General features: G+C 37.8%; 5 protein-coding genes and 1 long non-coding RNA gene across 6 annotated transcripts; 2 read left to right on the top strand and 4 right to left on the bottom strand.

The window, feature by feature from the left end:
* Nucleotides 1-23,567: 23,567 nt before the first annotated feature.
* LOC120460934 (uncharacterized) lies at nt 23,568-25,396 on the bottom strand. Its single transcript, XR_005618053.2, has 3 exons — nt 25,217-25,396; nt 24,914-25,081; nt 23,568-24,298 (listed from the first exon to the last, which is right to left on the bottom strand). It is a non-coding gene; the product is annotated as an uncharacterized LOC120460934 (long non-coding RNA).
* Nucleotides 25,397-45,149: 19,753 nt separating this feature from the next.
* Nucleotides 45,150-52,277, bottom strand: LOC120470972 (uncharacterized). Its single transcript, XM_089134373.1, has 2 exons — nt 52,112-52,277; nt 45,150-51,836 (listed from the first exon to the last, which is right to left on the bottom strand). Exon 2 carries the CDS (start codon nt 51,745-51,747, stop codon nt 45,724-45,726), a length of 6,024 nt encoding a protein of 2,007 aa, XP_088990499.1. The 5' UTR covers nt 51,748-51,836; nt 52,112-52,277; the 3' UTR covers nt 45,150-45,723.
* Nucleotides 52,278-104,887: 52,610 nt separating this feature from the next.
* pdzrn3b (PDZ domain containing RING finger 3b) lies at nt 104,888-195,850 on the top strand. Its single transcript, XM_039664794.2, has 10 exons — nt 104,888-105,741; nt 109,734-109,820; nt 111,425-111,532; nt 188,392-188,645; nt 190,028-190,115; nt 192,080-192,178; nt 192,305-192,367; nt 192,452-192,553; nt 192,645-192,761; nt 193,552-195,850. The coding sequence occupies exons 1-10, from the start codon at nt 105,028-105,030 to the stop codon at nt 195,085-195,087; spliced, it is 3,168 nt and encodes a 1,055-aa protein (XP_039520728.2). The 5' UTR covers nt 104,888-105,027; the 3' UTR covers nt 195,088-195,850.
* Nucleotides 195,851-210,642: 14,792 nt separating this feature from the next.
* ppp4r2b (protein phosphatase 4, regulatory subunit 2b) lies at nt 210,643-215,752 on the bottom strand. The gene is made up of 9 exons (XM_039664793.2): nt 215,596-215,752; nt 214,683-214,764; nt 213,944-214,114; nt 213,551-213,644; nt 212,212-212,249; nt 212,025-212,099; nt 211,803-211,943; nt 211,300-211,616; nt 210,643-211,212 (listed from the first exon to the last, which is right to left on the bottom strand). The coding sequence occupies exons 1-9, from the start codon at nt 215,714-215,716 to the stop codon at nt 210,884-210,886; spliced, it is 1,368 nt and encodes a 455-aa protein (XP_039520727.2). The 5' UTR covers nt 215,717-215,752; the 3' UTR covers nt 210,643-210,883.
* Nucleotides 215,753-216,264: 512 nt separating this feature from the next.
* On the bottom strand, nt 216,265-233,197 carry gxylt2 (glucoside xylosyltransferase 2). The gene is made up of 7 exons (XM_039664792.2): nt 232,768-233,197; nt 225,650-225,845; nt 223,390-223,521; nt 223,044-223,295; nt 221,713-221,836; nt 219,583-219,755; nt 216,265-218,051 (listed from the first exon to the last, which is right to left on the bottom strand). Exons 1-7 carry the CDS (start codon nt 233,034-233,036, stop codon nt 217,869-217,871), a joined length of 1,329 nt encoding a protein of 442 aa, XP_039520726.1. The 5' UTR covers nt 233,037-233,197; the 3' UTR covers nt 216,265-217,868.
* Nucleotides 233,198-234,967: 1,770 nt separating this feature from the next.
* Nucleotides 234,968-270,051, top strand: shq1 (SHQ1, H/ACA ribonucleoprotein assembly factor). Its single transcript, XM_039664790.2, has 12 exons — nt 234,968-235,108; nt 236,354-236,515; nt 236,850-236,914; nt 239,808-239,930; nt 240,037-240,206; nt 240,303-240,415; nt 240,607-240,707; nt 245,103-245,260; nt 246,749-246,802; nt 250,885-251,008; nt 256,881-257,001; nt 269,225-270,051. Exons 2-12 carry the CDS (start codon nt 236,373-236,375, stop codon nt 269,817-269,819), a joined length of 1,767 nt encoding a protein of 588 aa, XP_039520724.2. The 5' UTR covers nt 234,968-235,108; nt 236,354-236,372; the 3' UTR covers nt 269,820-270,051.
* Nucleotides 270,052-288,358: the final 18,307 nt, after the last annotated feature.

The raw sequence follows: 288,358 nt of genomic DNA, 5'->3' as shown, positions 1-288,358 counted from the left end.
AAGAAAATGGTGATCGTTAGCTAATTTGGTTTTTATGTCTATAAATGTAAAAATGAACTCCATATGATAATGAATGTTTCACTCCATGCTGATCTTACAATTACTCTACCTGATATGTACACTTCATGTATTCATCTAAAAAATTTAACAAAATTTGTGTCACGGAGTGAAAGTACATTGAGTGGTTCATCACGCTGCTGTCAAAGTGAGTTGCCCATATGTCCTTATTATCCAGATATCATCTCTCTTGTAAGTCTTTCGCTGTCGGTCTCAACGGACAGATATATTCACTCATTAGCCTTAAGGTCTTCAGGCATGCACTCCGCTTGCAGTTTAAATTCAGCATATGATTCGTGACAGATTCTATCATATGCTGGCACCAGTTTCTCTTGGAAAAAGCCTGACATGTTGGCGTTTTGAGAGCTGCTTTAGGGCTCTGCTCGGGTGAGGGCTAATATTCTTAATCAACATGGTCTGCAGGCACAGACCTAGATCCTTTGAAGTAGTCGTATGAGTGAGGATGTGGAGCGATGCTCCTCATTATCATGGCTTACTGGTTCGAATCTGGCGCAAGAGACTCTTTAGTGTGGGTTTGAAGAGAACTCTGCAAGACAAGATCTGCTTGCGTTCCTGAGGTGCATTGAGACAACCGGCTGCCATTTGCTCAGACGACCCATCACTCAAATTAATTACTTTAAATTTTTGTCATGTTTGATTTTATTTCAAGGCAAAAAGTATGGGTACTGCTGTCAAAACTTGTTGTAGGTCTACATTGTTCTGGAATTGTATGTACTTATAAGCATTTTTATAATTAAAAAAAAGAGCATACAAAAAATTATAATAGATAAAAAAGAGACACTGCTTTACAGGAACATTATGAATGGAATAGTTTTTCTCAATTAATATCCTGTCATTTACTGTACTCTATTGTTGAACTAACAACTGCTCAAGTATGGTTTTGCTAATACAGTTAATTTTATTATTCAACCAGTGTTATTATAATTGATATACTATTATAATTTTGAATTAGATTTTGTTTATATATTTTCTGTTTTCATTTTAATGTTAGTTAACATTTTAGCCATTTTTTTTGTAATTTTTATAATTTATTAATATGTCAATTGGTCTATAATTTGTATCAAGTTATATATTTTTAGCTATAATAGGAAAACTTCCAAGGCCACTCCCACCAGTCTGTTATGGATTTGCTTACCAGAGTAAAATACCGCCGTGCATTAGTAGGAAAAACTTCTTAGCAAACTTTTAGTCATAATGGTTTTAAGTTTTTTAGCTTCAATGAGTTTAGCTTGAGAAAGTTACTTTCGGCTTCCAGTGAAAGATCCAGCGCGTTGAAGGCAGCGGCTAAAGGCTGCAAAGGACTGAAGACAGAACAGAGAGAACACTACGATGGGAAACTCTGAAAAACCTCCATGTTTGTACTCAGCATGGAGGTTTTTCAGACTGTAATACTGTATTACCAAACTGTATTACCATAAACACAGTTTTTTAGGCCAAAAAGAGAAATGAAAGAAACTGCCATTCAGTCAGAAGCAAAATGTTGTTGCAAACAGGTAAGCTATTGCTATAGTTACATTATACCATAATGCTGTTAAAAGAGTAGATATAGTACGATACAGTTTTCAAACCTACTCTTACAATAACTGTTTTGTTAATAACCCTCTGTTGATCCGAATGTCCGTGGGCGCTTGGGCAGGGATACAAAAATGCAGAAGTAGTATAATGTTTTCATGAAAGCCTTGGAGCTGTCAGAGGCTGGATTCTGCTGACAAATAAACGTGAATTTCCCGGTCCAGGTAACACAGAGAACAAGTAAATATAGTTCACTATACGTATACATAATTTGAACAATACAAAGGGGGTTGAAAATCAAAGTCGCATTTTAAATTCTAAATAAACCTTTGAAGGGATCCCCAAATCGCTTTTTCATATTAAATATATTTTCTTTTCAAAGTGTCTTTTTGGGGGATATATTAAATCTTAATTAAGAAGAACTTTCCTTATAGCTATACTCTGAGGAATCATTTACATGTGCCTTGGTTTGTGTGAATTCATCACAATTGTCTTTCTCGTTATTTACTGTCAAGCTTTTTATTACTTGCTTTTTTTATTACAATTTACCGTCCTCTCCGATGCGACCAATACATAACATCAAAGGCTTAATACAGATCATAGGTTTTTGTTTGAAGCATCAATAAATATACTGATTTAGCATTGTGCACGTTATGGCGGCTGACATGGAGGCAGTTTACCATATTGAGTGTTGTAAGACTCCCCACCAGGGTAATTATCTTGCAGATTGCTTCTTGCTAGACATCCTGATCCCCTTTCTTGACAACATGCTGGCACCATTAAATCAAGAGAGAGAACAATTCTCTCACATTGAACTCATACTGACAAGGATGAAAACTTGATATTGCTTAAGGTCGATACATGCTATGCATACATCTAAACGGGGCCAGAACCAATTTTAGCCGTTCAGATGCTGAACGTCTCTTTGAGTTAATTTTATCCCCTATGAAATCGCTCAGGGTCTGTTACAATCTGCTAAAGGGCAGATGCTATTTGAGAATGAAGGTCGTACGTGCACATCACCTTAAAGAAGTTTACAAAATAGCAACACTCAAATAAATATATAAATAATGCACAATGCACAAAACAAAATAGTGTTTCCCAGGAAATAGGTATGACTGGGCAGCACAGAACAGAAAAAAACATTGAACAAGGGCAAACCTAGACTGCCTTGAACTTGCCGTCCTTAGCAGTGACATGCTACGTAACTCAATAAAACAATCCAAGGACATTTCCCAAGTGAAAAAATGTACCTTGTACAAGTCATGGCATGTCTTCTTGTTCTCAGGGCACAAAGAGCTGCCTTGTTTTAAAAATGGTCGTGCCTGTTATCCCATTGAGTATTCTGTGATGTTAACCGCGGGGCGAAGTAAGCCACACGCGGCACACAGGTGTAAGTACTGAGGTTAACAGGCTGCGAGCACCTCTCATCTCTTCATTTTGCATATGAATTAAGTGCACACCAATGCTATTCATTTTATTATGATGTTCACAGATAAATCTCACTGAATTATACGAATAAACTAGATGTTTATTAAAGGGATAGTTCACTTTGAAATTAATTTTTGATATGTTTTAGCTTACCTCAAGGGCATGCAAGATGTAGGCGTCTTTGTTTCCACAGCATTTTCAATTTTGACATTTTTTGGTCAAACCGTTGTTGTCTGTCAGTCCTATAATTCAGTTTTAGGGGGTCCACCTCAAAGAGCATGCACAGAGAAGTCAAAATTAAACATGATTTAATGACTCGTGAATGTAGGTACACACTGATGGCCTAAGACACGAAACGAGCGGCTTGTGTGAGAAAACGAACAGTATTTATATAGTTTTTACCTCTTGTTAACAGCCGTCAAACTGAATCAGATGTCCAACTGAACCGAACTGAACCATGTCCAACGTATGCCGGAAGTGATCTCTTGCGCGTCTACGTCACGCATTGTTTACACGGAGATTTCGGAAGTTTTACTTTCACTAAATATAATTAGATATATCAAAATCATTGCCATTTCCCGTTTATCAAAATATGTTTAGTGAAAGGTAAAACTTCCGAGATCTCTGTGTAAACAATGCGTGACGTAGACGCGCGAGAGATCACTTCCGGCGTAACGTCTGGAGACGGTTCAGAGTCGGTTCAGTTGGACATCTGATTCAGACCAGTTCGACGGCTGTTAACAAGAGGTAAAAACTATATAAATACTTAGGCCATCTTAGGCCATCAGTGTGTACTTACATTCACGAGTCATTAAATCATGTTTAATTTTGACTTCTCTGTGCATGCTCTTTGAGGTGGACCCCCTAAAACTGCATTATAGGACTGACAGACAACAACGGTTTGACCAAAATATGTCAATATTGAAAATGCTGTGGAAACAAAGACACCTACATCTTGGATGCCCTTGAGGTAAGCTAAAACATATCAAAAATTAATTTCAAAGTGAACTATCCCTTTAATGAAGTGAATATTTAGTGATGATTTCCATAGTGAAAACAAATCCTTGAGTCATTCATTAGCAGTTTTTAATTAATATTTCAAAAAGACCAAGTCAGTTTGGTTCATTCCAAAGTCCCTTTAACGGCAAGTCATTTACTTGGCGCAAGTCTGGCGGCCATCAATGAAATGAGTCCATTTTAGTCAAGTACAGCTCCTATCTCTTTGAATGGGGAAACATCAATTTCTCCAAATCTGTCCACCAACCTTATAAATAAATTTCATATATGAAATCACCAATGACATCTGACAACAACGGTCTAATAAACTGTGTTTTTTTTATGCTCAAATAGAATTTAAAAACCTATAATTCAGACTGGACCTGCCAATGCAAAGCGTGCGTCTCAGGACATTGCCGCTTTTCATAGCAAGCCTAGCTTCTAAAGGCAACTGCAGTGACGCAATGACTTTACCAATTAGAGATTGGCTCTTTTAATAACTAGAAAGCAGGACTATTCCGCCATATTGCATGTTGCACTTTATCCTTTTCATAGTAATATGAGTGCCCCATCTTTGAATATCTAAAACCTTTGATCAGTCTAAGGCCCTGTTTACACCTATTATTAAGATGCCTGCTTGGTCAAACGGATCACAAGTGAAAGACACTAAGGGCCCTATTTTAATAATCTGAAATGCAAGTATCAAGCGTGAAGCGCAAGTAACTTTGTGGGCGGGTCTTGGGCGCTGTTGCTATATTACCGGCAAGATGAATGACTCTTGCGCCTGACGCAAGTTTAAAAGGGGTTGGTCTGAAACTAATAAGAGCGTCATATCACATTCCCTTTAAGAGCATGATGAGCGAGGTGCGCTTGTTCCATGGCGCAATTCTATTATAACGGCGCATTTACCAGGCGCGCTTCACAATAGGTTCACAGCCGAGGAGATCGATGTTCCCCGAGAATGAAACGAGGTGCTGCGTCTGATGACGATGCTATGAGAATGCCTCTGCTTGATTGTGTCTGAAGCACTTATACAAAGTTCTGTGTACATGCCGCAGCCTAAAAGAACCAGCTGATTGGTTCCTGCTGTGTCAGTAGCCAATGAGTTTGCTGCTCAATGTTTAAATATTCGGTCAGCATTTAGTGCAGCGCACTTACAGAAACCCTCCACCTTCCCCAGCTCCACCTGTATAGATCTGCTATGGGTAATTCATGAATGTTATTTTGGAATGTTATTATTTAGCAGATCTATTCCGCCAAAACCAAACATTTCAACATTGTCATATCCATTACCAAGCCAAACACCCAGAGAGTTGTCATGACAGAAGTGTAATCAGTCATTGGTGGAACGCCATCCCATAGGGCAAGACGTCTTAACCAGGAAGCTTTAAAGGATACCCGGACCAAACATTTCCAGCTTCTGTTTAACTAAAGTAAGTCACTCACAGGCATTTAGGAAGTATGGCTGTGATGCAGCATCTCATTACCTTCTATAGGAACATTATTTTTTTTTATATTCTTTTTTATTTCATTTATTAAAAAAGGATATTTTTGGAAACATATTTTTGTTCTGTGTACCTTTAGCTGATCTGGTAGAGCATGGCACAAGTAAAGCCAAGCTTATGGGTTAAGCTGAATTTAATGTTTACCTTCAATTCACTGCTATTTGCTTAAAATAGTCAGCCAAATACATTAATTCTGAGTCAGGGGTAAAATGACCACTACACAGCAAGTCTGGTTTGGGCATGCATTGGACATTTTGCATTCTATTTGCAAGGTCAGTGCTGCTTGTCTCTTGTCATTTGTGTTAAACAAGACACAAAAGAAGTGATGACATTGGATTTTCAGCAAAGGGTCACAGACTACCAATATCTTTCAAAATTCTGTGACCCCAAAGGGACATAAACAAACAATGGATCGATAAAAAGGAAGGATTCTTGCTGGAGGGAACGCAAGTGTCAATAAGAAACAAATTGAATCACCTTCATAAATGTGGTCCCCATGGCGCTGATCATATTTCAAATTCTTTATTCAGACACTGTGGGAAAAGCACAACCTACAAACACATATTCCTCCCCTGCTGCTTAGCTGTACCAATAAAGAGTAGATGGCACAGGTCAAAGAACAATAAATTGAGGTGAAGCCTAGCAAGATTATACATTAAAACAGTATAGTGTTGTTGTTTTGATCAATAGACAAACACCCCTGTAGGACAGATGAATGCATAACTGATATGTGGTGTGAAGAAGGGCTGTGGTGTATATAGCCAAGACTACAACAATTTTAAGTTATCAAACTTAACAATTTGTTTCGGTCCGATCAGTCAGTATATTAGTAATGGAGAATTCCAAATATCCTATTGCAGCAGTAAGGCCTTAAGATTTGGTTCAACTTGGTTTTAAAATAATCATGTTTAACAGCAGAATTTGTGGTAAAAAAACTACATTGCCCATGATGCTGAAAATACTTAAATATGCATATTTTCCAATAAACTTAAACTATGTTGTTTTTATATAGATAAGTCATATTTTTAAATGGGTAGCTTTATATATTTCTCCTCTTATATTGTTGTTTTTAATCCGAGTATGCTTTTTGCAATGCTTTGTGGGATTGTTTCCATCACTAAAGCCATAAAGTGTACAGTCTTGTACCTAATAGATATTTTTGTCTGATTTCAAATACTTTTTTGCTTCAAATCAAAGTGTGTAATGTTATGATTCACCTCGTAGCTGGTTGGCTTGGTTCATGGCTTAAAATGCTTTAGACTTGAAGACTTTTTTTTAAAGGGTGAAATGTGACTGACTCTCCTGTTCGAACTCGTTTATGAAAATGAACTAATCTTTTTTCGTGTCATTTGGTTCATTCAACGAATGAAATGAACGAATTGACTCAGAAAAAGATTTGTTCATTTTGATGAACGAGTTCGAACAGGAGAGTCACGAACGCGCATCACAGAACAGAGCAAGGCGACCATTTGAGCTCATAAGACTTAAACTTTGTATTTTTTGATTTTTTTTTTAAATGAGCGATCGTTTCACTTGATAAGACCTTTGAACAGTTTGCAGTTTACACAGAAACCCGTCTTTTGGACCTTGAACCGTTTGGTTCCCAGTAAAGTCCATTATATGGAGAAAAATCCTGGAATATTTTCATCAAAAACCTTCATTTCTTATTTTCAACTGAAGAAAGTTTTTTTGTTTTTTTTAAAGTGAACTACTCCTTTAATGAGGGAGTTGAATCCTTTATTCAACAGATTCGTTCAAAAATCCTAATTCGTTTAACCTATAGCTAAGCACTGAATGGGTAGGCCAATTAAATAAATTACTCTTCTCATTCTGTCAAAAATGCAAATATTTTGAGGAATAAAACATCTGTTGCTTGGAGACAATGAAATGAATACTCTTATTTCATACTAGTGTTACAACAATAAAAAGCTTTGTTTTGTTTGATTCTTTGTGTGTGTTTTCCCCCATACTGCTTCCACATACTTGTTTAAGGGAGGTAGCCTATTTCTAAGCTCATCTCTGTTTGAGTTTTTCCTCTTTCACAGCAGGTGGGCTACATCTACACCATTGAAGTCTCAACAGTGGGTAAGCAACCAACTTATTTAAAAGTAATGACATTTTTTCAAAAAAACATAACAGCATGTTAAAATAAATCATATTGAGGTCCACCATAGATCAAAGCACACTGTAACTGTGTTGTACACTTTAACTCTGTTTAACAAAGCACCCGTAACCCAGCTGCTGACTGAGGAACGGCTGGTTTTCGGAAGCGTAGGAACGTGGGTGGAAAAAGAAGTTTACAGGGAGAGTGTTGTGCATATTTATTGTTGTTTTTTTATGCATTGTGTTCAAACTTTTATTGAAAACTGAGGATAATGATGGGGATGATGATATTATATATTTATGAACAAGACAATAGTGGAGCTACCCAAATCTTTTGATGTGGACGTCAAAGTCTAACAAACCTAACTTGGCCTACAAACCAAGAAAAACTTATATATATAATATATAAATACCAAGGGATATTTAAATGCAGGTTCACTTGGAGCGAGGATAAACTTATATTCTGTACAGAATCCTATATATGGTCACTGAAATCCTAAGAAAATTCCCCCAAATAAATTTTGGGGGATTTTTATTTTTAATGAAACATCCTGCGTTTTTTGAACGATGCATCCTTAAAGTTCTTCTGGTATGCTGGAAGACTATTAATTAACTTAACCTGGTCAGACAGATCAATACAGACTTCTGCTCTTGTTTAATTGGTCCTCATCTTTTGGCACATGTCCACCGTACATGTTAATGTTTCTGGGCATGATTTCAGAGTGTGAAGAAACACCAGCTGTTCATGCTAATAAAAACTGAGAGGGAAGAAAGACGGGATGCAGAGAGGGAGGGGGTATAAAAGAAATAGCTGCCATTTTACAGAAGCTATTTTAAGATTTTGTAAGAAGGGATGCATTTTAACACTGCATGGCATTTCAGCAAATCAGTCTGATTAATATTTTCACAACCTTTTCTCATTGTGACAGTCCCTCAGGCACAGATGAGACGTATTTATAAAGTCTTGTCAGAGGTCAGTGTTTTTATACAATGCAATTATTTTCACTTTCACTGGTCTGCAAGGTCACTACTTAGGGATCAAATGTGTCTAACAACATGATGTACTTCATGCACATTTTAATCATGTGTATAATTTTCATGTGTCCACACAACATTTGCATTGTCACCAAACCTTCACTCACCTTAAGACTCTCTTCTAAAACCTAGTGAGCTTCTTACCTGGACAGCATTTTATGCATCTCAAGCACATGGAAATGGCAGCCCGTATAAAACATTTTAGGCTTTTATATATTATATTTTGTATAGAACATTCAGACATATTTCAAATGCATATACTCCTCTTTTAATTACATGATAAACTTTATATGAATAGTTTATTAGATTATAATTAGTTTGAATTAATATATTCAAGCTTGCATTTTTTGTGTTTAGTGTCTGTTGTGGACACAAATGGCACTCCTTGTTGTTAGTTTAGATCTGTAAGGACTGCTATTTGTATGACACAGACCCTGTGTCCCAATGTCCATATTGTCCATCCTAAATAGTATGAGAAGTGTGCCCTAAAGCATATATTTTGAAAAGAGTGTCAAAATTCCCTTGATGGTCTACTATTTCCAGTAGATTTTTAAATAGTGGATCCATACACACTATAAATGCAAATATTGCCCACAACCCATTGAGCTCTGGAGGAGGATTCATTTCAGAACTACAAACACATTAAAAATCGTTAAAAACATGACGGATATGCACAACCGACGGTGAGACGTTTAAATGCAGGGTTTGAGTGACTAATAATCAAAGTTTAACCTGAAATATTTATTTAATGCTGTCCGTGTTATATTTCATCTGCAATAACAATGTCGACCTTTATAAATATCATTTTGGCCATTTCCTTTTAAATGCATTATGCATTAATATGAGGAGAATTCTCCGCATGAAAGACCTGCGACTGAGGATCAAAGAGCTACTGTGTGCATTTCTGTCCGATTCGGTAGGAAATTAAATGAAAGGGAGGATTTTAACAGTGACAATATGATTGACAGGCCAGTTTACAGTGAAAGGATGCGACAGAGAGCGACCGTTAAAGACGCAATTGCATGACGTGATAGTATTTCCCAAAGCTTGTCTACTCTTTTGCTACACGCTCAAAAGTATGTACTTTTTCTTTACTTTGTCTATGTACTATGCCCTAAGAGTACATACTTTCATGGCATAGTAGGGGAATTGGGACACAGCATGATAGTTATTACCATAGTGTTCCAAATCAGCAACCATTTCAGTTCGGATGATGCCTTAGGGGCTGTTCACGCACAAAACGCACTCTTGCATTGAAAAACAGCTTGGCAGAGCGCAACAGCGTGGAACACAATGCAGGTGTCACAAGAAAGTTTCTAAAAACATGGTGTGCTTAAAAACTACCAAACGAGTAAAAACAGTTAGCAAACTTCACATAGAACAGTGGTTTGCTCAACCAGAAAACTTCCAAGGGGTCCAGAGGATGACGTTTTAAATATTTTCACAATCGATTCACAAATGTATTTTTATTTAGAGTTAAAACTAACCAATATTAGACCTGCAAATATTGTCAAGTAATACAAGTTTGAGAACCACTGATCAAGTCCCAGACAGCAACATAGCGCCGGGCCAGATTCGGCCCACATCTGGTATGTGTTGAATCCACTTGTACCAGATGTTGCCTGCATGTTTTTGCATTACACGAGCATGGATGTTCTGCAGGCAGTACACAAAAAGGCAACTAGATAGATTTTAGGACCAAGCTTATGTGTGAGCTGAGATTCTTTTAATCAGGAGCCAGGACACTTTAATACAGGGAGGACAGCTGGCTGTCAAGTTTGGTGGACACACCGATGGCTAGCAGTGTGATTAGTTCCATTGTGTTAATCATGGCTCTCAGAGCATCTGTCTGATGACCGTCAAAGCAGAAAAAAAAAAGGAAAGCCGTTCAGTGAGTCGCAACAACACAGAAAATAACAGGACCTGCTGGCCAAGCATTCTTTGAGTGTTTCTTTTTCAATCATTCTCAGAGCAAAGCCTTGAGTAGTGATCAGACATCCTTGTCCCAGTTTATTTTTACCATGCAAATAGTCGGAAAAGTAAAACACCTAATATTTTATAGATATCAAATGCTTGTCCAAAAATTATGGATAGTATGACATAACTGATTTACATTGAATGTACTTAATTTACAAACCATTTATACACATTTGAATAGGCCTGCATAATGTCATGTTAAACTGATAAAACATGTTTGATGTAATGCAAATGTCATTTTGTGAAGCTTTGAGTTATGATCATTGATCATTAGGTCTATTAAATAAATACACGTTCACTAAGCAAATTGATGGGTAAACATTATCAGCCATGACCATTACACTGAATAGAAATCTATTAAACGATGTAGTTGTGCACAGGCAACATAATTATATTGTTTGCTCATAAATTAAAAATGGCTTTTAACATTTAAGAGGGGCACTGGCATGGGTTTGCATTGGAATGAATGGCACAAACCCAGATCCCATGGGTTGACATATGTTAATATGTTCTTTGGCTACACTCTTACTCGCTGTTCTGCACATAAGCCTCAAGCAAACAAAACTAAAGAAGTAAATTATACATGAATTATACATATTCAAAACAAAAAATGCCAAGTCATTCGCATTCAAGTCACAGACACTAAAATGTTGGATTTTATGAATCTGTTTGAATTCAGAGACAAAAAAAATGTTACAGTGTACACAGAGCATGTTTTATTGGAGTGACCGCAAAAGGTCACACGTGTCCACTACAAAATGCCACCCTGCCAGCATGCCATGAATTTAATCAAATTCAGTTAGAAATTAATATTTAGCTGCCATGGTGGATGGTGCAAAAACCAATACAAAGATTCTGAGAATGTCTCATAAATGTGCCATGTGTACATTTCAGTATTTGGGTTTCCGTTTTCTATTGATCAGTTTAGGAAATGTCAGGGAACATAAAGCAGTACTGAAAAGTGGTTAAAATATGTATGGAAAGTTTAAATAAAATAAATATTCATGAGTGATTCACTGAATTCATCGATTTATACAATCATACAGTAGGCTACTATCGTGTTTCATTCAGGAATGAAGCTGACAGACTTTTAGTGACTCATTGCATCATTTATTAAACTGATTTGTTCACAAATTAATTAAATTAAGAAACTAAATGATTCATTGACTTAAATGATTTTTTCCAAACAACTGTGTTGCAGTGGTTATACTGTTGCTTTGTTTGTAACTATTCTTGTTGACGGAGCAAAAAAGATAAAATGATAAACAAAATAACTGCCAATATTGTGTCTAAAATGTAACACACACACGCAGGCTACTTATTAGGTACACCTGTTCAACTGCTTGTTAACACAAGTATTTAATCAGCCAATCCCATGGCAGCAACTCAATGGATTTAGGCATGTAGAAACAACTTGTTACCTCGCTGCCCCTATCAGAAAATGACTTTGCAGGCAGCGTTTGCACATATACTGTAGGTACCTCACAAAACTGATTTTGAGAGCTGCTAACTCCAAGAGGAAGGATTCTTGAATACCAAATGTCACAACACTCTTTCCAGATCCTGGTTGGCTCTCTCGGTTTGGCCATTGCTCTGGGGATGAAACCCAGAGGATAGACTGACGGTCAGTCCCAATGATTTACAAAATTCTCGCCAAAATTTGGACACAAATTGGGACCCCTGACGGAAACCAAGTCTATCGAGAGGCCGTGTAAGCGAAAAACGTGGTCTACCACAGTCACCACTGTCTCCTTGGCAGAAGGTAATTTGGGTAAGGAAATGAAATGAGCCGCCTTCGAGAACCGGTCCACTACGGTCAAAATGACCATCTTGCCCTGGGAGGGTGGTGATAAATTCTAGCACAATGTGAGACCAGGGTCTTGAAGGGACAGACAGATTGGAATAACCCATCTGGGGTCGATTGGAGGTCTTACCAGTGGCACAAACCGAGCAAGTCAAGACAAAACTAGAAATGTTGCGAGCCATTAATGGCCACCAGACTCGTTGCTTAACCAAAAAAAAAACCCGAAATGCATACAAAACTGCATACGGATGCATCTTGTCATCTGTGGAAGAGCATTGGGAAAGAACTGTGCCTTTCCCCACCTCTGATGCATCAACCTCCACCACGACACAAACTGATGTGAGGGATCAGGGGCTATCAAGATGGGAGATGAAACGTAGCTACTTTTCAGTTTGGCAAATACAGCCTTGGCTGTATCGGACCACCTGAACGGAGTTCTGGGGGAGGTCAAGCCAGTCAAAGGAGCGGCTAGTTGGCTGAAATTGCAAATGAAATGCCTATAGAAATTGGCAAAACCCTGAAAACTTACAGGCCTTACAGGAATCTGGACTCTGCCAATCTAAAACAGCAATAACCTTATCAGGATCCATACGCACTCCCTCAGACAAGACAATGTATCCTAGAAAAATATTGCATTTCTCTGCCTTGACAAAAAGCCTATTCTCTAGGAACCTCTGAAGTACTCGTTGGACGTGCTGCACGTGTTCCTGGAGTGAAGAAAAGAAAATCAATATGTCGTTCAGGTAGACATACTGTATATGTACCGATCTACAATATCTCGCAGCACATCATTGACAAGTGCCTGGAAAACTTCTGGGAAGTTGGACAGCCCAAACGGCATGACCAAATATTCAAAGTTTCACCTGCTGCCTCGATCCCTTGGTCAGATCGTTCTGTCATGTGCGAATAAGGAGGAGAAGGCAAAAGCAGCTTAAGTCTTGTTTATTTGTAAATAAAAGACAAGACAAAATTGTGAGTATATGGCACTGCTGATCAGATGCAGCTGGCGCAGTGGACGAGATGCAGCTGATCAGCAGTAGTGATCTGTGACCACGCCCACACAATAAGAATGACATGAGACAAGAAGGATAACGAATTCTTGAACCGTGACAGTCACAAAGCCCAAAATGGTTTCTTGAACATAATATTGAGCTCACTTTACTCAAATGGTCTCCACAGTCACCAGGTCTCAATCCAATAGAGCATCTTTGGGATGTGGTGGAACGGGAGGTTTGCATCATGGATGTGCAGCCAATAAATTTCCAGGAACCAAAATCTCTAAGGAATGTTTCCACTTCCAGGTTTTTATTTTCTTATTTGTGTTTTAATATATTTTAAAGTTTTACTTATTCCTGTGATGGCAAAGCTGAATTTTCACCATCCATTACTACAGATTTCAGTCACATGACGGTTCAGAAATTATTCTAATATGCAGATTTGATCATGCTCACAAAATATTTCTTATCATCAATGTTGAAAACAGTTGTGCTGCTCAAAATACTCAGGAAAAAAAAGAAAAAAAAAGAAGAGAAGAGAAATGTCCTCCCACTTTCAAACATAAGCTGTTCAAACATAAGCTTCAACAACCGAGTAAAGACATTTGATGAACAGAAATTGAATAATGAGTCTGTGATCAGAGCGGGATTGCTATGAGATGTTACTCCTTTCTGAACAGAGTGTGTATGTACATAAACACATATATATATATATAGCGGTCAGTGAAAGTGGGTGGTCCGTGTGGTGCCTTTTTATTATCCGACAAAGGTCTGACACAAAACAAGATATTTAACAAGTGCCATGAAAGCATGAGACTTGGGAGCTTTTGATGGCATGCACGGGTAGCTATAGCAACAGAAATTTCCTTGTGCAGTGGCTGAGACCTCTTGTGACAGGCCCACTGCTTATTGGGTGATCGGATAACCTGTGATGCTTGTTTGTTTGGAAAGCAGCAAAGGCTGCAAAACTCCTGAGCAAAAAGAATGCAGTTCGGCAGTAAACCTTGTATTACAATTTTTTTTTTTTTTAAGTAAATCCCTTTGTCCACATCATTGCATGTGCACCGAGGCATTTCAGTCATTTAGACTTGAATTCTGTAGCAGGTTAATGATGAAAGCTGACAGACAAGAAGAAAATTCACGGCAAGCAGTGTAGGCAACCTATTACCGAACAGCATAACTGACAAGAATAAAACATAAAACTATCCATTCAAAACACCATTATAACATCTCACAGATTGAATGCAGTCATTGTTAGCTGTAAGTGGCATCATTACCCGGCGTAAGGCACGAGAGAGCTAGGGATCAGAGTTGTCTATCATGAGAGCTCCAGGGTGCTGTGACTCAGAAAAGATCAGTACTCTAAGCTGACTGTAGCACTGCGGCCTGCTCATAACATACTAATTAACCCACTCCGATCGGCCGCGTATGCAAGCGTTGATAATGAGGATGCACATGCCTTCCCCTTTTGGGCCCATAGGATTGCTGTTTTTCCCAGGCAACAGGCGAGACATCATTAGTGTCAATGTGCATGGTTACACATGCCGAGGTCTCGATGAATCTTTAATGGAGCAACGTTTACAGTATTAGATGCACAGCACAAGACATCCACTGCTCAAGACATGCAGCAGGTGAAGATTTCATTGTAATTTCATGAGGAAATGCATTCCTCTTCACCCAAGTTTTTTTTATACTCCACACACTTCAGCTATACTGCAATCACAAGCTATCCGCAGTTTATCACAAAGCCTGATTTCCTAGTTTCTGATTGGCATGAGTACTGATAAGTTCTAATGAGGATGTAGTGAGATTCATATATAGCAGTTTTAATGATGAACACTTCCGACAAAACGCTTTGGATCCCGTTTACACCTCTAATTAGAGCAGTTGGCCTGTGATCCGATGTTAAAAACAGGTCCAAAAGGGGCTGAAGGTAATAGAGCACCACAAAATCTTTGTTGTTTGACAAATGGTTAGCGGTTCAATAGGGAAACTAAATTCTCTGAGCCTTGTGATCTAAAAATGCCTCTTAATTTCAGAGCATCTTATCTTTAAATGGTTTTCTTTATCTCACCACAATGTCGGGACTAAGATTTCATACTCCACCTGAACATTGTTTTGACTGCAGTACTTGGCTCTTAAAGTCATCATGGATGCGGTTGGGTGTGTCTGTGCAGACATTGCAGGGCTGTGATGGGGGATTCATCCCCAGTGACAGGTGTTTGATTGCAGGCCATGATTAGAAGCAGCTCTGCCTTGGAGAGAGCTCTCCCTTCTCAGCTGACAATGTGAATTAGAAAGCCCAGCACCTCTGAGCCTCTGAACGCACACACATAAACCTGAGCTTTAGTGGGAACACCCCTGCATGCAGATCCATACAGTACGTGTCCGCTTCACTGACACTGTCAGAGCTCTCAACATCATAATCATGAACTAAACTCATGAAACTAAGAGGAGCTGGAGCATTTGAATATCACTTTACAATTCAAATGATTCAAAAGCAGATTTACAAAGAACAAAATCCAAACCAAAGTGAGCAAAGTCAACTATAGCAAGAAAACTTGTAATGAATCACTGTAGAATCTCTCTCACCTTAATATAAATGCTATTTCACAGAAGATTTCATATTTCTAATATCACTTATAGATGTTGTATATAATGTCTCCCAGTAAGTTGGGACTTTTTTCCCCATTAAATTCTGGTCATTAGTTTGGGTACCTCTTGCAACCTCCCAGTTATATTTTCTACTTTCAAGGCATCCTCAATTTGCCTCAGAAGACACTGATGAATTCTGACATGTTTATGTTTGTGGTTCAGTGTCAGGCAGGCAACATTTTTACCTCCACCTGACAGTGTTGCATCACTTGTCTTCCAAAAACACATCAGAGAATATTCCTTTGGGAGACACCGCTCCATCAAAAGATGGAACAACATTTCAGATGTTTGGAGGAAGTGAGTAATGCTCCCCTGCATCTCTGATACAGTACTGCTGATGCTCTGCTAAAAGAAATTGGCAAGAAAAATTAACGGCTTTCTATTTACACTGACAATCCCAGTGGAGTTTGGCAAGATTTGAGGGGTATCTGACATCATGAACAGGAAATCTTAATTTCATGCACTGATTGAGAGATGACAGCTGAAATCCTTTCAGACAAAGTACTCCAAGACAGTAGCATAGTGTCGGGCCAGAACCGTCCACATATAGTAGACGTGGAATCCACACGTACCACACGTGATGTGGCCCGGATCTGGGCCGACACCATGTTGCTGTCTGTGGCAGTACTGTGGTACAATGATGTTATCAGATGGTAGAACCTCTTTGGTACTTTATATTCTTTACACAAATGGGTCTTTTAAGAACTGATCACTGATTGGTTCTTTGCGGAACCAAATATGGTTCTTCTGTTGCATTACTGCAAAACACCCTTTTAAAAAAACTTTTTTTGTTGTTTACTGATTACCATGATAATCATTTTAACACATGTTATTTATATGGTACTTTAATATGGTAATACAATACTTACAAAAAATATGACCCTTACAAAAACAGTATTAGGTAACAATAAGGTCTTATTTGTTAAAAGGTGCAGTCTGTAAGAATGGTTGAAATAGGTACCGCAGTCCAAATTCAAAATATCGGAGATCTGTGTCCCCTGCCCCCTCATCCTCAGACTCGACGCTCAAGCAGGTTGCCAGTTTGAGGACACACAACATGAACGAGCGCAATTGACAACGAAAGCCGAGGAGACTTACACACTGTTTAAGTTGATGAGTGGATTTAACCACATTTTAATATGCTCGTTCATAAAGATTTTTAGTTGGATACCGAGGCTTTTTAGGTTGGGTAGAATCTGCAATCTCTGACCCAGTTTGTTTACTGGCTGCAATTCGCTGCGTTTCATGCCAACTGGCATCCCGGGGTGTCGAAATACTATTGGGTGAACTGGCAGTGGGCGAGATCACACAGACCAAAACAAAAACAGACATTTCAACATGGAACACACATTTCAAAGTAAAATAACTGTAGATGTGTTTTTCAGAGAAACGATGTGAACTCAGCATGTTTCCTAAATATCTGCAAACATATGCTATTTTTATCCTTTAGTATCAGCACTTTTGTCATTAGTTAATGCATAAATTGGCATGACGTACACTCACCTAAAGGATTAAAGAACACCTGTTCAATTTCTAATTAATGCAATTATCTAATCAACCAATCACATGGCAGTTGCTTCGATGCATTTAGGGGTGTGGTCTATGATACTATTAAAAATGACATGGTACTAAAATGTCATAAAAGTACTATGGTACTTCCAGAAATACTGTGGTAAACCTGATATAATTTCTGTATCATGGTACAACTACATTACTTTTTATAAATCCATGTTCAAATAAACAGGAAAAGGTCTAAAACAAAATCTCCAAAAACATGAACCATGCAGGTCTGAAAAAAAAATAGACATTCAAGCAGAAATCTGATGTAATTATTTACATATTTATTTGGTGGGGGGTTTGAGGATGAAAGGGCTGATTTCTCTCCCATCCTTGCTGCTTACTCCGTTGTTTAATTGCCCTTTGATCATGATGTCTTGAGATTTAAAATACCACAAAGATCCATCATGCAATGAGCCATGTGAGCGATACTTAATATTTCCATTGATGTGAGAGATTTAGATGACTTAAATTAATTATAAGCTTCATGTCATTTGAGAGCCTGTGATCATGCAGCTATTAATAAACAATAAACTACAACTATTTTAGAGGATTGTGCTTCAAAGTAGAAAATGTTGAAATCTACACCCCCAAAAGCTCATTTATCTCTTTTGGGGTTTGTTTTGAATTATGCCTTTATTATTTTTATATTTTTTTTAAATGCAAACATTCACAACCAAAAAATCCAGACAACAGACTCACTATCACAAAAACAAGGCTGTGTACCAATTGACATACTATCTGTCCTAAATGTGTGTTAGTGCAAAACAGTTTGTAGTATAAATACAAATTTAGACATTGCAGTATTGTGCATGTATGCAGATTAGGACACAACCAGTGTCTAAATGAGGTTAGATATGGTTCAAACACTTATACACTTGAGTAAATGTGGCGCAACATCAGAAGATGTCACATCAGGAGGTAATAGACCTTTGATATCAGCCTAAACCACAAAATGTGAATGAGGACATGACCCCGTGTTATATCATAAGCTTTGCGATCGATGACTCTGAATCGGAAAATATCTCTCAGTCAGAGATGCTGCTGCTTGTTTTCACATAATCCTTGCTTTTTGAAAGACTCCAAATTCATTTAGATTCAAACCTCCCTCTCCTTTTTCACAGCCCACTATCTTTCTCTCACTCAGTGTTTCTGGGACACAGTAGACAGCTCAGATAAATGACCTCGGCCATGGCATTGCTCCACGCATGCTGCATGCCAGTATAAACACAGACTTGTCATGCCAGCAAGTCAAGAATTTGATAGAAAATGGCCCTATTAGCTTCAGATGCTGATCCTGAATCCATGTTAGAAAACAAAAAATTATATACTGTATGTGACTTACCTAAGCCCAAAACTTAAAGAGCTGTTTAACTGTTGTGCGCTCAGATTACAAAATTAGGTTGCAAAAAATAATGATTAATAGTGAAATCTCATTATATTAAGACATCGCGATCAGTTTCTGAATCCAAAGCTTCCTGTGTTTAAGTGGAAATGACGACATTGCATCACTGAACTACTAAAATTACTTCTCCCAAATAACAATGTACAATAAACCACAAGAAACATCAGTTAAAGGGGGGTTGACTGCTTTTTTTTCTTTGCATGATTTTATTTATGGGGTGCAATATAAAATGTATTCATGGTTTTTCTTTTTTTAAAAGTCTTATTTTTCATAAACTTCCCCTTTATTGTCAGCCGCGCTCTCCTCTGTCCCCTAAACAACCGGTCGAGTCTATGAAAACACTCCCTCAGAAACAGGCAGTGGGCTCAGATTGGTTAGTTTGGCCCGGTGTGTTGTGATTGGCTAAACTGTTGCTCACGTTGTCCAGAAGATTAACGGCCATTACCTTTACGGGCGAAACGTGCATGTCATGAGGTCCGGTCCAGATGTAAATATGTGTCGAACTGCAGTATCAGTTTGAGGCAGAATCGGACCAAGAATGCCGCGATGAAGAGAGTCAAACAGAACCTGACCACAAACGGCTCTTAATAAACGTTTCTGAATGATAATTTGCTACATTTTTTAACTTTAGACACTTTTGTTTTACACAATTGCATCTGACTGGCAACAATAGCAACTGACTGGCTACTAATGTTAAACACAAACAGCGTTGGCAAGTTTACGTTCTTGATCAAATCGAAAATTACGTCATAAAGCATATATACATGAAAAATACATTTACAACATTAGTACTTGTTTGTACGCGTTTGTCGTAGACTCAAAATAGCATAACTAGTAGCTATGAAGCCAGCGCTGGCATTTGAAAAAAATAAAACACAAGGCTACGTCTGGAATATACGTGTAAATACATTCAAAATGATGAAGTCTTAGCCTACTTACAGGTTGTGGCCCAACAACTGCTGCCTCTGGTTTTAAAGTTGAAAGTGCATCATGTTTTAGTAACAGTTTCTTGTTGAATCCGGTGTTGAATTCATGGAGATTCTGGAAGCTGTCTTCCGTAAAATGCGCAGCACAGAGAGCTAGATTACGATCGTCATTTTCAGGAACATAATCAAACATAAATTGTATCCATTGTTGCCGAAGTAAAGCGTCCGTGGGAAACTCGAACACGGAAGACCTGACAGTTGGGTGAACATAACGCACTCGACTAGCCGCAGAAATATGCGCATGCCCTTTTTTTGCAAATTCCAGAGGGAGGGGTTGATGCAAATGTGTGGGTTAGTGACGTCTAAAACCCAGCTGTAGTCCCAATCGAGTCGTTTTTGTAGGCAATATACTTCCTGATTTTTAAGACGATATCTCTGCTTTCATTGAACTTTCAGCGCTGCAACTTTACAGATACTGTTCATGCACCAACAGCAACATTACACACGATTTAAAATTAAAAAAATGAAATCGCAATCAACCCCCCTTTTAATGTGACTTTACTAAGTACAACAAGTTCCTGGATATTTGGTGATCCTGGAATAACATTTCAATCAACCAATCAGATTTGAGGGACAATTTTACAGTTTAGGCTATGTCAAGTTTTGGCTTATACCCAGGGTTAGGTGCTTTTCTGTGTTTTCACTGATCATTTCCCTCTGATTTTTGGGAAAAGTTATGGGTAGGGATAGGACAAAATATTCAAACAAAAATTTTGTTCCAGAGGAACTTGTCTTACTTGGCAAAACCACAATGGCCAAGAAGGATCAATTTTAAAGTAGAAGAAATAAATCAGACCACTGCAAATTCAACCATTTCAGGTTTTATATTATCCTCTTATTTTATATTATCAGCATAATTGCATCACATTTTGCCTGTTGAAACAGTTTGGTGTTATATATATGCGTGTGTGCGTGTGTGCGCGTGTGGAATTAATTCATTGTCATAGTTACAGTGAGCACCCGGTCATACATTGGAGCTTTGGTTTACTGTGGTGGAAAAACAATTCCATTAGACTGAATTTAGTCGTTTTATTGTTTAGCTGTACTTTGTTTTACCAGTTATAAAATCTGCAAAATAATGAAACACACCATATAAATACAAATGTTGTTCAGAAGTTTGGGGTCGGTAAGATTTTTTTATGCTTACAGAGGCTGCTATTTTAATATATTTTAATGTATTTTCTTCCCTTTTGATGGCAAAGCTGAATTTTCAGCAGCTATTATCAAATGATCATTCAGAAATTGTGTTAAATGTTTTTTTTTGTTTGTTTGTTTCAGGATTTTTTTGATGATTTCAAATGAACAACATTTATTTGAAATAGAAATCTTTTGAAACAACGTAAATGTCTTAACTATCACTTTTAATTGTTTTATGTCCTTGCCAACTAGATCTGTAACAGAGAACATTGTGTGTTTGTTGATTCTAATTTCTCCATTACATGCTGTTTGAGTAGATAACTACCCACGTAGGCATTAGCACCAGTGACACTGAAAATCTTGAGTTGTTGCAATTCAAATGAGGTTTAATAAAGAGAAAAGAAGTGCAAGAATGTACAGTGCATGACATGTGCCTCACAGGCTCTGGTATGCCTTAATCTCATTACTTGAGATTACTTGGAGAAAAAAAAAAATGAAGTCTTGATTATTTTCATGTTGTCAAGCATATCCACCTCCAGTACTGGTGGCAGGCAGCCTGTTCATCTGTGTCTTTGACAGATTTAGTGTGCAGATAAGAAGGCAGCACTAGCTAATAAACGTCAACATGAATACCCAATATATCTTATTCACATCACAGTTAGAAAAGAGTAAAAGCATGCATTTGTAATACATAGACAAGCTGCTATATTTGTGCATATCACATCTCAGGTAATTAACCACCTAATGGCAGAATCACACAGGGAAAGAAAACATTAGCTCAGTTTGTTGTAATACAGTGGCGCAACCCTTGTGAAAATGTTTCTGTATTTATGCGACTATTTTATTGCAGGTTGATTTAAATGAATTTAATATGAGACACAAACACCTGTTTCATTACGTGCAATGTTTTTATTTACAATTCAATTGAACAAAAAAAGATGCTAACCCATTCAAAACTAAGTTTTGATTGGTAGCTATGCGGTTGCTAAGGTGCCTCAAGAGATGTTAGTGGGTTGCTATGCAGTTGCTAAGGTGTTATGATGCCATGTTCGAAACTGAATACTTCCCTATTACATGCGATATCATATCACAAACATTTATGTTAGATGCGATTAAACTCGATTAATCGATTTGACAGCACTAGTCCATGGTATTCGAAAAACAGTTTAATTCTAAGTGTGCATTCGATGGACACATTATTATTCTATGAGAACCCAGAGAGGAGTTATGAATGGCAGTGAACCAAGTCAACTGATGCAATAGGTCACATGACAGTGACAACATGGTGGATGTAGTTTGTCTGAACGCAGTCATAGATCTTTTCGCAAGGGTAAAGATGTAAATCCAATCGCTCTGAAAAATAACTAACCTCTTATCTTTGCAACAAGCCACATTATTTGAGGTATCTGTAGCATGACACCCAAGTTTCATTTTTCGGACTAGAGCTTTGTTTAATCCCTGGCTTAACAAGAAATGTTACATACATTCACATACGTAAATTCAAAATGGAAACTGGTACGCTTTTTGACCCTCTTGGGATTCCTTCAGATTTTTTATTTTTTTTCCACACGTTTCATCTATCACAGATAATTTTCTCACTCATGTCATCTCTTGTGTGGCTGTCAGTAAACACTGCTCCCACCTGGGAAAATTCAGAAATTTTTTTATGGCGAGACACTGAATTGCCTCCACTTACATCAGTCTTTCTATCCTTGAATGAGAGCACCTGAGAAAACGGTTATCATCTAGATTCTAGACTAACAGTTCATTCAAAATATTAGTCCTATTAATTCTTTTTTAATGTAATTTTGGCCTGAGAGTGGTGGTTATTCATGGAAAGAAGTCTTGAAAGGATTATTCATGAGTGTAATACGTTCTGCAGAGGCCAAGCAGACGCCTCAATCTCAGCCACACCATTCTTTGAGAACGTGTTCGTCTACCACCGGCTGCAATCTAACATACCGCACTTCTGAATTATTAACCACTCTGATGGGGAAAGAAAGACTTATGGTCAAGAATGAGGAATCCATAGTTGCCCATTGAAGCTGAACCCTGTCAAATATCGAATCTACAGTCTTGTTTTTGGAAGACAGCGGGCAATCATTTACATCTTTAAGCAACATTTTTATTGTGCCTGTAATTAAACACCAAGAAAATTCTCCAAATGTTTCAAAAGGCGGCACCATGATAACAGCAGATATTCGGTAAGTCTTAAATTATTCATTCTACACGCTCTCTTCCATCAAAGCCTTCGAAAGGATGCAACAAATAAGAAAGGAAAGAGCCTGGAATTGTCTCCCTTATAATAGTTCTGATGTGTGGCTCTTAATTGTTTGGGATTTCGAGCGGGGGATGAACTAGATTTTAAATGTTCATGGCACATTTCCCAGGTCCTCCGTTGATTTTTTTTTTTTCAGCCCATTGAAATGTACGTCTCTTCTTCAAGTTATTAATATTCCAAACAGCTTCCACAGTCCTGCATCTATTACTACTAGTGAGAAATTCACATCAGGAATCACACAGCTCACATTCTTTAATTTATTTGTACTATATTTTTTTTATTTTTTTTTTCAATAAATAAAAATGAACACCCTAACAAAAAAGAAGATTATTCAAATTAGTATACTTATTTTAAACTGGAAAATAAGAAAGTATACTTTCAGTATACATATTATATACTTCTCAGAAACATACTTAAAATTACACTTAGCTGTACTTGACTAAGAGAAAAGTCCAAGTACATTGACTCCAATATTTCCAAGCAGTTTTCTTCATAAGATGGAGTGCAACATGCATACCTACCAACGCTCCTTGCATAGACACTACAATCAGTTTCCTGAGGCATATCCTACAGTTTTCAAGAAATGGGTCACCCCCTTTACCCCCCCCAACTCTGATGAAAGCAAATAGAAAGACACTTGTGTACACTGAGGCATAATGTGTACATTGTCAAAACGGAGTGTAAAAAGTCTGCATCAGCCACTTCCCTAGATCTGCATCCTGGAAACTGACACAATGGGGCTGCAGTGCCATCACTCCTCTTAGAGCGCGTTTAATTAAAGCAGAAACACAGAAGGCGGCTTTGCCATTGTAACCAGCCCATCAGATTTCGACTACATCATCTGAGAAGAAACCAAAGAAAGTCTTCAACAAAGTGCTTTGACACTGCGCTGGCAATGAGATTTTTTGTAAGTTTTTTGTCAGTTAATGGGGAAAATGGCTGTTAGGAGAGACAAAATGGCTGCTTGATCTGTTTTCATTGATTTAGTGGCCGTTTACACAACACCGGTTTCAACTAAAACTTTGTATGCGTTTTGAACGTTTATTTACACAATATCAGCTATTTGAGGTCCTGAAAATGCAAACTCTTTGAAACTGGCTTTCAGAATGTACGTTTTTGAAAATAGCTTTGTTATAATCTCTAATCGCATTCCGTTTTCAGTCTTGAAAAGATTTTGAAGTCACTAAAGTTAACCATATAAGCATGAATCTTGATTTATAACTCTGTATAACGTTTACAAGGTTTGCTAACCCTTTTAAGCTTTCCAATACTCTAAATACAATGAAAATAAAAGGAAAAACACAGTTACAATGTTGTTGGTGCACTTGAATGTTTACACACATCGCACCCCGTTGCATGCCTGATTCGGAGCTTGAGTGCATAGTGGCCGAGACAATGAAGCTGGTCCCTTCGCTCCAGAGAGCAAACAAAAAGATCGTTTGAGTTAACTGGTTACCTCAATCTGGTTGCTAGTGTGCGTTGAAACAGATTCACATTCACCACACTGAAATGGTCCTGAGTCCCACGTGCTGCAATGTCTCCGTGCACAACAGGCCTGGGCGTCGGATTCTCACCATGTCACTGGACGACGCTCACCGACATCTCCAACCCGGGAAACGAAAGTCTGCGTTTTTATCAGGAGACAACACTCGGTTTAGCTAGCTACGCAGATGAGACAACAACAGTTTCAGTCTTGAAAGTATAAGATCCACAGCGTTGAACTCTGGCCGAGCCAAACGTGCAACGACAGCAAACTTACATAAAATAGTCCAAAGTTTTAATAAGTCACTTCCTTTGCGAAGAAATACGAGCAGTAGTTCTGATTACAGGACAGATTCTTGTTTTAAACACTCAAAGACATCGCTGAAACTGTGTCTTGAAACCCTCTCGAAATCTTTCTCGAACGTTCTCACTCCTCTCAAGAAATTTTTCGGTTTCCAATTCCCTCCCCTCCGCAAATCTGATTGGATCATAAACTTGTCAGTCTCTTAATTGACCAATTCACATCAACTCACAACCCAAAATGAGATTTGACACGTTTTTCACATTTACAACCAAACTCTAATATATGCATGAAAAAAACCAATACATATTCACCAAAGTTATTTCAAATTACAATAAAACAAAATAAACATTTTATCATAATTTCACCCTCAGTAAATATAGAAAATAACAAATATATACATCAGGGTTACACTTGGTTTAGGAAAAAAGTAAAAATGTCCCCCATATAGAACATTCTTCTAAAGGAAAGGTCTCAGTTTATGTTAGTAAAGCAAGGAAAATAAGAGAACGCAGGGTTGGGTTTTTTTTTTCAATGCAATGTTTTCACCCAAGGTAAAATAGAGCTGCTTTCTAAGGAAGCTGACCTATGGTGGTCTGGTGACCAGAAAGAAATTCTGCCTAGTCTCACTCACATTCATAATTTAATTCCTGATGCCCTTTTGCCACAAGACCTTTAAAATTAGATTATCCTCAGATAGGAATGCAATGTCCAGGGGGAGTTTGGAGGTATTTGCTCAAGTGTCGTATTTGCTCAAGTCTCTCTCTAACAAGCTTGATTCTCTCTTGCCTGTTGTCCTTGTCTGAAACAGATATATAAGTAGCCTATACGTAGATGCCCCACTCCATCTTGGAACGGTCAGTGTGTCGTCACTCGCAGCAAGAATCGATGATGCCACAACATTGCATAACTTCTGGTTGTGAAACCATTGAGATTATTCGTGAAGAAAGGGGGATAACCTTTCACATTAGAGAATGTTTTGGTTTGTATTTGTATTAACTATAAATTACAGGTTTTTACTAGCGCTTACTTGGAGTCAATTAGACATTAATCTTTTTAATGTCGTGTTAGCTGACACCTTTGTCCTGTTGTATTGTGTTAGTTTAGCATAATCACCTGCTCAAGTGTCCATGGTTGTAGACACTCAGTCAACTAATGTTCACTGACCGGCTTTGATCAATATGTAATATGTGTCTGAAATTGTATTTGAGAGATATCCTTTTCCACAGTCACTGTTCTCAAGCACTCAGGAAAAAAATACCAGTCACAGGGTTCCCGGATCCCTCTGGAGGCCTGGCCTGGGACTCAGCGTGTCCACCACAGTAAAACGGTCTGCAGATTTTCAGACATTATGGAGCAAACACATTAACAAAATATTTATTTGGCTAAACTTAAGTATAGTGGTTGCACACAAGGTAAATTGGGTTTAATACTAAATTACACACAGTACACACAGTAACAGTAACAGTAACGATTTTCGTTTCATTTTAGACTTGCAGACATGCACATTATTGCCACCTCATGTTCTTCTAAATGATAAAACTAAATGATTTTCTCTTTTGTGTGGAGCAAACTTTTTGTTTTCTCAGATCCCAAACATGACAATATCCTTGAAAAAGACCTATCTGATAGAATAGTAAAATAAATGTGTGCACAATTTTATCTGCAAAACATTTACTTTAAGTGGAAAATGTATCTTTTTGTTTTACCATATTGGTCAATAGAATCATAATTTGTGAATAATCAGGATTTCAAGTGTTTAGAAAGAAGAAGAATGAAATGGTAAATGTCAAACATGCAACATTTGATTATTATTATACTTTTCTGCAGACTTATACGGGCTTGGAATAACACAAGTGTGAGTAAATTATGACAGAATTAGCCATCCCTTAATACACATTGCATCAAGAAAATGGCTTTCTCTTCATTTACCACAATCATCATGACCACATAACGGCGAGTCAACTCTTTTTTTTATTCCGTAATAAGTAATCAAAGAAGCCAGAATGTTTCTCTGACAGCACGCGGGTAATACTTCAAAACAACAGGCTCTGTCAGCTTTGAGAATGGCACTTTGAATTAAAGTCCAACTTAATCAGACAGAAATGAGCAGCTGGATCAAAAAGGCATGAAATGCAAAGCTTTTGTTACCAATTTCCCCCGCCCCAGGGTACACACGCTGAAGTGGAGGTAGTCAAATTAGACAGTAAATTGCACACTGAATTGATGCATATTTTGAGTCTGGTTATATAAAAAATAGTAATAATAATAATAAAAAAAAAACATGCCTTCATCAGAAGAGCATCATGAAATCTGCCAAACTCTAACAAGGCCTGACAATGCCATCCACTTCTGTCTATAGTGTCTGGTTCATAAGATGTGCCATTATGCACCAAGGGATCTAAAATGAATGTACAGAAAGCGTACTTGCTTATGGATGTGTAATTGCATGTGTCATTGCTGCTAGGATCATTAGTGAAAAGGTGACATAATGCACAGATTTATATGTGCAACAGCATGGCTCGCTATAGTAAACAGCATAACTCGCAATTACCCTGCATTGAAAAGCATTGGATTTTTTCGCCACTAAAATGTCTGCCATCCTTTGAGGAGTGTGATTTGTGTCTTACTTAAAGACGTGCTAATGGTTTCCACCGTCTATGAAGTCCAGTTGAATCATCACCGCCTTATGCTCAAATCAATATCAGACCGAGGCCTTTTTTCTCGCACCTGCTGATTTGAGACGGCCTTAATTGCTGAAAGCTATTCAATTGATAAGGAATCACTCCCATTAGTGTGCAGCTCATTAACTCACAACTAATTAAAGGGGTGAAATGAGACACAGAACTGGCTAATTAATTGAGCTAGGCTGCTTATATCCAAACACCATTGTAGAAGTGATTGTCGTTTCAACAAAGTTAGATCTACTGTATACACATTCTGAAATGAGGCTGGCTGCGTAACCAAGAGAAAAAAAAGTGCTTTTCATCAGATTAATTAGTTAAATATCTATTTTTTCTTTCAAACACACACTTTAACAAGGTCTATCAGCAGAGACATGGCAATGACATCCTTAAACAGCCTTATGTTGTTTCAAACCCAACATGACAACTCTCTGAATAGTTTAGCATGTTATTGTTAATGGCAATTAATTTAATAGTCTTGGCGGACTAGATCTGCTACGGACTGACAGACAAGTACGGACGTGCTACTGCTGAAAGATACGAGTCATGCTGCAGTGAGCAAAGTCTTTGATCGTTATTACATCTCTTCTGCTTTTTCAGTTTCTCACACCATGTTTTAAAATGCCTTGTCAAATTAAAAGTTCAACTTTTCCATTTTGTTTACGTTTTAAAAGCACACGCGTGTTCCTTAATTTAGCTTACAACAGTTTTAAAGTTACAATAGGCTATACATAGTACGCCTATAGGCTAAATGTCTATGGGAATGCAAGTCGACAATTTTCAATAAACCGTTATTGATTCAAAGAGCTGATAAGGTGATGATAAAGTTGTTAAGCAAAAATGTAAAAGTAAATGCTCAGTAATACCTTTGGCTTATTTCAAATATTACATATTGCACACTTTATCTTTAATAACAAATGCACATTAATAAACAAATATTACTTAGCTATACTTCAATATTGTATAATGTATTTTGAAAGTATATTTCAACTTCATTGTTACATTGATCATTACAATGATCATTTTCAGTACACAGTTAAAATATACCTAAAATATATTTAAGTAAAGTGCAAATGAATACACTTAAATAAACTTGAATTTTAATTTTCAAAATATATCTTTATAAAATATAAAGTACAATTATTTTAAAGTGTGTTAAGCTTTGTATTGTAAAAGTAGGTTAAAGCATGACGCTATTAATTTTAATATATTTAAAGACATTAAAAAATATATTTGCAACGTAATATATTTCAAATTAAATAAATTATTTTTTTTAATATAAAGTATTATTTATTCTTAGCACCCCCTTCGAACTGTTAAGTCCCCCCTTAGCATCCCCAGAAAAAATTCATTCATTTATGATTGTTAATGGAATCATAAATGAATCACTATCATTATTTGGAACCAAAATAATTCCCTAAAAAATTATCTTCCCTAAATTAAATTCCTTACTATTCCTGTTCCTATTTATTGTCCAAATCCTTTTCAAAATGGCAAAAAAAAACAAAAACAAAAAAACAACAACAAATTAATAAAATAAAGAAGCATATGCTGTTTCCCTATCCTCAGACACAAAATACATGCAGTGCAATTACACTGCAGGAAAGTCATATCTGGGTGCTGCTGTGAGGATTATAATGACAGTCATTTTATAAATATTAGTGCTGGTGCATATTTTCAGCTTGGCTGGTTCCATTCATTCAGATGACAAACATGAACAGACTCCCTTGTTTTGGAGGCAAAAAGCTATGCCTGCTTTATCACAAAAACTTTTTTTTTCAGAAATGAATGTTATACAGCTAAAACATGCAAATGAAAATAAAAGATAAAATGTATGCATGATATGATGGAAAATAGTTATTCTAGATACATTCTCTGCAAATTACTTCTTTAGTCAGATTTAATATGGTAATTACTAGGGTCAAATGATCTAGCTCTGTGCAATGTCATTGGTCCAAAATCTTCTCCAACATTAAAAGGTTAGTTCACCTACTCACCATCATGTCATTCCAAACTCAAATGAACTCAAATGAAGATCTCTTTGATTAAATCTGAGAGCCTTCCGTCCCTCCATTGACAGCTACGCTGACACTTTGACGCTTCAAAGAGTTCATAAAAAAAGATCGCAATACTAATCCATGACCTGAAAGTTTTAGTCCAAATACTCTTTGTGATATCAGATTGAATTTAAGCTTTTATTCACAAATAAACATTCATCAACATCAGAGGTAAACGGAAGCTCAAGCATGTTCGCTTGACGTGTTGAAGAACCAATGAGGTTCATTCTTGTGCAATGCAACACGTTTACTTCCTTGAGGTTTGTTCACGCATGTCAAAAACATTTGGTTGAGCTTCTGTTTATGTTTGCTGATCAATCTTTATGTGCGAATAAAAGCCTAAATTAAATATGGTCATCTTTAAAGCGATCGTGTCTCTTCAGAAAATTTGGACTAAACCTCTCGATTCATAGGGATTAGTTTTACAATCTCATTATGAGCTTTTTGAAGTGTCGAAGTGGCAGTTGTGTAGCTGCCAACGGGGGAACAAAACTCTCTGAGATTTCCTTAAAAAATATCTTCATTTGTGTTCCGAAGATGAACGAAAATCTTGCGGCTTTGGATCGAAATGAAGGTGAGTTATTAATGATAGAATTTGAGAGAACTCAAATGAAGCAAAAATTGCACATGTATACAGTCCATAGAAGGGGAATGGCACTGCAAGCTCTTCGAACCGGGTTTACAGTGAAACTGGCTTCATGTGAAGGGAGCCCACAGGAATCAGCGGTTCAACACATAGGGTAGTTCTCTAGCGAACATGATAGGTGTCGCCCAGCCCCCAACTCTATTTAACATCTGTTTAGTGAGGCGGTCTGTGCCAACGCCTAGGAGGGAGCAATACTCTCACTTAGGAGAAGCTCACCACCCAGGAAAAACTTTCTCACCAAGATAAAGGCAACTACATGAAGTGGGCCAACCTCTGCTTGAGAACAGCCTTCCCTTAGTCTCTGAAATAGACAAGGGCTGGTCTGAGGTCCAGGCTTTGCATTCTGTGCATGTATAACCGCAATGGAGCAGTCGGAACAGACAAAAGCCAGGGCTGGGTCTGCCTCCTCTGGGGCACCATTTGCAGGCTCACCACCTGGTCCTGTAGGGGAGGTAGGAACTTTGGGCAAATATCCAGGCCAGGTCTCAGATTTCGTGAGAGCTAGCCGGCCCAAACTCCAGGCACGATTCGCTGACCGAAATGCAAGCAAGTCCCTACACTCTATTAGAGACCAAGCAAGCAGGAAAACTGTTCTGACATTCAGTCCTGACTTTCAGACTCACTGTCTGAAGAGGCTCAGGGGAGGTCTCTAAAGTGCAGAAGCACCAGAGATAATCCAAAGAGGGTAAAGAGGCGGATTTTTAGGATCTCCTCATAGAGAGAAGATTCTATTCAACAAATAGATTCCACTTCTAAGGTGGAGCAAACCTCATTTGAGAGGGTGCTCAACAGAACTGAGGGTCTCTAAGGCAAAACCTTGCATGGTAATCAGAACCTCGCCGTCCCTTTCTTTTTAGAACCAGAACTGGAAACTCTCCAGGGTGTGAACACGGGTGCCTCATGCCCTGTCTCTGAGAAAGTGTTGAGTGGAATGAGTCAGGAAGGGCTGTCGAGAGTAGAGAGGTCTGATTGGGCCAATAAGGGGCAACTAGCAAGATCTGCTCCATCTCCTCCCTGTTGGGCGCAGTTCTCCGCCGCGTCGCAGACCAGCCCAACCTGGGAAATTGGGAGACCAGGAACTGAAGCTTGTCTGCATCCGCCATATCAACCAGGTTGAGCAAACGATGGCACTCCTGAACCACTAAGGTGGACATCGCCAGAATGATCGTGCACACCACAACACAACACTCATACCCCGGAGGGTGAGGTTGGATGCACTGCAGTGCTCATCTATTCTGGGCAACCCTTATGCATGTCTATGAGTGCCCTAGCCTAATACACCTGTAGCAGTGTCATGGAACGCAAAGAGGAGGCAGCTTGCCCACAGACTTTGTAAGCTCTGCCCGTCGGAATGGACAAGAACTCACAGGCCTTATGGGGGAGACGAGGATCCATCCAAAAGGCAGTGACTGCCAGACACAGGTACACCTGTGTCGCGACAGATCAATCCATTGGATGGATAGCCTCACAACCCTTCATCACTCCTCCATCAAGGGTAGTGTGGGGAAAAAAGCTATTCAGGCAGTTTCTGGCAGAGAAAGGTGCTGTCCACAAACTGGTAAGCTCTCCATGCACTTCGGGAATGAAAGGTACAGGGGCGGCGAGCTGAGAACCAGCGCAGCCTGCACCGAGAAACCAATCCTCCAACCCGAGACTGAGTGGGACATGGTGGAGGATTCCACTCGAGCCTGGCAGCCTCGGGAGCCCGTTTTCAGCATAGCTGACATTTATGGATGTGCAACTTTGGGCAACTTTACACTGCCAGAGTGAGAGAACGCAGCCGAGTCATCAACTCCAGAAGCCAGCTCACCCTCCAATGCTGCATGTCATCTTATCCTCTGGGGAAAGCCTAATTGAAACGGCTGATAGGTCCATTACAGAGGGACCAGCATGTTCAACAGGAAATCCATCGACACCCATCCCACACGTTACCCGGGGGTGGGGCATGGTAATGGGGACTTGTGCTTCACGGACAAAGGCAAGTCTCGATTATAACACCGCAACAGTCATATTCCCACAATGGAAACATGAACCGCTCACAAAAGTGCCGGAGACCACAGGGGGCAACACTGAACAGTGAATTGAAACAGTGAAGCACTCACTTTTCTGCCCTCTAACCAGCCGTCAACAAACACAAACATTTAGAAATTTGTTGCCGTTCAAATAGCAGTTGAGAGCTCAAAGCTTGTGATCACCACTGCACTCACGCTGTAGAAACCACCAGCATTGGGAAAGTCTTCCAGAAGAACACCGACACACTCGCTCGTTGTAAACAACAACACTCTTCAGAGACACTAAATGATTGGCTCCGAAGCGAAAGGCAACCAGTGCGTGCATCCACTTCCATATTTATACCTGCGCCGTGAGGGCGGAGTTTGCGATGCAAGTCACGCACGCCAAATTCCATTGGCTCGTTCAATAGTACTCGAAGGTGACTGGCTCCTTGGTGTGATCCCATTCAGTCAATGTCGACTACATCTGACGTTCTTGACTGAAAGGGAACTGCATGTCTCATTGCACCTAGTAATAGTTTCTTGTTGATGTTTTACAAAAAAAATATATTTATATATATATCGATTAAGACTGGGAAACTTGGACACAATGTCCTTTTTTGTCCACAAACTGAGTAAAGCAGTCTGGTAAACAGTGCAGAATGCAATTCATTGTGCATTTAGGTCAACTTATTATTGTTTTTCTTTTTTCAATTTTTCTCTCCAAAGGTTGTGTCAATAATTTAATGACAAATGCTGCTTTTCATGTCGAAAAATGACCCACTGAATTATTTACAATGAGTTCTGAGATTTAACTCCAAGGCCTCACAGTGGCATTTTTTATCCCTCTGTTTCTCTCGGTGCTGCGGGTGTTTTCATGCCTCCCTTTCCCTCCTTTTCCCCTTGAGGATGTTTCATCCTCAGTTAATCAGCTCTTTTTTCTCCTCATGAAAAATTTGTGAACAGATGTCCGTTAGAAAAAAAAGAGCTGAGAGGCAAAGAGAGAGAATTGAAGATAAAAAAATGAAATAAATAAAACAAAAAATGAAGTCCTGAACTGTGGTTCCATGAATACACATGCCAGCTCAGCTATTTTTAGGTGCTGGTATTGAGCCAGGGGACGTGAGCTGTGGCAGCCAAGGTGGCACGGACAGAGAGCAAGAGAGAGAGAGAGAGAGAGACATTCATGAGAGCTGTTCCTTATTAGGGAGTTGGAGATTACTCCTGGTACTTTTTACTGCAGCCCATCACCTCTGCAGCCCTGGAGGCTGCACTCATTTACAGAGTTCAGACGTAAAGGACAGCAAGCTGAGAGAGTAAACACATAAACAGACCTGCACTCTCCCTCCCTCGCTCCTTCTGTGAGATACCGCATGGCGCTTCCTTTACCCACAGCAACTAATGCCCTTCTGTGTACGAAAAAAAAGAAAAAAACATCCATACTGCCTGGAGTCTCTTTGTCTAAAGCTTCTACTGTCACAGATTGTGTTTTTTTTTTGTTTTTGTTTTTTTTCTGGCACACTGTATGACAGTTAGGAACTGAATGTTTTTGGGGATTAATATAATAAATACCCATACGAGAACTGATGTTGAGGTGAGAACTAGTTGTCATACATGTTACACTAACTTTTTCAAGTTAAAATCTGCCTTTAGCTGGTCCTTGCCGAATAACAGCTAGTGAGCTTTATTATCACTAGCAAGAAAATGGCACATTTGTCTAATTGTTTTTTTTTTTTGTGGTTTTTTTCTTAAATTTTTTGTTACTGAGATGCAGACGTTGTGACAACTAGCCCCGGTCTCACTTGTATAGGTCATATCTGCCCCCCAATAGATGTAGGCCAAATGCAACTTCCCTGCAATCTGGTACTAATCTGACCTTTCCCACCATGCAAACTTGCCTTTTTTCTGTATGTCTATCCCTGCACAGATTCCCAAGCATCGCTTGTGTTTATTTCTCTGCGGTTTTGGCCGACATTTTAACTTATCTCATTAAAATATGGGAGACTGACATTTTTACAGGAAACAGGCAGGCATCCTTCTGGCGATTCCCACATGAAGAAGTAAGAAACGCACACACAAGCATACACACAAATCCCCGGCTCTTGAGACACGCAGGCGCTCGGATGTTTATGCGATAACGACGAACTAGCTCGGTATTTCAACACACACCACTGGATTTGCAATCCTCTCTCTCTCTCTCTCTCTCTCTCTCTCTCTCTCTCTCTCTCTCTCTCTCTCGAGATGAGATTATATCTGTCTGGATGTGTGCAAGCGCCTGTGTGTGTCAAGGGGCGGGATAATGTTGATGAAGGTGGCCAGAGCTGTGTACTCGCATGTTATTTGTGTTACGGGTTCAAGCCCTGACAAGACATGTCAAATCATATTGTGTCTAATGAGACACCAGCGAGCATCGGGAGATCAGTTCTCTCTCCCTCACCAGTCATCCATCGCATCAGCCCCAAACTCCCACCCCCCATCATGACAGAATGTCGATCCTTTGGGAAGACCTTCTGGTCATTAAAGTATATGGGTGGATGGACATTATTCACAGAGCATAACTGTGTTCCAACTTAACAAGATAACATCGAGCCTCTTGAAGGGTGAATTTCCCAGTAGGCAAGTTCTTAGTCACTGACTTGCACTAATTGATCTTAACAAGTGATAATGTTTAGTTTTATGTTATTTATTCTAAATGACAGGCGTCATTAGTCATTCCCACAGACTGTGGCTTGACAGTTGTTCAATACGAAGTCTCTCGAACCAGCTGTTACCTTCTGAATAACTTCTTATCTTCTGCCTAGATGTTAGCTGAAATGTAAATTGTCAGTTTTGAAAACTGTAATTCCTAGAAAAGACATATTTCTATGCTGCAAGGCATCTCAAAGCAAAAATAAATTAGATATGATAAGCACAACTTGTCTCACTTGAGGAAACTAAATCCAAAAATGATGAATGTTAAAGAGCCCCTATCATAGCATTTGAAATGTACCTATTTTTTGTTTTAGAAGTTCCCAAAAACAGTTCAATGTGCATGCAAGGATAAAAAACACTTTAAAAAACGCAGTTGTTGGGATCGGCCAATGACCTGTCTACGTCACGATGTAACAGCTAATGACTCGTTTCAAAAACAATTCATTTCATAGACTCAGAGTTGACTCTCACTTTTGAAATAACTTTATATTAGAGCTATATTTCACACTACATGAACAGTCATTTTCAAAAATCCATGATAGGTGCTCTTTAAGACATTTTAATTGTCAAATCACAGAGTTTATTAGCCAAAAATTCAAATTCTGTTATTTACTCATCCAAATGTCATCCCAAAGCTGCATGCCTTTCTTCTGTTGTACATAAAAGGTGAGATGTTTTGAAAAATTCAATAAGCATTCTATGGCCAAAAATGTTAGATTTATTTGATTAAAAATGCAGTAAAAAAGATTTAAATTAACTGTTTTTCTATTTTAAAATGTAATTTATTCCTGTGAATTTTCAGCATCATACTCAATCTAGTGTTCATGGATAATCATTAATCATTAATATGTTGATTTGGTGCTCAGAAAACATGATCTTAGGATTCTCATATTATCAATGTTGAAAACAATTGCTGCATAACATTTTTGTGGACAGCGAAATACATTTTTTACAATACAGAATTGTTTTTGTATTGAAAAAACAAAAAAAACATATTTATTTCTTTAAAAGAAATCTTACTGACCTCAAGTTTTTTAATGATAGTACACCTATATTTCTTAAAAAAAAACATAAAAATATATTAAATTCTGTAAATATCTTTTTAAAAAGTCTTTATGTGGAGAACAAACAGATATTATATTAACTGAAAATCTAATTTTTACTATCTTGGTATAAAATGTTTCATGTAGCAGGTAAGACAACCAATGCTTTTTGGCATTTTTGACTTCAAAACAATATGGATTCATGTGGTATACATCCAAAAATGAATGAGATCTGAAATTAAAGAAAAAAACATTGTCAGTGAATCAATTGAGGTGAGAAATAGATCATAGAACATTCATTTTTCTATAAACCGAGCCTTTAAATTACATGAACATCTTCTTTACAGATAAAACATTGAAAGAAAAACTATGCTTCATTCGGACACCACACTATTTCAAGCCCAGGTTCTTTAATAGCTCTTGAGGTGATTTGTAATGGACTTGAGTACACACTCAGCATTCAGAAACACCTTAGAGACAGAATGAAAGAGCATGGGGTTGGATACCAAATGCATTTTGTGCTTGAGCCACAAGCTCGTCTGGGGAGCTGTCTACTTTTGTCAACATTTCCCAGTGAACTGTCCCTTGAAATGATCTAAAGGTATATTTGCACAATACTGTCATGTGAAGTACGATAAGACGTCATCAAGGTCCTCCAAGTCCTCGGTGCACAACCTTACATCCGCGTCTCACACACATAGCCATAACACACAGTGACATTTATAATGCAGTCATGCTTTAGAAAAAAGTAAGCAGTTTGAACTCCTTTCAGATCTACTGTTTCATGCTCATTCTGCAGAAATATTGCTTTGACCCAAAGCCGGCTCCTTTCAAGCAGAACATCAATTAATTAAAATAGGCAAATTCTATAATTTGTTGCAGTAATTATTATGTTTCTAGCATGTTATATGTTAGGCAACAGTTCTCCTAACCCCAATTGATGGAGTGTGTAGCTTTTTATTTCTTAAACAAAAATGATGGAAATAAATGTTGTGACTAACAGTGTCATACGTCAACATCCACCTTTTTAGGGTACCCTTAAACGTCGGTTGGATGACGATACCGGGGTCTGACCCTGTTGAATTTCATTGTGGACAAAAAACAGAGACCTTCTTCAAGATATCTCCTTTTATGTTACACAAAAAAAAAAAAAGTCAGAAACGTTTGGAATGACATGAGGTCAAGTAAATGATGGGCATTTTTTATTTTATTTTGGGGGTGAATAATTCCTTTAAGCTAGAGCATTGTTGTAAATCGTATTAAACAGCCAGTTGGGGACTTTCCAGCAGGGTGCTGTTTCTTCCCTCTTTTTATCAAACATTAGGAAGATTCCCTCCTCTTCTCATCATCCTTTCCATTCTCTTTCAAACACCAGGCATATTCACTTTCTTGTTCTCCTCCTCACCCTATGCCTTGGGGAACCCAGCTGTGTCGGTGGAATTGAGACCTCCTTGCTCACTGAGACACTGCTCACCTTGCGCTAGACACTCGTCTCCTTAATTGGCCTCATTGATGATATGAGGTAAACAACACTGCACACACAAAACCCCAAACATGTACCTGCTTCTCCACTTAAACGAGCAGTTCTGTCATTATTTGGAACCAAGAGCTGTTATTTATTTTTTTTCTGTTGAACAAACAAACAAAAATCTCTGAAATTGTATATACTGAGGGCTGTCAAGCTCCAAAATGGACAAAAGAGTACCACAGAAGCAATATAAAGTAGTCAAAATGACTTGTGCTCTACATTTGGAGCCATTTGATATTATATGGTAGCTTTGAGTGATGAAGAGACCTCAACTGTGACTTTCAAATTGAATTAGGTGCCCACAGTGTGGAACAGCCACACCATTTTTTTTTTTTACTTTAAATAACTCATGTGACACAATCTCCCTATAGTGGACTTCATACAGAACAGTGAATTGAAAGACCTCAAATCATGCCATCATTTACATCTCCATTTCATTCCAAACCTCTACAACTTTGTTCTTTTAAACACAAAAGATGATATTTTGAGAACATTTTTTCCTCCAGACAGTGAAAGTCAATGGGCACCAATGAGGTTTACCACTATTCTTCAAAATATCCACATTTGTGTTCTGCAGAAGAAAGAAAGAATGTTTTCGGATCTGTTTTTCACAGAAAACTATGTAAAGATTTTTAAATAATTTTTAAATTTTTAATAATGTTTATTACAAATACATTTTCATCAAAAACCGAGGGGTTTTTAAAGGAGTAGTTCACTTATGAAAAAAAAACTTTTGCTGATAATTTACTCGCCCCCATGTCATCCAAGATATCCATGTCTTTCTTTCTTCAGTCGAAAAGAAATTAAGGTTTTTGATGAAAACATTCCAGGATTTTTCTCCATATAATGGACTTCATTGGGAACCAAACGGTTCAAGGTCCAAATGAGAGTTTCAGTGCAGCTTCAAAGGGCTTTAAACGACACCAGACGATGAATAAGGGTCTTATCAAGCGAAACGAGCGGTCATTTTAAAAAAAAAAAACTTTCTTTTTTAGTTTACTCAAAACAGTTGCCTTCTTCCATGTAGCTGTTGTTCGGCCATGACGAAAACATGCAGACGGCAATCAAATGCGACTTCAGCACTAACGTCAGAATCTGAGGAAGTTTGGGGTGGTGAGGGAAGTGACGTTTGCCGGAAAGCGGTCGAATTTTGTAGTTCTTTTTGTGCTCGGGTTTCGGGTAGGAACCAGAGCACAAAAAGAACTACAAAATTCGACCAAAATTTAACCGAATAACAGTCACAAAGTGCTAGTAAAGGCGATACAGACACCTTCAGGCTACGGCAGACGTGTCATTCAACCTATTGTAAGTCGATGTTCCATCTCAATGGGTTTTGGTAATATATTATAAAGGTTGAAGAGTTCCACAGTGTGGCTTTAATGGTTGCGCTCGTATCTTTTGTCTTTTTAACTTTTTTTTGACGTTTTACTGAAATGCTTCGACTTGCATTTTTAACAGCAAAAGCACATTCTGTGTGAACCGGCCCATACTGTGCTCTGATTCAAATCCTGTCCACATTATGTCCCGCCCCCATTTCCTCATCTAAACTGTCCTTTTTATTAAAGCTGATAAATAAAAGAAAAACAATCCATTATCATCAGTGTTTTTCTCTGTATGAAACCATAAAGCATGGGCTTGTTAGTTTATACTATATTTTGTTTGCCTATATGAATAGCGATTAATCTTCTCTTTGTGATAATTAATCTGAGAGGGGTGCAGTGCAGCCGGCAGAGATTGAAACCGAATGAGATCACGCGACTTTGAAACCCAATGAAAGCTGTCGGTTGTTCACTGCTGTCACTGAAGTGAACATATAAATCAACATCAGTTAATGAAATTGCAAAGCTGTGTTTTAAGCAATTATGTGGCATTGATATCTTTGCAATATGAAGATAAACGCTGTGATAAAATGAAAGAAGGGAAAACGGCAGAAGGAAAGAGATGTGTGTGGTGTGTTTCTTGTGAGTGTTGGAGCTCTGGGGGTGGCAGAGAAAAAGAGATCATACAGCATAGAGGATGATGTTTTTTGGGAGTGATACAAAGGCTACAGTATTTGAGGATGTCTCTAGAGCTCCAGGATCAGTTTGAGGGAGATGGATAAATATGAACTGATGGAAACCAAGATCCCTTTGGCTTGTGAAATGTGCTATGCTGTTTATGGTGCCAGTTGAAGCACTTTTTTGACAGCTTCTTTCTTGGGGAGGTTGAATCCCAAGAAGGGTGAATCCCAAGAATTTGTGAATAACTAATGCTTAACTAATGCACAGATAATACTGAATTAATGTGTAACTAATGATTATTTAAGCTATTCATTAATGATTACCACATTAGGAACTAATTAAGAGTATGTAAGGTTAATGTATTAGTTCATACCTGAATTGTTATTAATTAAACATGTAATTGTGGATTAATTCCATAATAACTAATTTTTTTAACTAATAGTGTCAATTAATATGTTAATTACCAGAATGAGCCAAAGCCTTGTATTTCAACTTCCAGATAACATGACAGGTACACTAATATGCATTAATACATGATTAATTACTTCATTGTTACTGCAAATTCATTTGCAAATTACTACAATTACTAAATGACTAGTTAATAATGATGTGCCCCAACAAGTAAAGTCATAACATAATGATACCTTTGCAAATCGTTAGCTAATGATTAATTAAAGCAGACAACTGGAAGTTGAAGTGCATAGCTTTGACTAATTGTGGTAATTAACACATTCATTTACACTATTATTTAATAAAATATGCTATTAAGGAATTAATACACAATGGCACGTTGAATTGATAGAAATTCATGTATTACTTAATCTATTAACCGTATAGACTCTTTATTAGTTGCTGATGCAGTAATCATTAATTAATGGTTTAGTTCTTCATGAGTTATACATTAACTCATGATTATGCATTAGCATGAATTAATGCATATTAGTGCACCCGTATTGTAAAGTGTTACCATATTTTCTTTATTAATCTCAAATTTTAAAAAATGGGGAAGTAAGTGTTACCAATCTGCTCAGACATAATATTATTTCTAGTTATTTTTTACATTTGCATGATAGCTTTGGGTAAATGTTGCATATAATATTAAACAAGAAAGCCTGCTGATTCATGTCATAGTAGTTCTGTCATTTAATATGCATAAATCAACCATCCATATTCTCACAGTGATCATGTGGAGGGTGATGTACCTTATTTCAGTTACAACTCTCCTTATGTTACAATCCCTGGTCTTCAGTGATGCAAACTTCTGCAAGAAAGTTTTACAAAACAGAGTGTGTTGTTAATTAGTCAAATCAAACTTCGGATTTATGAGAATGTCTGAAGATGATGTCCTGGAGATTAATCTAGTGTCACAACGATCATGATAGATGTTAATATCAGGCAATCATCGTTCATATAATTCAAGTACAGCTCCTGAGAAATGCTGACTGTGTGAATCAATCCTTGTGATGAATGATAATGCCTCTTTATTCAACATAGCATCTGCCATTGTTCTCTTTATGATCTATGAGTTATACCTACGGCTGAGAATATTTCGTACACGCTTAACAGTTTAATCATGCTTGGCTGTTCTCTTCTGCAAATTGATCATACCCTATTTGTACATTACGGAGAGTGTTTGCGAGTAAATTTCAGTGCCACTGCCCCATACCGCATACATTATAGCAAGTAGATTTCCAACGCCACTGAAAAAGCCAATTCCTCAGTGTTTTATGAAAGACCCCTCCCTAACGGTATATTATTTCTCATTACCGACAGAGTTAACCACCAGGGCATTATTTGGAAGAGCAGTGCACTTAGGTGATTGGCTTCCCTCGCTTTCTCTTTCAGTCTCTTGCTGGAATTGATTACGTTCGTTCTCCTACGGTTTCTATTTAATCTGAAACTCAAAATGCATTGACCTCAATTTCCATGAGAAATACTCCGTTAATGGATGTGGCCATGTGGCAGGTTTGGGCCACTTTTAACACAAATGAATACTTAATTTGCAAATTACACCTGCAAAGAGACCATGTGGATATTGCATTACACAACAGCAATAACAGTGGAGTGTGTTGCATTACACAGATGCAGTCCTACTGATTGAATTCCTATTACAGGATATCTGATTATGATTGGGGAATGAGGCATGCTGTTATCTTTTGGTGGTTATGGAAATTGCCCATCCCCGTTTTAAACGCAATATTTCTTTCAATGAATATAGTTCCAAATGAAGCCAGAGCAGTCTCCCATCAAAACAAAGCAGCACTAAAAATATAGCTCTTTGAATTAACATTAAAAAAAAAAATGATGGAAAGGTTTTCCACATGATTAACTTTTTGATTAACTAGCTTTATTTCAGCATTATGCAATTCTGTTATTCCAACTTAATGTATTAAGGTTGATTCAACTTATTTACTATGATCTGGCAGAGCTTCATATGGTCAATGAATTTAAAAAGGCTCCCTGATATGATTCAGGTATTCAAATTTACGTATAATATTCATTCATCTAATACAATTAAATTTATTTTAGTGTCACACTAATACATTTCTAGACTAAAACCAAGTATTAGCTAAATAAAGCATCAGAAATGATAAGATTCACATGCTTCATCAACCAAAGCATTTGCTGGAAGTATTGCTGAAACCGTTTTCTTGCTAACCAAATGCTCTGCTCTTCTCCACAATGGTAACACACTGTAATTTAAATGGTACTAATAATACAATAAACACAATTACGCACTATAAAGTCTTCCCCTTTTCTCATTTTCTCAAAAACACATAAAATAACATTTAATTTAAGCATTTATTCTCTCTTAATTCAGCCATAAGCACAGCCCAGTTTCAGTTAATGTAACACAAATCATTCATGTAATCCAACACAAACGGATTAAGTAATCTTAAATTTTACATATTTAAGTAGATTGAACACAATCAAATTAAGTTTGGACAAAATGTATAGCAATTGTGTTGCTTAAGCTCATTTTATTTAAGCAATTTCAACAAGCAGCAAAAAACATTTATTTGAGTGAGTGTTCCTGAATTAATTATTGACCAAATCAGTTCAGTGAATGATTCAGTGAGTGTCACCAATTTAGTTTCTGAATGAATCAGTATTTTAAACAACATTTTTGAATTAATATATATTTTATTTTACTTTTTCATAAAGACATAAAGTCATTTGTCGTCACAGTGTCACGACATAAGGAAAAGTCATTACAAATCCTCACTACTAATAGGCAAAGTCTACCTAGAACATATTCAGGCTAAAATATGCCATCAATGTTGTATATTTCTGTAATAAAGGTTGGAAAGATGGTCTTGAAAATAAAAGATGGCATAAGATGGAGATACAAATGTATTTTCTAGCTGAAATAGACAGCCAGTTTTGAAGACAAAAGCTAGTTATACACCATATTGCATCCTGTATTTTTGTTTGAAACCTAGTTGAGAACTGCACATACTAAATGTTTTGACAAAAAAGGTTAGTATACCGATACATCTTGATCCAGGTAATAATTTCTCTGCAGTGACAGCAAGCTTTTATAAAGTCACAAAACTACTGATCAGGAAAATGCTGATTATATTCACAGAAGGAGATCCCCTGGAGGGAAACTGCGATGGAGATCGGTCTGTTCTGTTGCATGATGAAAAACCAGACATTACTGACGTCAGAAGGAATATCAAACTCAGACATTTCTTCACACCAGCGCTCTTGCAGATAGAGATGTATTTGGAAACTTAAAGGAATTTGAATGCATTAGATAACAAAACACCAAACCAAATGGGATCTGCAAACAAATTATGCTTGACCTTTCCTTAGAAATAAATTCTGTAGTCTTAGCCTCTTTTGCAATTACTTTTAACCTCATGCCAATGTCATTTATAGTGGATGTGTAAGAATAATAAGAGCATGAAATAAATTAAGCTTTCTGACCACACTGCTCCCAATTACAGTATCTAGGGCACAAGTTTTTTTTTTCTTTTCAAGATTAATAGGCAAGTGTTGCCAAACATCAAGACTACTGTATAGGGATTTAGCCTTATAGTCAGTTTGAGCCTTTAAGCAATAACTTATGGCAAAGTATTAAAGTATTGAATGTGCTGAGCATTACACACTTGACACTTATGTCAAAGCTATAATTAAAATTCATAACATTATATAAAAGCAGTAAAATTCAACAACATAAAAAGCACTGATAGGTGACACAGCAGTTTGAGTATCAAAAGCGTGCCTTTAAAGGGGGAATATAACACCAACATTAAAAAAAACCTCTTAATATTAACCTTCCCTTCTTTTTCTTGTTATATATGCAAGCACAAATACAGCAAACGGAGTTTGAGCATGATTATAGGGTAATATGCAAATTAGGTAATTAAAATGCCCTAAATATACTACTTTAAAGGATCCTACCTTAGTTTTGGGGTCTCCTACTATAGATTTGCATGCATTCAATGTTAAAAAACACTTACATTTTCTCACAATATACATTGCAGCATCACCTCTTTTCTCACAATGTCTGAAACGATTCAATAAAAGGAATCAGTCTTTTCAAACCCCTCATCTCTGCCTCAGTGTTTAATGGCAGGTCTAAGTTGACATTGTTCGAGGGGAAATGTGTAAGCTTTATGCCTATTTTTTACATCGTCATGGACACAACAATGAATTTCCTCGTGTTTAAATATTTTTCCTTATAATAATGTATCATTTGCAAAAAGTAAAATGCATCTGTGTAGATGAGAGAATCACCAAAAATTGTTCACACTCTGTATTAGCATGCGCACTTCAAAATAGCATTTTAATGTATGCTCGTTGCAAGGGTTGGCTCAACGCGCCACTGACTTTAGACTTGTTTTTTTTTCTGGTCATTGGCACAATTGTTTTCTGGAACTACAAAATTGCACCAGGGATTGTTTGCGCCGAAACACGCCTCCTTTTTGTGCCGCCCGGGGAGCGCAAAATCATCAGGGAAAAGTCCGATTTGTGCGGGTGCAAAATAGGAATGATTTACGTCAGTGTACAAAGATAGGGCCCGTAATACCACTTGCTGTCTTATTTAACATAAACGCCAATTGCTTTGATACTTTGTTTTGTAATGCAATGACATTCATTTTTAGTCTCATCCTTTTCCATTTTTTTTTTTGGCATGTCTCATGCTTTGGTTTTAGTCATTAAACTGCATATATATTTTCTGCAGAATGTGCATGGTGCCATTTCAGCTGGAATTGCATGAATCATTAAAGTGAACTCTATTAACCTCACTATTCTGCCTTCACTAGTGTGCATAAACTAGCTTTACAGATAGCTAACAGTTTCCAATAAAGTACCAGAAGCTTCTTGCTGTATTGTGGTGTTTTACTGAAAAGACTGTAAAACTGTAACATACAAAAACAAAGAAAAGCATATTACAATCTCAATATGAAGAATATACAATACAAAAAATAAATATTTAGCCTAGAAATAACTAAACTTTCAAATCACGATTGTATGGCAAACAAATAGCACAATGCTAATTTACATAGAAAATGCCATAGGGAAGCTAACGCTATTAGCGTCACATATTTCCTTACAAATTACAAACAGAAAAATGCTAAAATGACTAAATAGGATATCAAAAGTAGGCTAAGATCTCTAAGAAACAAATACTTACAGACAGATATTCGTCAGAGACCAAAATGACAGTTCAGAAACTTTAACACTCTGGAGATCGACTTGCAGGGGAAATGTTATGAGAACAACTGAGCTACGGAAACTCTGAGTGGACAAAACACAAGAAACTCAAAACCCAAATACCTCTTCTCACAATGGGCAGTACACTCCCCGCCTGGAATACTACTATTACACTATTAACCCTTTACTAATAACACAATTTCCGAAACAGGTCTTGAGTACACCTTAGGAGTACCTTCTTTAACTATGCGGACATCTACTTTACGTACTCTTTTATCTCTCCCAGGATAAGTGTTCACAATAAGTCCAGTAGGCCATTCGTTTCTTTTGACCTGAGAGTCCTTTAAGAGGACAACGTCACCAATGGCTAAGTTTGGTTGATCTGCTTGCCATTTTCTTCTTGGTTGAAGGGTAGCAAGATACTCTTCTCGCCATCGTTTCCAGAATGAGTTAGCCAGACTTTGCACCTGTTTCCATTGCTTCCGGTACAAGTCTTTTGGATCGAAGTCCCCAGGAGGAATAGAAGCGGGACAGATTTTCTGAGTGAGAAGAGCCCCTGGAGTCAGTAAATCAGGTTGTTGAGGATCAGATGACACAGGTACTAATGGACGACCATTCATTATGGCTGTTACCTCTGCCATGAGCGTCACAAGTACTTCATGAGTCAGATTTGGAGAATGAACCTTCAGCATCATAGCATCCAAGATACGTCGAGCCACACCAATCATTCTTTCCCACACCCCTCCCATGTGAGAAGAGTGAGGTGGGTTAAACTTCCAAGTGCATGCCTCCTTTTTGAGGTAGGATTGAAGCTCTGGGTCTGAACTTATCTGAAGCTCCTTGCATGCTCCTACAAAGTTCGTTCCACAATCTGAACGGAAAAGTTTGGTGGGTCCTCTTATGGCCAGGAACCTTCTGAGCGCGTTTATGAAACTTGAAGTAGAGAGAGACTCCACAACCTCGATGTGAACTCCTCGTGTGACCAAACAGGTGAACATTACTGCCCATCGTTTATTTTCTACCACTCCACCTCTTGTACGACGGATGCATATGTTCCACGGTCCAAACACATCTACTCCGACATGTGTAAAAGGAGGAGATTGGAAAAGACGATCAGCCGGAAGGTCTGCCATTTTTTGTTGTTGAACATTCCTTCTTAACCTGCGGCAGGTTGTGCATTTGTTGAGTAAATTTGAAACCAACCTTTTTCCTCCAAGGATCCACAGTCCAGCAGACCTGACGGCTCCTTCAGTGATATGTCTACCTTGATGCGCAACCTGTTCGTGGTAGAACTGGACCAGCAAGGCAGCAATGTGATGCTTCTTCGAAATCACAATAGGCTGACTTTGTTCTTGAGTTATTTCAGCAGAAGTCACACGCCCTCCTACTCGCAGCAGACCTTCCTTGTCCAAAAACACATTGAGATTCTTCAATGGACTGTGTTTTATTACGTCCTCGCCTTTGTTCAAAGTTCTCAATTCTTCTTCAAAGGACTCACCTTGAACAGTTCGGACAATGACTAACTTTGCTTGAATTAAAGCGTCCATCTTTGCTTCATCTGAATCAGTAGCCTTTGAGATAGATCTGGCCCTTTCAATGAGCTTCGCTATAGCTTGAGTGAGGCGTTTCCAACTGGAGAATCGCTCAAACCTGTGTGACCCGAGTGAATTTGCCACGATTGTAGTTGCAAACGTAGAGACTTGTGGGCGGACTTCAATGTCCGTGGAGGGTTCAACAAGCTGAAAGTCATTCTGCTGCACAGGACACTCTCCATCTCTTTCCCTCAAGAAGTCGGGACCAGTGAACCAATTTGTAGAACTCAATAAGGAAGCTGGCACATGCCGTGTTCCATGATCGGCAGGATTAATTTCCGTGCTCACAAAGTGCCACTGACTGGGATCGGATGACTTCCTGATGCGAGCAACACGGTTGGCTACGTAGACATAGAACCTTCGGCTGATGTTATTGATATAGCCTAAGACTACTCGACTGTCAGTGTAGTACTTCACATTGTGAATTTCTATGTCAAGTTGACTCAGCAACATGTCTGCTAACTCCACCGCCAGAACGGAAGCACATAACTCCAAGCGAGGTACTGTGTGGACTTGTCTAGGAGCTAATTTGGACTTGCCCATGCAGAAGCCTACGTGGACTTGACCTTCAGAATCTATGGCTCGGAGGTATGCAACCGCTGAAATAGCTGATGTAGAAGCATCCGCAAAGACACACAACTCCCTTTGACAGGTAGATTGCAGTGACGTGTGCACATACTGTCTAGGAATTTGAAGTTTCTCAAGGTCTACAAGCGAATCTTTCCAAGATTTCCATTGTGCCTCTTTTTCTGCTGGCAATTGAGTGTCCCATTCACAGTTCTCTGAGCACAATTCTCTAATGAGAGCTTTACCTTGCATGATGATGGGGGCAGCAAACCCAAGAGGATCGTACAAGCTGTTAACAGCAGAAAGGATGCCTCTTCTTGTGAACGGCTTGTCTTCTCTTGATACGAGAAAGGTGAAACAGTCATGTTGCAAGTCCCAGTTAAGCCCTAAACTTCTCTGTAAGGGCAGAGGCTCTGCACCAAGGTCAAGACTTTTCAGTTCTTTTGCACGTTCCTCAGATGGAAATGCTTCCATTACGTCTGGGTTATTGGAGGCTATTTTGTGCAAACGAATGTTAGAGTCCGCCAGCATTTCTTTGGCACTTTTCAGAGTTTGAATGGCGCTAACGTCTGAAGAAAAAGAAGCCAGTCCATCATCAACGTAAAAGTTTTTAAGGACAAACTGTTTGGCCTCTTCACTGTACTCATCCTGTGTGGCCAGCGCCGCCCTCCGGAGACCATATATAGCTATGGCAGGAGACGGGCTATTTCCAAACACGTGTACGGTCATCCTGTACTCTCTGATTGCCCTTGTGATATCGTTACCTTCGTACCACAGGAAACGCACAAAGTCGCGGTGGTCCTCGCGAATGACAAAACAGTAGAACATTTGCTGTATGTCCGCAGTTATTGCCACAGGTTCTTTTCGGAAGCGCAAAAGGACCCCAATAAGTGTGTTGTTCATGTCTGGACCACTCAACAAAACATCGTTCAAAGACGTGTCTTTGTAAGTTGCACTAGAATCAAACACTACCCGTATCTGATCAGGTTTGCGTGGATGGTACACACCAAAAAACGGTAGGTACCAACACTCTTGATCTTTGGTGGGTGGCGGAACGGGTTCAGCATGTCCTGACTCAAACATTTTTTCCATGAAGTTCAAGAAATGTTCTTTCATTTGGGGCTTTTTGTCAAGCGCTCGACGCAGTGAGTTGAGACGTTTGACTGCTTGGTCTCGATTGTTGGGTAATCTGTGTCTATTCGTTTTGAAGGGCAGTGGTGCCACCCAGCTGTTAGACTCGTCCATGAACATTTGTTCATCCATGATCTCCAAGAAGAGTTCATCCTCGACTGACATGGCAGGTTTGTCATCATGTGGGGTTCTCTTGAACAATTTGTTGGTTAGACAGTCATTTTCATCTATGTCCATCAAGCTGCACGTGTTCCCAGAATTAAATAGGCCGTCAGAGCTCAGAATCTTTTCTTTAACATGGAATGAATTGGTGCAAGAGTCCAACAGAGATGTGCGTCCATTGATCAACACTGATGTGCGGTAAACACTGAGATTGCTAGGCACATGAGCACCTCCAAGGCAAACATCACCTATTATCACCCAGCCGAGGTCGAGGCGTTGGGCGTAAGGAGCATCGTGAGGGCCGTTGTAATGTTCTCTGACCTTGTGCAGTCTTGGTATGTCCCGACCAAGGAGGACCAGTATTGAAGCATTAGGGTCCAAATCAGGAATCTTGGCTGCCAAATGCTTGAGGTGAGCGTGTTGTCTTGCAGCCTCCGGTGTGGGGATCTCAGATCGATCATCTGGGAGCATGTTGCACTCGATTAATGTGGGCAGCCGGACGCTAGTGTTGCCATCAAGAGACTCCAGAATGAACCCGTCAGCTTGGCGTGCTTTTGTCTCTCCTACGCCTGAACAAGTCTTTAGAGTGTAAATTTTGGTGTCTGTGTTAACGTTAAAGATCTCAAAGAATTCTGTTTTTGCTAAAGACCTATTGCTTTGCTCGTCTAAGACAACATAAGCTTTCACTGCCTTTTCCTTGTGCCCAACAGGATAAATGTTTACTAAGCAGATTTTGGAGCATGAGCGTGAGCTGTTACCCTTTCCACATACCTCAGTACATTTGGAGACAATGGCGCGTATAGGACATTCTGCTTCCTCCCCGCCATGCACGTTAGGAGATTCAGATCCTGGAGTTTCAGTTTTCCAGGTTGGTGGTCCAGGGTGCAGTGCGGTAACGTGTTGGTCACTTTTGCACTCATTGCAATGTACACTTGCGTCGCAATCTTTTGCCATGTGGTTGACGGAGGAACAGCACTTGTAACAAATGGCCAATTCTTTCAGAATGACTTTCCTCTGATCCAAAGTCTTTGCTCTGAAACCACGACACTTGCGAAGGGAATGTGGTTTATTGTGGAGCGGGCACAGTTTATCCGGGTCAACCACCTTTTGGTCAGAGGATTCACGATTGCCTTTTGGAGCAAGTATTTCAGTTTTTCGAACAGATACTGCGGTTTTGAAATTGGGCTTGATCATTCTTTCAGGCCTACAAACACTTGGACCACTGGTAGAAAGCAAGGGAGCAAAGCTTGGGTCATTTAAAGTTTTAGCTTTGTCGCACACAAACTTCACGAAAACGGGAAATGGCGGGTATGAAGCATGGTGTTGCTCTTTATAGTAGGATGCTGTGGTAATCCATTTTTCTTGAAGGTGAAATGGGAGTTTCTGAACAATGGGTGTGATGCCCCGGGACGTGTCTAGGTAACTCAGACCAGGCAGGAATCCATCTACCCGGGCAGCATCAAGCTCTGAGATGAGATCACCTAACTCCCTTAACTTGCCGTTTTCTCTGTTTGCGATTTTGGGAAAATCTTCCAACTTTTTCAGGAGAGCATTCTCGATCGCTTCAGGGGACCCATAGATGTCTTCCAGTCTTTGCCATACCATTTTTACACCAGCTGCGGCATCGTAAGTGTGCACAGCCCTTAATCGTTTGGCTTGGTCTGATGATTTGGGGCCTAACCACTTGCAGAGGAGATCTAACTCTTCTTTTGGGGATAAATAGAGACCTGCTGTAGCGTTCAAAAAGGATGCCTTCCAAGCCCAATAATTTTCAGGCTTATCATCAAACGTCAGGAGCCCTGAGCTGACCAACTCTCTGCGTACCAAATATTTGGCTAAGTCCGATGTGGCTGGGGAATTGGACTCGTTTGCACTGGGTACAGGGCGAGGTGACGTCAGCCTAGGCTGCAAAGGAACTGACTGGTTCATTAGATGTTGCTGAAATCTGTGGTCTGTAGTAGCTGGGGTAGGATACTGTGAGTGGGACGTGAAAAGGGCATTTTTGAACGAGCTTTGGGCATAAGGATGAGTTGCTCCGCTGCTGATGTCATACTGTGGAGAGTGCGTCACTGGTAGCTCTTGAAACCCATATTCACTAATCTCGCTGTTTGATATGTTATGCTCTTTATCTTTATGTTGCTCAATATCGCCGCTGTATTTCACTCGCTGAGCTGCTGGAAGTGACACTGTGCTAGCTTGAGGGTAATTAGAGCGATTAATAGTCTGCGGAGGTGGAGCTGGTATGGAGTCAACTACTTTGTCGCTGCTTTCTAGAAACCAGGGTTCTCCACCTTCTTCCCCAGCGGCTGCTTCCAGGACCTCTGCTTCGGCGTTGGCAGCAGCAGCTGCACTCTGTAGACGCAATTTGAGGAGGTCAGCGCTGAGCTCTGCTTTCTTTTTTGTAGCCTCAGCCTTGATGTGGGCCTTTTCTTTTAACACCTCTGCTTCTCGTTCAGCGTATGATGCCTTTGCTTGAGCGGCTGCTGCTTTAGCACGTGCTCTAGCAGCCAAAACGCTTGCATTAGACCACTGACTGGCGTGTGACCGCTGACTGGCGTGTGACCGTTGACTGGCGTGTGACCGCTGACTGGCACGTGAGTTGTTGGAACTGTTCGAGCTCGTTTCCCACAAGTCACCAACGTTGCTGGCTGAACTTTGGCGATCAGAGACAGCAGTGTAGTCTTCCGTGTCGACTTTTGGCTGACTTTCCATGTGTCTTTTTACTATTCTGCCTTCACTAGTGTGCATAAACTAGCTTTACAGATAGCTAACAGTTTCCAATAAAGTACCAGAAGCTTCTTGCTGTATTGTGGTGTTTTACTGAAAAGACTGTAAAACTGTAACATACAAAAACAAAGAAAAGCATATTACAATCTCAATATGAAGAATATACAATACAAAAAATAAATATTTAGCCTAGAAATAACTAAACTTTCAAATCACGATTGTATGGCAAACAAATAGCACAATGCTAATTTACATAGAAAATGCCATAGGGAAGCTAACGCTATTAGCGTCACATATTTCCTTACAAATTACAAACAGAAAAATGCTAAAATGACTAAATAGGATATCAAAAGTAGGCTAAGATCTCTAAGAAACAAATACTTACAGACAGATATTCGTCAGAGACCAAAATGACAGTTCAGAAACTTTAACACTCTGGAGATCGACTTGCAGGGGAAATGTTATGAGAACAACTGAGCTACGGAAACTCTGAGTGGACAAAACACAAGAAACTCAAAACCCAAATACCTCTTCTCACAATGGGCAGTACACTCACTCACACTACATGGTCTCACGCTATATTGAGATCAAATACCCCTTCATAAAATCTGGGCAGTCTCAAAGGAAAACATTGCAGACGCAACTTTTATCTTGCAATGCCAAAATGATGCTCTCGTGACATTCTGGATCCTGATGGTGAAAATCAGTGTATGTTCCACGAAAGATACGAGCACTCACACGACCAACAGTCCTGTATTCCCAGGACATGTCCTGTTTTAAAAAAACTGAAAGATCAGCTCTACAATAAAATATAGATGAGCAAACAAGGAGAATGAGGAAGAAAAACAGGATACAGAGGGAAAAAAACTAAAGATATAAATTTGTTAGTTCGTTTTTGTAAGTTTGTGAGAGCTATTTTTGTTCAATTTGGAAGTATTTCTTTTAGTAATTTATTATTTATATATTTCTGTTTCTAATACAGAAGAGACGCTATTTCTATCATTATTTCATTCATTATTTTTGAATCCTGTCATAATAAAACATGTTGAGTAACCTCTGAGAAGCCTTAGAGTTTTGTGTCTTGTAATATAGCCTAGCAATTTTCTATCCATACAGAGGAGGCATAGGCTACTTTAAATGTATAAATTAATACGGCATCTTTGAGTAAACTTCGAGTATCATTTGAGTATCTGTTTGCCGGGCCGAGTGTCCTGGTTTTTGGTAATCAAAATATGGTCACCCACACTCTTTCAAACTTTCCAATACGCAATTTCTCAGATACAGAAGCAAATTTAATAACAGTAACAGTACAAAATTTGACTTCTTAATATTATATACATTTTAATTTAATTAGAGGATGAAATAACAGCAGAATCCAAATGCAGATAGATTACCTAATGAGGAATGAGGATAATGAAGATAGATGAGGAAAACAAGTTTTTCATATCGTTCAACATTGTTATGCATTCGTGATAACAAATTCTATTTGTGATAGAGCCGAGCATAGTCAAAAATATGAAATTGAATTAATTTGCCTAAAAAGCCTCATATCTGCCATTAAATTAACTAAGTAGCACATGCTAGTGATTAAATGGATGACTGCTCTGTCGCAGTTGCCTTTCCTTTTGTCTCCATGTTGGACAAAAGATATATTTGGAGGTGCCAATCAAAATAAAAAAGACTATTCTTTTTGTGTTTTCCAAGAAATATATTTATTTAATTAACCGCTCACGGCACAAGTATTTGTTCGTTATTTTTCTGTGAGCTAGTGATCCGATCACAGGTCATGTCATTGGATTGCCTATCTCTTAAAGATCACAGCCAGGTTGATAACTTCAGGCACTCACAGAAACTTAAATTACTTTAAAGATTCGTCACTGCATTCACTCCCTTCTAATCACCAGAGAAAACAGGTTTACTCATCTCACTCTCATCTGAACTTTCCATTCTGTAGTTTAAATTACCAGCCCACCTTGCTAGGCTAAAATATTGTGGTTTAGTGCCTTTGTTCAGGTCCACTGGGCAATTATCTGGAAGAAGTAGTGCTTATCAGCTACTCCCTGATGATTACTCTACACTTTTTCACCGAGGAGACATCAGAGTTCTTCTCTACAAGTGTTCTCTAACACGTCTTTGAACTCGCTGAAAGCTCTCGCCTCACAAGGCTAGCAAACAAACTTGACCTGGTTCTTCAGGAGACATGCCGCCCCCCTGAACACAGTCAACCTTTGCTCACTCACCCCCTGCCACTTTAGTCGTACACCTACTGCTGTTAGCTTTTACAGGAGAAGTCTGTGTTCACCCACTTCTTTTCTCCTTTCTCTCCCATGGTTTCTGTCAGCTCATTCACACAAACCTGCAGGCTCTGTGCCCTAAACGCTGGCCTCTCGCCGTCTGTATGGTTTACTCTTTTCCATGACTCCAAATAAATAGAAATATCAAGTTTAAGTTCAAGACACAGTCCGTCAGATTCAAAGACACACTGGCACAGAAAAGTATTTGGATATAAAAAATATACTTTAAAGGGATACTCCATTTTTTTTTTTTTGGAAGTAGGCTCATTTTACAACTCCCACAGATTTAAACTGTTGGGTTTTACCATTTTCGAATCCATTCAGTCGATTTTCTGATATTTACAAGAATATCAGTAACCAGACAGTTTCTGGTACCATTGACTTCAAAGTAGCCTACTATGGAAGTCAATGGGACCAGAAGTTACTGATATTCTTCTAAATACCAGAAAATCGGCTGAATGGATTCGAAAACGGTAAAACCCCACTGTTGGTGTTGTAAAATGAGCCTATTTCCAAAAAAAGCGGAGAATTCCTTTAAACATCTAGGGGTCAGCTGTAAAAATAACACTCTTCGCAACTTTCAGCGCTAATTTTAGCTTTTTTTAAATCCTGATTTCTGACAGTAGTTCTTTAACGCAAAAATAATTTTTGCAAACTGTTAGTAAATCTGTACTGCAACAGCAAATAAGTAAATGAATACAATATGTTGTAAATATAAAATCTATTATTATAATATGTGATTTGAAATCGGTTGTTTTATGAAATGCAACTCATTTCACAATTTTCTGTGACTATGGATGTTACTCATACAATGTGTTCGATGTGATCTATGTAACTCATACAATGTGTTATACTTATATTTGGTTGACTATTTATTTTTATTTAATATGACATCCTCTATGTGGTAAACAGTGAATGAGTCCATGATTCAGCAGTGTTGGACACAGTATATGCATGAATGAGTAAAATGTCTGCTACTTATGTTCCCTCATGCATCTTGTGACTTCAGCACTGCTGTGACATGATGAATGTAAGCAGAATTCAGCAAATGTCCAGTTTTGTCCTAGTTTGAGAAAATCTCTTAGCATTGTGCTGATGCTTACATCATTACAGCAACTGATGTAGATACACAACAAACAGTTCAGAATTCATCATTTGCAAAATGGTACAAATGGTGACAGTCAGTCCTAAAGATCGGACTTGAAAAGCCAGATTGGATTTGTGTGCAGTGTGAACAAAGTCTTAAACAATTGGCAACACTGATGACGAAAGTGTAGTGTCAATGTAAATTTCCATTTTAAGGATTTTTTTATGGCACGCTCCTGACGCAAGAGCATTTCCAGTGCCCTATTGGTAGTGAAACAGTGAAAAACACAAACAATTGCGATTAGAATAACTATTTCAGTGTCTATCAAGTAATAATACAAGCAGGCAAAACATAGTTTGCTCAAGTTGGCTAATGAGGTCAGAATTCCCGACAAGACCACCCTGCTACCCCAAATTTGTCATGGATATTAAGAAACACGAAGCAACATTCGGTTTCTGCCAACCGAATCAGGTTTGAGAAATTAGAGCATTAAATGACTTGATTAAGTTCATTCCAATACTCTGCGTGGGACGGCAGCCATCAAATTGATTCTGCAGACACAGAACATTAAGCATGATGCATAACAAGCAGACTGTATGATGTGTTGCATTAGCATGTAATTACTTCTGATTACAATTACAGAAACATTGCAACTGAAATAATTTCTCAAGACTAAACTTTTTCAATTTCCCTATTAGGTAAAAACATGGAATGAGAGGTAATTCACAGACCATCAATGTGTAGACGCCATAGCATAAGCCGTGTAAAATTGATCAACCCATCTGTGTGGTACCCTCAGGAATAGCACTTCTCTATCAGTGTCGCTGACAGGCTGCGAGTGATAAAATATGATGCGTGCCCAGAACAGCGTTCCATATGGTGTGTGTTTTTTGACAGAACTGTGACCTTAAACAGATGTGTCAGTTTTTCAGGTGTGCGTGCTGGGTGGGTGTCACACCTGTTTTACAAAACAACACAAGCACAAGAACGGCAATTTGTGTAAAATTAATCACTGGTTCCCAACTAATCTTGCAAAAGGACACAGAGTTTGAGAATTGAGATGCAACACAAAATTTGTTTCACACAAATGTACTATTACTTTGTATTTGATATGACTTACAGTATACCGAAGATGATAAAATATGCCAGTCTCTCTCTCTCTTTACAAGTCAGATCAAATAAAGTAAATTGTACACTTCTCTTAACAAGCCTCATAATTTCATGTGTGTAGCACACGTGATATGGGATAAGCTACATGCTTAAGTTTAATAATAATACTTTGGGTTAGAGGCTTGTTCAAATCCCAAACTCTAAGTATGAGAAGTAGTATAACGATACCCAACACAAATAATACTGAATATAACATTCAGTACAGGAAGCTTTTTTCCCACATTTATTGCTCATGTGTCAGCAGTGTTGGGAGTAACGCATTACAAAAGTAATACATTACAGTAACATATTACTTTTTGCTGTAACGCAGTAGTGTAAGGCATTACTAATCAATTTTCAGTAATATTTTACTCGTTATATGTTCAGTGAGGCTTGTATTACAGTTGTATAACAGTGTATTGTCTGCTTTTACTTCTTAAAGGCAACAGACTATGTGAAAGTTTCAAAGCAGTCTTTTAGTGCCAGTTCAGCGCGGTCGCGTCTGTTTTTTCCTCATAAATGCGAACACGAAAACTAAAATAAAATGAATATTTTAAGTTCTATGGAGACTGGAGAGCCAACCCTTCCTCATCCGATTTGCGCAGTGTAATTAACAGAATTACAAAAAATATATTTTACCTCCTATTTTTTTGTCACGCATGAATGTGCGTCTTTTCCCTAATATTAAAAATAAAACATAGACTGATATTTGTCTAATGTCTGGAGTCCTTTAAGGAAGTAGCCTATATACGTTTCAATACATGAATTTTCTAAGAATTTTTATTTCAAGTTTTGACTGCAAATGTCATGTCCATAATGCTCCCCATTTGTAAATAATTTATCCTCAACTAGTTTTGTGGTGTAGGTCTACGTATTTTATAATGTTAACTTCAAATAATACTAATAGCCTAATTTAAAGATAAGGCAGCATTGGATCTGGACGGTAAGGAGAATAACGCTGGAGTTGGAAGAGGTGTGTCGCGATTCTGTAGGTTCGTGGATCTGAGTCGTGTGGTGAATCGCGATTTCGGTTTCATATTGCATATCGTTACAGCCCAAAAGTTAAGTTCTACTTAGTTATTTTGGTGAAAGTAACTCAAAAGTAATACATGAGTAATGTAACGCATTACAATTCTGGGACAGTAATTTTGTAAGGTAATGAATTACTTTTAAATAACAGTAACAAGTAATACCTAATGTATTACAGTTTGGAAGTAACTTGCACAACACTGTGTGTCAGTGATCGAGGCATTTTGGTTCATGACTGCAGTATATTTTCCAGTAGACTGATGCTGTAAATTATGAAACCTGTCAGTCTTGATTTAGTGCATTATCTCCCTTTCTAACATAAGCGTGTTAAAAATTCATAGGGCAAGCTGACTGTTTATGACACTTTATCGATATTATACTGTGAATTCACACAACACAACGTGGCTAGTATTCTAATATTTATTTATTTATTTTTTTTGCAAATAGCCAGTCTTTGGATAAATATAGACTCACCTAAAGGATTATTAGGAACACCATACTAATACTGTGTTTGACCCCCTTTGACCTTCAGAACTGCCTTAATTCTATGCCATTAATTCAACAGTGCTGAAAGCATTCTTTAGAAATGTTGGCCCATATTGATAGGATAGCATCTTGCAATTGATGGAGATTTTTTTCATTTTAGTACAGTGAACTCATTGTCATGTTCAAGAAACCAAATTGAAATGATTCAAGCTTTGTGACATGGTGCATTATCCTGCTGGAAGTAGCCATCAGAGGATGAGTACATGGTGGCCATAAAGGGATGGACATGGTCAGAAACAATGCTCAGTTAGGTTGTGGCATTAACATGCCCAATTGGCACTAAGGGGCCTAAAGTGCCTAGAAAACATCCCCCACACCATTACACCACCACCACCAGCCTGCACAGTGGTAACAGGGACAAAGACAACATGTGGATGAAAGACAACAACTCCCAGAATGCACTTGCTTCGCTGCCCTTCGCTGGGATTCGGACATCGGCAGCCGAACATGTCCGAGAAAAAGAGGATGGTAACCCCTACACAGCTTTCTCCACAGAACAAGAGCCTGCTAGCTTAGCTTCCAAAAAAAAGATGGCTGACACTATGTGTATGTGATATAGTGGATTTTACATATAAAGTGTCTCTTTTCAAATGCATTATTATATTGTTTAAATGCTTATGCTTCGTTAAAAAAAAAGAAGAGTGCTATGTTCATTTATTAAATTATTTATTTTCACTGGACATACCAGAGTGATGATGTCATCGCACGCCTTAGTAGCCCGTGTTTCCCCTTGATGTGCTTCATTCAGAGTAAATACGACGAAGCCAACACTGCAGCGCTCATGTTATTTCTTTATCAATTTTTTTATACTTCCTGACTGACTATAGAGCCTATTTAGCAACATCGCCCTATTCTTAGTTTCCCAGATAAGCAGCAGTGTGGAAGAGACTGATTGAGCAGTGTGTCCACTTGGAGTTGTTACAAGGTCAAGTCAGTCAGGTAAACGCCACCATCAACAGCCTGTCTACACGGAAGCCAAAATGGATGAGCTAAAACGTCTTCAGGATGAAATTGGTGAGAAATAATGCACACTTTCATGCTAAAAGCTGGCAAAACTTACTTCACCTAACACGAGAGGATGAGACAAATGTGACTTGTTTGTCACTCTTGAACCGCCTTAGTAACTATCTTCTGAGAACGGAGCTAGACGAGTTAGAAAATGGAGGCATGGCTGAACTTTTGACAATTAATTACAGTCTGGGTCAGCTTAAGGGAATCACAGTTAATGCTTCTGAACCAGGGGCAAAGAGAGAGGAAAATAAATCTGGAGAGGTTAACACAGTACAGAGAGAAATGCCAAAAATTGGAAAAGGTGCAGTTGAACTGTTTTCTGCCATGCCCATTAGTCCACTACAGCATGCAGGAAACAGACAGAGATATGTAGACCATGGCCAGGCTTATTCTCCAAATCCAGTATAAAGACAATTGAACTCAGCATGGCAGAAAGACTTTCTGGTCTAATAGGAGACCCAGGACAGAAGGATCGTCTCTCATTCTCCAGTCTGGCATGGCAGATCGAAAGTGGTTTAAATAAGGGCTATCCAGAATAGGAAATAATAGATTCTGTCATCAGAGTTCTCACACCAGGGCTTCAGCTGCAGAGCTATCTAGAGGGAAAGGCAGGGCTGACAAAATGGATTATTGCCAAAAACAAGCTCTGTGATCAATAAAAGTTTATTATACTTGCACATATTGTCCATCAAGATAATTATCACATGAACACAACTTTTATGAATTTTGAAGCCTAAATGCAACCACGGCCGCTCGTCACCATCACTTAGCTTCTGACAACTCTTTCAGTTTATCTAAAAACATTTTCCCAGAACGTTTGAATTATAGAATAGTTTTTTTAGCACAATTATAAGCATAATGATGTTGTAAAAGCGAACCGAGCTTATCTTTTCGGTGTGATGACGTTTTCGGTGTGAATGTCCTCGGAAGCCTTCCCATTTAGCCACTTGTTTGCATCTGCCTTTTTCAAGACACATTCAACAGCTTAAAAAAAATCACGAGTGGGGTAATATTGATGTATTTTATGTTGTAGAATAAAATGTGAAAGTGCCTTTAGCTCGTGTTCACCAGACTTTATTTCAGCCATTTAACCAAACCCCCATTCAAAAAAACTAGTGATGTTGTACTCGAGTCTTGTGTTGGACTCGAGACCGATTTCTGCTTTCTCGGACTCGTCTCGGACTTCTTCTTTCAAAGACTCGGTCTTGACTCGGTCTTGATTAGGACTAGGTCTCGTCTCGGACTTGACCCTTCAAAGACTCGGTCTTGACTCGGACTCGACTGTATTTGAAAACCAACGGACTCAGTCTTGTCTCGGACTCAACCCTTCAAAGACTCGGTCTTGACTCGGACTCGACTGTATTTGAAAACCAACGGACTCAGTCTCGTCTCGGACTCGACCCTTCAAAGACTCGGTCTTGACTCGGACTCGACTGTATTTGAAAACCAACGGACTCGGTCTCGTCTCGGACTCAACCCTTCAAAGACTCGGTCTTGACTCGGACTCGACTGTATTTGAAAACCAACGGACTCAGTCTCGTCTCGGACTCGACCCTTCAAAGACTCGGTCTTGACTCGGTCTCGGCCCTTTAAAGACTCGGTCTTGACTCGGTCTCGGCCCTTTAAAGACTCGGTCTTGACTCGGACTCAACCCTTCAAAGACTCGGTCTTGACTCGGACTCGACTGTATTTGAAAACCAAGGACTCGGTCTTGTCTCGGACTCGACCCTTCAAAGATTCGGTCTTGACTCGGACTCGACTGCATTTGAAAACCAACGGACTCGGTCTTATTTCGGACTCGACCCTTTAAAGATTCGGTCTCGACTCGGACTCAACCCTTCAAAGACTCGGTCTTGACTCGGACTCGACTGTATTTGAAAACCAAGGACTCGGTCTTGTCTCGGACTCGACCCTTCAAAGATTCGGTCTTGACTCGGACTCGACTGTATTTGAAAACCAACGGACTCGGTCTCATTTCAGACTCAACCCTTTAAAGACTCGGTCTCGACTCGGACTCAACCCTTCAAAGACTCGGTCTTGACTCGGACTCGACTGTATTTGAAAACCAACGGACTCTGTCTCATCTCGTCTCGGACTCGACCCTTTCAAAGACTCGGTCTTGACTCGGACTCGACTGTATTTGAAAATCAACGGACTCGTCTCGGACTCAACCCTTCAAAGACTCGGTCTTGACTCGGACTCGGCTGTATTTGAAAATCAACGGACTCGGTCTCATCTCGAGCTCAACCCTTCAAAGACTCGGACTCAACCCTTCAAAAGTTGTTCTAGTATAAACCAACCACAGCCTTTATAGGGGTTTAATAAAAACAGAAAAAACAAGAAAGATCCAGATCTTTCCAAGATCAAATTATTAGATCCAAAGGTAGCACTTTATTTTTATAGTCATGTTCCCCCATGTACATACTATGTACTTTTTATAGTAATTACAATAACTGGGTAATATCTAACCAAAACCTACCCTTAAACTTATCCTTAACCCGTGTAGTTGCCTTTTTAACAGTACTTTCTTAGATAAGTACACTGAAAGTAAATGTACTGTAAAATAAAGTACAACAATCCATCCAGATCTAATCCAGATCGATTTGAAGGATGTGTCATTTCACATTTCACGTAGCTGTACACCCGCGAAGGACACTGAATGTCACTTTAATCCTTTCAAGCTTGTTGTGTGAATACTAGGAGCACAAGCAGTGTGCTTAAAACAAGCTTCACTGTTTGATACGCCCACCATGTGAAGTATCATCAGACAGGAGATACTGTGCTGTGGATTCCTTGGATCCATTGTGTATTCTGCGCACAAGAGTTGAGTGTTGTGAACAGGTGTGAAGTACTGCGGGCTTCACAGCATAATTTGTCTCAATGACACATCTGTCATCCGCAGCTCTTTACTGAGGTGTGTCCGTTATTCCTCAGAGTGCATTCGACAATTTTCCTAAAAAACAGACAGAATCTGGAGCCAGTTATGTATGACGAAAACATGGAAAATAGATTGACAGCTCATTGAGAAATTAAGGTTTATAAATCTTAATCAGTACTTTACCTTGTTTTTCAATGTTTAAAGCACGAGGCAGTTACTTGACAAGCAAATGATTTCTATATACTTTGAATTAAACAAGCATGAAACAATAACATATTGTAATGACATTTACAAAAGATTTAAATTTCAAATAAGTACAGTTCTTTTGAACTTTTTCAGTAATGAATCCTGAAAAATGTATACCAACTTTCAAAATATTGTAATTTTATGTTGTTAATGTAAATATAAAATAAAACTTGTTTTTAACATTGATAATAATATGAAATGTTTCCTGTGCACCAAATCATATGATTCCTGAAGAGTAATGATGCTGCAATTCAGGAATAAATTACATTTTAAGACAATAGAAAACAGTTATTTTAATAATATTTCACAATATAAATGTTTTTGCTGTATTTTCTATTAAATAAATGCAGCCCTGGTAAGCACAAGATCATTATTTCAAAAGCATTAAAAAATCTTACCGACCCCAAACTTTTGAACATACAGCACAATTACATATATTATACTATTCTTCACAGGCCAAATATTTGTGTTTATACTCTATGCATATTATATGAGCTACCAAGAAACAAGCAATTCCACTGTGTTTTCGAAAACATGGCAGAAGGAACCTCATTTAAATAATGAGGTATATCACCTGTTGGTGGTCTCGGATAAGGACATCAATTTGTGCTGTATCCAATTTTAAAAATAGTTAATGAAAATTATATTAATATATCAGAAAGCTGTTCATCACATAACACTCTCTTTTTTAGAAGTGAGGTACATTCTGCACTTTCTATACATGATGAGGAGTTCCTTATTTAAATTTAGTAATTAAAGTACAATTAAGGTCTACTAATAAAACCTCATCTGATCCTTTGATGATCGGCCAAGTCAATTACTTCGTATCTATGCATTTTATTTTCTCATTACAATTTCCAGCACTGCCCTATTTGCCACTTTTAAATTAAAGCAAGCACTCTGTGCATCAAGCTCGGGTTTAATCAAGTGGAAACCTCCAAAGCCCCTCTGACTCTGCGGCAAGCAATCAAATCCAGCCTCTCAACCTATCACCAGGAGCCCAAGCCTCATCAGGATCAGCCACACTGTGGCATATCTGCATTACGGCGGGCGGAAATATCGGCGACTTGCTGAAAAGGCCCTCGCTGTGACTAATGTCCAAAAAGTGAGCTAGTATCCGGCCTGACTTTCAGAAGAAGATGAGATGAGAGGAGATGACCTCTCCACATTGTTTGAAAGCTATAATAACTTAAATGATGGCAGGCTGAGGTCTCGTTGAATGATTTATGGCTGGCAAAGAGTAACATCTGTGGCGAGATGTCAGCTGTCAGCTGTCAAGAGATGAAAGCTTTCAGACGAGGCTTGCAGCATTTGTCAATATGCCACAGTACCCTCCAGCCTCAGGATAGAGTAAGGGGCATGGGGTGTCTCGAGCAGATGTCATGCTTGAACGCAGGCTCCGTAACACATTATGATGTGGGACGTCGTGGGAGGGAAAAGGCTGGCCGGACAGACTAGCACTCTTGTAGGCATTTTGTGGAACGTATCGCATTTCCCAAAGGCGTAGTAATCCCATACTCACAGGAGAATCTGCAAATCCCTAAATGCAACAATAATGTTAGGTGTAAAAACACCTCTACGCATCATGCCCGCGTGTAAAGCCGGAGATAATGATATTCAGATATCATAATCCTGATGATAATCAAAACTTCCTGATTACTTAAAGGGATAGTTCACTTTGAAATTAATGTTTGGGATGTTTTAGCTTACCTCAAGGGCATCCAACATGTAGGTGTCTTTGTTTCCACAGTTGTTTCAAAAATCGGTTGCAAACATATACTTTAGAAGTAAAACTTTTCAAAGAAACTACTCAGTTTGACACCATCTTATGTTTATACCTAAATAAGGTGTTTTTCTATTTCTCAAGAGACTCAATGTTCCAACTGCAACTGGCAATAAAGTTTAAGTTCTGAATAGGAGATGGAGGACAACCACATATACCGAATAAAAGGCTTGTAATAACTGACCGTTAGATCAATATGACTGCAGAAAATAATGTCACTCAGATATTTATTTCACCTCATATGGGACTGCAACAGCATCAAAACATTTGCTTTAAAGCACTTTACAGCAACCACTAAAATAATACGGAAGGCATCCTTGCCCAAAGCGTTCTTCGTATTTGTTTAAACCTTGGCACTTGGACAGGCATCGGAAATCAGTAATAGGCATAGCAAGGTCAGTATTATCCGAGGGTTGTGAAGAGGTCAGGGTGCTGAATGCTCTGTCTGAAGCTATGGAGCATGTTACCAATGCTATTTGTATGCAACAAAATAACATATTTTTAATTGTGAGAAGTCATTGCCTGGAGAGTTCTGTTCTAAAGGGGGCAAGCTGCAGAGGTCAGGGTTAGCAGACGCAGAATGCACGATATGTTAATTTAGAGTGAGCAGTTTGCATGAAAATGTCATGGCAATGTTCCTCTCATATTCTGCATTAATCTCTACACTCGTACATATAAACCAGGAATATTTTAAAATTTTAAGGAGTAGGCTAGTGCATGTGCCAATGTTGGAAAACTACTCAAAATTAGTTTTTCTTTCTCTCTCTATTCTATGGAAGTCAATGGGGTCCATCAAACCAACAGTTTGGTTACAGATATTCTTCAAAATATCTTCTTTTGTGTTCAGCAGCAGAGAAAGTCATGGTTTGGGTCAACTTGAGGGTGAGTAAACGATCCCGTAAAGGGATACCCCACTTTTTTTTCTTTTTTTTTGGAAATAGGCTCATTTTACAAGTCCCTCAGAGTTACTGTTGAGTTTTACCGTTTTTGAAGCATACATTATTGAAGTGAACAAGACCATTAGCATTTCTCAAAAAAAAAAAAAAAAAAAAAATTACCAAAGAGTTTTTATATTTTTCCTATTTAAAACTTAACTCTTCTGTTGTTACAATATATCAATATAGAAAATATCGATATCTTTGGTCATTTTTTTTTTTTTTTTGAGAAATGCTCTTGTCCACTTCAATGATGTATGCTAAGCTACCGCCAGAACCAGAGATCATCTAAAAAAAAATCCAAAACGGTAAAACTCAACAGTTGAACTCTAGGGGAGTGGTAAAATGAGCCTATTTCTCCCCCAAAAATTGAATATATCCCTTTAATATCCATTAAAAGCCTGAGAGAGCTGTCTAAAATGATTTACACTGAATATTCAAACGATTTATTTTGCCAACTTGATGAAAAGTACTGTGATTCATTTAACAAATCACTGGTTCTGAACAGACAGAAAATACACACAATTGATGAAATAATTCATGGAAAACCAAGAAATTCGGTTAAATTAATATTTTGCTATTGTAGGAACAGCATTGATGTGTAAACCACAGAGGTATATACAGATAGACAGTCCCTCGAAAATAAGGGGGCCAAAGTTGTTGGGGCTTTTTTTCTGTTCCTCCTACCGTCCTGCATTCAGCATCATCAGTAGACTATTATTTAGGGCTTCAATAGAAGGATGTTCTTTAAGGGCCAGACCTGAGCATTCCTTCAGAAAAAAATTCAAACCTTTGGAAGTGTCTCTCTCTCGAGTTCTGGCATCAGGTTCAATCCCCCAGTGCATCTCAGAAGGGATGTATAGCATCTGCAGACATGTTTGATGCAAGCAGAAATCCTGGTGCATAATTTAGTGGTCTGATGCAAAATGTCCTGCTATTCCTTCTCATCAGTTTACTAGCCACTCAAACGCACCAGACAAATTAATACATTTATGATCTTCTCAAACCAAAAGGATCAATATTCAACTAAAAATGGAATAACAATCTGAGACAATAGGATTCTAAAATACAAAAAAATATTGTACCAACAGTGTGCTTTTAAAACAAGCACACTAACATTAAGTAGTTAATCTTTTTTTAAGAAAAGAATACATTTATTCAGCAAGAATGCATTGAATTGTATCTAATGTTACAAAACTATTTCAAATGTAGTTGTTTAGAACCTTTTATTCCTGAAATAAGTCACGGTTTTCACAAAAATATTAAGCATCACGACTGTTTTCATCATTGATGATAATAAGAAATGTTTATTGAGGGCCAATTCAGAATAATAGAATGATTTCTGAAGGATCATGTGACTGAAGACTGGATTAACTGCCTTCACAGGAATAAATGACAAGAAATATATTGAAATAGAAAACTGTTTTAAATTGTAATATTATTTCTAAAAAATGTTGTTTTAAAATACAGCCAAAGAGACTTTTTTTCAAAGTCATTTGAAAAAAAATCTTACATGACCCCTGACTCATTCGACGATACTGTGTATACACATTTTTCTCAGACACACCCAGACATTCAGAACTGTCCCACACTTCCTACACAACCATTAACAGAAACATTTATTGGTCTAATATTTAATTCTGTTGGCTGTTTTATTCTCATGCTGAATTTTCAAGATCACACAACTTAAGAAGTAAGTTAAGAAGCTTCATAAAACCATCTGGGAGGAAACATCCTCTCTTCCAATAAAAAAGTAAGACTTGAGGTGTGTTTTTTTTTTTTTTTTTTACATTAACATTCCATAATAAATACTTCAGAACCACTGCTAGACATCAGATGCCTTTTTAAGACCTCTAAGAGATATAATGGATAGGGTCCCAAGCCTCCCAACCAAGAAACATGAAAAATACTGCCTGACAGAAAATGGAGGGATTTAGCAAAGATTTGAAAATGAATCATTGGTTCTGTTATCATGCAGGATCAGATGCAGCAAAGATCTGGCCCTTCCCCTGTAACATGATCTGACCACACACATATCCGCTCAGCAGTGTGTGGGGATTGGGAACGTGTTTTGCAGAACAGTGAGCAGATCAAGTATATTGATCTGAAAAGAGATTAATAAAACAGTGGAGTCGATCCACTCACTAATTAGCTCCAATTGAATACCTTCTTTTCTCTGACATAGTTTAACATATACATTCGTTTCGTCTATCTATCTATCTATCTATCTATCTATCTATCTATCTATCTATCTATACACTGTAAAAAATATTTTCATGATTTGGAATCACAACATTTTTTTGTCAAATCAACTTAAATAATTTATGTAGTTCAGATAACATAATATTTTGAGTTTCTGGTGATTAAATCAATCTTCTTCATTGTATTAACTCAATCTTTCCATTTCAGTGAACTTAAAATTGTAAGACAACCAGGTTACTTCATTTTTTAAGTTAAAGCAACACAATTTTTTTACAGTGTGTGTATCTATCCATCCATCCATCCATCTAAAAAGTTATGTTGATAAAACAGCTTAAACAAACCAAAATCTGAACATATATTATTATATTATATTATATTTATTGTATTATATTATACGTTATATTATATATTATATATATTATAATTTACTCACTGTAAAAATTTGTTTCATGATTTGTAATCACAACATTTTTCTACTACAGGTTATATAGTTTTAAGTTTAAGCTTTTCATACTTATATTTTAATTTATTTCAACATTTACTTAAGTTAACAAAACTATAAATTATGCATAATTGCATGCAATTAACCATAACTAATCTAACCTTATAATAAGGACAAAAATAAAGTGTAAACCATGTTTTTTGTAACATTTAATGTTGTATTGTTTTTTTCAGATCTGCCTAATTGTACGCATTAATCATTTGAGTTAAAATAACTAAAATATTAATTAAAATAATAAGTGTAATAAAATAATTACGTTTTATTTAGCATTATCAAGTTAAACCAGTAAGCTACATTGGAAATATACAAGCCTCTGTATTTGATCTGTAATGTGCTTGACAGTTTTGACGTCAGGCCAGCAGGCGTGAAGGCAAAGCTAGGGTTTACGCAGGCTTGCATAACTTTCTCATCGAATATCCACTATTAGTATGCACCAATAATCTCCAACAATATAACATGATGTGCCATCTAGAGTGCAATCACTAACATTAGAAAATTGCAGAATCAGATCACTCAGTACCACCATCATTATCCTGATTAAAATCATGGTGCAATTTATGTGAGCTGTGAATGTCCTCTTGAGCCCTATTAAGTTGTATTGTGTTTTACCGCAGTGATTTTACCCTAGGTTAAGGTGAAGCAGTCGGTACAGAATGTAGTCAATGCTTAAGTTGTCAAAATTCAGCATAATTATATATTATATATATACATACAAAAAATAATACTTGAATACAAATACTTCTGGCTGGGTACCAAACCAGAGTCCTATTATTGTGCTATTGTGGGCCAAGTAAGAACTAATAAATCAGACAAACCCATTTGGAGACCACAAAGCTGGAAAGAAACTAAATTGGATCTTAAGAGAGATAAGAGAAAACAGTGCCTTGCAAAGATTACCAGAAGTCACTTTTTCAGTGAAGAGGTCACTAAATCAAGGTGTTTTCTTGGCCAAAGATCACAGTCTGTTAATATTTCTGCTAAGAAATGTGTAAAACAATCAGCTTAGTAACAAGATGAACACAGCAACAATATTGCTATAATATCAGTGCTGCAGCAGTTCTCTGGGTTCATTTCAACAACATTCAATAACTGCAATGGAAGATGGCGCTATTTGTGTATATATGAAAAGAGAGAGAATACATCACCGGTGAGATACGAGAGACGTGAAAGCAGCACAGATTATCCAGATGAGAAGATTGATATATAGTTGGATGAACCCGACATGGAACCCATATACAAACCCAACGCTATCTCACGACCAATTCACTCACTCATGCGATTTGTCTAAACCCTCGTGATAGGTAGGTTTAGGGGCGGTAGGTCATTCATACAAATTTGGCAATTCATAAAATATGTTCGATTTAGCAAAAATCGTATGAATTCGTACGAGTGACGTCATATGAACTGGTACGAATTAACCACCTGGTAAAATTCATACGAATTGCCATGAGATCGGGTTGGGACAAACCCATTTTGTGCCTACATTGACCCCACTATGAAATGTTGGCTGGTATAAATCTACTGTGAGAAATATTCACTGAAGTAACGCGTGACAACGGTGGGTGATTTTAGTCAGTTGTTAAAGGAGTAGTTCACTTTTTTTAAAAAAAACCTTTGCTGATCATTTACTCACCCCCTTGTCATCCAAGATGTCCATGTCTTTCTGTCTTCAGTCGAAAAGAAATTAAGGTTTTTGATGAAAACATTCCAGCGTTTTTCTCCATATAATCCACTTTACTGGTGGACCAAAAGACGGTTTCAGTGCAAACTGCAAAGGGCTTTAAACGATTCCAGACGATGAATAAGGGTCTTACCAAGCGAAACGATCGGTCATTTAAAAAATAAAAATAACAAAGTTTAAGTTTTATAAGCTCAAATGCTCGCCTGTTCGAACTTGTTCATCAAAATGAACAAATCTTTTTTCGAGTCAATTTGTTCATTTCGTTCGTTCAATGAACCAAATGACTCGAAAAAAGATTTGTTCATTTTGGTGAACGAGTTCGAACAGGAGAGTCACGAACGTGCGTCACAGAACAGAGCAAGGCGAGCATTTGAACTTATAAAAAACTTAAACTTTGTTATTTATTTTTTAAATGAGCGATCGTTTCGCTTGATAAGACCCTTATTCATCGTATCGTCTGGAATAGTTTAAAGCCCTTTGAACAGTTTGCACTGAAAGTGTCTTTTGGACTTTGAACCGTTTGGTTAAAAGAATGTTTTCATCAAAAACCTTAATTTCTTAAGACATGGACATCTTGGATGACAGGGGGGTGAGTAGATTATCAGCAAAAGTTTTTGTAAAAGTGAACTACTCCTTTAATATCATTGTTGTATCTGTTAGCTTTTATGATAAGTAGTGAATAAATATACATGGATGTATACATGCAGACACATATAAGACCCTGTGTTTTCATCTAAAAGTTATTTGACTCACTATAACACCATGCTGGATGTGTGTGAATTGCTAAATAGTTTAACAATCAGAACACTAGTTGAATATTTCAATGTACCCATTCAGTACATGTCACCTCAACCTTTGCATTGGAATGAAAGTTAAACATCCTTGAGTTTTCACACATTTGCCCTTGCATATGTTCAGCCATGCTATGCCAGTGGTTTTGTACAATAAATGTGCCGTTTCTATTCGATAAAGAAAAGTAAAGGGTTAGCCTAGTCCATCACACAACTACACCTGACAGGGTTTAATCCCCGCAACCAATTCCTTCTTTTTTTTCACACCACAACCGGTCTTCCCCTTCTGTACCTGACTCTGACTTGAAATGGAATTTCGTCTCGTCAGCCTTGAATGTATAATACAAAGGGATACCTTTGTCCTCTCTGTAAGTGCTGGGTAATGAACTGTGTGGAATGCAATCTGGCACTAACTAAAAAGCTCTTTTCAGCCCCATTTTAGAAGGACGGCACTTTGGACTGAAGAGCCTGACTGACTCCCAACCCTCTACTCTTTTTTTTTTTTTTTACAAAAAACATCTTCCTCTTCTTCTTTAAATTGAGAAATTCTTACCAACATGAACATCTTTATATGCACTCTTTTAACCTTCATGATTCTTTTTGCTTAGTGAAAAAGGGACATTTGTAAAGTCATCAGACTTGAGACTAAATATTACAAAATGGCTCAAGAGAAGGAGAAATATTTATTTGCAGGTGTCTGTTCAGAGCCAAGTATGCTTAAGGTTTTAATAATAGTAAAAAAATCCATTTTAGTTTTGCTTTTAAAGCTAAAAAGACTACCTTAAAGTAAAAGCTACATATTAAATGGCATTCCCATCCTATTTACTTTTAAAGTGTACTTCAGAATGACACAGAATATTCAACAGAAAAAAAGCGGAGTGGGACCTGATTGGATTGCGAAATCTTCTCTATATGTGCTTTTTGTGTAACGGAGGCCAGCTAGTAAGATCTGTGTGAGTAAACCTCACTCCCCTGGCCTCAAGAGCCTTTTTATATGTCCTAGAACTAATGGTGGAAGTACCCGCTTTTTTTCCGTGTCCGCACCACATGAATTGAGAACGATTTTAGTTCTAGGATCGTCTTTTGGAGGAACTAGCCTAAATTCAGAGGGTCTAACCCTATAACACTATAGGAACAGTGACGTAAGTGTGTGCTTATTGGCCGGAAAAACGCAAAACACCAGCACCCACCATTTAAAAAAAAGCTGTGTACACACACAGGGTATAGCCCATATGTTTACTCCTACACAAACTAACTCTACAAACATGGAAAACAGTGAATGATGGACCTTTCAACCTTTATGCTCAGCCAAGGAGAAAACCTAAAGCAACTTTTAGGGACCAAGCGAAACGTGATTATGCATTTCTGTGACAATGGGCATCAAACAGACGGCATACGGAAAACACTTTTGTCTAATAACATATTAGACAGGACTGTTAAGCAGACCATAAACTAATGCAGAGGGAGAATGGGAGCGTTGTGTGCTCAAGCTCTGGTCCAGAACTACCTAGAACCTTGTTCCTAGAACTAGTGGATTTTGGTGCCGTGACCCAGATAGGTGAAGGCAATCGCTGTGCAAGTAAACCTCACTCCTCTCACCTCAAGAAGTGCACTAATGAATGACATTAAAGGCTACAGTTTAGTGTTAGCCTCCCATTTCAGAAACACAGGTTCGAATCCCACTCAGAGTAGAGAAAGTTTTTCAAAGAACTTGATGTCACTCAAAAAGGAAAGCTGTTTAAAGAACTTGATGAAGGAAAGTTGTCTCAGAGGATAAGAAAAATTACATTATTTAAAATATTACTGCACAAAGTTTATCATTTGTATTAATATGAACAATTCATTGGTTCATGTAATTCCAAAGAACCTACATAAAAAAAAAAACACACACACACACACACACACACACATTTTTTTAGAACTATCCCTTTAAGAACATAAACTGACTTTAATCAGACCAAAGGTTATTATTTTTTTTTATTTTTTATTTTATTTTTTTATAGATGTATAGCAATCATTCTGATCATTATTACCAAGCTAGTGAAAATCTTTGAGCACAAAGCATTATCCTCTGGATATAGGCTGAAACAGAACTGCCAGCAGAAGGAAAGGACAGAGAGGGCGCTCCCTGATGAGTGATGCATTATTCTTATTTGACAACCTGCTGATTGCCCTCCCAGGGAACAAGCAGCTAAATCTGAAGGAACTGCCAGTAGAAGCAGATCAAGTGTTCTTATACTGCCCCCTTGTGGTTGAAATAAATGCCTTGAGTCTGGACTGTTTATCATGGTTGGGATTCACTCACATAGATTTTGGAGCAAGAAACAGGGCTTAATTAATTTCATGAAAATTTTCACATTTAAAGACTACAGTTTTAATATATTTAAAAAAAAAAAACCAATGAAACGAATAATACTACTAATAATAATACTAAAATAGGATTTTCAGTTTGATTTACCAACAATGTTTATTTAGTTGATTTTAATGTTTATGAAATATTAAAATATTAACAAGCTGTCAACATTTGAAGTGGATCAAAAAAGTTCATCAAATTGTGCCAAGACAAGAACTGATATTGTTCGAAGTTATACATGAATAAAGTTAATGTATAACTTTGATGAAAGGTCACTTCTTTTTTTAATCCTCAAAAAGTCTAAACACTCTCAAGAATCTAACTTATGGAAAATGGGCATCTGATGTCCCCTTAAAAGCATAATGTAAGAGATTACGTTACCAAAAAAAAAAAAAAAAAAAAAAAAATTGTCAGGCAATTTGGAACCAGTAACCCTATTCTATTTAAATTCCAAGTCATGAATTGAACAAGATCCAAATCTTCAAATCTGATTTTATTCCACTCAAGCCTCAACCAAACCAAACTAATCTAATTCCATCAGCAAAGCCATATTTATTCTATCCTGGTTTGCCACATTACAGCTGTAAATCAGATTCATCACACAAATATGGAAACGGTCAGTTACGGCCTTGTATAATTTTGAAGACTGCAACTCAAATAAACACACCTAACCTTCATTTATAGCATGGAAACAAATTTGAACATTTAAACTGAACGTGTGGGGACTTGGGATTTGGTAAACCAGTCCCAGATGTTCCCGTGCAGTCCCGTCCAAACCAAATGCTCCTGGAATGCACACAGTAGATAGTTGCAGAGAGGTTCTGCAGCACAGCGCAGTTCAGCTGAGGTTAAGAAGATTATTAAGGGGGTTTCCTGGACCTGCACAAGGCGACCAGGGACAGTCTAAAATTCTGAGAGGTCAAACATGATTCTGGAAGCGCAGTGAGCAGTTCACCAGAGGGGGGCGATGTAGTGCTGTAGAAGTTCATCACGTTTAAAAGAACATTAACCATAATGCCTGCCCAGCCTTTAAGTGTTTGGGTTAAGGACTCAGGCAATTTGCAGTGCAACTTTTGCCAACTGAATGAGACGGGAGGGCAATAAGCACTTCTGATAGTGCTTTAGTATTCGCCTCCGTTTGTTTGTTCTAATTTTTCTTTTTAAATTACACTAAACAAATCCACCCTGATGTTTAAGGCATGAGAGACAAAAAAAAAATGTATGGTGAGTTTGGAAACAGAACAGAGGAGAAAATGTCTCAGTCAGCTTAACCATATCCTCTACACGTCTAAATATAACAATCTTGCACATTGATTACATATGTCATCTCTTTTTAATGAGAGCGGTTTTACATACACATGCAAGCCCAAAGATACACAAATATACCAATACACACACATTCCGACTCACAGCCCAGTAATAACCACTTTATAAATCCGACTGAGGTTGAGCATTCAGATGTCTTGGCCAAGGACACAATCCTAGACATTCAGTTGACCCATGTGCTAATTAAAAGATTCATACTCTACAATCTGGGCTGTCCCACCAAACTAAACATGCCAGCCCATTTTCATTAACATCCAGAGGACTATCAAAACACATTTGTAGCCAATATATACTGAAAGGAAAGGTGAATTAAACCAAACAGTGTTGGTCTTTTTGAAAGAGAATCAAGTTCGGTGGGTGATTTATCTTTTTGCCTCTTAAAAGCGTAAACTGAACACTCTCACTTTCCCTTTTTCTCTTTTCTTTTATACAGGTGTTCTTCTGTTGACCTCAACCCCCTTATATATATTTCACATTGTGACTTTAATCACATGCATAAATGTGAACTATATGAAGAATTCAGATGCAAAAGCCTCTAAGTGCCATTTGAAATTTTCTTCTAAAATGATCATTTTTATCAAGCTTGTATATTTAAGTTCAGTAATTTCACTTAAATGGCACTGAAGATTACCTATTAATTGTAATTTAAGTGAAATTACTGAACTTAAATATACAAGCTTGATAAAAACGACCATTCTAGAAGAAAATTTCAAATGGCATTTAGAGGCTTTTGCATCTGAACTCTTCATATGTAACCACTCATCTGAAGCTTTTGGCACCAAGCAATAATCTTTTATGTTTTGAGCCTGTTATTTTGAGGTATCATGTCAAAATACATTTTTAAATTAGGAACACTTTTTTAAAAAAAGCTCAAATCCACTTTGACAAACATTCCAGAAGCATTAGTCAACTGTCCAGAACATCCCAGCTAAGATGTAGGACATTCATTTAATTTTGGGACCAGTGTCAACAGCCCGTTTTCATCATATACTGACGCTTTTGACAATGCGTACACATCCATCGCACATGGCACCCTTTAGCGTCAATATGAGACGCAGATATGTATGGGCTAGAAGGCGCCTCCTAGTGGTCTAACCCTAACACTACCCCAGACCTAAACCTACCCATAACCAAAGCGTGTTATTGCCGCTAAAGAGTGCCATGTGCGTTGGATGTATACGCATTGTCAAAAGCGTCACTATGACGCCCTAGAATGAGAATGCGTTGGTGTCAAACAATCACTTGTACTGTTTTTGATGATACCTAAAGGTTGATGTTCACTGAGTATACTGACACCTATTGGCGTGAATGCAGATTCACACAAAAGCAAAAGTATTCATGTCAGCATTTTTGTCTTTCACGACTGATCACAACTGTCGCTTATGCAGTAAAAGTAAAATATTATCACAGCTTCAAATAACTGTTTCTACTTTTACACCGTAATTTATTCCTGTTATGATTTGGGATCATTTTCAGTCTATCATTCGCCCTGTGCTCTTTTTTGATAACTCAATTTCCTAGACATTCAACATTCCATGGATCAAACTGAAGCCTCACTCCATCTCAGTTAGTTCCAACACACACACACACACCTCATAGATGAAAGTGCTGCACCTGGTCTCCATCATCCAAAACCGACACAAAAGGCCAGATGATGCGTATCCTTTTAAAGGGTCATGTTTTAAGATATCTTTCCGCCCTCTGCTTTTTTCCCCCCTCCGCCTGTACATGTGAAGAGGTGCTCTAGCACTTAGAAAAAAGTGGCAGTTAAGTGTCTGGGGAGACAAAGGCGCTTGTTGCACGAGTCTATTCACAGTAGGTGCGGTGTGAAAAGTAGAACGCGGAAGGAAAGAGAATGAGAGAGAGTTTAGCTCCGGTAAATGGAGCGGCGGTTCAGTGATGCTTAAACGTTATCTCTGTGGAGTTAGTCATGCATGCATGTTGAGAGACGCGAGGTAGAGAGGTGTGGCGTAAAGTATTGAGTTAATTACAGGAAACAGAGTGTGTGTGCTAATGAAGGGATGTATGCTCAATCTGTCTTCCAGTAAACTTCACATCTGTTCATGTAGCTCAATGCAATGCTCTGGCAACCCCAAGATTATGAGTTTGATTCTCAGGAAACACACTGATAAGCTACATATCTTGAACGCAAGTGTAAATATCTCATGATGTCGCATACACTAGGTGGGACCAAAGTGTCTTAGATTTGAGTCGTGGCTTGGTTGACGCATGTGCTTTTGATTTCCCTGTCCTGTATCTGTGTCTATCATTGATTACAAATATAAGAACACAACATAAGAACACAAATTTGTACGATGATATGTCACTGATAGACTCAAATCCAGATGCGACACCAAAATAATCTCCTCAGAAATACATCATTGTTTGTACAGTTATTTGCTAAACAGCAGTAAACTTTTCTATAGACCTTACACTCTCAGAAAAAAAGGTACAAAAGCTGTCACTGGGGCTGTACCTTTTCAAAAGGTAAACTTTTGTTCATTTTAGGTTCTAATATGTACATTTTAGGTGGTTATATGTACATTGGTGCTAATAAGTACATTTAAGGTGCTAATATGTACATTTAAGGTGCTAATATGCACATTTTAGGTGGTAATATGTACATTTCGGTAGCTAATATGTCCATAGGTCCTCCTAATATGTATACATTTTAGGTACCAATATGTACATTTTAGGTGTTAATATGTACATTTTAGGTGCTAATATGTACATTTTATGTGGTTATATATACATGCTAGGTGCTAATAGTACATTTAAGGTGCTAATATGTACATATTAGGTGGTAATATGTACATTTCGGTAGCTAATATGTCCATTTTAGGTCCTAATATGTATACATTTTAGGTACTAATATGTACATTTTAGGTGGTTATATGTACATGTTAGGTGCTAATAAGTATATTTAAGGTGCTAATATGTACATTTTAGGTGCTAATATGTACATTTCGGTATCTAATATTTTCGGCATTTAACACATGATAAAACATTATTACACTGTATCTCTTTTATTCTTTTTTTAAACTGGTGAAGCACTTACCTTGCAGTAGTCTATTTAAATGTACACCTGTACTTTTGTTGCTGTTTTGCTGTCAGTCTTTTATGATATTTATTAATATTGTAAAGCACATTGGACAATGTAAATTGTACTTAATTGTGCTATAGAAATAAACAACCAAACTACCAAACTAATATGTCCATTTTAAGTCCTAATATGTATACATTTCAGGTACTAATATGTACATTTTAGGTGTTAATATGTACATTTTAGGTGCTAATATATACATTTTAGGTTCTAATATGTACCAGTAAGGTACCAATATGCAGCCTGGGTACAAAAGTGTACCTTTTGAAAAGGTACAGCCCCAGTGACAGCTTTTGTACCTTTTTTCTGAGAGTGTATGAACCGGAGAAACAAGCAAGCAGCCATCTTTAGAATTTTGTGTTTGAACTTCTGTTTTTGCAGTAGCTATTTCTCACTGTATTGAAATGTATCATGAGCATTGTCATTTTTTAAGCGGATGTCATAGCAAATGTCAATAGACTGGGAAGGTTTTAAAACTTTAAACTAGGTAGAGAAAAGGTTTCAGAATTGCAGTTTGAATTTAAATGTAAGAAAAACACTGACATAATACACAAATATCAGCTCTAAAATTTAATAAGCTTCACATCTGTTTAGAAAAATCCCTTGAAACATTTGATTTGTATTGGATGTCATATATTTCTCAAACCGGGAAACTATCTGTAAGTAAATTTGGTAACTGTTGCTTCTGGGCTTTTTTTGCAAATCTTCTGATACCTCCTTAAGTAAACAGCATGTAATTCCAGAACATCACCCTGTGGCTAACCATTTCCCATGTGCTTTTATTTTGTTTGTTAGTCTGAAATATTCAGCATATAAATTATATCATTATAGGTCAGACCCTGCAGCTATTGGGGAGTGACACTCAAACCATGTACTTATTGGCTGGATGCTTCTTCCTACTTCTGTTCAGACATGCTTACATTTCCTACACAGATCTGAATCTTCGTATTCAACCACATTCTTTTCACTCCAAATCCTGTGAAATTCCAGCATTCCACAAAGTCATTCCTTCCCCTGTCTCTATCTGTCTCTCCAATTGCTCGCGTCAACACTATAGATCATCCTTAGCCTTACCATAGCTATCTCTTTTTGAGACAGCTGTGAAGAACTTCAAGTTATGTTCAATGTCATGAACTGTATTTTTTAATTTTTCATAGCAATGTTCTCCTTACAGTAGCTGTGTTTAAGTCCAATATCCTGACCAGAGATGGATAAATAGTAAGTCTGCTGTTTAAAACAAATTAAGAACCAATAGAGGAGAATAGTGAAGCACGAACAGCGATATTTGTGCAGTGTGCGTATGTCAAAAAATCAATTCCGATTTAAATCTTGTGACATATAAACACGCACGTCAACCCGATTACTTTATTTATCGTTCAGATCCATTCCAATTGAACTAAAAGGTGTCCATATAAACATGCCTCAGACGTGTCGGATCAATACTGAATCAAACAGATCTCAATCCCTATTGGTAGTCAATGGGGAATGAGATCTGTTAGATTAAAACATTTTTCCAAATATCTTCCTTTGTGTTCAGCAGAACAAATAAACACATAGAGGTTTGGAACAACATGAGGGTGAGTAAAGACTGACAGAATTTTCATTTCTGGGTGAACTAACCCTTTAAATACATTTTAAATGCACTTTTATTGCCTACTTATTAATATAGTTAAATGCAGTGAAGAATACTGACAAGCTTTTATGCTAAACTAAATATCATTTCTGTATGTCAAAAGTAAATGTTGATTTTTCAATTCATGACCCCTTTAACATCCCTGCATGGTGAAAAAAAAAATGCTACGTATACTTGCAGCCAAACTCTCAGTAGACTTCAAGTGTTTAATGATAAATTGTGCTATTTTGAAACTATTTTGCACTAAGTATATTTTATATGTAATTAAATTGTAAAGCATAACTTCAAGTATATTTAGTGTACTTTTGTATAGCTTGGACCAACTTCAAGTATACTTTGAGTATGCCTGTGTAGGGACTAATTACTTGATTAGTGATATTAAAGTGTACTTTATTTGTGTTATAAGTACATAACAAATTCATTACGAGTGTCTTCGAAACATTCAAGCAATATACCATAAGTGTATTTATATAAAAATTATATTTGTCATTTTCACCTTTTATTAGAGACAAATAGTGGCGGGAGAGAGAGAGGGATCAGGAAAGGTCCGCGAGTCGGGTCTCCCGAAGCACATGTCGGCGCACTTGCCCACGATTGCATACTTTGTCTTCAATAACAAATGCACAATATTAGACAAATAAAACTTGTACAAAATACTATATTCTATAATTTGTTTTACTTCATTATTACAATCATTTCCAGCACACAGTTAAAATATACGTAAAATATATTTTTAATAAAGCGCATTTCATTTCAACTATTGAAAAAGGGAATATATTTCAAATACAATAAAGTTGACCCTTTTTTTTTGTACTGACCCTAGTATACTTCTTTAAGATGTAATTTAAGCTGAGAGAGTTGTCCAGCAGCGAATCACTGAAAAGACTTGATATCCATTCACTTTTGTCATTTCGCAATTATAGTTCTCAAAATGCCTCAACGCTACAGTTATCAGTCATCAGGAATACTTAGGCAGAATTTAAATGTTAAATAATTTATGTCTATTTAGAAAGGAAAAGGTTTGTCAGGATAAGCCTAGCCGCAAGCCACCTAGACAAATAAGAGGACATCTTTCTACCAGATGTGTGTTCATTTCCCCCATTTTTACATTATTGTTTCATTTTTAGCCCAACTGACAGGTCTTGCTCATTCTATTGCATCTTAACGTTCAATTATTTGGTGCCGGGATGTCTCAGGCCTGCTTCAATTTGCTGATTTTCACATTTAGTCATATCGAGCCGCCTGGCGGATGGAGTATTAGCTGTATAATTTTGTGGTCTGCGGACTGATGGATTGCGCTATCTGATATCTCTAGAAGAGGGAGAATTTTTCAGGTCAATAAATGTTTATTTTGAGAATCCTCCAGACTGGATAAAAAATATAGAACGTTTTTGATGGTAAAGGATGATTAAGTGATCTTCGTTATTGAGAACGCTGTCTCTTTTCGTGTGCTACGTCTCCGTCTCCTCGTTTCACCCCCCATATCTCTCTGGTTTCCTTCACCCGGCACCTCTCGGCTCCTTAGCTTACAGTTTCTCCTTCTGTCTCCCGCTCAGATGAATGTTTTATCTGATAAGCTATTTCATAGCCTTGTAAATCTTCTATAGGCATTGTCAGACTCTCGTCAAAAGGCCAAAGTGCCCACCCTAATAAGAAAGTGTACTCTTTGAACTTGGCCCGTCTGCTTGTTCGGCAGTGCGACTGCCGACTTTACGAGACAGAAATATTTGGAGAGCAAGACGGCGAGAGACAGAGAGACTCCTGTAGGTTATGATTTTGGTCACTCCATCAATACCTTCACGGTAACATCATGTAAGAAGCCGGGAGCTTGGAAACGATCTAGTTTAGAAACTGTTAAACACATTAACTGTTGAAATCAACTGCGCTGGATATGTTGACCTCCGCACCGCTAATTTTCGTCCAAGCTAACCACCAACTCCTCATCGCTCTTTCTCTGTTGGAGAGGGAAAGTCCCCTCAATGGTCTTTCAGTACAGCCTCAATGTTATCTGAAGTTTCTAATTAGTCTCAAAGCAGTCCAGAGAGATGTTGGCGTAAAAAAAAAAAAAAACAGACTTGGCTTGAATGTCTCCAAATGGCCTTTCAACATCAGAACACCAAAGCTTCTTTTAGTAAGCTTCTTTTTATTCTAAAACCTCAACAAAGGTTCCATAGACTTATTTAAGTAGAATGTAAAGAATGCAGCTGGTCTCACCAAACTGTATGTGTTTCCAGCAGTGCATGTTGGGCTGAACATCTGCACAGCTGTAAACGGACCCTAAACTTTCATCATCTGCTCAGTTTCAAGCATCGGTAAAAAGTCATTGGGTTCTTGAGTTTTGTGGCGACTTCTGAGCAGGAACGCCGCCACGAGTCATTTAGCCCAGCTTTACCTCAATCTTGTAATCCTCAGGTCACTTTAGTTTAGGTTTTTGATGTGGACTTTAAAGGATGGAAATATTTTCAAAGTCCAAATCATTATAATACTGTTCCATGTTATGCATTCTCTAATATGATCCTGGTGGGGGCTTTCACTGGGCTTTTTTCGGCGACAAATAAATAAACAAATGAGATGGGTTTATGCCTTTCATTGCAAATCTGTATTTTTTGATGAATCAATGTTTATTTTGAAAGTATTCACACTTAAAAACACTATAAAATGAATACTTTAATTCAGATTTAAAATTAGAACACAAAAAATAATAAATAAAACAAAATCAGACTCATTTGATAGTTTTTTAGTGGCAAAACTTTGCAAAAGAGAAAATATTGCAAGAAACAAAATATAACAAAAATAACAAAACATGATGTTAACATTAATGCAACTAATAACATGGACAATCATTTTATAGCATTTGCTAATCTCCTATCATAATTTGATGTTGATTTTTCTTACATTTTAAGAACAATGAACACACATTAACATAATATTAACCTTGATTATAAAATGCTATAAAATTGTTGTTCATGGTTAGTTAATTATACTTAATTCGTTCATGACATCAAGGCTAGATTATTGTAATGCTCTACTACACTCTTAGAAGAAAAGGTTCTATATATCAGTGCTACGTATTTGGAACCCCTAAAAGGTTCTATACACTCTTAAAAAAGGGTTCCTCTGGGTTCTATATAGAACCCTGTCCATACTTGGCCAATAGAATCTTTTACCAAAAAAAAAAAAAAAAACGGTTCTATATAGAACCATTTTGGAGTTCCATATATGAAGCGGGGGATGGAACCATTTCTGGTTGTAAATAGAACCATTTCTTCAGCTAGTCCAAAATGCAGCAGCTCAAGTTCTTACCAGAACCAGGAAGTATGACCATATTAGCCCGGATCTGTCCAACCCTGCATTGGCTGCCTATTAAACATCGTATACATTTTTAAATATTGCTGATTACTTACAAAGCACTAAATGGTTTAGCTACGCATTATAGTCCTTCACGTCTATTGGAATTTCGAAATTCCGGCCAGTTGATAATACCTAGAATATCAAAATCGACTGCTCCAAACAAAAAACAATCTTCCTAACATTGTCCGGGAAGCAGACACACTCTGTCAGTTCAAATCTAGATTAAAAACACATCTCTTTGGCCTAGCATATACATAAGACACTATAGACTTCCTTAATTCAAAATTAGGCTGCATTGTTTAGATCAGCCGGAACCAGGAACGCATCCCGTAAATCCTGATGTACTTGGTACATCATAAGAAGGATGGTGTCTATGCTACTATTAGTTTCTCTGTTTATCCCAAGGGACCCTCTATGGTGGACCTGACTCATCCTTTAGTGCCGACCTCATCGACACGACAGCCATCGGCACTGATCCTCAACATCTCGTCTCCAAACCGGCTTGATTACTTCGACTTCCAAACAGATGGAAATAGACAAATACTCTTAATGTTTCGATCCAATTTGTTTTGTAACGCTACCCGAATTACACTGCTCCTTCGTTGACCATGAGAAGAACTGGCCCCCTGGGTTCTCCCAAGGGTTTCTTCTCCATTCAGTCACGAGATGGAGTTTTGGTTCCTTGCCACTGTTGCCTTGGCTTTTGGCTTGCTTATTTGGGGACATTTTATTTTCAACAATATTATTGATCTGTGTTGTATTATTTTCATGTCATCACTGTGAAGCTGCTTTGATACAATCTGTATTGTAAAAAGCTCTATATAAATAAAGGTGAGTTGACTTGACTTAATGGATTAACTAATGTTAATGAAACTTACTGTACACAGTTACTAAATATTAATAATGGTATCAAAGATGTTATCAAACGACAATCAAAACCTAAACTTACATAAAACATTAAAAAAAAAAATAAATAAAAACCTTTAAACTTGCCTAAACATGATGACTGAGATACAGATCCTAATATGAAATGAACAAATGCTTCTTGAAATAATCCAAGGATTAGTTTTACTGCGGTCAAATGTTCAAGGTCAGTTCACTGCACTCGGTTCAGTGAGGTGCAGCTGCTCGAATGTGCTTTCACTCACCCTGCACTGGGAAGCAGATGTGTCCTGAGGTTAATCTGAGGGAAAACAGGATCTAGAGACATTCAACCAATACCTGAGCTCCGTCTGTAGCCATCTGGTACTTCAATTAACCCTAGCATTGTTCAAAAGTAAAAGTACAAGAAGATGTGCTTTCACAAAAAAAAAGTGTCCTCAGCAAACTCAAACAGGCGTGGAATGACTTCACTTGCACTGGATTTTAAGACAAGCATCTGTAGAGGTTTACAACCTCAGGTTGTTGATTACAAATGGCACTTCTTCAAAATGGAGAGAGACCATGTGTTTACATTTAAAACACATAGTCTGGCTAGTGTGTCACTGGCCCTCTGTTTTTCAAGAGAGCCATCCAGCTGTTTCGGATCAGTCTGTATCACTCATTCACTTTTGAAGGACATGTAGATTTATCTTCATGCTGAAGAGTTGCGTTTCAGGTCATTTGTGTTGTGGGTAAAGAGTATAGGCTTTTTGAAAGTGATCTGAAGTGGAAAGCTAGATAACTGGGGTCTCTTTGCTTATCTAACCCAGCTGTCATCCTGAAGATGAAATGATCACATGCATAATAAAGGTTTATGACACACAGTACTAGTGGGTGATCTTTATTTTATCTTTTTTTCCTTTCTTTTTTTTATTTTACAAAACTATTTAATAAGTCATATCTAAAGGTTCAGAGAGCTACAGTTATTCATTCATGAGACATTTTATCAGTTACGCAGATTTACTGTTACACAAGGCATGAATGTGGACATGGGAGGTTTTCTTACTTAACAAAACGCAAATATTTGCCCTGTTGACCTCCATGGCTATCATTATAGGCCTTGTAAAAACAGTTGTTCAGTAATTCTTCATATAGATTCATTCCCTTTTTATTCTATAAAGCACAAATAAAATCGTACATTTTATGTACAGCAACCACAATGAAATGTGCTAAAAAACTACTAGGAACACCTTAGCAACTGAGGGGGCGTTTACACAATAGCGTTTTCAACTAAAAAAGAAAACTTTTTAATGCGTTTTAGCCATTTATTTACAAGACAACAGTGTTTTGGGGGCCTGAAAACAGTAATTTCAACGCATTCTCATCCTAGGGCGTCATCTAACTGACGCTTTTGACCATGCGTCAACATCCGACGCACATGACACCCTTTAGCGTCAATATGAGACGCTTCCGTTATGGGTAGGTTTAGGTCTGGGGTAGGGTTAGGGTTAGACCACTAGGAGGCGCCTTCTGGCCCATATATATATATCTGCTTCTCATATTGACTCTAAAGGGTGCCATGTGTGTCGGATGTTGACGCATGGTCAAAAGCGTCATGATGCCTTGGGATGAGAACAGGCTGGTTTTTGTAAAAACTGTGACGTGTTATTGTTTCTTTACAAAGTGACCTTGCCAACTACTGGCCTGGCATGTATAACAAGCTTTGCATGAGCAAGCAATTCACATTTTCTATAAAAATAATAATATCTACTACTTTACTCATAACTGTATTTTTAACAATAATAATTTGTTACATCTATATACTGCTTTAATGGCACAAAGCGCTTCAAAGCGCTTTACATAAGGGGGAAATCTCCTCAACCACCATCAATGTGCAGCATCCACCTGGATGATGCGACGGCAGCCATATTGAGCCAGAACACACCACACACCAGCTTACTGGTGGAGAGGAGACGTGATAAACTGTGATGAAGCCAAGCAGTATTTATGAGGATGATTAGGAGGTTTGGACAATGGGTAAATTTGGCCAGGATGCCAGGGTTAAACCCCTACTCTTTTTTTGAAGGACATCCTAAGATTTTTAATGACGACAGAGAGTCAGGACCTCGGTTTTATGTCTCATCCAAAGGATGGTCTTTGACAGTATAGTATGCCCATCACTTTATAGTATGCCCAACACAGACTACAGGGTGAGCACCCCCTTCTGGCCTCACTAACACCTCTTCCAGCCACAACCTGGCTTTTCCAGGAGGTCTCCCATCCAGGTACTAACCAGGCTCAGCCCTGCTTAGCTTCAGTGGGCAACCAGTCTTGGGCTACAGAGTGATTTTCACTACAGAGTGATTTGCCTACGAGCTTTTAGTTCCATTTAACACAGAACATGAGATATATAATTACATATAAATCCAATCAACAGACTTTCAGCTAAAATCATGCTGTAAAAGGGCTGCAGATTCCATCTTGGCCTGATAAGGGTTGATAAATCTGTACCACCTGTCTGCATAAAACCATCTGCGACGAGCTTCAACCTGACAGACTTCTTGTCTTCTCAATCTCAGAGCTTTTTCACTCCAGGTACAAGAGCGTACATGAGAATGTCCTCATTCCCCTGCATGCATCCCTGCATCTGTGTGTGTTTTTTTATGTGTGCGGCACACCGAAAAGGAAGATGGGCCGTTTGATTCCTGCACAAAGAACAAGAGATCACTGATGCTTCTCATAACTCAGGCCTGATGGGGACCGACGATAACGTCTCCTCATTGGACGTCTTCCCAAAGCTAAATCTGAATTCTTCCACAGGTCTGTTGGTTTGCTTTATGGCTTGGCGGCTTTCCGATTTTTTTTTTTTTTTGCATTTTTCTTTGATTGCATTCTATGATACCACCACTGTCATCAACTCATCTTTAGTTAGGAGGTAGTCATAAAAATTGACAAAACCAAATATTTCTAACCAGATAAAGATGATGTGTTCGGATTGTGATTACAACATGTCAACCAACCAATCAATCAACCAACCAATCAATCAATCAATCAATCTGAGTGTGATTGCTTATAAACTAAAAACTGGAAGAAAAAAACACGACATAAATTTAATATTGAAAAATAATAAAAATGTATATATATATATATATATATATATGCGCAACTAATATATATATATATATATATATATATATATATACACACACACACAATATAATACTACTATATATATAAAATATAAACTAATATATATATATATATTAGTTGCATCCAAAATTGCTTATGATTGCTTATAAACTAAAAACTGGAAAAAAAAAAACACGACATAAATTTAATATTGAAAAATAATAAAAATTTATATATATATATATACACACAATATAATACTACTATATATATAAAATATAAACTAATATATATATATTAGTTGCATCCAAAATAAAATGTTGTGTTTACAAAATGTGTGTGCTGTGTATAATTATTTTGTTGCATATTTTATAGATAAATAACCCACCTTTAATCACCAAAATTCACAAATCTAATCAACAGTAATAGCAAACCTTTTCTCAACAAGCTGCACGATTTAAGGTATTGTTTATGCGTGTAGAACAGACAGTACACACAAGTTTAACACTTAGAACAAAACCCTGATCTAAAGTATGAGCAAAAGCAATAGTGACACAAGCCGTAGAAAACAACAATTAATATTATGCAAGCGAAAGTCAAGAGAATATGGAGAGGAGAGTGGGAAGCATCCTCTGACACTAAAACTCTCCATAAAAATACCACCCTTAAAGTTTACATTCCAGTATGCTGGCTTTCTCTCTGTCTTCACTTCAGTTTACATATCCCAGGGTTGTTCCAGATGTTGCAGATGATTAGAAGTATGCATTCTGATAAATGACTTTAAAAGCAATTGTGTTGAAAGCTTTCATCAGTGACACACATCATTACATATGATGTCTACAACTGTGTCAACATCAAGTCATTCTCTATGGGACGTCGTAAACAGAAACAGCTAACTGCTGGGGAAAGTTTTACAAATGCAGTTGCTTTCATTTGTTAGTAATTTGCTATCAAAACACTGTTGTCACATCACATTAATCCATGACCAAAATTTCCTGTCACATCGGACATCACTGTGTGTTACAGAATGTCAGAATGCGCATGTTAACATTGCAACTCTCACTCAGTAGTTTAACCACAAAGTCATAACGCAGGCCAAAATAAGAACTATTCATCGTCTAAGGGAATTAAAAGTCCTCTACAAACCATTAATCAAGAGCAAAAAGTGTTTTATGAAATAAAGAAGCTGTCTATGGACCTTCACAAGCACACATTTCTCTGCAAAAGAGGGTGCCTGGCATCTGCCACATATTTAAAGATTCCAGGCTTGATCAAGACACAAATAATGATAATCGGACCACCCGCAGTTTGGCGTGCTCAGTTTGTTGATATGCCTGATGCGGGACAGACTAAAAGTCCTTACCAGATTTGGAAGGAGGCCACTTTGGTGGAAATGAACTGATATGTTTGTGTCTGCTGCTGAAATGTATGTTACAGATAGGCTACTCATTTCATAAGAGGGAGGAAAAGTGTGATAAATAACATGAAAAAAAACTTGAATTTAAGCGAATAACAAATCATAAATGTATCATTTTTATTTTTTGTGCTCTTAATGGGGGAGATTTATAAGCTAAAAGAGGAGAAAAAACACAGATAATCAATCTTCTTCTTCTTCTAAATGGCTGTCATTAGAATAAGAATAGCTTAGTCTCTTCTGGAATTGGTTTAAGATGCGCGTGTAATTTGAGACCGTGTGGTACCTCAGCCTTAACCAAGACGTTTCAACTGCCTCTTTTGAAATCGTTCACTTCTATGGTAAATGATGATGGTTCCCTTTTTTCTCTCTTCCTTCCACTGACAACTTTGATGGTCTATTATATTTAATAAACAGTTTTAGTGCTGAAATAAATCAATTTCAGGAGTGCCTAATCCTCAGCTCAAGCAGACTGTAAAGCCACAAGTTCTGGAGAAATGTTTAAGACATCTAGTAATGGAACACATATGTCACATGGAGAGGGCCTTTGGGAACCCTGCATCTACCAATACTTTACTTCAGATGGTGAGGCTTTGAAAAGAAAATCAAAGTGTCTCCGATGTGAAGAAAGCCTTATACAGACATCCCCTAGGATCCCATCACTTTAGCTGTCTTGGTATAAAATAAAACATCTTTGGTGCTGTGCCTCGCCTTTTGGCCAATCAGAATCAATAACAGCATTGTCTTCTTTACATCGATTGAGACAAATTTTTGCAGCACTACAACAATCCTGAGGTACGTTTGCTGCCAATAATATGATGCTTTTAAAATAACTTAACCTTATGTTTTTCCTAACGTTACCCCATTAAACTTTTCCCAATGTTAGCATGTAAGCTAATGTATTACAACGCCAATGAATCAGAATACTTCTGCTGAGTTTAAGGCTGATTTTAATGTCTGTCATTGTTCAGAAAGTTATAAGGGAAATAAAAATTAACACGTAATGAAACAAGATCCACTGTGTTTAATGAGTGATCGTGTTGACCATGGTTACGTGTTAGCATAAACAGTGTTGTTTCCTAATGCTATTCAATTTAGCTATGTAAAAGTAGTGAACCTCTTTTCTTCAGTTTTATGTTTCAATGTCTGGAAACAACAATTGGTTGTTTACTATTTGCATATGAGCTTCACTTAGGTCATATATCATTTTATTAGCTGTAGCTACATTTGGTGTCATGTTGCACGAAATGAAATAATGCAAGAAAGAGGCACAATGAAGAAGAAGAAATAAACTTTTTAAACAGCAAGTTGTGGCTGTAGGTCTGAATGAATTCATATAATGTACAATGATATCTTTTTAATGGCACACAAAATTTGTCATGCCATCCATTCAGATTTTTAAGCCAAGTGAATGTTTTAATCGCAACTTCCAAAATATAATGATAATACCAATAAAGTATTATTTATTCATTCATTAAATAATACTAAAAATAATGTATATAATAACTGTTATTTAATGTATGTTTAAATACATTAATAAAATTATAATATGCGTACATAAATAAAGTCTGTATTTGAATCTGGATTCCATTCCATGCTGCACAAACATACACACACACAGACACACACAAAGTACGTCTAAAAAAAAAATCACAGCAATAGTATGGCACTTTTTCTGTAAGTCATCCATGTATCAAAATGACATCATCACTTTTTTTGCGTAAAAATACACGCCACTTTCAAGTGTATCTATATGAATTTTAAGCTATCCGTGTGTATGCGTGTATGTCTACGCTGTTAAATGTCCGAGTGATTCCGCATATATGTACAGGCCGTTAAATGTCCGAGCGAAATTAAGCAAAATGTACATCTACATCTGGGGAGCGATATTTTTTCCAAGGATGGTAGGGGAAGACTCATAAATGATATTAACAGTGACGGGTAGGTCAGCCCATTCTCACCCCCAAGGCCCCACCTAACTGACGCCTTGGGAAGCATTTGACCAAGCTTCAATATCTGACGCTTTAGGAACCCTTTAGCGTCGTTTAGATGACGCCCTAGGATCGCGTGTACCCTACCCCCACCCCATACCTAAACCTAACCGCGTCCTCTAACTGACGCTTTCCTTTAGCGTCAGATAGATGACGCCGTAGGATCGCATCATGTAAGTGACGCTAAAGGGCGCCTAAAACGTCAAATATTGAAGCATGGTCAAAGGTGACGCCTTGGGGTGAGAATGTGTTGGGTAGGTTTAGGGACAGGGTCATATAGGTAATATATTTATATATACAGTAATGCAACGTTAAGTCAACGGCGTTCATAAACACGCTGAAAAGCGATTATGCGTGTTCATAGCATGCCAAAAATGGAAATACGACTGGCGTGTCATACATACGCCATTTCATGAGATCATGTATTGTGCTGTCATGTGTCTAGGAAACTGTGTTCCAGGCCTGTTGTACAGTACAGTACAAGTACATTGGGCTTTCTAATTAACCAGTCATCTTCTCATAGCCACCATCGTGTTTTCCAGCCGCATGTCTGAACTCACGCGGTAAAGATAGGCTTTAGTTTACAAACTGTTGGGTTAGAGGTTTACTCCTCTCTGCCGCCTGGTTTAGCTGGAAAAACCCAAAGCTTCTTCTGGCACAAGCTCAATCGACAGCAGAGTCACTCTGAACAGTCTCAGTGGCACAGTTGCTTAATACAGAGAGTGTAAGATGAATACAGCACATAGGTCAACCAGTTCAACTAAGACTTCTCAGCTACTATAATATGATCGATTTCTGGGACTTGGTTTTTCTGTTACTGCTGACCTTTATCAACTTCTAATTACAGAAAAAATACAAAACCAATATACTGTAGTATAACAAATTAAAAAATAATAAGCTATCTTCTGAAATAATCAGGGCTGCCAATGGTTTCTACAATCCACTTAGGCTCATGCTTTTGGAAAATATAGCCCAGGTTGGTTGGCTTGGCTGTATTGTAAATAGCATACTAGATACTTGTAGAAGTTAACATGCCAAATATTTTATAATATATTGGACATATCTGCTCATTCACCAAAGATAATATATCTGTTCTGTAATTAAGTGTATAGAAATGATATGCGAGCGCAACCACTTCCTGGACTGGCCTCATCCTCCCAAATGCCTTAATGATTTGAATGCTCTGTTTTGTATGGTTGGTTTTGCATCACTAAGCAACCGTGGAAATGTTCAGTTATTGCTGGGGAGCATCCAGGAGGTTAATGAGAAAGCGGTTGACCAATGGGCTTTGCGATCGTTCCTGCTTATCCTTTGTGGTTTACTGTCAAATGTCTTTAGTATGTTAAATACAGTGGAGGAGTGGGGATAAGATAATTTCACTGCCAAACTAGAGGACACTAACGATTTTCCTTCTACAGTACCAGTCCATGATAAATTATCTTTGTAATTACAAATTTGTGCTGTACTTTGTAAAAAAAAAAAATATTCCTGGAATCAGTAGCTACAAAGACCGAGATTAACTACTACATGAGCCCTGGCCAAATGCTTGCTTACTGAATGTGTGATCCATAATTAAAAAAAACACAGCTGGTCTTGTTTAAACATTTTGGAAGTGTCCTTAAAATGTTTTTCTTCTTAATCTGGAAAATATTTTTTCCTATTGGTAGATACAAAGAGGGATGTGGTTAGTATCCGCGTGATTTAAGGACACACATGTATGGCAATATGAAGAGCCAGTTGGTCATTATTGTAAATCTTGATGTCTTGATGTCTTTTTTTTTTTATAAATACGAGAAGTCATCCAGAAAAAAAAAAAAGTGTAATCTGTCACAGAAGAATATATTTTGAGGAATGTTTGAGTCTAAAGAACAGTGAAACCCCTTTGATTTTCATTGCATGGATGGGCAGTAGTGTCGGCCCAGATCCGGGCCACATCTGGTATATATAGATTCAATGCATACCAGATGACATAATGCAAACTATGTCGCTGTCTAGAAACACGAACATATTTTATAAAGTATCTTCATTTGTGTTCTACAGAGGACAAATTCATGAGTTCAATAAAAGATGGAGATATTACCCAAATTCAGTCCCAGATGGACAATAAGCCACTATAAGTTATAAGGATAATATCCCCCACAACAGAATCATACTTCAATAGCAAGGCCCACTGCTTACAGCAAAACACACTTATTTACACTCATTGACCATATGATTCCTTCTTTCAGCAATGAGTCAGGAACTTACTGTGGCGAGCCATGTTAGCTGATTAGCACAGCTTTTATCCTTGTTGCTAAACTCCAAGCCTTTCATGTTTCATGCCCCAGATATTATGTCCCTAACCCCTGACATGCATGTTAATCTCATTAATTCAAAAAAGACGGGGAAAAAAACTGTATAAATGCTTTAGTTGGGAGCTCAGCTGTTTTGCTTTTACTTTTATTATCATTGTGAGGAAGGCTTTAATTGAAGATTCATTTAAACCGGAAAACGGTGGTATTTAATTCTTAAATTATTTATCGTGGTCCCGTTTTACGCGCAGACAGTACAGTCAATCGCAATATCACACGTTATGACTTAATTAGCATAGATCTTAAAAAAGCCTTTAATCTCTTAATTAGTCTTATTTAATCACTTGGGTTCACTCACAGCTGATGTTGTAGCCATTTTAATTCACCACAGATGTTATGCTTGAGTTACTTTAGCATATGTCTGCATGTTTACATTTAAAAGCGTATGGGGCACATTAGTGGACAGATCTGAACGGGGGGGGGGGGGGGGGGAAGCTTCCTGCAAGCAATATGAACATACTAATATACCTGCATGTTTTATGTAAAGCGGTTTTAACCTCACGTCATAGAATTATTAGTTTCTATTGCTACAATTTAGCGTTACAATCAACATTTAATAGCCGTTCACCTCATAGCAACTGGCAGGAATGGCATTTCACTAGGCCTACTCACTAAAATGAGTAAATAAAACAAGAAAATAAGACGTCACGCAGGGAGGACATGCTTACATGCTGTTAATGTTTCCTGTTTATGTGGTCTGGAAAGGATGAACTACTTTCTTTGAGCCCATGTGCTCACCAGTGCTTCGCAGAAGGTGATGAGACGTCTGCACATTTAATCAGAATATAAGAGGCAAGTCCATGTCACTCTGATTATCTGAGGCGAACTGAGGCTGTGTGAAAATCTCACACTTGAAGGCGAGTGAAAAGTTCAGATAAGCCTGCAGGTGAAATCTTGAAAAGTGCAAAAAAAGCTACCACAACTGAGTAAAAATAACAGACAGTTTATGACAGAGACAATTTTTGCATTGCATTGCGTCAGTATAAATACAATGGGACTAAAGGCACACTTTAACAAAAATGTGTTTTTTACTACTCCCATAGTGTATGATTCCAGAAAAAAATTAACATTTTTTTTATTGAATATTGATGGAGCACCAAATTTCGTCTGAAAATAAATCATAAACATAAGTTGTTTTGTTTAAAAATCTTAAAATGAATGAGGTGGCAAGGTAGGCCTTTTACCCCATAAACAGAGTAAAATAAATAAACTGCAAAATATTTTATGTTCTAATACTTTTCTGCATGTTTATCTTCTGTAGCCCTGGAAGAGCTCGCGGCGCCATCTGTGGGACACCAGCTTGTTACCAGAGTTCAAAGTGGCAAATCCGAGTAAAAATCGGAGTTGGATTGGTGTTTCATGCCAGACGCCTGGTAACATTTTTATTCATTTTGACAAGGTGTGGTTGTGAAAATGTGATATGGCTTAGTGAAAACATCAAACTGTATAGTCTGACATATAGTAAAGCCAAAAGCACATCATTTTCAATTTCGATTCAGAGTAAAAGCTACTCTGCATGTTCTGTGTTTGAGTCGCTTATAATTTGCATTTTTGTCAGGGTTTCCTTCTTTTTTGCCTTTAGCTGATACCTTAAAAGGTTAGTTCACCCTAAAATGAAAATTCTGTCAGTAATTACTCACCCTCATGTTGTTCCAACCCCGTAAGACTTTCATTCATCTTCGGAACACAAATTAAGATATTTGATTAAATCTGAGAGCTGGATCACTCCTCCATAGGCTTCTTAAGGGATCAAACTGGCCGGCCCAAAAGTTATTGAAGACATCATTAAAATAGTCAGAGTGACTACAACATCAATCTTAAGTTTATCAAGTGACGAGAATACTTTTTGTGTGCAAAAAAAAACCAAACAAACATGACGACTTTGGGCCAGCCAGTTTCAATCCCTTAAAGAGATACTCCACCATTTTTTGCATATTAAACTATGTAATTCCCTTAACTAAAACGAGTTGATACATACCTCTCTCATCTCAGGCCCCGTACACACTACTGCGTTTTCGTTTAAAAACAGAGAATTAAAATGAACACGATCTCCGTCCACACCAGCGTTTTATCTGCATATTAGAATTGATCTCGGTCCACATTAAAACGACTGAAAACGCAGATCACGTGACCATTCACCAACACTGGGCATGTGCGTGAACATCAGGGAAGGACACGTCATGACTGATGACACCCAATCATGGAGCAGCACGTGAGCCTCTGCGTCATCGTTTCTAAACTCCTCCGTTTTGTCCCGTCTACACTAAAACACCCTTCAGAGCTGCAGCGTTTCTAAACTTCTTCGTTTGAGGCTATGTTTACACGGAAACGATTCTGAAGAGAAAACGCAAAAGTGGCGTTGCGTTATCACTTTTTATTCTGCGTTTAGACAAGCTTTTTGGGTGTGAAATCCACATGCATATGGTGACGCAAAAGTGTGAAATTCGATGTAGTATGCACTCCAGGCGGCTAGGTGGCAATGTGGAGCACTGCCACACAACAACACCAAGTCCGCGCGCCTGCATACAGCCCTCACTGTCAAGCAGACTTTTGCGTTTTTACCGTTTACACAGGAACGCGGTGGTGGAGCTTTTTTAAGATTTCCACTCTGGAGGGTAGTTTCACTTTTTTGCGTTTTTAAGCCCCAAAACCGCCGTCGCCGTGTAAACGAAAGGCACATTCGATAAAATATTTGTATGTTTTCACCCGCGAGCATTCTCGTGTAAACAGGGCCTTAGGTCTTCGTTTTTTCCATTTTAGTCTGGCGACCTTATAGCAAAAGGTCTCCGTTTTTAAACGAAAACGCAATAGTGTGGACGGGACACTTTGATCGCACTTAACTTAGCCCAGTTCATTCAATATGGGCCAAGCAGAGAAGCGACCATAGAGTCCATACATATATATGCGCCGAGTCGAAGTGTTCCCAAGCACTTGCTGTGGTATTCCGCCATACATTATCCTTATACACTTTCCTCGCTTCGAAAAGTGCAACGTTTTATTTTGTGTCACCATTCTTGGTCGAGTTACTCAACTCATGTAACTGTTTTTAAATAGGGAAAACGTGGAGGTGTTTGGTCGCTTCTCTGCTTGGCCCCTATTGAATGAACTGGGCTAGTTAAGCGCGATCAAAGTGTCTCACGTGCCAAAGCGATTGAGTGCACGCAATGAGACGAGAGAGGTATGTATCAACTCATCTTAGTTAAGGGAATAACATAGTGGTTTAATATGAAAAAAAGTGGATTTTTGTGGAAACAGTGGAAAATTATTAATTTGTGTTCCTAAAATGAACGAAAGTTTTACAGGGTTGGAACAACATGAGAATGAGTAATTACTGACAGAATTTTCATTTTGGGATGAACAAAATATGCATCTGTGGAATCTTACTCTAAATGGCACACAAACAAAGAGAAATGAAGTTGTAGACAGACAGCAAAAGGAAACTCTCTTCATGTCTGGTATGTTGTTTGTTTTTGTACTTTGTGCAGCACATTGAGGAAAGAATCACTATCTCTAGTCTCATCTGGTTTAACAGAAGAGGGCAGAGGTATGGCAAGAGGAAAGCAGAAGATGGAGTACAGGTATTTGCCTCTGAGGCATCTTCCTGTGAGCCACTCACCACTCGTAAGCCAGATTGCTGCTCCAAGCCACAATAGACCAAAAGTTCCCAGAATGCATCGTGGTGGTCACGACCTTGCAGCGTAGCATGAAGTTTACAGAGTATAGGAAGTCACTGACCACACCTAAAAAGGGAAAGTATGCTTAAGTGCATGTGCTTTGAGAAAATATAGAGTTCAGATAATGACTAGAATAGAAAGAGGCAACCTGTGATGTGGTGTATGATAAATAAGTTGTATAGGTCATTCTATGAAACAAGTTTTTTTTTTCTTTGTTTTTTCATTTAGAAAATGGAATTTGAGTAAATTTTTAAATTCTTTCAAGCTTTTTTTCAGACATAGGAGAAATTGATCCATTTAATATGTTGTAATCTAACTATTCCATAGGCTCTTTTAATAAAATGGACTTTTATTGTGTGTTTGTGAGTGTGTGTGTGCGCAACTAGATCATTTTAAGAAATAACATTAAAAGTACAGGTAAACACATTGTGATTTTCTCAGTGGTGCCCTGTTTGAGAAGTGTTATCTACACAAAAAATGTTTTCATGTATCCTTAATTCAGATAGGTAGACATCAAAATGCAGTGTAATTTATTTGTTGGTAGAGCCAATTTATATTTAGCCTGACCTGCCAGAGAATTCCCCTCCAGGGACAGTAACAATGGTCATGACTTCAGCTCGTTATTTTGGTAATGGATAATTAGAGCGGGGTTGTTTCCGATTAGCTCCTCATGTTACTGAGGCAGACTGTTGCCTTGTTTCCGTGCTGATTAAATTATACCGCTGTGAGCCACTAGTACAGCACTGCAGCTGAGCATTACGCTTAATATTGCCCACTAGGACTTTAGTTAACTGCAAGCTTTTGTTTTTCATGCTCTCAGAAGCCTTTGAGCCATTCGTGTTTGCTAACAGAATTCCTCCAAATTGCATAAACGTGATATTTATCTAATCAGTAAAAAATAAAGGAACATATCCTTCAGCGAATAGTTATAGGGATTCTTTGAGATTCTGTATCAGTCCTGAGCAATGTAAACATAATGAAAGAAAGAGCCCGAATCACTTGTAAATCCACATGCACTTTGACATCTCAGTCCCTCCAGGACAAAACCAAGGACAACAAAGACAATGTTTGTGTTGTTAAGATTGTTCTTGAGAGCTCAATGTCCTACAGGTAGTGGTCCAAAGCTCATTGTGGAGAACTGGTTTGACTTGACGCTGATCCTGTTTCTCCCCCTAACCCCTTTTGTGACTTTAGATGTCTTTCTTGAGTCAAAAAGAAATTTTTGATGAAAACATTCTAGGTTTTACTCCATATAAAGGACTTCACTGGGAACCAAACGGTTCAAGGTCCAAATGACAGTTTCAGTGCAGCTTCAAAGGGCTTTAGAAGATTCCAGACGATGAACAAGGGTCTTATCTAGCGAAACGATCGGTCATTTAAAAAATGAATAAAAAAGTTTACGTTTTATAAGCACAAATGCTCATCTTGCTCTGTTCTGTGATGCACGTTCGTGACTCTCCTGTTCAAACTCGTTCATCAAAATGAATGAATCTTTTTTCGAGTCATTTTGTTCGTTGAATGAACCAAATGACTCGAAAAAAGATTTGTTCATTTTGATGAACAAGTTCGAACGGGACAGTGAACCGTTCGGTGCCCAGTGAAGTCCATTATATGGAGAAAAATCCTGGAATGTTTTCATCAAAAACCTTCATTTCTTTTCAACTGAAGAAAGAAAGACATGGACATCTTGGATGACATGGGGGTGAGTAAATTATCAGCAAACATTTTTTTAAATTTTTTTTAAAGTAAACTAGTCCTTTAAGGCACTGCATCTGTTTCATAGATTATGTTTCAAGCTTTAGGGACACAGTAAACATATGCCAAACTAATCAATATCAGAACTAATGGTTTTTACCATTATTTATTTAACAAAGTCATCATTATTTAACAAAGGTGATCGCTTTGTTAAAAAATCTCTTAATCCCTTAAAAAAGAAAATACTGGTTTCCTCCAATCCAACACGAGCGCTTAGCCGAATGCAAAAGCTCAGCCTCCCTGTCCATTTCTCATCAGATATAACAGCTCAGAAACTTACAACAACTGGTCATTCTCAACAGAGACACATCTCTAGTTCCAACTCAGCTATCACCTTCTCTCAGGTCTCTGTTGTAGCTGCAAAACATCGGGAGTAGCCTCCTACTGAAAAATCTCCAATTACCTGAGGTAGATGGAAGAACATGGAGATGATAATGATATCAGAAACATTGTGAGGGTCAGATCTGAAGGCTGAATGAGCAAAAAAGAAATAAGACATTAGAGGTCGTGCATTTCGAGCCCGTTCTCATCCTTTGGTGTCATATAGGTGACGCCATATGACATTTTATTGAAATACTATGCACATGGCACCCTTCAGCATCAATATAACACGCAGAACCCAAGGCGTCATAAAGGTGACTGGTATCCTTTAGCGTCAATATGAGACGCAGACCCTACCCCAGACCTAAACCTACCCATAAAAGTGCGTGTTATATTGATGCTAAAGGCTGCCATGTCCGTAGTATTTCGACGAAATGTCCTATGTGACGACAAAGGATGAGAATGTGTTGGCATTATAGTGCTTTCATAAAAAGTGGCAATATTATAATATAAAACAAAGTTCAATATAAAAATCTCACAATAAACATTTTTTTATATATATATATATATATATATATATATATATAGTTAATTTGCCTAACTATAGGTGATTTTTTTGCATACTTTTTTGCTATTTTTGTTTTGCATACTTTAGGACTGTTTACATTACAAATTATATTATCAACATAACTTCAAGTGCAGAATCTTAAATACTTCTCATTCCATTTAAGTCATAACTTTTCTTTTCAAAACACAAAAGCTTTTAAAATGTTCTTGCAGGTTTAAATGAATAAGTCCCAGATTTCCAATGTGGTCTCAGACTTTTGGAGACATTTGTTTAATTTAATTCATGTGCAGTGACCAGCTATTTTACGACGGCATCAAATGTGGCTTGTCTAATCAGTTTCTTTTTAGAACTACACTTTTTTAAAAGCCGACTTCCAAAAAAAAGCAATGGAACATTACTCCAAGCTTATTAACAGATCTTATTTTTATTCAGGGTCAACCAAGTGTTCTGAATAATATGCTGAACTTTGAAATCAATTCAATCAAAAAGAAACAGATGTGAGACCACACAGTAAAAAAAAAGAGCCTAATCAATTATTTCTGTTTTGTCTTTCAGGGATGTATCAAAACAATGTTCTTTAACACTGCAGTTTTCAGTTGTTTTTCTTATTTTACTCTGTTTCGAGCAGTTGGGGTCATCCGCTTTGTAAAAGAAGTCATCTGTTTCTAATATTACACACTTGTTATTTGGGAAACTCTCTGGCTAATGCACTATGCTAGCTCAGTTGCCAAAAGCATTCAATACAAGATGGAATGCAGACCCACTCGGCTGATGAAAGATATTGCGGAGAAGGTCCCAGAGTTCCAGGACCTATTGTATTCCTGCATTACATCAACACTGAAGTCAACTAACGTAAGACTTATGTCATCTCTGTGTCTGACTTGAAGTTCATCGCTAAACTCTCTAAGGAATAAAGGATGCAGTTCATCTTTCCCCCCTCATTCTTGTTTTCTAAAACGCAGCTGTCTCCTGACCACCCACTCCATCTGGTTAGTTCTAGATCAGTCTTTCCAGAAAGAATTTAACTTCCCTCTAGACTTGATTTTGCACTGTCAGCAAGTGGTTTGCACAAAAGGTGCAGGCACATTTGTTTTTATTCTTTCTATATAACTTGGAATACCTTTGATCGTTACTAAATACCAAATTTGTTGGTCACGAACTTGAGATAAACAGTTTCCAGTTTTATTTGAAATACTGTAAAAGCAAAAGTATTATGCCTGAAAACCTTAATCCTTAAGCAGTAGTGTCTACTTCCAATGCTATCTCAAGACCAATTCGTATAAGTGAGTACGAGGTGGCTAATTTGTACGCATTCGTATGACCTCACTCGTACGAATTCGTACGATTTGTCTAAACCCCAGTGATGGGTATGGGATACATTGCTGGGTTATTTTAACCCAACTTTGGGTCAAATATGGACAAACCCAGCCATTGGGTTACATTTTTAACCCAATTTTAGCCCATATTTGACCCAAAGTTGGGTTAAAACAACCCAGCATTTTTAGAGTGTAGGTTTACGAATTGCCCAATTCAAAAATCGTACGAATTCGCACGAGTGAAGTCGTATGAATTCGTACGAATTAGCCCTTGTAAAATACGTACTAATTGCCGTGAGATCGAGTTCGACTTCTGCGCCACCCAACAGACACTCCATCTCCCATTGGTTGCACAATCAGAAGGCTCTCTCCCAAACTCACTTCATTGGTTGAACAGCTGTTGCTGTACCAGACTGATTCAGGCTACGTCCACATTAATCCGGATACATTTGAAAACGGGGTTTTCGTTAAAAAACGCTCTCCGTCCACACTAGCGTTTTCAGGTGTTTTCCGACGTTTCAGTGTGGATGAGAAACGTCTAAATTCACTTTACTGCGCATGCGTGAAACTTCACAAAAGCTCACTGAGATGATACAGATGGGAAAATAAATAATAATGTCATCGCACAATAACAGGATAATTTTATTTAGCAAAATATCTCACCATCACGGATGCGTCCAGGTCGCATTCAGTCACCATATGTTTGGTCTAAAACGCAACTGCTCTCCTGTTTTGCCGCAGGACAGCAAATGTGAGTAGACTACATTATCTGTTATCTTTGCAGAACTGTGCTATGAAGAATAGCACATATTAAGTAACATAGAAAGTAACATATTTTAGCAATAGTGTAAAAATGAATAACACATAACAGGCACAATACCGATAAACATGAATATCTATTGGTACTACATGGATCACATGACTAAACTTACGTCATCGTTTTGAAATACCTCCGGTTTCACTGTCCACACTACAACGCGAAAACGGCGTTTTCAAATTTATCCACTTTGGAGAGCGTTTTCCAAACGATACGTTTTTGTTGACTTAAAACGGCGTCTTAGTGTGGACGGAAGGCCAAAACGGAGAGAAAAATATACGTTTTCAAACGAAAACGTATTAGTGTGGACATGGCCTCAGACTGACTGTACCAGACTGATGCTCACTGAATTTTTTTGGGACACATTAACCTACTTTTGGCTTACTTATATCTCAGTTTAACGTGCAGAGACAAGTATAAGTATTTTAAAGCATTGAAAAGAAGAGTTTGAACCTTTGTTTAAGAGCTGATTTCCACATTTCTATATATATAAACATCAAAGTGTACAGGTGAGCATTGAGCAATCTTATGTCATGAAGAGTTTTGCTCACACTGTCTGTCATCAACATCTTCCAGGAGACATGTGTGGCCTTGCATGTGTTGCATTAAGGCCCGTCCCCTCACCAGTTCACAAGAACGAGATCACAAGTTCACCATAAGATCCGCATGGACATGTCTAACTCCCACTGCAAAACACATACGAACCATAAAGCCCCTAAACATATCCACGAAGAAAGGAATAGTTGAACAGTAATCCTTTGAGCCAGATACTGTTCTGATTCAAATGATTCTCCGAATGACCGGGGTGACTGAAAAACTTCACAGACAATTGCCAGACATTTTATAATAACCCGCAACTGGTACGAGAATATAAAGGAATGTCAAGGAAAAAGAAGCAGACCGTAGGAAACATCTGTGTTTCAACCTCAGGTGGACTCAACATGGGCTCACCGCTAACAGTCTCTGATTGGGGTCAACGGCAGAGGGCCACAGACCTAATAAAATAAAACGAATGGATAACTAAGTCCAGTGGCTACAGTTAACTGGCTCGTATTCATGCAGGCTTGTGGAATAGCATGCACATGTACATGCACATCTCATTTTCCTTTGATAACAAGTCTATTCCAATGCAGGATGAAAACATATATCAGGAAAAGCAATTAGTCTTTACAAAATCGTACAATCCCACATCGCCTTCATGGTCTTGACATATCTTCACTATAGCAGAGTGGTGATGACTGCAGTATGGCTGGCATCCAAGCTTCAAATGAAGCCCTCATCTAAAGCAGTGTAGACCTTTCTCTATGCCTATCGCATTAGCGATTACAAGCCTATAACTTTCAAGGAATTTACTATATGAGCTTAGAAATTCAGTCTATTCCTGGACTCAAAAGTGTGAGCTTTGTTTCAAAAAGGAAATAAAGTCTTACACAAACTAATGCACAATAGAAAAAAGCTCAAAAAAGCGGGTTAAATATAGCAGAAGGTGAATCTTAAATTATGTCTGAACAGTTCATTTTCCTTCAACTCAAGGCAATGTTTTAATCATAGATTTGCAAAGCAAAAAACAACACTTTATTGGGCCTATTTTTACTCTTCAGTATAACAAAAGCCCTCTAAAAAGACTCAAAAAAGAGAAATATTTCTACATTATGAAAAGATGCATTGAACATATTTTACAATATATTAAACTGGCACTGCACAAACTGTCTCTAGTGTCTCTTTTGACTTAAATAGATGAGTTCATTTCATTCAGAAGGGTGGGGTGAAAGACTATAGGCTACATGTGAGCTAAGATGGAAGAAATGTAGAGCATGAGAAGTGGTTCAGGAACATCCAACACAGCCTGGAATTTGCGAGCCATATCAAGTCTTATCACAAATGACCTTTATTTTTAACCTTGTGTAGCTTGATCTAAGTCATTTGAGTTCTCTGCCACAGCCAACAAATAAACAAGTCTCAAGTTCTTCCCTAATTTACAAGGATTACATTTTTGGGAAGTGCACTTCAGTGGCTATCGTATATTTTGAACGTTTCGTATTACAACGTAATGATGTGTATCTAAACTCTGCATTTGTAATGTAATTATCTGGTTGATGATGACCGTTTAAATGTAGGTGCAGGTGGTTAAAGTAAGGTTGAGACGTTAATAAAACACATCTTAGAGGATTAGTTCACTTTTAAAAAACTTTTGCTGATAATTTACTCACCCCCATGTTATCCAAGATGTCCATGTCTTTCTTTCTTCAGTCGAAAAGAAATGAAGGTTTTTGATGAAAACATTCCAGGATTTTCTCCATATAATGGACTTCAATGGGAACCAAACGGTTCAAGGTCCAAATGAGAGTTTCAGTGCAGCTTCAAAGTGCTTTAAATGACACCAGACGATGAATAAGGGTCTTATCTAGCGAAACGATCGGTCATTTAAAAAATAAATAAAAAAAATTACTTTTTATAAGCACAAATGCTCGCCTTGCTCTGTTCTGTGATGAGCGTTCGTGACTCTCCTCTTCAAACTCGTTCATCAAAATGAACAAATCTTTTTTCGAGTCATGACTCAAAGGGTCCTAGATAAGACCCTTATTCATTGTCTGGTTTCATTTAAAGCCTGTTTAAAGCCTGCACTGAAACTCTCATTTGGACCTTGAAACGTTTGGTTCCCAATGAAGTGCATTATGGAGAAAATCCTGGAATGTTTTCATCAAAAACCTTAATTTCTTTTCGATCTTGTATCATCTTGAATGACATGGGGGTGAGTAAATTATCAGCAATTTTTTTTTAAAGTGAACTACTTCTTTAACAAAGAGCTTCTTGTTTTTGTATCTGTGAGATACTTGACGATTTACCAGTGCTGTTTTTTCCCGCAACCTCAAAAACAGAAATAAATGAAAATGAAAGATAAATTAATTTGTGTCTGCTTTACTTTTCAGAATGTAACATGCATGATAACACTTAATGTTTCATCCATAATGCTGATTCAATATATTTGACTTCTTTAAAGTAGTGATTGGATTACTTAAAGTTTCTATCAGTGGCAATATCAAATTAAAGAGCCTGCACTTCTCAGATTTTTGTTTTTCTGAACAACAGATTTCCATCTAAACAGCAGAAAAGTCACAAAATGATGATTGCAAACTTGTTCTTTCGTTTTTTCTTCAATTTTTTAACCCTGGAGTCAGTACACTGGAGTTAAATTTTTAAGTTCAATCAACTTCGAGGTTTAAGTCATTTCAACTTAAATTACATTAAACTGACTTTAAAAAATGTGTTGAATCTTGTATGACTTATAAAAAAGTAAAAAAATTGCATAACTTATTTTAATGAGTTAAAGCAATGTAAAAACATATGTTGTCATAACTCATTAATCATATAATAGTTTACAGTGTAAATTGGGAGTTCTGTTATTTAATGCGGAATTTTTATTGTTATGGCTTTATATACAGAATATTGGTGAGCAAAAGAAAAGAATGTCCCATCTTCAGATCCGCCAAAAGCAGGAGAGACGGACGCTGTTCACAAAGGATAGTTAAGCTGCAGGCCTTTCTTCACATAGCTGCCAGTGACCCTGTCTGTGGCTCTGTCATTTACAATTCAAATGCTTTTATGACCATGCTACTTCCTACCGAGATGGAAAATGTCATTATTTAAATGAGCCGTATTTAAACTCCAGGTTTCTCTATAGACAAAATACACTGGACACAAATACACTTTTTTTAGGCAAATCATACGCTCACAAGCTCCCATTTACTTATCAGAAAACTGTTCAGACAGATGATTATTTTCCCCTACGAGGCATCATTGGCCACTCATGCAAAACGAGGGAATGTGAGGGAGCATCTTTAGCTTCCGGGCTTTTAGAGTTTGAAATCTGGAAGCTTCTCAGCTGTTCTGCATAAGAACACAAAACGTAGCTAACGCCAGCTTTATTTAGTGATTTATGCTTTTTTTGTGTTTTTTTCAATTAGATCTTAAAGGGTAATCACTTCACAATAGTTGAGTTAAAGTTGGCGTGAAACTGAAGTTGAGATAGTATTTTTTTTTTTTTTTTTTTGCCAATTGTGAAAACAAGAAGAAAATAAAGTGGAGCGGATTGACTGGATTTTTGTTTTGTTGTGATTTGCCATTGCAATCATCTATCTATAAATTACAGGAACGTCTGTCTGCGTGTGTGTGTGTCTGTCTTTTAATCGCGTATCTCTCGAACTGTTAGTTCGATGGATCTCAAACTTGACAAGTGTCTTGCTATGGGCACGAGTAAGTGCAGTGCCGAGTTTGACGTTGTTTGGATTAGAAATGCAAAAGATATCGCTAAATACGGGCATTTTAGTTTTAATAAAGACTCCAATCCCATTAATCATGGTGATGTTGGGGATTGCTCACCCAAAAATTAAAATTATATAATTTACTCACCCTCAGGTTGTTCCAACCCTTTATGCATGCGTTTCTTCTGCTGAACACAAAAGAAGATATTTTGAAGAATATAGGTAAACAAACAATTGATGGACACCCCCTCATGGACTTCCATAGTATGGAGGAAAAAAACACACTATGGAAGTCAATGAGGGCCATCAACTGAAAAACAGTAATATAATACGATATAATTTATTTGTAAGTATTTTAGCCTATATATTATGACTTATAATGAAAAATATTTACTATAGTAAAAAGTTTGATAACTTTTTATTTATTTAATTTTTATTTTGTATTTTATTTTTCTTTCTGTGCTTGTTTTAATGTAAATGTTTCTAAAATCAATAAATACAATGTTGAAAAAAAAAAAGTTTGATAACTATCTCTGGTCTAGCTGTTTTATCATCAATCATTTAAACCTACAATTTGTATGTAATGTTTCACTTGAAAAGTGTGCTTGCACTATATTTCTTTGTACAAATGCCACTGTCTTGATATTTTGTTATCTAAGAAGTGAACAACAGTCATACATTTAAGTTTGGCTGAGTCAACTTTTAAGTCAACTTGTTGAATGCGCATTTCTTCAGATAGTTACGGTACCCAAATCTGCAACACTTCTTTCCCCCATAGGAAGTCTGTCTCAGGCAATTAGTTCAGTCAGTAGAAGTTCTCGTACTAGGCAACTCAGTTTCTCTGAGCTCTTCTAATGACTTAGTCTGAATAGCGTTTAAACCCCTGTGCTATTCTGTGGGAGCCCTGGTTCTGCTTTTGGATCTTTATATATATATATAAAAATGGGATTTGAGTTGGATCGTTTCAAAGGGGCTGTGGACCCAGACTTCAAATGCAACTTGTGTAATAAAGTTTTGGAGGATCCGCTCACCACCCCGTGCGGTCACGTCTTCTGCGCCGGCTGTGTGCTGCCGTGGGTCGTTCAGCAGAGCAGCTGCCCGGTCAAATGCCAAAGGATCTCCACCAAAGAGCTCAACCACGTCCTTCCTCTCAAAAACTTAATATTAAAGTTGGACATTAAATGTGACAATCACGCGCGGGGCTGCGAGAAGATCGTCAAACTTCAGCATCTGGCGGAGCACGCGGAGATGTGCGATTATTCTCCTGCCAAATGTAGGAATAAGGGCTGCAGCGAGGTGCTGAACCTTAAAGATATGGATGCTCACATGCGTGAATCGTGTGATTACAGAGCGGTCGGGATATGCGAGAGTGGATGCGGATTGATGCTCACTCATAAGGAGCACAAGTTGGACAACCACTGCTGTTTGAAAGCCCTCAAAGCGCACAACGGCGCGCTGCAAGGGAAAGTTGTCAGCTTGGATAAGGAGCTGAAGAAACAAGCTCTGAAATCGACTAAAAGAGAGAAATCACTTTTGGCGCAACTGTCTGCTGTTCATAACGAGCTTCAGATGACAGCGCTGAAGTATCAGAAGAAATTCACGGAATACAGCGCCAGGATTGACTCGCTGTCAAAGAGTCTCTCTCCACCGTGTAAGGTAAGAGAGCAATCATGACAGCACTTTAATAACACTATATCCACTAGCCTACTACAATGGTAAAATAGTATATTGGCTACCATTATTAAATAACACACAAATAAGTCTGAAACGTCTATGCTTCTTGCACTGCGTGAAAGCGGTTTTACAGTAGGCTATTTTGGCAGAAACTCGTTAAAATGGTACATTTTAATGCTGTCCGTTTCCAAATGAGCTCTTTCTCGGGTAGCCTGATTTTGGTCCAGTTTTCTCTGAGAAAAGTGGTTTAATTGGATATTTTACCTGAAATTGGCTTGGGCGGTAGGAAAGAGGTGTAGTAGCCATGTTGATATAACTTGTCGATTGTGAGTGTGATATTGCTTTTATTGTTTTAGAAACATGCTTGGAGAAGTAATTAAGATCCAGTTACAGTAACTTGTAACGTCTCATTCAAATATTTGGGAGTGACTTACCCTATTTCTTCTCCTCCAACAAAAAAAGTTCCAAAAGAGGAAAAGCCAAACTCCAAACAACGCATAACCCTGGCCTGGAACAACTGGAGTGAAAGGACGTTTTTCCATCAGCGCACAAATATTTCCAATTCATTAGATTCAAAACGCAAACTTGTTCAAAGTGCACATTTTTGAAAACAATACTATATTGTCTCCATGTAAACTACAAAAATGCTAATTAGTGAAGCCCCGCCCCTTTTCAGCTGTGCTATATCTTCCGGTTTGCATTTCCACAGCGTGAAGTTAAGATTTTACAGATTAATCAATGAACCGCTCATTTTAAAATCTTCCCAGTCTACTGATATTTACATTTGCAAAAGTCATTTAGCAGACTAGCAAGCAAGTCATCAGGCTTGTCTGAGATGAGCAAAATCTGCGCAGAACGATCACCGGTGATCAGCGCGAGATGCATGCCGGGTTAGAAATGTGTCCGAGTGCTATCCGTCTTAATGTCATGCCGACGTATGTCAAAAATAATATATAAATCTCTCTGACAGTGCAATATGAGTTATTATGTGATGTAATTTTTATTAAAACAATATATAAAAACACACCTATTAAAGAAAAAAATGATTGATAGACACATATTTGGATTGTAATATGTTCTTTGTACTTAAAATAAGTATTTTTGGTGTCTTGTTCAATATATTTATTTTCATATAAAAGCAACAGATCTTAAATTACATCCAGTTTATTACCAACAGCGCCCTTGAGCCTGAATCCCACGAATAACGAGATATCAGTCTTTGAACTCACAGGTTTCTGATCCACCGCGAGAAGCGAGATCTGTCCGGCTTGCCTGCGCTTTTTTCACTCCAGCCGCCTACTCTCGCATACATTCAGGCGAGGCAAGGCGCATGTCAAACAAGCAAGCCTATCGCGAAGAGGCAAAAACAATGCAAGAAGTGCTCAAAATACAAAGTTCAGGCACTGCTGAGTAGCATAAGCCAAACAAGGGAGGATTTAAAGGAAAAATACTTTAAAAAAAATTAGGTTAAGTAATCACGGAAGAGATTCATTTTTGACGACTTCTGCTTCAAACATTATGATGACTTTCGTTAACTCTAGCTACAATAAGTAAATCCACTTCACTAGCTAATTACTCTTCAACAGCGATGCCATAGAAATACAGAGATACCCCAAAAAATCATACACAGTATTCCAAAGATGGATTGGCTGCATGCTTGTTTCTCATGGCGCAGTAGTGTTTCTTTACAAAGTGGCATCGCCAACTACTGGCCTGGCTGGAGAATACAGCGATTTTAGTAGTTTTCACGGATCCGTGGAAACTGGGATAGTTTTTTAGTCTTTCCGCAAAAAAAAAAAAAAAAAAAAAAAACACACACAAAGGAAAAGCTTTTATGTTTCTAGTACATCGTTGTTGTATACCGGTAAATGTATCCTTAGAGATGTTTTTTTATTTACACTCTTTGGGGAATATCATGTTATTATTATTGCTTGTTGATATTAATGCAAGGCTGCACATGGGGTGCATACAGTTTTTGATTTCAGGCGTTTGCTGTTGTTATGAATCCTCCAAGTTCCAACCCTGAAAGATGCGTTACTAGCTGGCTTGCAGTGTAGACTTCATTGGTTTTAATGGAACTTTCTAGTTTAGTATGGACTTTATAGCATAGAAAACATATTGTTATATAGTGTGCTATATTATTTGTAGGCGTTTAAAGAGCTACATTAAATTTTTGTGTCCTTCAGTTGGGTAGTTAAACAACTTTTTACTGAGTGAACACTAAAAAAATTGACTTAAAATGGTAGCATTTAAAAGTAAAATTACAGTATTTTTATACATTGTCAGTAGGCTACATTAGTAATTGAGCGGTAAAATACATGCCAATGTTAAAATGACAGTAATACTGAGGTACTTTGGTGTAGTCTAGGCACTAAAAAGATACATCATGTCCAAATAACGAAACAACGACCTTAATCTGTTACTTTTTGTTGTTGTTAGTGCTTTATGTCCTTGCCGTGCCTTAAATTAAGTACCATGACATCTTCTGGCATGTGTGATGCCCTTCAGATTAGCTATAATTTATCCTCACCTCAGGACTCCATCAGAGCATGGAAAAAGTCAGTGAGTTACACTTGTGACAGATAACCTCCCTTGACCGCTCTATGAAGGAGCATGAGATCCTAAGGCAACCTCCCAGTGAGTGAACATATTTATGGGCTCTGAATGATGCCTTAGTGCCAGTGACTGCCTTCCTGCTGGGGAATGAAGTCTCTCTTGCTGTTCCCATCACATGGTTCATCAGTCAAGTGAGTTGAAGCAGGGCTGGGAAAGGAAGGCGATGATGGGGAGCTGACATTTGCAGGATTGGGCCTGTCTGCTCAATGCTGGGCTGTTGATCCAGCTGCTCTGGAGGAAAAAAAAAATGATATCACAAAAAATTTCGTATCACCACTAGAGCATTTCAACTGATTTAAGCATTATCTTTCTATATGTTTGTTTGTTTGTTTTTGCCATTCAAGAGAATTTTCTTTTTTAGATGAGTCATCCTCCATATTTTTTATCAACAACAGTGATGCGCATTTATATTAAGTGGTGTCGGACAATGTTTCCCATGGAATTATGGGACTTGTTCCCATGACCTGCTCCAGCGGGATACATTCCTCACTTTGAGACGTACATTGCATACACTCAACAAAGATAGTAAAGAGGACACTGTACATGCCTGCCATTGATGTCTGTATTATATTTAGACACTGTATTCTGTGGCACACAGAAATGACAGCTGCTTTAGTCTCTGATTCTACGCAGTGCAGCCTAAGTGAGGAATAAAATGCTGACTCCACTTGTATGTCCACGTTCCGCCGTTCATCTGTCGAGAGAGCCGTTTGCTGCAGAATAGATGTATTAATATACTCGACCAAATGAGCAAGGAACAAGGCATTAGCCCTTAAAGCCGCTGGCCTTTTGAAAGCTCTTTTTCCAAGTTGCTTTAAGTTTAAGCTGAGATGACTTGTGTATTTTGCATGATGTTTAATGATTGTAACAGGTGCACTTCTGTACTTGTTTGGTCACGCACCACTTTTGGTCACAGCCAAATGTAAATCATGATACCTATGGATGATTTAAGAGCTTGTGCTATAAAAACACACCCTGAAGGGTTATATTTGAAATAGGGATGCCCTAGAATCCGAAATCCGAATTCGGAAAGGCGCTGAAAATGAATTACGCATTCTACGGAGGCCCTGGAGGGACATGGTTAGGCTTGCTGCAGTAGTCAGATGCATCAGATTTCACTTATCACGTAAAGATAGTAAGGAGAGATGACTGACAGGATGATGTTGGAAGATTTAGTTTGCAACAGATCTTGTAAAATGCCAGTCATTTCCTATTCCAACATAGTATTTGGCTTTAGGCACATCCCTAATTTGAAATGTTTAGTTTGGAAGCTCAGATGTTTCTACTTTCCGAATAGAAATGAATACATGGTTTTAAATGGAATTAATGGGCCATTTATACTGTTCTTTCTTTTTCAGGGCGGAGAGACCAAAAGTGTCATGGCTATACTCCATCGTGATTCTGGATCTTTAGGCTTCAATATTGTTGGAGGAAGGCCATGTGCGGTAAGTTCAGAAAGATTTGCACCTCCATCTTATGTGTCTTTGGCTCATTGTATTTCCTGTTTCAGCCCATGATTGGCAAAGTTTGGTAAAGGAAATCAAGAGGGATTTTGTGAAGGATTTTCCCTATCGAAACTGTTTAATCATATATTTTTACATATATTTTAAGTCTTTTAGTCTTCACCAAAAAAAAAAAAAAAAAAATATGACACAGACAACATCTGTCAGGTAATTTCACTGACAGTGTGTCACTGGATGGCTCAACTTAAGTGGGAAATTGCAACTGGGAAAATACAGACATCAATTGTATCTTTTGTATACAATGCCACTTTGGTACGTCAGTCCACCCTGAAGTGGTAGTTGTGGTATCCATATCAGTGTGAATGAGTACCAAACCCTTTGAAAAGTGTTTGTTTGTGGTCCGTCTGAAATAGAAACATGACGCACTTTGGTCTGAACTGGACTTTTGCAGAAAAACCTCCCAAAGAGGAAAACTATTTCAAGAGCCAAGTTTCCAGGGCTTCTTCTAAGACCCAGATGTAGCCTCGTCACAATGACGAGGCTTTATTTATTTTATGAAAATACACCACAGTTAAAGGGTATAGCACAAATTGATATGGCTGAGTTAGTTTACCCTAAAGTAAGTGGAAGAGGTTGGTCACTAATGAATGACACAAATGGCTGCGTCTCTTAGCAACTGCACAACTACTTCAACGTGGCCATGACCCCTCCATAGCAAATGTTTGACATGCCAGCCATCCTGTCTACTTGTAAGACCTTAGATCTGTTTCTAAAACTTAGTGAACTGACCACTTGGATTGCATTTTAAAATGTCATAGCAATGGCTTCTGTGTATTGGTGTTTTTTTTTTTTTTTTTTTTTTTTATTACATGGCTCTCTGATTCTAATTAGTTAATCAGTGAACTCACGAGGCAATTTATATGTTGTATATTTAATTTAGTATTATATTGTGTTTAAATATGACATATTTTCATAGTTCTTGGAGAATTGCATCTTTAGTTTAGCAACTATTTTTGTTTTGTTACTTAAATTTGGAGCATAGTTTTACCAGTATGTCGTTTTATTAAAAAAGTAAATAAATATTATGTAGGAGTAGGATCCTCTGGCAAATAAAAATGTTATTTTTGTTGTTGTAATGGGGAAGAGGGAAGGGCCTACAGTAATTAACTGCAGAGTTCACAGTTTGACTTCCTGCGGTTTCTTAAGTATTCCATTAAAAATTACAGCACAGTGTCACACAACATGGCACAGAGGTAATGTGGTTTGATGTGGTTGGGAGGTGGGTTCAACGATTTTGGCAGATGTTTTGCTATAACCTTCCTGTCCAGATTATATTTTCATATAATGAATGGTGAGCATCTTTTTATTAATCTCTTAACACCTCAAATATCTCACAAACGCAATATGTTTTTCATTTGACACAGTGTATTTGCAGAGAAGCTGGAGCACATTGCTTTGTACACCTGCAAACAATTATTTGTGTTTTGGATGAGTCTGTCTTTTTTTGCATCTGTAGTACTAAAATGTTTGATTGGTTAGTAATTCTTTTTTGGCTAAATATTGCTGCCTTGTTTTTTGGATTGCAGGATAATAAAGATGGCACTTCGAATGAAGGAATCTTTGTGTCGAAGATTGTGGAGAATGGTCCGGCGGATAAAGAAGGAGGTCTGCAGATCCATGACAGGATAATGGAGGTAATTGCCTCTGCTTCAAGCCTGATTCTGTTGCCTAACCAAGGCACAATAAAAGCCAATCATAACATATTTCATATACATATACAGTTTTTTGCATAACACAATGAGATGTGTAATGCATTGCATATCCTGTTCTTTGTTGCAGTCGTGGCTGATTAGGATAGAAAATTTTGTGTTGCACCATGTTAGGACACTATTTTTACCAATTATAGCTCATCCTGAAAGGAAAAGTTGTACAAACAATGTTGAACCCATAAATAAAATTATATTTAAAAGCATGTTAAACCTTAAAAATGGCTTTAATATAACCGCTTTTGCAAGAATCCTGTTTAAAAAATTATCTTTGAGCCTTGATTATTTCAGAAAGTCTGCATTTGGTTTTTCAGTGTAATTTGTTAGACGCTGTATATACAGACTTATAAAGGAATCCTTCCTTGCTGGCATCAGGTCAGAAAGCTCTCTTTTACCTTGGAACAAAATCTGGATTATTTAAAAGGCCAAAAGTTCCCAGTGGTCACTTTTGAGGGTGCATAGAAAGTCAGCCCTACAAAGGTTGCTTTTATAGCGGCATGAAACACAAGTATGGTACAACGGATTCATTGATTTCGCTGCAGCGTGTTATAACTATGGCATGGGTCTGTTCAATTGTTTAGCTAAGTTAATGTAAATATTTTCACTTCGTGTAGTCGAATCATCATTCAACAAAATGGTAGCTTTCGCTGCAAGATTTTTTCCCCCTCTAGAGTTCGTTAACAACATCACTTTTTGGTTTCAAGATTTATTAATTTGAGCTTGACGTCAGTATGTTGGATGAGGAAGTCGTGTCTGCTCTTATACTAACCCTTAAGAGCAGCCACGTGGAGTGTGCTAGCCGTCAGTGTCTTAAACTCTCCTGTTCGTTTAGATATGCCGTAAGCCCTTGAGACAATGGATAGATTGAGCCACCAAAGGCGACAGTAATGCAGTCGGCGCCTGGTGACTTAAGACCACTAAACTGGCCCTGCTTTGGATCGGGAGGGGGGCGTATGAGTCCCAGATTGGTTAATGCGTCGGGCGGAAATGTGCTAGTATGACTTACTTGGAGGAAGGGGCCAGGGTGAGGGGAAAAGCTTCGGATTGTGCTTAGCATGCCAACTGCTGCTTTGCCACGATATCTGAGAGTGTTCCTTGTGGTTTGTGTGGATGTCACCTACATCTCTGCTTTTTCTTTTTCTTTTTTTTTTCTTTTTTTTTTTAAAAAAAGGACATCAACCTAACAATACATAGATATTTGAGAAGGGTTATCGGTGACTGGTTTAGTATTTTCATTGTTGTGTGCAGTAAGCTTTTTCAACAAGATATTTTGCTCTAGGATGGCAATAGACCTAGAAAGTCACTTTTTGTCTTTTGAATAATTAAGGTGAAACAGCATGCGTGCCAGAGGATGTAAATGCATAAGGAACATGAAGCACAAAGCCCTAGGTCAGTCTATTGAGTAAACCTTTAAAATTTATAGTCAGAAACCCTCTCCGACAATGCAAAGCTGTTCCCACCCTATGCTGTCTATTTGGATCATGTGTACATGGGAATAACGTTTTCTGCTTCCTTCAGGAGATTTATCGGTGCTTTTAAAACTACTTTAATAATGTTTTGAAAAGAGTATAATAATGCTTTTCTATCGTTGACACCTGAGGTAATGTTGTGCTCTTTGAGATCGAAATATGGATTCTAGCTTTACGTCAGCACCTCAGGTGGTATCACATATTTAATTATGTTGACATGAGAAATGATTTTCTGTAGAAATATAAGCACAGGGGAAGAATTATTGCAAAATGGCTTACAGCAGTTTTGTTTCCATTGCAATTTGAGTTGTATGTATCTAAACCAACACCCTGTAGTCCCATCCTAATAGCCCATGAGAGTTAGACTCAGCTGGAGTTTGCTGTTTAAAATATGTGCCTCTGGAAGCCTCCAGGTTCCAGCACTATTTTGTCTCTCTTGCTATATCAGCACTTTTTCATTCATTATATGGATTATCCATTTATCCCCCCCCCCCCCAGCTCATTTGCATCCAAATATATAGTATATATAGTGTACACATGTTTGCTATTGCAGCAATCTCACATGAGTGACAGGTTGTTCTGCCCTTGCGCCAGTAAACACGTCATCAGAGAAGAGATGTTTCTGCAATTGGGGATGTTATTTTGTTTAAAGATTATATTGGCACATTCATTTTTTTTCATCTTGCAGCATGTTGTTGATGTTACATTATGACATCGGCATGTCATATTGCTAATTGGCCAATATTAAAAAAATGTTTTACATCCATCAGTATTGGATAATAATTTGTGAATGATCATTTCTCATCATTTTTAAAGGGGTGATGATCTGAGTAATCAAATTTTCCTTGAGCTTTTGACATCTAAGAGGTCATCATATTATAAGAATATCCTGTAAGTTTCAGAACTGAAAACGTCCTTGTTAGTCCAATTAAAGCTTTTATTGACACCAGGCTCAGCAAACGACTCGTTTTTCAAAGTGGGGAACTATGACGTCAAAGAGGATAAAACACCACCCGCACAGATTAAGATCAATGCCTACTTCAACACGGCCGGTTTAGCCCCGCCCACCGATTCGCGCATTACACGCATAGCTAAATAACATAGGCCTACCTCGTGATGACAAACCGGATCGAGCTACCGAGCAATACAAAATATTGTGCAGTGCCTGGTTGTGGAAGAAGACAGTTGCTGCATATGCTTCCTCTGGAATGGATAAATTTTATTTTTAATAGACATTCCAGCTGATGAGGGTAAAAAATTGTCCGTCTGTTTGCTTCATTTCACTGAGGATTGTTTTGTAAACAAGACTGGATTTGTAGACCGATTTAGATTAAAGAACGGTGCTGTGCCGTCTATATTGGATCTGACAGGAATTGTGCAACACACGGACTCTGGGTCGAACATATATATGGGCGAATCATTCCGGTTGCCATTTTACAACATTGGCTGTTTTCAAAACATTTTCCCCCACGTACACCGGCGGGTGAGTTGAAACTCATTATAATATGCAAAACTGTTATCCACTCATAGCAGTGGGCGTTTACTTCCAAGTCTTCAGTGCGAGACGCCCATAAAAACCGAGCGTTTTTGAGCTAGGCTCAAAACTAGGGTAGAAAATAGCCTATTACTTATTCATTTGAATGTTTTTGAATGCAAAATGCAATTAAATGTCAAAAGTTGACCTCCAACAACAATATAATAAAATTTAAAAAGCCAGTTCATGACCCCTTTAATTACATTTGCCGTCATCTATCATGTCATCACTTAACCATGTGAAATTTAAGCAAATCTAAACATTTATATAAATTTGACTGTAGATTATAATGGTGTGATGCTTTAATTTACCATTAGCTGGTAAAACTTATTAAGTGATTTATTTAAATGAAATCCTGTCGAAATTTAATATCACCCATTCACTGACATGAAAATAATTATTGGCTAGGTATCGGCCAGAATGTGTGGCCTTTTTTTTTTCTTCTTTGGCAAGTAAGTAACCACTTAAAAATCTCTCAGAACATCTTAACAATCTTAACAACAAGCCTAGCATCATGGAGAATTTCTTTGTTTTTTCCTCAGAAAATGTACAAATCTAGTCTCCCAAGTATACGCCAAAACAGTTTAAGTCAGTTTTATGCTGTTTACCATTCACGCGAGAGACTCTTGGGTGACTAGCATCTACTGATCATCAGTACAATGCGTTCTTGAGTTGCGACAGCATCTCGGCTGAGAGCATCCAGGCGGAGCGTGTGAATTTGTGTCATAGGGCGAGCAGGGCCATCACGGTATTCAACGGGCTTTGTGCACATGCTCCTGACAGCAGCAGTGATGGGTGACTCACTGAGCGATCATGAGAAATTCCAGCCAGGAACACACTGCACAGATCATCTGGCCCTTATGTAATAAATTTCAATGTTGTTCATGTCTTATGAAGAGTGAATTGGGAAAAAAATAGCCTGTATTCTTCATTTTCTCTTGGCTATGTTAGTTCCAAAGATGTCATGTGCACGTACATGACATGCTCATAAAGATCTAGAATCTCCCACGGCCGTCTGATTGAGGAGTGTCATGGCAGATGTCCCTGGTAAGCACCAGAGAGACAGGCTCAGATAATTCGGCGGATGAATAGCGCCTTGTTTGCCGGAGACATTTATTTTCTCATAAAAAAAGATATAAAAAGGGAAGAAAATACGGTGCTGTGTTTGCGCTCCACACTGTTTCACACATAGTAGCCGAGTGACAGATTGATTTATGCATTGGATTTAACACAGCGCTTGTGTTTGGAAAAACATATTTTCTTTTTTTTTTTTTTTAAACGGGGACCTTACACATTAATAAACATTTCGGTAACTGCACCAGAGTTAGCCAGAGGTAGTATATACAACATTTTAAAGTAATTTGTGATACTATATTTATTTTTTATGTAGAATTATTATTATGTTTTTTTATAATGTGTATAATTTCTGTACAAATGTGTCACCAAATGGTGGGCTACAAAACAACTTCTATTTAAACTGGTTTTCCATACTAAATTCCAGTCTGCCATTGTATGGTAAAACAGGTAGTCTTGCGCCACTCGCGATTGGTTGAACCAGAGGTTTACATTGCAGACCTCTCAAATAAACAAAGCAGTGTTAAAGTGCTGCAGAGTCACTGTGTTTACACTTGTCCGGGAATCAATCCGTAAATGGCTTACTCATAGTTGTCTCTAAACATTTAGCTGGGATAGAAAGTATTTTAACCTCAACCAAATTACACGCACCACCTTTAAGAATGTTGTTTAACAATTTCATCTCAACCTGAGGGGTGTTGGAAGCACAGCACATGGCTATAGTACCTTAAGCTTTCAATGTGTTTTGTCACAAAACCATGGAAAACCCATGTATCTTGATATCCAAGTGTAGATCATGGCTGTTTTCAGGAGCAGTGGATGTGTTGGGACTCGGGAGTAGGAACAGGTCATGGAGATAGACCGGGTTGTAAATGTCACCTTGTAAAAGCCTGCAAACAGACAAAGGTCAGAGGTTGAACAACAAGCAGACTTTAAAAAGCAGCTCCACTGAGAGGCCAGTGTTTGCCATCCGAAAGAAGCAAGAGCTCCAACAGTAACAGATGAGTAGTTATCTTTAAAAAAGAGTTAAGTTAGGCTAGGGAGATTTGAGATATATTTGCAATGGTTTTATTAATTTTATTAGTGTCAGTATATATTAAATATCACTTTTAATTAGCTATTATGTTTCCTAAAGATCATGCCAGAAAGCTAGTTTTGCATTCCCTTCTTTGTCACGAATATGGGTGTGCTTTGACAGATAGTTTTAAAGAGGTCTTGATGTAGATTTTTAAAAAAATTATTAACTTAGTGTGTTTATTGAGGTTGCACACACACAAAAAAAGATTCAACACCGGCATATGGTGCGATTATGTTTAAGTAATATTCGATTTCTTGATCTAGGGAGTCGTGTAATTTGCATGTATTTGCTCATGTGACGTCACAGATCCCACAATATCCAAGCTAACCATTTTTGGAGCTTGGTCAAATAATGTATTTTCTTAATGAGGAAGATGGTTTAAACGTAGTAATTTGCGGGATGTTTTAATAGTACAAAATCCTATTTTAAAGGGGTAATGAACTGAGAAATCAAATTTTCCTTGAGCTTTTGACATCTAAGAGGTCATCATAAGAATATCCTCTAAGTTTAAGAACTGAAAACGTCTTTGTTAGTCCGATAAAAGCTTTACCACGTTACTTTACCACGGCCGGTTTAGCCCCGCCCACTGATACGCAAATTACACGCATAGCTAAATAACATAGACCTACCTCGTGATGACAAACCAGATCGAGAGTGAAACTCATTATAATATGCAGAACTGTTATCCACTCACAGCAGTGGGTGTTGACTTCCAAGTCTTCAATGCGAGACGCCCATAAAAACCGAGCGTTTTTGAGCTGGGCTCAAAACTAGGTTAGAAAATAGCCTATTACTTATTCATTTTGAGTTTTTTTTAAATGTAAAAACCAAGCGAACATCATAAGTTGACCCCAGACAACAATATATATATAAAAACCAGAAACAAGGACCAGAAACCAGAAATTATATAAAAAATAAAAAGCCAGTTCATGACCCCTTTAAAGGATCAAGGAAAGTGTGATTTTTCATGTCATTGTTTTTATTATCCAGCTTTATAATTTTGCATCAAATATGTGTAATACATGTGAATGTAAGTTTAATATCAGCAGCTTCTTGTAACACCAGTGGTTCCTTATCTTTTTCTGTCTCCATATAGCTGTAAGATTACCCACAGTCCACCACTTAACACCCAATGGTGCTTTCAGTTATTTTAGTGTGTGCTTGCTGTCAGATGTGGCGTTAAATGGTGTGAGGGGTGAGTGGCAACATGAAAAGAGTGGCAGCTTGAATAGATATGTTAAGGGTCTGGGGCCCATTGCTAGCATGCAGATGAGTCCTCAGCCCTTTTGAACTCAGGTTGTTAGCATTCTTGTCCATTGATGATTAAGAAGAACCTTGTAGATAATACAGCTGTAATGAAGGACAGAGGAAGAAAACATACAGTTTGCAGTTGGTTTTATAAAAAGGGAGAGTTTTTGAGATGTCTTTCACGGAAATGTATTTCAATCTATGATGCAGGCTTGGTGGTCCCCGATGAATATTTGTTTGGTTTGTTTTGTTTTGGGTGGAGTGGTTGTCCTTAATTCTCCTGTTGTTTTTTGGTCTTAATTCTTTCTGAAGAGCTATTTGGGTAAATATATAAACCTAAAAAGAAGAAATGAAGTCTATTTTGTACCATTAAGATTTTTTTTTTTGTTAAATTGATTATTCTCAGTACAGTTAATGCAAAATTTAAACTGAATATTTATAATAAATATTTGTTTTATTAAAATGAACTTAAATTAGAGACTGTACATATACTAAATGTTTTTTTTTCCCAATACAGTAATGAAATTGTGTTGAAAAAATATCTATTTTGTAATTTGTTTATCGGTATACCCTCCATTAAAACAGGCCTTAACCTTAATCTGTCGCACTCTGGACTTTATGACAAGTATGGACATTTTTAAATCTGGAGCCCCTGTTCTTGGTTTCCTCAGGGACATAAAGTCAGGTCAACCCAGCATGGGGCTGCCCTGCAACCTCCAGTCTTCACCTTTCTTCTACTGACAACTAAGAAATCATGTCATCTTAGTTTGGAATGTGTCACAAGGTCTTGTTTTATTTCTGACTGAGTCCAACAGAGCCGTCCAGAGGTAGCAATTAGTTCACTCTAGGCAGTATCGCATGTTATTTGGCATCTGATTGCAAGAAGAAAGCCTTTGTCAAGGAGTACTTTATTGGATTTGTGCCCCTGTCTTTTTTTCTAGATGGAAGTGAGCAGGGAGGAGTTGTATAGGCAAGTAAGACTGTTAGTCCCAGTGGTGAGCTGCTTTCCAGTTGACTGGAATGGCTGACTTGGCTATTACAGGACATTAAATCCAATGGAAGTTTTAAAAGGGATATAATAGGCTTCTGGTCTCAGCTTCTGTAATAGCAGTGCGTGGTTAAAATGGACAGTCATGTGGTGCATGTATGAAGATATTTAATGTACACCTAAAGTATACTTGCAATAGCACAATCAATTATACTTAAATATATATTTTAGTTGGACCTCAGCACTATTCTGGATAAACTAAAGTACAAAATTAGTTGTTCCAATTTAGCAGACTTTAAATGTATCAATTTAGTTCACTTGCAGGGTAAGTACATAAATATGTAAATGTCTTTGTAGTGTACTTAGCATAAAATAAATGTATTTCAAATCAAATTAAATACATGAATCAATTACACTGTCTTTGTAATGTCAAATATCTTGCATACAACAACGATAATATTGTTAGTTTTAGTAGTATTAACAATTTCTAAAACAACTGTCGACAAACTTTATCATAGTCCAATGCTATTCATTTTAAATTGCCCCAAAAATAGGCCGATTAATCCTACTGTGATATCAGTCTATTACTGTTCCTTTTAGCCCAATATATAACTTCTTGAAACTTGCTGTCAAGAATTCGCATAGTCTGGCTTAGACTATACTGTAAATGTGTTGTGAATTCTGTTTAGCCTTTTCCCTGTATTTAGAAGCCATAGGTATCATTTATATAATCTAAACTGTTTTGGAGAGGGCAATAGGCAGGTATAATTAAGGCTAATTGTCTTTCCAATCAATCACCAGGCTTGTGTAAACATATACGTAACAATAGTCTCAGGTTGCCCAGCCAGCTACTCTCACAGTCAGACACCATTAGCCCCCCACCCTCCATGCAAGCCACCCACCCCCATAGCCTCTCTAATTAACTACCCTCAATTAAACACTAATAGGCTGATTAACAGACCTTCGGTCGTGAAGTAATAGGCAGTCGTTTCCTTGTAGTTGCCCTCAGTAATGCAGACCAGGCCCTGGGCCTGTTAATTACAGCCCACTTTGAGTGCCATCAGCAGGACCTAAGAAAACGTAGCCTGTCCAAGTCTGGAAAGTGTGGTGGATGTTGAAAAAGCATTATGGATTGTTTCAGCCATCTGCAATTCAAAATGGGATCTAAGAAGAGACTGCTACTACCACAGAACACTTTCTGCGGTAAGGCCACTTGTTGACTTTCGCTAGGCTTTCAACCCTTGGCACTGTATATCACAGTAAATCAATAGGAATGGACAATCATCATTTAATTGTATGCATATTAGGAAACTTGTCATTTTTTTAGTGGCTGGCTGGGTATCTGAGTTGACACATCTTAACGTCTGTGATTTTCACCAAATATGGTATTAGGGAGTCAGATCAGTTATGAATCCATCCACTTTTATGAGTACACATGAACAGTCTTCCTGTTTTAAGTCTTGGATGTAGAGGTAATTTTCTTCACACTCCCTCTTTTTATGGACGTACAGCCACAATTATCTTGTAAATGTACTTGAATGTCTGATCTGTAATTTAAGCTTGGTTTTCCCCATATTTCAGCAGCTAGCTCATGATTAAAGAAAGCTTGTCAAATCCCAAGCCGAGAATTGAAGTCATATTTCCTGTCATAACTCACCAAAGTACAAGACTACTCTTCTTTGTCCCTCCTCCCAACAGATATGTAGTTTTACAGTGCCAGAAACATATGCAGACTTGAATACTTGCAAACATGTGGCCTAGCTAGTGTGCATTGTTGTGTTACTCACCAGTAGAGGCCTATTGATTTGATTCCCAATGCTTTAGACATTATACCAGGTGTGCACCATTCTGGTAGCTAGCTATACACATGTCAACAGTTTAACTAACTTGCCCAGCAAGATTTTTTTCAGACTAATTCCGGCATGGCAGTAGTTAGCATGTAAACTGACAATTGCGGCAGTGATGAAATGTATGCAATGCAATCTACTTGCTTTGTGTTACAAATTTCATTTTGGCACATTAAGTGAAACTGAATTGGTATAGCTAAAAACACACTTGCTTTGTTTTTCCAGAATTTCATGGCAGATGAGATTCATGAGTTGTCCTGAACTCAAAAACCACATCTCTTGTCATTTTGGGGTGTTTCCAGCCTAATGTTTTGGCTCATGGACAAGTGAGGTCAATATTAGTCCGTTTGAGTCTTCTCTTTGGCTACAATTGACACATGGTTGTCTGAATTTGAGGGTTTAGATCTTTGTCTTAGCTGGCCTCACTAATCAAACTCCTTTTAAATCCAGCCAACATGGTTTGGTGTAGAATTCCTTAGTTTCTAGCCTGACAAGCTTTCTTTTCAAGAGTCGTTTAAGAAAGCGGTCTTTCACACACCAAACAAAGTGGAACCAGCAACTGCTGTGCACCCTTCTCATGCAAATGAGCACAAGTTGAAAACACTATTCCTAAGTCATGTTATTGTCCTTGTGGACCTACTGTGTGCGTCCCTGTTCCACTGAAAGAGATGTAGTCCTTTCACACGTACCTTCTCCATTTAATTGTAGACTTCCTACATCTTTCAGTCAACAGAGAAATTTGTTTTGACTTAATGCAACAAAGTCTGGGAAGACGTCCAATAAATTCTTCTGTTGTGACACTATAGGTAGTCTTTCTTTTTGTGTATTATAAATACACATTAAAGTTCTCCATCCTCAATAGCTGTTCAAACATTTGCTTTACGTCAAGACCAACTATCAAAGTTGGCAAAAGGATAATGATTTTAACTCTCTGAATTTTGACTAGTTTTTAGCCAGAAACTAGGCAAGAAATCAGTTCATGGTCCTTTTGTGTATTCTTGATATGTGTTCTTTTGTTACTAACTGATAGACCCTCATGCAGGGGTGTCCATTCATTCCTGATCCTGTAAAGCTACCTTCCTGAAGAGTTTAACTCCTCTTCAGAGTTTAACTTTAACCCTTATTAAACTTGTCTGAACCAACTACACAATGTCTACAGAATTACTAGAAGCTTCCAGGCAGTTGTATTGGAACAGAAGATAAACTCTGCTGAAAAGTTGACCTACAGAAGAAGGACTGGACAATGTGTGGTTCAGTTGGCTAGCTATAAAGCAACGATTGTGCCGAGCATCATCCTGGAACTAGAGGTTCACGTTAATGGCTTCTAAATTGGCCCTTGGACTGAGATTGCAAAACTTACTTGTTTACATTATGAATTGGTTCTGATTTATTTAGAAACTCAACAATATATGAAGTAAATGTTAAACGATCACAATCTTGATTCAAGAAACCACGCAATCTCGTTCCTAAATGACAATGATTCGCCTGTGTCTATTAAACCATTGACAAAATCACTCTGGAACATTAAAATCTGCGTTGACACTGCCACTGACCCAGAGTTGTCATGAATGAAACCGCTAAACAAACAGTCTTTTCAACTACTCAGAATCGTTATTTCTGTGTTATATTCACATTATTACAGAAGTACTGGGATAAAAACACAATAAAGCAAACTAACTGCAAGGTTTTCAAAAGCACTTCAAACAGTGATTGAATCATTTACGTTGTTATGAAATCAGAATCTGGATAAATTGAGAATCACAATTTTATTTTGTTTCAAACAGAGATTACGATTCTCCCAACAGACAACTAAAAAAAATAACATGGATTTTACTAGAAGTTCTGACAATGTTAATTGCTGGAGTCTATTTAAAAGGCTCAAATAATGTGAATTGTAAAAACTTGAATGATTCAATGACTCATTTGTAAATACTTTACTTGTTTTATTACTGGATGGATTTTTATGAATCGAAGTTCAATGAAGTTGAACTTGCATAATTACTTGGGTAAAGGCTTTCATTTCAAGTTGGTTCAAGCCAGTTGCAGTTTTTTATAACATACCAGACACTGCGTAATTGAGATGTACAGCCTGGTGACAGAGTGCATGTTTCTCGTGAACTGGTTATTTTAACCACTTCGGATTGTTCTGGAAATTAAAACATGTGCAACCTAAGGGCAGTACTGTCCTCCAAGACCATTTCAGACAATGAGTCACTGTGGACCGCAGTTTAAACTTTCACCTGACCGCAGGCAAGTTTTAATTTATTAGTTTTCCAACAGAAATCTAGCCAAATCATTTCACTTTTATTCTTTCTTTTCCATTTGTCATCAACCTCATCTGTTACTCTTACTGTGTGAAAACAATCATTGCTGTGTTTGAGTTGGCAGCACCTCAGAGTGATGTGGAACTGAATAAAGAACAGGAGAACTTCTGGACACACTGTGACTGGTTTTTGAGGGTCAAAGAGAGGCAAACAACAGAGGCTTTGGTCAAAGTCTTGTACTCTTGGGGTAAAGCTACATGGCCTCACGCTGCAGACGGGCCTTTGTGATGGAGTTCGGCAGTTCGACGGCAGTTCGAAAAAAAAAAACGTTAGGTCGCCAGACATGAAATGGATGGATTGAATGGCTGCTGATTGCCATGGTGGGTTTAGTGGCTGTAGGAGAGGCGGTTTAGGGTGGAGTAGAATGAGAATGGATATAATGGATTCTGTTGGACTAGGTAGGTGGTGTTAAATAAACCTGGCCACATCTGCAGCGGGGCATCAGGTTTCTCACGCGCTGGGCAGCTTGACAAGCGCTCCTTTGTAGACTCTCTCCCCTCACCTCACACTCTCTCCGCACCACTGTCCTTTTCTTCCCCTCTTTCTCCTGCACTGTCCCTTTCTCCTTCTCTCCTCTGTTTTCATCCTCAATATCCCTTTCTTTCACTCTTTCTTTTTGACACTGTTTCACTGATTTTCCCATGGAAATTCAGAAAATTCCCATAGTCTTTCATTAAAAGAGGGGACATATTTTTTGACATCCTATAGCCCGTTTCTTGCCAAGCAGGTAGCAGGAATATGATTTTAAGGAACGAACAGGAGAGGAACAAATCTCTCTAATCCAAATTGAGAGATGCCCACTTTAAATGCAGAATGAGACAGAGTGGAACTAATCCATTAATAGCATAAACATCAATAGAAGAAATGAAGGCAAAATCCTTTTTTTATGAAATGGTGTGAGAGGAGGCATGACAAAATTGTCTTGCAAGAGGAGTATGTGTGTTGATGTGTTCTTTCCTATCCTAAAGTCAATATTGTTATAAGATATAAGATATCCTATGATTCCTATCCTAGGTAGAGTTTGAACTTTCACTTGATGTTTTCTGGAAATCAACAATTTCATTGTTTTTAATGTTAGTAGTCTAGTTCCAGATGAGACTTTATCAGTTGAACATTAAGAAAAGCTTGCTACCAAACTATGTGAAACTGCTACAAAAATTCCTTGATTTGGAGCCAAAAAAATGTAAATCCTCTTCCAGCTGTCTTCCGGCTCTACGTCTGCTCTGAATCTAAGACAGAGCAGACAAGCACAGGAAACAGCACCATGGATTGGAATTTTTTTCTAATGCCTTGAGAAAGATCTGAATCTACTATTATAGATCTAAAAATGTTACAGATAATGTGCTAGTTCCCTAAACATTTCTTCAGTTAGCACTTCATATAAACTGGTTACGAGCCATTTGATTTGTTAGCGTTGTTAATATGACAAATGCTCATCTGTACTTTTCCCTCTCGTTTAATTACCCTTAAGTTTCCTGTTTTATTTTTAATGCGATTGGAATCCATCACTCCAATATTTTCAAACATTATCACTTTTACTAAGCTTATAAAATGAGAAACACATGTTTGGTCACATTCTGAAGGTAAAAAATATGTGTGTTAAAGAAAAAGAGAGACCGACACTCGTTCTTCACAAACTTGAACCTTTCCTCTGCAGATTTGTCCACATTCCTCTCTGAATGCCCTTGTTTCTGGTGTAATGTCAACAGTTAAGGAAGAAACGCTGCTCTGTAAGCGTCTGAGCTTTGACTTTCATGTCTTAACAGCAAAATCTAATTTTCATTCCACAAGCTGTGACCTTGGATGAAACAAAAAAATCCAATGTACAATAGGTTGTGACCTTTCCAATCAAAGCCAACTGGAAGGTGTTTTAGTCAGCTGTGGAAGGTAACAGTAGCCTTTATGGAACTGTTACCTTGCATAGTCCATCCATAACAAGACTGTTTTGGAAAGATTGGAATCTGTCAATGACTGGTTTGTTTTCAGAGGATAGTTTTGTTTTATCTACCATTATTACAACACATCAGTGTACAGTAGACTACCTCAGATAGACTACTTGGAAGAGATATGATGTTTTGGAGGCAGTCCAGCTATTCTTCAAGAATCATTGTCAGCACTTTCAAAGACCATAACATCTTGCATGTTCTGACTATCTCTATCTCTTCTGTTTTGGGAAGAATTTGCACTTTCCTTAGAACGTCGGTCAAAATTTTTGCAAGCTTTTGTAGTAGGAATGAGCACTGCTGTCTGATCAAACGGCTCTTTCATGTGTGACTTTCGGACAACTCTACTCTCCAGGACGCCCCTAACGAATATGAGGGTAATCAGATGACAAGGTGGGCGACTGGCCTTCGAATCACGCTCTGATTAAAATAAAAAAAATAAAAACTTCAATCTTTCCTGCCTGTATGCCACGTTTCTAGAATCTATAAACATGTCCCAAATGTACAGTAGGCTGATGTTTTGATGTCTTATGGTTTCCATAAAGGAGTAGTTCACTTTAATCAATTTTTTTTTTTTTGCTGAAACAGTAATTTACTCACCCCCATATCATCCAAGATGTCCATGTCTTTCTTTCTTCAGTCGAAAAGAAATGAAGGATTTTGATGAAAACATTCCAGGATTTTTCTCCATATAATGGACTTCATTGGACAACTGAGTTTCAGTGCAGCTTTAAAGGGCTTTTAACGACACCAGACGATGAATAAGGGTCTTATCTAGCGAAACGATCGGTCATTTCAAAAATAAATTAAAAAAACAAGTTCTCGCCTTGCTCTGTTCTGTGATGCGCGTTCGTGACTCTCCTGTTCGAACGCGTTCATCAAAATGAACGAATCTTTTTTCAAGTCATTTCGTTCGTTGAATGAACCAAATGACTCGAAAAAAGATTCGTACATTTTAAGCAAAAATGTGTTATAAATGGGCAGTTTTTGCAAATTCATGCTAAAGGGTCCTGCAATTTGCTCAAAGGTTTAGTAATCCATATGATCGTATCAAACTTGGACTGTGTCGTATTTAAAGCCACAAGTTGGTGTGCGAATTGCTTCACTTATTCCATTGTGGCAAAGTCTCTCTCCAGAACGTGTAATCCACGAGGTCATATATTTTCATAGAATGACTTAGGAGGACCACTGAAGTCCTTTAGAAATGTTTGGCAACCATAAGGAGGGTGAAACATGCTCTTGCAACTCCTGGAAATGTTTTGCTTGTGGTCGAACGGGCTCATTTATCATAGTCAATTAGATAGAAGGCCACAGACTGGCTTGGTAAGTATAAGAGACTGTAATTTAGGAATATGAGAGGCAGCTCTTTGTCAAATGCTTGCGTTTAGGTAATTCTAGTCTAACTCTCTGGCCGCACAGTAGTATGTGGGTGCTGGCGGTGACGTGCGGTTGATGAATGAGATGACGTGATTCACGAGCTGTGGGGATCCAGACTCCTGACTCCAGTTTGGACCCAGTTCAGTCATATGCTGTGTTGCAACCGTATAGGGGGACCAGTGAAATTTAAACTTCTTTTTTTTCCCATACATTTTTGTTTTTGCATATACAGTATGCGTGTCTTTGAATTCCAGCCTCTGAAATGGCCAGAGAATTCAATGACTCACCCAAAATGTCTTTCTTTCTCTCTTCATTTTTCCTTTTTTGGGAACTGTACTTTTGATTAATGAGGTAAGTTTCTGGAAGGAAATGTGCAACCTTGAGGTTCTCCGATTCAAAAGACCATAGCAGAATGACCTAAATGCTACGTGTAATGACAGAAACCTTTAAGACCTCTGTTTTGACAATACTTTGTACTTTGTTTTGAAATGTCATGATTCATCTGGAGTTGGTTGGTCTATTGTTACAAAAGAGAAAGTAGGCTATATCAATGATATTGGATATTTTATTATACATGATGATTTCCCCTATTTTTATACGAATTTTAAAAGGACAAACTATTTTAGAATACATTTCAACCATCTAATGCTCACTTAAAATCAATCTTTACACATACTTATAATTAAAGGGATAGTTCACTTTGAAATAAATTTTTGGTATGTTTTAGCCTACCTCAAGGGCATCCAAGATGTAGGTGATATATTTAGGTCAAACCGTTCTTGTCTGTCAGTCATATAATGGAGGTATATGGGGTCCTCCTCAAAGAGCATGCACAGAGAAGTCCAAATTAAACATGATTTAATGACTCATAAATGTAAGTACACATTGATGGCCTAAGACACAGAACGAGCGGTATTTATAAATCGATTTTACCTCGTTACCTCTTGTGGCTGTGGTTACATGAGGTAAAAACAATATAAATACTGTTCGTTTTCTCACACAAACCGCTCGTTTCGGTCTTGTGATGCCCTTGAGGTAAGCAAAAACATACCAAAAATTCATTTCAAAGTGAACTATCCCTTTAAGTAGCATCGGTTCATATAATCCTTATAATCATATAACACTTTATATTATAATATTGTAATAACTAAATTCACTTTGATTGTTTTTTAGTTTTCAGAGTTTTAGTTTTGATTTATTCAGACGCAATTGTAGTTTAATTAATATAAATTAATCAATAATTATTATGGTGTATATGAGCATATATTTAGCATGACCTAAAAGCTTCAAAATGGGTTTCTTGAGATCTTCAATGCATCATGTGCACTGCATAGAATGCATTTATCTAAATTATGTGACTTTACTGAAGAATTATTGCCTGACCAAACACAGAAATCAGCACACAGTACTTCAATCCCACAAGGATGAACATGTTGCAGTGTATGCACATTACTTACGCTTACACATGCTCATCGAGTTGTTACATGATGAATTTTACATGTGGCTGCACTTCTGATGTGAACAGATCATCACAGTACTCGGGGTCAGAGTGGGCATTTCTGTCATAACTGAACTTATGTGCAAGGAGAGATTGTGTCTGTTTTCAGGTCAGCTTGTGTTGAGATGTTTAGGAATGCTTGTGTGCTCTCACAGCATCTGCGTACAGCCCATATGGGCTTGTAGGTGTTGGCGAGAGTCTGTTGTGTAACTTCTGAGCAGGACTGCACGTGGATTGGCCACATTTGACGGTTCTGTTTTCATTGGCACTGCTGTTGTTTCTGTGAAATCAGGTGGCACTTAAGTTCCCAGATGACTGTGCATCTCTACCTTATTCACTCGCATACTAGAGACTCCTATTTTATGGTTTTTCTCAAGTTGTTTATGCTACAAGAAACTAGATACAAAACTTGATGAAATATAATTTATGCTAATTTTCCTTACATTTACATGAGCTTTGCCGTCATTTCTCAATTTAAGTTATTGTTTAAAAACAGTAAGAATTTAACACCTTTAAGTGCTCATTTTAGCTAAATATTATGTATATATTTAGACTTCAATATGAATTTGAATACTGTTTTAATGCCTTAATTCACTAGTATCGTTTAACCTGATTGATTTCTTTTAATACATTTTTTTAGGTGTTTTATTTTTTATTTATTCTGAAAAAAATGTAAAATTTTTATATTAGCTATTTATTCCTCAGCCATAAAATTTAAATAAATAATTTTAAATAAATACGATTTTAAAAAACAATATCTGATATATTGTAAATATAAAATGTTTTTTTTTTATTATTATTATTATTTATTTTGTAGTATTTTTTTTTCCACGTTTCTTCTTTCTCTCAGCATATATTGTCATTCTGCCCTGCACTAACATTTATGCATAGTTGCAAGTTCTTCTTATATAAAATATTTCCCTCTACTCTGTATTATTAACTTTCATTTTGCTGCATAGAAACAGTCTAACCAGAGTTTACTAGCTAGGGCCAGAAAACACATGATGCACTGATTCAATTAAGTCCTTGAGTGCTTCTTTTTATATCCATCCCCATGATGCCTTCCCTTCATTCCTCGTTCATACCACAGACATGCTAATAGACAGATCTTGGTTTGACGAACACAGGTCCCAAAGCTGCTGATCTCTGGGTGCACACAACAGTGGAAATAGAGGGAAAATTATTTTGGGAACAAGCAAAGATGGAGAAGGCAAACCCTTGGGATAGAAGGGGCAGTGAACCAGTTACAACATCCTGACATTGAGATCATTTGGAGGGAGTTCATTAATTAAACAGATTTACAAAACATCACACACACGAAAACACAATTACACTTTCTCTCGATTGTGAAGCACCCAAGGCATAGACTTGTGCCTAATGAGGTAGAATATTCCCCAGCTTTAACAATGAGATGAAACAAAGCTTCTTAAAGCCCCTGAACGACTGCTAGTGATTAGCTAGTACATTAAACTTAATCAGAAATCTGTCCTGTGCTTTCCCCATGGTGGAAGAATGTGAATTGTGTGTAATGACTTATTTAAAGACATTATAGTGGAGGAATGGATGTTTATTAGCTTTTTTTTCACGGGATTTAGAGGATTGGATGATGCAAGAGTTAAGGTATACAACACTGAAACAACTTCTTTGTCTCTTTTTAATTTTTCTTTTTTCTTTCTTGCTCCATTTTCTGTTAATTTGAATGTTTTACTAAAAATAATCAAAATAGTTATTTATAAGAATTAACAGCGGGTCAGTGTAAGCTTGTGTTCTGCACTAAGGATCATGTCACTGAAGACTGAAGGAATGGCTTTATAAATTCAGTATTGGCATCACAGGAATAAATGACGGTAGTATATCAGATATTTACTAAATATATTTTGAACTTTTGAAAATGTACCAGAAGTGCCCTTTTTTTGCTTCCTCAAATTCCCTGATTGATCATTGACGTGATTGATGAAACCTTGTTGATGAGAAAATCATTCAGGAATTCAAACCGAATGCTGGGAAAGGTCATTGGAAATACTTGCTCCATCACTGGGTAAATGATGAGTCAAACTGCCAACATGGCAACTTTTTTTTAAGTGGATGGAGGAAATCCACAAGAATAGGGAAAGGAAAAGCAAAAAGCAAGCCTCATAGTCTTTTTTTATGTTTGGAGGCAGGGAAGAAGGGCATAAGGTAAGACCAAAGTTCCTGTAAGGCAAGTCAGTCCTCATGGTGGTGATCTTGGGAATGCTTTTGGACATTTTCTTTGTAACTATAATGTACAACTTGGTATGTAATTAAATGGGGAAATGGCTAATTTTACAGTAAACTAGTCTCTTTCAGCAAGCTGATTGGCTTTTTTTTTTTTTTTAGGAAGGCGGGACTTCTACAGTATATACGTAGAGCACCATATTGAGCGTTATTTCTCCCATTCATTTGTATAGAATTTTTAAAATATCAATTGTTAAGGTTTTGGGTTGTTTGCACACAGCTGTCTGGTACATGCAAAGTTTAAGCATAGACTAAAAACCATACGGTTGTCTGTCTATCTCTTTCTTTGTTTAACAGTTAATCATGTTCTAAATATGCCTTTGTCCTTCAGCTTTGGGTTAAGTACAAGGATTTCACTCCAGTTGTTTGATTACTGTCAGATGTTTATCTGCATCACCATATGCAAAAACCCACATCAAAATGTAGCACGTTGCACCTTATAATGGAACACAATGAGTGTGATTGAGTCACAGTGAGGTTAAAACTGCTCAGAAAATGATAAATCATCATAATTACACCAGATGTCCTGAACCAGAATCTACTGAACACCAGCCCAGCGTTCTTCTCAGCTGTTCCACTCAGCCTGGCCAAACTCTCTGTGCTTTGCTTATCTGCTCATATCAGATTCAGTTTTGAATCGCTGCTCACTTGAAGCCAAGCTCAGCTGCTATTCAGCTGACTGTGTGGTCCACATTGACACGCAGCACAATGGACCCACCAGTGACGAGGAAAGATGCCCAACTCAAAGATGCCAGCTAGTTGTTCCAACAGACAGAAGATAAAGTGTTTGAAGGATTGTTTGTTGCTATTGGATTTACAGCATTTCCATTTGATGGGAGAAATAATTGTTGTAAATCAGAGCCTGGGATGGCTAGAGATTGGAGTAATTGGAATGCCGAAATGCCTCAAAACCCCCAGTGCTTTCATAGATAGAGCAGCATTTACTTCATTACTCATTACACTGACCTGCTGATTCCCACTTTTGCTAAAACTAACATATTTGGTTGAGTGTTACTCGTACAAGCTGAAGTTTAGCCATGCAGTAATGGTTTGTGGTTTGTAATGTTGTTTCTTTAGTTCACTAAACAGTGGCATTTCAATGCAAAAACCTGAAACCAGTTTTTCCAGATGCCAAATGCACTGAAAAAGCGCTGAATATTTTTTTTTCCGTTTCATCGCAAACACACCTCTTTTCTGCGTTTATAGGCTCATGATAAATTACCCTAGCCTGACTTTGTCATGCTCATTTTCTAATAAGAAAATGAGTCTGATACCACTCCGTTGGGCTTTGATTATGAGGCGTGTCTTAACCGAACCAGGAGAAAAAAAAACCCCTCTGCACTCAATTGGATAGTCGGTAAACAGGCTGTAGACATAATGTTGTTTAAAATTGATGTTTATGTGTGATGTTAATGGCAGTAATTCATGAAATGATGATTCAAATATTGGGAACACATGCATTTAAAGAGCCAGTTTAGATGTTGAAATTGCTGTTCATACAGTATTTGCACCTTTAGATGATTTGCATTATTCCTATAGTGAATCTAGCACTCTTAACATGTAGAAAATGTGTGCAATATAAACGAAACTATCAGCAGGTGCAATTCATTCTTAATGAATTTTATGTTTTTATTACTAATTTATCTCCTACAAAGGAAATAGGTGGTTTGCTGTTTTTTCCCCATTACTTTGGCATAGGGACAGCTGGCACACTGCTAACATTTCCCCTCACAGCTGTTCTTCTCATATAGCCTAACAAGGGTTTGTTTTTAAATTGATGTAAGGTAAAGCCAATATGAGATTGTCATTTGGTGCCTTGAGTATTCCATATGGAAAGCATGGAGTAATGAATATAGTATTTTTACCCTAGCAAGTAGCAAATATCCACTCAAAACAACCCTCACCCTCAAACTCTCTCTTTCTGGCTTTCTGGCTTTATTGCATTCCCCTTGACTGAGTATGAGATTTGATTCACGTTTTTTTTCTGTTGGATTTATTACTGTTTGTTGCCTTTGGTAAGAATAAAGGTTGTGAAAGTTCGCTTACATAAATGGCTCAGACCAAATTGTGGAAAATCACATCACATGTGCCTAACTGAAAGCTCTGTGGAAGATAGTGGGCCCCCTACACCACATCAGATGTCTTCAGCAGCTCAGATGCATGACAGGTCAGACACATAGGCCCTTGTACCAGCCATGTGTTGATTCACAGATAGCCTTTCTGTCCGACAGCTCAAAAAAGGGTCATACTTTGCATTCTTGCCCAGAGCCTCTGTTCTCTGAGGATGACCTTCAAGCTATCTGTCTATCAGAAGAGGTCTGAGTGCTAGTGACGGAGGGAGGGATGTTGGGGGATGAAGGGGAAACTCGCTGACCTAGTATGAGTCTTACTCATATCCCAGCCATGAGCTGGTCACAAAGACTGGGAACAAAGGAGAATGTTACTGATGATTTAAGAAAAAGTCTTGGGCATTAGGCATGGAGATGTCATTGAGTCTTGTCCCTATAGACTGGGCAGAGGTTCTCCGAGCCAAAGAGGAAGTGGTTTGAGGGGAAGGGAAAGCCTAGTGGGGCTGGGTCCACTTCAGAGACGAGCCTGGCCCCAATGGGACGTAGCAAGTCCGTTTGATGTTCTGCCACAAATGCAGGTTCTCATGAGCCTTGCTGCAAGCGCACACTCACACAAACAGCTGGATGGAAAATAAAGCAAACGGAAATGTTTCGAGCCATCAAGCGTAAAACTTCCACATAAGCGCTCAGCATGTCAAGTCCGGTTTATTAAATCAGACTATTATCTCCAGCAAAAAAACTAAGGATTATGCATTATCACATCTAAACAGTGGGAGTGGTATCTGAGCTTTCATGTTGATTGTCTATCTCTCTTAGGAATCAAACCTCATTCCCTTTCAAGAGGGAAGGAGGGAAGAAATTAGTCACTATTTCAGCTTCATGATTTCAGATATTAGTGAAGTAGAGTTACTACATATACTTCTACATGTGTGATATTTATTTTAGTTGTAAAAGCAGCTTCTTTTCAGAAGATCATGGACTTTCAGATTTTTCAAGTTAAAATTCTCAACCCCCCCTAATTCTCGCCAAAGGCTTAGGTGTTCCTAGAGGTCTTGTAAACCCTGATTTGCTAACATGCTGTAGCTAATTGAGAGGGGCTTCTCTCCTTGTACACAATAACAGCTGAGGTCCAGAGATGTCATGCCTGCACTAATCAACATCAACTGCCTGCAAATTACCAACACATGCTGCTCACTTAGAGCTGGAGGTGGGACCCAAGCAAGTGGCTGTAAGTCACGCAGAAGACTGTAAGACACCATAAAGTAATTGAACTGGAAAAGTGTGATTTCCATGTTGATTCAGTGCTGAAGTAGGCCTAGAAGTGTTTAGAGTTAACAAACAACCTTTAGACAATATTTTCTCCAAGTATGAATTTCTAATTTTTATTTCAAAGAAAGAATTTCAGTCCTAATATTATGGGATATCCCATTAATTATGCTGGATGAAAACACCTAGATATGAAGAGTACAGCTCTGTTATTTATTTATTTTGATCTGTCAATGGCCCAGATGAGAGTACAGTCATCTCCAATGCGCAATTCCTCCGCATTTGGCATTATGTTTGGGGCCTTCAGCCTACATTAGTGACCACAAAGCTGTACACAGTTAAGAAAAATAACATCCATTTCTGTTTTCCCAATTAGCAACTCACTGTTACAGTCATGATTTAGATTCACGCAAAAGTTCACCCATTCGCCCCATCAGGAACCCATAAATCTTGCTGAACAGCCCAGCCGTCAGTATGAGGAAAAGAACATGAAGCATCGACTACTTCACACGCACAGATTACTGCCTTTAATTTCATTAGCAGACCAGCCTCCGCTCCGTCTGTTGCCGGCAGTCACAGCATGGGCTGGAAACATAACATGTAAATGAAATATTCTGACTTTTTTTTTTTTTTCTCATTTAACAATTTTTACTCTTTTGATTTACGTATCTGCGGAGTTGACATCTCATGTGGTCTGACTTTGCCAGGCTCAGTGGAAGGCCTGAGTTATGACCGCAATAGTTTACGTCCAGCTGGAGCTAAGACAGCTCTTTGACGAGTCATTTTTAATAGGAGAAGCAGATGATCTTATTTTTGGCTTTGCTGTAGGTACATTAACATTATTTATTCCAGACTAGTTTTAAGCTTTTTCTGGTGGGTGGGCTCTGTGTTTAAAGCCAAGTCATCTTGAACACCTAGAAACTGACCGACCACTCCACCCAGCAACTTGTTTTATATGAATTACATGCTATGTAAACTTAACTTAGGTCAGAGGATGTGTTGTGTATTGTCCATGAAATCACTTTTGTGTTGCTCTGTTTCTTGACCTACATTCATGGACACTTACAGTTCAGTTGGTTGTGTTTAAATCTGCAGGGGAAATCTGGTGACTCTTTGTTTTTTTCCCTAAATCAGATTTTTTTTTTTTTTTTTTTTTTTTTTTTTTTTTTTTTCAAACTACAAGTTACATGTGGCCGGATTTAAAAAAAAATGCTAGCACACGTTCCACATTTGGGAGACTTGATCATGATCATAGACATTGATCATGTTTTTCATGAGGGCAGCATGCAAATCTGAAATTGTGAACCATTCGGAATTTACCAGAATACCATTAAAGTAGTTAAATTCAGTAGAATTAAAATGAATTGAAATGCTATGAAATTCATGATAATTTTTTAACAAAAAAAAAAAACAAAGTTTGTCCAGACCTACTATGAATGCTGGCTTCTTGATTGTAGGAATATGAAAAAAAGGACAGTATCTGGATGGATCTGAATAGCATACATGGATGGATGTTTGAAATGCCATCTATTTTGATTGAAATACTTTATTAGATTAAATATATTAACCACTGTGAAGCTGGATGGAAGAACATTGGATTGGCCTTCGTCATGTCTCCTCCCCTGTTCAGACCACATGTAAACTTAACAGATTCAAGGGAGAGAAAAAAAGATTTTTGTTGCCTGTCTGAACAAGGTCTAATTTCTTGACTGTCATGTTCTTGAGATGTTTAAACAGAGATGACATTTGAACTGAGGTTACAAGGTGGGCCCACAGGTCAATGTTTTATGGACGTTTCTTCCATTGCGTTTTCTCTTGTTGCTGCTGCATTTCAAACATTCGAACCCCCCCTCTGCAGCAGTGTCCATTGTAAATGGATGACAGAGAGTTCATTTGTCACTTATTAGTCTTAACATGAATTGTCAACCCATAAAAGCAGTGTTCCTATCTTTAAAAACATAAAATGTATCTGTTTTAGATGGTGTAATTAATACATGTGTAATAACCCAACCTACTTTTTAGTCCATATGTTAATATTTTGTTAAATCTAAAAAGAGATTTACTATGGTACTATGTGTGGATATACAGTAAGGCTATCTTGCAAGGCTCAGTTCTCATGAGTATCTGTGTTCAGACAAAGCTCGATATTTGTTCGATCTAACCTGTGATCCCTCACAGTGGATTTCTGAGTGCAGTCATGTTCTTTGAAACCCCAGCTGGCAAGTGCACTATTTCATCCAAATTAACATATCAAGGTTCTGATAAGTGTAATTTATTAGGCTTCAGGTCTTATCATGGGAAACAAGCTAGAGTACGGTAGTTGTAGTACCTTCTCCCAGTTGCAGTCACCAAGACTAGAAAGCCAATACGTTTGAAGAGGGCACACTGGCACGCTGTGTAATATTATCTACATGCATGCCTTACTTTGTAGATTTATGCTGATAACCACCAATGACACGGTTCAGTCTTTTGGCATGGCTGATGCAAGTGAACATCTGAGAAGCTTGCTGACTGCTCATTAACAGATTTTATTATTAGGTGACCTCGGTTACTGGCATGTCTTCGGTGGGCCTGTGCTTTTGACATGTCTAAAAAATCGCCATCCTGTTTTTCTAGTAAATCCAATCACATTGAATTGGAATGCATCTGGACAATTGCTTACAGCTGTTTTCGGAAAGTTTACTTAAGTGCAATCTTATGGGAAAGACTCAATGATGGTATAATGCGAAGTGCAGAGCGTCCACATGTTGCATCTGTCACTTTTCCTAAACCCTTAGCTTCATTCGATGTGGTTAGCAGACCCCATAGCTCAATGGCTTTTTGACTCGGGTTCTTGTTTGTTTACAACATGTGTTCCTCACCAGCAACAGGCTGTTGCAAACCCCTAGCCTGCTGCTAGTGACATCGGGTTTTAATTATGGCCAAGTCTGTGAATGTGTTTTTTTTTTGTGTGTTTTTTTTAAATGTCCACATTCATGCTAGCCTGGAGCCTAGCAAACCCTAGCTCCTTACAGAGACTCTGAACAGAGAGACTCTTGTGCGGCCTTGTGTGAGCGTGTTTGCTGTCATGGGAAAAAATGTGAGAAATGCCTCGGACAAAGAGTTAAGAGAGTTTTCTGCTGAGGACATTATCTTACACTGTCAAAAAGGTGAAGAATTTTAGCTTTATAGGTACAACAGCTTGTCATTGTGGCAGTCCCCTCAAAGGCAGTACCTTATCTACCCCTACAAGGTGCATATTTGCACCCCTAGGGTAGTTAAATGTACTCTTTAAGTACTACCATGAACCTCTTAGGGGAGAATAAGATAAGGTATAAAGAAGTCTCTTTGAGGGTATTACCCCAATGACAAGCTGTTGTACCCCTAAAGGTACAATTATTACACACTTTTAATGAGAGCGTAGAAAGACAAAAAGCTTTTCATTCAAGTATTCAGGTGCTCTCTGTAAAACTGCTTTGAAACAATCTGTATTGTGTAAAGTGCAACTTGACTCTGAAAAGCAGTTCATTTATAGATTATCTTTTATTTGTGGTGTTTCCCACCTAAACTGCTACTATATCTCATACCTTTTAAAAGACCAGCCAAAGGACACAGCGCATGTGGACCAAATGTGCTAGACATTCAATCCACATACATATTGCCCATGATGTGCTGTGCGATGAGATATTTACAAGTGTCAACAGGATTCTTTCTGGGGACATTTGATCCGTTTCCTTTCGGACAGATGTCGTCTTCACCTCATCAGTGTCGCACTGTTTTTAGGTCTTGTGTCCTACTTTGGAATGGTGCTAATCAGAGACAGGTTAGTTTTATAACTCTATTTCCCTGTAGTCTGCAACTCTGCAAAAGGGATCAGCATAATCCCTCCCCACCAAATCTGCAGATCCGGAGTGCCCATAAGTCACCCTAATGGCCGCATTTTACCTAAATCCATTGTCCGAATTGGATATTTTGTTAACTGACTGCTTGGTCAGACCTGAAAAGAGAAGGCAAGAATGGAAGAGGCGGAGGGAGGAGTTTGGGGGGGAAATAAGAAGGATCAGCACAGCTGTATTTGTAGCTGAATGCTGCGCCACAGCAGTCCATGGTCTTGATTGGCCACATCTGGCATCATTACGTCCACATTTAGACCACAAAAAGCGGACATCCTTTTGAGATTCCAGTGTGTGAATCTGGCTCTCTTGTATCCATCAGAGCAGCTTGATCATTTCTAACCCTTCGTGCTGGTTATGTGATCCATATGGAGATAGTGGCCCTTTGCTAGCAATGCTAGATTTAACCAATACAACCTTCTTGTGACATGTGGGACCTGGTTTTCATTGCCCTTCACCCTGTGAGCAAGCGCAAGTGTGAAATGTGATACCTCCCAGACTAAGCTTTTTTGGCCTGAACACTAGAATAACCTGGAAGGTCTGAGAAGATACAGAGACCAGATGATAAACTGTGGCCCTGACCTGGAGGTCAGAATGGGTCTGAAGGAGATACACAGAGGCTTTTGAGAGAGGAAGAAGCAGAGGTGTTTTGGGGAGAAAAGATTTTGGGAGTGTTCCATGGCTGTGGATCTGCACCCCTCCCCCCGGAGGAACAGCGTTTCCTGCCGCAGCTCTCTGCTGAAATCAGATTCCCAACCTTGCTCGGGCCTTGTTTTTATTGGCAAGAGACGTGCAGAGACACTCACAGAGAACTGCTGTCAGAGTCTTCACCCCTCGTTTTCTCTTTTTCATCGCTGTCTCCTCCTCACCCACCTCCGTTTTTCTCATTCGTTTGAAAGAAACAGCATCCTCTGTACTCTCTCACCAGATTTGTGTGTGTGTGTGTGTGTGTGTGTGTGTGGATGTAACCTGATCTGTCCTCACACTGCACACATTTTAATAACATTTAAACATCTCCAGATGCAATTCAAAAATAAAGTGGCATAAACGTTAGCTGGAGGCTTTGCGGTTTCACGCTCTCGTTTTTTGAACATCGGCTGTTGAGACATGTGAGATCTTTTTTCGTTCTCTGCTGGCAGTTATCTTGGTGTGTTTCGTTATTTAGAGACAGGTCCTAAAGGAAATTAGTTTGTTCACAAATATTCCCCATGACCTAAAAACTTTTTCATTCTCCTAGTTTATTTACCTCATTGTTGGTAAAGGGTCTGGAAAACTACAGGTAGGTCTGGCTCGCACATTCGGCTAAATGTCCCAAGGGTCAATTCGGTTAAAGTGCTTTTTCTTTTTACACTCCTTGGACTTGGAATGAATTGCAAAATGTACTTAACTTAGATGCACTTCCAACCCTGACCACATTTAAACGACTCTTGCTCAATGTTTTAAAGGTACATTATGCATGATTTGTTTCGCCACCAGGGGTCGCTAACCTCTTACAAAAACAAAGGTGTATATTGATGACGGATGTTCTGCATTAAGCGGAATTATGGATCTTGTCGTCAAGCTGATGGATCTTTAATGGATTAGTGAATAGTGAATACACTGATGTTTTTACACTGAAGCAGTTCGCGATTGCTAATGAGAGACTGATATCAGCACCACACGCAACGCAAGTCCAGCTGATATGAAGGAATAAGTACATTTCATTCTACCGAACTACACGCAAGTACTGAATTACACACAGATTAGTTTATTTGAGGACTTCAACTTGAGGTAACGCTTCACTATCTAAGTCGAAGTTAGTAGCGGATGTGGAGCTCTTGGCATTTTGAAAGATGTTGATCTTCATTTTAGTCTACTTGCCATGGTCCATAATGTATGAACAAAGCACCAACAGTGTGAGCGTCCTTCTAGGCATAACGGGCATAACCGGCCCAGTTGTCAACGTCTGTCGCCATGGTTACTTTTGCAGTACGAGGTCAAACCTGACGGAAACCGGGGGTAACGCGGATGTGGCGTCATTGACTGGCGACTCCTCACCCCTGCTCACTCGCCCCGTTTTCTTGGTTAAAATCGCTATTTTCTCACGATTTACAAATAGTTAAAAACATTTGGGATGTAATCAACTAAACAAAATATACAACATTGTTCTAGTGGTTTTTGGATATTTTACTTCAAAAATCCTGCATATTGTACCTTTAAAAGAGAATTGTAACTGTTTTTCTTGACTCGCCTATTTAGTTTGTGAATGTGTAAAATGTGACATTGTTATTTTGTGATTCTCGTGTATGAAACTTTTTGTGCTGACCAGGTCTCTCTGGAAGAAGATAGCAATATCTCAATGTGACTCTCCTGGTTAAATAAAGCAAATGATAATAATAATAATTGTTAAGGCAAAGCTGGAATGTTTCTTATGTAAGCATAGAAGCGTCTTTAGCTTAAATAAAGGGGTTTACTAACCAGCATGGCCCCATTAGCCCCTAATGGTAGCTGCTGTAACTACACCATCCGTTTATAAAAAAAAAATATCTTTCACCATTGATGGCTAATTGATAATTAGCTTTGTGATGACTAAAGATAGATTCTCTTATATACTGTATTATATGATATAATATATAATATAATGATAATATAATATAAATTATACAATTATTATATTAAAAATTAATTCATTTCTATATAAATGTAATAATTCCATTTATAATATTGTTGATCCTTTACCAGCGCCTCTGTTTTTTTGTTGTTGTTTTTTACGCCATTGCATTGCAAACAGCAGTTTGCATACCAGTGGCCCCCTTTCAGCCTCTGGCTATTTGGAAAAATGACCACCTCTGTGTTTGTAGGGCCATAAAAAAAATGGTCTGTCTGTCAGTGTCTCGCACTGTGAGTGCCTTATTGACACTAAGGACTTAGGAAGTGCAAGTATGTATGTGTTTCTTACTTTCTCAAGAGGAGGGGCCATTAAAACAGACTGAGCTCATCAGGACAGTTTAACAGTCCCACAGTTAAGGGAATTAGGAAAGAGAGACTTCTAGGCTAGGTTTAGTGCGTGTTTGTATGCTACATACATGGCACTAAGCTCCTAAAAATACTTTTATCACATCACTGGGTATCTCTTCTTCTCTTACCTACAGCAGAGCCTCAAATTAACTCCATATGATGCACAGAATAAAATTACACCAGCGTTTTACTTTCTGTGTCATACTCATGAAAAGTTTTCCATTGTTTTCCTAGAGTTGGGTTTAAACTGAGAGATATGTCATGGGGGAGGTAGGGTTAATATAACCTCCCGTTATCCATTTATCACCCGACTGAGTGATTATACTATTATGTCCATTTATAATTAGACAACAAAACCTTGTAAAACTATTTGCAGACCACATTCCCAGTTTTGGAATGGATAGAAAACCAGAAGCAGTCGTTGGATGTTCAGCTGTCCAGTTTGATTTTAACAGCCCTCATTTTACAATCCCTAACGCATACAGCACAATTATTAACCGCTGCGCGCGGTTGAAGCTGTTGCTTTTTTGTTGTGCATGACTGCTATAGCTTTCTGTATGTGAGTGGAGGGGGGCTCTCAAGGCTTTGTGGGGGGTTGTAGTGTGTTATATGAGAAGGTAGGACAAACGTAACAAAACAAAACACGCACACACAGCAAGCAGAGTGCGTGTCTGTACAGCCCTGACCAAATTGAAAGCCTCTGGCCCTTGCATTCAGTTCAATTAAATGCTCCCCTTTGTGGCCGTCCCGAAACAGCTGCAATGACTCCACTGAGTCTGTTAAGACCAGGCTAGAGCCAGGCCCCCTCTGCGCTCCAAAACACACACACACACACACGCTCACATGCTGCGAGACCATGAGAGAGAGTGAAAAGAGAGCAACCAGCAAAGCTTAGATAAGAGGGGAAAATCACGTCCAAATGTTTACGCAAGAGGCAGCGTCGCTACTTCACTCACCTTTATCTCATCTTTATAATAATGTACAAGACAGAGATAGAGGCACACTGACAACGGGACGGTGCCGCAGGAAATGAGAAATGGCTAGTAAACAAACACTTCGGAAAGTGCACTTTGATGTAAAACTCATAAAGCCTGGGAGACGCTATTGTTAAAACCGACGTGGATTTCTCATGTAAAAAGACGTTATCACTTTTGGTAGGCATCTTGGCATGATTATAGACAATTTTTAAATTTAGCTGAAGCTTTCTTTGCCATTCAAAATGTTCTGGACATAGTAACTGGATTTCTTCTCTTTTGCAAAGGCAATGTTTGAAGTATAATTTGTCCAGTAGCGTCTCGTCCAGTGGAGATGATAATACTCCTTTCAAACCTCTGAGATAGACTGATCCAGGCTAAATTTAAACCCGTGGACAGACATGGCGCGCCAGCGGTGCATGTCTCCATTACACTCTCAGCTCACTATGTGACTCTGTACATTTCTATAGTCTTATGGTATGTTGCTTTGTGGAATATTACAGCAAGTTAAAGGTTCTTTTGATCTCCGTTACAGTACGTAATGTGCTTGAAATTAGGAGAATGAGGCAACAACTTTGTGCAGAGAGTAATTAACAGCATAAATAAATAAATGCATTATAGTATCAAAGTGTGACAGTATCAAATTTTTTTATGGAATACTGTATTATTGAGTTTCAACTAAAATGCTTTGAACATATAAATACTATAAAATAATACACAAAAATGTATAAAGTAAACAAATGTTTCACAGAACATGTTTTAGTCCATATTAAAGTGTAAAAATGTTTAAGTTTGAAAATAAACAGCAATTATTCTTGCACTTAAAATCTGAATAGTTCGTAATAAAGAATTATTCACAGTATTTTAAATTGCCGACGATAATAATACCGTGCATGTTCATTATTGTGAAATATTGAATTACCATATATCGGCACGTTTACTGTTTTCTAATGATTTTTTTTAATGTTATTTCATATTAAGTGTATATTATATTTATTATATTATATTATATTGGAAGTATTTATATATATATATATATATATATATATATATATATATAGTAAATGACTCCAAACTGTTGAAGTACTGACAAATTTAGCCTAATAATAAAATTGTATTACCCGATAATCAAAAATTGACTAAAATATAGCCTAACTATAAAAATATACAGCCACAAAAGAATATATAATATAAGATAAGATAATATAATATATATTCTTTTGTGGCTGTACATTTTTATAGTTAGGCTATATTTTAGTCAAAAATGTGAATTATTCATTATCAGGTAATCATACAATTTTATTATTAGGCAAAATTTGTCAGTACTTCAACAGTTTGGAGCCATTTACTATCATAGTTATTGTACTTCTACCTCCTCACGTGTGGAATAGTGTTGAAAGTCAGTTCAGTCATAGTTCAGAAGAGTTCAGTCATAGTATAACTAGAGAACATGAACCGCTCTACCTCATCAGCATTTCTTTGTCTCAGTCTCCATCTCTTTTTCTCTCTGTCTCAGCTTCTTCATTACGAGACCCCTAATCTGTCTTTGAAGATGACGGCTGAGATTAAAACAGAACCCTGTTGTTATAACATCAGTCACTGGTGTGTATGTGTGTGTGTGTAGTCGGGAGTGAGTGAGACATATATCCAGATAGGCAGTAGCTTTTAAAAGTGAGCTTCATGAAACGTTACATTTACTGGACAATATGCATTTATTATTCTCATTTGTTGTTTTTCCTGTTGTTCTGATTCTGTAATCGTCCCCCTTTCTCTTTTGAAAAACATGACTTAAATGTGAAGTATGAATTTCTTTTAAAATTAAAATATTTCTATTGTACTTTCCCAAACAATGGAATACATAGGATAGTTAGTGTGTTTGAAAACTTAAAAATAGTAATTGGTAACTTTAAAAGAAAAAAATACTAAAGTTTCTTTGTGCATTATTTGACTTTGGAAATATATTTTACAATATTTTACTAACAAAGGACACAACAGTTTAAGAGAGTACTGGTGACCTAATGTCTGTTAAACAAAAAGCTCAATAGTAATCTGCAATCACCGCATTGACCCGAACCAAGAGTGTTCCAGTGCTTTTATCGTCCTCATAGAGTTAGCTGTTAATGTGACATCTGCTGACACACTCCATTACATGTGCAGTCACCTGCCTCGGTGTGAGTGTGTGCACTGGAATGCTAAATTAATATAAGATTCCACATTGCGTGTTGTTAAACAGTGTTGATTCCCAGAGCAAAGTTTTGTGGCTCAGATGTTGCTCTTTCATGACTTAAAAGACTCTTGATAAAACAATGATGCTTGTTTTTCTAAGTATCGTATTTGCCTCAGACGTTTCTTCTAAAATTATTCAGGAGAAATACAAATATGCAGAGTTAAGGATGTTGTTGACATGAAGTAAGAGAGCTGGATATTAAATGTAGGCAGCATTGCTCCAATAATTTGGTATTTTATACAATATATTAAATATATAAATTGAAATATCTTGCTTTTACAGACTTTATCTTGACCAATCTGAGCACGGTTTGAAAGTTTCGTCGTTTTCTCACGTCTTAGTTGCAGGATACTTGAGCAAAGCCTCTGTTTGCTTTAAATGTCTCCTGAGAAATAGTTGGGACATTAAAAAAGATCTCTTGAGATTTTTTTTCTCTTTCCTTTGGGATTTTTCACAGCATGTATATTTTATATTGTGCTGTGAGAGCAAGCAAAGAGCAGGTAGGAATTTCAGTGTAAAGATTTACAATTGACAAATAGAAAACCTGAAAACCTCTGTATGTATGCACATGCCTTTCAGTGAAGTTTCCCTCGGCCAACTCTGTAAAGGCCAGTGTCCTTCATTAAACACAGCCAGTCATCCCCAAATAAGGCAAACACTGTGCCCTTCATACTCTTCCAGCCCCCTGCTGTACTGCCAACAAGCGTGCATTTAACACCAGCATAAAAACAGACCCTCCAAATACTACAGCACTGTAATGCTTTACAGTCAAACTTCATCAAGAGAAAAGTGCTATTGTTAGTGCTGTTTGCTAAGGCAGCAAGATGAACTATTATTATTGCACATAAGTTTAGTTGAATTAAGGGTTTGAAGGTTTATAACAAATTCTTGATAAATATTGCCATTCATTCGTTGAAGTGAAAGCAGGGGTGGGCGATCTGACGTTTTTTATTCACCTTATTCTGCGCCCGTTCCCATGATTCATAGCGAGTTCAACTGACTAAACAGTTTTCTACTTCCGGTTGAAGTATTTGTTTACATAGGATGCTAGCACTCTAGTCCAGACATTAGAAAAATATCTACACATGTGTTTTATATTTAAAATGAGCAAAATACACATAACACAACAAATTTTTAACTTTTAGGTGGCAAAATATGTTTTAGTAATTCTATGAATTACACTGCGCAAAACAAAAGTAATAGCCTACTAACCGGATGAAGAAGAGTCGGCCTCCACAGAACATAAAATATTCGTTTAATTTTATTTTTTTGTGTTCGCATTTATGAGGGGAAAAAACAATGTTACGGATGTGACAGTTCTCTGTTACGGACATGTCCGCTCTGACTCTGAAACCGCAAAGCCTTTCTTTAAAGTGAATTTTGCTTTTTATTAATTATATCTTAATTTCAATCAATGTTTCATCAACCAATTTTTGTCTGTTTTTTTAATAAATAAGAAGTGAATATAGTAGAAAATAGATCATCATGACAGAGGCGTCGGCATGCAAACTGGACTCTGGTCTCATAAATGAACCGAAACTCGGGGGTATAATGTAGCCTATATATATGCGTCACAGGCCTGAGAAATATAGACTATGCATCTTTGAAAGCAAAGGTAGACAGTAAGCTTGCTTGGGTTATTCTGCAGCAGTCGACTCAGGGGTGATAGAAACTGTGGGATGTTCATGTATTGCTGGATTACTGAGATTGTGCAGTCATGCATCGAAGTTACTATCCTTTGGAAGTTATGAAGAAAAAGAAAAAAAACTTCATTTTGTTTTTATCTGTGATTTAAAAAAGATCAGATCACATTTGATGAATTTTTGTATTTTTTTTTATTTTTTTATTTAGTTTAGCGATGTGGGGATGACACAATATGAAACACATGGCGATAGACCATATTCAAACCGGAAGTTGGCAGCACGCATTGTTTAGAGCAGAATAAGGTGGATATTGTGATCGATCTTGAAGACGTCCACGATTTACTTTTCAAGTGAATTGTAGAGATCAGAATCTTTTATGTACTTGCAATAATGTTAAAATACAGCAATGACTGCCAACTAGATGGCTGTGCTGACTGGCCAAGTTATATCATGTGTCTCTATCATGTGTCGTTCATATGTTGTGAAGCATTTGAAAAACAATTCAAAAGCAGTATGGCTGTGCGATCCATAAAATTGTAGTTCTGGTATCGATTTTAGCTTCCAACGATCATTAAAACGTGATAAAATGAACATCATGCTGTTTCTTTCCTTTAAAGCGGTGTGCTTTCGCCCCTCCTTAAAAGCCTAAATTTGGTTTGACTGTTTTGGCAACTGATTGTTTAATGCAATACTGTGTTGTAAATTGTGTGAATAGATAAGTCCATTGGCTTGTTCCAGTCTGGATATTCTTGATAGTACATCTCAAAATTGTGAAGATCGCGATTCAGATCATGATTGTTTGTTATGAGGTTGTGATTGGAAATTTTGGGAAGACCGCCATAAGAAACTATTACGATGTTGACAAAATACTCATAATTTGCACATGTATTAATACAGAAGACTTTTTTCTTCTGGTGTTGACTCCTGCTTTTGACAGAAATAAGTTTTTATTATTTTTATTTATTAAAAACTCACTAGAATTTGTGTGACCCTGTTGATATACTGTATGTAAAGATTTTTTTTTTTTTTTTATAAATAAACCCTTTCTATTTGTCAGAATGTAATAGCAGGGTTACTTTGTATTTATATATCTGTTTTTCTTATTGTAATGTACATTTTAATCTAAATGAAATATTGCATTTTTATATTGAGTACAGGTGGTTTTAGAGTGATGTCATGGCCTATTTGTGAAGTTTTACAGTTTGTCAGCCAATCAGAATCAAGCATTCAATAGTGCTGTGATTATAAAATGCTGTAATACATTGCCATTTTATTATTATCATTATTAATCTCTTTTTTCCTCTCTCGTTTTGTTTTTCTCTCCCCAGGTAAGACTTGAAATCTGAAACTTCTCACCTATAAAGTGTGCAATCCTCCATGTAAGTAGCAATTGAGTCTCTGTTGCACTTTATTCACCCTGCAGATGTGTAATATACCCTGGATTATGTTGTTTTGACAAACCCTTGAGCAGTTATGTCTTTTAAAACGTCGGGAGCTAAGCTTTCCCTCCCACCTCTCGTCTCTACTATCTTGTAATCCTGCTTTCAGGTAAACAAAGCCCCTTTGCGGACGTGAGTTGATACCATCTTTTCTCTCTGTTCCTCTGCTTTTTTTACAAGAAGGAGCCATTTAACCACTTGTAATCTTTCCTGACCACAACTGACATAGTCATAATAGATCCTCAACCTGTGTTGACCATCCCGTTTGCCTAATCGACGGTTAAAAAGCAACTTCCCAGGGTTTTTTTCTTTTCTTTTCTTTTTTTTTGTAATTGCTGTCAAAGTGATATGTTGGAGGTAAATTGTCAGGGGAAAACTCAGGCTCAATGAAAACGATGTGTCAGGATTTGAGGGATAAAAGAACGAGAGCAGGCCTTTTAGTCGTGGCTTTGAGAGGGTAAGTGCGCTTCTCGTTTCTAGGGCCAAAAGAAAGAGAGTGAAAGCACTAGTTGTGTGTGAGCAACAGGTCACGAGGAGCATTATGTTGAGCACTTAACCTCAGACTCGGAGACCCTCGCCTCCGCACGCAGCTGCACACGCGCTCACGGCCTGGCTAACGCTATCTCAACCAGACGTTACCTGGGAAGACATGCTTGGCTGGAAAGCAAGAGAGATAAGAGGCATTCAGAACAGGGAGGACAAAAAAAAACACACACCGTGCTGCTGTCTGGAGGTGGACAGAAGAAAGAAAGGAAGGTGGTGAGTGAGTGAGAGACTTAATGATCTAGAATCTCTCTTTGTTATAGTGCAGTTACGTTTTGGTCAGCATGAAATAAAAATCAACCATATTTACTTTTTAATGCAGATTCCTGTCCGTTATTGTGATCGGTTATATATACTGTATATATATCTTTTTTTTTTTTACATTTTCATCTTGAATCCACCTTTGAAACCATTATCATTTTTGGTCGGCGTCAACTCCTTCCCTATTACAATCGTATAGACCACTTTCACAGTTTAATTCAATTTCCAATAGATAGATAAAATAAAATCCCATTCTTCATTTGTTTAACTATACATCGATCCATTGATCTATCTATCAACATCTCTCTCTCTCTGAATACATTTTACACAGTGGAAGTAAAATGGGTGTAAATGCCATTTCATGTTGATTTCAACCTAATCTTGCTTTCTCCAATTGTGTTTAATAGTATTTTAGGAAAGTTGATTTTGCCAAGTAGGATGTGCTCCTGGATCAACATCTTTTGTTAGTTCTGGAACTATTCCTGTCAAACAAACATATTCCTAACCATAACCGATAACTATACTCTTTATACCAAATGATAGGTTGATAAAAATGTTGTTGAAGCCCAAACCTCAGCCTTAACCCTAACCCCAAACATAAAACCTAACACTAAAATCTAAATTGATTAATGTTTTTCCAGGACCAACAAAGATGTTGATCCAAAAATACGTCCTACTTGGTGAGGTCACTGTAAGCTTCAGGAAAGTTTTACTTCATTGTCTAATTTTCTGCTTAATTAGTTTAAGTTTTGCAATTAGCTACAACAATAGCAGTTTGTTAAGGGTTGTTTACTAAAATCCTGCCAACTTATTTTGATTCTTATTTTTTTTTATTGTTTTAATGATGAAACCACCCACATCAATGAGCCACTTGCAACTTAATATTTGAATTTTGGATAAGAAAAGTATATTTTCCTGCTTACCAACGTTTTAATGCCACAAAACTATCACGCCTCGCCCTGGACTTATTTTCCTTTCCAAACCAAAATGTGTCTATTCCAGACCATAAATGCTTTGTTAATTGCTGTGATTTTTCATTTTTGTTCCATTGTACCAACATATATGTGGTACAATATAATATAAATTTACCCTTGCGAGTTTTCTCAAATGGAGCAATTCACCCCACAGTATTTAGAGACATTTTAGATTATTTGTTTAACCAAATGTTCTGAGAATAGTCACGCTCAGCCAGTTTGGCATAAACATCCTCACAGAGTAAAAACAGAACAGATGGTGACCTCACTTAATTGTGTTTATAATGTTTGGTGTGGGCCGTGACAGTGAGAATTATTGGTAAAAAATAAAACAGAATGGCCGAGCAAGAGCTCTAATGGTGTAAGATAACTAGTGGCAGCTGAGCGGTAGTTTTTGGAACTGGTCTTGTTTTCTCAGAGAGCAGGGGTTGATGGGAGAGTGCGTGAGTGACATGCGTGTCAGGCAGCATGTGGACTTCCTGCTTGCATGCTTCTCTAGATGTGGCGTTGAACTTTCAGTACTCTGGGTCGAGACAAACAGAAGGACGTGTCTGAAGCTTTGTGCTGAATTATGATGGATTGTGTTGGGTTTATTAAGAGGAGAACTCAAAGAACTTGAGGGTGAAAATAACAAATCATGGGGCAAACAAACGACCCTGCAAACTTCAGAGGAGTTTCAAAGCACCTGGCAAAAGGCCGAAACAAGAGGAATCAGCAGGATAGAAGATGTGAGACTATATTTGTGTGTAGTGAGAATAGATTGAATAAGAGGTCTAGTGGTGCACATAGTGAAGATAATTACGTTTACTCACTCCGTCCATAGCCATCTGCTGCCATGGTTGACTCATATGAACTTCTAGTATTTCTCATTCTCTTTCTCTTTTTTGTAATCAATGTAGTGCAGTAGTGATGGGCCAGAATAGTCGGCCATATATTTAGTAATATTGTGACATTATTATAATTATTGTACTATATTTTAAAGTGTGGCTTATTATTATTTCAAAGATGAATTTTTAGCAGTCGTTACATGACGTTAAAAAAAGTTGTGATCTACTGTCTGCTTTAAGGGTTAGTTCACCCAAATTCACTTAAAGTCACTCTTACGCGGAAACTAGACTTGCGTACGGTCATTACTGGAAGCCAGTGATTATATTTTATAAAGTTATAATTATGGATATGTTTCTTACAAAAGCACTTCAGAATGCCATTATTAACCCCCTGGAGCTGTATGGATTATGGATTTATGATGGATGGGATGCGCATTTTGGAGCTTCAAAAATTCACTCCCATTATAAAGCTTGGATTAGCCAGGATATTTTTTTAATATAACTCTGATTATGTTTGCCTGGAAGAAGAAAGTCATGTACACCTAGGATGGCTTGAGGGTGAGTAAATTAAGTAATAATTTTCATTTTTTTATTTTTTATTTTTTGGTAAGCTAACCACACAACAGACATCAGGCCCACGTATTGTTGAACCGAATCAAAGACAAATAAACTCCAAATAAAACCAAGTCAAACTCCAATTCTAAGATGGAGCACTGCAATTTTAAGGTGATTACAAATAATAAAGTATACAGTATGCAAAAAAATTGAATTCATAATGTGCTGCATATATATCGTTTATTTCAGTCCTCCCTTGAAATAAAAACGTAGTTCTTGTAGAAGTAAGTATATGCCTCAGGTCAGGTAATATTTTTACCCTTTTACTGTAGCTGGCTTGGGCAGGGTTCATGGACAGTTTCTTCTCTGATTGACATGAAACTTAAGTCAGCTGGGTTTTTTTCCACTGTGTCCTCAATCCAGCTCTGCTCAGACCAGCACTTCTGATTTCCAAGAGCGAGTCCTTAGCATCCATCCCGTTCTATTTCTGTACAAAGATGGCAATTTACTGTGTACAGTAGCGTGTGGATTGAAGATCGTAAATGCAAAGAGAAACACAGTAAACCGAGGATAGCATTGGTTGAGTGGAACGACGTTGGAGAGGCTCTTGATGTCTTTGGCTGAGCTCTAATAGCTCCCTATATTTTGCTTTATCTGTCCTTCTATCATGTTTGAGGAATCAACCCTGAACTGTGGCATTGGAATCCCTCAAGTTAATGGGACGGTTCATCCCAACATGAAAATTCTGTTATTGTTTATTATTTGTTTGTCATTTCAAACCTGTATGCTATTTTTTTTTTTACATTGGAATAAGTCCAACGATAAATTTAAAGAAACAAAAGACGTCATGTCTACAACATCAAATGAATGAGTTCTTGCTGTCTTGTGACCAAACTTCATGATGTCATACATACAGTACAACACATGCAATATTTGATTTGAGAGTTGCATACTGAGTTTCAGAGAGACTAGTGACTTAAATTTTGATCTGTCCTGAACAACTTTAGAAGACTTAGGGGCAATATATATATATATATATATATATATATATATATATATATATATATATTTCTTTATTGTGCTTTTATGAACTTAGTCTAACCTAAACTGAATATTCACTATAAACTGTCATTTTATTGAAAAATCATCTTAAAATTTCTTCAAAATTCTACTTTTTTGTTCCACAGAATGAATAAGAGCTTAAGGGTTTGGAATGCCATGAAAAACTTTATTTATTTATTTTTTCAGTGAACTGTTACTTGAGTTGTAGGTGAGCTTGGGGTGTTTTTAGGAAGAAGAAAAAGTAAAAATGGCACAGAACAGTTAAGGGCAATTTAATTTTAGACATGCATGAAGGTGAATGAGATTACTTTTCTAGGTGGCGGATGTGATGCTTGACCTCTTCTGCAGACCGAGTGGTCGAGGCATATGGGCAATGCAGTCATTTGTGCATTAACGCAGCACAATTCTGCCTGTGTGTGCGCTGCGTCCAAGACGAGAACGGAGGGCGGAATTTTTCCGAGTTTTCTTTGGAATCCCTGGTGGATTGTTTAAGGTTATTTAAGATGGTGTGCTAGTGTTACAATTTACATTTCCAGTGATATACTTCTGGTTATGGGGTCTGTTCTATTACGGTGGTCTCTGTAGAGTCTTGAGTTTCCTTCTGTTTTTGTACTATTATGACCTTCATTCTGTGCTAGCTCTGGGCTCCGTTTAGGCTTTCTGATGTTCCCCTCCTCCTTATATGCTCATTCTCTTCTTTAGCCTTTATTTTTCTCGCTGACCATTATAAAACAAGTTGGATGTCATCCAAGAAAAAATCTTCCTTTATGGGCACATCAAAGATCTTGAGATGTTCTACAACTCGCGCGTTCCAATGTTAATTCAATTAATAGCCGAGGTAGAGGGAGACGGGCAAACTGAGACGGCGAAATTAAGAGTTGCAGGGGGTGCAAAAGGATCCGCTAATCCCAGACGTGCCTTATCAGCCCTTGAGTCAGGTCTAGAGTCAGGCTCCAGCCCCCCTGGATCTCCTCCATCAGTGGGAATGCCTTTTATTCCACCCCACTGATCTGACTTCAAAGGCGGTATGAGGCCCGTGGTCCACCCCTGCTGTATACCCCAGCTTTCATTAGAAAGCAGATTAGCACTAATCTGCTGGAGCACACCTGACGTTCCCCCTGCACTGCCGGATGGGAAGCGGCTGTAGTATGGGTGTAAAGGGGGATTATTGTGATTGCAGAGGTCACAGCACTAACTGCGCTCAAGACCTGATCAGAGATCAAGGTGCAAAGCGGCTAATTTGTTAATTGGACACATGGGGAATTAGGGAAAGGAGAATGGATAAGTAGCATTGTAAGATGCTGATAAGTACAGTATTAAAGTATCATTTTCAAAAGCTATCTACACAGATAGAAGGATTACCTCACTTGTTCTTTCACATTGCAGTTGCTCTTTGCTGATAACTATTGTAATCAGTGTAATAATTTAGTTTTATTTTATTCTATTTTATTACTCGGAGCCTCATATATAATGTATATTTTTACATGTTTGAAGCACATTCATACAGTAGTTTTAACAAGAATCTTTTTCTTTTTTTTTTTTTAATCAAATCAAATATTTCCCATCCTATTTGTCATCGGCTTCAAAATATCTTTAATTATCTCTTTATATTATCCAAAATTACTATGCATGCGTCCCTAACTTTTACGTACAATTTTTTCCAAATCCCTAAATATATGAATCTTCCTTGTGAAACTCTTCTAGCGTGAATTCATGAAGTATGTCTTATTGCTAGTTCTTATTTAAGTCTGATGAGTAGATAACTTTTTTTTTACTTTTAACGTGTCCAAAAATTTTGAGCATACATGTTCACAAAGGTTGTATGTATTTTTTTTTTTTTTATGTTTCTCACGTGACTGACCATTTGGCCTGCATAACTAGAATCATTAGTGTCCACACATTTCCTGTTTCATGTCTCTGGGGTGATTTAGATCTGCGCTCTCTTTCACCGCAGCAGGCGCACTGGGCGTAATCTTGTGTTAAGACTTAACAGACTGATCTGGATCAGACATTGATCTTTGCCTCCTGCTCGTTACACTTATATGTGCTCGCACATGTAATGATCCACGCCAACCTTTGACCCATGCCAGCTAGGGGCAATATAATCACTCAAAGCTGATGGACATGCATTTGAAGTGAACGCTGCAAGAGCTGAAGGTTTGCGATTATTGAACTATTCAATGTTAATCAATCAACGCAGCAAGTGAAAAGAAACTTTTGGCTCTTGAATTTACCAAGAATGTGTCTCACTGCACTCGCATCAAGCACAGTGAAGTTGACAGAATTGTGATTTTCTTTTTTTTTTCTCCAAATAAAAGCCATTGCATTGAATGGCTCTCTTCAAGTTTAGAGGTCTGTTGTCTGACTGCATGGGCTGCCCTTATTAACCTCCATCACTGTGTGAAATGACTAACATCAGAGCCTTTCTAGTTAGTGAAGTTATTATTCCAAGTTAAAATGTAACTTAGTCCAAAGCAAAGCAAAACATATGGTAAACTGCAGAGAATATAGTGCCTCTTGCATATGGTATACAAAGTATGGTAAATAATGAAGTAAATCTTTACATTTCATGTTTGCCAATGCAAAATTCAGCACAATGAGACAATGTAAGTGGTTGCCGATGCAGATTGGAAGTCTCCAAGATATTTTGGTGTCATTCTTCAGTGTCTGAGACTGATTTGTTTTCCCATTTAAATTTATTACAACTTCTTGTGAAACGAAAACTTAAATTTGTTGATGTATGTTGGACTTAACTTAATGTTGGACTGCTTAAACCCTGCGTCTTTTACAGTCCACTGCAAACTCACAGTTTGATTGGATCTGCCTTCACCTGATCAGCCAATGAATATAACTATCAATACTACATCACAACTTTAATACTTGAACATACCTCAAACCATATCTATGAAGAATGTCAAAATCACCCACCAATAATAAAGTTGTCTCAAAGGAGGTAATGATGTCACTGTGGACTTTAATTTAGTAAAAAAAACGTAGTTTTTCCGAACAGTCTTTACAGCACTTGGCTTCATCCGAGTGCCTCACACATGAGGGGTATTTTCAGAGACTGTGGCACTGAAGTCTCTTCCAAGAAAGAGAAGTTTAGCAAAGCTAAGTCTTGTATACTTAGCCTCCCTCCTCACAGAAACACACAGTAACGTACTACACACAGCTCCGGTTGTCGTTGTAGATGCTGTTTTTCTATGCCACAGATGGGCTGTCTTCGAGTGGTGGGGATTACTGGTGTTTCTACAGGACTGTTTGGGAAAGAGCTGTTTACTGTAGGCCGCTGGACTCCGTGCTGCTGTGGCCACATTTGGTTCCCTTTCCTGTCTCTGTGAGGCCAAGCCACACACCATACAGCAAGTAGGACACGCTTATGCATAGACCCACACTTGTGCAGACTAGCAACAGCAGCGGCTGAGTTCTAATGCCGCACTGAGACGGAAGAAAAACAGGGATCATGGCATTTCAGCCTATTAAAGGAATACACCCAGAAATGAAAATTGTTATAATTTAATCTCCCTCATGTCATTCTAGACCTGTATTCATTTTTATTTTCAGAGCTGTTTAGCAGAATGATAAGGCTGCTCTTTTCTATACTATGAAAATCAATAGATAAGCTCCAAAAAAAGACAAAGACGCCATAAACGGGGCATAAAGAAAAGGCTGAAAAGCCTTCTCTCTGTATAGCTATCAAAATGTGTTTGTGTATATTTAAAGATGGTGCCTGAAACTGCATTGGTTCTTGTGACTGATGGTCTTTGAACGTTTTGAAATGAATGTAAGTGTGAATGAGACTTGAGAGCATCTTTGCTGGACTTTTCTTGTTTACTCATAATTACAAATGATAGTATCTATCCCACTTCTTCCTTAAAGGGATAGTTCACCCACAAATTCAAATAACTGTCATGACTTACTCACCCTCAAGTTGTTGCAAAAAATGAATTACACTGTTGAATGACTCTGTTTCTTCTATGGAACATATATGTGACCTATACTGGCAAATCGAGTCGAAATGAGCAAATTTTCAAAAATGAATTATTGTTATTTTCACATTCTCAAATAATGTATGATTTGTTAATCAGACAAAAAAAAAAAAAGAAATGAGTCAATAAAGACAGCAAAGTCTGTTTTAAAAAAATTGACTGAAAGTTTTCTGAAGGTTCCAAAACAAAATCACCTAGCAACCATACCGTAAAATCCCTTGTTATAACACCAAATTTTGCACACACCAAGTCAAACCCAAATATCTATAGGAAAACTCTATATTCGACTTAGTTTTTCACGTGATACCACAATTGTTTGATGAGAATGAGATGACAGCCTTAAGACCTACAGTACTGTACTGCATGGATATAGTATAATGTGTTACACATCAGATCCCCCCCCCCCCAAAACAGTTAACCAAATATTAATTTAAGCCATAACAGATCATTTTTGTGTGAATACTTGCCAAGACAGATATTTCGAAATACTGTAATTCTTTGCATGTGTGCTGTATATTGGGATCGCGTGTATAAATGAGTCTGATCCGTCTTTGTGCTCACGCTTTGTTTCTGTCAGTCAGCTGCACACGTTAGATAATTTAGTTTACATCAGCATGAGTTTAAAAATCTCATTTCATTGGTTCAAACTTGAGAATTCGCTATGAATATTCACAAAGTTGTAATGCGACACTTTAAAACAACACCGAACTTGTGCTGAGGGAAAACGCCAGTCGTCGTAAGCACGCAGAGAAAACTCAAGCACTCGAGTACTCGCTCAGAAAACGTACAAATAAAGGTACTTTTGGATGTTTAATTGCTCTTTGGAGCATTGGGATCGCTAGATGAGGGCTAAATGAACTCATTTTTGTGAAAACCTAAACCTGTTTTGCCTGTGGCTCGTAATTAGCCTATATGCTCATTTCCGATTCCTTTTTCCAGCACAGCTCGTATATTTTGGTTGCCAGCAATCTTCAAAATATATATTTTTTGTGTTCTGTAAAAGAAAGTCATACTGGTTTGAGTAAATGATGACAGAATCTTTTTTTTTTTTTTTTTAAGTAAACTATCCCTAACCGTAGAAAGACTGCAGGCCAAGTTATTAAACACTGAATAAGTGTTTCACATCTGAATGTGGGCGGACATGGGAATGTTTTTCTGTCTGATGTTGATGTAACAAGATGTTTTTGCAACTTAGCTTCAGTAAAATGGTCTTTTTTTCCATTGACTAGAAGGTTTTGAGCTCTAACCCAGTTTTGGAGATTGCTTTAGTACTTCAAACTGTTATATATCTATCATATTTTAATTCTGTCAAATTTGTCTTAAATGCATCTTTGCATGCGCATGCAAACACACAAACTGCTCTATATATGATAAGCTCCACCGGAGACAGAGCTGTCTCTGTGCTGCATGACAGGAGAGAGATGTTTGTGGTGTGTGTTGGTATCTGTACATACACACAAACATTCCAGCTGCACGCCTGCTAGAGTCCCTGCACCCAGCTGCTAGTCTTAAGAATGTAATAAACCTGAAATGAAATGAGATATAAGGATAGTCATAGTCTTCCATCTGTCTTGGATGCATTCAATATTTATATTTAAAGTTTGGGGTCAGTAAGGTTTTTCTTTCCCCAGAAAAGGTATTACTTCTTTTTTTAGCAAGGACACATGCAATTGATCAAAAGGGACAGTAAAGACATGTATAATCTTACAAAAGTTTTCTATTTCTAATAAACACTGTTATTTTCAACTTTCCTATGTATCAAATAATCTTAAAAAAAAAAACATTTATCTATTTTTAGTTTCCACAAAAATATTAAGCAGCATAACTGTTGATGAGAATTATTTCTGAAGGATCGTGTGACACTGAATCGCATTAATAAATTATTATTTTTTTCTAAATTATGTAATATAGTTATTTATAATATATTATATAACTTTGTAACATAACGTTCCATAATGTTACGGTTTTTAATGAACCTGTATTTTTGTTCAAAGCCTTAGTGAACATCTTTAATAAGTGTAAATTATACAAAATCTGTGCTATTTCTTGGTCTCCAAGTCTTTTCCAATTGTTCTTAAACAATGTGACTATTTTATGTAGAACAGACAGAAATGTAAGTTGTTTATTAAGTTATTAATGGTTTGACAGCCTGCTTGAATGAACAAACTTTGAATGACATTTGAGAGCTCTTTTTCTCTCTCTTTCCATATGTTGTGTCAAATCAGTGACATCAGACCTTGTCACAAGTTTATGTGTCTGGGTTTGGAGGTCTTAAAATGCTTAAAGAATTTGTGTATCCTTGAACACAGCCATGAAGCTTCAGTCAAAAATGCTCATGCTTCATTCATATCAGGCCTTTTTGCCTCATATGTGCCAAAACACAAACACTAGTTAGTTTAAGCATTATGGTGGCAAATTTTGCATTACCATGTGTATTTTCCAACAAAGTGGACCCAAATGTACATTACACAACTGTTTCTGTCAGAGCCAGAGGATTTACAGGCTGTCAGGTGCCAGGTGTGCGGTTACTGTCAAATATTTATGTGCTCACTGAAAAATGTACTTTGGCGTTTACGTTGGGCTGTTGTCTGTTGAGGCAGGTCTCCGTTGACCTGTTACAATGTCTTGTTTTTAAGAGACTGGGAGAATGAGATGTTGTTTGCCCTGCCTTTTGCCAAGAGGCTGACTGGATTCAACCATTCCACAAGAGATGAATTAGTCCAGAGGAGAGGAGATCCCTCTAGTGGACATCAGTACACTCACAGCACCCGCACTTGCAGAATTCATTTTATTTTGGGGAGAATTTATTGACCTGAATTGTACTTTAATGACGTATTCTTGGTTGAATAACCATATTGTAAAAAAAAAAGTAGAGTTATAAAAATGTATGACTCTTAAAAATATTTGTTAAAATTACTATTGCCATGTCCATAAAACAAACTTATAGTAGTAAAACTAATATTTATTATTTTAATATACATCGATTTTTAGAAAGTGTTTACAAAATTTCAACCAACTGTTACCCTTAAACCGTATTCTGGACTAATGTGGGCAAAATAGTTTTGATTTATTTTGAAAAAAATACTTCCCTTGATCTGAGCGGTACAAGGACTTGGCTACTTTTCCTAAGTTTGCTTCCTGAACACACAATTTTTTTTTATTTTTTTTTACATTTTAATATTTTTTTAAATTTAGAGCATTCTAAAATAAGCCAAAATAAGACACCAGGTGACAACAAAGTCACTTCATCTTCAGGTTTTAGCTCTAAGAATTTATTGGAATGATATTTTAATGTAGCTAAAAAAAAATTAAAAATAAAACACAAAAAGTAAGCATAATTTACTTAGAAAATATGGTACTTTTTGAAGTAAATAAATTCAAAAATACCCCCCAAAATAAAAAAATACCATAAATGGATAGACAAAACTTTATGGAAGACAGTGATATAACATTTATAATAAATAAAAATTAGGATCACACCTGAGTCCTCTGTGCCCACATTTGTCCACAATTACAAGATTAAGGGCTATAAAGTATAAAATTGCCACTGGTTTACTTTTGTCAACACTTATAATCGCTTTCCAATCTTTTTTTTTTTTTTTTTTTGTGGCAATGCTATTATAGTGATACCATTTTGAATTGCACTGCAGTACCATATAAATACCATTGTATATTAATGTGCAGTATATCATGATACCATCGTGTCATGAAATCACCACATTACATTTTATAAAGGTCACTTCTTCATCCACTAGTGTAGACGCTAATATAGTTATCATTATAGTTATTGTTCTTGCTGAGAACGGGCCTTAACAATTCAGTCAACAATAGCAAAGCTCATCACCACATACTTGGGGGAGAAAAACAGAACAGTTTAGTGCAGCTGTCATTGTAGTGGGTTTACACTGTATGATTCACAATCTCTCGAGTCATTCTGTATAGGGTCTTCTTTGTTTGAAGAGCTTGAATTGTCAGGCAGACTGTTGTGGTTTCTTACAGTGTTTGTTAAGTTTAATGTACTATTGTATGACTTGAGGAATCTGAGGGTCAAGCTCAGAGCAGACACTGACATTTGTTCTGTATCTGACCCCAAACAACCAGCAGACGTCACAGAATGCTCTTTTGCTTGCCTCAAGGACTGTGTTTAACTCAACAAACAGTTAAGAGAAACATCAGCCGTGCTTTTGCAGAGAGGAGCCCGTTTGTCTTTATCTAAAGATGTTTGTGAAGAATGCAGGCAGAAGTTAGAAATAGTTTTACATTGTTTCTCCATGAAGTTTTAGAACAAGGGAGAATATTCGGATTTATTTATCTGTATGAGTTTCTTTCCTCTTATGAACACAAAAGAAGATATTTTGAAGAACGATTGGATCTTTGGCACCATTGACTTCCATATTTACAATGGAAGTCAATGGTGCTAAACAACTGTTTGGTTCCAATCGTTCTTCAAAATATCTTTCTTTGTGTTCAGCAGAAGAACGAAACTCATACAGGTTTGCAACAACTTGAGGGTGAGTAACTGATGAGAGAATAAGGTGATTTGATGTTACACTAGCACCATTTTTGGCACAATCCAATATTATTTTAATTGATTTTTATCCTTTTTGACTGTAAATGCTGATGACACAGCAGTTTGCCTTTGCCTTTGGTTGCCTTATGAAGAGACACTTACAGATTCCTATTGTTCTTACTGAGAGAGCTACTGTAGCTTTTGGGAAAGTGAGTGTTAATGAGAGGAAGACCTCTTGGGATATTTGGCGGTCTGACATCACATCTTCTGAGAGCAGAGTTACACACTGTATGTCCAGATGGACTCAGAGGGGGTTCATGAGAACGAAATCTGAGAGAGATTCAGATGAGGGGAAAAAAATCTGTCTAGCTAGGGGAGAAAGCAGAACAGCATGGAAAGAAAGAGTGTGAGAAAGACAAAAGATCACAGACTTTGAGACAGGTAAAGAAGGAACCTTCAATGAAGATAATGAGGGAATCACATGGGAGAGCAGGGAATAACAGACACCCTGAGGAGTGTTGTGTGTGTTGTGATGAGTGCAGGGAAGATTTATGAGATGCTGTTGAATGTAGCAAGCAAACAGTAGAACTCCTCCACCTGCTCTCTTTCTTTCTTTCTGTCTCTCTCTCTCTCTCTATCTGTCTTTTTTATGTCTGGGATTTGCTCTCTTGTTGAAACTATTTGCACAGATTCTCAGTTTGCTAGAAACTCCTGGACACTGTCAACTTTCCACTCTCTTTTCACAGACATATATTTTTCCTCCTCTCTCGCCCTCTTTCACACTCTCAACATATTCGCACCTATGATTCACCTTAGTTAGAAGAGGTTTAGTCAAATATCTTTTTTTTTCCAACCAGAAGTATTGTGTATATAGGCTATATTGAACCAGGGCACCCACTAAGTATCCCAGCTAGTATCATAATACATGCCTGTCGAAGCCATATTGTGCTAAATTAATATATCCTTCTCACTTTATGGCTGAAAATAGTCTAGAAAATCAGAAAATATTTTTTACAGAACGCTGAACAGTTTGATTCCGTTTATATAGAGGTCTATGTTTTGGATGAATGTTTTTTTACTAACTTTTCTGGATTGGCAGAATGAAATTGCCTAGAAGCCTATGAAGGAGTGAGACAGATATCTAAATATGTTAAATTGTGTTCCGAAGATGAACGAAAGTCTTACGGGGTCTGAACAAAATGAGGTTGAGTAATTACTGAAAGAAATTTCAATTTTGGGAACTCTTTAATTTTACATTACATAAGTTAAAACTTTATTTTTCCTTTTTTTCCCCCTCCTCATTTTGTAGTTGTTGCCCCAATATTCCCAATAGTGGTCACTCAAATGTGTTTGTAATGACCCTTAATTTTCTAAAATTTGGTCGTACCACTGTTTGTGGTGCTTGCTTGTTAAAGCTTGCTATACACTGTAAAAAAAATATTGATGGTTTAACTTAAAAAAGTAAGTAACCTGGTTGCCTTAAAATTTTAAGTTCATTGAACTGGAAAAAGTGAGTTAATACAATGAATGAGATTAATTTAACCATCAGAAACTCAAAATTATATGTTATCTGAAATAAATAAATTATTTAAGTTGATTTGACAACAGAAAAAATGTTATGCACTGTAAAAAAATATTGTTGGTTTAACTTAAAAAAGTAAGTAACCCGGGTTGCCTTAAAATTTTAAGTTGATTGAACTGGAAAAAGTGAGTTAATACAATGAAGTAGATTAATTTAACCATCAGAAACTCAAAATAATAAGTTATTTCAACTAAATAAATTATTATAAAGTTGATTTGACAAAAGAAAATATGTTGTGATAACAAATCTTGAAAATAATTTTTACAGTGTACCTATAGGGGGAGCTAAGACTTCAAAAATAAGTTCTTCTATCAATACCCTCTATAAAGCTCTAATCTTAACACATTAAAGTGATGTATCATAATTTGATTATGAACTAAAAAATTATATTTCCATTTACTCTGCTATAGCTTCTGTTTACATTGACAATTCATATACAGTGTAAGTATTGATAATGATATGCCCATTCATCTTCTTTGTACTAGTTGAACACTGAACGTTGAATGTGAATGTTCATTGAGTGTGAAACCAAGATTTTTGTTCGGAAGAGATCGTAGCTCTGACATTTAACAAGTCAAATATTAAATTGTATGCATCACAGCGTTGTAAAATTGCAGTACAGACAGAGCAGTGAATAAGATAAAAAGAAATCGATGCATTAAATTACAGGTCACCCGATTGGTTTTGTGACAATCAAGTTAATCTCTGTTGTTCAGCTGAACCTCTTCAGTTGCTGATGCACTGGTCAGTTTATGATGGCTGAACCTGCCATTTTGCCTAACCTGGTTCTACAGTGAAGCCATCATGATAATCGCATTACAGACCAACAAAAGGCCCAGTTCACTTGAGCTCTCTCTCTCTCTCTCTCTCTCTCTCTACATACCCAGTGACATAAAGCGTGATCTGAGGGAGTAATTTAAGCTCTGACTTGCATAAAGACCACAGCGGCAATGAGACTTTCTTTTAGTTAGGTTAGAGTTTTGTTTTTAGGTTAAATATGCTTTCTAGTTTGATTGAAGCCCTCAGCATGTAATTTCTATGGTTCTTTTTCACTGTTGGTTTTGTTGGTGAACAGTGGAATATGATGAGTTGGTTAAGTTGTGTGTGTGTGTGTGTGTACAGAGAGATCACCTCTCACCTGTTTGTCACATTAGGGGCTGGTGTTTGGTGAGCTGTGAAGAAACATCAAAGTAGAGTTCTTAGTAATGAATCTCCATCATGCCTGAGACACTAATACAACTGAACAGAACAGCACTCCTCACTCCCCACTGAGAGAGAACGAGAGAAAAACAAAGAAAGAAAGAGAGGATGAGGGAATTTGATGAAGCAAATGGATCAGGTTGGTTTAGGAGATTGTAGACACACTATATCCTTTCTGAATCAATAATATGATGGATCCCATATTCAGTGAAACATCTGTTCTAGTCTAGTTTTGACTATAATTTATGGATAAAATGCAGTCTATATACATGTTTGTTTGTTTTTTCATTGATCCTTAGGCATTATGATTTGAACTGTTTACTTTGTTTATATTTCTGCACCATTCATACCTCTGCTGGTTAATTCAGACCATAGTTTAGCTGTTTTTTTGTAACATGGCAGCTGTTTTCTCATCTAAATTGATATATTTAATCAAGATTGTCTACCAGGTCCACCTATGGTACAGGTAGATCAACAACTTTAGATCAGATGAATACCATGAAGGACCTGATTTAACCAGTTAGAAGCCATATAAAACTGGCTAGCACCTTAAGTTAAAAAATAAAGGTTGAAGTGGATTTTCACAGCTGAGTGTGGAGAATATTAATGATATAAAGAACCTTTTTCCAGTATTGGCGCTTTTCCACTGGATGGTTTGGTACGGCTCGGCTCGGTAATCGCTTTAAATGGTACCACCTCTGTTGAGGTTCCAAGCGTACCGTACTATCGATACTACAGAATCGTCACTACCAGCACCATTGTATTTGTGATCAAACCTTGACTTGCTTGAAGAAGAAAGAAAGAAAACTTCCAAAAAAGAAATGGCTGAATCGTGGTCAGTGGACGAAGTGTAGACGTTCTTCTCATGGTTGCCGAAGAGTGGATAAACTATAATGGTCGGACTATAATCCCACCCACGTTGAAGTGGTACTAACTACAGTGGAAAAGCAACTGCTGTGCCAAGCCGAACCGTACTGAGCCGTACCAAAGTCCTTTTAGGCAAGTCATGACACTCGGCCGCCATCTTGGCAACACCTCTGAGCAGCTACTTCGGACTATCTAAAGGAATGGGCAGAGACTCAGAACTGCGTTTTCACTGGTCACCGGGGCATAAAAACTGCTTGTATAGAAACAGTAATCAAATATGATAAAAATTGCTGAAAAAGTTTGATGACTTTGCCCCAAAATAAGGTTTAAAACGCCTTTTACCCCACAGGTTATACTTTTACTCCCGGAACTTCCGAGAGACTTGGGAGGTCTGATATTTACACAACTAACACATATCAAATCTGACACCTTTTCAAACAGTAACATATTTTCCGCTATCGCAAACCTCAACTGTGTGCATGAGTCAGTGGAACCGGACGATAGGCTTAAATGTTTCCCGACTTGACTGTTAAAAGCAGACGATTGGCTTTCCAGCGGCAGGGGCGGGGCATGTGCACACAACCGCCATCTTTGGTGTTACGGGTTTTCCCTATGTAGTTGTATTAAGGATTGAGGAAGTGGCATGTCTCTATATAAATAGTCTCTGGCCGTAACGAGCCGTACCAGCCGTGGAAAAGGGCCAATAAAGAATGAAAGTTTTCATCTATGTGTCTAAAAACTCAGATAAATTAGGTTTAATGGGACAATGTACTTTTTTAGGTATTTTATTATCTAAAATCAATATTTTTATTCATATATATGTCCTCAATGGTGTACAAATACCTCTGCCAATTATCTGACTTATCCTCCTAAACGAACACATTGTCCCTTTAATGCAGAACAATTTGTTCTGGTAAAATAATAATACTTGGACAGATCAGAATTGCCATGAATAGTGCATAGTAGCTGCCTGCACACTACAGTTAAAGGGATACTCCACTTTTTTTGGAAATAGGTTCATTTTACCACTCCCCCAGAGTTAAACAGTTGGGTTTTACCGTTTTCTAAGCCATTCAGCCGATTTTCTGATATTTAAAAGAATATATAGTGAGAATAAATAAATAATATAGTAAGAAAAAAATATATACAATGGAAGTCAATGAGACCAGAAACTTTCTGGTTACTGATATTCTTCTAAATATCAAAAAATCGCCTGAATACTTTCGGAAACGGTAAATCCCAACTGTTTAACTCTGGGGGAATGGTAATATGAGCCTATTTCCAAAAAAAGTGGAGTATTCCTTTAAAGGATTGGTTTACTAATTTAGATTTAATTCATAAATACACCCTGGAGCTAAATATACATGTTGGAGCAAATTTGATTGGGGCATTTTGGCATGAGATGTGCATTATTTTAAGTGGAGAGCTATTAATATATGCTATACATCAATTATTGTATTTTGTGAGCTGTTCTGCCTCAGTATATGTGAGAGCTGTGGATCAGCTGCCAAGTGTGTGTCTTTTTTTTTTTTAAAGGCGGCTGTTTTAGAGGGCCACGGTCAAAGACCCTTTCTCTCCGCCCCATCACACATCTATACACACACCCTCGCTTATAACACAACCCCTGAAGACCCTGTGAGGTCCCAGTGTCAGCATTTGAATGGTGGGTACAAAGTTAGAATTCATTGTTATGGTTTCTGGGAGAAAGATGCAGAACGGCCACTGTCACTCACCCGTTACGGTGACAATGAGGGGGGCTCCTCCTGCCCTCTTCCCTTTGTGTCCTTATTGAATTATGGCACTGGTTCTCTTTGTGTGTTCTGGCAATAGTAATTGAAAACATGTGACAGAAAAAGCAGTCAGGAGAGAGAGGATATGCCTCACTGACTATGACTCCATTAGAAAAGGCAAATTCAGAGAGAAGCAGTGATTTATATTCCATAGAGACTGGTTTACATGAGGAATCCTCTCTGTGTGTGAGGTTCGGTCTTAAACCTGCCTTGAACTGAAAGTGTTTGGCTTATGGGTAAAAGTGGAGCGCGGTACGTTCAGTTTTTCTCTCCGTCTGTTCCTATGTCTCTCTTACCCCTTCGAGTCCATTTTGTTAATATTAGTTAAAAAAAAAAACTTAAAATTGGCATTTCCAATGTTTTGCAAAATTGCAACAAGATGTGTATAGAAAAAAAAACAGCAAAATACATTTAAATGAATTTAGAGCGTAAAATAAAATACAATAAATTGTATTGTTTTATTCACCATTGTCCTTTAATAATGATTTAATACCATTAAATATGATAAAATATTATATGATTAATAATAATGTTTTATACAAGAAATTAATATAATTAGATCTATTTTGATTTAAATATATTACAATATTATATTACATTTATTCAAATATTCAATATTTATATTTAGCATATAATATTGTTTAGGATGCATTATATATAGCCTATAGCATATGGAAATAATGAAATTTGATAATCTTATGTGCTTTTAATGTTTTTTATTAATTTAAGTTTGTGTGTGTGAAATCTAAATGTAACGAATTGTATTGTCTTCTCTCGTGTCTTTCATTTGATCGTTTATTGAATTCAACAGCTAGGTTGTGTTCTGAACTGTTCCCTGTGATTCTTCAGACAATATAAAAGCAGTCAGTCTGTTAGCTCACACACAGAGAAAGGTGTCGTCTCCCCTATTGAACTGTTTGTGTATGCGTTAGCAACTGCGTGGCACATATTGGCTGGTGGAGATGCTCATTTTTCTATTTGCAAAACACACTCTCTCTCACTCTTTTTTTGCTCACTCACTCACTCACTCACGCTCTTTCTTTGTCTGACAGCCGAAGGTTAAGACACTCCTCTGTTCCCCTGCTTAATGGAGTCTGATGCCCCTCACAGTATTGTATGCCATAATGACAGCATTTGCAGAGTACTTCAGCACGAATGAAGTTTGAATTGGATGAAAATTATAGGACCTGGGGTCTTTTTAAAAGCCTCCCCCCCTCAAGACTAGGGTAAAATTATCTTCAAACAAACAGGCAGCTCTGTATGGGGACAACAGCTCTTAGGGAATAAGAGCCACGCTAATAACCCTGGAGTAAAGGAACACTGCGGCGTTCGCTAATGGGGAAACCGGCGCTTTGTTGCTGGTGGTTTTTCTTGAAGACATTTGAAAGAAACAACAAATACACTCAAAAGCTCCCAAATGACAGTATTGATTAGCTTTTGACGCTGTTCTTCTGCTTTTGAAAACATCTTTAAAGCACTTCGTTTACACCGTTTCGCACCATTAGCACTCGTGAATTAATAAGGCTGTTTTTTTAACAAAAATCTAGTGATGTTTTTCAATACATTTGACTCAACAAAAATCATTATCCTTTTTCCCTCCTTTTAATGCATGTTCTTGAGAAGTCAATATTGGCTAACCTTTTGTAAAATAAGACATTAAATAATGGAAATTGTTACAAATGAATTTCTCATGGATGCTAAAATGATTAGAGACTGCAGTCTAAACCCCTAGACGACTGTGTTTCAATGCGGAGAGGCGAATCCGGGGTGAAGATTTGATAAATTGCACTTTGATTGTTATCTGATTTGAAACGACTTGCTAACAAGATTTGTATTGTCTGAAGGGGATGTGTCTGGGGAAAAATACAAACAGGAAGTGCGATAGCACAAAGTTGAGCGGACATTGTAGACCCTGTTATGTTCAGTATGAATTTGATATTGTGATCATCTTTCAACATCACAATATTTATTTCTGTGTGCATCCATACTTGATCAAGGTCTTGAATTGATAATGCAAGAGTCCAGCACTCTGTAAAATTTACTCCAGCACATCCCAAAGACTTTCAATGAATTTCAAGTCTGGATTCAGAGGTGCCAATTCATGTGTGAAAATGATTCTTCATGCTCCCTCTTAACCATTCTTTTACAATTTGAGCCTGATTGCCATCCTGGAATATGTGTCCCCCTACATGGTTGTTTAAGAAATGAAAAGCATGGTTAACTGTTGGCAAACATTTAATATGCAAGAATCATGAAAATCACTGCAATAATGATGCAATCATTGACTCTTTAGCATTTGCCTATTTAAATCCCAAATTTTAATTTATTTATTTATTTATTTATTTTTGTGACCGAGCAGTGTATATTTGAGTGAAACTGCGTTCTTGAGTGAGAAAAAATATAGACTTGATGTTGTCCATGAGGTTCTGTCTAGCAACAATAGCTGTCATTTATAAAATGGTATTGGTTTGCCAAAAAAAAATGTAAGTACCACCATTTGAAAAACAGTATTGTACTTTGAGGCTTGGGTACAACTACAGATTAGTTTTTGTTGTTGTTGCTGTTTTTATAGTGGTGCCCTCAAAGTCATATAAAGGTAGTAGACATGGCTCAGCAGCATCCTGATCACCCTTGGAGCTCATAAAAGAAAACATCTGGCAGTCATTTGAATTTTTTTATTTTATTTTTTTAAATCCTGTAAATAAGTAACCAGAATAGAAATGTACAGGGCATGTCAGAGGTAATCCCAAAAGCCTGTTGTAGAGGACATATCTCCTAAAAAATTCCCTGATCGGCTTGCAGTGCATAAATACTTAGAAGACTAAACAGATTATTTTCTTCTTCTTTTTTTCTATTTAATCATCTCTGCCTGGATTTTTATTTATTTTTCCTCAGATGTTGACAAGGTATTTGTGTAACATCAATGGCCCCTGCTGTCCTGTTTGGGATATTTAAACAATGATTGTGCTTGTGTTTTTGCTTATTTCTAAATCAGTTTGGGTAAAAACACATGTTAAATGAAGATAGCAGATTTTGTCTAATGAGGACTTCTGATTGTCATGCCAAGGTCTAAATTCATAAATCACCTCATTCAACAACTACAGATCATGAATGTGCTACTGCTAATATATGATGTTGTTGATTATGCCGTATAATCAGATTAAGTTTCTAAAATGCTGCAAAACTGATTGAGAAGCAACGTTGCTTTTGTGAAACGCTTGATAAAACTCACTCCCAGCGCATTAAGAGCCACGAGCTGAATATCAAATCTTTTAATATCCTGTCTAATAGCGGTGGTGACAAGCACTGGGAGTTAGGAATGTCATGGCATTTAGATAATGAACCGTAAATATTGTTTTATTAGGGTTGGGTTTGCACGAGAGGAGGTTTTATTGTGGCAAAGGTTAGACCCTGATTTTAATGCCCTTATTATAGTCGTTAATTCCGCTTTTTACCGGCGAGGGCGAATGACTGGTCGCTGGAATCCAGCCATGGCCCAAGACATATTAGATGTGCCAGTCAGAGGCTGAGAATGAACTTACCTCAGTTAAGTCCCACCTCTGTCATCACCTCTGCCAATTTATTCACATCTAAATCCGTTTTTATCCTTTCAGCGTGGAGTCTGACAGCTTTTCACTATCAGTTCTTCATTTATTATGAGTCCTCAACCCCATTTTCTGGCTTTTTCTGGCTTTGTCACTGGAAAAATCCTTCTAAATGGTTGCCGGTGTCTTAATAGTTTCAGGTGTGTGCTTTTGTGCCTTGGTTGTGAGATCTCTCTCTCTTTATATATATATATATATATATATATTATTCATTTATATATTAAATTATACTTTATTCTGCATCATTGAAACACAAGCTTGTGTCATTCAAACTTTCAGAAACTGTTAAAAACTCCCTGAAATGGTGCTGAGTTTTCTCATTTTCTTTCTCATTTTTATCGTGTTCTCATCATCTTGTGTCTGTCCATCACTACAGTGTCCTCTCCTCCCCCACCATGTCTAACAGTGTCTTGCTCTTTAAACTCTTCCCCGCTTTAAAAGTGTGATGAGCACCTTTGAATCTCTCTCTCTTCCTTCTTCGCAGAGCTTAAACTGTCCGGTAGGGAGAGTGATAGTGTGACATTTAGCCTAGTGGTACGTCAGAAATGCCGGGGCACGGCTCCATTAACTCCAAACCAAACCATGGGCTGAACTCTGATCTCCAGCTCAAGTTGCAGGGAGATACAGCTTGCCATGTATTGACAATGAGAAACAAGGGGTGTTCCGGGGTGTTTTGAGTTTATAAGATACTTTGAATCCACTTAAACACATGTTAGACCAACAAAATTTTCCAATTCCCCCATTAGAGTGTGAATAATTCCATATTGAACATTGTTGCTGATTTGTTAAGGGTTATGTTACATACCAGGAAATGATGTGGTTACTAGGACTGGGTATTGACAGAATTTTCACAATTCGGTTCATTTCAGTTGGATTCAGTATCGATTAATTGGGGCCTTTCAGGAATAGTACATGGCAAATTTCCCCAAGGAAAAAAAAATCTCTCTCAACTAACCTCACTTGGTACATCACTATAATATTAAAGGTTCAACTGGTTTGATTTTGCACGTAAGGAAGTTTTTTTATATAATATAACATTATAATAATACATTTTTAATGACATAATTATGTTTCTACTATGTTTTGACTCCTAAAAACATAGGTTAAGGTTAAAGATACAATGAATATGCATTAAAATGTATATATTTAGCAAGAATAATGTTTTTCCTTAAAATACAATTCTAGCTGACTAACGAGTTTTGAATGGCTTTTCTCTGAGGTAAATGTAACATGACGAATCTTTTTTATTGATGTCTTTTGGCAGTGTACAGATTTTGGTAAATTGTACTTTATCTTTCAACATACCTTCTGATGTTCATTGAGGTTTATTTTGTGCTGTCACTAGGGAAGGGAAAGAGATTTGATTCACGTGCGCTTCGTGCTGGTACTTTGCTTGATCATCGATCTGTCATGCCAAAGAGCACCAAAACGGTATTTATTGTTTAAAATGAATTTGAAAATTGTTTCATATCAAATGTAACAAAGCACAAAGCTTACTGATGTCTACAATTTTGTTCATTCATCAACTGAAAACAGCATACTGAAAGATTCTTGTGATTTAAAGAATCGATATCTGTTAAGTCAAGTAATCTGTATTTTTAAGCCCTAGTGGTTACTGTTATATGATTATTGTTTTGCTGGTATTTATACCGATATATCTATAAATATGTATATACAAATATTAAAGAGTTCTCTTTATTTTAAAACTATATAAAAAGAGTACAATAATGACTGATGTAAAAATTCAACCTGAAATGAATGCGAGTACCTCCTTAGAGTTGGATTCAAAGTGTGGATTTTAAACAAAGAATCCTTGCCCCCCTGTTGTGGCTGTTAAAACATCAACAGAGACAACTGTTAAACCAGGTCCAATGGGGCCACAGCGAGACATCTGGAGGAACAGGCGATGAATATAAATGTTTGCATCAGAGCTTAAACCCCGGGCAGGACGGCAGTGCTCTCCCAGTGCTGGTGTTGTCTTAATTAAAGTGGGGGTGATGTAGCCGCCGCACTCTCCTGTCAACTCACCTCCTCTCTGGCCCTTCCTCCACCTCCCATGTGGCTCGTGACACCCCGAGAAACATCATTATCTGTGACTTGGGCTGCCTCTTTTGTTTGGCTCAGGCAACAGGAGCCCTACTTTCACTAATGGCCATTTAAAAAAAAAAAAAAAATCTTTTTTTTTTCTTACAGAATTTAAAGATCTGAAGTCTGGTAAAAAAAAAAATAAGTTCCCTAGAGAAGGAGGCGAAATGTCCTGCTGGCACAACAGCAAACTGTTACCATGACAAATATATTTACAACGTATTGATTTGTATCTAGTTGAGTAATCGGTAGATTAGAATAATGAATCAAAATTAATCAAGAAATCTTTATAATAATTAAAAAATAATAAAATAATGATATCTTATTTTAATTTCAACAGATTCAGAATAAGTAAAATGAATTTAATAGTGTAAAATATTTAAATATTAAAAGACATATATATATATATATATATATGCTATTTATCATTGCTGTTCTTGTCACTGGCATTATTCTCTTCAGAACGTGTACGTGCACGTGTATGTTTGAATGTATGAGAGTCGTGCCTATATTGTAATCTTCTTGCTGGAGGTGAGATCAATTGAGAGTCTGTAAATCTCTTCAATGATTTCAGCCTTAAGCAGGTCAGAGGCTAATCCATACACGCTTCTATCAAGGCCAAACAATACCTCTAGGGATGGAAGATAGAAAAATGAAGATCCAAAAGACATCCAAATTATGGTAGTGTGCCTTCAAATAAACCAAACCCTTATCATCTGCTCGGCATGATGCTTCTTGCAGTCCTTTGTTTTCTCCAGGAGCTTTTATAACATATCATTTGATCTCAAATGTTCAGGGCTGTCAATCATTCCAAAACCAGAGAAGTTGGAAAGGGATTATGCTTGCATTGAGAGATGACAACCGGACAGTCCAGGAATGATGTAAACATTGGAAGTGGAATAATCCTATGGTGCTAGACTGTAAAATGGCAGGAAACTAGGAGAGTTAAGTATCATATGGAAACATCTGGTCAGAGGAAATCCCACCACTGCCACCAGATTAAACATAAACATACATAGAAACACTTCAGTTCTCATCCTAGTTCCTCTCTCAGAGATTGGTAAAGGATGGTCCATGCCAACTACCTTCCTGTGCTGCTCCCTCATGACATTCCCGGTCAATGAGATGATGGCTCAAACAGGGCCGAGGCAGCTTAAACTCACGTCTGAAATAATATTTTCATATCTGATAACCCTGAATATACAACAAGGCAAGCCATTTTTTTATATCTTTGGCCTGCAAAACGCGTTTATGAAAAAAACAAAGACACATTTGGAATGTGGACAGACATTCAGTAGTAACACACTCTATTTATTTCTATGAATATTGCATTTGAAATAACCATTGATATCAACTCTTGTTGTTTCTTGACTTCTATGCTGTATTACCACTAGAGATGTGCAATACATCGGCCAATGTTGAATGACATTGGATATTTAATTGTGCAAATGCATTTACATGATCTTTGTGTCATTGCTTAAATTGTATTTTTAAAAACTGTATGTTAATAACACTGATACATCTATCAAATCATCCTTTACAGTACATTATAATTTTGTAATGCAAAAATTCACTTGTATTATTTTAAAATGTATGATTTGTTTAAGGGGCGTACTTGGCAGTAGTCATTTGTTTTCAATAAGAATTGGCAACGTGATTGACAAAGTTGAGTAGAGTTTAACTTTTTGCAAATGATCTCTTTGTTGAGAAATGCCTGGTTCAGATTACATGATTTTCGATTTTCGATGTATCTGTACGGCGCGTGTGATGTCATTGAAGAAGGCGAAACTAGTAGCAAGTGATTTCCGGAAATGAACATTAAACAAACAATGGATGAAGCGGTGAGTGTTGTATTGGCTGTCCTGTGTTCAGAAAAAAAGTAAAAAAAGAAAGAAAACCCGACAATAGACACGTTCCTGGATTGCTCGAAGAGGACAGTATGGGCTGTCAATCCTCCAAAGAGAACTTGAGCTAAAATATTGTTTTCTTATATATTTTTACTTTTAGTTTTAACGTTAACACCATCGTCTTTCTTTCGTTCCGCCATTTTTGAAAGTTGTGTACGGAAAAGCGTCTGTGCTCCTATTGGTCAACCTCATACATGTGACTGAACCGTCGTGGACGACCGTTTAAAAAAATTAAACATGCTAGTCTTTTTGTCGTGATGTCGTGAAGCATCGCAGATGCGACGTAGGTTGTCGCCCACTATGACGCACTATACTAGATGATACGATCGAATCTTGCGTCCCGACGCCCGTTGTCGCCCACTGTGACGCACTATACGAGATGATAAGATAGAATCTTGCGTCCCAACGCCCGCTGTCATTTACGAATCCCCACGACACCCTACGTCAAATGGATCGTGCCAAAATCGATGCCAGGTCGGCACTGCCCTATTGTCGGCTATGGTGCCGTAAAGGGCAACTCGCACATTAGCGTGGAACCAAAAGCACAGTGTCGTTTTGCATCATTCACCTCAGCCTGGTCCATGAGGGAAAGGAAACATTCAGTCTTTAGATTTGTTTGCTTGGCCGTTAGCCCACTTATTATAACCCCCCCAAGGATTGCCCAGATTATTATTTTATAGCCCTCATGCATGATGTATACCAAAGGTCACAGAAATAACTGAATGTTTCTGCTCATTGTTTTGTTGAAAAATTATATTAGTGGAGAAAAGAAAATCTTACTTGAGTGCTTCTCTTTTGTTGCATTAACAATTGTTGTCTCAAATCATTTCAATTTGCATAATTATCAGACCCCATTCGACAGTCGTTGTGGTTGGCATAATGACTTTGCGTTTACGCATCAGGTGGAACGAGTAAAATGAATCATGAGCAGACTTAAATGCACCCAAATCACCATATACACACAGCAGCACTGTAGGACAGCCCCCATTATGAATATCCAATGAGCTGGTGCTTAATATGCATGAGTGGGCGTGCATAAGTAGTAGAGTGTTGCCGATGTAAGCAGACCGATCCAGAGAGGTGGACTGACTCAGACACACACTGCACACACTCAAACTGAATGATAATGCTTGCTGGAGAGCTTGAGCAAATCTTACTGAACAAAGGAAGTGAGAGACACTGACAAAGGAGGAGGAAGAGAAAAGACAAGGTGTATGGTCAAGAGGGCAACCACATGTGACAGAGAAAGAGAGAGAGAGAGCCAGAGGGAGGGAGCGCACTGAGTTCCTGCTCTCCTCCAAGAGAAAAACTAGATGGTCTGATCTGTCCATGATGGGGTGCAGAGTCTGTACTCTACAGAAGCCTCAAGAGCAATACAAACTCCTGTATGAAGTATGCCAGGTAACTGATCTCTTTTTTTATTCTCAGAGGAAGTTGTTCATTGGAATTAATCTCAATCATTTAATGAATTAGGTGGCGCCATACATGAATCTTTGTGGACTTTTATTTCATGGTCATGTTGTTGTTTTTGATTATCAATCATTTTTAATTCATTAATTTTTATGAAAGCATTTTCTGACAGAATGAAAAGTGACGTTGTGACACTGTGTAGTCCATATTCTTGAGTTACTATATGTGACTGTGGTTGGGATGGCTTGAACTGAGCGTGACAGTTTATGGTTCGTCATGTTACAGGGTTGATGTGTGGATAGATCTCAGTCCGTCTTCTCTATTTAAAGCTGCTAACTTTTTTTCATTCTTGGGCTGATTGTCACTGTTGTTTGTAAATCGCCGACCATCTATTTGGCGTGGTGAGATTTGATCCAAATGCAAAAATGACTGTTTTCTTGTTATGTGTTTGGTATAATAAGTTCTGAAGCTACACTGGTGGTTGTATAAAGTGGGTTACTGGCAGATTATTGATATATACATTTTAATAACAACATACGTGTCTGGAATTTTTATTGGTGAGCTCATTAACATATATGCACATGTATGTATGTGTATATATATATATATATATATATATATATATATATATATATATATGAAGAGTTCAGATGCAAAAGCCTCTAAGTGCCATTTGAAATTTTCTTCTAGAATTTTCTTCTCTTTTCTTCTCATTTTTATTAAGCTTGTATGTTTAAGTTCAGTAATTTCACTTAAATTGCAATGAAGATTACCTATTAATTGTCATTTAAGTGAAATTACTGAACTTGAATATATAAGATTGATAAAAATGATCATTCTAGAAGAAAATTTCAAATGGCACTTAGAGGCTTTTGCATCTGAACTCTTCAAATATATATATATATATATATATATATATATATATATATATATTTGTCATTTTGTTTGACGCACGTTTTTGTTTTTTTTATTTGTCAGATATTTCTGAACCTGTGCCATGTTGTGCATCATGTATAAACTGTGTCCTCGTGAGCAGTGTGTTACTGTTTGTCATTGTTGTCAGCTCTGATTTAATTTCCTGTGGGTTTTTTGATCCTGGCGCTTACAGCTTTAGGATGTCTGACACAATATCGCCGGGAGGCTGTAGATGAAAACCAGTAGGGGGCCTCTGAGAACACGGCAGAACACACGCTCTACTTATACATATGTAAATATGCACCCATAGATAGTTATCAACAAATTGTAACCTGAATGATATGTTCCAAAATGGGGGCTTCTTGTTAATTTATTAAATTCCTGATAAAATAACCCTTGAAACGCTACTTCTTGTGGATCTCAGGCATGAAAGCATCCAGGAAGATCGTACAACCACGTTTTTAGCACTTCCTTGTCTGCTAAGAGATGCATACTTGGTGTTTGTATGGTGTGTGGAAGGTGCTTTTAGTAAATCTAATGAGTGGCCTCTTCGTCTTCTCCTTTCACTATTATCCACAGTGGCTGTTTCTCTGCATTAGCTGTTGATGACAGAGCAGTCACTATTGTGAAAGACTTCGCTTTGATCGTACAGACTGTGTGAAAGCGGGACTAAAAGCTTTTTCTCCCGCTAAGGGCCGAGCGAATATATATGTGTATTTGTGTGAGCACTGACTACAACAAGAAATGGTCTCTGTTTGTTAACAACCCAACAGCCGATGTTGGGCTTCAAAGGAACCGTCAGCCTATTCAAATCACTCCCTGTTGGAAAAAAAAATAAACCCAAAACCCCTGAATGAAACTAGAAAAGAGACAAAGACATATTGGGCCCATCATATGAGCTCTTTACTCGACCCACTCCTCCATTCGACTGCATCTGTCATGCTGCAGTCAATTACTTTTGATTGACAGGCTGTTAGTTAAAGGGATACTCCACTTTTTTTGGAAATAGGCTCATTTTACAACTTCCCCAGAGTTAAAATGTTGAGTTTTACCGTTTTCAAATCCATTCAGACGATTTTCTAATATCTAGAAGAATATCAGTCACAAGACCGTTTCTGGTCTCATTGTCAATGAGATGAGGTTACTGATATTCTTCTAAATATAAAATTCGAAAACGGTAAAACTCAACAGTTTAACTCTGGGGGAGTTGTAAAATGAGCCTACCGTATTTCCAAAAAAAGAGGAGTATCCCTTTAAGAGGTGCATTGCTGGTTTCTCTATTGGTACTTAGTCCATTTTGTCAGTTACTCAAAGCCGGATCATCACATGCCGGAGAAAAGATTAGTCTGACAGAGATTCTCATCCATGTTTAACATCAGATGGCGTTCGTTACACCTCACATAATCTGAGAAGTTATCTGTACTGGTTGTAGATGTTGGAGCTGTTTTAGCCATTTTTGTCTGGGGTTATACGTCAAAGTGTGACAGTGTGACATTTTTTTTACCAAAACAAGCATCAAACAGAGACATTTCAGAAGAGAGAAGACATCCCTGCTGAAAGCAACAGCATAGGACGCGTTCCTTTGTTCCCAACACAGGACACGTTTAAAACCAGGTAGTCGGAGCACCGCTGAATCGTGGCTTTCCAGGACTAATATTAGTTTTTATAGCATGTTTGATAACTGTTATACACCGATTAATAATTATCATTGAGTTTTTACAACAATACACAACAAGAAAAATAAGTATTATGAAGATGTACAATGACCATGATGATATTAATGTTAATGCAATTGATATATTTAGTATATTTAAACCATTTTATATAAATTATCAGTCATAACCTTGACGTGTCTTGAAAACGTCATGGCAAATCTTCAGAAAGTGCAGCAACCACAAACAGTATGACATCATTTAAAAAGTATTGTATATTATTCTATTTATATACGTTATATTATGCCTGAATGTTGTAATAAAATCAACAATCGTGATGGGAAAGTATATTGTTCACGTACAGTATACCACTGACAGATAATGGGGTCTTTGTGATGTCCGATCGGTCCGTCTCACACAGACAGTAGGTGCCTGGAGAAGTATGTGGCAGAGGGGGTTGTTGTTTCGTGGGGTAATATAGTGCTTTTGGCTGGCGTCGGGGTCACTCAAAATTAAGGCCTGTGAGTGGCGGCAGGATGTCGCTGGCCTTTAATGAATAGAGTGAAAGACTAATTTGAAGTGTGAAAGCGATCTGTGGACTCATCCTTTCCCAGGCGTCCGCTTACCCATGTGTCCAGCTGGACTATGCTCACCTCTCCAAGCATTTGTGTAAACACATGTGTGTTGTAGATTGTGACATGGAATTGCGTTATTGCAATGGATCGACATTGGTCTTGGGGATTTAAACAGCTTTTCTGAAAATTCGATGTTATTGGGGAGATCTGGAAGTTTGTCTGAATGTGTGTGGTTCATTGGATGGCATATAGAGAGGATCAGGCTTCTGACTGGGCCCATCCCCAGATAATACACACAGATCCTCTTCATTAGGGTGTCTGGCATTCTCTCTCTCTCTCTCTCTTTTAGAGCTCCCCAGAGGTTAACTGATAGAAAGGGATGTCTCCTCCTCACATAAACACATACTCTAGAAAGATACATGGGTACCCAGAAATATTTTCACGGGCCATGTGCTCCAGGATACTTTACAAATACCTCTAAACATGGGAATCTGAAATCAACACATGCATTGCTTTTATCCGTATTATCAGAAATGACAGAGTATTGTAAGTCGATGTTAAAAAAAAAAAAAATCCTCCAAAATGTCCCGACATGTTCATCACCCCCAGAGGGTTAATCATGCTCTACAAACTGTATGTAAATTCTGTACGAATTCTGTTATCATAGGAGCAATTCAAGCATAAAGCTTTGTCTAAGTGCAAGTATTGACATATGTGATTAATTTGATTAGTTAATCAATTGGCAGCCAGATTAGATTTACTGTTTCTTTCTAATTATAGTGCCGTTTATTATTACAAATCTCTTGAGTTGGACATGGTGAAAGTAATACGTTTAGTGAGAAAGGCAAGAACCGCTTCAAACTGATAACATGAGTCTTTTTGACAAATTCGTTCAATAGTAATAGTTCATGAGATTACTTTTATTTGTGAATCAGACTAGACTGGTTGCTGTATGCTTATTATTGTCGATGTGGTCTTTGATTGTATCATGTATCATATAGTGCAACTGTCTATGTATTTTATGATATTCTGTTTTATATAATTGCTGTTCTCGTGAACTTTGTTTATCAAAGAATCCTGAAAAAAGTATCACTGTTTCCAGAAAAAAAAAAAATATTAAGCAGAAAAAAAAACTGTTTCCAACATTAAGGTGAGACACTTCAAGGAAAAATGCATTGATTTATGCATCAGTCATCATTTCATAAAGTGTTGTTTCAAAATAGTGGAAAGAAAACATCCGAAATACATTTTATAGTGTTGCTTTTCAGAACTCTCCAATTCAGTAGCACTTACATACACCACCATACAGCTTTACAGTTGTATTCCTATCTATATTCTGAAGGTTTTTACTGATGGATTTGTTTGTAGATAACTCACCAGATTTTAAACAAAATTGTATTCCTAAAAAAAAAAAAAAAGGTGATTAAAGTGATAAAAAGAGATCTCTAAAACTAATATGTCATTGTCAACAAAATTAACCTGGCTTATAATACACTGTTCAGATTCTGTTTGCAAATTGGTGCATTTTATATTCGATAATATGTAAATAATATTTACATAAGAAATATAAATATACTTGTTATACAAAAAAAATGTTTGCAATTCTTAATAAAATCAATCAACTGGGGAACTATAGTTATTTTTATTATTAACACAACATTACAAAATTATCGACCCCTAACATTTGAATGGTAGCGTGCATTTTTTAGTGGCAAGCATTCGTCTGGGAAGGGCAGCTTAGCTTCCACTGTGCTTTTATGTGAATTCTGGCAACATTTGCCAAAATTCTGTGTTTAAAAACAGAGGTTCAGTTGGCCTATTGATTTCAGCGTAGCGGCCCTGTTTAACAAAACCACTCACAGCAAAAGAGAATTAGTCCCTGTGAAGCTACAGGTCGAGAGAAGGTCATTTTCCCCTTCAGTTAAGATAATTAGAACCGAGAGAGGACGCAGCGAGCTTGCCTCGCCATCCCCGAGTAAACTTGATCTCTCTCTTACTGTGCTGAACTCTTGTGCTTCAAACAGGAAAGGTATGCACCATGTGGAGATCTAGTCTCCTTTGTCCCTGATGGGCCTATCATGTTGATGGAGACTGTTTGACAGCTCCGTGGCTCCTAATCTCCCTAGAAGTGGCCTGTAATGGCCATGGCGCCTGTCTGCACCTCGTGTAAGACCTTCGTTTTAATTAAAGTATCAAAACAGTCAGACTGTTGAAGCTCGGACACAGATTAGGTTTGTATTGGATGAGTGCTGGCTAATGCATTGCCAAAGCAAGGCACGTTTATTTGTATTTCATGCACAATGGTAAGTCAAATTGCTCAATAATAAGGAATTGAAAATAATCATAACGGATGATTAACAAATCAACAATAAAAATAAGAAAATAATCAAATAAGACTGTACAAAAATATTGTTGGTTTAACTTTAAAAAATGAAGTAACCTGGTTGCCTTAATTTTAAGTTCACTGAAATGGAAAAATTGAGTTAATACAATGAAGCAGATTGATTTAATCACCTGAAACTCAAAATATTATGTTATCTGAACTAAATTAATTATTTAAGTTGATATGACAAAAGAAAAAATGTTGTGATTACAAATCATGAATATATATTTTTTTACAGTAACATCTCTGTAAAAGATTTTGTGAACATTTGTGTAACATTTGTTAACATTTGTGAATATGAATTTTATTTCTAAGCCTGTTTAGGCTTAGATTTAAGCCAGGATTAGGCCTTAGTTCAATTAGGACATTTAAGTAGCTTTTGTAAATGTGGCCTAAAAACATTATTGGTTTGAATCTTGAGACAAACACTGTACAAAATATTGATGGTTTAACTTAAAAAAGTAAGTAACCTGGTTGCCTTAAAATTTTAAGATCATTAAACTGGAAAAAGTGAGTTAATACAATGAAGAAGATTAATTTAACCATCAGAAACTCAAAATGATATGTTATCTGAACTAAATAAATTATTTAAGTTGATTTGACAAAAGAAAAAATATTATGATTACTACACTGTAAAAAAATATTGTTGGTTTAACTTAAAGTAATTAACCCGGGTTGCTTTAAAATTTTAAGTTGATTGAACTGGAAAAAGTGAGTTAATACAATGAAGTAGATTAATTTAACCATCAGAAACTCAAAATAATAAGTTATCTCAACTAAATAAATTATTATAAAGTTGATTTGACAAGAAAATATGTTGTGATAACAAATCTTGAAAATATTTTTTACAGTGCAATTGCATTGGCATATTTTAAGATATGTCAAAGCAAGTTGCTTTCAGTTATGCATTTTAGTCTGAGCCTTAAGCCTGATCTTAAGCCTTGTCTATGAAAGCGGGGGATAATGGTATGTAGTGTTAAAATATGTATATTTTGTGTAAATATTTATGTAAATATGTATATATATGTAAAATATGTATACATCTAAATTGATGGCAAATAATATTTATTAAATATTAATCAAATATATCATGCCATCCATCCAGCGTTCTATCTGTATGTCAATGGATGGATGGATGGTGGGATTTCAAATACAGAACATCCATCCATATGAAATTTTGAATTTGGCATCAGACTTTAATAAAACTGGTAAAGGATTTAAGGGTGTTTGTGTCATTTAGTTCCATTGTCTTTTCCACACTGATTCCACTATCACTCTCCTTCTCGCTATCCCCCTCTTCACCTAATAAGTCTTTAAGTGATGGGATGGAAAACACTCGTTGCTGTAGTCTAGTTGTCTTAATCAGGGACAGGTCCTCCCCACAGCGCTTCCACAGCTGCTTCACACTGTAGCAGGTGGCCGACGGTCTGCAGGCTCACATGCTAACACTTTCCTCTACTGGCATTGATGGGTAGACAAAGCATGGACTGAACATGACAATGACATACACAAAGTGACATGAAACAGATGGAAGGAGACAAATGGGCAGCTGAAATACAGACATAACATGTCAATATTGACATGTCTTTGACAGTGTTGTAGACAATATTAATAAGGACTTAACATGAACTGTTTAAGCTGCTCACAGACCCAGTTTGACTTAACATATTAAGGTGTAGACAAAACATATTCAGCATGATGAAGCAGAAGTTCTGTTGGAAAGCTTAGTGATGTCTACAGCCTACATAGCCTGAATAATAACCTCATAAATTATATTGATCTGAAATACTTTCATAAAAGAGTAGTTCACTTTTTTTTTTAAAAAAACTTTGCTAATAATTTACTCACCCCCATGTCATCCAAGATGTCCATGTCATTCTTTCTTCAGTCGAAAAGAAATTAAGGTTTTTGATGAAAACATTCCAGGATTTTTCTCCATATAATGGACTTCAATGGGAACCAAACGGTTCAAGGTCCAAAAGACAGTTTCAGTGCAAACTAATGTAAGATAAACAAGATAATGTGAATTCTCTTAAAAATTGTATTAACTAACACTATGAAATTACTTTGCTGTAATATGATTAATAATATACGCAAATGTGTACAAGCAAATGCAATTTTGACCAGTAAATGCTCGAAAATATATGTTTTTTTTAGTATAAAATATCTGTATATTTAAAATAAAATATTTTTTTTTTCCAATGCATCTTTTTTTAATCCAATTTTTTTTTTTTAAACAGGGAGACGATACATTGCGGTAGATTCTCATTGGAGAATATGAATAGATGAGCATTGTTGTGTCATTAGTCTCCATAAGTCTGGCGCAGACATGATGCATGGTGATGGACAAACACAGGTGTGCCCACACGTTTTTATGGACAGCTTTATTTGCACAGATGCATCAGATTCTTCGCAATTAAAATGAAATATGACCAGATTAAGTGTCCCAACTGTCTTTGTTTTCACTCATGATGTTACGTCTGCCATTTGTTCTGTCTAATGCTAGGGGTCAAATATGTTTGCTGTCTGTTTTTTTAATTACATACAAGGGAATATAAAAGCAAAGCACGTCAACCTTTATCCATCCTAACCAAAGAAATGACTCGATGCTGAATCATTTATATTAATAGACCCAATCCTGAGAAGCTGAACTGCTGTTAACATTTCCATCATCGGAGAACAGACTTCCACTCCAGAGACTTTTTATTCTTTAGAATGTGATAAGACACAATTTAACAGCATGCATAAAATCGAGTGCATGCATGTTAGGGGGCTGAATGGTGACATGCTTCCCTGGTGTCCATGCTGAGTCATGAATAAAACATGCTAACAGAGAAGTTTGAACTCTCTAGGCTAGAGCAGTTGGCTGATTTTGAATGCTGATGATGGAACTATTACATCTCATTTATATTCACAATGAGCACTCTCATAGTGGCTAAATACTGCGGCTTCCTTTAAAAATACTGGGGCTGCTGTGTCTTAAATAAGTACTTTACACATTCATGGGCACTAAAAGCTTGTTGTGCAAGAGTGTGAAGATGGTATTGTCAGCGTTTTTAGTGTTCGCTCTCTTTGCCCAGATGGCATCATTTGTCAAATATATGTTTTGTAACATTATATATTCCCCACAATCCCCACAGTTAACATTTAACTAGAACATAAGAGTGTGTGAGTGTCAGCAATTTTGCGCACATCTCAATTTTCCGCATTATTTTATTTATTTAAAGTAGTTCTCTTTTTAAAAAAAACTTTTGCTGATAATTTACTCACCCCCATGTCATCCAAGATATCCATGTCATTCTTTCTTCAGTTGAAAAGAAATTAAGGTTTTGGATGAAAACATTCCAGGATTTTTCTCCATATAATGGACTTCAATGGGAACCAAACGGTTCAACGGTCTCAGTGCAAACTGTTCAAAGGGCTTTAAACGATTCCAGATGATGAATAAGGGTCTTATCAAGCGAAACGATCACTCATTTAATAAATAAATAACAAAGTTTAAGTTTTATAAGCTCAAATGATAGCCTTGCTCTGTTCTGTGATGCGCGTTTATGACTCGTTAATCAAAATGAACGAATCTTTCTTTCAACTCGAGTCAACTCGTTCATTTCGTTTGTTGAATGAACCAAATGACACGAAAAAAGACTCGTTCATTTTGATAAATGAGTAATACTTGATAATACTTTTTGGAACTTTTTGTGAATTGGGATGCAGCAACAGTGATTAGAAGGCAGTAACCATTCACAGGTGTACTCTCTGACAGTAATTAACATTAAAAGTAGATGAGTCCATTCTGAAGTTCTCGGTTCTGCACTTCTTTACTACATGTAAACCAGCTTTCTCTTCATATCCACCACTTTTCATTCTCACTTATTCTGGATGTTGAAACAAAACACTTCTATATGTCTATACTGTATTTTTCCATAGGAAATAATTTCTTGTTTACCAGACAAGATTAGGACCAGGCCTAGAGGCGATCTGGACATTTTTCACATTTTTTGCACTGATTTTACTGGGGACAATTGCCTTATTCCTCAAGCATATTCAAGTACCCAAAATATGGCCTTAAATTCTGCAGAAATTTCAGTGGGAGATGATTTCATGTGAGCCTGGTTATAACCTCAAACTGCTAGTAAGGTAAGGAAATAGGTGGTAGAGTTTGGGAAACTGTTTTTCCTCAAACGGAAAGTAACAAACAACTCATTATAGTAGACACAGGAAGCTTGAAGGAAGTAGGAAGTGATTTAGCCTCCTACTATTGATCCTCTGTGGATAACAGAAGGACTCATGATTAAACAGGATTAAGAGCAAGTAAACCGCGGCGTCTTTTAGCAGGCGTCCATGCTTATCAGTTTCCCTCTGTTTGCTGTTTAATCCACACTGAGATGGCATGCCGCAGCGTATAAAGGTTGCTGTGTTTCAAGTCAGTCAGAACTGTAAGAAGGTTTCCTCATTCTGAACAACATAACACACACACGGACATACACATCTTATATAGTCACCATATCAAACCCTGCCAAATTGCAAACCCCCCTCCCCCATTTTTTCTTTAAGACTGTTATGTTTGGAAGAAAGGAGGAATTAAGTCTCTAGACAGAACTAACACATGGTGAGAATGTTCTTACAGGGATTTATGGAATAAAGCCTTAAAGTGTTCGTTCACCCCCCAAAAAGAAAATTCGTTCATAATTTATGACCCTCATGTCGTTCCAAGACTTTCGTTCATCTCGAATATTTCGTCCTTTCGAAATTGGAGAGATTGACATTTCAAAAAGTTAATAAAGAGATTGTAAAACTTATCCATATGAATTGAGCTGTTTAGTCCAAATCTCTCAATCGCTTTATATGATGAACAGATTGAATTTAGGCTTGATAAACGATTATCAACTCGCAAAGTTGATCAACTTTATCAACAATGAGGTTCATTCTCACACGTCAAGCAGGATCTGTTGATCTGTTTATATGTGAATAAAAGCCTAAATTAAATCTGTTCATCATCATATAAAGCGATCGTGTCTCTTCTTCAGAAGATTTGGTCTAAACCGCTCAGTTCAATTGGATTAGTTTTACAATCTCTTTATGAGCTTTTTGAAGCATCAAAGTGGTAGTTGCACAGCTGTCAATGGAGGGACAGAAATCGTTATGATTTCATTAAAAATATCTTCATTTGTGTTCCTAAGATGAACAAAAGTCTTTCGGGTTTGGAACAACATGAAGGGTAAGTAATTGATGACAGGTTTTTCATTTTTGGGTGAACTATCCCTTTAAGCTTAAACCTCTGTCTCATTTTTTATCATGTTCTTCTTAAACTCATACACCCGGTTTCACAGACAGGGCTTAGATTAAGCCAGGATTAGGCCTTAGTTCAATTAGGACATTTAAGTAGCTTTTATAAACGTGCCTTAGAAGAAAAAAAAACATTACTGGTGTGGATGTTGGGACAAAACAATTGCACTGGCATATTTTAAGATATGTCAGAGCAAGTTGCTTTCAGTTAAAACAGCTCAAACGTTCCTTTTTAGTCTGAGACTAGCTTAAGCCTTGTCTGTGAAATCGGGGATAATGTGTAGAATGTAAAACATCCACCTAGCTAGAGTAAACTAAATCATCATGGGAAAATCAGAGTTTGATTTGGTATTTGTGAAGCAGACATTGGAATTGTTTTCCAAGTGAAATGCTCCTGATCTAGTTTTGCATCTAATATGCCTGTGTTGAGTAGTGTATCCCAATGCATATTTAATGTTGACATTTCATTGAGTTTATTGATATTTACAAGTAGCGGGAAAAAGGTCAAATCAACCTCACATCAGAAAGGATTGACTTTTTTCAATAATTCTGGTACAAACCAGAGTTGGAATAATGGCATGAATTCATTCAGAGCCTTAAATACCTTGTGAATTACCTATAATGGTAAATATACCATGTGAATATATACCATTTTGGTTAGTATGGCATATTAGAAACAGACTTAAGGCCATAAGCCAAGGTCCAGATCTAGATCAAGACTGAGGATATTTAGCTACCATTCAAAACTTTGGGGTCTGTAAGATATAAACAAAAATATTAAGCAGCATGTGAAGTTTATATTTTAGATTTAACTTTTCATATTGTGTCAGTATATGGATATTCTTTCTGTTAATTGTCTAATGCAACAGCATGTCATCCGTGAGTGGTCGTTCCACTGGGTCTGTGTTAAACAGAGGGTGAGAAGGCTCAGTTTGCACTATTCTGGTGTGTATTCCTCAGTGAGACGGTGTCAGAGGTGAGCTGTGTGAATGGGGGTCCCGGTTCCCCCCTTCCCTTTGCTGAAGGGGCAGTGAGGCAGAACGTTTCCAGGGTGGAGGCTTTGTCTCGGGGTCGTGGGCTTCGAGGAGAAGAGGGATTCCTAAACACTTAAGTCTTGCCGTGAACCAAACCGACACACAAAAAGGGATGATTGTGTTATTGACCTAGCTGATGGAGAAAGAGAGAGGAAAAGAAAATCTATACAGAATTGAATACTAGGAGTTAAGAGTTGAAAGGTAAAATCCTCAATAACAGCAGTAAATACAAAAAATAAAAAAGGTATCTTGATGTGTTTTTTTTCCGACATGTGCCATTGTACTGTCACAAAATACCATGTAAATACCATGGTATGTAAATATGGTATGGAAGCTTGTTTCCGCCACTGAATAAAATAAAAATAAAAAAATAATTGTGACTTTTTATGTCACAATTGTGAGATATTAAGTCAGAATTGCGTGATATAAAGTCGCAATTCTGAGAAAAAAAGACAGAAGTGCGACTTTTTATCTCACAATTGCGAGTTTATATATTGAAATTCTTTTCTCAGAATTGTGAGATATAAACTCGCAATTGCGAGTTATCAGGCTAATTCTAAGGGCAAAAAAAAAAAAAGACTAACTTTTTCCCCCCTCAAAATAGTTTATATCTCACAATTCTGACTTTATATCATGCATTTCTGACTTTATAACACGCAATTGCGACTTTATATCTAGCAATTCTTACTTTATATCTCACAATTCTGACTTTATAACATGCAATTGCGACTTTATATCACGCAATTCTGACTTTATATCTCGCAATTCTAACTATATCTCGCAATTGTGACTTTATGTCACGCAATTCTGACTTTATATCTCGCAATTTTGAGATAAAAACTACCTTTTTTATTTTCCATTCTATGGTGGAAACAAGCTTCCATAATATGGTAATCATTCAAGACCATACTATCTGTAAAATGAATGTACCATGGTTTTACCATGTTATACACCTCACTGTACTATTAAACCTCCATACTTTTTAAAGTTAATATTGAATATTGGTTACTTAAAAAAGTTAAATGGCTTTTTAGTGTTCATTTATGAAGATGGTGAATTTGAGTTTTTTTTTCCTGTTTTGGAAGTTTCAGAGTTTGGATTCATATTGGATGTTCCAATTATCCCTCTAGCTGGGATTAGTTTTAATCCTCTTGGTTATTAGTTAACATATTCCCTCTTCAAAGCTGAAGTGCTCCGGTCCTGCCTGTTTGAAAATCCGAGAATTGGATCCAGCAGCTTGTGAATTAGTCTCTATATATTTCTCACAAGTGATTTATTTATTTATAAAAGAAATAGCATGCACAGTGGATTTCAGTGGATACATTTCTAAAAGCTGTGTGAAGAGGTGTGATTCTGCGGACAAGTTGCAGGAATGTTTGATGTGAAAAAATATGGCATACAACCCGAGAACTCCATCCGTGTCTCAGAAAATGAAGGCTAAACCATTATTTGAGAATTTGTATGTAAAAATATGTGTGCACGCATTTGAAAATATTCACTTTGTATGCATTAATAAGATGTTTGTGCATTCTCAAGCATTGCATCACCCAATTTCTTGTGTTTTTTTTCCTTCCCACCCGTTTGTGTGTGTGAAGGTTTGCATACGAGGCTGTGAATGCCTCAAGCAAAGATCCTATCAAAGCTGTCTCTCGTCTAGAAATCAAGAATGAACAAATGGGAATGCTTTGTTTGTTGAGATGGGAACATGGGGAAAATCTCTATAAGCTCTGAGATTAGAAAGACAGTTCCACCCAAGGTCAAACACCCTGTTAGCACACACGCTAACGGAAACTGTCATGCTTTTGCAACCTAATGAATGTGCGCTAGCTGTTCGGTTTAGCTTGACATCAGCCTATACAGGAGATTTTTGGGAAATAAATTATGCAATACAACAGCAAAAAAATCTTTTTATTACTTGACAGCATGTTTTTGGACACGTTTCTCGTTTAATTTAAGCAATTAATTTGTTCGAAGAATATGAGAATAAGTAATAACTCTTTACAAAAGTATACATCAAAGTACTATAGCATCACTATGTTGCCTCCATATTGCTTCTTTGTAAGGGTAGCAACAATTGCAGTTTTATAATGCAACTTCAGTACTGTACAAATCCGTTTTGAAATTTCCCTTTATACGTGCATGCAGTTGAGACCCCATCTGGCCTTGGTTCTCTGCGCTAAAAGATTGCTTTGAACCTCTTCTGTCTCATTTCTTTCAGCCCTCATCAGCTCTTGATTGGTATGTCATGCTTTGGCCCTGAAGCTCGCATTCATTTCCTCATGTACAGCTCCCACATCATCTTCCAGGGAGGCCCTCGTCTTCAAATTACTTAGCTAAATTCATTTCCCCTGGTTCAGTTTGTTTAATGACCCTGATTAATTAGCAAGAGAGAGCATTGTAATTTATGTTGTTGTTTTGCTGAGTCTATATTTGACCCCCGAGAGCTGCGAGAGGCACTACAGACGCTTTGTTCCGTTTTAACGGTTGTTTTTATTGCTTTGCTCCCTTGAATTGGTCACCTCAGTGCAGCTCTACTGTTTATAATGGAGTAGATTGTGTTTGCAGCCTGCTCAGTCTTATGCAAAACTCCACACACATTAATGCTTAAATGATTTTTAACATCACTGCTGTTGTGTTTGTCCGTTTCAACAGGTCAATGGAAAGGACTTGTCCAAGGCGACCCACGACCAGGCAGTGGAGGCCTTCCGTATGGCTAAAGAGCCTATTATGGTCCAGGTGCTACGTCGTGCTCCCAGACCCAAACCTACTGGCCCAACTGGGGAAGGGCAAGTAGTGGACATCAGCACCCAGACGGACATCACCTTCCAACATATCATGGCCCTCAGTAAGCTGCCTACGTCTTCCCCGCCTGGGGATGTGCTTGAACAGTACCTGCTCCCAGAGGGGTGAGTGACAACTCTCTGGACCAATCAGAATGCATATCACAGATTTCAGTTATGACTGACTCCTAACTAGTGAAGATGGTGATGTTTATAGCAAAGAGGGTGCTGAGACGAATTGGGAACGTAGCATATACGTGCCATTGCACATCGTTTAGAAGTTGCTCAACCAAGCCGTACTTGTCATTCTAACAGTGTTTTGGCCCAGGGCACAAGATGAAATTAAGTTGCTCTCATTTATTTGGATTTGCATTGTCCTCTCACATCTCACTGCATGTGTCCTTGGGGGTTGTCTCTCACATGTTACTGACAGGAACTTGGTAGCCAAGAGAAAATAATTGAACTGATTTTTCTTTCCCAATTCACCAAAATTAAAAACGAACTTTCTGATATCTAATTTCTGCAGATGCTTGTTTTGATCCTATTAATTATTTCACTTTTAAAAGATGTGGGTGGAGTTGTCTAAATAGATGGACCGGTGTTGTTCAACATCATTTTATAAAGTTCGATTGGATGAGCCATTTTAATTTATTTTATTTGTCTAAAGAATGTTTTTATTATTAATAGTAATACATTAAATTGATTTGAAGTGTTGTCAGTACATACAAAAACGACAAAATCTGTGTTGCCTACACTGTGTTGTCATCTTTTTAAAATTCGCACCCTGTTGACTTCAATGGGGCATGTTCTAAACCTGCTTTTAGCCTCTTAACATCCTTGATTTGTCATTACGAGTGCACAGCCATGTGAGTCGTGTTATTAAGAGTGACCACGGTCAATCTGACTGCAGTAGATGTGAAAGATTGAATAAAAATGATGTTAATTCAGCCAGCTTGCATACTTCTATTTGCTTCCTGTTTTCGGTCGAAGCCCATTGTAGTCGATTGTCGATCTCACGCGCACGATCATTAGTGAATATCATCTCAAACCTCATCCGTGTGTTCAACATCTGATTCGGATGAACTATCCATTTGAGCTGATATTCTCAGAACACCACACGTGGTATGTTTTAAGATGATATTCACAAATGATCTCGTGCGTGAACTCGACAATCGACTACTGTGGGCTTCGACTGAAAACAGGAAGCAAATAGAGGTATTCGTATCTTTCACATCTACTGCAGTCAGATTGACCGTGGTCACTCTTAATAACACGACTCACATGGCTGTGCAGTCGTAACGACAAATCAAGGATGTTAAGAGGCTAAAAGCAAGTTTAGAAACATGCCCCATTGAAGTCAACAGGGTGCGAATTTTAAAAAGACGATAACATTTCATAGAAAATATGTATTAGTCAATCATCTAAAACTTGAATACGGGGTTCATTTGATAAGCACAGTGCCTCTTTCATTGTTCAGTATGATATGGTTTTGGTTTTGTGTTTTCTAGACACTCTCCTGCTCATGAATACTTCGACCCCAATGATTTCCTCGAAGGAATGCAGCATGAGATGGAAAGAGAGGAGCTAGAATATGAGGTGATGCCACAGAATCGCTCTCTTTAGTCTTTACTCCATCTTCTGTCGTCCCCGAAACGTGAATTAAGACATGCTGACGCCAGGCCTGATGCAAACTGTGTCCACTGATCTATTGGTGAATTGACAAACCATGTACTCTCCATTACCTCATACAGATACTGAAGTGGTCGGCTTGTCCGATATCAAGTAGCCTTTTTAGCCTTGTTCCCTTGAACAGATGCAAGACAAGGATATCATTATTTACTTTTGTCACTGACTTATATATCGGTGATTAGACTGGCGTGATTGATCTGAATGTACAATGAGCATAGACAGATTACACTGTAATGAGAGTGGAAGGCAGTGAGTCATGAGGGGTCACGATTGAGTTCATAAAGAGATGAAGTTCAGAGACTTATAACAGCAGATGCTCTGCATGTAGCCCTCTCAACGACCTCTCATTGGCCCCTGAGGGCCTCCAGGTGGGGGCCCAGTAGACAGAGATCAACGACTAGGATGGGGCCAATCTGAATGCCAAACAACACCACCCTCCTGCCTTGTTTACCTTGATTAATGCTCTCCATTGCACTTAAAGGACAAAGGAACGAGAGTTTCAGATGCTGTGAGGTAGAAATGCATTAATACACAGTGTTTTGGGGTCTTTTAAATACGAAAGCATATTGCATTCACTTTACTCTTTTTTTCTGAATTAATGAATTAATTATCTCAGAATTACAAGATAATTTTTCATGGAAAAACGTTTTTGCTCCGTTTTTCTGAATTAACGAGTTAATTATCTCAGAATTGCGAGATAATTTTTCATGGGAAAAAAAGTATTCGCTGTTTTTCCTGAATTAATTATCTCAGAATTATGAGATATATTTTTCTTGAATTTTTTTTCATTCTGTTTTTATGAATGAATGAGTTTTTGAGATAATTAAGTCATTAATTCAGAAAAACAGAGCAAAAACTATTTTTCCATGAAAAATTATCTTGTAATTCTGAGATAATTAACTTGTTCATTCAGAAAAACAGAGTAGATTTTTTTTTTCTTCAAGTGAATGCAATGCGCTTCTGTATTTCTTGCCATAGTGTAGTGTTGGCAAACATTTGTAATCATGTTATGTAATGACCTAACCAGCTTATCAAATCTTAATCAGTCAGTATGGTCACAAGCAAATCCATGCTCAAAGAAAAGAGTTTAAAAAAATGTCTGGGAGATTTATAATGGACAAATTCATTGCTTGGCCAAATCTCATGAAACTTGTCAAGAATGTTACGATTACATTTCACCCCAAATCCAAAGGAAGTAAAAAGTAAGGAATATATACGTATATATATATATATATATATATATATATATATATATATATTCAGCTATATCTAAAAACTAATTAAGTCTATGTTTAGGACCATGAATTTTTTTTTACATTGTGACATTTCTACCACCTATTATCATTACCACAATACAAAAAAGTCTTATTCTCAGGATTATCATATGAAAAAAAACTTAAAAACCTTACATTTTTCATCAAATTCATCAAACCAACCCTACATTTTTTAACACTAGGCGTGTATTCATGTGAGTCGCCTATTTACATTGACGAAGACTGATGGTGGAGCATTTGTTGTTTGGTGTAGTAGATTACAGGGGATTTTTTTGATTCCTCAATAACAGCTTCATTCACCCTCTTCCTTCATGTCTGCTGTGATACCAGCCCCATGAGAGCTATGATCTCCATATGTATCTTGTAGATTACAGGTGTTGACACAAGATGAACGAGTCTCTGTTAATGTACATGTTTGTGGCAGTATGTTGTCTGTCGCAGCACTCTTTAAACTGGGCAAATAATTCAAATGTGTAGATAAAGACAACAGATTGTTTACATTTTCTGATTAAACTGCTTTGTTTACACTGTTCGACAAGTCAGCTTTCAAATGACTTCTATTTTTCCATGCATTGAAATATCACTTTCTTCTTTCAGGAAGTGGATTTATACAGAACTAATGTCCAGGATAAATTGGGGTTTACTGTGTGCTACAGGACCGATGATGAGGATGAGACGGGGATCTATGTCAGTGAGGTGAGTTGTATCATGAAAATAGCTATATTTGTGATTGGGAATGTCTGAGGCATGTTCTTTAAAACATCTGTGGTTTCAACTATGAATCACTTTTTTTATCGGTCACCACTTTTCCTCATTGTCCAGATTGATCCGAACAGCATTGCGGCAAGAGATGGACGAATTCGAGAGGGAGATCGAATCATCCAGGTTTGCTTTATCTAATATATGTCATTCATCTTATTCCATCATATTCATGCATTGTCTAAAAAAAATCTCCACTTCGCAATTCAGATCAATGGCATTGAGATCCAGAACCGTGAGGAAGCAGTGGCTCTTTTAACCAGTGAAGAACACCCAAATGTGTGCCTGCTATTGGCTAGACCGGAGATACAGGTCAGAGACCCAAGATACCCTACAGACATACATGCTGTTCACCAACTTTCAAGGACAGCTGATAGCTGATCTCCTATCCTTGTTGTTTTAGCTGGATGAAGGCTGGATGGATGATGACAGAAACGACTACCTGGATGACCTCCACATGGATATGTTGGAGCAACAACACCATCAGGCGATGCAGTTCACCGCAAGCATGCTCCAGCAGGTACAGTAAATCCATCACAAAGTCACTCATGGAGTCTGTCAGGAGGCATATCAGTCAATCATATATCAGCATGTCATTGCATGACATCTAACATATCAATCATAAATTCTGTGTCCGTCACTGAGTAGGAGATAAAGCAGGAAAGGCAGGACTTGTATTAACATCTGTTTCAGGTGACTCGATCTGAAGTTGACCGTGAAATTTACATGTGGCCAATGTGGAGGTGTCAGATCTCAAATGGCTGCTTTAAATTTTGTAATGTAAGCACTAAAGTGCATTGATTCATTCCAAACAGAAATTAATGACTCTTGCTTACTCTTATATGTATCCCACTCTTATAATATGTATGCCTTAGAAACTTTGCCAGTTCGCCTAAGTTCGGCGCGGCGAGTGACAGCTGCACGTTCTCCTCAAAACATTGGATTCATCCACGCTGTGCCATGCCGAGGCACAACCCACGTAAAGGTTGTTAATTCCGCGAATAACTGCAATTGCAGATTTCGAACAGAGATGGCGACAAAGAGGAAAAAGTACGGACTGCAGCTTTAAGAAATGTAAAGCTACACACTCCATCAATTAGGGATTGAAGAACTGTTGCCAAACCACTGCAATAATGACCCAATCATTGCGGCAGGCAGTGTATGCACAAGACATGTTTTGATGGGGATGCACCAATATGGATATATTTGATATCATAACTGATAATTATTAATGTTTAAAATTCATCATATTTGCAGTATGTAGTTACACAAATCAGAGTAATGACATTCCCTGACTTGTTTTCTTTCAGAAGAAGCACGAGGAAGATGGAGGTACAACAGACACCGCCACGCTGCTCTCCCACCACCATGAGAAGGACAGTGGAGTGGGCCGCACTGACGACAGCACTCGTAACGATGAGAGTTCTGAGCAGGAGAACCTTGCAGACGACCAAACCAGCGCCTCCACCACGCTAGGCAGCCGGCGCAGGCTCGCATACAGTCAGGACACCCTAGGTAGTGGCGACCTCCCCTTCAGCAGCGAGTCTTTCATTTCCGCAGACTATGGGGACGCAGACTTCTTGGGTGACTTTCCTGCTGACGAATGTGAACGGTTTCGTGAGCTTTTGGAGCTCAAGTGCCAGATACAGAGCACAGGCAGCAGTGGTACACCAGAGCAGAGCTTGTTCTGGCCTAGTGGCGGTGTAGGTGGAGGACAGGGTGGCGTCGGCGAGGAGGGCGTCGACAAAGAGCTGGAGCTTCTGAATGAGGAGCTCCGCAGCATTGAGCTTGAGTGCCTGAGCATAGTCCGAGCGCACCGCATGCAGCAGTTGCGCGAGCAGTGCCGTGAACAGTCCTGGATGCTGCACAACAGCGGCTTCCGCAACTACAACACGAGCGTGGATGCAAGGCGCCACGAGCTGGCGGACATCAGCGAACTCCCAGAAAAGTCAGACAAGGACAGCTCCAGCGCATACAACACAGGAGAAAGTTGCCGTAGCACGCCACTCACTCTAGAGCTCTCCCCGGACAACTCCTTGCGGCGTGGAAATGAAAATCAGGCGGAGGCAGGGGCAAGTAGCGGTACATCGGGTGGCAGCAGAATTCTTAAGCCTTTGCTATCACCCGTCCAAGAGGCTTGCAGCCCCAGCAGGGGTCGCCCAGCCTTATTGAAAGAGTCGGAAGCTGGAATCCAGCCTGAAGTCCGAGAGCGCAAAGTAGGTCGCCATGCCCAGCCCCAATCGCCCTACAAACACGCACACATCCCAGCCCACGCCCAACACTACCAGAGCTACATGCAACTGATCCAGCAAAAATCAGTGGAGTACGCCCAAAGCCAGATGAGCCTAGTCAGCATGTGCCGGGACCCCGTCGCTTCTGCTGACTTGGGACCCAAGATGGAATGGAAAGTGAAGATCCGGAGTGATGGTACACGCTACATTACCAAGCGGCCCGTCCGGGACAAGCTCCTGAAAGAGCGAGCCTTACGGATCCGGGAAGAGCGCAGCGGGATGACTACAGATGACGATGCCATCAGCGAAATGAAGATGGGTCGCTACTGGAGCAAAGAGGAGCGCAAGCAACACGCCGTTCGTGCCAAAGAGCAGCGCCAGCGCAGGGAGTTTATGAAGCAGAGCCGAATTGACTGTCTGAAGGATCAAGGAGGCAGCGCTGAAGACAAGAAGGAGCTCAACATCATTGAACTGAGTCACAAAAAGATGATGAAGAAGCGGAACAAGAAAATTTTCGACAATTGGATGACTATCCAGGAACTGTTGACCCATGGTACAAAGTCCCCCGATGGGACACGAGTGTACAACTCCCTACTGTCAGTGACCACGGTGTAGGCTCTGTAACGTTCTGTACATAGGACACTACCGATTGGGGTAGACAATCCTGCCTCGTTCAATGCGGCAACATTTGTAAATAGGAAATATGAATGCCTTGTCTGAAGGAACTTTGCCATTTGCCAAGAGAAGGTACAATGAGAGTCTCTGAGATTGAATAGGACGATGGATTTATACAAATGATTTCTTATTTGCTCTGTTCGTTTCTATATTGAGCTTGTGGTTTGAAATATGTTAAGGAACTGATCCATGACCATTCTTTAAACGTTTTGGAAATCAATACAAAGACCATAAACAACCATCAGCATTTTTTGTTCTTCCAACAAGTAACTAACAGTCAGCAGTATTGTACTTTTTTATGCATACATATTGCTTATTAAAGTAATGCAGATATTTAGCTTCATGGTCATCACAGAATATTTGACATGTGTCATTATATGCTTTGCCGTCATTATGACAGGGTTTTACGACAAAAACGATAACTTTGCTTTACTGATTTTAAAGAAGAGGTGCTGTTATTCCTAAAGTTCATACTTCACTCAGCTACTGTTACATTAAACATGCATCAAAGTGAAACCATTTATTAAAATCTAAATCTGTTCGTATTATTGTTGATATCAATGTTTGTTGTAGACAAAAAGCCTTTTGTATAGGTTTCCATTCTATTACAGCAAGATAATACAGTTTAATAAATCATTAGTTAGAAATGCAATTTGGTGTCTTGTAAAATGAGAGAAATAATAAATTATTGTTTTATATTTGATGAGCTTTCAAAATATTGTTGTGAACTTTTTTGAAGGGTTCTGCAGATATGTGTGAGTTTCTGTTGGTGTCGAAGTCTGTTAGGGGGGTTATGGGTGGATGATGTCCACACTTCAGTGACCACTCGACCTCAGGGCCACTGACCCAGCCAAGCCCCTGTTTCTGCTTATCTGTCCCCAGCTGTGTGTAGCTCTGAAACGTAGAGCTCAGGTCAGTGAACAGACCTCTATGTCATTACAATCACACTGAAAGGTCTGCGATGCCACAGCTGCAGCGAGCGGTGCGGACTTCTGTTCCTAAAAAGTCTTTTTAGTGGAGGGATGAAGTTCAGAAAGCTGATTATATTATATAAATTAACTATATTGAACATGTTTCACAAGGTTTGACAGTCAGAAAGTTTACAAATATATTTATATTAAAATGTATCTTCATCCGTGTGTGTGTTTGGCTTGAAAGGTGTGCCATCTTGCCATCAATAAGTGACACATATTTTATTGTCTATTTTCTAATGGCTTAAGTGTATTCTTTGTGAGGTCAATGTGTATGGAGCAAATAGGCTTTTTAGGCATTAATGTTTTACCACAGTATTATCTAAAGACTTTGTTAATACACAACCATAGTTATGAGGGTTTTAAGTATCAAAGCCACTTATATGTCTCTTTCTGTGTACAGTAGGCTGTATATATTTGTAATCTACAAAAAAGACCATACCATTGTGTATCTTTGTGCAAACGTTAAGGGAATAATTATGTTAATAAGGGAGGAAAGGAACATGCTGTCACCCTCCTCCTCTCTGTCTGCTTGTATGTAATTGATTGCCTTTCTGCTTGCCTAAACGAGGGCTGCTTATGTGATTTATGTCCACAGAGATCTCTTCACACACACTCTTTTAATAGGAGATAACAGCGTTCTATGCAAAGACAAACAAAAAGAAGCAACAGCAATCAATTCCGAGTTGTTCCCTTTCCGGGCCAGGAAGAGGGGCGAAGAGGAGATTGCTTTGATCACACTCTCTGGTTTGTTTTTATATTGGTAATGAATGAAGGTGGGCAGTGTGTGATACGGCCAGCCGTCCTCCGCTGTTAGTTTTGGAGCTCCTCTCATTTGTCTAAATGCCACAGCAAAATAAAAGGGGAAGCTCTAGAGTAAATCGGCTGTTGACCGATAAGACCACTGTTTGCGTCCTTGGCTCTTGTTTAGCTTTGTGAGAGGAAACCGTCTGGCGGGATGGGTTTAGTGTTAAGAATGAGAATGAACCCGAATGGGCCTTCTCCGTTTGGAAAATCGTCAATAGTGAGCTTATTGCTTTGTTTTAGCACTTTAAACTGTGGTAAAATCACTGTAAGGCACTGTATTGAGGAGGCAACCACCATTTGTTGTGACCAGTCTTGAAGAAAAAAAAAAGATATGATTTAGCTGACTCGTCTAAGCAGTTTATGGTTATGCAATCACAGATGTAGAACATAGAGCGTGACCACGTGCAAACGGAGAGAATTATTCTAATTGGCTGTTTGTTATTTACTGCGTCTCGCCACCCCATTTTCGCTCTCAACACACTGGACCATAGGCTAAAAATGCACACTTGTCATTGAATATTGTCACATTGTGTTAGTCACCACTTAGTACTATACATTTAGGTTAAAAAGCAACATCAACTTGGCGCATTAATAGTGCTATATAGAATGATGTCATAAGTGTGTTTATTTACAACCGCTTCAAACTTGGTCCTATCAGAAAGTCAGAACTATTCTTTTTATAATATACATCAATTAAAAAAACATTCGACCCTGAGTAATTGGTAATTTTTCCATTAAAATGAACAGCTTGTTCACGTTTCAAACCCTAGGGTTTTCTGTTTCACAGTTCTCCAAGTCCTAAAAAGGTCACGGTAGGCTACAAGATGAAAATGTGAAAACGAAGTGAATGTTAATTAACTTAAGCCTACTCATTTTTACATTGCCGTAGGCAACTGCCCTTGTTGCATGTTTGGTTTACATTTGTTTGTTAATTATTTGACTTTTGCAAGCTTTGTTGGCAAATATACCTACATTGAATGCAATGTCATCAACACAGCACACAGGACCAGGCATATCAGAAGAATAAAAATAAAAACATGTATGTTATATGATGCCATAAACCGTATATCATTTCTCATATTATGCAGGTGAAATGGCATCAGACATAACAATGAGTGATAGCAGGAATGTAGAGTCCAATCTGATCATTCATCATATAAAACTCCCACGGACACTCCAACAAGATGATGTCAGAGAAAACATGAAGTATGCACCCAATTCAATTAAACCTCCTCAACAGGACTGTGTTTCACCAGATCCATGAATTCTGAATAGAGACATCTCATTATGTTTAAGATGATGTAGCCTAGTTTATAAAAAAGCAATCAATGTTCAGCTGTCAATGTACTGAAACACTTCAATCAGTTGAAACGTGTGGTATAGGACAAGAGTTTATGTGTAATTCCCAGAGTGCATTGGTAGAGGAATGCAAGAGACAATTTCAGAATCTCAATTCAAAGAAATGGAGAATAATACCTAGTCACACATTCAAATATCTCTTATTTTTTATGTGAGCACCCATTCTTCCATAGTTTTCATATATTTCTGATAAACTTGGTGTGCTGGGGGATACAAAAACTATTTATTTGATTAAAAATATAAGAATAATTCACTGAATCGAATCGATTCTGGGTTGATGGTGCAAGAAGCACATTTGAAGTAAGACTGAATGAGACAATGAGCATGTAGACTAGATGGGTTAATGAACCAAAGAACTAGTTCAGAATGAACAAATAAAAAAACAGACTCAAAAAGAAACAAATGTGGTTCTGTTGGAAGTTTTCCTACAATTTCCAACAATTTTAGAAACTGATTCGCTAGTCGGATTTCGCACAATATGAGAGAATATACTCACCCTCAAAGTTGTTGATATTAATATATAATTTAAATAACTTCTCTTTTTTGTTCACAGTGTTTTCTCACTTCACAGTGTTGTTAGCATCATTCATGTTAACCTTACTGTCTATGATGTTAACCGCATAAAGTTTTTGTAAATGGCGAGTGTAATTTGACACTATCTCCACCTAACGCAAAAAAAAAAAAAAAACCGGCTTCTGACTCAGCACCGGATGTAACTGGGCGTGCTGAGACAAACCCGGAAGCGATCGTGCATAGAGTCAATAGACACCATAGACAGTAAAAGAAGATTGACACCAGCCCCAGCAAACGACTCATTTTTAAAAGTGGGAAACTATGACGTCAAAGAGGTTAAAACACCACCCCAGCAGAACTCCTAGTTCAACACGGCTGGCTTAGCTCCGCCCACCGATTCGAGCATTACACGCATAGCTGAACACTAACATAGGCCTACCTCGTGATGACAACCCGGATCGATGGCTGGTTGTGGAAGACAGTCGCTGCTTCCTCTGGATTCCAATAGGACTGCATGGATAAACTATTTTTAATGACCTTCCACTCCAGCTGATGAGGGTAAAACCGTCTGTTCATTTCACTGAGGATTGTTTTGTAAACAAGACTGGATTTGCAGACCGAACAGTTCTGTGCCATCTGGATCTGACAGGAATTGTGCAACACACAGACTTTGGGTCGAACATGTATGGGTGAATCATTCCCGTTGCCATTTTACAACATTGGACGTTTTCAAAACAGTTTTCCCCACGTCCACCGACGAGGTAAGTTGAAAAACTCATTATAATATGCAAAACTGTTATCCACGCACAGCAGGGCGTTTACTTCCGAGTCTTCAGTTCAGTGCGAAATTCCCATGATAAAATCCGTGTGTTTCTGAACTGGTCTCAAAGCTAGGGTTGGACATAGCTTATTAGTTATTCATTTTTATGTTTTTGAATGCAAAAACCAAGCGAACGTCATAAGTTCACCTCAGAAAACAATATAATAAAATTTAAAAAGCCAGTTCATAACCCCATTAAAGCAGCATTACAGAAAGTGCATTTCAGAAATGTACATGGAAAAATACATTTAGTTATTCATATAATAATTTAGGGCATACGCTACGCATAACATTTTGACGGCGTTGAGTCGTCGCTTCACAGGCCTTGAGTCGTTAATGCAGTTTCAGTGGCAACGGTTCCGTATCGCATACCACCTACCGCAAAACACATCTTTCTGTCTTCAAACACAGATCTGTCACTCTATCAGCTGAAAAAAAAAAAAAAAACCTGAGTCTGGGCAGTAGACACAATTAGACCAGTGATTTGAACACTGGGAAATGTGGAGGACCGCTGTAGCCTACAGCAGCACATCCAACATAAAGTGAAATCTGGTGTTTGTTTCTGTGTTTTAATGAGAAGATATATTGACTATGATGACAGACTTTGAAAAATATGATAGGGTTGATGGTAATTTAATCACTTTGATTCTCATTTTGAAGAAACATGCCTGCCACCAATTTATTTAGCGTTGTTTGAGATAAGTACTTTGGGGAATTGCGCTCAATAGAGATGCATTGCATTTATGCAACAGCCTATTTGTCACAGAATGCTTTCTCCCATTTGACTACAGGGAATGAATGGCAGTGGTTTCAAAAGCAAGAAATCAACACAAGCATCACAGTTCATTTTTTTGTTTGCCTGGCGGATGATGGTTTTGTTGCAATATATTATATCTCAAATGCTGTTGTGACTTTTACAGCAGTCCTAAATTAAAATGAGGCCGATTTAGAAAATATGCAATTCATGTATTTGTTTTGAGAACATACAAATGGTGAATAATGGCCTTGACCCTGTGCATGACCGCAAACAAAATTTACCCTCACTAGTCACCTGACCCTTGAACTTAGCATGGACTTGTTGGGTTCAAAGGTCTGTTTAGCCATGTTGTTTATGGCTTAGTATTGCAGTAACTCATAGCGCACTTTTCCGTATAGGGCTGCAGAAGAGCTCTATTCCCATGATCCCATCATTAAAAAGGCCTATTAAATCAGCACATCATTGAGAAAAAAAAAATACTAGTAACACTTTACGATAAGGTCTTATTTTCTAACATTACTTAATGCATTACTTGGCATTGATTCATCAAGGTGCTGAAAGCAATCTTTAGAAATGTTGGCCCATATTGATAGGATAGCATCTTGCAGTTGAATTGTTGGATGCACATCCAGGGAACGAAGCTCCTGTTCCACCACATCCCAAAGATGCCCATTTTAGTACAGTAAACTCTTTGTCATGTTCAAGAAACCAATTTGAAATGCTGGAAGAAGCCATCAGAGGATGGGTACATGGTGGCCATAAAGGGATGGACAGGGTCAGAAACAATGCTCAGGTAGGCCGTGGCATTTAAATGATGCCCAATTGGCACTAAGGGGCCTAAAGTGTTTCATTTGACCAGACTGTCCAATTTTGGTGAGCTCTTGCAAATTGTAGCCTCTTTTTCCTATCTGTAGTGGAGATGAGTGGTACCCAGTGGGGTCTTCTGCTGTTGTAGCCCATCCGCCTCAAGATTGTGCATGTTGTTCCTTCACAAATGCTTTGCTGCATACCTCGGTTGTAACGAGGTGTTATTTCAGTCAATGTTGCTCTTCTATCAGCTTGAATCAGTCGGCCCATTCTCCTCTGATCTCTAGCATCAACAAGGCATTTTTGCCCACAGGATTGCGGCATACTAGATGTTTTTCCCTTTTCACGCTCAATGTTCATGTTTTTCCCTTTGCCACGCTCAAAATTGCTTAAATCACCTTTCTTTCCCATTCTGACATTCAGTTTAAAGTTCAAGAGATTGTCTTGACCAGGACCACACCCCTAAATGCATTGAAGCAACTGCCATGTGATTGGTTGATTAGATAATTACATTATTGAACAGGTGCGCAGCCCTTAGTATTCTCTTTGCATTTACACTTTTCCACACCTGTTGGTCAACATCAAAATATTGGAAGTGAGAGCAGTGGTGAAACAAGTGCTGTGCAATATAAACGTTACACTCAACCTCCTGGTGTTCCTGTCACTGTTGTCTGCCATAGGCACTGTTGTGTCGGAACTGTCAATGAGGTGAGAGTCGCTCTGCTCTCCCCTGGCAGTAACTGTACGGCGTTCTTCCATCATGTTGCCTCGAGGCATCGATCCAAGACTTGTTTCTTCAACATTCTCCCTCTCTTTGAGAAGCTAAACATCATGATGAACCTCAAAGGAACAGTGCTTAATATGCCTTTCCATTGTGTTGCAATAAGAATTTTACCTTAGATCCTTTAGATTTTTTTCCCCCATTGCAAATGACTTATGCACGCCTTGGTGGGCCATAATTGAGTTTTGATGAGCTGTGCCAAACAAATTTTAGTTTTGTTAAGCAAGTCAGCAAGTCAATATATTATATGATGATGTTACCCATTTAATTTAAATTTAGTGATGGGTAAAATAATGGAATCCAAAATAAATACGGCAGATAAAAGTCACTAGCATGAAGTTTCCAAAATTGCCAAATGTTTTAAATCGATACAAGATGCTTTAAATGGAAGAAAACATGCTGAATGCCCTTACTGCTACAAAAAAGTGACTTATGTTAAAAGGTCTTTGACAGTGTAACAATGTGGTGTTGCATTGCATCTCATTTAATTTACTACCCCTCTTTTCGTGTGTTAGATTGAAAGTGTTGTAGATTTACTGCCTTTGAATGTGTTGGGAAAGAATGGAATTCTAAGGATTCGGTGGAATGTTTTGCCTTTGAAAGAGCAAGACCAGTTTGAGCACTTGCTACTGGATGATTTCGTGCTGTTTGCTAAAACCTAGATTTTGTTTTTGCGCTTTATTCAAACATTTTAAGATGTGCCATGGTTGCTTTCAGTTAAAACAACTCAAAAACGCATTTTTAGTCTGGGACTTGGCTAAAGCCTTGTCTGTGAAACTGGGGGTAAAATACATTGTTTTAAAATATCTGCCTGAGTTATTTATTTCATGTTATTAAGAAATATCTTCACACTAGAGACTTCTGGAGGATGCATCTGAGTCACTCACACATTATATGTCATGGGAGATTTGGTTTATTGACCATCAGAACTAATAATAGCTCCCTCGGGGGATGATGCAGTGCTGATGGCAACACAGCGGTTCATAGACCAGCTTAACAGCAGCACAAGCCCTAAATCCACTAGCTTTCTCGAAATCAATCCACTCACTGTATTTAGACGTTATTGATTTTATTGGTTTTCACTTGTCAGGTCATTTAATACCCGCCAACCTCTATTATGATGAATCTGCTATTTCACATTTAGCTGTAATGGTGATGTAGCTTGTTTAGTCGGCATGAGCCACTATGCAATCACACTGGGAAATTGATTGAATGCATGAACGATTCAAAAACTTGTCCACATGATTGTGCACTCGTTGCAATAATCAGCTCTAACTATTGCACATGCTCAAATTGGATGTCAAGATCAGTCGATTGACTTGCTGTGGACCTTGACATCTCTTTTTCATCCCGAGTGGTTTGCTGTTACTTTTCTACGATTTCTAAGACGAATGATTGTAAAACAGACCAAAAAAGAAAAGAAAAACTAAATGGGCATTTGACTTTAAAAAGCAATTTTTTACATATCTATTATATATGTTGTATGTTGCACAAACACACAACAAAATGTTCAACACCATTTCTAAAGTCCTCATGAAAATACACCCAGAGACATGCACCTTTTATCCTGTTATATCAGGGATAAAATTGCTCAAAATGCCCCTTTATTAGTCTCCCATTGACACTTTTAATAGCCTTTTGCAAAAAGCAGCATTCCCTGCGCAAAATGGCTGCTAAAAGCCTAGCTGTGTAGTAAACCAGGCCCTCAGCTCCTATTAGCCTGAGAGGCCGAGGGTACATCTATAAATGGAGCGATGATGGAACATCCTCCACACGAGTCAATTAAAGCACTTCATTAGACTGCAATACTCCAACAGAGGCCACAAACCCACGAACCCAGTAATGATGCCAATCAATGTGTGTATTACTCAGAATTAGCCACCAGCTGTCTGAAGCAGGGCTAGATCTTAATGCTAAGCTGAATAATTAGCCAGAGCGTATGGCAAAATATGAAATTAGTTGTATGTTTGAAAGGTAGTGTTAGACTATGCGAAGGCTAAACCCTTACAAAGAAGAAGTTTATTCAAGTGTGCTATTAGCCTAAAATGCCTGCTAATAGACTAAAAAAAAGGAAAAAATACTTTCAGTCTACTTTTTATGTACTTCTCAGAAATATACTAAAAATTACACATCCATGTATTGACTTACAGTTTTCCTCAAAACTATTCAACCTCAATTGCAAATAAGGTTTATTAGCAATTTCAGCAATTTGATCAAATCAAACAACAAAAATGAATTGAAATGGCTCAACACAAATGTTTTTTTTTTTGTTTTGCTATAATACATGTTCAGATATTTATTAAACAAATTATTCTGAGGACCATAAAAGTTTAGTGAATATGATCAAAAACACTGACAACATAAAAAAAATACCACAGGGAAGAGAGTCAATTTTAAGGTATAAATAAAAATTAATACCTAAAAAGGAACTTAGTAGTATACATGAAGTGAAAAAATAATATGTAAAAATAGTAAACTATGATGTTAAGTTCAAATAACAAAACTTACAAGTATATTTCAGTTTATACTTTATACTATAGTCCACTATAAAACTACTAAACTAGAAACTTGAAGTCTAATGAGAGTATACTTAAAAGTGTACTTTCATAAACTAAAAAATGTGTTACAAGTTACTGATACAGCATGAACCAATCAGCTGTGCTCTACTGAGAACAATGTGATTGGAAGGACCTGTAAGCCTGTGTCGTCTAAAGTTTCATGACAGAACTTTGTATATTACAACAAGTTAAAGTGCGCATTTTAATCAAGACGCCAAATGGATATTAATAACAAGATATCCCATTTACCAGATGTAACCAGCTGCAAACAATTTCTGTTGCAAAACATATCGGGCCAGTACATAAACAACAACAAAAAAAATAAGTCAAGATAAATTTGCTAGTGCTGCCAAATGACAGTTTGCTTTGTGAGAGTCAAACCCCAATAGATTGTGCCCTGACAAATACTGACAAAAATCAATACATTGTAGAGCCAGACCGATATATCGGTAGACCGATACTATCGGCCGATATTAGACATTTTCCAAACTATCGGTATCGGCAGTTATAATGGCCGATAAATGAATATTTCGAAAATAAAATAAAAATGGACGAAACATGCTTGAACCATGTCATGAGTGTTGGAGTTATAGTTTGTCCACAAGGGGGGACTCTACACCGTTCCTGTTGGCAACACTCGTTGAGTTGGTCACGATACATACATTGCTTGAATAACAATTAAAAAACACCCCCATCAGTTCTCTTAACTCAAATAAGCATGACAAAAAATAAACAAATAAATAAAATATTGGCCGATATATCGGAATGTCGGATTTTAAAACCCAAAAATATTTGTATCTGTATCGGCCTTCAAAATCCTTTATCGGTCGGGCTATAATACATTGCATAGAATCTGTGCTGTATATAAACTCAAATTTATTTGCTGAAGTTGGTTTTCCCCTAAAGAATAATTCAATCCAAGTGTAAGGTTACACCAAGTAACTTGATAACAAGCTTCTGTTAAAACAAGTCACTACAGTTATCTGGTATAACTTTAAAACTGTACAACCAATTGACACAAAATAATGACAAAAAAGATTCAGAAATATTCTACTTGTGGAAGATCCCGTTCATTTATTTAGAAACTATGGTTACAATGGTACTTTTTCGTAAGGGTTTATACAATAGGACCATGCATAAAAGGCAGGGGACTTTACATGACAGGCATTTTGCCACCGATTTCATCTCGTAACTACCCTGTAAAGAGTTGAGCCAAGAAAATGGGCTTGGCAGCCTGTGTTCAATATGTTCTCTCACCTGTTTATGTGGAGAAAACAGATGGCAAAAAGCTGATGTCAGATGCATTTTGCAATATGAAAGCAGCCATTTTCTTGTAACTTCATCTCTCGCCAAGCTTCATTTCAAGTCTCAGTAGAAATTACAAATAGCACACATGGGAAGATTTGTAAATTATTTTTTCCATTTAATGATATATCTTTACTAAAAGCTCATCTATTGGCTCTGCCTTGGATATGAAGTTCAGAACGTTCTTATTCAATGCCTGTCTGACAAGTTAGTGGCAGTTCAAATAACATTTGCTTGAGAACAGTGTATTTTTTCCATCACACCTCTTCAACAGTCTGGCAATTCCAAGACTTCAAGCTTTGTTGGGGAACTGCACTTGACAACTCATCCCTCCACATGTTATAAAAAAGTAATGATGCTGCTCAAACAACTGAATTTTCAGCAAGAGGTTAAAATGTCTATCGCATAAACACTAGAACTGCCATACGTAAACACATTTCGCGCCACTATCCGCTTATGACACATTTTTTCCAGGATCAATTGTAAAATCTAACAGACTTTACTTAGTCTATACTATAGTCTGGCTACACACCCTTTAGCCTTTAACCAAGTTTAAAAATTCACAAAATCTTGAGAGTTTGCAATTGCTCCCTCATTTCAGCTTTCACATACAGCTCTTTAAGTTGATGGTCACGTGCGAGTCTCAGCTTGCATTGGACACGGTGCCCACAGCATTTGAGCTGTCATCATGACTTCATGCCAAGGAGAGGGATAAAGGGGAAGTGGAAAAGAGGACGATGGCATCCCATATCTACAGCCCCGGGGCTGTCAGTCGGTCTCCTCGTTCTGGGGAGGGGTAAACCTGTTAGGTCTGGCTGGGAGACTAAACACTACCCTCTATTGGATGACACAGATATTGTGCATGGTGAGGCTTGACCCACGCTTGAACCATGGGAAGGTTTACAGCAATGAGAAAAGTGACCAAGCAGTGACCTTCCAATCTGATCCGATTCTAGTCAATCCAAAATGTGATAATGCGCATGAAGGACATAAGCTACTTTTCATTTTGGAATGAAATTATACAGGATGGGTTTAAAATTCTTCAAACTTGTTTGCTAATGTCAAGCTCTTGTTCTTCCATACCTAAACAGAGATTTTGAGATTGCCGTTAGCAGTTTTACGTGTAGAAGATGGCATTTCTTCGTAAAACATTCTATATAATGAAAAAAAATGGCACTTGATTTTTTTGAATTAACTGGATTATGATGAATTAGGATTGCAGTCTAGGCTGAACTTGAGTTCACTAAGCCAATGCATATATATATATATATATATATATATATATATAACAATTTCTAACAAAAAAAGTTTCGAACTTTTGAACACTTTTCGTCTTCTCCCAGTCTCAGACCTTTTTAACACGTCCTCTGTTGGGGATAAAAAATTATACATGCCTCTTATGAAGCCCTCATGGTAACTGCAAATTATGACTTGGCTGGATTGGTTATGCAGAAGGATCTGAGACGGTCTCCTACTTCAGGACCAAAGACACCAGTGTGTGAATTATTAAGAGCTGTAAACCCTAATGCTCAAAATAAACCAATTCGTTTCAGTAGGGTTAACTTAAATGAAACTAATTAACTTTTAGAAGTATTTAGAGCTTTCTGTTCCTTTCAAGTTCATAAAATTTACACATTTTAAGTAATCTGAATTGTTTCATTGTTTTGAGTTGGATGAACTTGTTTCTTTTAATTTAGACAAACTTAAATTTAACTGAAACTGAGCTGTGATTCCTATTTCCCTGCATGCTTTGCCATGGCACTCTAAAGGGAAAATGCTCAAGGAGATTTAGTTCTGTTTAATGTTAATGCAAGTCTGTCATGGGCTTATTTCAGGGGTTATCATGGTGATGAGATTGGTTTGAGAACAGATATATGTTAAATATTCTATATTGCCTTAGCATTAGCAAAGCATAGCAATTGCTGGATGAGTAAATTATTGTGTTACAAATTAGCAAGTTAACATTTACTGAATTAGCGAGTTAAAGCTAGTTTAAAAATATTTAAGTTGAGATTACATGATCATTTTAAGTTAAATGTATGAAATCACTCTCAAGTTACAAACAATAATAATGTATGAGTACAAAATAAAATGTAAAATTTTGAATTTCTTAACTTAAAAACTAAATTGTGTATCTGATTGCCTCAAATTTTAGTTTTGCCAAATTATTCGGGTTTGCAGTGGGGTCAACTGTTTTTAATGTTGAACACCAGATGTTGCTCTACAGAGCTGCATTGTAAGGAAAGCTTAGAATCAAACTCCAGTGTCTCGCCACCAATATCCTGTCCCTGTGCATCAGCTGCCACCCATTGACATTAACTAACACTATGACTGACATCTGTCTTTTACTATGTAAATAAGCTTTGTAAATAACAGGCACATCACAGGTTATTAAATCTCATTTCGAGTTATAACATGGGGGCAGACCAATAATTAAAACAGTGCAAGAGAAAGTTAATAATTCTCACATTATCCCAGTCAATGCATGAGCTAGAAATGAGCAAATTTTGTGTATTAAATCATGTTTAGCATATGGTTTGTTTTCTCATCCAAATATGACATTACTGCGGTTGTTTAAACTCTTATCCCTTTATCCTCAAGTAATGAGACTGGGAGTCAGCACACAAGAACATACCCAGTAGATATTTAAATTGAAAATATATTGCTTACAAGAAAACGAAGCCTATTTGTATGATGCTTGTCCTAATAATAGTTAAGTGTTTGATGTACAGCTCTTAATGTTACAAATACATTGTTAATTTATGGTATGTATTATGGTAAATGTCAATAAGAAAAAAAAACACTTAGGTTCCAAAATTGAGTGTTGTCTGAAAGATAAGATTCATTTATATCTATTTAAATAAATATTTTTCTTTTGATTTTGGGTTAAAGATGACCTAGGCATAATACAGCCATACTTCAGATTTCACCTATATACAAAACATTATATTTTAAAGCTTGAAGTAGCATCTTTTAGCTGACATACTCTGATGTATGATGTACTCATTTTGGTACACATAACACAAGAAATGTCTTAAAAGTCACTCAACTTCATTATTATTAAGCTTGGGCCCTAGTCTCATGGTTTAAATTACAATTAATTCACTTTAGACTTGTTTCTAGTCCCACAGCGTGCAGGGTTATTTCCCAAGAGACACCAGAAGTCGTCAGTTAAACGTAACCTCTCACTGCGCATCATGGCAGGATTAAGAAAATCCACTTTTTATTTCCTCCGAGAGGGCTGGGTAAATTTCAGTAGCACACACAACCTCTGAAATTATCCAGCCAATACAAGCACAGATAAATCCGAGTTCTGTTCTGTTCCGAGTCAGCAGGAGCCTGTTAGAGGCATATGACTGTGACATAAGAAAAGGAAACTTGTATTTGGGAAATGAAGCAGAAATATTTGTGCAAGAGCTTAATAACAGCAAAATGAATTAGCATGCATTCATTTGAGGAACATGATTAAGGATTATGAAAAGGCCTGGATGAAAGAATAAGAGACGTTATGTAATGGTAATCCTTCTATGAACAACATCCCTACTAGTTTGTGGTGCTTACTAAGTATTAAACTTAGTCTGAGCGAGGAGAGTTGTGTTATGTTCTTTTAGTCAATAAAACAGGTGAAAAAAGCCTGATGAAAGGACCCAAGTCATATCTAGAGACTAGAGTATCATGAACACTTGGAGGGCTCTTTTGTATTGGACCAGTAAGCAAGCACCTACCGACCAAAAAGCGTGAGAACACGTTGGCAAAGAAATGAAAGGCTCTTCCAAACATTTAAAACAATAACATTTATTGCTTCATCTGAATACTGTATTAAAACCACACGCATTCAGTAATACACCAACAAAAAAAATACATGGATGCACAAAAGGCCGTGAACACAATGCTCTACAAAACACTAGTTTACAGAAATTTAAAAATTCTAAATATCAAAAATCACACAGCTGCAAAACGGCAGCCGGCTGTTATCGGTGGGACAACTCAGGGTTGGACTGTCACAAATGACATTGTAATTGAGCTAGTCAGAGCACTCAATAACCACCTGCCAAAAACAAGATCAGAATGTTGGTATAAATTAACGTGAATCATCAAATCAGTTTAAATCAAGAGGTAAATGTACCTGACATAAACCACTTAGCTTCAATGCAGCGCAGATTGCACAATAACACAAAAGCGAAGGTGGTAGCGTGTGAGAAAAGAGATTTTACATCCCGTCAGTTACACACAAAGGAACAGAAAGAAATGTTACGCTAGGCTTGAATTATTTAACAGAACAAAGATAGCTATGGCTTGTATTTGCTTTGAACATAACTGTAAAAGCAGCCAGTTATGGTTCTCCAGAAAGAGCAAGATGATTAACTCCACTGCCCTGATGTTTGACACTGTGACTAAAATATTAATACACCAATGCAGAGACGACACGTCCTAGCAGGTGTCCTAAACTTAGAAACAAGACTGGATGCAGATCAAACGTTCTCCTTAACAAAGACTAAAATATGGTTAAATACAAGTTAAGCTTTAACAACAAGCTGTCATTTACAACAAAATATTGTGTGTCTGAAACGCATTTATTATACAAGTCTATGGGCAAGCGACATCCTCTTGTTGAAAATATTTCCTTTAGTAACTGAAATACTTCAACAGCTTTATCATTATCAATAGACTTTAACTTGTATTTAGCCATGAATATGCCATTTAGTGGCGTCAGAGTCGACAGTGTGATTACTGGACACCAAAGAACTTAAGTCGAATCGCTTTGACAGACTGGCAGAAACCGATGACATGGATGAAATTAAAGGAAAGAAATTGTAAAAAAAAAAAAAAAAAATTAAGTTTAAAACCTTGACTTCAGCAATAAAAATCATATGTACATCTGCATAAAGTGTCCGTTTGGGAAGGTTGGAGAAGTTAGGTGGACTCTCGACCAAAAGGCGCATGGTGGTAGACTGGGTGTTGCTTCTGATGGCCTTTGTGGAAGGCCACTTAAGTGTGTGCCGTTTTAATCTCCACAAAAGAACGCAGTTATTGTTTAGGGCAGTAGTCTGCAGGCTTTTAGTCCTGCTCCATAGGCTCCTCCTCTGCGCCCTCTGAGTCCAGGGCCCCTGACCCAGAGTCGCCCTCTGTGGGCGACTCCACGCTACTGCTGCTGGATGTGGGTCCAGAGGCATTTTCATCAGTGCTACTGCTGCTGACCTGCTCGCTTGGCTCCTCCCCTTCCCTCACCTCAGGGCTAGAGGCCACACCCGCCGGGGCTCTCTGCTCTGATTGGTCCATATCACTGGGCTCTTCTGAGGAGTCCTCGGAGCCACAAGGAACCTCTCTCTCAGTAAAAGCCTCTCTGGAATCTGCGGCGGGACACTCAGGCTGTGTGCTGGAAGGCTCTATGGTTGGCAAAGAATAGAATACATTGGATTAGAGCATTGTTTAGCGTGTTAAAACCCAAAAAGTGGAGAAACAGATTACACTACCTTGGTCCTCAGAGCGTTCAACTGAACCATGAGGTTTACTTTCCTCCTCTTCTTCACTCCCCCCCTGCAACATGGATGACGGTGATTCGGCATCCTCCGACTTATCTGAGGAGCTTTTGGACGATGTAGATCTGGGTTTCTCGACAACCTGCTCGTCTGCATCTTCATCCTCATCTTCTTCATTGCCATCCTCGTTGAATTTGAGTCTCTTTACTTCATGTTCCTCCTCTTCCATTCCTTCATCTTCCTCATCATCTAAGTGTTTGTTTTTAACAGAGCTGCTGAGAGGTCCACCAATGCCTGATACAGATGCATCACTGAAACACAAAAGATATATTCTGTATTTCTCTAATGCAAAGGACATTTTGGGTTGCTGAAGCCCAAGCCGTTTAATTATTCATCATGTGAGAGATAAGTGAACATGTTCATTGATTTAACCATCAGTATTTTACACAAACAAAATCATGAAAGAATAGATAGATATGATGGGAAACATTGACTACCTGGCTGTTTTGCTATGTCCTTGTGATGAGTTCGTCTCTTTGTTTTCTGTACTGTCCGGAAGGCCGTTTGTGGCCAGCGAACTGGCCAAGGAGTGTTTCTGTCTGTTTAATGGTCTGGGTGTTCCTGGACCATTCACTTTCCTGTAATATACAGGACAATCAAGTTGAGTGTTTTTATGACTGGTGTCTTTATATGACTGGACCTAAGCTAATTTTCCTAACCTCTCTGTAAAGGCAGACGTGTTCCCTGGCAACATGACTCCATTCATTCTGTTGACACTACTGCAGCCATTTTTCCTACAAAGGCCAAAAATAGCTCTTCATTTGTCCACAGTAATTAAAGATATCCAGGTGATCAAATTAAGATGTAGCAGCTTTATGATTTTATTATTGAACAGTAATTACTTACTCAGATGTAGGATAAATGCAACTGACCACCATCACATTCTGACAAAGAGAGAGAGAGAGAGAGAAAAAAATCAGTATCACATAACATAAGCAACAAACTCTATATTTACAACCTACAAAAATAAAAAAAAATTAAATAAAAAGTTAAACTTTTTGCTTGTATTTCTTCAAGATGTGGACCATTTATTGATAATATAACATAAAACACATCAATGTGTCAAAGTTCCTCCACATTAAAATAAAACCTATTTAGCAAACATTGAAGAGACAAATTTCTATATCGATAATCACACAACTGCAACCCAAATGCAAGCGACCATGAAATCAACAGAGTACCTTTATGGAAGTCAGAGATAGCATGTAATAATATCCCACATCTGACTTCAGACGGAAAGTAGCAAAACTACAATAAAAATGCAAATACAAAAAAAACATACTGGGAACATACGGGGACTGTCACCCCTATAAGAGCATGGTGAAGAAGATGCCTCAAAGTCAGCCGGATCCGGGCTGTATCCAGATCAGATGGTGGACCTGTGCCTAGACATGACCACAACACGCATGATGTAAACAGCCGGATCAAGCCGTATCCAGACCAGATGGTGGACCTGCACCTAGACACGACCACAACGCATCCCTCAACTAGACTCTACTCTGTGAAGTCCTCATCGACACGACAGCCAGTGGCACTGAACCTCAACAAACCCGTCTCCATACTGCGTGATGACTTCGATCTTAAACCAGATGGAACTGGATAAATAATCTGAATGTTCTGATCCAACCTGACTTCTGACCTGTAATGCTGCCTGAATCATAAACTGTTCCTTCGTTGGCAGAGGAGACCTGACCCCCATTCTGAAAAAGTTTTTTTTCCCCCCTCCATTTTGTCACCTGAGTTTTGGTTTCTTGCCACTGTCGCCTTTGGCCTGCTTAGTTGGGGACACTTAATATTCAACAATATTATTGATCTGCCTGCATTGACACCATTATATAAGAACTGAACTGAGCTGAATGACATCACTGTTTTCTCCAGAGCGGCTAATATATGGTCCTATCTATATATATTTAAAATATTTTAATAACTTTTTTACAACAAAAATAACCATCACTGAACTTAAGCTGGACTAAAACGCTATTTTCTTCTAGATCTGCTGCACAGCCAAACAAACTTTGTTGAATTATTTTCCAGTTATCACTGTAAAGCTGTTTGAAACAATCTCTATTGTAAAAAGCACTCTATAAGTAAAAGTGACTTGACCTGACAAAAGTATTTTGTATTAAGTGCACCATTTGTATTTGACTTATTAGTTCTTAAACTGAATAAAGCATCACATACTGACCTTCTCTACCCCTCTGAGAAACTTCTCTGTTCCTGTGTAGTTCCTCTTAGGTTCCGTGAGCAGCTCGCACAAGCGCTGGATAGTAAATGGGATCCTGGATAGAGAAAAAAATATTTGAATAATATTTGAATTAGCTGGTGAAATATGCACAACAAACCACAGAGAACTAGTAGCAAATGTTCTCCAGTCTATCCTGACACACATAACAAGGAATGATGTAGGCTTGGTTATATTCAACAGCCAGAAGATGGCACACTTGCTCTGGGGTAAAGAGACATGCTTGCTCTTTATTCAAAACAGCTTACACTTATTAGAAGAACAAACCCCAACGCTTTTCTAAAACTAAAATGGTGATAGCACCACAGAATGCAATTAATTAAGAGTATTACTAACCCGTTGTATCCATCGACAATCTTAAGAATTCTCTCCTTCATTTCTTCGAAGGGAATTGACTCCACGTTTGGGTTGGCAGGCCCTCGTTGCTCTGGGGCCGATGCTTGGAAATCCTCCATTACTTTCTCCAGTTTGAATATGAAATAGCTTTTAAACTGAGACCAGGACACCCTGGAGAGGTGACAATATGGAGCATAAGTAACTCACACACGCAACTATACTTTGTAAGGCACAAGATCCATCTGTGATGATTCTCTATTATACGGCCAGCAAGTAAAATAATGAGCAGGAAATTTTCATATTTGAAAATTCAGTTGAAATTGTTTTATTATGTGAGAAAATACAAGGCTGATAAGAGAGACATGAAACTAGCACGGCTATGCAGGATAAAAAAAAAAAAGCTACACAGTTCAGAGGTCATTATGCAAAAAATATTTCATCACACGACTCAATGCAACAATCCCAAGCAGGTATTTCAGAGACATAGATACATTTAATCTCTCGATATGCATCCGACTCACAATTAGTTCATGAAATGAGTGCTAAAGCAGATCTAATCAATAAGGACAAGGTTCAGTGTGTTTTGGAACAAAACCAAAAGTGCTGTGGTGTAGTACACTAGTTTGTGGTGTTACCCAGAAAAGCAGTGATGATTTTAAACAAACCACTAAAACAGTTCACACAAAGGTAGTTGTGGTTTCTGTGCACCTCTGTCACACAGATATCTGGAGGTACTTACAAGGTTTCCCCAGTCTTCGCAATATGGCACAAAAACTGGTCCAACGGTGGAGACGCTTCTTTCTTCGCCTTCTTGTCAAAATCTAAAGAAAACACAAAAAGATTGCACCAGTTTCTAGGTTTAGGTTATCTACAAGTTTCAAATTTAGACAGCATTTTCTTTTCAAAAACTTTTTATAGCACTATAAATAGTAACTGTAATAGTCTTTTATGAAAATTATGAGAAAAAGTATCCTAAACATCTGGTTTCTAGTCTTTCTATAACTAACGTTATAACCAGCCCAGCATTGAACTTTCATGAAAATTATGAGAAAATATTAAATCCGTTTCCTAACACACTCACAAAAGAGCTAACACCGATACAATAAATGTGAACTTTATGTAATTTAATCACCAAAACTATTTACACTATTATACGACTATAAACAAACACACACATTAAAAGATAGATGATTATTTAACATTACGCTATTTGCGTAGAGTTGAGAGTACAACTTAAATTATTATAAATGCCCCAAAAATCACGCTATAAAAAAAGGAAAATGATAAAGAATCAGGCTTTATTATGAAGTTATTCACTAGTTTAGAGTTAACCCAGGATACACCGGTGTGTAATATAACGTCACTTGAATCAACCCTATTATCATCCCACACCACTAACGTTACTAGTTATCTCTATCAAAAAATAGTCTTGTTTATTAACATATTACTTAACAATCCCGTCATTTTTAGACAAAAATTACAGAAGTCATGAAGAAGGAGGATGTAATCTGTACATAACACACAACAGACCTCGAAAAACAGTAAAAGCCATTTAGCCACAGGCCATGCTAACATGAGCTAACTCACATTATAAGCACATATAACTCCTCTCTAAACTCGCGCAGACCACCTCAACACACACAACCAGGTACCTTTAAGAGCTTCCAGAAGAGTGTCTATCTCCATGTCTGTGTTGTTGTCCCTGTCTCCAACTGAAAATCGAGAGCTGATGGCTGCTGTTGAGCTCAGTGAAGAAGAGGACAGGGGAAACATTTCAATATGGCGGCGACTGCGACGTCACTGCCGGTGTTGTAGATCAGTTCAAGCTGTTGCGCAATAGTATGCCTGGACGTCAAAATCCAGTCAGCTGCCTACCTAAACATCATTTATAGCCGTAAGGATGCTGTGTTTTTGTGGATGTTGCAAAAACACAGTAAGGTGCCAAGGTATCGTTTTGGAGCACAATAGGGGCGTTTCGAGCAAAGAGTATGTCCATAAATGCTGTAACAGCATTAACAGTCTTATGTCTGGTGCAGTTTGACTGGATTGGCTTCTTTATAATCCTAATTTAACGCTCATCTTCCAATGTATTTAAAAACAAGAATGCAATTATCTCGCACTGGAATTTGAATTTACTTTAAAATTGTCAAATTTACTTTTTACTATATCAGCCCATCAAAATATCACACAGTGACAATTTATAACTTTTTTAAATGTTAATGAAAAATCATTATTAAGTCTTGCCATATGGTCTGACCAATAGATTGAAATGTGATGTTTTTGATAATAGATCAATTCATATTAAATATATAAAGTCTTAATATTAAATGCATATTTATTTATTACATTTCTGACACACTTCTGTATAAAAGGACAATAATACATAATAGAAGACATTCAGAAAGACAGAAAAACACACTTGATACAAACTTAAACATCGCTGGTGCATCTCTTGACATAGAGATAACATGTATAATAGTCTCCTGAGTTTCCAGTTAAATAAATCTCCTCACTGATCCCAGACCAGTGACGGGAGGCTGGAAACTGGTCACACATATAATTAAGCACATTGTGCTAAATGAACGTCAAAACACACATCAAAACACTTACAACACACTCTCCCCTTTATGTTTGTATTTTCACACAAAAAGTCTACAAACAATTTAAAAGCCTGCGATTACACAAACTTAAAATGATTTTAGAATGCAAAAAAAAAAAGGGTACATTGATCATACTGGGTCCAAAGAGTTTGTTTTGTTAAACTAATCTTATTACCATTTGTAACTTATCTTTCATTTTACTTTCTCCAAACTCAGTATTTGTTTTTAAAAAAGTGCAATTATCTGCAAACTGTACATCTGTGTATTGTTTTACGGTTTTGTGACAATGTTGTTTTTATTTATATTATACTGTCATGATGTACAGACCTTTCTAATCGGCAGTATTTTATTTTAAATGATCACTTTAATTTAATCCCACTATGGCAAAAGTTCCCAATAACAAAGCACAGGATAAAACAACCGAATCGGTTCTCTGTAGTTGACCAGACAGAATATTGCTAAAAAATATATTTTAACACTTAGACCTTTTGGGCAGCAGGTTATCCTAAAAGGACATTCTGCCACATATTAAACATCAAATTCATTATGTCCATCAGAATAGGCTTGTAACATCAAAATAAAGGACACCTGACTTAATTAGAATTCTCACAAAAGGGCTTTGTGATATTAAATATATATAAAAATGCAACCCCAAAGAAAAAATGACAACATCCGACTCCTTTCTAATCTCACTAACAAGTCATCTTCAATGTAAACAGTGTGAACATCCACCATTAAGGCTGTGCCAAAACTGAATGTACATCTTATAACGGCTGACAGGCTAATTCTCTTTGGTTGTTTCTGCATGCTACATTCATTTTTGTGGCTTGAAAACAAGGCGTTATCTCATGCTATTAAGTGGCAGAATGCACAAACAAATTGGTGCAGCCACTTAAGTACAAGAATCAGATAAAGTGTACTTAAGCACAAATGCTCCAATTTTGTAATACTAGACATGATGATAAACTAGATGCTGAAAAATGGTACAACACAGTTGTAAACAAATAGCTCTGAATCCATGTTTTTGGATTTGCTGAAAACAGCTTTGCCAACGAGTCTCTCATATTCTATCAGGAACATTCACTTGTGATAACCCACACTTGATGCATTTGGTTACGTCTCTGTCTCTCTCCAGCAGAGCAAAACTGCGTCTAGTTCGTGCTTAAATCTCCAACTCCGCTGGCTCATGAAGCTCATACTGGGCCTAATGGACCAAATGTAGCTTGCTTCTGGCATTGCTCGTCTTCAATGACAACAATAAAAACCACTCTGATCCAAGAAGCAGGCAGAGACTCTTCCTTATGATGTTGAAATGCAGATGAGGCTCATTTCTCATGTGGAAGTCGGACATGCCGCACCACTTTTTTCTCATAAACAGCCCTCATGGTCTTCTCGATCTGTTTGAGGAACACCTGTGGTATTCTTCCACAAAGGGTGTTAACTGTGTCTAGGAACTTAGTCTGAAGAGGGTAAAACAAAGACTGGAACATGTTCTCCTCAAAGGGATACTGAAAGAGAAAATAAAATACAAGTTGAGTAACTACCTTGGTATAATTGTTCAAGCACAATGAGCAAGGTCCACATTTCATATCTGACTGAATTCTGAACAGCAGAGGGGCCCATGTGACTCAACCATACAAAAGGCTTCCTCGTGGACAGACCATTCTATTAGCCTTCAAGGAGAGATTCAAGTAAACTGCACTCTGAATGCACATTTCTATTTATTCTCATATGATTCAACACCCTCAGGATTTGTTTTGTTAGCACTGAAGAATTAGTGGCCTAAGCAAGCAAAGACAAATAGATTATACTTCTTAATCTTAAAATCATAATCTTTGTCATTTTTTTTCGTGGAGTAAATATATACTGTGTGTGTGTGTGTGTGTGTGTGTGTATATATATATATATATATATATATATATATATGTATATAATATGACATTTGGGGAAAATGTCATATTGCGATTATTGAGGTCAATATTACAATAGCGATATAATAAACAAATGGTTTCATGAGTCAAATAGCTTGGTTCTCAACTCAAGTAAAATGCACACAAAGATTAGGGATAATGCTGAAATATGTATTTCTCAACTCAAACTAGAGTGTTTTCAAATGAAAAAAATAGTTTTTACAAAATTAAAAAGTGACATCTTTGCATTACTGCAAACTTGTTATTGTCTCAATAGTACAATATTATAAAGTAAATGTCATATTTACAGGTAGGACATATACAGAAATTGAAATTTACAGAAATTGAAAAGTTATCAAACAGTCTGCACAGCATAAATTATAAATGAAATATAGACTGATCCTTATTAAAGCTACAAAATTTATTTAGTCAAGAGCAATGAGTAATTTTCTCTGTTCCCTTTGTTTTTTGATTAACTTTACTGACAGAAAGCTTTATTGACCGCTGTCCCTTTAAGACCAGCCGCTGCTGATCTCACGCGCGACTCATTCTCTCAAAACTCTTCCCGTTCGTCATAAGACTCCTCTAATGTTATGAAGATACTGGGAAATTAATACTTTTTATTTAGCATGGATGCATTAAATTGCTTAAAAGTGACTTCTTACAATAGGCCTCAATTCAAAATAAATATTTTGAACTTAATATTCAAAGAATCCTGATTAAAAAAATCTTTTACCATTTCCATAAAATATTAAGCAAATATTAATCAGCAAATATTAAACCGTTTTCAACATTGATGATAATAAGAAATGTTTTGTGAGCACCAAATCAGCATATTAGAATCATTTCTGGAGTAATTGCAACTGAATATTAAGCTTTTGCCATCACATGAATAATTACATTGAAGAATGTATGAAAATAGACAAGGTTTTTTTTATTCTAAGAATATTTTGCAATAACATGCTTTTTATTGTATTTTTGATGTAGCCAGGATGAGCATAAGATGCTCCTTTTAAAAAAACATCTAAGTGAGTCAACATTTTTGAATGATAGTGTACATATATAATTCATCAATCTGACAGCCATTCTATTAGTTCTATCACATAAACGTCTCCTGAAATTGTCTCACCTCACGTATGGCATCGTAAACCACTCTAAATGCGGGCTGCTTGTCGTCATGGTACACTCCACGGTTACCATGAAGAATTGACACTCCCTCCTCTTCACCAGCTTTGCAATTGCTTCCATACATGCAGTGATCTGGCCTGTAGTTCCACTGGCACGGAAATACGTACAGACACTCTGTAGACACAAAGAAAAATATTTTATCCAAACTGCAAATAGCATAGCTACGCAGCACTTGTGCAGGGAATCTTCATTTGTCTTCTATTTGTTGATGTTTGTAGTTGTGCTAGTCTTTTGGACCTATACCATTACAGTTGTCAGACAAGCATTACCCTTGCCAAAATATCTCATCAATTTAGACACTTTAATTACTGCACCTGTCAGTATCTGTGACGCCTGTTCCAGTCAAGAGATGTGTTAATCTACACAAAAGGGTCTTATCTCTATAAAACCCAGATAAAACGACAACATTCAGGAGGGCGAGGAGGAAAGAGAGTTAAAACATTTATTTTTTGTCTGGGAAATGGAAAGGTGCACAAGCTCTGCACAAGAAACTACAATCAGAGTTGGAGAGTTTAGTTGTCATGTACATGATAAAAACCCTCAAGGCTTCACAAAGAAGAATAACAGCTTTTCCACTTGGAAACAACACAATTAAAAACTAGTGCTGTAACAAAATAGAGTGCAAATCAACAAAAATAAAGAAAGTAGACAGGTTTATATGAGAGTTTAAATGATGCCCCGAATACCTTTTCCTTACTTTTTTTCTGTGCCAGTGTAACGTACAGTGATGGAATCATATAATACTTATTAAAACCAGAGTAATAGAGAGGTATTTTGATATTTATATTTACCATAGCATGTACCGGCTAAAATATATAATATTATCACCTTACATGCCTAAAAACATAGTAAAACCATATTATTTTGACATGCACCTTGGCATTTACAAAATAATGCAAGATGCTACTTTAAAGATATAATTAATAAATGTGACTTTGAAGCATACTATAAGTGTAGTACTAAAAACAAGTTATCTATACCTCTTTATTTTACTAAATACTTTAACCATTTGATGCACTAGCTATGTACTGTATACCCCTTCTAATAAACAACATGGGTCTAAAAAGATCCATATTCATTTCCTATGTTATTTAATGCATGGCTTGGCATTTGTTTGTTTGACCTTTTGAAATCATTCACTTTATTTGAGCATTTAATATTTCACAATCTATTAATTTCATAATTTTGGAATATTCCGAATATCTTGTTTTCAATTATCACAAATTCATATTTTAATATTTCCAAGGTTTTGTGTTAATACATCAAGTTTACACACATGGGTCTAAAATGACCCATCTATGCAAGCGTGATAAAACAAAAGAATAAAGAAAACTTTTTGTTAAAATAGCCAATGTCACAGTTGTTTAGATCAACACATTTACTGTAACACTTAAAATATGTATATTGGCCACTTTGTCACACATAACGCACATTATAACCGATAACACTGAAATTGAACTGTAGTGCAGTGCAACTGTAGGGGGATCTCCCCCTATGTAGAAATACAAAAATGTAGAAATACAAAAACCGTGTTTGTTTATAAAATATGAAAGGAAAAATACATATAATGATTTGTGGAAATCAAAAACAAGATACTTAATAAATGATAAAATCCATTTATTTCAAATATTCAGCAAAGAAACATGAATACGGGTCTTTTTAGACCCATGTTGCGCATTAGAAGGGTAGTGACACAAAAACTTTTTTTTTTTTTTCGAGAAGTAAGAAAGGAAAATTTTTTAAAAAGGATTTGTAATGATCTAAAACAAGCTAACTGAGGAATTTCTGGAATACTGAATGATGAAATTAATTTCTTGCAAAGATATAGAAAATGAAAACTCAGTCGCGTCTATTTAGACCCATGATGTGCATCAAAGGGTATCCAAAAAATATCCAAAAAAAATGGTTTTAATACAGTGCATGTCCAAAAAACAAGGTATTTTAATATACCATTGTATTTACAACATACTTCAATGGTACATGTCCATAAAAACAAAATTCTTTTTTGCTTGTGTCGTCTAATCTTACTCATCATAATCAAGTATATATTTGTGCAAGCGTATCTTTGTACCTGGATTGTAGTGGAAGATGATGTTGAGGAGGTCTTGGTCTCCCCATGTGATGTGGTTCTTGTATTTCTGATAGAGAGGGTGTAGCAGATTTTCCCACGACAGACCGCTGGCGATCATGCTGTTCTGTAAAATCAATAGTGGCAGGTTATTTTCCTCAACAGTGAGTCTGGCAGACACTTTTCAGACAGCTGTTGATATGGAAATTTTTTTCAGAAGAAGAAATGTTCTTTTTGTCCTCCCAGACAGCCTTGAAAATGTGCTTGGGTTGGAAATTACAGTTCTAGCTGAGTTACAGAAATATGCTAATCCAGACTGCTGTCACCCACTCGCGCTCTCTCAACGGATGGCAATCAGTAGACTTCCATCACTGCCTACTAAAAACAGCCTGAGGAGGTTAAAAGGGTTTAAATCTGCAATGAAACCTCAGAAAATATGTGAACACCAAAGCCCAGTACCAAGAGGAATAAACTATATAAGGAAAACACTGGCAATATCTAGTAATAACCCAGCACTCTATGAAATCTAAAATGTTTGCGTTAATTATTTTAGGTTTGTAATACGTGTATAAATCAGAATGTATTTAACAGACATGCACATATATTCAAATTCTGGCTGATACCAATAAGCTGACAATCATTTTCAAGTTATAGTAGAAAACTAATAAATGCCAGATATTTAAGTTTTTTTATGTTAAATTCAAAATAAACAACTAAAAACTTAAATTATTCATTTTAAATGCAATAATTGAAGAGAATTTAGGCATCACATTATAATGTACAAAATGAAAAGTGGATATCGATTCGCCAAAGATTACATTTGAAATGAGTGCTTTTAAAGGGATAATCCACTTTTTTGGGGGGAAGGAAATTGGCTCATTTTACAACTCCCCCAGAGTTAAACAGTTGGGTTTTACCATTTTCGAATCCCTTCAGCCGATTTTCTGATATTTAGATGAATATCGGTAACCAGACAGTTTCTGGTCCCATTGACTTCCATAATAGGAATACTATGGAAGTCAATGGGACCAGAAACTGTCTGGTTACTGATATTCTTCTAAATATCAGAAAATCGACTGAATGGATTCGAAAATGGTAAAACTCAACTGTTTAACTCTGGGGGAGTTGTAAAATGAGCCTACTTCCAAAAAAGTGGAGTATCCCTTTAAAGATTACCTTAGCTTTGCTGTCAATAAAAAAAAAAAATCTCAAATATAAAATGAAGACTGGTATGGAACCGAGTTATATTCATTTCTAGAATGTGGACCACTGATATTTCACCATAAGCAGAGCTACAAATTGACCAATGTCAAGTCAGTTGTATTGTTCCTTACCCTGAACAGAGTGCTACGAATCCGCGTGAGGTTCATTAGCATGACCCCTGAATTGACCCCTGTGACTCCATAAAAAGGGTGCCTTGCGAAGCGACTATACCAGCCGATCTTGGGGATCTCGTGCTCTGGGGCCATGGCAGCTAGCTGAGTGCTGTTGAAAGCCTTCAGAAACTTCCAGATGTCATCCATAGGGCGGAGAAACAGAACATCTGTGTCCACGTACAACAGCGAGTCCACGTCCTTTAGGATTACCTGATATCAGAAGAAATACCTGGTTACAGTCTGTGTGGTGAGATGGAAAACACAAACAAATGAACAAAAAAAAACTTAAGCAGCAGGAACCTACAGGAAGAAACAGCCTCTGGGCAGCACATGGCTTGAAGAGTTTCTTCCATTCATCTGCATTCCCCACAGAGAAGGTGATTGGATATATGCTGTAGTGAAACCTGGAGGACACCGTCTGAGGCCACACACTGAACTGTGAGAAGAAATTGAAAGAATCACTGAATAGCAATATCAGCAGTGTGAGAAGAAACCTGTACCAATCGTTCAAAAGAGCAAAGTTTTGTAAAATTTGTGGTTTATAGAATGTAATTTCGAAGCCCTGAAGAGATCTACCCATAGTGGTATACCTTGTTTTAACTAAGTAGGACATGGCATGTTTTACCCACAGTTTCACAGACAAGGCTTAAGCCTAGTCCTAGAATAAAATGCATGTTTGAGCGGTTTTAACTGAAAGCAACTTGCTATGGCATATCTTAAAATACGTCAGTGCCACCGTTTTTGCACTGTTTTTCTAAAGAACGTTTATAAAAGCTACTTAAATGTCCTAATTGAACTAAGGCCTAATCCTGGCTTAATCTAAACCCTGTCTGTGAAACCAGGCTTTAATATCTTAAGGATCAATTTGACCACTATCAGCTTAGGCACAAACCTATATCATTTATGTTTTAATGTTTTTTTACTGCACAAAGAGTAACAAATTTAATTTAGCTACTTAGTTTTTGTTGTTGCTGCATTTCTTTACATTTATGATTAGAGATAAAGAAAAAAAACCCTAATGGAGATGTATGACCACTTTGGTTCATATCATGCAAGTTTGGAGGTGACAACCCAAAATTTTTTTTTTTTTTTTACAATGCCAACAAAAAGATACTTTTTATTATTATTATTATTATTACTACTACCATAAAATGCATTAAAATCATGTATTGCACTGATTATCCCTTACTTATTATTAGCCATAATTCCACCAAGGGATCTTAAACCTGACAGTATTTTATTGTAAATTCGACTGTGTACATTTATTTAGATGCATGCCAGCAACAAAAGTTATGAAAGGCTTATAAATGAATTTTTTGGATTTTATCATTCTCATTTAGCTTCGTATTTTCCAGCCGCCCAGAAAAGACCTTCAACCCATTTTTGAGTCATAACAAATCAGTTAAGAACCACTGGTTTATAATATCCTGCTGATGGCCAAATAACTACTGCTGAAAAGGCTGCAGAAAAACAGAGGAAATCTTTTGAATAACAAACATGACATTGCATTCCTTCTCTATCCCTCTTCAAAGCCGTCAGATCCTTTATCTTCAGCAGTATGCGCAGGAATAGATCAAGATCAGCTCAAGGCCAGAGGGCACCTCTCAAAAAGCATCAACTGTCTAAATGTAGAAAACAATGCAGGGCTATTTTCAATAACAGTCCCTTTGTGGTGAGAAACATTGTAAACGATTAGGACTGTAGAGAAAGACAACTCTACCAGAAACCAAATAATGTGTTAATGGTAAAGAGATCGATAGAGGCATGAGGTTTCTCACATTACCCTCCTCACCAGATTGGCTGTCAGGGTTATCCTGACATTGTCTGAGGGTTACCACAAAACCACTAGTACAATACAATTGACAGTCACAATGCTGTCAAAGGTCGGTTTAAATACACTGAGAAATCTTAGGTAACAAACTGTATACCTTACTAAGGGCGTGAAACACAATCATGATTATAATAATTACTATAAAATAAACATGATATATGTTTGGAGGTTTGGAAAAGGTTAATTACCCCCGAATTAAGCAATAATTATAGTGAGTTTGACTAAGCAAATCCCTGGACAAATTATGAATATTACCAAAATAATAAATAATAAACTGAATTGAAATGGTCAAACAAAATACACCGCATCATTTAATATATATATACAGTATATATATATAAACAAACAGTAATCAATTGTTCTCAGAACAAATATTCACAGCCCTATTAGTTATGTTGGAGTTGGCATATTACATTTAGAGATTTAAATTGCAGGAGAAGGAAGGAAAAGAATCAGAGTGAAGCAATAGTCCCAAAACGTGTGCCAGATTTTTTCGAGCTGCATAGTTAGGGGATGAAACTTTGTCTGAAAGTCAGTTATCCATTGCAATGCTTTCCAGAGAGTAAAGATATGCCTTAGATAAGTAAAGATACTCAAACCTCTTGAAAATAAACGTCTGATGAAAAAAACCCGACATATTTTAGGTCACCAGTCAACTAGACATTTCAAACAAATAAAATAAAACCTAATATGGCCACAACAAAGATGAAATAATCATGGGACATGCTCTCACCCCTTTTTCAAATTGTTCGGCCAGGTCCTCCTCTGCAAAGATGTGAAATTTGATCTTCTTAATGCTGAAGAGCAGTGCTGACTTCACCATGTTGAGCGTTTCATCTAGACGGTTCCCACAAGCCACCACTGCCAGGTGCATGACATCCTCTGCTCGTGTGACCTTTGACACAAGGTTCCCTACTTCACTCTTCTGCCTAGAGGTAAAGAAAAAAAATGGTTAAACCCATACGAACCATGACATCAAAAACATCTGGTACAAATCAGCTGGGTCAAACCATGAGACAACATGGTCATGAAATACTCATTCTGTACGCGGTTCCTCTGGCACATGGAATGACTCAAGGGTAAACAATTCTGAGTCAGAGTCAGATCTGCAACCAACTTGTTCAGAGAGCACACAAGGGCAAGCACATTTAAAAAAAAAAGAGTGAGAAGAATGCATTTGGGCTTACAAATGCGAGACGAAGGTCGGATTCACCATAGTTAGCCTATTATAACTGTTTATATTTTAGACCGGATGGTTTTCGCATGAAATTGCGTACGTACATGCATCACGCATCCGAGTGGGTCTTGTCAATAGGGCTGTGAAGCGATTAATCGCATCTGAAATAAAAGTTTGTGTTTACATTAAATATGTGTGTGTAATGTGTAGCCTATAATTATTTTGTATATATAAAAACACACATATGCATGTATATATTTAAGAAAAACGTGTTATTAATATATAAAATATTTATTTTTATGAATATTAATTTTGTATAAATATATATAAATTATACACATGCAAATATTTCTTAAATATATACATGCATGTATGTACTTATATATACAAAATAATTACACACACACACACATATATACACAAACTTTTATTTTGGATGCGATTAATCGAGATTAATCGTTTTACAGCCCTACTTGTCAAATCCGTAAATAGAGAAAAATGGTGATTTTGATGCATGTATGGTGTGGGAGTGGCATAGGTTAGTGGTCACAATGAGTGAGGAAGGTTGACATGGAGCAGCTAAATGTCGAAATAATTTTTTTTAAGAAACGCTGAACAGTGGAGCTTCTGCTGGCAAAAAGAGAAAGCGACAGAGCTCGTAATAAAACGAGAATCAACATTGGCTTGGCTTTTTGGATATAGCAAGAACTGAGGGATTTGAAATGTTGTAAAAACAATGCGGAGATGGCGTTATTATTACTCAACAGGTGAGTAAGGTATTTTATTGATCAGATAAACTGCCTACTCTCTATCAGAAACATTATCGATTTTGAATGGTCATTTCATTATGGTTAATGGGTATAGCTACAGTACCGTCTTCAGCTAGTCAGCTTGAGATCTCATCCATCCAAATTGGTTATATCTCTTAAATCTAGTAGTGAATGTTTTAGGTTAAACAGTTGGTTAACCATATTCATTTGCAGCCACGCAGAGCTAAAGCACAACCAAAACAATGTTCCTCCACGAAAATGCATGCAGTTTTTTTTTTAACGCGTTAAGAGTGCTAAAAGTTACATGGTGTGCCTTTAAGCGCCACGTTTTTACAATGACATGTTATGATGAGATGATTCAATATACATGAACACACCGGTCAAAGACGTCCGTCTAGCACATTTACATTTGGAATGCAAAAACGTGTTCTGTGTGAACTGGCCCAGATAGTCTGCAAAATATGTCTTGGTCGGCTCAAACCAAGGTGGAATGAAAATTGTTATCGATCAATATAGAAAAAAATATAGTGAGCATTTTTTTTGCCATATCGCGCAGCCCGACTTTGAAAGGCAATAGGAGAACAATTAAACATGTAAATGAGTAGCACTCTAGCTCGTCATGACTTAAGTGACCCGGACAGCCGTGCTTCACTTGAATACACATTTCCTTGTCTTGACTCTCTAACAAAATTGTTATTGGTGTGGTGTTTGACTTTGTGATTCATGTTGAGTCTCCATCACTCCAGGGAAGTAAGCTCTCTAACCCTCTAAGCTCTACCCAAGAGATGACCTCTGGTAAAAAAAAAAAAAAGTCCTCCATTTATCCAAGGCTTTGGAGGAGGAAACAAATTCATACCGCAAGAAAAGCATGCAGCCCTTCAGACAGACATCAAAGAACTTCCATTAAGCCAAGGACGTGCAAAACACTCTTGCTCTCTTTTCAACTCAACCACAGACCTTGATATGATGTGAAATAAAGAAAAGGAAAAACATGGAACACCTTGGGGTTTGACAACAGGGAAGCATGGATATTTTCACACCTGAAAGTTCATTCTTTTGATTTTCTACCTATTATATATTATAGACTTTGAAGGCTGCGGTTTCCTGTGGAAAATGCTTCCCTTTTTTACACCACTGAAAATTAGGCAACAGGAATTGCATCAATGGTATGGTTGAATGATATTAAACAATTTATTTATTTATTTTTAATCATTTGTCTAAGATTTTTTCTACCTTTTTTAATCAACATGAAATGTTCACATGCTCTGACTGATCTTATAAAAATTCTTGCAGTCTGTGTGGAAACATCTGGAAACATTTAAGCTGCAGGCTGAATTAAACAGTGCACTCCTTATAGAGCAAAAGTTAATGCTGACACTGATGTTCTTTTGTGAGCGATAACATTTATTGTGGATAACATGAAATCAACTTAAAAGTGATCCAAGAATGAAAAAATAGGGTGGACTTTTATTGTGTCTCCTCTCTAACTTTTAAACAATATGAAGAGTATCTCTTACTTTAGCTTCTTTGAGATCATTATTGATTATTTGTGTGAATCACTCTTAAAATATAAATTTAAACAGATGCATTCAATTTAGAAGAATGCTAAATTGTACACTAGACAATAGATGCAATTATATAGAGGCAATCGCAGTGATCAATTGACCATCAGGCAATTGTTTAAGCATGTAAAACGGGTATTTTTAACATGAAATGTTGCGCAATGCACCTTTAAATGAGAAGTAGTATATTTTTTTTTCTGAAATGTATTTATTTTCCTTTCCAAAAGGATTTGGAAATTGAAATTATGCTGCACCTCACACTGGATTGTGGAAGCTTTAGTGGTTTGTGCATCTTGCAGTCCCTAATCTAATCTTGAACAAAACAATGAAAAACATCAAAGAGAGATACAAAAAAACACATACAGAACAAATTCGCTGTCTGATTTAAGCCAAGCCCTCATGGCTGCGTGTATGGAATTCACCCAGTGCTTTTCTTATAGCTATTCATCGCACCTCATAATCTATAAAACCAAATTTATCGCACTTTTCCCCCTCTTCAGAATGTCTGTACCAGGTTTTCAGTGGCACCTTGACTTTAAAACTTGAAGTGAAACGTTAGTGTTATTGCTTCAGGTTAGAAGATAAAGACTGCAGAGGAGGAATCAATTCATTGGGAGGAACGAATGGCAATGGAGAGATAAAATAGAGAGAGAGACAGACGCACACACACACACAAATGGAGGGCTCTTAGTCTTCCTCCATGACATGTTTATGGCTTTATATAATGTAGCTGCCATGCAGCAGTTGCCTCTAGTTATACCTGCATTACTGATGACAGAGCGAACTATTCGATGACAGTTAGTAGACATTTATTCCTAGGTGTGGCAAAAACGGGTAGAGAGTGGTGTTTTGTGATTCTGGCAGAGAAAGGTGTTATGAGTGAGCACCCAGCTTTCCAGTAATGCAGGTTATTTTGGGAAAGGGTGTGAAAGAAACATGAATGTTCTGCTGCAAGTTTACTTCATTTTAATTAATTATCCTAAAACAATAGCTCACCCAAAATGAAAAGTCCGGCATTATTTACTCACCATCTTGTCATTCAAAACTGCGTGACTTTCTTGCAATGTTTTGAAAAACAAAAAAAAAACAGTTCAACAAAAGACTGCTGCAGTGATTACTTTTTTTAATATATTTTTATAGGCCAACAGGGAAGTTAGCATCGCCCTGGTTTTTCCATTGGTTTGTGCATCATTGCAGCAAATGAGCTTTGTAACCAACAACAGTTTATGATTCTTACATGTTTTATTTATGATGATAATCTTCACAAATGAACCCATTTTATTAATTTTGAAGCCTAAAAACCTAAAGTAGGCTATAAAGTAAAAAGCTAAAAGTAGGCTATAAACGAACGTCACTACTATTAAGCTTACGACAGCTTAAATCTTTAAAGCATTTTCCCTAAAAGGTTGAGTTAAGCCAAGTTCACACTACAGGATTTTAAGCCCGATTTGCAAATCGTTGAGCTCGCCGACAGGTCGGGGTGTTATCGCGTGCAAATCGCGGGGGATTAGCGGACGATGAACGCTTGCCAATCTGTTAGTATGAAAGAGCCAACAATGCAGCGAAAACGCTCACAGAGACCTCGCAAACGCGTCACCGAGCCCAGAAAAATATCTAGCCTGCTAGATATCTAGAGCCATCGCGCGACTCAACCTCCCCAGATAGCAAACTGACATTGAATCAACGTGGAAACGACGTCTCTCATGACATTGAAACAACGTTGATTTGCTCATCGAATTAACGTTGAACCAACGTCAGACGCGGCATTCTTCAAAGCTAAATGAAATCGAAAATTGGTTTGCTTTCATAACGTTGAAACAACGCGTTGATTTCAAGTTGATTTTCCGTTAGTTTTGAAAGAATGACGCGTCTGACGTTGGTTCAACGTTAATTCGATGAGCAAAACAATGTCAGATCAACGTTGTTTCAATGTCATATTTCCACGTTGAATCAATGTCAGTTTGCTATCTGGGTCAGTGATGTCATGAATACAGCCAATCATAGCAACGCATGGGTTGAGGACACCAGGTAAATCTTAGTTTTTCTTTTTCGCATTTTTTTTCTCAGAGCAGATCGTCGCGCAAACAGTGTGCAGCACTAGTTTCTGTCTGACGTCCATATTCGCGTGTTGCGTTCTCTTCTTTGCTGGGTATTGGCGCACGTGCTGTTTCGCGTCATTTCTGGTTAGTTTTATTGCGTTATTTTTCGTGACAAAACGTGGTTTGTAGACAAGATAGAATCGTTGGGTGACAGAGTTGTTGTCAACTCGTTATTTATTTGATTATTTTCAGGATTTAGACCGTACCATAGTACTGAAACAGCTCTCATTAGAGTCAAAAATGATTTGCTCTTATCATCCGATCTTGGTTGTCAACTCGTGTAGTGAGTTACCTCCTGTTGCGGATCAATCTCGTTGTGTGGTGTGGAGTGAACAGCTAAACAACTTGAACACTCCTGATTTCACTGAGAGCAAGTCATGTATTGTGAAACGCACAGTTCAGCCCGACATTTTAAAATCATGTAGTGTGAACAAGGCTTTAGATTGCAAGAGCGTCAATATAAAAACAACGAGGCTGTGAAAGTACACTAGTGAGTGCTTTTCCTGTTTGGCATGATGACGGTTAATGTCTGAGAGTAAAACATGAAAATATATTGCGCTTGTTTAACCACAGACCCCAATACCCATTGACTTCAGGATGAGGTAAACGAAAGTACTAAAATGCTAACTCATTTCCGGGTTGTGGCCAACAAAAATGTCATACCTGCAAGACTATATTCTTAAAAAGGTCTTAATACAGGTTTGGTGTGACATGAGGTTGAATACATGAAGGAACTTTCACGTTTCGATGATCTATTCTTTTTATAATACAACAATAAAACAGAAAAAAAGGTCTTGAATCAAAAGGTTTGTGTTTGTTAGAGCCCTCAGGACAAAACAAACCCTTCGGGCCCCCTGAACGTGATGAAACGTATCATCAGGGACACATTTGTCTGTTTTGCAACAGTGAGGCAGGAAGCACGTCTGGAGGATGCGCTTAAAAAAGGAAAAACTCGTGCGGAAGAGTTAATCACTTCTAAATAAAACAACAGGTCAAACGGGATGAGATGGCTTTGCCCCTCCCCCTTCCTCTGCGGAGATGGATAGGGAGCGAGGAATTGAACACATAGAGCGTTTTCCAAATCACAACCTCTCATCTCTCCCGCTTGTACGGCGAATCTGCTTAACTAATTTCCCCGCTCCGCATTGGCCCGTTGCATTGTGGGTTTATCAGCAGAGAGCAGTCACAGGGGTGTGGACACGAAGACGGATCACTGCTGGAAACCCAACAGGAGGGTCAAAGGGTTGAGATATCTCACAACTCCAATTAGTGGCGTTTATGTGAAGCTGTCAGAGGGGTGATAACATATGCTTGCTGAAAGAAGGCAAGCAATGAATATTAAACTCATCCTCACTGCAGAATTGATTTCACACCATCAAAAAGGCATCCATAATAGTTGCATTATCGATTTCACACTATCAAAATAGTGACACAAATGAACCACTCTCCAGTTCACCTAAAAGACAAATGTGACAGCTCCTTTTAATTATGCCTCAGAAAGGGCGGATCATCTTGATGAATAAACTACTCCATCCTCGAGTCACGAGGGACTGTGTGCACTCGCTCAGTACAACCAATCATTGATTTTGTCCTCCGTTGGTTGAGTGAGACCCTTTGGGAACGAGGCAACTGCATTCAAGGTGACCTTTTTAATGAAGTCATAATTAAAATACATTTGAGATAATCACAGGGGGCTCTTAGACTCGGCGTTGCACTTGCAGCATGTGCAATGCACACTGGTCTCTGGTAAGATTTAGTGTACAGTAATCTGGATGTAGACAATGCAAAAATTGTGTCATGCATGATTTCCTCTTTGTTACATTAAGAAACAAGATTGCAGCTCAAGACATTCTTGCTACAATCTCCATTATCACAGCAGCAGGCTTTTGACAAGAATGTCTGGTTGGATTTGCTGTGTTGACATCTAGGAAAAGACCAATGATTTATGGGTTGTTATTATAACATGCATTTGCATTGATTTGCAGTGACTGAGGACATACATGCTCTTGAGAATCAAACTAATGCATGATCATGTTTGCAGAAAAAGTAAATGCATCAACTTTAATAGAAGGAAAAACATGCATTATATTATAGGCTACTATATTACATTATATTATATCATATCACATTTTATTCAAAACGTCTTTAAAACATCTTGAAACACATATTTATTCATTTTCATTATCTTTCGGATCAAACTAGTTGTTACTCATCAATAATGTCACACTTGAAGAATTTCCTACCGAGTCTTTGCGATGACATTCCCTCCTCCTCTGCTGCTCAACTTCGGCTCTTTGCGGATTAGCCTCGGTGGTTTTTGCGGATTTTCTGGGTTTAGTTTCGATTCTTTCGCGGGAGCAAAATCCGCGACATGATTGAAGGATGGAAAGTGTTTTTCTTTCGCAACTTCTTTAAGCGGCGGTTCGTCCGCAGCGTTCCCCCCGAAAAAGTACAAAAGTAGGAAAACTCCAAAGCATACCACGATCGCCACGATCTTGCTGTAAATTCTCATGGTAAAAAAGTGCTCTGTTCGCGTGGAAATGTCTCAACCATGACTCTGGTGGTTAAAACATGGGGACATATTTGTAGTGTGCAGCCATACTTCTTCATTTGTACTGTGATGATGAAGACGATGCTGCTCAGCTTAGCGCCGATATCACACACGTATATGAATCTCTGAAGGCGGACCTTACACTCCTTACCGTAACACTTATAATACTTCTGTCGTAAATGTAATACGGTAATTCTGCCGCAGAGAATAAACTATGGAAGCCAGCGGGGAACGTTCTCAGAACATTGGCTAACATTCCCTATTTGGTTGTTCATTGTTCAGATGTTTTAAGGATGTTTTCTCATTTCAAATAATGTTTCTATAAGGTTAAATGTAAACTAAGATATCGTTTTAACTGTAACATTTTGAGGATGTTTTGGGAAAGTTGTTGAGATAAAAGATTATACAATGTTCCTTAATAACAAAGGAGGAACATTATCAAATCAACAAACAGTTCGCAAAATGTTTTGGAATGTATTTTTATAAAACGTTCTTGTAACGTGACGTGTTAAAGCAAGAATGTTACACCAAAAACTCCAGAGTTAACTTAACTCTCCTGGAAGTTAATTTGGCTCCATACTCAAAGAGTTAAAGTGTTCAAATATGAGTGTTAAATAAACACTGAAGAGTCTCTTTGTTCATCTGGCAGTTTTAACTCGGTTACAACAGTCAAGCAATATCTAAAGTTAAAACTGTAAGGGTCAAGAGCTCAACTAAAGCACACACTAATCACCATAATGGTGACTTAAAAATAGTGATTTTCTCCTTCAGTGATTCTGCTTGTTAACATCAGGTGTCTTCAATAATGCTCAATCACCACTCAATTGACCACTTAATTATCTCATTAACTTTTTATAGAGTTTTTGTTGTGTTCCTTTTAGGAGAACATTCTGGGAACCAAAATAAAACTATCCGTTGAAAACATTATTAGAACTTCATGGTTATGTTCCCAGAACGTTTTTAGAACAAAACATTTTAAAAGATAATTGTGACAAAAGTGACTTTTTATCTAACAATTGCGAGTTTATATCACGTAAAAAGTCCGAATTTTTCTCAATCAGTCAAAATTACCATTTTTATTTGTTTTATTGACGGAAACTAGCTTCTATACTGTGTAAAAACATATTAAACTTTTTTTCTATTTGGTTCATATTCACAATTATATTATCATACTGTATTATTATATGCATGACTGGTTGTCAGGCGGATATTAACACTTTTATTATCAATAATAATTTATATTTTTTGTTATATACAGTTTTTTTTTTTTTTTTTACAAAATAATGTTATTAGATTAGATCATATAATTGTATGTTTATTATTGTATGATGATAGCAAGCAACTGTACACTTCTAACTTCAGTTTCTCAAATCTGTTGAAATACATCGTTCCAATTTTGAAATCTGATTAATAAATGTTTGATTTTAAATTACATTCATTGCAATGTATTCCATCAGTTTTACCATGTGCAGGTAGTATGGGCTATATGCACGCATAAGTTCCGCATTTGACGTAAGGATGCTCGTCCATTTCCGGTTGTGTAGATTAAAGCGGAGGAAAACCGGAGAAAACGGGATTATGGCAGAGTCTTCAATATTTACTGTCCTCCCGTCTTTGAAACGAAACGTACATACGTTTAGATGTAATTTTATATATAGTTATGTTTATTTAATATAATTTTAAAAAGAAGCATAAACACAACGAGGGGTGTCTGTTTTATCTGTTTTTGTGACTAACGTTTCATTAGTATAACCATGGAGTATAAAATTCAATATAAATTCTCGGTATTGCATTGGACTCTATGATAGGCGGAAGTTATCGAGCATCCTTAATCCTTCACCGGAAATAACGCCGTGCATAGAGCCCATTCCTGGAGTGTAACGTCAAGGTGAGTTTGTAGTCCTGCTTATTTGTGGAATTACGGTAAAACATGGCCAACAGAGAAAGCAGGAAGTACTGAAGCTGGCCATGTGCTGGATATGTGTTTCTGATGTTGTTTAACGCATGGAAGTGTTCACAAACGAGGCGTGAAGGTATGTTTTGTTATATTATTTGCCAGTTCCTTATTTATATCGTACTATACCATTTGAGAACGTTAAAGTCTAAAAGTGCATGGAGCGTGTCCTGCCTGCTTCTTTATGATAGCATAAACATTGTGCTACTCAAACAACACAGGCAGACTTTTGACAGCTGTTTACCTGCAGTGGGATTTAGTTATCATTTCGTTTATTTTTTGAGTTTCTTTTCTAAGGTGTGCATCAAATCAGTTTAACGACGTTGGTTACTTGCATGACATATTGATGTTTTCTTTAATTTTAGTCCTCACTATTATCAGACTGTATCTTAACTGGTGAATAACAGTGTTGTGTAAAACTGAAATAGAATAAAGTTTCATTTTAAACCTAATCACACCCAATGTTTATAATATACTAGTTGGCAAGGTGTTGTTTTATGTCTCATTGAGTTCAAATCAAATAGCCACAAGGTGGAGTTGTAAGCTGCACGATTCTTTCCTTTCTTCTTCACATATTGACTGCATGTCAAACAGTCAGTGAGTTGAGTAGACTGAAGAATCTGTTCATATCACAGTGCCAGGTGGTTGATTATCTTGTTTAGAAGCAACCTTTTAGAGTTTTAACTGTAATTTTTCTAATTTATTAGTTGTTAAAGGTGCTAAATGTAATTTTTCTTCTAAAATGAATCCTTTTTGTATTGCCTGTGTGTGAAAGGGTTGTAATCACACATTACAATGATCCACTTGTTGGGTTTTGCTATTACCTCTGAAGCAGTAGCGTAGCCAGAAAAGAGACTTTCGTTGTGCATCTAAAAAACTGGGTGTTCCACATTTATTGTCAGATTACTGTGCAAAGTTATTATTAACCATAACCATGCCCCACATAACCATAAAACTATATAACTACACAGTCTCAAGTTAAAGGGATAGTTCACTTTAAACTGAAAATTCTGTCATCCTTTACTCACCCTCAAGTTGTTTCAACCCTGTATGAATTTCTTTCTTCTGCTGAACACAAGGGAAGATATTTTGAAGGATATCAGCAACCAAACAGTTAACTGGAACTTCCATAGTAGGAAAAAAAAAATACCATGGAAGTCAATGCTTTTTGATTGATAATTGTTTAACCCCATTAGGATTGGTTTCAAATTATAATTTAATTTCATTAGCATTCCTTTAGTGTTTCCCACTCTGCCGATTATTTTAAAATGTCTGAATTATACTTTTTTTTAATCTGTCTAAATTTTCTGTCTTGTTTCTGCAGTCCATTGCTGTGTGTAATCATGATAACACCAGCCTTTGAACTAAGCCAAGATGCCAATTTCCTTACGCTGATTATTCGTGTACCCTACACCAGAACATCTGAGTTTGACATCTACATCCAGGAAGAAGATTTGAAGTTCTACGCCAAGCCATACTTTCTCAGGTGACTCACCTGCAAACTTCATGATTGATATTCTGATATGCTAAAATACTTAATATAGGATGTTTACAACGCTTTTTACCTAGACAGAGACCCAAAAAAAAAGCATTTGGACTCCTCATCCACACAAAAATAAATTCCATAGTTCTGATAACATGCCTGTAATAATTTGTAGATGCCACTTTAAGTTAGATTATTAGCAGGAACATTTGCATGTGGTTATTGGTGGCAAATGGGTATTGAAGATAAATGTGTATTATTATGCAATTATGGACATTTTAAAAATATATATTTTATATCGTTACTAATGAATCATGTTTAATCATCTACCCTGAAGGTTGACTCTGCCTGGGAGAATAGTAGAAGATGGCCGGGAGAAAGCTTCCTTCGATGTCGATAAAGGTAACAATAACTCTTTAGACACATTCTAATCTAAGAATAGCTGCGTGCTTTTGTTTGCCACTCAATACCTCACAAGTTTCAGCAGAAGCACCTTTAGAGAAAGGTCCCACAGCTCGGGACACACCAAGCCGATGTCAAAGAACTAGCGGCAGTGAAAGCTGACTCTGTTGTCGGCTGCACTTCAGCCAAAAATCTGCACTTGAACACACTAAAAGGACTAAAGGAGGCTGTCCGCTATCACGTGCGTACTGACTCTGTCTATGTCAGAGGGTATCAATAGTCTATTTTGGTTATTCAAAAGGGGAAACTGAAACTAGGACTGCAGATACACAAACTGTAAAGGGCAGCGCTTGCTTAACATTTTGAATATCATTCACTTTCTTCATTCCAGTCGGCTCATGTTATTATGAAAATATTAAAGGGATACTCCACTTTTTTTGGAAATAGGCTCATTTTACCACTCCCCCAGAGTTAAACAGTTGAGTTTTACCATTTTTTAATGTATTCAGCCAATTGTTTTATATTTAGAAGAATATCAGTAACCAGACAGTTTCTGGTCTCATTGACTTCCATAGTATATTTTTTTTCCTACTATGGAAGTCAATGAGACCAAAAACTGTCTGGTTACTGATATTCATCTAAATATCAGAAAATCGGCTGAATGGAATTGATTGATAGGTTAGTATTTTTTTTTTAATATATATATATATATATATATATATATATATACACCCCTTTGATTTTACAATTTTCACAACATTTCAAACTGTCTACCTGCTCTTCAAATCGCATGAACATTTCCAGTTGCTAAGTAATGGCCACAGGATTGTGTCGTCTTTGATCGACAGCCAGTGAAAAATTTAGCAGTGGTCTATCACAAAGAACGTCTAATTGCTTTCTGTGTTTACACAGAGTAACAAGTAATTATAAATCATTCACAAATCTGTAAGGACTACAGTTAAAGCAATTATTGTCATTTTAAAATAACACCATTTTAATCTTCCATTAGGGTTTAAAATTATGTTGTTTATTGCAAGATGTCAGACACAGATTTTGAGATTGTAACCGTTTGGCACATAATGTGTGGAATATAATCCCTTTGCGTTTTTACCCATATAATTTAGCAATTTTCATAAGAAAACACTCAAAGATCGAAAACCAGTCTGCTGGGATCGTGATTAGTGCACATATACTTAAGATATCATGCTCATGTGGAAGACAAAGGTTTGGAGTTGTCCCTCTCATAATTTTGTGTCTTCTCTTTTTGTAGTAAGTAAATAAAAAAAATAAGTAAAAGATAAATATCTTTAAGTAAATAAAAATGGAAAATGAAAATTCTGCCTTTTACTCATCCTCATGTTGTTCCAAACCTGTATGACTCTCATTATTCTGTAAAAACACAAAAGAAGATATTTTGAAGAATGTTGGTAACCAAACTGTTTGGTCCCCATTGACTTCCATTGTATGGACAAAAAAAAACACTAGGGGAACATTTCTCAAAATATCTTACTTTATGGTCCAGAGAAAAATAGAATGACATACGGATTTAGAACAACATGAGGGTGAGTAAATAATTTTCACTTTCGGGTGAACTATCCCTTTAAGTGGAGAAACAAGAAATCCCTGTTACCAGTCAAAGCTAGTTGGTCTTAAATGGTTTAAGATGGCTTTCCAACCTGGCCTAGCTTTTTTTTTTTTAAATCTGATTTATCTAGGCAGCTAGCTGGGAGAACAACTAAGACAAGCAACCTGATTTGAAAAAAAAATGTTGTTTTTTCCCCAGCACTGATAAAAGAAAATGTTCCAGTAATGCAGTAATAAAACACAAATTTAGAACTCTCTCTCTCTCGTGTGTGTGTGTGTGTGTGTGTGGTACTTATCAATCTTTAATTCAGAAAGAAACAGCAGAAGCCGTGCTGTGATTGTGTCTGACCGATCTGCCGTAGTCCCGACATGTCTTTTAATGAGCTGCCTATTAGCGCTTTTAATTATACCTAATGGCCACAGGATCTTCTGCTTGACATCTATTTGGCCTCATTTCAGCGCGTCCTCTTTGATCGACAGCCAGTGAATAATTGAATAGCCTCCTATCGTATAGCAACTAATTGCTTTCTATGTTTACATTAGAAATTATAAATCATTTACACATTTTTAAGGACCACAATCAAGGCAATTATTGTCATTTTAATGGTGATGTGTGTATTTTTTCAATTCAAAGATTTTTTTCCTGCCCCAGCTTGATAAGCCACATGTAATGAAACCACATGGTTGTGTTCCCAGAAAAATGGTGACTGCTTTCAAAGCATTGCTCTGTTTAAGAATCCGACCAGCCCTACATGGCAACAGTGTTAACCAATGGCATAAATTTGGGGCGGGACTATCTGTTCGATCCAGCGAGAGTGTTCTTCTGTAGAACACAAATATTTTGAAAAATATCGTTTTGGACCCCTTGACTCTTATTGTATGGACGAAAAGAATATCTTATTTTGCGTTTAACAAAAGAAAGAACTGAATATTAATTTTTTGGGTGAACAGTCGCTTTAAAAGTTTAAATGTCACTTAAATGATGACACATCTCTTCTGTTTTGAGACATACATCCAAGTGAATCAAATTATTGAGAAAGAAGGACAAATTTAGGCTGGAGACTTGATTCAATGGTGAAATTAAGTGATTTTTTTTTTTTTTTTTACCTTGTGATTTTTAATTAAAATAAATATAATCTCTCAATGTTCCAGTGAAACAACAAGACTTCTCTCTGGTGATTTCTGCAATCATTTACTTCTCTTGAACCCTTTTCTTACAATCGGATGTATATTTTCATTCAGGTCAGCCTTGAATGTATGTCACAATACAGAAAAAAAATCTGTCTCAAATCTGTGTGGACTGTATCAGGTCTCTTCACGCTGCATGTCCCTAAAGAGACGGCCGGACAGCACTTTGAGGGTTTGGAGATGCTCACCAGTCTCCTGGCTCCTAAAGGATCAAGATCAGCCAAACCCTTGGTGGAGGACACAGGTGAGGTTTCATTTTTACTTGGGTATGAAAAGCTGATCGTCTTCTTGTGGCATTTCTTTTCATTTCAATTTCATCTCATCCTGTATTCTCTGAACGCCCTCTGAAGGTGTTCTCTCGGGGGCCTGTGGTGGAGGATGTGAGGAGGATGATGAAGAGGAGGAGTTTGATTGGCAGATAGAACAAGAGATGTACACCGAAACCTCAGCGGAGATGCTGAAAGAATACCACAAGTATGGCTTTGGAAACCTCAGGTCTGGAGTCTTCACTAGGCTGCAAGTAAGAACATTTGGGACTGTAGAGATATATATCAATTAAAAAAGAAAAATAAATGACCTAGAGTTTTTGTGGACAACCAATTGTTTTGCCGATCAGGAGGAGCTGAATGAGGTGATTGACGTGAAGGATCCCGACAACACCGCTCCTGAGCTCAGAAGACGCGATCGACTAGATGCAGAGACTACAATTTTTTGTACTGACCATTATATGTGAGTCCACCATTCCCCATTCCTGTGTTGAATGTCATCAAATCTGTCAAAACTAAAAAAAAAATAGTACAATGACATGATTTTTTAAAACATTTCATTCAACATCTCATGCACAACACAACTTTGTTTCTTGACCCAATTTGTTTTGCGAGTCAGTTTGATTGATTGACAGGTGTGTTTGATTGATGCAGGGTATGTTTGTATGAGGATGAGGAGGAGATCAGAAACCTGCTGAAGTTTAAACCGTGGTGGAGAGAACTGAGCCCCGACTCTTCAGCAAACTCTGACACCTGTGAGACATTTACCTCCTCTGTTATACTCTCTAGATGTATTTACACATTCTGTACATAATTACTGCTTTGTCCTGTGTGTCTCTCAGTGGGTCTGTGTCGAGAATTGGGTCGGGTTAACTTGAGGTCGCCAAATGTACAATGTAAATGTATAAGTGCAGTTTCTAGGTCCTACCAGCAGGTGGCGCACCTTTGCTGAAAACTGATCATTCATTTTGTAAGAGACAACTAGCGACGGCGTCGTGTTCACGTTGCATATAGGAGGAGATTGGAAACTATTTGGAGCGTTGTTCTAGCACTCATCTCTTTTTGTGATCAGTGTGTCCCCGGCTTTATGTGTTTTTGTCGTTGTTTCATAACTGCTGAGTCATATTGATGAGGCTGTGTGTGAGTCACTGAGTTAGTTTATTCAACGAGGCACAAACTACCTCTCAGCCCACTTTTGTGCCCAAACAGAAATGTGCTTTCTTTCCCATTTGTTCTTTCTCTCTGTTTTTCCTCCTTCATCTTTCCTTAGACCCATAGACAGAACTATAGGTATTGATATATCTGTCTATAGTTCTATCTGTCTGTCCCTTCATTTCCATCTTTTTTTCATCTTATCTACCTGTCTGTCTTTTTATTTACCTATCATCTATCTAACATTCATTTGTTAGTTCTATCTATTGTTCTCTTAAATAAATATATATATATATATATATATATTCTGTCGTTCTATTAGTCATTTTATCATTCTATTGTCTTTTCATCTAGATATCTATCTTTCTATCTCTTGCATGGATTATTGACGTGTGTGTGATAAAGCGGCACAGACGTGGACAGCCGAGAAGTGATTGTGTCCCACACCAGCACGTTCATCACTAGAGCCGTGTGCTAATTCCTTAGTGCCCGTTTACAGAATGAGGAAATTACTCTGAGCTGCATGCATATGTTGGTGTGGTGTGGAGGAGGGGGGTTATACAGCTGGTCCTATCACAGAAGAAAATGATGATGAGGAGGGATTAAACAGAGAGTTGGAGATATTTTTTCCAAAGCTGCCAGTCCCTGCTGTCAATCAAGTAACATTGTTACTTATTAGCTACTAAGAACTACACCTTCATTTTTCACTGTTCTCATCAATACGCTGAATGCATGGGGCAGATTAATTGGTAATTGCTTGGACAAACTGTTCTGAACATCTTGCCTGAAGTTGGCAAATCGCCAAAATATCTTCTCCTCGCTGTTTTCAAAGTTTTTTTTTTTTTCCTGACTGGATGTGGCTCATTAAGCCATTAAAGATAATTAGGCGTTTTGCTTTTTAGGTATTTGGTTGAGCTGGTTAATTTTTGAGCTTATTAGCTTAAATGAGAAACAGGTTGGCTTTTTTTTTCTTTGTAATGGTTTGAGGTCATTCGTCATTGGTTAAATCTCACACAACCAGTCAAGAACATGTCTAAGTGATATTTCACCCAAAAACCAAACAATTATATTTTGCTTAAATAATCCAGAGTGTGTAGTATTGAACTGTAATATGACTAAGCACATTCGTTAACTCAATGGCTCACCGCTTAAGTCACATGATCCATGACTAGTCAATACACATGCGTCTTCTTATTCAGCGTGCCCTGTATCTTTGAGCACAGTCACATGGCTAAATTTGGTCAGTGCAATCAAATTGCACCTTCTGTGGATCATTTGCTTTTAAATCTAAAAATTCTGTCATCTACCCACCATCATGTTGCTCCAAAACTGTGGAAGAAAATGTCAAAGCTGCTGTTGAACAATCTGACCTCTGGTCATGTTTAATTACTCCCAGGACATGATATGTTGCTGGAAGAAAGAAACTGAAACATGTTCTTGACTGACTGTACATCCTATGCAGTTCGAAAATGTCATGGAAAAGTTATAGACTTCACTCTTTCTGTGCCTCTTTATCTTAATGGTGAGAAACATTTCTGCCTGAGATTCTAATTCAAGATTTCTGATGCTAATTTTGTCCTTGTGTCTACTTTCTCCCTTTATTTTGTGTGTGTGTGGTGTACTTGCTTTCCCATGTGTATCGGGTAACTTCACACTCTAGGTCCCAATGGAGATAACAGCCTCACCCTATGTGTATGCATGTATGCACTTCATTACTTAGCTCGCCATCTCACTCCAATAGCTGTTTGTGTTAGTGATCTGGGCACCTGTGTGGTGTCAGATGTTGTTTTTGGCAGATTTTACCATTTTAGTGAAGGATGAACCATAAAGAATTACACAAAAGACGACTGTTATTGCCTCAAAGACATGTCCAGAATTGTTATTTACTCACTCTTAAACAGAAGCCTGTTTATGTTCTATGTTGCTGTGAAAAAGTGAGAATGTCCAGGTTGCTCCTTTTGATACAACTAAAGTGGATGGTTATTTTCATAAATACCATACATGTACGTGTAAGTCTTCTTAATTGTTTTGTGAGGAACTAGCCAATATTCATAATTTCAAATGTTCAAATCTGGGACATTCACTCACAGTATATGAGAACTATTTTGTTTGCTTACAGATGGAAATGCAATTTACTCAATGTCATATAAAAATGAGGAGGAAGAAACTGCACACCAATTGGTTCTCAGATGTATTGTCGATAGGCCAGCTATGAAATGAGGCAATATTTTTTACTTTGTGTGCACTAACATTCAGCGCATTACAATGATTTCTGAAGGAAAATGTGACTGATGAAAATTTTCAGCTGTGCCATCACAGAAATTACCATTAAAATAGAAATTGGTTATTTTAATAATACTATTTCTAGTAATATTCACAAAGTATTAGTAATATTCGCTAATTATTAAAGGAGTAGTTCACTTTTGCTGATAATTTACCCACCCCCATGTCATCCAAGATGTCCATGTCTTTATTTCTTCAGTTGAAAAGAAATTAAGGTTTTTGATGAAAATGTTCCAGGATTTGTCTCCGTTTAATGCACTTTACTGGTAACCAAACGGTTCAAGGTCCAAAAGACCGTTTCAGTGCAAACTATACAAATGGCTTTAAACGATTCCAGATGATGAATAATGGTCTTATCAAGCGATACGATCATTCATTAAAAGACTAAAAATAATAATAAGTTTAAGTTTTATAATCTCAAATGGTCACCTTGCTCTGTTCTGTGATTCGCGTTCGTGACTCTGCTGTTCGAACTCGTTCATCAAAATGAACGAATCTTTTTCCGAGTCAATTCATTCATTTCGTTCGTTGAATGAACCAAATGACACGAAAAAAGATTCGTTCATTTTGAAAAACTTGTTTTTGTAAACAAGGTCTTTTGGACCTTGAATGGTTTGGTTCCCACTGAAGTGCATTATATGGAGAAAAATCCTGGAATGTTTTCATCAAAAACCTTAATTTCTTTTCGCCTGAAGAAAAAAAGACATGGACATCTTGGATGACATTGGGGTGAGTAAATTATCAGCAAAAGTTTTTTTTTAAAAGTGAACTAACTTTAATATTCACAACCTGCGGTCACCTTTCACTTGTAGAAAAAAAAGCTGTGTGACCCCACAGGTTTGTAATCATGGTGAGTAAATTTACTTTTTTTATTTTTGGGTTAACTGTTCCATTGATGCATTTTTACATAGGAGGAATGGTTTTGTTATCTTGCCGTATTTTGTAAAGTGCTAAGATTTATGTTATACACACACAAAAAAAGAAGAAAACCCCTTGAATCTGTCAGAGTAGTTGGGGACAGAATCAGTTTAATGTAAGGCGAATACAAGAGCTTGGGTGGAGCTGAACTCCCTTCTCAGCTCCTGGTTTTGGTCTCACAGGAGTCAGTTTTCTGCCAGGCGGAGGCAGCTGTGTTAGAGGGTAAATCAGGTAGACGGAGAGAAAGAAAATGGGGGAGCTGTTCAGTCGTCATGTCGCTGGAATCCAGCAGATCCCAACAGAGCCAGAGCTCGACTTTTGCCAGCTCTGGCTTAAAGTGTGTGTGTCTTTATGGACATGCAAGCATGCACACGAGGGGCTCTATCAGGGGCAGCACTGAAGCCAAGGAGAGGGATCACTTTCAGCTGCTACTAAAGTGCTGACTTGCTCTCTCCCCCTCTCTCTCGATGCCCTGCCTTCGACTCTTTCCTCCCTGGTGCAGTATCAAGTCAGTTTAGGGCATCAATCAAGCTGTGTAACTTTGCTCTTCCTGTGCTGTAACTTTACTATGCTTCAAAAGCCTCGTCTCCGACTCTGATTTAAAAATAATTGCGCCGAACATGCTTTTGTTTCTTAAAGCTCTCCGTGGAGCAGAGGCATCCATCATTCACTGCTGGAGCCCTGCGTTTAAACTTGTTTTTCGGGGGGGGATTTGTCAGAGATTGACTTTGATTGTACTTCCCTGAGATAACTTGATAAACAACACTGAATGTCTGTTTTTCTCTCTTTGCTTTCAGCAATAACTTTCACAGAAGAGGAAAAGGAGCAGATGAGGAAATTCACAAACCGTTCGTACTTACTGGATAAGAAAGCGCGCTTCCACGTCTGGCTGGGTTTGGTGGACATCATTCTGGCGTATGTCTATGATGTGCGCACTACAGAGGGAGAGCACAATGTAAGTGCACGCTTGAATGCCAAAGATGACTCTCTCGGTTAGTAAGTGGGTTTGGCGTGCAGGTCCTGGCATTTTCACATGCGCTAAAGCTCCAGGAAGTTTATACATTCCTGTAATGTTTTCCAGATAGTCTCTTTGGAGGCCACTGCACATGGTAGTAATTGTAAAAATAAATATGAATAATGTAAAATTGGCGGTTGTGTTTTGAAACACAGTTTTCAAAAGTAATAGAATGTTGCAAGGGTTTTTTTTTTTGTGGAAGAGGTCTGTTGGATTGACTCCCAAGCTTTCAACATATGTTAAATGTACAGTAGAAATCTGGGCTTCCATTCAATCATAATAGCTAGAGGACATATCATACCGTCTTAAAACATTCTCTTGTCTAAAGTGATAAATCTAGCATTGGAGCTGTGTCTTTATGGTTAGCGCTTGTTCTCAGTGAGCCGTGGTGCTCATGTGAGTGATGGGAGTTTGAATCCAGAAACATTTCCCATTTTTTTCCTTAAATTCTGTTCTTTCATCACCGTTGACTTAATGAAAAGTGTCAAAATAGGAATGCGCGATATTAATATTCTGTCCGATATCAATAAGCAACTAATTATAGGTATTTTATGGCTCATAACCGATAAATGGCTGAAATTTTATGCTATTTTGTGTACTCTACCATTCATACATTTGGGGGTGGCAAGAAGGGTTATTATTTATATATATATATATATATATATATATATATATACACACAGTATGTGCAATTCCCTAAGAAATTACCTAATAATAAAGTAATATAAGGTAACTACTGTACATGGGTTAGGTTTAAGGGTCGGTTCATGGTTAGTACATAGTTATTACCCAGTTATTGCAATCACTATAATGTGTAAATAGTATGCACATGGGGAATAGGACTGTAAACTAAAATGCCACCAAAAATACTGTAAAATTAGTAATACTGTGAAATGGTAGAAAGAGATGTGAGTTTATTTTGAGAAATGGTCAAGATTGTAGCATTTACTTAACACAATTTATGGAATATTAAACTTTAATATTGGTAAATTGCTAGTCATAGTTAAGGGTCGGTCACACTGCATTTTTCCTTTCATTGACTTCCATTCATAGGAACGTGAATGCAGAAAGAAATTTGATCTTGATCTGATCTGAGTTACCTCTTAGCTGAATTAAAAGAATGCAAACTTGAAATCTGCAGAAATGCAGCATTATAATAAAGTAGAGTATATTACATATTTTACATTTGTTCATTTATTATATGCCGAATTACTTTTTTTTTAAAGAGTGTGGCATCATACTACGACTGTTGCAGTTTCTGTAGAAATTGTGGCATGCTTAAAGTCTAGTATGACAGCAGATTTATGCTAACTTTTGACATGCCTTATATAGTCTGCGTGTATAGTGTCTGACATCAGTATAGTTCAGTTTTTTATTGTGTTTAGGATCGTTGATGGCAATATTGATCAATGCTGTTGTGATTTCCAGGTAGAGTCGGCCTGGACCATCAGAAAGGTCAGCGGTACTCTCAGCTGGCTGGAGGTATGTCAACCATTTAGCAGCATAACAAAACACAACATGGCCTTGAAGGCACAAACAAACAAATGAATAAGCGAATGAGCGTTAACAAGATTTTAACTTAACAGGGTTCACATATGTTTGTTCAAAGCTGAGCTTTAGGACTCAACGTCTGCTCTGCCATTCTGCAAGTGATTAAATCTGATCTGTTTGTTCAAACAATGTAGTCAATATCCTGTGTATCTACTTCAGTTGCTATAGTAATATTGTAAGCATCAGCACAATGCCAAGAGACTTTCTCATTTTACAAGTGAGAGTAGCTGTTAGTGTGGAAAGAAAGGTCGAAAAACATGAACACTTTGCCTCTGCTCATCTCCGTCATGCTGAACTCAATGTGTACTGTATGAGAGAACATACGCAGCAGATTTTACACATTCATGAAGATACATTTCATTATTCCCTACACAGTTTTCAACATTGACTAAACAGTGTCATTGTAAATTAAAAATCATTTTTGGTATGGTATGCAAGGGAATATATTCTCAACATTAGGAGGAAATCAGTTTAAGTACTAAAATGACTAAAACTGAAGATTAGACAGAAATAAAATACAAAAAAAAAATCAGAAGCATTATTGAAAATTAAACTAAAATAGAAAAGAAAACTAAAAATATATAAATCCATAAATGCTGTAATAGTAAATAATACTAAAATAACACTGGTTTATTATACAAGGAATGATAAAGGGAGAGTTCATGGATGCAGCTCTAGACAGTATATTGCATACTTTGTATGATGTTACTTGTGCTTAACATTGCAAATTTTACCTGAACAGAAGCCTAAGATAAGGGTTTGCAGCATGCTGGTTACATTACATAAGAAATTTGTCATCTTATGAACCACTGCTGATATTAAAATACATGCAGATTATACCACTGTCCATATCTAAGGCATGTTCTTAACAATTTTCCTATCCAGATGCAAAACACCAAGTTTCCAGTACCAATTAATTGGTCTAAAATGTGTAACGCAACAAAAAATAACCAATCACACAACACCTGATGTGCATTCTGGGATATAGGGTACTGCAGAAATTGAAAAAATAGATATTTTAAAGTAGAAAAACAACGAGTACTCGATTACTCCTGCTTATCCCTGATTTGCATAAACTTGCATGTGTGTATAGTGAAATGTAGCAGACAGGCATTTACATTTTCATCATCAGCATAATCCATCCTGTTCCAAAGTGGACACCAAAGCGAGGGACAAATTTAACCTTAAACTGCTTGCGTGTGTTTAGCAGAGCTGTAAGCTTTGTGTGCGTGTGTGTACGCGTATCCCGACTCCTGGGGCGGCAGCAGTCCCTAATCCCCCACATTTCCACAGTGAGTGTGACAATGAGGACGAGTAACCCGACACCTCTCCCAGCTCAGTGCGCTGAGAGCCAGCACTCCGCTGCAATACTGATAATGGAAGGGTGGTAATGACATCCTCCAACTGCCTGCTCTCACACACACACAAAACAACACAAACCCTCTGCCCCCTCATTTCCTCTTTCACTCTTTCATTTTTAGTGCTTGTAAGGCAGCTCTATATTGATCTTCCTTAAACATTTGTGTTAGGGTTTTGTCCCAAACCTCTGACCTCTGAAGTATTAAACAGTGCTTTTCACTGACAAAAAAATTAGCTAATGACAAATATTACGCCAAAAATCTATTAACATTTTCGTCAACGGATAAAAATGAGATTAAAGTGTTTGGGAAGGACGATTTGGGAACGGATGTCCACGTCCCAAATCGATTTCCAATTCCCTAATCGGTGGATGCACACATTTGAATTGTAACGTGCTGATCTACACGCCGGGACCTAAGTTGGCATACATTTGCTGCATGTCTCGTTGAACGTTCAAAAATGTAAACGTGTGGGAGAAAGAGTAGAGCAGACAAATGGAATTATCCTACACTATCTCACGACCAATTCGTACGAATTCGACGAATGATTAAAAAGTGTCTAATTCGTACGACCTCACTCGTACGAATTCGTACGACTTGTCTAAACCCACGTGATGGGTAGGTTTAGGAGCGGGGTAAGGGGTAAGTCATTCGTACGAATCAAGCGTGCCGCACAAGCCCTCAAAAGTGAAGCCAAAACGTCTTGATCGCCCCCCTATGACCGGACCTAGTATAGCTATGTTATTCAATGGGACGTGAGACCAACTAAACAATTAAATTACACTTCACATATCCTTTTTTCAAAGATAGTTTCTGTCATTTTCTATAGTTTCTATCACGTTGATGTAATTTCAAGTGTTGGTTTTTAAAATAAGTTTGTTTTTAGTTAGTTATGTGATGATAAAAACGGTGCTCTGACATCATGATTGACAGGTTCTCTGTGTGAGGTAGTCACTGAAGCACCAGTGGACTTTTTTAAATAATGTTGATTAATTGGTTAGTAGTTGTGTTTACCTTATTTTAACGAGGTTCTGCAATCAGCAGACATCATTGGAGAAGAACGAAGCAGATAGAGGACACTTAATGAAAGTGCGGGGCGTGTGCTTGCGTTTGATTCAGCGAGAATGAAGGCGCGGCCTTGATTTCGCGGCTTTACTTCCTGCTCACGACTGCGCATGACTGGTCCCGAAACACACAAGTGCGCAGACTCAAGTTCCAAGATGTCAGCGTCATATCGAGACACTGGCGGCTTGAGTTCTTTCTAATGGAAAAGAGCGAAGGGGCGTCGTCCATCTTTTTTCACTATGATACGAGTTCTTACGAATTGGCCAATTCGTAAAATATGTACAATTTAGCAAAATCGTACTAATTTGTACGAGTGAGGTCGTATGAATTGTTACGAATTAGCCACTTTTTAATCATTCGTCGAATTCGTACGATTTGGTCGTGAGATCGGGTTGAATTATCTGAAAAGGCGCGACGACGTGAAAGAGAGCTTAATTCAGTACGCTTTTGGTGTGCGCTCACAGACGTCAGTGCACGAGTAGTAGCCTACTCAACTGAGCTATCTTTCACATCTTCCAGTTTGAATTATTTGTTGACAAGTTGGATTTATCTGGCTCTTTGGTTCAGGTTGGTCAATGTAATGAGAATTCTGTGTCTTGAATTTTTTACCATGCTGGCATTTATTTGTATTTATTTGTATTTATTTTCAGTGAATTGTTTCATCGAGTTCACAAAAACATGCTGAATGATTAATTCCGTTCTCTTGCATGAAATGGGATGAGTAAACGATAACAGAACATCATTCAAATATTTGTATAGCAAATTATGATTGTCTTGCAGTTATTTGCATACTAACTTGTGATTGGTCTAGAACGTTTAAAGCCACCTACTGCTACAAACACCATGTTGCATTATGTGAAGATTCTTATGCACAGCCAGTAAAACTCCAGACACTGCCTCTGGGGCATTTCATTTGCACAGAACAATGGCCTACAACTGAAGCGTCCTAAAACTTCAGTGCTATTCTTCAGCTATCTTGCAAGCACTGGTATTTCCTTCAGGAAATGCTAATGTAGTTTCCCAACACCCTATCATTGTCTCCTCCTCTCTTTCTCTCTCAATCTCCTTCATTTCTCTTCCTCTCCACCCTGTGTTTTGCCTAACCACTGTAAATCCAGTGCTCCTTCAGCCCCCCTCTCTTCCTCAGCAGGCTTATTTACACCAGTGTTTAATAGCCTGGGGGAGTGCATGAGCTATGATGACATGCTAGAATGGCTCCGGGTGCATTCTTAACAAGCTGCTGAGAGAATAGCGGAGGGGAGGGAGAGTGGGAGGCTGGAAAACGCAAAAAGAGAAAGAGCGAATAAAGAGAATAAAGACATGTTTTCCCCCCAAAGCACTTGTCTGTTGATGCTTAGACCACGGAGAACTCTGAGGCAAGCGATTAAACACCGTCTACAATTAAGAACGCCGCTTGCCAAGGTGTTTAAAAGTTGACCTACTATTTACCCTGCTAATAAAATGAGAAGTCGTTGGGAATAATTAGAGCAATTTGCTGTAATTACCAGTGGAGTTAGGAAATGATTGATGTAATATGCTTAGACAGATCTGGAGCAATTTACAGACCGCTTGTGTGTGAATGTGTTACAGACGTATCACTCGGTACAAGATGTGCTGGTGTCTTTCGGCAGGAGGACTTTGTGCTACCCACTCTTCCGGCATTTCTCCCTGATCACAAGAGCTGTGAGAGACGTTGCTTGCATTTTTCAGTCTGGTGAGTCCTGTCCTTCTTTTTTTTTTTTTTTTTTTTTTCCCAGTTAAAAACAGACCTCTTAGCCTTTTCCAAGCCACCAATGGAACGCGTTGAGGGTCAAGACTAAACACATGACCTGATCCTCACCCTATAAACCCTGCAGTGCTTCCACCTCATTATGAGAATTCCTGCTGCCAATGAAAGCAAGCGTATCTCTTTCAACTTCATATCCCCATAAAGGCAGGTTTCTTCAAATAATCCCATTGGCGTTTATTTGTTTTTTCGTATGACTTGGTCAAACAACTCTTAAAATGAGTATATGAAGAGTTCAGATGCAAAAGCCTCTAAGTGCCATTTGAAATTTTCTCCTAGAATGATCATTTTTATCAAGCTTGTATATTTAAGTTCAGTAATTTCACTTAAATGACAATTAATAGGTAATCTTCATTGCAATTTAAGTGAAATTACTGAACTTAAATATACAGGCTTGATAAATATTATCATTCTAGAAGAAAATTTCAAATGGCACTTAGAGGCTTTTGCATCTGAACTCTTCATATATAATTATAGTTTTATTATATATATATGTATATATATTTATTTATATATATATATATACATATATATATATATATATATAATACTATTATTATATTTATACTCATTTTAAGAGTTGTTTGTTTGACCAAGTCATACGACAAGACAAATAAACTTTTATTTGTCTTTTCTGCTTGTTTATTCAAACTATGTTGTTCTATAACAGACAAACGTTGGTCTGCATACGTCATCTTAATCGCTTTTTTTTTTTTTACATAAATTATTGTTTTTTTATGCCTATAATAACATTCAGAATATGAAATATACTATCATTGATATAAAAAATCAAAACAAGTCTAAAATAAGAATGTTCAGATATTTTTTTTTACTGTAACAGAATTTGTTATGAAGACCCATCCTGCATATTTTGGTCCCAGTAAATCTCGGAAATGCATCACACTACAGAAGTGCGAGTTGCGAATACTGTTTCATGTTGACTTTAAGAGACTAATGACAACAAGAGCTTGACAGGCAACCTAAATTTACCCACAGCAGACGGTGTTGCTCACTCTGGACCAAATTTAACACAACGCTCACCAACTCTCCCTGAACAGCAGGGTGCTTCGGTAAAAGACATTTTCCATGACCAGTAAGTCAACAGATTGGTCATGTCTTGGTGTGCTTAGTCTTGCTGTTCTGTCAGCGCAAATGGGAGGGGGGGTTAAGAATGAGGAAATCTGAGAAGGATGTCTCCTCACTTCTGAAGAAATCAGCGATTCTGCCGAGTAGACACTGTTGCCTTTGATATCACTGCGAGAGGAGCAACCTTTAAATCAAAGAAGCCATCTGTGGGAGAGACAGAAGCGCTGTGTAAACACATTTTGGGGCGTGTGTGGTGAGATTATCCAACACATGTTGATTTTAGCGCTCATAGATAACTGCAATTAAAGGGCTTGTAAGGTTTGGGATTAGCAAGGTATAGTTGATTTGAGAAGTTAAGTCATAGTAGAGACTACTTGACAAAAGAAGATTAGAAACAAGTAAAATCACACTTCACTGATTTCAGGTTCATTCCAGGTACTGGCAGCTTTCTGCACTGACTGAGAATGACATGTACTCATAAAGAAACATTTTTTGCGACACATTTTCGATCCATAAATGGTTATTCAGAAATGTGTCAACTTATGACATCGGAGGCACTTGGAGGCGTCAACTGGGAAGTCTTTTTAGATGTAGGCAAGCAATGATAATTTTTTTTCTGGTGAAATGGATTATGTTACAAGACTGAACCTTCCCCATTAAGACCAGGCATGTGTATTAATAAAGTAAGTAGGATTGGTTTAGCTTTCAGGTTTGCTCTAAAGACCAGATAAAAAATGATGATCCTGCCAAATCAAGATGGATAAACCCTACAAAGAAATGGGAATACCATTTCAGGCTGAATGTTATAGACTATATAAGTCAGCCATTTAAAAATTGAACCTTGATAATAGATGTACATACATTTGGATATATAGTAAATGTTTAATTGATCTCTGAGGATCATAACTAAACACAAGACAACATTAACTATAACCAAGTCTCATTTTCGATGAGATTTATTTGATGAATTAGTGCGACAATATACAGGGCAGCCATTAAAGGTAGAGTAGGCAATTTCGCAGAGGTTAGCAATAACAAGCTAGCTTTGAAATCATAAGATCCCACCCTCTCTTCGAAAAAAGGGCTCCAAAGCCACGCCTCCTTTAAAATACATGAGCGCACACGGAGTCTGCAAAGCATCACAAGATAAGAGATGGCATTAAATTACCTCATGTCACAAAGCACATAACATCACAATAATAAAACTCAGAGCGCTGACGTGTACCACCTGATGGCTGCAGATTCATTTTGGCATTGATGGTATAGAAACGCATAATTCTATGCGGGTAGAATGTCACAGGGTTGCCATCTCTTAATCACGGTTGTTAAGGCAGCGTAAGCTCGTTGTTTTGATTCAGGAGGAACTGTAAAAGTACAAAAATACATATGTTGACAGTCAGGTAGGACTTCCTATAATTTCATTCAGACCAAATGCAATGATTGGACAAACCTTTTTTAGTCCTGAGACTTCCACAGAAGATATATGTAAATTATATATATATATTTAGACCACCTCTATTGTGGCCAGTATTGAGTATAACCAGTATAACAAGAAGTGTTTATGAAAAACATTGCCTAACTTTAATGTTAAGCTGATTTCAACTGTATGCAAATAAGCAGCAATAGCCAATAGGAGAGCAATATGATCTGCCATATCAAGTATGTAGGAACACCTGCTAGTAACCAACAGACTTGGTGATTCAATCTCAGGACATCAGTGCTGAACGTTCTGTAATTGGGTTGAAATTGTATTTTTAGTTTAGTTGTCTGCCCTTAGAGGCTTTTACATTTTACAAGATACTATCATATCAATCTGTTCTCTGAAGTTTAAACTGGTTCTCTTGCTCTTTTCCTCAAGGTACAGATTTCTAAACACACCGCTGGGTTTCACTCAGAATCTGTGACATCAGTTTACAATTTGTAGATTTACAACCATCAAAGCCTCACGAGCAATAAGGCTCCCCTTTAATGAACGGTAACAGCGGTGTGACTCCCCTCGGAAAGCAGGCTATCCTGTGAAACCGTGACTCCTGGGTAATTAATTTGTCGGCGGAACATGAATGGAGGTGTGTGTCTGATGTGTGTGTACTCTAATTTGAGGCACTTCGTTTAACCAGCAGTGAAAGCAAACAGTTGTAGGTAGTAGGAAAACAAACCCATTAATGATCCTGCACGAGGAAAGCCGTGATGGAAATGCTATCCAGGGGTAAATATTTGAACAGCCCTCTGGCAGCTCGTCTGGTTGTTCTCCGTGAGATCCTGCTAAAGTCAGCGGCCCTCAAGGAGATTGAGGAGGGAGAGTATGGATAACGGCCTAAAAGATGCACTGTGGGCAAATATAAACACTCATATATAATCTGAACGTTCAGGGGCATGCCTGTATTTTTCATTTAACTGCATAGCTTGGATTCAGTTTCCACTTGTTTTGCTCTGCACTGGCATGGGCTTTATCAGTTAACACAGTTTTTCCCAACTTTTTGCCATTGTTACCTCCATAGCACCATGTTAAATACCCCTTATATGTACTTGGCTAGATTACAGGTCTTATTGTTTTCTATTTGTATACATTTTAAAATATTATTTATTTCTGTGATGGAAAAGCTGAATTACATGCTAATATGGGGATTTAAGAATCAGTTCTAATTATCAATGTTGACAACAGTTTTTGTGGAATATATATATATATATATTTATTTATTTATTTTTTTTAGGATAAACTTCAAAGAACAGTATTTATTTGAAATGGAAAGCATTTGTAACAAAGGACTTCACTGTAACTTTTGATTCATTTTACTTTCAAATGGTAGTATACATAGTTGTATCTTTTGGTTTGGAAGCAGGTTCATTTTCATGGCATTTTAAGAGCCCTTTTACATCCTTCAGTGATCAAATTCGTTTTTGCTAAGTTCTGTCGTAGCTTAGTGAGATTCATTGTTTTCCTCGGCAGGAATTGTCACCTTTAAGCCAACGTGATCAATCTTAAAAAGTGCTTTGCCATATTCACGATGATAGATGTAGGCCATTTGATGCGGCATAATTTGATGTCATTGTTCTTTAACGTGATTTTTGCAGCTGTTTCACGAGTATAGCTCCTTTGTTCACTCGCAGTCAGTGTCACCCTTTGTATGATTAATACATTGGTGGTTTAAGGCTCATTCTTACCAAGTTTGTCAACAACATCCAGGTCATATTTCACACCAAAATCAAAGAAAAATACGAAGCCTGTTTGATGGACCTTTTATTTTGTTGGCATTTTACTGCAAGCCCAGACATCTTTCTCCCCTCAATAGTAGCTGTGTACTGATGGCATATGTTTTAGATGTAATCACAAATATATTATTATATTATAGTTGAAGTTTTACATGTCACAAATAAAGATTAGCTAGTGAAAGACTGATAATTGGGTTTTATTTTCTTAAAGCTAATTTTTTATTATTTACTTTTTTGGATGAAAATTACCTTGGCATATTTTTGGGCATGCTTTGTGAGATTGTGGACCTTTACCCTCTGTACTTCCAGAGCCCAAATCTCACCTTGTCAACCCATTCCACCTCTTCCTCTTCTTTCTTCTCGTCTCCTGTCCTCAACCTCTTCTTCCCCTGAGACGCCTGATTGCAGCACATGATTAACTGACTCAACATGCAATCTAAACCTTGCACAAACCCACAGCTGGTCTTCGGAAGAATCCAAAAGCTTTCTTTTCCTCCACTCTCCCAGGGAGCAGTGAAGAAAAGTAGAAAACCCTTCAATTATAGACGGATGAAAGTCGGAGACAGCGAGAGAGGGAGGACAAATGGAGAAAGACCGAGTACGGTTCAAGTTCCTGGAGTTTTTCACGCATGTCCTGAAGCTGGAAGCCACGGCGGCTGCTCTGGGTTAGAGCTCCAGCTTAAATGGGAACCAAATGTTTGTGTAAGGCTTTCCTCGGTGCGAGTGCACTGTTTGTTTTTTGAGGCGGCTGGAATGTCTCCACCGGCTGCCAGGCTATTCTGTGGGCAGCTCGAGAATCCTCGGGGTCCTGCTTTCACTTCACAACTGAGCACGTTGCATCGCGCTGAGGGGATGTTTTTGCACATTATTTGAGAGACGGGTGTTATGACAACAAATATCATTGCTGCGGCATGGTGCCCTTAAGGTGTTTGTGTGTATGGGGGTGTGTTTTGTGTGTTGTGGAAGCATCTGCCAAAATTGAAAATACAATTATCTCAAAAAGCATCTGCTTAGCACAGATTTCCCTTTTTTGCTCCAAAAAAGTTGCACAGTTAATTACTAACTCTACTGTCTTTACTGCTTTAAAAAATCCAAGTATTTTAAATTTGTATTACAAATTAACCAAAGAGTAGCTTATACAAGGTAAGAAAGCAATGATACACATACAGAAAAGTGAGAAACAAAAAAACAAAGAGAATGGAAAACAGCTAAATATAGATATCTATGTAATGGTGCATGCAGGTACATTGGTAAGTAATGAGATATTTTAGTGCTATAGATATAGATCGAGGCAATCTAAGATAATCATAGTAATAGTTATAAAGTTGTAGTGGAAATAGTAAACATACATAGTATTAAGATAAAAAATACATATGACAGACTATTTTCATAGAATATAGATCCAGTTAAGTTTTTGTTTCCCCACTGGTTTAAGCATAAACCACACTAATAAATGCATACTTCTGTGTTTAGGCTGATTCAGTTCATGCTTTCTTTGTCACAGGGAAGGCCTGCATCCTGAAATGTCTGCTAGCCATCCATAAGATCTTCCGGGAGAACGATCCAGCCTACATCCTCAATGACCTCTACATCACGGACTACTGCATCTGGATCCAGAGGATCAAGTATGTTCAGTCCAATCTAGCCTGAAATGAACTAGGTCCAAAATCTGATCGTCTGCTAATCATGCCGTGTTGATGAATCCCTGCTGAGAGCTAAACCGCAGGTTCATTAAAGCAGTGAGCCACAAGAGATAGCATTATAGTGATTTTACTAGGGATAAGAGGTCTTTTTAGAATCTCACAATGTCAAGTCCGGGTCACATTTCACACCAAAATCAAAAAAAGAAAATAAGAAATTATGTTTCGCATAAAAAGAGATTCCTGCACTGCATTTTGACATCTCCATGATGGTTAACCACATTTTCACCACATCAAAGTACTAATACTACCATGAAAAAAAAATAAAGCTGTATATAATTAATATGCAACAAATTTAAATAACTTTTTTAGTAAAAAAAAAAATTGTATTATATTCTATGAGATTTTTGTTTGCATTACGGTAATGAGAAATTTGTGTGAAAATTGACATGTAAAATGTCAATTTTCTTTAGGAAAAATAGATATTATTTGTTTGTTTTTGTTTTTTTGGGGGGTTGAGATAAGCTTCATAAATGTTTTTGTAAGGTTTGGTGAGATGTACCAATGCGAAACAGAGTGCCTAAAACCAGCAAGCAATAACATGACAGTACAGAGTCCAAACGGTCCATTCCATATTGTTTTTGTTTTAGTTCAGTCTTAGTTAGTTAAACAGAACCACAGTGCTTGAACTTGATTCAGGATGAATGGTATCGCAATCATGATTGTGCTCGGCATTTTTTGTAATCACTTCCACATTTAAAATGCGAACTATGGCATAATTCAGTAATGAGAGATACTCTGCTTCCCGGCTGGTGTTCAGCTAAAGTCGTACGCTTGTCTATAAAGAGTCCAGTTGAAAAATGTGCTTCTGAAATTGTAGGCCCGTTGCCCAGATGCGATAAACGTCCTGCGGGGATTGCGCAGAAATTTTTCAGTCCTGTGTTTTGCCAAAGTGTAGATTTTCTGGCAAGAAAATGTCCTTGACAGCAAATTAATAATTGATGTGTAAAATGGCAGAGTTTAAATGTGCCTGTTTTCTCAATGAGATAAAGGGAGAAAATGAGGGAAAGCGATGGAGAGGTGGGTACAGAGACTCTTTGTCCATGGTCCACAGAGAACTGCACAGTTCCACTGTCAATGTGCTGGAAAACTCAGTCACTCTTGCTGGGCCTCTTAGTTACGGAAAAGAAAAAGGGCAAATAAGGCAAAGCACTATCATGTCTTTATTCCCCTCCTTATAAATGGAAAGTAAAATGAACATAAAATATTAAAAGGCAGGGAAAAAGGTGTCCTTAGGGTTCTCCATCGATCACTAAATGCATCATCTGAGGCATCAATATCATTGACCTGCAATTGAGTTCTTGTGTTTCTCTGTTCCCCTCCCTCTCCCTCTTTGGTACTTTATTGAGCAGAACTGAGGAAAAACAGACTGGATCTGTGACAGCACTCGAGTGCCACTGATGTGTCTTAGTCATACTTGCCTTGAGGCGTTTGACATGTCTCAACATCACACTGGAAATTGATTTCCAGTTTGCTTCCTTTTAGAATATCTTTAGTTGTCTTGAAACAGCGCTGCAAACTTTTCCTTTGAGTTGAGACAAAACCCCTCTTGTCATGGGAAGTGACTGCAGGAGACTTTCTCCTCCTTTTAAGTGCTGGAGCATTTGATCAAATCCCCACTGCTCTGGTTTGTGTTGATAACTCCGTTATCATAGCAGGTTTGTTGTGACAGCGTTTTCAACATCTGACATATCCTCTGTCAGATTATTTAAACATATTCTTCTCTTACAGAAGGACGCCCCAGTCCAGTTATCTAAGCGAAGTTATCTTTGGCTGCGTTCACATGGCAAAATGCAGTTCTCACTTTTGTTTTAGAATGCAAAACGGTTCAGAATTTCCATCCGTTCATCCGTCCACACACTTACAGATAAATAAAATGAAACAATAACGGACTGAGGGAAAATTTTGAATTTGAAATCAAAAGAATGATGGATAAATTCTGAATTTGAAATCGAAAGAACAATGGATGGATGGATGGAAATTCTGAATTTGAAATCCATCCATTCATCGATAGATTAGATAGATAGATAGATAGATAGATAGATAGATAGATAGATAGATAGATAGATAGATAGATAGATAGATAGATAGATAGATAGATAGATAGATGGATAGATGGATGGATGGATGGATGGATGGATGGATGGATGGATGGATGGATGGATGGATGGATGGATGGTTGGATAGATGGATTTATGAATGAGCGGAACTTCTTAATTTAAAATCCATTCATCTATCTTTCTTTTTGTCTGTCTGTCTATCAAGGATAGCTTTGAAATTCAGGCTATTGACAGAAAGAACAATTGATGGATTGATCGACAATTTTTACATTGAAATCCATCCATCGTTTGTTCTGTCCATCTTATCTTTCATTCGGTATCTCTATCGCTCCATCTACCTAACCGTAAAACTTTAAGGATTTTCTAGCTTTTTCAAAACGAGTCCTCATCAAGACAGCATCCAAACTTTCTATAATCTAGCTTTTCTAGATAAAACTTGCATGTTATTTTACCTCATTTTACTTGCTTTCATCCAATTTTGAATTGTAATTCTTCATCCTGTTCCTATAGGGTTTTTTTTTTGTCGTGAAATGTGGTTTAGACTGTGTGAACGTAGCCTTTGTAAGATCTTTGGATTATAGATGTTATCCAGTCTCAGTTCCTCCTCAGATCTCTTATCTGCAGTCAGACACGATCATCTGCTTGTGATGAATGCCGGGATTAATGAACAAGGCCCGTGAGGGATAATATATTGTGTCTCTCTCTAATCTGACTAGCTTTCTCACTCTTGAAGTCTTCCAGACTGCCGGAATGTCATGCTCAAATTTATGACGTCTTAAAGACTTCAAGTGTGATTTAAGTCTCTGTACTGGCCCTCGGATCAACAATCAAACAACCAAACAGTGGATTGAGTTGGACACTCCTCTTTCTGGCTTTTTGACTGACACGGCACAATGAATCATTGTTTGACATTCTGATGGCAACATGCCTGACGATCGCCACTATCACTCAGTCCTTCTATGTATGGTTGGATCAGTGTCTGACAAATATTGTCCCATGTCCATCCGCTATTGCAGATGTTTCCAGCTTTTTATCTTGGCTGAACCTATATGTCCTAACTTGTTGATTAAAGTAATGTTACTCATCGTCGGAGTGTTTCAAACCTGCATTTTTAGGATAGTTTAAGATTCTTCTTTAAGACTCCTTTTTTTTTCATTTAACAGACTGTCAAGCTTCACAAAGAATGAATATACACCTTAAAAGTTTCCAGAAGTTTCAGAAGACTAAGGAATATAGGAAGTTGAATGAGTTTGACATTCTTTGGCCACTGTAAAAAGCTGGTTGTATTGAAACCGCAGTTTTTGTGGAATTGAATGAGGATGAGTAAATGATAGATGCATATGTTCCATTTGGATGGTGTTAGAACAATCTTTTATTTTAGTATAGCATTTGAATTTGTTTACTAACTTATAGGGGAATTTTCAGCACAGTCTTGGTTGGTAAACGGGAACATTGTAAGTTTGGGAAAATGACCAAAGACCACTATAAAACTTTGCTTTTCTTTGTATTCTCAGGTTCATACTTGTTCAAAACAAAAGACATGGGGGAGACGAAGAAAAGCAGTTTTGCATTAGCAAATATCTTATGTATGCATGGAATGATTTCTGTGCTCTAGAAAGGCTGAAAAACAACTCGTTTGTACAAAAAGAAAACTCATGTTTTGCCTACGGACATTAGCTAAGCTTGCAAAATTTCCATACAATGTATAAAGTTGTCTGTTTCAAAAGTCACCTTATAGCGGCTCTGCAATCACTTACAATCAGTGCAGGTGAGGTTCTGCTACACATTTCAATGTGTGCCGCTGATGCAATACTCTTGAGACCTCTGGCATTTTCTTATCTTTTCTTCCCCCTCCCATCCAGCATTCAGAATCATTCCAGTGAGTCGACTCTTTGGCCAGTCCAGAAAGCAGATCAGATAAGGTGGAACTTACTGTTTTTCACTAAGTGCAATGGAGCTGCTATCTGACAGAGCCTTGCTTTTCATTTTCCCTTTGTGTTCAAACTCCTTAATTGGGTCAGTCGGATTCCGGCAACCATGGCAACCTGTTAAAGGTGAGCTTAAGGGTTTATCTTTTGACAAGATGAGAGAGTTGCTTTCTCTGACATTGAGAAACGACACATTGTCAGAGTATTGACGCTCAGCCAACTGTTTTTCTCCAGGGACTCGAACCCCTTGCTTGAGGGGAAAGAGGTCTCCAGGGGCCACATGGGTCAGGGGTTTCGTAAAGCTTTGTGGTCAGTTGCCCCAGAGTGGACATTACTGTTGTCAGTTCGTGTTAAATCACGACAGACTAAAGAGGTGTGAGAAACTGTTTTCACTTTGTGCATCAGTAGCCAAATGAATTGTGAAATCCCTCTCTCTGGAAATCAGGCTTGAAATATCTCGGTTTGGTGTGTGTGCTGGTTAATAGCACTCTTTAGGTTATTAAGGATTGCTGTTACTTCAGTCTGGATGGCTTTGAGTTTGATCGTGACCTTTTTGGTTTTGTTCTCTGACATTACACTAGCTTTCCGTACGATTTGAGAGGTTCACTTATGACCATACTGATCAGCTTGGGTGTTGTTTGGAAAAAATGGGTAATGACGGCATCTTGATTGTAAAAAGTGATTAATAGTGTTGGACTGGACTATATAGAAGTACCTGCAGGTGTCTTTGTCACTTGGGATTGATGTATTCTGGAACTAAAATTGTCTAAATAATAGGGTTTACTAAGTAAAGGCTGATTTAAATGTTGTTGTTTTTTATTTTTATAACCAATAATGATACAAATTATTTTCATGTGGAAGTGTTTGATAACCAAAATGCAAACTTTTAATAGTTTGATTTTCACAATCAAGTAGGGATGTGCAAATGCATTATTCACCCAAATTGTAAATTCTGTCATCATGTACTCACCCTCATGTCAAAATATCCAAAGAAGGGTCATAAGCATCATAATAATAATCCATTGAGCAGTCTTATCCATATCCAAATCTTCTAAAGAGACACAAGGGATTTTTATGATTAACAGGTTTACAACGCAAATACTTGGACAAACACGGATGTTCAAATGTGTGCGTGGCATACGAGAACAACATGAGAGTGAGTAAATGTAGACAGAATTTAAAGGGGTGGTAAAGTATGATTTCACTTTTCTAATTTTAGTTTGTGTGATGTTGCTGTTTGAGCACAAACAACATCTGCAAAGTTACGATGCTTTAAAGTTCAAAGCAAAGAAAGATATTTGCTTTTTTTAAAAAGGACTACAACAAATGGCTGGTTGGAACTACACGACATTCCTCCCGGGTTAGTGACATCACTAACCCTAAAATGTACATAAACCCGCCCCTGGGAACACGCAGTCCATGATGAGGAGAGGAAAAGTTGTTGTATAAGAGTACATTTGTGAGTCGGCTCAAACTTTAGCATCCTTCTTTTCAAATGCAATAGAAAGTCGCTCTGTGTGTACCTCACAACAGTTCCTATATGAGCGATTTATAGTTTATCATGACAGAATATGCTAATTGAAGATAGTTAACCACATCAGCAAAATAAATTCGTCAACTAACCATTCAGAGACGTCCTGTTGCATTCTACATGTTGTCCCTTCTTTTTGAGTCTCTCAATCTTTGTCTGACTCCGTTTTAACATTAAAGGCAGAACAGTTTCTGTCATTTTAGTGTCTGCGTGAGTTAATCGCAGCTACTAACACTCACAGCTCTTGAAACCCCGCCCTCTGCATAAGCTTATTTGCATTTAAAGGGCCAGGCACAAAACTTTAACATCCTATGTAAAAAAAGCTGTGGGGTATTTTGTGCTAAAACTTCACACACACACACTGGGGACATCGGATATATTTTACATCTTGTGAAAATGGCATTTTACCACCCCTTTAAATTTTGGGATGAACTAACTAACTAAGTTTTGGAATAGTCATTCAGACAATTAGAACTGTGATTGATTGCATTGATCAAATGAAGCATGTACGAGCTGGAGCGGAACTCCTCAAAGTCAAACACAAACGTTATCTAAATCACATTTAGTTTTACTAGTATGATTATTCAAAGCATTTTAGATTGTTTATTATTATCGCACAAGTGCACTAATAGCGGGAGAGGGGGGTCAAAGCGAACACCGGCAGAGGCTGTGCCTGTGGCGTGTCTTTTTAAGTTATCCAGTGAATGCCTGCATTGAAAGCGTGAGTGTTCTTCGAAGAGAAAAAAAAAAGTTTATGGAGTTTTTAGTGACAGTAGCCACTAAAAACTACATTAAGGCTGTTTTTTTTAGAATTTTTGACATGGCCTGACATGCACTTTTTTCAGTTGCTTATAAAAAGATTAATCGCTAGAGTCTCCATTACACTGTATTCACAAACTGGGCTACAGTAATATGTGATCAACATGTTCTTGTTTGAGTGTGGCTCTTAGATACAGAGAGTTAGAGAGAGAGAGAGGATTGAAGTGTCCCGCTGGTGTGAGGAAAGTGATCCCGGTCTTAGAGCTCAAACAGATAAGTGGATCATATTCACTCTCAGTGTGTGGTTTAGCGGCATCTGAACACTTCGGCTTGTAATGTCAGTCTTGGCTGTGACGGTGCTTCAAGTTTCCAGAATCCTCTCCTGTGATATGCAAAAGACCGAATAAAACCATGCCACCATTTTGCTAAATATATACCTAGAATGGACCATTCATGCAGTCACTTTGGATAAAAGAACCCGCCAAATGAACAAACGTAAATGGGCTAAGGACTTGACTGAATTGTGTACAACTCACAGTTCAGCCTTATAATGAATCATTTACTTCGTTTCAGTGACTTCATGAATCTGTGATAATCTGTGAAAGTGGTCTTATGCCATTTTAAAGACTAACCTCATTGAAAAGGCAGAGGTACATTTTGTCCTTGTGTCCTTGATTTGTATATCTTAAGAGCTTAATGTAGAGCGCTTTGTCTGAAGTAGACAAGTAATTCACCACAGGTTCACCCCATCTCTCTAGACGTAAAGGTCTGCACTATTTTCTCAAGCTGCCTCTAGTGTGTCTTTGTTGCGGCAGGCTTGTTTTTATTTCCCCCTTCTCCCAACCTTGAAAGCCGCTCCTTCTCGGTTAATTAAGGCGAACCACAACACCGTCATCATAATGACTGAATTGTGTACAACATTATCCTTCGCCCCAAAAGGGGCCTTTGTTTCCACCGCAAGTGTGCATTCTCTCACCACAGAAGTGGAGGAGGAGAGGGAGAGATAGAGACAGAGAAAACAAGTAAACCTCTACTATCCTAACTCAATAATGACTTCCCACAGGGAGAAAACGAATATGGCAAATGTTTGAAGCGCCTCCGCCACTGCTACAGGATTTCCACCAACCACATTACTCCAGGAAGTGCTTAATAGTTTTATGGACCGTCTTTCTTCATCTGAGAGCACATGGGGCTTGGTGCTTTTCAGAGAATTTTCTTTGTCCAGGCCAGGGTCAGAAATTAACAAGGGGCTGGGCCAAAAAAGCCCTGAAAAAGTTATTTTTCTTTTTTATATCTGTTATCTAATATATATATAATATTATAGTTATGAGCCACTAGTGACTTGTAGACATGGATAAAATGTTCCCATTAACTACAATCTGAGACTGGAGGATTATTTAAAATGTATTCCAGCAGAGCATTTGTGTTTTGGGATAGCCTATTATTTATAGAAATGTTGATTTACATAATGAACAGCCATAATTGTTTATTTACTAATTTTGGTTTTGGAAGAATTCCCTCATAAAGATTTTAAAAAAAAAATCTACTGAAAATCATTAGCAAGGGACCAATAATAACGTTAATTTCAGACACTGGAACCTTTTTCATTCATTTTTTAATTTTTTGAAGCTGGTCAGATGATTTCTGGTCTTTAATGGCAACCTTTTTTTATGCTGAAAAAAGTACAAATTGTAAGCGGATGATGTTAGCATAGTAAGCATAATCACATTGACCCGTTATGTGTGGTCATTTGATGGACATTTCATGTGTGGTTTTCTCAAAAAAGTGTTAACACATACAAGGCCTGTTTGTGTGTTTTGTCATTCACCTTGTAAAGCCACTGAAAAGTGTTCAAACCAGTTTTGCCTCTCCGTCTAACCATGACTTCTCCTTGACATATCACAGTCTGCCTCTTTATCTCAGATAAACGCCTTCTGAAGGCGCCAAGCATACTTGTGACTAAAGCGCTGTGTATACTCAAGATCCTCCTGAGACCGTAGCGCTGCTCTCCTGCTAGGAATCCCTGTCCGCTGGCGGCCCGGCACATCATTAGGCTTGTGCGGTGATAACAAGGCATCTTGGTTCTCAGCGGCGTGTTAATTGAAGCACAGAGTTCACCGACCCACGTCAATAGAGACAGGTCGGCTCAGACTCGCACGCTTTATCCTTTTTTTGAATGACCACGACCTCAAACCCCAGCTCCCCCGCCCGATCGCTAATCACCATGGTGAAGAAGGATTTGAGCGGCTTGCGAGTCTGAATAGTAGCCACTTGAGTTTTGGCAGCACCCGATCGCATTTGCTACATGAATAATGTATGCCTCAAGGCCCCTTTTAGGACTGGGATCTTCGCATTGAGTGTATTGTAGCAATATATATATATATTTTTCTTCTCAGGGAAGCTTTGTCAGGTTGCTTTGCATATTGCTTCTCCTCAGGGGAACTTTGTGGCGGAATGCGATATTAGTGAAACTCTGATTGATGTAATTATTTTGGTGTCCAGACGTTTTAATATTGCGTGCTTTACATATTCACAAAATGACAAAATATCAAATGGTTGTAGTATTATACATTTGAACACCCCAAAAAATGTTGCATCATCTAATGAAATTTTACGAGCCATGGGCATTCCCTAATTTTCAGATTATCTCTACAACCCTTGTTAAATTGTCGGGCCAAGTACATGCATGCTTTGTTTTTTCTAGTTAGTGTTAGTCATATTTTAAAACGGACACTTCAAGCACGTTTTTATAGAGTACTCTAGCTGATAAATGTGTACTGAAGAGTAGGGTTGTGCCGATAGACGATAGTATCGTGTATCGACGATAGTCTGACATATCGCCGATGGCAGATGCCTTTGACGATATCAATACGATAATTGGCTCGTTTTACCATAATGTATTAAATTATTATTATTAGGCCTATTATTATTATTATAAAGCTAGTATTGTTATTAAATGAATATTAGGAACTACAATTTGCCTTGCCTAAATTTACACCGACAACATCACCTCATAACAATTGCAACAACACACGCACTAATGAGGACTCCTCTAAGAGAATGTTTTTAAAACAGACTAAAAAACATCCCACATCAAAATGTAATTTCAAGGTGATCCATTCACAAATTATCAAGTGTGCTCGTTTTAACAGACGCAAAATTCAATTTCCTACAGATCCAAGATGAAAACGGCATCGTTGTTCGTCAGTATTTGTTTCCGTAACACATTAACAAAACGTTTAATGACACTAACACTAAAAACAATACAATTACTAAATAGTATTAATAATAATATCACTAAAATAGTATTATAGTTTAGTTACCGTTATCATCGTCGTCTCTGAGGGAACGCGGCGTTAATGCAGATGACGTCCGTTTTTACTTTCACTTTCAGAGATTGAGCGCGTTTACATGCGACGACGTTCTTAACCTGATTATGTTGAATAAACTTGACAATGCATGTGGTCATGTAAACGTTTCCTTTATCAGAGTCAAGTCATAAATATAGCCTAAGTATAAAACGATCGACTCAGCTAGACGTTTGGCCCTTGCTCTTGTTTCTCCCGGCATTTAAAACACATTAACCCGCGTACTTCGTGCTTACTGAAGTGCGCATGTGAAGTGCGCAGAGAGCGCACTGGTAGGGGGGCACATATCGCAAACTCCGACTTTTTCTGACCCAAGAAATTATGAAAACGTGTTTTCATCTCGTGCAGAAATAGGCCCTAGTCAGAATGCTGCATGTAACGGCATGAGGATAGGCTAATAATGTCCGTAAATTTCCCGTTGACAAACAAAAGGATTATGAGGATCTCTTTTTGTTTACCTCACTATACCAGGAAATAACCTGATCCTATTAATAAACACTCCACCTTTTGCTAGCAAAATAGAAAAAAAAAGATTCTCGTATATAAAACGAAGTAGGCTAATAAAACAAGCAAATGAATGAGTAGGCTAAATAATTAAGTTAATAATCAAATGTTAGCCCCGCCCCCTCACGATACTATCGTGTATCGCCGATCTCACAGGCTGACGATAGGACGATATGAAAATGGAGCATATCGCCCAACACTACTGAAGAGTTTTTCCTACAGTAGCCATGGAGACATCTGTGTTGTGAACTGAATACTAAAATATCCTCTGCCAAACCCAATTTTTTGGTTCACAACAAACATGTTGCCTGTAAAATAATTATTTAAGGATTAGTTTAATTTAAATTCTGTCATCATTTACTTGTATGGTTTTCTTTATTTAATGGAATGCAAAGGTTTCACTACCATTCAGAAAAGTGGGGTCAGTACGATTTTGTTTTAACTAATAGCCTACTTTTTTTTTAGCAAAGATACATTCAATTGGTCAAAAGTTACAGTGCATCACTGTTTCCACAAAAATATTAAGCAGCACAGCTGTTTTCAAGATCGATAACAAGAAATGTTTCTTGATCACCAAAATTTCTCAATCATGTTATTAACACAATTATGCTTAAGCCGACAATGCACATGATCATGTAAATGTTTTTTTTTTTTTTTTGGCTCAATGAAGTGAGCTTGTGTGATATGTGACAGGAATGGGATTTAAACGCATCAAGACAGAGCTAGGGTTTGACGGGAAGGGAGGAGAAAATGGATTTCGAAATCACTCATTCTTGATCACACTCTTTTCTTAAACTCATGCAGGAGAAGTGGAGGTACAGTCAAAATGCTGTATCTGTTACTGCATGAGAGGATTTTAAGAGCCTTAAGTTTCCCGCTGACGGGTTTCAATACTCTTCTTTAGTTTTTAATGCTTTATTTTACATCACAATCAACAGTAAAATAAATCTGAGTCATAGTAAACTCTGAGTCATATATGCAAATGATTATGCTTTGATGTCACTACCGGGAAATAACCTGATTTTACTAATAAAGTCTTGTAAACCCGGTTTACTTGTGCTGCCTGACAGGTTATTGGTTTGCATGTAAATATGGACAACAGGTTATTTCTGATTTATTTGAGTTATCAGCGTACTGATGTGCATGTTAATTCAGCTTTATTATCACAGGAATAAATTATATTATAAAATATTTTTAAATTGCTTTCTAAATTGCATTAGTATTTCACAATATGCAGCCTTTGTGAAAATAAAAGACTTCTTGCAAAAACGTATTGCTCTTATAATTTAATAATCTCATTTTGTGGTCCATGGAAAAATAATCATTGTACATTTGAGTATACATTTTTCAATATATTTTGTCATAAATTGACTGTGAGCTCCTTGGTGGAGTAACAATCCCTTATTAGATGCACAAATCCAGTCACAAATGTATCTTTTTTAGGACCGTTAAACAATTAATCGCGATTAATCGTGATTAATCGCTTCCAAAATAAAAGTTTGTGTTTAGATAATATATATGGGTGCACTGTGTATAATTATTTATTTATATATATATATATATATATATATATATATATATAAACACACATATATTTAAGAAATATTTTCATGTATATACTGTAGATTTTTATACAATTTATATTATATATAAAAATTAAATTTTATATATAAATAATATTATTTTCTTAAATATACATGCATGTGTGTATATTTATTTATTTATTTATATACACAGTGCACCCAAATATGTAAACATAAACTTTTATTTTGGATGCGAATAATCACGATTAATCGTTTGACAGCTCTAATCTTTTCTTAATAAGCTAAACTTTGTAATATGAATTAACTACATGTACTTACTATAGGGTTTGGTTTATGGTTAGTTGCAAGTAATTATACATAATGTAAGGTTATTACTATAGTATCTATATGTAATGTATATAACAAAGACACTTTAAAATGAAGAGTTAAACATTGTTTCTTTTTTCTTTACCAGATCCAAGCATGTGCTCGCACTAGCCGAAACCCTGCGGAATGCCAAACTGCACAAAAACGATCTAGAACTAGAGCTGGAGATACTTGAACAAGCTGCTGAACTTGCGTTGAAGGATGAAGAGGACTCCAGCAGTGGCAGTGACTCTGAGGAAGAAGAGAGCGAAGAAGAGCAACCTGAAGAAAAGACCCAAAATGACCGAGCGGAACTCAGACCTCTTGAACCTGAGGTCATCTGTGAGGTTGTGAAGGAAGAAGCGCTGACTGAAGCTTCCCCCCTCCGTGTTGAGTCCAGACGGATGATTGAAGAGCTGGGAGAGAGCCTGGAGGCGGGGCTGACGATTGAGGAGGATGTGCCTCGGGGAAGACGATCTATTAGTGGCAGTAACACCGAGCGAGAGGGAGAGCGAAAGAGAGAGGCAGACTATTACCATCGGTGTGCAGCTGAGACAGAAAGAGACGCCGCGAAAGCAGCAACCAGCAGAGAGCTACTTGATCCGTGCCTTCAGAGGAATCCACTGCGCATCATAAGCACTGATGAATTGGACAGTGACGATGATGGAGATCTACTTCTTACACTGGTAAAAGAAGGACCATAGTGGAAACATTGCTTGGATACTACGATTCCTTCCCACTAAGAGTAACGGATGTATCCTTAAGTCTATCTAAGAGCTTCTGCTTTTTCATGGATTTATATTGTGAAAAATGATGGTTTAATTTGTGGCAGTGTTGCTGCTTTTGAAAATAAGACTCCCCCCCCAGTGTACATTTATGTAATTCAGTTCAGTTCAGTTTATTGCAAAATATAGCAATAAAAAAGTTTGACTTCTATTTTATTGTATACACTGCTTTTTACATCATGCTAAGTGTGTGTATATCTGTGTAAATGTGTAAAAAGCATATAAAGATACCTTAAGCATATTCATGCTATTTAAAGGCTTACTCAACAATAGTGTCTTCTTCAAACAAATACGTGTTCAAGGCAAACGTCTGCATTCCTGTGGCACTTCAGAGAGATTTCTAGGGTCGTTGATTACACAAACTGATCTTTTGCAGTCTGTGATGCTGCTGTTATTTACAAGCATCCTGTTTGCGGTGAGGCGCCATCCAGAGCGTGTTAGTCCTCCCTTCTGATGAATGTGAGATTAGCATGTTGCACGTTGTCATTTCCTTGGATGTCGAGGAGTAGGTGGTGGTCGTTTGACGATAGCATACGGTGGGGGTGGGGGTGGGGGTATATCGACAGGAAATCTTGAGAAAGTTTCTGTTACCATCCAGCTACCAAGATACCTAAAGACATGTATTGTTTGGTGCCATTTTGTTTTTTTGCTGTGCTGATTTATTGTTTTGCTCTTTTTCTCAATTGCTATGTGAAGTTCTTAAAGCTTATTTTGTGATGTGTAAAGTTGTTTCTCTTTAGGTTTTCTATCTGTTATAGAAATCCGATTTTTATCAGATCTGTTCCACTTGTGTTGGTTTTGAGAGCAGTTGATTGAATTGATTGATCGGTCCTGAATAGAGGAGTCAGGTGAAAACAGATCAATCGGAGAGGCGAGATAAACGGGGAAGCACTTGTCAGGCGGATAGATGGAGGATTGTGTAATGTGCAAGTGGAAATTGAGGAGATAAGGTGGAAAGATTCTGCCTCTGTCATTTCAGAAAGCAGACAGTTTAACCGACTGCAACACATCTCACTTTAACAGACGTTTTATCTACTGAAGAGCTTTAAAATAAATCAAGCGACAACCAACACATTTCCATCTCTTGGCAAAATCTCGTATGTTTTGGCATGTTGGTAGCTAATTCGTATGAATTCTTAATGTTATTTGCACGTTTTCGTACTGTTTTTCGAATAGTACGAAACTTTCATGACTTTCATGCTTACCTTTTTTCTATCAAAAAATTCTACAAATTGAAATGAAATCGCCACCTCGAGAAACGATTACATTTTGCTGTGAAATTCGGTTGCAACAGCTTTGAAGGAGGTAACAAGTTTAGATTAAACATGCAAAGCCATAAAGTAAAGAGTCTTTATTAAATCCTCCCCATACAGTTAAAGTAGTTCACTTTAAAAAAACAAACAAACATATAATGCACTTCACTGGTAACCAAACAGTTCAAGGTCCAAAAGACAGTTTTACTGCAAACTGCAAACTGTTCAAAGGGCTTTAAACTATTCTAGATGATGAATAAGGGTCTTATCAAGTGAAACCATCGCTCATCACTTTTAAAAAAAAAAATAACGAAGTTTAAGTTTTATAAGCTCAAATGCTCACCTTGCTCTGTACTGCGATGCACGTTCGTGACTCTCCTGTTTGAACTCGTTCATCAAAATGAACAAATCTTTTTCCCCGAGTCATTTGGTTTATTCGACGAATTGACAAGATTTGTTCATTTTGATGAACGAGTTCGAACAGGAGAGTCACAAACGTGCGTCACAGAACTGAGCAAGGCGAGCAGTTGAGCTTATAAAACTTAAACTTTGTTATTTATTTATTAAATGAGCGATCGTTTCGCTTGATGAGACCCTTATTCATCGTCTGGAATCGTTTAAAGCCCTTTGAAGCTGCACTGAAACTCTCATTTGGACCTTGAACCGTTTGGTTCCCATTGAAGTCCATTATATGGAGAAAAATCCTGGAATGTTTTCATCAAAAACCTTAATTTCTTTTCAACTGAAGAAAGAAAGACATGGACATCTTGGATGACATGCATGGGGGTGAGTAAACGATCAGCAAAAGTTTTTTTGAAACGTGGACTATTCCTTGAATTTCAAGCAGCATGCTAGATTTAACACTGGGATATGTCAAGATGCTCTTAAACTTGAACTTGACCTTCTTGACCCTTTTTTTTCTGCTCTTACGAGGCCATTTGTTTTACATGAAGGTAGCAGATCCACACAATCACATTCAGTGCTTTATTCTGCTATGTAACTCACTTTTCATGCTATAATTTGATGAATAAAATCAAGTCCCATCCTAAAATGTTTCCCTTCTATCAAGATTCTGCTGAGAAATATGTCGCAGTATGGGATATAAATAAGCTACAAATGGCATTTCATGTTTACTTTGTCATTGCCAGTTTGGTAGCTGTTAAAGTGAGGAGCAGCTTGGACGAAATGCTGTTTTAGGCCGTGTGTTTCTGTTGGCGGTCTACCCATAGAGTCTGTCTGGTACCTTGGAGACTGACGCTGTCTCTGTCTGTAACTAGAGCTCTTTATTTCTGTCCGTCTCACCGTCGCTCAGTCTCTTCGCAGTTCTCCGTTTTTTTGCTCTCTCTTTTTCTGTCGCACTGTGTTGAGGATGGATGATGTCGTTAAAGTAGCTCCCTCCGAGAATGGCCGACCGAGCTCTCCAGCAGCACCTTGGGAGCCTAATCATTTGTCCGACCTCTATCAAACCCTCCTCCTTCATGCCTGCGTCTTTTATTCTCACTTCATTGCTCAGTAGCTTGTGGGAGCCCACAGGCTGTAGCCGCCTCTCCCCTGTGGGGTCCACCATTGATTAAGTGACACTCTGTTGAATCGTCGTTTTTCATGGTAAAGAGGTGCCTATATTTCCCATTATGATGCCCACCCCTGGGAGCCAGGCTAGTGCTCCACAACGTATGCTAGCTTGAGCATTTTCAAGCCAAGTTTTTAATAGGTTTCACCTGCAGCTAAGGGGACATTTTGTGCCTTTTTAAATGTATTCAGCTGACAAAATTGGATGAATGCCGTCGTGTTTCAAGAGGCTTTTCCCCCCTCCATTCTTTGCATTGTGCAGTAATTACGAGCAGCTCTGACACTCTGCTGTGAGCTCCTCATTATAGTCCAGATATGTCCCATCTTTTAACTGTTGTTTGCATGTATTGTCAGTTGGAAGCTCATAACAGTGAGTGACCAAATTAGTTTTGCTGATATTCTGCTGCTCAAATCAAATTGTAACAGCTCGTAAATGCACAAACAAGGTACTAATGTTTCCAGTTGTCACTTTCTCATTAAAGGTGTCATTTTGACACTTATAATACCAATTGGTGAGAGCAATAATGATTAAATATGAAAGTGGTGTGATTTATTTTCCCTAGCAAGTTGGCTGCATGCAGCCAATTCTAAAGATATAATTGATCATGATCATTTACTGAACTGATTGCATAAAGTTTGAACTTTCAGCACGAGCCCCCTAAAGTCCTAAGGACGACACTTTGTTTCCCTATTCTCTTACAATTAGAATGATTATTACAACTAAGCAAGTTAGTGTGGATGCTAATATAATTATAGTGGTCAATCTTGGTGTGAAAGATTACTGGTGTGAAGTCTTTATGAAACTTTTGTTTCTAGATGGGGATGGAAATATGGTCTTTTCGGATTTTGATCATTGTCATTAAGGTATGAACATTCATTAAAAAAGAACTGATTTATGACTGGTTCAGATTACACAATTTTTTTGTCTGTTACGATAGTCACTGTTTCAGACTATGCGATTTTGACTCCTAAAATCTTGTGTCGTGGACAAAACGCATGTCAGACTACACGTTGCTTCCTGACCAGTCATCGCGCGCCGTTATGTCATCGAGAAGGCGAAACTAGTGGCGAGTGACTTCCGCAAACGAACGTAAACAAACAATGGATGAAGCAATAAGTGTTGTATTGGCTGTCCTGTGTTAGAAAACCCAACAATGGACACGTTCCTGGATTGCTTGAAGAGGACAGTATGGGCTGTCAATCCTCCAAAGAGAACTTGAGGTAATTATATATTTTTACTTTTAGTTTTAACGTTAGCACCATTGTCTCTCTTTCGTTTCGCCATTTTTGAAAGTTGTGTACGGAAAAACTTCTGTTCTCCTATTGGTCAACTTCATACATGTGACTGAACCGTCGTATACGACCGTTAAAAAAATTGAACATGCTCGTGATGTGAAGCATCGCAGACGCAAACATAGGTTGTCGCCCACTATGACACACTATACGAGATGATATGATCGAATCTTGCGTCCCGACGCCCGTTGTCGTTTACGAATCCCCACGACACCCTACGTCAAATGGATCGGGCCAAAATCAGGCTAAAATCGTGTAATCTGAACCAGGCATTAGAGTCATTGGTTCGGACCAAGATTCTCACGCTGTATGTTCTTTACTCATTTGAGTCACCCCTTCAGGAATCGGACTGAACTGCTCGTGCTGTATGTTTTTGATTCCCTATAACGAACCAATTCAAATGTCACCTCGTTTGGGAGGTGAACTGAACTGAAACCATTCATAAAGGTAATTAATTGGGCAATCTGGCTACTCTGATCACACCACCTAGCCTGGAAATCTAGACGCACCCTAGCGGCAGCAAAAATTATTTTGCAGCCAGTGTGGTCTAGCAACTCTCCGTTGGCTTTCGAAGTGGAAAAACCCTGGTCTGGCCAATCACATTGTGTATAGATTTGGTGGGCGGGCTTGATACAATGACGGCAGAGTTGTGACGGTTCTGCGCCGTGATTGCCCTGCTACGTGAAAACAAACAAGATGCTGCTGGCGAACAGCAGTCTTTCGTTTCGGCTTTGGCCGCGACTCTGGATAACTTGGAGTTAAGAGAATGGACGTGTTTGGAGTTTTGACGAACGGATACGGCAAAAGTTTAATATATCAATAGCTTTGCTGGTGGGAAAATGCATGGGACTCACTCAGCCACAGGCATTTGTTGCTCTTGTTGGTTAGCGCTATCCTATGGCGTGCAGACGGATACTGAAAGACAACCTCGGATTAAGGTATCCCAATTGTGAGTTTCCAGACCTAACATCTTGATGGTAGGTCTGGCTTGCCAGGCTACACACCACCTCTTTTAAGCTGTAGATTCTGAGGCAGTTTTGATCTCTGAATATTAGTGCAAGAATCTGAAAGAGTGTATAGTCCGATGACCCGTTGACTGAAACCAACATCATACGTCTCCCGAATTGTGAAATGTATGTGAATAAATAAATTTTCAGCGCTTCTGTGTGGGAATATAACTTACTAATGGCCTTCCCTTCTCATAGTTGTACATTAAATTTGAATAGGAGACAGTATCACTGTAAATATTTCATACTACGCCGTTGAAGGTGAGATTCGTTCCCTCTGCTGTCAGATGTCATTACGTTAGGTTGGTGAAATCTGTGTGACACATTGCCTCAAACTGTCCTAACCTGCATACATTTCCTGCTGACAGAACAAGGACAATGTGTTCATCCCACACACAGGATCCCCCAGTGTGCCATACTAATAGAAAACTCAATCTCTTTCCCTTTTAAGTGGTGAGATTCCGGTACTTGAGCACATGAATAACCCTAAAGGAGAAATGAATCCGTTCCTCTCTGGGGCTTGGCTTCTCCAATGACTGCGCAAGTAAGGTTTCTTGTTTGCCATATGTCCCTTTCTTATTGTCTGTTGAATCTTTGTCAATTATAGGGATGTAATGAACCTTCATTCACTACTTCAGTCGAGGAAGAGCAAATCCTCTTGCCTGGAAAGTACAAGAAGTACAAGTAAAGTCCTTGTGATATCTCATGTTTTGGAGGCTTTTTCCCTCTCATTCCGATGACAGCTAGAGTTTACAGGGCCCACTGAGAGTGCTTGCATCAACAGTTCCCACATGCCGAGCTTCCGGATGCACTCTAATTGGCGTAAGCAGCATCCGTTAAATCGCTCCTGTTAAACGGAGAAATTAAAGTACGTCCCTGAGAGTGTGTGTGTTAAATCACTCCTCGCTCGCAGCAGACGTTTGCTATCAGCCCATGGAAACTATTACCCCTGCCTATCTAACAAGGTCGATGTTTGGTACAGTAGTGCATGTTAGAGAGAGAGAGAGAGTGGGTGTCTATAAGCCATTGTCCCGTCGTTAGCTCTCAGATTGCAAAGGCACTTTACGCTGGGCTGAATCTCGCGCTGTATAACTTTACTCCCAAGGCTACGGTAACAATTAGCCGAGGTGTCAAGTTCAAGTAGCTTGACTGTAATGTGAATATACTCCTTTTGTTTGCTCCATTGAAGGTATTTTCTGCCTATAAAGAAGATGGCTTTTATTTTTGTGCCAGAGGCTCCTTTCTTAGATTCATTCAACTTTTCAAGGGTGCCATGTTTGTGTAAACACGTCATAAGTCAGCGTAGCAAAGTGTCGTTTTCAGAATTCAATCTGTAAATTCTCTCCTCAGAGCTTTTTAAACCACACCATAAATCTGCACTGCTTTGAGAGTGCACAGTCCCTTATTTGTTATTCATTTGAAACAAATTTTTGTTTTTTAGCACTAGTTGCTCTTGGAAGAGGCTGGGGGAATTGGAAGTCAGAGGCAGTAAGCCAACCTGTCAAAGTGCTTTCCAAAGTGGTTTCTCTTTCCATAAGCTGAGGTAACAATGGTGCAGTTGTGCATTCTTACATTTAGTTTTCCACATGATTTTTTCCGAACTACATTTGTCTTTAGTGTATGGCCCTCTTTACACCATTGTATCACTATGCACAGCTGCACTACTTCCTGAACTTAAGCCAGCTCCTTGTTTCCTGTCTGCCATTATTGGCCACATTGATTAATCCAGGTGAGCCTGACCTCAGTAGTCACGACAACAATAATCAGACACACCTGAATTAATCAAGTTCGGCCAATAATGGCAGACAGGAAACAAGGAGCTGGCTTAAGTTCAGGAAGTAGTGCAGCTGTGCATAAGGTCAATTGGACGATGCTAAGTATAGGTATAAACTTGGAGATTGTCCACTTTCGCCCACTTCCAGAGGTAGTTGAAAATACATAACCGGATTACTTTAACTTAACTTTTACTTAACATGTGGTTAAATGCTTTGGAACAGCCACAAGACCACCTACTCTCCTCCAACTTACCTAAAACATTACAATAGCCAGACAGGATTTAAACTTTGTTGACTAGAGACCCAAGTTTGGTTTGAAGACGAACAACGTACCCAAGCACAATATTCTCTCACCATTCCTGATTTCTCAGCGCAGTCTCATCCCAAGACGTCATATAACTGACGTCTTGGGACGTCTTTTGACCATACGTCAACATCCTCCGTTTTAGGGTACCCTTTAACGTCGGTTAGATGACATTATCGGATCCTAACCCTACCCCAGACCTAAACCTACCCCGTCACCTAACTGACGTTAAAGGTAAAGCGTCAGTTGTATGACGTCCCAAAATCGTCATGTAACTGACGTTAAACGGCGGATGTTGCCGTATGGTCAAAAGACGTCCCAAGACGTCAGTTATACGACGTCTTGGGATGAGACTGTGTTAGATTTCTAACACGCACTCACTGCGTTTAGCGTGGTCTTGCAGCTGTCAGAGCAGAAACCAAAGCTCTGCTGCTCTCCGTATGTTTTTTGTCGTCTCCTTACATGTTCGTATGTAAATAGCGTGAGCTTATTTTTGTCCATAGATTGAAAGATCTAAAAAAAACATACATTTACCCGCCCATAGAACCTAAACTTAAAGAAATTAGGACAGAAGTGGTTAAAAATTAGGGTTGGGTATTGAGAATCGAGTATCGATTGGAACCGAGACTAACTTTTAGTTTTTCCCGGAATCGTTCAAAAGTTAAAATTTCGATTCCTAGTTTCGATATTCACAGTCCGCCGAGCGGAAGAAGAAACCGCTGAACAACACTAACGAAGAAGTGTCTACCGGAAGTGTTGGCATAACCACGCGAGTCGAACATGAGTACCTTACGTCGGCGATCCAAAGTGTGGCTTTACTTTTCTAAAAATAACGAAATCTCGGCAAAATGCAAAATTTGTGACAAAAGGAGTATTTTTACAGAAGGAGTATTTCCTTCAGAAAGGATTATTTCCTTCAGAAAGGCCGTTGGTTAGCAAGGTTAGCTAAACTTTTTTGACCCTGCCTCTTAAAAGAATCGGAATCGAGAATCGTTAGGAACCGGAATCGAAACAAGGAATCGGAATCGGAATCAGAATCGTTCAAATTCAAACGATACCCAACCCTATTGAAAATGGACAAAAGAGTTGGATAAAAACACCTGGTGTAAACAATTATGTCTACTACTTGTGATCCGATCGGCTAAAAAACGTTTAGGCCAGGTTGAGTTGTGTTAGTAGTGTGTTGAAACTCGTGGTTATGTTAAAGAGCATGACATTTCTGAAAAATGCACAAACACACTGGCCCAGCTGTGTTTTTTGGAAGGAGGGGCTTTTTAGAGACTGGAACTAAACAGAGCATTACTGACAGACTGAGAAGAGAGGTGCTGCAACAATGTAAAATATGATATTGCATTGAAAAGATTTTGAAAAATGGGCATAATTGGTCTCCTGCAGTGAGTTATACAGTATATATACCTTGAGATGGTAGAAAAATTGCTTTTTTTTAAAATCCTACAACATTAACTTGTTAAACTGACCACTATAGCTTAAAGGGATCTGCAAGTGTGTGTGCACATGAACTACAGACTGACCACTTCAGAGTTTTGCGCTAACCCATCAGCTAAGAAAAAAGTTTATAAAGTCAGGCCAAAGCAACACTTGCTCTTGCCTTTTGCCCTAAACAAAACTGTGAAAAACAGCTACCTCATCCACTTCACACATTTCACAGCTCGTAGCTTTTCCACCATGTTTTGTTCGTTTGTAAACCAGCCGTTCATTTTCTAGCCTGCTTTAGCATTGATAGAACCTGGTGTCCACTCACTCCATCCATCCGCTGCCTTATCGGTTCCTAGTTTGCAAGATTGTGGCACTGTCAAATGCTTGGCTTCATGTCTTTTCTCTCACTCCACACATACACACACATAGAGTGCCCATAGGGATATGGTGTAGAGAGACAGATCTCCTTACATGTGCATGGCTGAATGTGTTAGCTTGTCACCCCTTAGACTGCCCTCTGTGACTCCTACTGCACAGCTCTCACTGACTGAGTGGTGTGCATTACATCTGCTCACTGCACACACACACACACACACACACACACACACACACAAGTATGATGGTAGTAATATGTATAGACAGAACCAGCCAAAACAGTCTCTGTTTACTCCTGGTATTAAGATGCGAAGATCAGATCACAAGTGGACGACGCTAAATATAGGTGTAAATGGGGTCTAAAACATTTTGAGCTGGTCCACTTTCGACCACTTTTAGAGGTAGTCCAAAATACATTCAACCAGATTGCTGGTGTATAGTGTAGACGCTCATGTGGTCGAATGCGTTCAAACAACAACAAAAGACTAATGCGTAAACATTATGGGAAGCTCGCTAGCCAGGAGTAGTTCAGTTGATCAAAAGTGTCAAAATGACATTTATTATGTTACAAAGATTTCTACTTCAAATAAATACTGTTATTTTGAAAGAAAGCTGTAAAAATGTATCGATTTTCTCAAAAATATTAAGTTTGTTTTGTTGTTTCTTGAGCACCAAATCAGCATATTCGAATGATTTCTGAAGGATCATGTGACACTGAAGACTGGAGAAATGAAGCTTTGCCATCACAGGAATAAATTACATTTTAAAATAAAGAAAAATAGTCATTTTGTTGTAATAATACAGACTTCTTTGTCTGTATTATTACCCTGCAAACATGTAGACGACACATGTTCAGTCCAATTTACATTTTCAAAGTCAAATCCATCAATCATATCACACTTTCATCCGCAGCTAACATGCTAACAAACAGATTGTACATTTTTAGGTTGCAAACATATTCTGTCACTGTCACATACACACAGTGAGGTCGATGTGTGAGGCGCTGTTTCTGGAGGTCTCATCAACTCGGCACATCATTAGAATGTGTCACCCTGCTGCTGTCTGCTCCCTCCCTCCTTCTCGTCTCCCTCCTCTCTCTCTCCCAAGGATTCCTGGGATTGTCAAGGACTCTCGCCTTGACAGTGCCACCAGAATTCTGTTTCACTCAAGACACTGTGCACTTAAAGGGATAGTGCACCAAAAAAACCCTATTACTTTAATGATGTCTTTATTACCTTTATGGGGATTGCCAATGGAGGGACAGAAAGCTTTCTGATTTCATCAAAAAGATCTTCATTTGTGTCCTGGAGATGAATGAAAGTCTTACGGGTTTGGAACAACGTGAGGGTGAGCGAGACTAAAACCCAGACTCAGACTTCAATACTACTGAGGTATACTTTTCAAAACTTTGGGGTCAGTAAAATTTTAAATAATAATAAAAAGACAATATAACTGTTTTTGAATAGATTAAAGGATTGGTTCCCCATGTCATCCAAGATGTCCGTGTCTTTCTTTCTTTAGTCGAAAAGAAATTAAGGTTTTTGATGGAAACATTCCAGCATTTTTCTCCATATAATGGACTTCAATGGGAACCAAACGGTTCAAGGTCCAAAAGACAGTTTCAGTTTCAGACAGTCACAAACTGTTCAAAGGGCTTTAAACGATTCCAGATGATGAATAAGGGTCTTATCAAGCGAAACGATCGTTCATTTAATAAATAAATAACAAAGTTTAAGTTTTATAAGCTCAAATCCTCGCCTTGCTCTGTTCTGTGATGCACTTCTGTGACTCTCCTGTTCGAACTCGTTCATCAAAATGAACAAATCTTTTGGTTCATTCAACGATCGAAACGAACGAATTGACTCGGAAAAAGATTCGTTCATTTTGATGAACAAGTTAAACAGGAGAGTCACGAATGAGCATTTGAGCTTATAAAAATTAAACTTTTTTTTTTTTAAATGAACGATCGTTTCGCTTGATAAGACCCTTATTCATCGTCTGGAATTGTTTAAAGCCCTTTGAACAGTTTGCAGTTTGACCTTGAACCGTTTGGTTCCCACTGAAGTGCATTATATGAAGAAAAATCCTGGAATGTTTTCATCAAAAACCTTAATTTCTTTTCGACTGAAGAAAGAATGACACGGACATCTTGGATGACATGGGGGTGAGTAAATTATCAGCAAAAGTTTTTACTTGACTACATTAATGTAATTTTAGTGACCAAAAAAAGAGATTTCTGATCCCAAACCTTTGAATAGTAGTCTATATTCAGACTTTATTAGCTAATGAACGGTGTGAATGGGGTTTTAATTCATGTAATTAATTACTTAGTGTATTTTGGCTCACTCTCTAGCAACATAATCATCAGCTCTTGAGGTGTAAAAGATGTTGGCTGTGTAACATTCTCTTGGAATGAGTAACTTCATACTTAGAAGTCAAACCCTGGAAAGTGTGTCAAGTGAGATAAGATGCTAATATACTTCAGTGGAATTTGTTGCTATTGGCTGCACTGGTACTTCTTATGTAATCTCTGAATGGATTATTACAGAGTCCATTACACTCTCAAGGTGATTGCTGACTTTTGAACCTTTAGCGATTGCTTCACCCTTCTATAACCTTCATAAGGCTGGAACCATGTTTGTTCATTATTCAAGGGTTGTTATCTTCAGAACTGCACAGGAGGAATTAAACTGTGTACATAAAATGAATGTAAAAATAAACTTTGCTGCACCCTCCCATTCCATAGATAAGGTTTCTGAAGAACTTAGAATCACTTATAATTGAGGTTAAAATGATTTCCGAGACTTTTGATTTGAGAAAAATATTAAGTATTTTTGATTTGAATTGAATTACTTATTTATTTGATTTCCCAATATGACTTTGAAACTTGATATAAACCGTGTTTTATGGTAGCATTATGCTTTATTGTAATCTGACTTGACAGGACCTACGTCTGAGGAGAAACGGTGTCCATTTCTTTCTAATCTATCCCATCCATGTGTGTGTGTAACCTTAACGTAGTCTAATCTGCTTCTGACACCAGATCAATAAACCGCCCACCCAAGTGCGATTCATCTGCTGCGGTCGGCCATGGACTTGTTCTGAGCCTCAGCTCAAACCTCACCCACCGCACATCTGTACGGCATTAGCAACGCTGAGAGATTTACAAGCGCTTTGTGAATCCTGCAAATGCAAAGGCGTCCTCTACTCACCCCGGCAAGAAACGAGTATACACCTATAAATATGAGAGAGCACTTTTTTGGATTCTGTCATATTGGATCAATAAGTGTGGTGGTCCACATGGCATTGATCTTCCTCAGCTATAGCGGCAAGCATTTAAATCCCTGAAACTGTAGAGATGTCTTAAAGTGCCGCTATTATGCTATTTTAATGGTTCCTAATTTTGTTTTGGGGGTCCACAACAATAAGGTTTGATCGAAGATTCAGTCCCTCCTTTCTGCAAGCATACTCTGCTCTGACTGATCCAATGGCCTAGTCTGTTGGGATTGTTACTTCTTACAGTGCGTGTTTAAAACAAAATTGCCATTACCATATACAAATTTCAGCTCTGGAGGCCTTCTTCCGTGCTCGAAACACAGTGATATGAAGAGTGAAAACTAGCCTATATTTTACTGTTCATTTCTCATCCTTTTGAAGTGCATGCAAAGTGGATTCACAGTGCTGAAAACATGGTGGATAAGTTTATGCAACTGGCCCATAGTATTTATTTGCATTTTGTCAACAAAATTTTTTTGCCTTTTCAAAAAATGTGGCTTTTAATGTAAAAGAGTCTGGTTTTACCGCTGTTGGTCCAGCCTTTTCCAGTCTAAAAAGAACGGATTTGGCAGCGGCAGGGAATTGCCATGTGGTGTTTTCCTGCCACAGTTACATGGATCAATGCATAACGCATGACCTGCCCTGGGCGCATGTTTTATAGTTGAAGTGACTCGCTCCAGCGAGCCTGCCACGACACAGCTCCTCTCGTTCACTTTCGTCTCAATCTCAAAGCCAGCAGGGGAAGCTGCAGGCACTGTCATTTCAACAGTTTTCCTCAAAACTGCATAATCACTGTTCACCCACATCGGAATTGGAGCATCAAAATGAATTTGTAGGTGATTTTTGGTGCTCCAATTCATATATGTATAAATATATTTGCATCTTAATATTTTTGTGGACCCCATCATGCACTATCATTCAAAAGAATTATTTAAAATTAAACATTCATTTTATTTAAAATGTTTATTTATTTAGCAAGAATGCATAAAATTGATTAAAAGTTGCAGAAAAGACATGTTGACAATGCTGTTAAACAAAGTAAAATGTAGCAGTTTCCACAATATTAAGGCACAATAACGTTTCCAAAATGTACAATATTAAGAAACATTATTAATAATTGAGCACCAATAATAACTAGTAATTTAGCACCAAATCAGCATATTAGAATGTGGATCATGTGACACTGAAGACTGGAGTAATGATATCATGCCATCACAGGAATAAATTACATTTTACATTAAATTAAAATGACATCAAACAATCTTAATCATTCCAAACTTTTGACTGGTAGTGTACATTGAAATTGCAAAGGTCATTTAAATTGCAACAGCTCTAATTGTTGCATTGCCTTGCTGTTTACTTTAGATTTCCAATTCATTCTGATCGGATCTGAATCGTCTCATTACATAATACCATGCAATAAATCGAACAGCTGTCTAATGACTACATGGGCTGTAAATCCATTATCCAGAGCTCAATGTGGTTGCACACTCTAGCAAGCTGTTGCATTCCATTGCAACATGGGTAAGCGCATCGAGATGCTGAACAACTAAACAGGTTTAAAGCTTGACTAGCAGTACCCAGAGCAGAACTGTTTAATGCATGAAGCATGCACACACGCTGTGCCAAGAATCCCCTTATTGACGGGAAAGGGCAAACTCCAACCCCCGGCGAAGCTCGGCCAGGTGGATTAGCAAGTCAATGCTAACATCATGTGTGGGGTAATCTTACTGCAGACACATGTGACCTTTGTTAATGATTTCACTCAAAGCTGCAGGTGGTGTTTCAATTACAGCCAAATGAACTCTCCTGAGGGGTGAGTGCTTGGCAAAATAGTCAATTGCAAATTTGTACTCTGGTAGAAGTACTGCACTAATTTGCAATACAAATAATACCACCCTTCACTGGAATCATGTACTGCTCTGGGCTGTGTAATTGAGCTCTGGGTCTTTTTGTCGATTTATAGACAAATTGACCTCTTTCCTTTCTCAGTGGGAATAACCCTCGCATGTACCTCATGATGTATGTTTATGCAAGGAATTCATGTTATGCCCTTGTTCATAAGACCACACCATGATGGCTCCAGATTAGAGTAATTTGTCAAGAGTGCTAATCATTAATCAAAACATTTGGAAACTATTACTATAATGCAAAGGGCTCGAGATCAGAGTTAGCTTTTTTTTTTTTACTGGAGACTGAATACTAATTTACCAGACTAGTAGCCTATTTCTTTTATTAACCATGAAAACTGTATTTTGCATTATTTTACTTACTGACTGACTTACTGACTGACTTACTGACTGACTTATTGACTGACTTACTGACAGACTTATTGACTTACTGACTGACTGACTGACTGACTGACTTACTGACTGACTTATTGACTGACTTACTGACTTACTGACTTACTGACTGACTGACTGACTTACTGACTGACTTATTGACTTACTGACTGACTGACTTACTGACTGACTGACTGACTGACTGACTGACTTACTGACTTATTGACTGACTGACTTATTGACTGACTGACTGACTGACTGACTGACTGACTTATTGACTGACTTACTGACTGACTGACTGACTGACTGACTGACTTACTGACTTACTGACTGACTGACTGACTGACTGACTTACTGACTGACTTATTGACTGACTTACTGACTTACTGACTGACTGACTGACTGACTGACTGACTTACTGACTGACTTATTGACTTACTGACTGACTGACTTACTGACTGACTGACTGACTGACTGACTTACTGACTTACTTACTGACTGACTTACTGACTTATTGACTGACTGACTGACTGACTGACTGACTGACTGACTTATTGACTTACTGACTTACTGACTGACTGACTGACTGACTGACTGACTGACTGACTGACTGACTTACTGACTGACTTACTGACTTACTTACTGACTGACTTACTGACTTATTGACTGACTGACTTACTGACTGACTTATTGACTTACTGACTGACTTACTGACTGACTGACTGACTGACTGACTTACTGACTGACTGACTTACTGACTTACTTACTGACTGACTTACTGACTTATTGACTGACTTACTGACTGACTTATTGACTGACTTACTGACTGACTTACTGACTGACTTACTGACTTATTGACTGACTGACTTACTGACTGACTTATTGACCGACTTATTGACCGACTTACTGACTGACTGAATGACTGATTTACTGACTTATTGACTGACTGACTTACTTACTGACTGACTTACTGACTGACTTGGTGACTGACTTACTGACTTATTGACCGACTGACTTACTGACTGACTGACTGACTGACTAACTGACTGACTTACCCACTGACTGACTTACTGACTTACTGAGTGACTTACTGACTGACTTATTATATTTGTAAGTTTATTTAACCAGTTAATATTAAGTCAAAGGGAACTTTTTTGCATGACAATTAAATAAAAAAAAACTTGGGAAAGGTTCACACTGTCCTTCTCAGAATGCGATGTTATGGTACAAAATATTATTTTCTCATAAAAACTCAAAATGTATTGTTGAGATCAAGCAAAAAAAAAGCAGTCTTGTTTGCTCTTTAAAAAAAATAAAACTTCTATCTGTTAAGCTATCAACTGTTATGCTATTGTGTCATGAATCGCGCCTCCGTGGCTCTCTCCGCTCAACCCAGAGCTCCGTCTCCTGAGTACTGAACTCCATTTCCCATAAAGCCCCGTACCTAGGTCTAATCACCAACACAGGTGTTCCTCATTTACCTCTCCATATAAACTGCTCTCTGACTCTCTATCAGTGCGAAGTCTTGTTTTGCCCCGGCGACATTTCTGAGCGTTTCTATACTGATTATCTGGATTGCCCGTGTATCGACCCGTGACTGTTCTAGGACTTTGATTCTCTGTTTGCTGCCTGCCCCGACACTTGCCTGTCTCTCTCTGGATTACGATTGTTGCCGCCTGTCCTGACCCCTGCCTGGTATTGTTTATGCTCTGGATTGCCTACTCCATATTGAATGCTGATCGTTGACTTCTGCCTGTCTTACTACTCTTAATAAACATATACTGCACATGGATCTGCACGCTTCTGACTCTGCTTCACATATTGTTTTGTTCCCATTGTTATGTTGCCTTTGTTATGTTATTAACTCCCCTGTCCTCTCAAAACCACTTCTTTGCAAAGCATCTCAATCACAGGATTAATCCACACAGAAAAATGTGCTACATAAAGAGTTAAGATCAGGCTGAAATGATCAGGTAGGATGGATTGGACAGAGAACATGTGCTACACAGCCAGAAACAGGCAAACATCTGACAAAATTTCATTATACTCTAATATTAATATATTTTTGCATAACTCTTACAATTCTGGTGTTTCGATTGTCCTCAGCTGGCTCAGGAAACTCTTATTTAAATTTTTTTTTATTTGAATTTTTTTTTTCAGTTCTGGAAGTTGCCGTATGTTTTTATAGTGCATCAAGCTCTTTAATCTCAAAAAGACAGAACATTTTGATGCTTGATATGACTTCAAGTTTTTCTTCTTTGAAAGATTACATTGATTACATCATGACATTCCTGAGACTTAAGCAATGATTTCATCATAAATTGCAGAGAACAGTATAGTGTATCGTCTGTGTAAATTTTTTGTACTCGCCCACAACCAGTTTAAGTTCATTATGTTGATTAAATCCAGACCATTTGAGCTCATGTCTCTTTAATCTGGTTTTTATTTCATTGGAAAACTTCTATATGTTCCTGTTGACATATAAGCTACTTGCCTGAGGTTGCCTTCTTGATCAGTCTTTCAAACACAATAGCTTTAATACCACATGAAAGGTTTCTGCTTGTGATAAAATGTCACCCCGCTTGTTATTGAAGCCAAAAAAAGCCTTGGTCTTCTCTCACCTCAGTCACAACCCCCTGCCATCTTTCGTAGTTCTGTCTCTCGCCTCATGTTCTGATAAAACACTCTCCATTATCCAATCCCACTTAACCTATTGTCCCCCATTTTCTGCCTTTCTCAGCCTCTGTCTCTGGCTTTAATGCATTTTCCCACCCACACCTTTCTGCTCTCTCTCTCTCTCTCTCTCTCTCTCTCTCTCTCTCTCTCTCTCTCTCTCTCTCTCTCTCTCTCTCTCTCTCTCTCTCTCTCTCTCTCTCTCTCTCTCTCTCTCTCTCTCTCTCTCTCTCTATCTCTCTATCTCTCTCTCCCTGTGTTATTCTGAGTCTCACACTTATCATATGTAATAATATGAGTCTAATGTGAAGGTTTCTTGCCCTCTCAAACTGTTACAGACACATGATAATGGAGCTTAACGTGTGGAGGAAAGTGATGTACACGTAAAGCATCTTTTTCCTCTTCCCAATGTGTGCCAGATGAATATTCACTGATAACTTCATCATCGTGGAAGAGAACAGGTAGGCATGTAGGAAAATTATCCAGACCTTCAGCATTGGCCTCAGTTGTTGTTTTTTTTTTTTTTTTGTTTTTTTTTACAGTTGACATAGGGTTGGCATTTGAAGGGTTGGCTTTGCAACCAGCAGAGTCACCAGAAAGAATGAAAGAAAAGGGGAACAAATAGAAGAATAATCCTCTAAGGGTACTCTGTTAAATGAATCAAGTGCTCAGGGGATTGATTGGCCAGTTGATTGCATTGTGTTCGTCAATGCACCAATCAGTCAAATTGAATTGGAGCCCACTGTTACCTGGTGAGATTCCACCGCTTGATTCAGTCTAAACATTAACCAAGTTGAAGCCTCCTTAACCTTAGACGGCAAGTACTTGGATCACATACAGCTCAGTTTACTGAGCAATTATTTCAGTGTAAAGAAATTCAGGTAACACTTTACTTGAAGGGGTGTGCATAAGACTGACATGACACCTTCATAATCATGACATGACATATGTCTTGAATGGTTTATGCACGTTAATGACAACTGTCATTAAGTGTCATTCGCTCAATAATGATATTTTTAATGCAAATATGACATTGTTCAAGATGTCTTTGTTATGACATCTTGATATAAGCCATAACCTGTCAGTGTCTTTGTCATGACAACTTGACATAAAATGAAGTTAAACTGTCATGTGGTTGGCTTTGACATTGGCTGTCATGAGGCCATTATAACTGCGTCATGAATATTTTTCGTGACCTCCACTACAGTGGTACT

Source organism: Pimephales promelas, chromosome 8 (assembly GCF_988280905.1).
Source record: "Pimephales promelas chromosome 8, fPimPro1.hap1.1, whole genome shotgun sequence".
Lineage (NCBI taxonomy): Eukaryota > Metazoa > Chordata > Actinopteri > Cypriniformes > Leuciscidae > Pimephales > Pimephales promelas.
This window is presented reverse-complemented; position numbering and strand designations above follow the sequence as displayed.

Bases quoted from the DNA above. Each gene is read 5' to 3' on its own strand.
- LOC120470972 (XM_089134373.1), bottom strand. From the start codon at position 51,747: ATGCACACTAGTGAAGGCAGAATAGTAAAAAGACACATGGAAAGTCAG.
- pdzrn3b (XM_039664794.2), top strand. From the start codon at position 105,028: ATGGGATTTGAGTTGGATCGTTTCAAAGGGGCTGTGGACCCAGACTTC. The intron at 111,533-188,391 runs GTAATTGCCTCT...CCGTTTCAACAG, and splicing joins TCCATGACAGGATAATGGAG to GTCAATGGAAAGGACTTGTC. The intron at 192,179-192,304 runs GTGAGTTGTATC...CTCATTGTCCAG, and splicing joins CGGGGATCTATGTCAGTGAG to ATTGATCCGAACAGCATTGC.
- ppp4r2b (XM_039664793.2), bottom strand. From the start codon at position 215,716: ATGTTTCCCCTGTCCTCTTCTTCACTGAGCTCAACAGCAGCCATCAGC. The intron at 212,250-213,550 runs GTCAGTATGTGA...TCTCTTTGTCAG, and splicing joins TTCTCAGAGGGGTAGAGAAG to AATGTGATGGTGGTCAGTTG. The intron at 212,100-212,211 runs GTAAGTAATTAC...TGGCCTTTGTAG, and splicing joins TGCATTTATCCTACATCTGA to GAAAAATGGCTGCAGTAGTG.
- gxylt2 (XM_039664792.2), bottom strand. From the start codon at position 233,036: ATGAGAATTTACAGCAAGATCGTGGCGATCGTGGTATGCTTTGGAGTT. The intron at 223,296-223,389 runs GTAGGTTCCTGC...TTCTGATATCAG, and splicing joins CCCAGAGGCTGTTTCTTCCT to GTAATCCTAAAGGACGTGGA. The intron at 219,756-221,712 runs GTACAAAGATAC...TTGTGTCTACAG, and splicing joins CATCTTCCACTACAATCCAG to AGTGTCTGTACGTATTTCCG.
- shq1 (XM_039664790.2), top strand. From the start codon at position 236,373: ATGATAACACCAGCCTTTGAACTAAGCCAAGATGCCAATTTCCTTACG. The intron at 236,915-239,807 runs GTAACAATAACT...GGACTGTATCAG, and splicing joins TTCCTTCGATGTCGATAAAG to GTCTCTTCACGCTGCATGTC. The intron at 245,261-246,748 runs GTAAGTGCACGC...TGTGATTTCCAG, and splicing joins CTACAGAGGGAGAGCACAAT to GTAGAGTCGGCCTGGACCAT.